Here is a 259130-nt window from a genome sequence, read left to right as displayed (position 1 = left end):
CGGACTAAAGTGGACTTAAGCAGTCGGTAGTTATGTTCAGCGAAATCAATGGACATACAACGACAATGATATCATAGAATATTGAATCTATTTGATTCACTCATAACTACAGCATTGAGCAGTCTTTGAGTACACAGGAAGCTCAGATTCAGGAAGACATTTTGAGTTTGATTTATTTTAAGTATCGTGTCCCGACTTCTAATACAGCAACAAGAGACTCGGTATGTACCTACTCAGACTACGTAGATGCGCACTACGCAGAACGTTACGCAAAGGGCTCAGATCTGGATGTTATTTCCAGAACAGAGGTTCCCAAACTTTTTAGGTACAGAGTGGTGCAGTGGGCAGTGGGCACCCTGCTTTCTGAGTCCAAGGTCGTGAGTTCGATTCCCACAACTGGAAAATGTTTATGGGATGAACATAAATGTTTTTCAGTGTCTAGGTGTTTATCTGCATGTTATAAGTATTTATGTATATTATTTTCATAAAAAAACTAATCATCAGCTATCTTAGTACCCATAACACAAGCTACGCTTACTTTGGAGATGGCGATGTGTGTATTGTTGTAGTATATTTATTTATTATTAGAGATACATATTACCTCGCTTTGTGTGGTCACGTATTTATCGGTACAGACCAGGGAAAATATTGAAATAAATTCCAAACGGAGGTCGTAAAAAAGTTTTATAATGATTGATTGTGATTTTATTTAGACCGGGCTCCTGTATCTCATTGTCTCATTTGTACACCACGTACTGCAGTACTCCACGTAGTAGTACTCCAGTAGCATAGGAAACCATTGCAAGTTTAACGAACTAATCTTATACTTATGTACAACGCGTTATTGAGGACCAAACTAATACTTCACAGGCTTTAGAGGAACATTATGTACTGTCTCTGAGACTTAACTGTGAATCCGAAAACCTTATAGTTTTAAGAAAAATAATGCCATAGTTTTTGCCAGATGCAGCCCAGTGGCGTGCACTTCATACATGCATAAAAGCAATGCTATATAACTCGTATAGGAGGAGGATTTTAACATTTTAAGCCGTCCTCCTGCTTTATGCCTAATGAAACAGCCCTAACGTCACATGCAAAATTAAAATCATTGACTCCTGTCACTTTGTTAGGTACGCGTCGCGGAGCGCGGGTACTATGCGTGTGTCAAAAGTAAAAAAAAAATCAAAATTCATTTATTTCAAGTAGGCCTAATATAAGCACTTTTGAAACGTCAAGTCTGTGTGTGTCTAGTGACTCTACCACCGGTTCAAAAGGCAGATTCTACCGAGAAGAAGCCGGCAAGAAACTCAGCAGTTGCTCTTTTCCAATATCAACAATTTACATTTTAAAATTCATTTTTCTATCTTGTGAGAGATAAAAGCGGAGCCGGATGCTTCCAAGCAATCTTTTTATTAGGAAATTCATCAATTGTATAATAACCTCGCTGTAATAAGTGTGTTTTAACACATTCTTTAAACTTATGCATTGGTAGGTCCAAAATTACCTTAGGAATCATATTATAAAAGCGTATACTCAATCCTACAAATGACTTCTGCACCTTTCGCAGACGATATGCAGATGTCACTAATTTATGACCATTTCTTGTAAGTCGACTGTTTATATCTACTAATATGTTATGACTAATATGTTGTCTTACAAATACTATAATGTTATAAATATATTGTAAGGCTACCGTAAGGATACCTATTTCTTTAAATTTTTCAAGGAGGGATTCACATGATTTGAGTTTATATATTGACCGTACAGCTCTTCTCTGCAATATGAATATAGTTTCAATATCAGCAGCTTTGCCCCATAATAACATCCCGTAAGACATCACACTATGAAAGTACGCAAAGTAAACAAGTCTTGCTGTTTCTACGTCAGTAATCTGTCTAATTTTCCTGACTGCGTAGGCAGCCGAGCTTAGTTTACCTGCAAGTGTATCTATATGGGTACCCCACTGAAGCTTACAATCTAGGGTCATGCCCAGAAAAACTGTGGAATTTTCAATTTTTAGTGATTCTCAATTTATTACTATATTTTTATTAACTTTCTTTAAGTAAAGTAAACCAGTGCGACACATGCGACATAGCATGGCTTACATCGTCAGAGTTATTTCTACCTCTATCAGTTTTAAAAATTAGAGATGTATCTGCAAACAGCATAATGTCACAGGTTTTACTGACATGGTGTGGTACATCATTTATATACACCAAAAATAGAAAGGGACCCAAAATTGAACCCTGTGGGACACCCATTGACGTAGCCGACCTCTGCGACTTAATGTCTTTTATGCAAGCCCTTTGGGTTCTGTCACTGAGGTAAGAGGCAACCAAATTTGGTGTAACGTTTTTGATACCGTAGTGGGCTAGTTTAGAAAGCAAGGTTTTATGATCAACACAAAACCTCTTTAGGCCTACACAATAACAGGTCATCGTCAAATTGCTTAGGGCTGTTCTATAATTGGGGTATATGCGTAAACCGCAGGGTCTATTGCCGTATGCCGAAAAGTTAACAAAAATATTAGGAATAGAAAAATGGCTTTGCATATTACGCTGCGGCCCAGGATTCCAGAATTAATTCTTAAAAAAATAAAAAATGGCCTATCTAAATCAAATAGCAATAGCCGGTAGCGTGGTGATTTCAATTTGGTAGCGAAGTTGTACGTTTCTGAAGTCGCAGTCAGCTGCTACGTCAATAAAATCTCAGATTAAAACATTTTCATTGAATAGATAAAAGTCTAACCGATGAAGAATAACAATACACAAGTTTTAAATTAAAATTATTAGCAGCGCTCTGGCCGACTGATTAAAAAGCTTCGGCTAAATATCACTTTGCACCGTAGGTTAACGATAATAATATTTATTAAATTAAGGTAAAAAAAAATTAAGTGTTTTAAAACATAAAATAAAGAATGAATACAATTAATAAATACAATTACTATTCCCGTCGCGATGCATGGCAAGCCAGTTCTTCTCGATAGGATTCTCCGGGTATGTAAATCTTCGGTAAGAATATACCCCAAGTACCTGAATCTATCTACCTTTTCTATAGGAATCCCATCCAAGAAAACCAACGAGATAATCTCTGAACCTTTTCCGGCACGAAACACCATCATCTGTCTTTTTGACATTATACTTCTAGTTATGATTCCTAGCATATTGTTCACAGATATATAGATTACGTTAAAGAGGTCCAGAGAGCTCAACCCTCCTTGACGCACGCAGCACTCTAATCTAAAATCATCAGAGAAAGCGTCACCCCATTTGGCCATTTCACAACATTTGTTTGGTTCTCGTACTCGTATCTCATAATTAAGTCAAAAGCTATGCTAAGGCGGAAGAAGCATGCATATACAGACTAGACGTGTCGTCGACGTGATTTCTATAGTAGTCTACGTGGATTTGAGACTGAAGAACGTAGATCGCAGAGTCCGGCACGAAAACCAAACCAGCGCTATATCGATCTTTATATTTACATCAGATGGTGTTATTCTTTCCATGTATTTAATCTATAATAGTACCTAGGGAAATCGGCCTGTAGGTTTTTTGTCTAGAAAGATCTCCAGTTTTATTTTTAGGAATCTGAACTCTTTGGTTTTCAGAAGGTATTTTAAAGTGAAAACTTCTTTTAGCGCAGTACTACATACGCGTTACACATATTTTAGATGACATAAAATCTCTGGACTCGCAAAACCGTTACGCGACTCAGTGAGATATTTAAATAACTTCGAATTTAAATTGTTTATTTCTTATTTTAATTGCCATGAACCTATAGTTTATATTTAATATTGTAATAATTTTAGTGATAATGATGATGATACAAGAGATTTCGAAATTCCTAGCAATTAAAATTAAAGCGATTATTTTAAAGTTTCTAATAATTAATAAAATACAAATCATAAATAAAAATTTTTAATTCATTACCCAAAAACGTATTAACTATATCTTTAATGATATTGCCATATCAAAAATGTATAATCCAGTATTATTAAGTGTCTGTGACTTTCATTAAATAAACTGACAACACAGACCCACTGCTTCACAAATTTGTCTTGACAACTATATGTCTAATGTCGGACGTAGCAATAAAAAAAATAAAAGTTTAGAAAAGTAATTCGCAAGTGATATTAGTGTGGATACTATATTTTGGTGACGATTTATTTATTTTAAGTTCGTGTTAAGTGTTTTTTACATCGAGTTTTAGTGTAGCTTATTATTTGTATACAAAAAATGATTATTGAAAACCCAGACGCTTTTAAATCTTGGTTGACGTCCATATTGGAACCTCTGTAAGTTTTCAGCCATATTTATTTTCTGAATCACATTTTCATGAGGTTTGCAAAAACAAAATTGCATAAGTTTACCCATGATTTAGGCAAATTATAATTTATGGATAAATTTATTTTAAATGATTAAACTTTCTAAGATGTTTGCGCTAAAATATGTCCAGGTGTCAAGTTTCAATTTCGTAATAGTTGTTTTTTTCATTTCGAAACTTTGTTTTGATGTATGAAACTTAAATAGTCTAACTTTACTGTAACAAAAACTAAGCATTTTGATGACTTTGGAGCTAGTACAGTCTTGTTTTACCCATCAACCTTATCTTGGCTTTTGGTTATTTTAATTACTTAAAGCATTTTGGGAAAGAAATGTTCCAGAATTAGGTATTGGTTATTTTTTTAATTAAAGCTTTCCATTTCATTAGTAATATTAGTCTCATTTGTTTATTTACGAATGACATGTTTCAAAGAAAAAAAAGTTAACTACTTTGTCCCTTATAACCTTTCATGTTAAAAGGAATAAATTATACCAATAGGTAATATTATTTCAATTTCTTAAAAAAGATGCTTATCTCAAAAATCGGTTTTGGTTTTGGTTATATTTTCAGATAAATTCATAGTAAAAGAGTTGATGCTTAAAATTCTAGTAAGATCACCTTTGGATAACACATTATGAGAAGTAAGAAAACTGTATGAGTACAGGAACAGTTATCTTCCCTCTAGCGAGTTGTGCAGCACTTAAGTGTTACTTAATTGTTATTTAAGTGTGCTCGCTACATTACTGAACATTGCCTCAGTTTGGTGTTGGCTTCATCTTAGACCAGGGAGTGTTTGAAACCCTTTAATCTTTAGTTTTGAGTTTACAAATGTAATGTTATCACTATCATTTCATTACAATGTTAAAAATCACATGAAGAGTGCATTCTTGTATGGGCCTATTTATTTAAAAAAATAGAAATATTTTTCCAACAAGATATTCCACGGGCCAATATGATAGCCAGCATTATGAAATTCTATATAAGTAATATCATTTATGTTACTCAACTTATCTTCACAACTAGAAGTGTTCTTAGCTTCACCCACATGTACCTATTCCCTCATAGGGTTGGGGTAGGAAGTAGATAATACTATTACATTTTAAATGCAAAAGTGCATTTAAAATGTATAACTATGTGGAGGTTAAAACAGAGCATGTCACAGCATTATTTGGGACGAAAAATAGTAATTGCCTATGGCAACCCCAAAAACAATCATGATGTAAAAATCATCAAATAAGTAAAAATCTATTGCTCTGTTGCTGTGTGATTGAAAGAGAAATCAGCAAACACTCTTTTGCATCATATTATTAAGGTTTACATTTAAAGAAATGTAAATTATTAGAAATACTTTTACATCAAGGTATACATAGTACATAAATTATTTTAAATGACCAACTGTGTGTGTAATTTATATTTAATCCAAGTGTGAGGTAACACTCAAGGAGGTTTATCCCAAAATAGATGTTTTGATTCTGTACAGTAATAACCAACCTGTGAGTCAATTGGCTATTTTTAAAATAATCAATGTTATTAAAAAGTCAGTTGAATCACTTTTTAATTAAAATACAACATTTAAATCCTTACATGCTCTGTCATATCAGAATATTGTGGCATTGTTTAATGTGATTAGCGGTGTTAGCACAGCAGATAGGACTTTAACTCCACTTGAGGGGTTTAAGTCCTATCTGCTAGCACACAAACTTTTTTAAGTTATGTGCATTTTAAGCAATTAAAATATCACTTGCTTCAACAATGAAGGAAAACATTGATAGTGAGGAAATTTCATTGATAGTGCTCCATAATGCTCTCAAAGGTGTATGAAGTCCACCAATCCATACTAGGCCAGTGTGATGGACTACTTCCTTAACTCCTTCTCATTGTGGATGGAGACCTGTGCCCTGTAGTTGGCAGATAATGGCTTGACACCATGATGCTGAATAAGAATAAGAATTTATGAACAACTTCATTTGACATGGAATTTGAAGTTTTCTATTGACATGAAGGCAAAGGTCTCAGGTACACAATGGTACACAATTTGCTCAAAATGAGTGTAAAGTATTTTATAAAATTATGATATTTTAGAAATATCATCATTAGTTTCAGTATATATTGTAGATGGATGTGTGTAGAGAACATAATGTTGCTGATAAGACTCTAAAGGACTGTTGAATACTCTTGAGTATATTGATTAGTAATGATGTTACAACTGAATTGTCCTAATGAGATATTGTTGCAAAGAAGTTTAAACAACTATTAACAACTAAACATTTGTTTATTGGATTATTATGTTAAATATATGTGATTCACATACTAAAATGTAAATTGATAATATTCATTAATCAGTATCTGCAGCCTAATAGATTGTGTATAAATACCCAGTATTTAAATTCCCCAAGAAATGCCACTCATTGTATCTTTCACACACCTTATCAAAGTTGCTAAATAAATATTCTGTTATCTATCATATTGTGTTAAAACATGTGATAAAAAAAAATATTTTATCATTTATTGCTTTAAAAGTTTAGCAATACAGGAGTATTCTATTTTGAGATAAATATTCTGTCTTAATAATCTTATACTTCCTGCCCTTCTCTCATATAATGTGGGGTTGGTATAACTTCCATTGTGAGGCAATGTTGTGGTTTTTATATATATTGACCAATGAAAGGAATATTTGTTTTGGTGGAACAATCGCCAATATGAATTGTTTGTTTGTTGCTCTTCATCATTGTGATGATGATGATGATGATCACAGTGATAAAGAGTAAGGGGTTTAGAAAATGACATTGTCATCAACACCTCAAACAACATGGTCTTTTGTAGCGAGTTTCAAAGTCCTCAGTCCTGGACCGCTTGTTACCATGTTGTCTATCCACCTTGGGGACGGAGCAACGCACCGTTTACCGATGCGAGTTCACCTTTCGGTCCAGTGTCAATCGATTTCCTGAGCTAAAGGACATTATAGTTTAAAAAAAGCACGACAAATCCGAAAGGGATGGAAGCATAACTTTCAGAAAAGTTCCGGAAGTGTCGTTTTACAAGCATTACCTTCCTTGTTATGCTTGTGAAAACCACAAACTAACTGACAAAATCTTAATTTAAACTAGAATAATCTGGTAGACAATATTAATTTAAACTAGAATAATCAAATCAACCCATTGAAGGCCAACTACAGGGCAGGGGACTCCTCCCTCAATGAGAAAGGGTCAAGGCTCCACCATGATGGCCCAGTGAGGATTGGTGGACTCTCAGGCATGGCAAATTTCCTAGCGATGTTTTCCTTCACTGTTGAAGCAAGTGATATTTTAATTTCTTAAAACGCACATAAATTAGACAAGTTAGAGGTGCGTGCTGGGATTCGAACTCGGCCCCCCGAAAGTGAAAACGAAGTCCTAACCACCGGGCTATGACCACTTCAAAAATATTAGATTATTTAACAATAATAGTGAAGTCTATTTCTTTTGCACGAGGACCCATCGGTTGTAAGTCACACATGTAGTAACATTTATTATTTATTTCAGTTGCGATGCAGACCCCGCCGCCCTCGCCAAGTATGTTTACGCGCTGGTGAAGAAAGACAAGCCTCTAGATGAGCTGCGGGACGGCATGCTGGACCAGCTTGATGTATTTCTGCAGCAGGGTAAGTTATCCTACCCAATCAAATAGTTACTTATTCACGCTAAGCGTACCCAGCCCGCTTCGCCGGGCTAGATTTCTCATAATATATTAAATCATTGATTTCTCTCCGTATTTATTCTCTTCTATTCCCTTCTCGAGCGGGTGAAGATCATTATCTACACCCATGTACACCCAAAAATAGAATAGTAAATAAAAGCTGTATTTGACAGTTTGACAGTTCAAAAACAGGAGTGCTCCGATCGTCACCAAACTTTACAGGATTACTCACCAGGTCAATCCGGAGATTCCCTGAAAGTTTCATTGAAATCGGTCCAGCCGTTTCGGAGCCTATACGGAACATACCCACACACTTTCTCTTTTACGAGTATATAAATTCAAATTCAAAATTTCTTTATTCATGTAGGCCTATTACAGGCACTTATGAAGCGTTCATACATATTTGTTTACATAATTGTAAGGGGATGGTGATAACTTCGTTCGCCAACTTAAATCTAAATATTAACTCGATGTATTTTGCACATACACCCATAATAGGCGCTTATTTTCCGAGATGGGATTAAGTAAACTCTTGCATGGATTTGTAACTTCTTGTGAACCTAACCGGTTATCCCGATTCCTAAAGAAGTACTCGAAGGAAAATTAGAAAAAAGTAAGCTGCGGGCAGACAGCTTCGAAATTTGCTTTGATTAATTTAAATTATGTGCGTCAAACGAAAATATAAATTTAATATGGTATATTAAAATATGTTATAGCTGTAACGCAAAACTGCAGCTATTTTTCTCTATTACAGCGCCAAGCGATGATATAAATTTTATTCAATTTTTTATTACTTTCACATTTTCCATTTCTTTTTTGGACCCAATTCTGAAGTCCACGCTGACGAAGTCGCGGGCAGAAGCGTTAGTGTTTACTTATATTATAACTGGCTCATACAGATAATAATTGGGGGTTCTTAGGTTGAACCAAGTATTTTTAGTATTGAGTCAAAAATGTTGATTGGTTGCTTAGTTATGGTGTGAAGGAAGAACAAACAATCAAACACTTTCGCATCCTTACTAGTATAAATGCGGGTAGAATCAAGTATATAATATTAGTGAGGATATTCTTTCTCTATAAGTCTATTCACACAGCGGCTATAGCCTAGTGGTTGGGACTTCGGCTACACTTTCAAGAGGCAGAGTTCGAAGCTCAGCAAGCACCTCTAACTTTTCTAAGTTATGTTCGTTTTAAGCAATTAAAATATCACTTGCTTCAATGGTAAAGGAAAAGATCGTGAGGTAACTTGCATGCCTGAAAGTTCTCCATAATATTCTCAAAGGCGTGTGGAGTTCACAAATTCGCACTGGGTTAGCGTGGTGGACTACAGCCTCAAACCTTATCATAGTGGAATGAGACCCGTTCTCTGTAGTGAGCCCGTAATAGGTTGATATGATGATAATGATTCTTTCTTGAATGAGATGATTCGATTCATTTGAAACTAAAGATTTGTACTTTATCTCAGACTGAAAAGATATTCCACATCAACGTGCCAAGAGGTAATTACTAATGATTGTTTTTTTTTTTTTCAGAGACTAGACCCTTTGTTGAGATGCTGTTCAAATCTCTGGAAACACAGGACTACTTGAAGCACTCTCCAGTAGAAAAGAAACAGCCTTCTCCACCCCCAGAGCCTACAGAGCCTGAAAAGGAGCCTGAGAATGAAAATCATGGTAAGATTCACTATGTATTTTTGACGGCCGACTGGCGCAGTGGGCAGCGACCCTGCTTTCTGAGTCCAAGGCCGTGGGTTCGATTCCCACAACTGGAAAATGTTTGTGTGATGAGCATAAGTGTTTTTCAGTGTCTGGGTGTTTATATGTATTTTCTAAGTATTTATGTATATATAATTCATGAAAATATTCATCAGTCATCTTAGTACCCATAACACAAGCTACGCTTACTTTGGGGCTAGGTGGCGATGTGTGTATTGTCGTAGTATATTTATTTATTTATTAATTATTTTTCTCATCACTATACAACAACTTGGTTGACATTCGGTGCAGCATGGACGTTCCTAGCTTACTTGTGCTGTGTGGTGACGGCAATCATAATACAGTTTTCACCCCTTCCTTTTTCGCTGCAGGGCTAACAGAGGCAGAAGTAAAAAAATCATATCCCCCGATTATATCCCCTATATATAATTAACGTGACCTGATTATATCCCCTATATATAATTCCATGGTCACCTGCTAAAGCACGTGACCATGGAATAAGAGACGTTAATTATTACACCTATATCATTTCCATTTGTACTACAATACTACAGTTAGTTTGTCTACCAACTGCAAAGATACAACAGTCCAAGTGTTGACACACTTGTGCAACTGAACAGAGATGCCATGCTCAAACATACCACAGACTAACATAGATAGAACTTTTTTTAAATTGAGTATACAATAATATTCCAATATTCAATTACGTAAATAAGTATACTTTCTTTTAGTCTCTGACTTTATTCTGACACGTGTGATCGACCCACAGGCTGCTTGTGTTAAAGGAAGTGCAGTAAGCTTCAAAGAGCGTTACTTTAATAGGGAGGAACAACGAGAGAACCTGCGAACGATCATGTTTGCCCTGCGCTCTCTCTCTACATCCGCATAGTGATGACCGGCTTTTGTTTTAAAGCCGAAGTATTTTGAAAATTAAGCTTAATTTGCTATACTCCGCGAAAAGCAGGAGAATCTGTATGGTGTAATTTATAAATTCTTCAATCCAACTCCACACCAAACAAATCTTCGGCAATGTACCCTCTACCTTCGGCAATGTAAGTTGTAAGTTGACTTAACAATCACTCATTGAAAGTCAGCATCTCCTGAGGATGCTCCGGTTTCGGAGCGAAACGTGCGTAGAGGGTACATTGCCAAAGATCTGTGTGGTGTGGAGTATAAGGATTGAAGAAATTATAAATTACACCATACAGATTCTCCTGCTTTTCGTGGAGTACAGCAAATTAAGCTTAATTTTCATAACATATCATGGATTTCCGCAAAGTAACGCCTGCTCTATCCAATACTTAAAGCCGAAGTCTGTATGAAGCGGGAAACTATCGATTAAAAACCTGTTATTTTAGTTCCAGCACCACCATTGCCCCCGGCGGAGAAACCTCCCATAAGGGCGCGTCTAGACGGCGGCAATATGGCGCACCGAGTGGTGGTGCCGCGTTCCAGGCCACACCCCCAGCACGAGCAGACCTTAGTTAAGGTATGTTACACAAATTATGCCCGTTTATCCTAACAGAGATCTAGGCAATGCCTAAATAATTAACGCCTAACCTATGGTGATGTAATTATTACTATTATGAATAATTTCCGTCTCTATAATGGCTGTTGAAAGCATTACACGCACGAGATAAAAAGTTATTTGCCGAATACCTTGTCTTCCGTCTAGCCCACGCAAAGGGATTATGATGATTAAATTGAATTGATCTAATAGTGGGATTAAAACTGAGTGTTTGCATTACAGCTTCTACCTACGGAACTTTTGGAAGAACCAATGGAACCGCCCAGGAGACGAGAACGAAGGACCGATTCGGTATGTACCATTCCATGAGCACTAAATTCATTATGTAAGTTGCAGGGAGTAGAGTAAGAAAAACTCTAAAATTAACTGTGTCCAGCACAATCACATTAGTTGAGACGAAAACTCAAATTTTTGCATGTCAATATTATCTATGCATAAAATTCAATGCTGCCTGCTTCTATCCAATAAATAAGAAAAATAACGAGATCTTTTTTCTTATTTATTGGATGCCCTGCAGTTTCTATATCTGTGAAATGACGATTCTTTTTAACCGCGTATGCTGCAGAGCTAAATCTGTTCGAAAAATTATTTTATATGTTGGCCCCATTGAAGTTTGGCGTATAACGTTGTTGAGAGAAAGATAGCCGTATCCACCTTCCAACTCCCATTGAACCGCGAAAATGCGCTAATGAAATGGTTTGTTTTAGCTTCGTGAAAAAGAAGAGCGTCGCAGACGTCGCTCCCGCTCGTGGGAGCGCCGCGCAAGACCGCGGCGGATGATAAGGGACGGAGAACATGAGAGGAGGTGCGCCAGGTAACATTATCTATTACTAACACCACTACTTATGTGCCCCTGGTATAAGTTTTCACGTTAAGGTGCTGAGCACTGCTAAATGAAGTTGAAAGAACTTAGAATATTATATAACCTGTTTGTTTTAGTTATTTAGAGCGAATGTAAGATATGTTTAATAATAATTATAATTGGATCAAAAAAATTAAACAGAATATCAATACAACAATGAAAAGAATAAGATATAACACAAAATACCAAAAAGAATCATATAAATTTATAAAAAAAAAGAAAATTGAATGCAATTTATCGCATACCCTACAAAGTGTGATCTGTTTATAGGCGATAGATTTCCAATAACCATCAGGTGTCCCATATGTTTTGTCAAACTATAACTGTAATAAAAAAACACAGCAACAACATCTGTTTTGTCAAACAATGACTATAAAAAAAAAACTCAGCAACAACCAAACTTGCAAGAAAAATGTCGTAAAAAACGTAAAAACGGTGTTACATTATACATTAACAGAATAAAGTAAAGTTTACGTTTGCTTATATGAAAACTTATACACGGGGTACTGTAGTACGCGCCACGGAAGTTTAAAAAGTCTAAGCCACTGCTAGAGAATAGCATATATATAGATAGTTCACATAACCTTGCAACAGTGCAGTGTAGATTAAAAAAAAAAATGTTTTCTTATTTATATATAAAAACTTTTTTAATGGCAAGTATGTGTAAAAGGAAGTGCAGTAAGTAACAATTAAAACTTTTTTTTCGTAAATTTAACACCACTTCACAGCAACATCGTCTATTCTCGATTAAAACTCGTTAAGATGTGTAATTAAAAGTCGTTTTCGGTGTTGCAAGTGAAATTGACTATTAGACTAACTGCGAATGGACTAAATTATTGAACATAAAAATAGCACAGACTCATTGGTGCTAAACGTTAAAAGAGCACCAACCAGGTGGGCGACGGAATAACCTTGTAATTCCGATTTGACAGGACTCAATCGAATTTTTGTATAGCCGTTGTAAACAAGTTAAGGCAACAATTGCTGACTTGACAGTAGGACTAAGTATAACCGGTTTTGTATAGCCGCAGGGTATCTCACGAAAGGCTTGCCACAGACGTAAATCTCCCTTAAATCTCAAGATTTACGCCAGTCGCAAGCCTTTCGTGAGATATGTGATCAAACTGCCGTTCTAAGTTTATACTGTTGTATTGTTGTAAGTTTGTACCAAATCTGTAGCTAATGATTTATATAGAACCTATTGCGTACGTTAAATTTCCGTGGCGCGAATCGCACGAGCAATACTAACTTATCATAAAGGTATAATATTGCAGGTGTAATTGTGTTCTGGTTTTAATTAATAATAATACCTTTACTGCTTTTGGCGCTTTCATTAATATTTATAAGCTTCGATCAAATAATACTTTATACAGTCCGTTCACAGCTATTTTACCTCTGAAATTAGTTATTATAACATTATTTTAATTAGTCAAGTATTTAAATTTATTTTATTTTATAAAGTGTTTTAGCTAAGTCTATTCTAGATAAATAACAATTAATAAATACATTAGGCCAATTTTACAGCTAGAGGTAAAATAACTGAACAGACTGTACAGTGCAGATACATACTAGAACTGACTAGCAACTAACGGTTAAAATAAGTGGTGGAAAACTAATTTTTTACACTTTTTAACTTTTAACCGCAAATCTAGTATATTTTTGATCGAAGTTTATGACATAAAAAAAATGTTAATTTATAAAATTTAGAAGTTTCTGAAAGAAACGCTGATCATTTCCAAATTTGACTGCCGTAAGTGCGATTAGTAGTAGAGTAACCCTACTTGTTACAGAAGGCCCCCCTCACGTTCGCCATCACCGCGGGGCCGCTATCGCAACCGAAGCCCGCCGCTGGTTGCTACGGACAGACATACAAGCCGCTCTAGGTAAACTAACACCTTCCTCTGAGCGTGTAAAAAAACTATTATTCGAATTGAATTGTCAGTCTTTCTTATAAAAGTTCTTCAATCACTGTCTATATATCAATACAATATATATATTGGATTTAACTTAACAATTATTAATTGTAAAGTCAGCATCTCCTCAGGATGCTAAGGTTTCGGAGCGAAACGTGCGTAGAGGGTACATTGCCGAAGATCTGTTTGGTGTGGAGCATAAAGGTTGAAGACGATAACGCGTCTCATAGAGTGCAGCCCTGTGTCCAAGAACCTGGGGCGTAGTTGTTTAGCCTCAACCCAACGTACATTTATACGTCGTTCGTGTTTGTTGTTAAAATTGTGTATTCTTGTAAAATAATAATCGGGTGTAGATTTAAAAAACTTTTTCTCTAAAAATAACAGTTTCGATCTCTTGACTTTCACAAGCGGGTATAGACCTATGCAATGCGTAATCTAGTTAGTATTTTTGATTCTTGACCTTTACCCACTAAAGACTGAAATTATTTTTACACAATAAGTAATGATTTTTAGTAAAGTACCCAGTAAGTATCTGCCACCATGACGTAAGCCACGCGAAATATGTCAGCCTTTTGTTCCATTAAATTATTGATTGAGAAATGCTTATTTAACAAACTAACCAAATTAATATACTACGACAATACACACATCGCTTTCTAGCCCCAAAGTAAGTGTAACTTGTGTTAGGGCTACTAAGATTACTGATGAATATTTTAATGAATAATATACATAAATACTTATAATATACAAATAAACCCCTAGACACTGAAAAACATACCCTCATCACACAAACATTTTTTTTCACACTGCCCACTGCGCCAATCGGCCGTCCGAAATTTATACTTTAATGTAAATTACATAAACTGTTTAATTCATGTTTCTATTTTTATCTGTAATCTTTATTCGCACTACTATTGCGCACACATTTACTTTATCCAGGGCTTCAAATAAACTAAGTCCGTAGTATGACTATAGTATGCTACTCCCTCCCTATTTTATCCGTAAAAGTTTATTTTCCAAAAACTGATTTTTACGATTATTTTTACCTTACAATAATGGTAATTTACAAAGTGTAAATGAAAACCGAAATAATACTTCGCTTTGGAGATACATTATGTACTGTCTCTGAGACTTGAAACGTAATAGTTTTTGAGTAAACCACTGCCATAGTTTTTACTGAAAGAAAAAAAGATAGAAGGAACGCGTCGCGTAGCATAGGTACTATGCGCGGGTCTATCTTTTATCTTTAGTATTTGGTAGTCATAAGTAACTTAGAATGTTTTGAATTAGTTTGTATGGAAATATAAATATGCTTGTATTGATTTAATATGGTGATTCCTTATGAAATATACTAATGCATCGTTCAATATTATTTTGTAATTCTGTAACACATTGTATATGTATGAACGCTTCATAAGAGCCTGCTGGAAAATGGAAAATGCTTGTGTGATGAACATGAATGTTTTTCAGTGTCTGGGTGTTTATCTGTATATTATAAGTATTTATGTGTATTATATTCATAAAAATATTAATCAGCTATCCTAGTACCCATAACACAAGCTACGCTTACTTTGGGGCTAGATGGCGGTGTGTGTGTTGTCGTAGTATATTTATTTATAAAAAAATAAAAAAAAGTTATATATAGATTCATTGTGTTTCAGATCGAGATCCCCCCCAGGACCAATCCGCGAACGGGAACTAGAGAGGGAAAGAGAAAGGGTGCGGCCGCCGCGCGAGATCGAAAGAGACAGAATGTCGCGCGACCGAGAGCACAGGGACAGAATCTCGCGGTCTAGGGATAGAGATCGGTTAGTAGTGTGTTGAATGTAATACACTTGAACTACTTATCGCAGTGGTCAGCGCTGTCGTCTGACAAGACCCGGGTTGGATTCCCGCCGGAGTCTATTTGGGTATTTGTAATTACCATATTTAAACCCAAACAGGTAAGCCCATTAGCTAGCATCTTAGAATGCATCATCGCTTACCAGGTAAGATAGCAGTCCAAAAGCTAGCTAACTTGCAATGCAATGTGACGAATGAATGTGCAACGCTTCGTTTTTCGATATCTGTTTATACAGAGTGTAACAAAAACATCAGAAAACTCTGCCTATATTTTTTTTCGAAAGTGCCTCGTGTTATATCTATCTTTGAATGTAGTAATGTGTAAATGAATCATATACCCATAGCATTAGATAAATACAATATTTTAGCGATTCTTTGTTACTGCCATGACAGTTTGTTGTTTGGTTGCAGGTCGCGTGATCGGTCGCGCGATCGCTCGATGTCCCCGCACGGAGAGACGCGCTTGGATCACACCGATCCCTTCAAGAGGAGGTGCAGAGATTTTGATGGTGAGTCTTTTGTATTTGTGACAGGTTTTATCTATATATACTATAGCCAAATTTATGTAAACAAACCGAAATCGCAATATCATGTGATAGGTTTGTAACATTTTCAATAATCAAAAAATTAAACTTGCCAAGTAAAACATTAAAATGTTAGTTTGACACAGTTTACTAAAATAATGCCGTAATACGTAAGAAAAATACTTAACATAAAAGTTTACAAATGTTAAATTACTACTATATGTCTTACAACCCTATATTATATTACGCGGATTAGAAAAATTTGGATTGTATTTGATCAATCATCTAATTACGATTAGTAATACAGTTTTACCACGCTCGAGTGGGCTTGGAGGCTCAGTGAAATTTTGTTGGCAAAGGAGAAGAGTTTGCCCAGAAATCGATTAAATCAACTTAAAACTATTTAAATTATTATATATTAGCTGAAATTAAAAAACAAAAAATAGAAAATCATAGATAATTTTAATTATAATTATAAATAAATAATCTGCGATTAATTCGACTTAAAACTATTTTAATTAAATTTAAATTAAAAATTATAGAATATTATAATTATAAATTAATAACACTTTCATATTAATATAAATAAATATTAAATTCTGATTTATTTATTTCAAATTCTTTAAAAATAATGTCAACATTTTTCAATAGGTTCTTAACTAAGAACAATGAATAATAAATTCATAAAATATGCGTGTCATTGTGTGCTAAGCAACGTTTAGTTAGCAAACATTCCATATCGAATTTGGATAATGTATAGTTAACTTAACTTAGTTGTTAGCATGATCTGCTAAACTATTTTTTTAAATGACAATTTGACCTACGTTCTTATAGCATACATGCGAAAGTGTTTGTTTGCCCTTACTTTAGAGGCTCTTAGGCAACCAGTAAATTTCATTTTAGGTGTAGAGTTAGTTGAAAAGATGGAGATCAACACAGGCTACTTTTTTTATCCCAGGAAAAGAAACGTTTCCCGCGGCATTTATAATAAACGCGGGCAATAGCTAGTAAGGATTGTAATTCTGAAACAAAACGTGAACATTATTAAAATATTACTGCTTTAAGTTATGATAGTTGAAGGGCAGTTCATTTGAGTAACTTGTAACTTTGGTCCGCAGTGAAAGGCTACTGCATGCGCGGCGACCTCTGCGAGTGGGATCACGGCGTCGACCCCGTCGTTCTAGAAGACGCCACCCTCACCAGAGTTCTGTCTATACCGCCGCCAGTGCCTGGTAAGTTATACTAACTCTGTAACTACGTAAGTACTGTAAAATTATAAACAGTTTTCATGTTTAGGTGATTATGAATGAATGAATACACTTTTATTGTACACCACATAAAAGTACCGAAATAATTATAAAAAACTAGTTTTCACGATGTGTACAATTAGGCGGCCTTATCGCGCTACAAAGCGATCTCTTCCAGGCAACCAATGGCGTAAAACACTGCTCAAGACGAGAGGTAGGTGGCGCATATAAATATATTTATAAGTACTACACATAATAAACTTCTACACAATATGAAATGATGATGATAAAAGGTCTTACTTAAGCCTACATATCTTTTACGACGATTATTTATTTGGACGAAAACTTCTAACGTCAGCCGTCGTTAGAGTATGTGTCTCTTTATATAAATGTCTCTTGGGCAGTGGCGTGTATTCACGGTATGCCGCCACCGCCGCTGAGCGGACAGATGATATAAAAATGGAAAAAATGAGTTCAGTACGAGTTATAAAATAAGAGTAGATCTAGCCTAATCTTAAGACCTTTTTCTAATTCTTACAATACCTACCCTTAAGTTTTTATAACACTCAATGGAGATTATTATAAAAACTCCTGCATGGTCGTTACGAGTAAGGGTTGATTTTATTCTATAAATATAATATTTTTTTTTATGACACTCTTTACATTAATAACGCTACGTTACGCAATACGCAAATCGATCGTACCTACCCCGATATCGGTATGCACCTCTACAATTCTTCCGCACATCATTGCACACCTACATACCTCTCCGTAAGGCCCAGTGCCTGATTAAGCAAGCGCGGGGCTCGTAGCAAATTCTTTAAGAGAGCCCTTGATCTTCTATGGATTCTTAAGAATGAAGTGGTAAAAACACAATTCAATACTCAAAACGTATCTTAAATACGTATTAACGTATCTTATATACAATACGTATTTGCTATCCATAGGTTACAATTTTATTGTTTTTTTTTTTCTTGTATTTGAAACTTAATCATTGTTGTTATTTATCTTTGTTTAGTTGACTCTTATTCTCTTTTTTTTATTAGCATTTACCATGTTCGACTTTAATTTTATTGGTACTATACATTTATTGTTGGAGGTGGGCGTTAATTGTTGCGACACAGTTTATACTACTGCAACAGTTATCGTGGCACCATATTTATTGTGTCAATTCTGTACCCTTACCAATATTCTGAATAAATGAATAAATGAAATTTGGTGGGTAATTAATAGTTTAGTAAATTACTATAGGCGATGTCTGTGTGCGTGTGTGTGTGCGTGTGCGTGTCTGTCTGTCAGTCACTCAGTCAGTCAGGCAGAGATGAGCGGTATTAAATATGCGGGGCCCCCTTTTGTACTGGGCCCGTAGCTATTGCTACTCTTGCTACACAGTTTATCGTGGTTAATCCGGCACTGGTAAGACCTGTAAATTTTTGCAGCACCAGAGGAGCCACCGATGCATTGCTGGCTTTTAAGGAATTTGTTTATCCGCATTTTGTATAAGTGCGAGCGTAATGCCTCAGTTTAAAATGCATCGACTATAAGTTCTTCGTATCTTTACAGAGTACAACCCGGCCGCACCTGATATATGGGGCGGTGGAGTAGTGGGCGGCTTTGCCCCACCCTCGATCCCTCACCTACCCCACATGCCTCACCACTTAGCGCCTCGAGAACTGGTCCCAATACCGAGGTATGCATCTATTATTATATTATTTTTTGGAAAAACATCTGTGGATACAGTAGATCAGAATATCGTTGTTACCACCGGTTCTCTGACATAAAGTTAAAAACCAGACACTGAAAAACATTTCCAGTAGTGGGAATCGAACCCGTAGCTTTGGACTCTGACTGCGCCGATCCGCTGTCAATACTAAAATTGTAGTAGAATTAAAAATATATACAACTCAGGGTTCGCCACGAGCCTCCGATGGGAGCTACAATGCCGCCCGCGCCGAGACATCCCGCACCGATGAAGAAGAATTTTGACTACAACCGACTGGGTGAGATTAAATACATTTCTCTCTAAATATTTCAGCTTAACCACAAAATTTATATGGGTAATTTATTTCCCAACCTTACAGACTTCTATTCATCAGCCTCACTAGAGGCAATCTCTAAAAATTTACATAAACAACGTGTAACAGAAGTACGAAATAATATTGAAGAAAAATTATAAGTATATTTCAAAAGGAACCTGGGTCAAAGGACCTGTAAAAATATTAAATCAAAAGACGCATATTTATTTTTCCATACAAACGAATTCAAAACATTCTAAGTGTTTACTTATGACAACCCTATTGAAGACAAAAGACCGACACGCGCATAGTGCCTACGCTACGCGACGCGTAACAACTATAGTGACAGAAGTCACATGATATCTTTCAGTCAAAACTATCTCGATGTTAAGATATGAATGTAATTGTTAATCAAATAAATGTTATTATTATTATTATTATTTATTATTACATCTCAGCATGGTAGTTATTTTTATAAATGAAACCATTTATGTAATTCTGTCGACTTCTCATTTCATAACTTAGCATGTTTAAAATTAAATTCTCTCTCAAGAAAGTTATTCAAATTATGATACCTCTAAATGCAGGTCCCTCGAGGCCAATTCTACGTCACAACCCAGTTAACTGTTCGTTGGAAGTTAAGAAGGTACCTCCAGGCCTCAATGACATCACACATCTGAACAACCACTTCTGCAAGTTCGGCAAGATTGTTAACATTCAGGTAAGAACTCACTATAATACACTGATGTGACTTAAGTAACTAACTAAGAAAACTTTACTGCAAAGGAGATAGGCGGACGTAGTTTGGGAGTTTCACATAGTACTTATAAGGTGCCTTCATGGAATTTATCTCATTTTGAAGAGTTTCCGAGAGCCGGATTTCAGAGATACAAGCAAATGAAGTTCGTGAATTAAGGTTATTTTTGACACATGCGATTATTGTACCTTGATTGATGGTACTGTTCAAAATATGTATTTTTCGTTTTGTTTTTGCGTACACAAGTGACGTACCTCTTTTGATTTTTTGTATAGTTTTAAAAAAGATGACGGAAATAATAGAACCACTAATTTATCTCATTAAAAGATTTTTTAACCGTCGAAGTTAAGGCGTCGAGGTTTTTCCTTAAAAATAAAACTTAATTTTTGGTACCAATTTGAATGAGGCACCAAACGAAACCGTGTTCCGGCATTCTCCTTTGCGATCACTTTTTAACTCAATAATTTCTTTTTAAATTGAATTTTGCACTATCCCGTACCAAACATGCTTCATCAACCAAAGGTTGTCTGGAGAAGATCGCTTCAAGCGATAAGGCCGCCTTTGCGCTTATCTATTTATTTACCTTTTGTTTTGTAAATTTGTGTTTTTTTTCTGTATGTGCAATTAAAGGCTTTCAAAGAAAGAAAATGTTTTGAATACTCAGCATGTTACCTAACTGAAGAATCAATTTAACAGAATTTCTATACACACATATGCGAAATTGACCCTTAAGTAATTGTCCTTTCCTTGTATACCTTTTAAAGCGCTTAGTTAACAATGCTAATTAGTATTTTAATAATAAAAGCGCCTTAATCGACGGATTAAAGTCGGCAATTATATTTAAGTAATGACAAACATCGTTATAATCATGTGGTTGTTAATTTTGTTCAGGTTTGCTACGAAGGCGACCAAGAAGGGGCTCTGATCACATTCTCGAACCCGACGGAGGCGAACGTGGCGTACAAGAGCACGGAAGCGGTATTGAATAATCGGTTTATCAAGGTCTTCTGGCACAATCCAGAGGTAAACAGCTTTTGCACTACTAACTTAACCCGGCGTCGCTTTAGTGTGGCTCAGGGTGATACGAATTCCCGTTTAGGAATAATGCGGAAGCGGTGATAGTCCAGTGGGTGGGACTTCCACTTCACTTCCGGGCGCCGAGTTCGAATCCCAGTACGCACCTCTTACTTTTCAAAGTTATGTGCGTTTTAAGCAATTAATATATCACTTGCTTCAACGTTGAAGGAAAAAATCGAGATTACCTTCAACATTCAATTTTTTTTTATTTTTTTTTATTTTTATTTGAATCATTATTTTTATTTGTTCTATATTAATTCTTTTGTTTTCACTATTTTTGTTTTTGACTTAATTTAATTATTTTTAACCGGACTTACTTCAATGTAAATACCAAATCAAATACCTGTAAGTGATAACTGTACTCGGACAATAAACTCTAAAGTAAAATGATTAATGATAATAATAGTGTATCCTTGGTATATCTAATGAAATAAATAAACAAAAATAAACATATTTAACCCTAAAAACGATTGCTCTTCGGTTTTCTTTTTGTCATAGCAAAATGTATGCGCTATTATTTCATCAAAGATAAATCGATCGTTGCAATAATTTTGGTGTTGCCCTTTTTAGAATAAGCAGGAAAACACAGCGCCCGGCGGCCAGCAAGCGCACAAGCCAATGGACAGGAACGCACACCTATCGCACAACAAAGTCCTGATCAACAGGGACAACATCAAAGCCACCGCCGAAAACAAACAGAACGCCGAGAAGGTGCGTACAAAACATTTTAAGAAAAGCACGAATCTGTTTATGTTTTTTTTCTTGATTTTATTTGACGGACGATTCGCGCAGTGGGCCCGTAGCCCTGCTTTCTGAGTGCGATGGTTTTATCTCCACTACTGAAAAATGTTTGTGTCATGAACATGAATGTTTTTCCGTGTGTGGGTGTTTATGTGTATATTATAAGTATTTATGTTTATTATACATAGATTATTCATCAGTTATATTAATATAGTTATTATTTGATTATAAGTTAAATTTTTTTCTTCTTAAATTCTTGGGGGTCAGTATCTTCCTAGTAGTAGTAGTACACATAACATAAGCTACGCTTACTTTGGGGCTAGAAGGCGATGTGTGTGTTATCGTAGTAATATAAATATACTAGCTATTGCCCGCGACTTCGACTGCGTTTGATTTTGTATTTTGATGTGGCATTCAATTTAGTTGTAGTTTTAAAAAAAATTAAAATATTCAGTATCGCTAAGCCTTAAAAGAGGGGTTTGCTGCTGTCCGCAAAAGAGTTATGTCCTCTATTTCAACCACATTGATCAGATCTACACAAAGTTTGGGCAAAATTAAACATATATGTATTACAAAAATAATTATTTAAATCGGTTATAATTTATGAATGCAAAAGTTTGTTGTATTATTTGTCCTTTTTATGCTGTAGTAACTAAGCAATTTAGATGACACAGACATTAAGTTAGATGATAGGATTGTGGGTAACTTTTTATCCCGGGAAGATTGTTATTTGTTATAAATCTGTGTTGTATTGCAGCTAGCCAAAGAAGCAGCAAACGGCCAGGAGCCGCCGGCCAAGGAGCCCGTGAAGAAAATGGACACCACCAACAAACAAGTGCAGGAGATGCATCGCCGCGCGCAGGCCTTGCTACAGACACAGTTGAGGCAGCAGAAACTGCTCATAGAGCGCCTCGAGACAGGTAATGTAACCTTAAGGCTAGAAACCGCTTTAGCTAGAGCTAAAAACCGTTTGAGCTAGAGTTAGATAGATATAGGACAGCGACAGGGTTTTTGACCAGGGTATTTATATTATATTTATAAAGAAGGAAGATTGCATAGAATGGAAAAATCCTTACCCTTTATGAGTTATGCATAAATTTAGGGTAGGCAGGGCTTTTGTGCATGTTTGAAGTGCACGTCACTGATGTAGGTAACATTCGAGCCAGACTTAGAGGAACTGTATAAGCTAGATGTAGGGACGGTTCGAGCTAAAGGTAGGAACCGTTGAGCATGAGGAAGGAACTGTTTGAGCTAGAGTAATGAATAACTCTCGTCTCGTTGGTCTAGGGGTTAATGTAATCTCAAAACAATATAATCAAAATCTCGATATTTCTACAAAGTTCGAACGAAATCAAACCGTTTGAAGAGAGCCAAGATCGAGTCCAAAGGAGTCGATTACAAAGATACAAATATACAAACATACTAACATAATATATAGTTGAAGCTAATACAAAGCGTGTAAAATATATTATTCATTTCATAGGCAACGGCACAGAGCAACAGAAAGCTGCTTTATTGGAGGCCATCAACGCTTCGCAGGAGGGCATCGAAAAGTTGAGGAAAGAGCTGGTCGCTTACAACGGCATGGCGAGGCAGATGCAGGTCAGTGATATCACCATCTTCATCTAATCTATAAGGCTGGAAACACACTTGCTATACCCAGCCAAGGTCACGAGAAAAATAATCAGTCGCAGTATTTTCTGTGACGAGAGACCAATTACATACAGCGCGGCTTGTTTGTGGTGTTTGCAGTATTGAGCTCACTGTTGACTATTTATTATTGAAGGCATTGAAAATCCTCAAATAAAAAAACCTATCTCCAGCAGTATATGTACGTTTGATATGATATTGATGTTACAACTCCTATACTATAATATTTTTTTCAATATAAGCCTTTTAATAAAACAGCTGAAAAGTCAGTCTTCATGAATAGTCACAAGTACAGCTGATGGCATAAGAAAAACTAATAAAACGTCTCTCGTGCCCTAAACGCTGAGTCACAAAACGACTTCCCCTGTGTTTTTGTAAAACCTTCGATCAATAATGTATTAGATACTGCACTTCATAGAAAATCTAACAGAGAAAGTTTACGGAATTTGTAATATACCTGTTAATCCTTCCTATAATATTATAAATAAGAAAGTGCGTTTGTTTGTTTGTCATTCCTTCACGTTGTAACTTAGCAACCAATATACTTTATTTTTGGTGTAGAGTTATTTTAAAGGACGGAGAGTTACATAGGCTGCTTGTCGCTTTTTATCCCGGGAAAACCAACGGTTCCCACGGGATTTGTTAAAATCCGTAACAAACGCGGACGAAGACGTCGGACAACCGCTAGTACGGATTATAACTGAAAATATATGTAAAGAACTCTTTTCTCGAGTTATTATATCGAACATTTTCTTAAAGGCACCAGTGTTTTTACATTATTATATATATATATATATATATATATATATTTATATATATTTATATCCTTAATATAAGATATTAGTCCCTTTTATTGTCGTGTTTCTCTTGAGAAAACTAAAGATATAGAATTTTTAAACACACTTTTTGACTAGGGATTAGTAGTGTACATTTCTTGTCTTGTACATTTTTGATCGAAGCATTAAATCCTCTATTATTATTCTTCATCAATAGTATACGTTCTTTATTAATGAATCATTAAAGCAAAATGTTAAAAATGACAGGACGACACCGTCGCAAGATCGATGTCCCGCCTCCACCTCAGCCAGGTACCGAGCGTTGCGTGCGCATGCGCATGCATGTGCATATGATTATATATAATATGCACACATTTGTAATGTGTACATGTTCTTGGTGCACGTAACTTTTATATCATATGTACACGTTTTGCACACTAAACATTATTGGTAATTAAACATCCGTTACTGGGGGCTAATTATTATAGAATTACATTGAAAAACATCACCATCGTATTTCGTTCCATTTATTTTTTGTTTGTAATATAGCAGTTTTCAAACACTTTGTCCACTTAAAATTTACGTTTTCCTATTTCAAGCAGAAAAACCTAGATCACTGTCCCTTGGATTTGTCTTCCAACCTCACTGATAAAATTCTTCGAAATCATTCAGGTTTAGTCTTTCCTATGTTTACACATAATTTGACAGGATAATGATTAATATTTATTTTAATGAATACTAGTTTCAAGAAATAGTTATAATTTTATTTCACATGTTGTAGAAACTATACAAACTTTACTACTGACAATTTACCGGCGAGGGCCCGTATTTCTGACGTCACAAGAACGTGGGTCCTTATCACGGTCACGGGGACGTTCGGACTAAACCATTAGTCTAGTAAAGTCCGAGAGGTCGAACACTCGGGTAAACGTTTCCCCTTCCAATGTAGTCGGGCCCTCGGGCACAACTCGTGGCTAGTTTTCGCTCTTGCCCCAATCTCCTGATATATCAACCTTTAATAAGGTTATCAGCTACGATGCTGCAGAAATAAAATACTAAACTCAAAGAGACTATTTATATAAAAGCATTTATTAAATGTTACATCTAACTGCCATGTAGGTTGTAATTCTGACGATTGGTGTCGATAGCAATCGCGCCTTATCAAATAAATATAACCCTTATAATAACTCAGAGAAGATTACTTTTAATATTAGTAGTTAAGTTGATTTAACTATGAGTTCTTATGCATTGAGCGAGTAAGTTGAATAATAATCTGAATAACTCCTGCTTCTGATATTGCTTTTATGCTAAAAAAGTAGCCTAGATAGATTATTCAAAATTCAAAAAATTTTAAAATTCATTTATTTCAAGTAGGCCTAATATAAACACTTTTGAAACGTCAAGTCTGTCTGTGTGTAGTGACTCTACCACCGGTTCGGAAGGCAGATTTTACCGAGAAGAAGCCGGCAAGAAACTCAGCAGTTGCTCTTTTCCAATATCAACAATTTACGTTTTACATTCAAAAATTATTTTTTCTATCTTGTGAGAGATGAAAGTGGAGCGGGATGCTTCCAAGCAATCTTGTGATTAAGAAATTCATAAATTTTATAATAACCTCGCTGTAATTAATGTGTTTTAACACATTCTTTAAACTTATGCATTGGTAGGTCCAAAATCACCTTAGGAGGAATCATATTATAAAAGCGTATACTCAATCCCACAAATTATTAAGATTAACTTCTTGAAAAGTCCTCTGTCAGCCTTGGAAAGCCGAGTCAGCCAGATCACCCATTCTAATATTAGCTTAATAAGAAACAGTCAGTCATAAATTGGGTCTAGACATGGCACATAATACATTGTTTTGGATGCATGCAAATTGCTATGCACATAATCTTTTTATCAACCTACCTGCATTGGAGAAGCGTAGTGGGTCTTTCTATAAGAGGCCTATGGTAGCAGGAGATTAACAATTATGAGTCCATTCTTTTAGATAATGTCTAATGATGGTGTGCGAGTTTGACTTTCACACGAAAGGTTCCGTACGCAGCATTATGGAACACTACATACATAGTGTTAACATTATTTAAATCGAGCAAAATAAAAACACAAAACACGTGTATTGGCCTTTAATTTTATTAGAATTTTTTTTATCTTTTTTATAACTGTAATAGAAGCACAGATAACAGTGTCTTATTACGTTTCATGAGAAACAGCCCTCTGGCAGGCAGACAGACGCATAGCGGAGCCTTAGAAATAAGGGCCCATTAACATATTACGGGTACGAAACCCTAAAAACGCTTTTAAATAATCCGACTTCTAGGTTGTAACAAAAAAAACATCTTGTCTATTCGCCACAAATAAATAAAGTTTTTCGAGACATTCCCGTACTTGAAAAGACAAATGCGATTCATTGAATGACAGACAGAGTCACTCACATTATTTATTGTTTTTCCCTTTCTAGTTACTTTTATTGGCATGAGTTTTATCTTTATTTTGCTTTGATGTAATTGTTTTTTTTTGTTTATGCTGTGTCGATTTTGTTTTCTTGCTGTAAAGTTCTTTTAAAATTCTTGTGACAATCACTTTCGCTTCCTTTTCAATACAATAGGCATGATGACAGTAATAATCGCTAAAATATTGCATTTATCTACTGATATTTGATATAATTCTATATAATCTAATTATTTGTTTAATGAAAAACGTATTATTATTTATACTCGAAGTAAGATTGGTATTTATTATGAATGAAAAAAAACTGCAAAATCTAGCGATTCGCCATGACGGGTGACGTGTTTTGTGATTTCAAACTATAAGTTGCTTAGTTTTTTGATATCAATACCAAAATCAATAATCTTTTGCTATGGAACAAGGACTAAAGCTTTAATTTGCCTATGACGTCGTTTCGTACGGCAATGACAGTCGGCGAGCGTATTTGCGGAAAATGAAATGAAAATACACTTTATTGTACACCTAACAGAATGAAATTATAAACAAAAAAACACTAAATATAACACACAGGTACAATGGGCGGTCTTATCGCTAAAAAGCGATCTCTCCCAGGCAACCCAAAAAAGGAAAGGGAAAAAAAACTTTAGGGTTAGGTTGTACACAAGAAGTTACCACAGGGGACAGAGTTCCATAGCCGAACAGCTTGTACTGAAAAGGATTTAGAATAGAAACAAGTACTATGGGAAGGAATTTTTAATTGGAAAATTATTTCTTAAAGAATAATTTGCAATTAATATCAACAAAACCTTTTATTTCTGATATTTCTTTGTATATAGGGCTAATATGTAAAAAAGATTATATTTTTCTGTTTCCTTCGTTCGAAAGTAATCAAGTAAGTTAAGAAAGCGATCCACGAAGTCCGAAAGTAATCAACTAAGTTGTAAAGAAATTTTCATATCAAATTATGATAGAGCTAACCTAGTTTACTCCTTGCAAAGTCATCTGCATGCCTCCCAATCAAAGAACCTGGACAACTAGTAACATAACAATTTAATTAAATAAACTGCGAGTGCCTTTCTAGAATCACTATAACATCAAAGTTTTGTCCAGTGAGAGGCTTTGGCGTGGCTAGTCACCCAGTCGACAATGACTTGCTGCTAAGCGACTGAGCGTTCCGTTACGAATTCGCGTAGGGGGTATGGGTTCAATATAACTGCTATACTCCCTAACAGGTTATCCCGCTACCGTCTTGTAGACTGTATCATCAGTTAACACCGGGTAAAAAAGAACTTAATAGTAATTAACATAATTATGCTCTAGTTTTAAAACGTCGAGCTTATAAGCGTAGATTTTTCGTAATAAAACCGGTAGCCAGAGCGTTTACGTCTGTAATACACTGATATTCACCCTTTTCATTATTTATCGTCTTTCAAGAAGGAGGATGTTATCAATTACATGCTTTTATTTGACGTATTTCACTCCTTTGTATTTTATAAGCTATCAAGACTTTCTATTTATCTATGAAAGTCAAGCGTAGCAGTTGCGTATATCGAAATACTATGCTTTGAATTAGATTATCGGAGAACGTAATTTGGACGTAATTTATAAACTTAACAATCATCATCATCATCATATCAACACATCACCGGCTCGCTACAGGGCACGGGTCTTTTCCCACAATGAGAAGGGGGCTTAACGAACAACTAGCACTACAACTAGCAACTAGCTAACTTTTATACACTTTTCTGAAACGAATGTGGAATGCACCCACGCCACGCAACATTAGCTTAAAAAGCGAGACTAAATAAATATACATTTCACGGGCAAGCGCGCCCATAGACCTCATCATTGCTTTCCATCAAACATGACAGACGTCAAGCGCGAATCATCCATATCTTATTTTTAAAAAAGGCGCATGCGCATCGCAACGATAGTTTTTTTTATTGTTCCTAACTATCGCTACATCTTCATTTTTATAGACTGTAATTTGAGTTGATAGCTTAATAAGAAATTAATTAAGTAACAAGTTAACTAAATTAAAATGTATATTCACTAGAGTAGTTTGAAATAGTGACATTATATAATACTCAATTATATTATATGCTTTGTGTAAATAAATATGACAGAATGGAATAACCAGATATATTCACAAGAGTAGTTTGAAATAGTAAAGTTATATATATAAGTAATTGGATGCTTTTTTTAAATAAATGCGACGGTATTTTAACTACTAAAAGTATAATACCTACAATATCTACCTATTCTTCAGTTTTTAATCACAATATTTGACCCATCATAAAAATTAATTAAAGACATCCATCTCTTTTATGAATTTTTTAAGTTGTTCTAAAAGTCTTTCATTTGTTTCTGTAAATGTACAAATGATTCTGGTAATAATGAAACTAACTTAAATCATTTAGAGTTTGTAACATAGTTGACTTGTAAGAAAATATTGCTATAAAATTGTTTTAAAATAATACTCATTTTAGGTGTTGGAACTGTTTATATAGTTTTAACTGTGAATATTCAACACATTAATATCATCAAATCCGATAACTAACTAAGTTAAGGCAAGTAAATCTACTTACATTTTTATTAATATAAGTTCAAAAAATTAAATATAAATTATTAAAAAAAACGATTGCACTGATCGTTACCGTGAGTGATTTGCTGTTATCCTTTGAGAACTTCTGATGTATTGTACCGACCAGTTAAACTTTCCCTTATTAGTCTACGACCTTTATATTCTAGAATGCGCTATAGTCCGCATTTTAGAATATAATTGGCGGCTCAAACCATACAAATCTAGCAAAAGAAAAACTAGCAAACTAGGTAGGTATTCGTGATAAAACAAAAAAAAATATCCTATTTTATTTAAGGACATACATAGTATTCTAAATATATATTTAATATTTTAATACAACAAACCCGTAACCTTGTTATAAATGGTGTCAGCAGCGTCTTGGAATAGCTGTTGGAAGTCTATTGTAGGTTTTGCAGTGCTTGAAACCCGGAAACCAAATTTTACAGATAAAATAAAACCGGTTCCGAGTCCTGCAAGTGTATTTTATACGACAAGCTAAAGTGTGGGTCATTAAAAAAAATACCAGTCAAATAGAACCGGTTTCGATCCATCTGGCTATATGTTATAAGCCATTCAGTGCGCTTAATCTAACTCGTAATACGGTCGCAACGGCTACGATTTTTTTTTATCTTTAACTTACGATGTGGAGTAGTTTTTTTCATTAGCAGTATTTAAGAAATGAAACTGTTAGTATTTTTACCTTTTCCGTGATCCACATATGTAGTTTATTTCCTTCTGTCTGTCAGGAGGCTTTTAGAAACAACACAAATAGTTAGTTAGTTAGTTATATATGAAAGTTATTCAGGAATAGACTAATCAGATGATTTTAAGATAACATCATATCATTTCATCTATTAATAATCTAATAGGGAATATATGTATGGTTACAATTGGTTTTTCCGTGGTTCGTATCGACGAGAAAGCACATCCAAAAGTTTTTACAAATACACACATTCCTACTCCTCTCAGCTTCTCACCATTCGATGCATTGGCTACTCTACATATGTTACCATTTTTTTTATCTATGAATTTGTCCACATAGATTTACTATTTCTCGTTCGAAGCAGTATAAAACTTGAATACTTCTTGAAAACTCCCTGAATTACTCGGTTACTAAATCGGTTGCGCCTTTTCGAAATTTAGTCCCGATCTCCTAACCAACTTGCAATACTTGAATACTTCTTGTAAACTGCCTCAATAACTAAGAAAGTCCTCTTTAAATTGGCTGAGCCTTTTCGAAATTTAGTCCTCATCTCCTGACCAACTTACATGCATACAATGACAAAAATAGAGTAATTCTCGTTTGAATACAACCCAAATAAGATGCACTTATTTAGAAAAACATACACTTGACGTTCAGGTATTTGTATAATTTAGATATAAAAATGGTCCATCATCATATGGAATGTTTATCTCATGTACATTGCTCATTTGTTTGTGTTTACATGTCTAACAAAACTCTGTATAGTGTGTACTAACCGCAGGCCTGAATGAGGATACAATGTGTAGATAATAACGTTTTTGTCGGTAGCTGAACGCGAAAAAGCCGAAAACGCCTCAGGAGGCGCAGAAGGAAATCCTGGACGCTGAATTGGATATTATAACGAAACAACAGGTCAGTTTGGTTTGCAATTTTATATGGTCTCGTTGACTCCATATACCATAGATACAAAATGAATCGAATGTACACGCGTTAGAAGTTATACTTCTTTGGCGTAGCAAGATAAAAATCTTTAAAAAAAATTATCTTACGCCTTATTCTACGTTTGTAGATAAAACTACACTAACAATAAAAAAAAAGGTATTTAATACATTGAAAGTTTTATTATAACGCATTATCTAGTTATCTCATTATCGGAACACCAAGTTTCACTGAACATTAAAATTTGAGTTTTTTTGTACAATTGAATCACTTAAATCACCGTAATGAGCCCGCAGACTTTGTCAATTGAAAGTGTACACTGTAAACCCTTGCAGCTAACTTTAGGGTGCCCGTTTTTTGTGACGGTGCGCACAACTATCTTCATCTTGTTAAAATCGTGTAACTATGTGCGCGCGTGTTTCGTTACTACGTATAATTTCACTCCCATGATTTTTCCCGAACGCCGCTAAAGAAGTATAACTTCAAAAATGCTGCAAGAATCAAAGCCAAAAATTTCCAAAAGGCAAATGTGAAACTTCTTAAATAAGCACTAATTAAAAATCATTGTCCTTCTTACACTGTCTTTTAGCTGCTTTGTATGCAAAATCATGTAGACCATTTTTGTTATAATTTAGTAACACGTGATTGGTCTGACAGCTGACGGTATGCGCATGAGCTATTTGTAATGTACAGCTCTCTTTCTCTTTCCATTATACCTATCTTATCTCTTATATATAACTTTAAAGCCTGACACTACTCGCTATCATTGTTTGGCACTCTCGTAATCGGTAGCAAACGAAAAAGCGTCAGAAGAAGTGTCCATTTCTTTTTTTTCAGGTGAATTATATATATCGATGTTTACCTTGTTTATTTGAACAGCAACCGCCACGTTGGTTCCATTCATGTTTTCATCAGTGCAATAGTTTTATACTGCAATTTATTTAGATTTTGCTACCGACAATTGTTACAAACTAGAAATAATGTAATCTACAACTTATTAAAATCATAAAATGAAATGTAAAATAAAATAAATCAAAAGCACAACATCGGCCGCTTTATGTAAATCTATTCTGCATTGAGTTTCTGACTGGTTTACAAAACATTAAAAATATGGAAGGACTTCGGCTTCACTTTCGGGGGACCGAGCTCCCTACCTCTAACTTTAATTAAGTTATGTGGGTTTTAAGCAATTAAATATCACTTGCTTCAGCGGTGAAGGAAAACATCGTGAGGACACTTGCATGCCTGAGAGTTCTCCATAATGTTCTTAAAGGCGTGTGAAGTCCACCAATCCGCACTGGGCTAGCGTTGTGGACTACGGCTTTAACCCTGCTCATTGTGGGAGGAGACCCGTGCCAAGTATACAGTGGGCCGGTTATGGGCTGATATGATGATGATGATGATGATACGTGACGAATGATTAACCTTTAAACCTTTAAAAGTCATAATAATTTTCTTTTGTAATTCCACTTCCACCCAACACCTGTCGGTCATCCAATAGGCTGAAAATTATAATACCAATAACTGTTGCTCACCCGCAGGAGGGCCAAGACGTGACAGAGCTGGCTAAGAAGATCGTGGAGATGAGGAAACAGATGTCGCTGCAGTTCCCAACGCACGTCGGCGTGAGGCGAATGCACTCCAGGTACCGCCCAAAATTTAAGAAACATTTAATATGTTGATCTTTTATCTTAAACTAAACTAATATTCCACGCCGGAAGTGGCTATTAATTGCTTGATTTCACCAATGGGAGATAGGGATCTGGCAATATCTATCTCGCCAAATCTCATTGAAAGGAAGGGTGATCAAGGAAATGCTCACTATATTTGGGACGTAAAAATTTCACGTAAAAAGTACCTTTATTATATAAACGTTACTTTTTACGTTAATTATGTCAAAATTCAAAATTCCTTTCAAAGAGTGTAATATAAGTACTTTTACAACGTCGATAAATGAATTAATCAATTAATTGATATGCTACGATAGTACACACATCGCCATCAAGCCCCATAGTAAGCGAAGCTTCTGGGGATCTGAGGGGCTTACAAGTACGTAATCTCAGCAGGGGAGTTCACTTTAAAAACCGCAACACGTGATAAATGGTCGCCTCATAACTTTATTTTAACATCTAAATTTAACTCTACACTGAATATATTTGTGTATATTAAGTGCTCTTGACAGATGACTTTAAGAATGAGAATATTTAATGTCACTCAGCGGGTAATTATGCTCAGTGTTAAAAAGACGCGAGAGGAGCGCGCCCCTTTTGCTCGCAAACGCTTGAGATAGGGCGGCCTTAGCTCTACTTACGCGCCGGTATTCTCAACGAGTATACAAACAAGATGACTCAATAAATAATCATTTCACTACACATACTCATTTCATGAGGTCGGTCCCGCACCGGAAATCATATCATAATCATAGCGTTACCCTGTGCGGAACGCCAATAATGACTAACCTGTACGGATCCGTGGACAAAGGGAAGTAGTTGGAGTTTGAAAATATCTCCACAAGACCTATGGCAGTGGATCGACCGACGTCTATCGGTTGAGATGACGATGCTGATGAATATATTTAATGTCGATAGAAGTTTTTTGTTTTCAAGCTATCGTTTAGTGAGAAGGAAATATAGGTAAGACATTTACTTGAACTATTTTTTAGTTTGCTTTTTGTAAGTTTATAAATAATAAGCCTTTACTTACGCGTGTTTTAATTGTACCCGATTAGTTATTTTTAAACCTCCACTTGATTATTGCACGCGTGACGCGAAGCAATCTGACAGCGATGTGCTTACAGCACGTATGAGCTACTGCGAGAGTGGTTGAAAGTAAATGGCGTTTGTATGGTACAATTTTCAAATGTGTCTTGTCTTTTAATTTTGTTTGTTAATAACGTTGTTGTTCTGTTACAAATATACGAGTGGATTTAAGATACAGCAGTAGTTGAGCTTGTGTGACATTGCTCGTTCGGGGAAGGACTACCACTGTTCAGGTCTGAACCGGGCTTGGTTGCCGGTGTAATTACAATCAGATTGCGCTTAACACGTACGCCTCAGCAATAATAATAAATATACTACAACAGTAAACTCATCGCCTTCTAGCCCCAAAGTAAGCGTAGCTTGTGTTGTGGGTATTAAGATGACTGATGAATATTTTAATGAATAATATATATAAATGGTTAAAATATACATTTAAACTCCCAGGCACTGAAATTACATTCATGTTCATCACACAAACATTTTTCGATTGTGTGAATCGAACCCACGGCCTTGGACTCCGAAAGCAGCTGCCCACTGTGCCAATCGGCCTTTAATGGACACGGAGACACTTGCGAGTCCTTGTACCATTCATGTCCTGCTAAGTGTTGTTCCGTTTATACAGGATGGAATTCCTCATAGCGTCCGGAGAGCCTTCTACGTCATATAAAAACTATAAAAAAATTCGGAGAACTTTATTTCTGTTTCGTATATTAAGTTTCAATAAAAGAATATATTTAGTGAAAATAAACCATTTGTCCTGCTATTTCAAGACAGTGACAAACAAAAAGTGCCTTATGCAGCTATTTTAAAATATGTTTAATCAAATATTACATGTTGAAATGAGAATGGTGACCTGTCAACAGCTATTTCGACATTTGATGCCAAATGGGGTAAAAGAGAGCTATGACAGCAGAAAAAAGATAACAAGCCCTATATAATATTCAAACAGTAATACATATAGACGTCTCCACACAAATACATGTGTGTGTTACATACAAACACGTTTCTACGCACACAAAAGCATGCGTAGGTAATTGTGATTGCAAGACATTGCAGTTAGTTATTTAGAACGCTGCAGACTATTTTCAACTTATTGCCGTAACGTTAGAGTAGCTTTTTGAAAAGAGTTGTGAAGGGGCGTGTAAATAGCTCCTCCCAGGGGGGTTTGTGTGCGGAAAACAAGTTTGAAGATGACGAACGCAATAGAAAGATTCCCAAGTATTTTTCTATACCAATTACACACGATAAGTAACGTTGACAGCCACTTACGACTTACCTTATTTGCTCGTTCTCGGAGGTCTTTCTTCAGGGCGAATCAGTCTCACAGCACTAACACCTTCAAAGATTGTCGCGGCGCGGGGTCCTTCTCCTTAATTAGAGAGGGCTGCAATATCTTCTTGCCTAGACGCATAGATCACGGGCGTAGTGATGACCCGTAATTAGCGAAAATGAGTCATATAAAGTAAGCCATAAGTTCTTATCAAAATTACAAAGCGTTTACGTGTTAATTGCATACAAACAAAATACGAGGAAAACTCGCTGTAACAGGTTGTTAAATTGATTCTTTGGTAAAGGTAAATACTTATTACTACTCTTGGTAATTTCTTATTCTAAGTGGAAAGTTATAATATAACCATATATTATAACTTTCCACTTATAAGATTACCGCTCTCATCCTGCTCCAGGAAGGTCGCCGAATTATCACTTTTACTATTAAGCTAATAAGAAACAGCGCAGGTATCGTCCATATATAAATGAAAATAAAAAAAAAAAGCTTGAGATCCTCTGCCTTTTAGGAATGGGGTTAAAAATGTTATTTTCTGTTACCCAGGGGCGGTCGTTTCAACTCCGCGATGCGGTACGTCCGTGGAGGAGTCACTCCGAAGGGATTCAGCGTCAACCAATCAGTTGATCACCGGCCGAAGGCGCTTCTGGTTTCCGGCTTCGAGCCTGAGGAACTTGAGTCGTTGCAGGCACACTTTGCGGTAAGTTGAAAAATACAGTTGGTGTACATATTGAATAGGGGTTTGAGGGTTTTTATTTATTTAGCCTTTAAAACAAAACCATAACATAAAGGCGGTTGCGCTATAACGGCTTGCTGTGATACCAACCCTGATATTACTTAGTCTAAGATATAGAATAGAGAACGAGCTGCAGTGTTAATTGTGCTACTACAAATAAATAAAATAAAAAACGTACATAACTAGAAAAGTTAGCGGTGCGTGCTGGCATTGGAACTCGGACGCCGCTTATACATTCCAATTTAAAATTTCTTTATTCATGTAGGCCTATAACATGCACCTATGAAGCGTTCATACATATACGGGGTAAAAAGGGGATGGTGATAACTTCGTTCGCCAACTTAAAACTAAAGCTACGAGGGTTCCATACGCGCCCTGGTCTAACAAGAGCCCACAACAAACTTAGCCGGGTAATTTTTATTTTGGTATCACTATCTCAAAGTAAATTAATATAAAGCTATGAAGTTAAAGCAGTTCACACCCAAGCTTTTTTATCGTTTAAGTAATCCTCAACATTATAATAGGATTTTTCTGTAAGCTTTCTGTTGTTTTATATAAACTTTGAACTTATTGAGAGACATCTCAAAGATTTCATTCGGTAATTTGTTATAAAATAATATACAATTGCCCTTAATTAATAAGCAATTTTATGTAGCCTAGTAAACTGCACAACGAGTTTAATTTCACTTGTAATATTATATACTAGTTATACTACTAGAAAACGGACAGTAGTTTGGAGTTATAGTCAGGTTTAGTTATCACACCATTGTACTGTTGGTTCGTGGCAGCAATTCGGCGAGATCACCGCCAAGGAGGTGAACCTGTCGGTGCCGGAGCTGGTGGTGCAGTACCGGGTGCGCGCGCACGCTGAGCAAGCACTACTGCGGGCGCGGAACTACAACGACCGGACCCTCTCCGTGAGTGACGCGCACACGTGCACGCTGCACTGCCTAACATACCCTTTTTTTTTTGGCGTGGTCGTAAAGTTTTATTGCTTCCTCCAAACCTTGGGCAGGACGGAGGTTATGTGTTGTGAGATACCCATAATATATATTTCATTTTTATTATTCCTCTGAGATTTATTCCTTAACTGCAACCTCAAAAATAGCTGACATGAGCAGGAGGCATTTTTCTCCGCAGGGAAGGCCAAAACTTAGTCTCCCACAGCTTTATCAACTCTCTGAGCATTGGCGCACGGGGGGATATAATGAACGCGTAGTAATAAAATACACTTTTCCAGTTCTCTGTCGCCGTTCTTTGGTAGATGGACAAGTTTAATGCAGTTTAAGGTGGTAACGCGGTAATCATTTTGAATTTGTCGATTTTGTCGGTAGGGTAGTTGGCTACTAGTCTGATCCGAAGCCCGGACCAGATTAGAGAATATTCATCATCATCATCATCATCATCATCATCATCATCATCATCATCATCATCATCATCATCATCATCATCATCATCATCATCATCATCATCATCATCATCATCATCATCATCATCATCATCAACATTAACGACGACCATTGTGACGCGTACCTATTAAAGTCACATGATCAGTATAAATATGGCAGTGGCTTACTCAAAAACTATAAGGTTTTCGGTTTCACAGATAAGTCTCAGAGACAGTACATTAAACACAGTCTCAGTTACAGTACTCTAAAGCCTGTGAAGTATTATTTCGCTTTTCATTTACACGTTGTATATTTAACGGACCTATACACCAGCAATTAACTTTAGCACCCCGTCAGCAAAGATAATCACTTGTTGGCGCGTGACAACAGTCCGTTAAAGCATTTAACGGGTCGCTAAAGTAACAAACATTGATTGGTGAAATCGGTCCTAAGTGTTAAACTATGTTGCAGATAACGTGGGTGACGAACAGCAAGGTGCTGAACAACGCGCCCGTTCACAACGGAACCACGAACAACTCGGTGCCCGAGAGCAAGGAGGTACAGGTAGGATAACCAAATTACAAAATATTAAAAGTAATTACTATACATAGATTTAACAGAGTACAGTGCAACCTTAATATAACGACTTTTTGATTTAACGAATTCTTAGTAGTACTTCCTTGGAGATGTTTTACGAACAACCTCTTGTAACCACAAGCTACGCTTACTTTGGGGCGATGTATGTGTTGTCGTAGTACACTATTTATTAATTATTTATTAAAAAAAAAATGTCACTATCGAAAAATAGGTAATGTGTTGTTTCCTTCCGATTTGTTATAACGAGGGTGCACTGTATATAGAACGTTATTGCATTGCATGATCTACTTGGCTGGCCTGAAAAAGGCACTCTGAGAGACTCAGCGTGAAATATAATGAGAATATTGTTTAGATAATAAGACAAGCAAGACGAAATGGACTATATAAATATCTGCCCAGATACTCGCCACTTTCTTCAGTCAGGATAACTTAGATCGCGCGTACTTTACACTGTTTTATAAAACTAGCTTTCGTCGAAACTGAATTTCTATCAAGTTAGATTTCTGCAAAACTACGATTTCCACAAAACTTGATAACTGCAAAACTAGATTTCTACAAAGCTTGATTTCTGCAAAACTCGATTTTTACAGAACTAGATTTTTACAAAATAAGATTTATTCAAAACTCGATCTTTACAAAACTAGATTTCTACCAAATTTCTACAGAACTAGATGTCCACATAGCTTGATTTCTGCAAAATTTGATTTAAACAGAATTAGATTTCTACCAAATTAAATTGTTGCAAAACTAGTTTTTCACAAAAGAAACTAGATTTCTGCAAAACTAGATTTTTAAAAAACTAGATTTTACTAAGAAATTAAATTTCTACAAACTCGGGCTAGACCAATAACGATGTAACTTGTGTCCCAGCCGCCGCAGGAGATAACGGAGGACGCACTTCTCCGGTTCGACGAAGAGGATGAAGACGAAGAAGACCGCTCCTGGAGACGTTGACCTTCGAGACGCGCTGGCGAAGCTGGCGGCGCTACTATTGCTACATTACTGCTGCTACTACCAAGACATACCTTAAGATTAAAATAAATTACGTCATAAGTACTACGTTTCCTGAATATTATAATAACGTTAATTTATTCGGTAGCAAAAGTAGCGATAGGTAGTAAATTGCGGTATTTAGCACTTATATATAAAAAAGTCTTAAGTCTACTACAGCTAGCGTCAGTTACTTTATATGAATATGTAATGCATACCAATTTCTAAATATTTAATTACTTAACAATTATTGCAGATACGATCGTTCTTTGGCATCTCTCTTGATATCGCAGTCAAAGTTCTCTTAACCTTTTTGGAATCAGAACACTTAATCGTTGAACCGAAATTTGTGATATAACTTTCTGTTAGCATTTCGATATTTAGTAGCGAAAGTTGATGTTTCGATCTACTATCAAAAGTCAAAAATCATTTCCAGAAGTTAGTATCAGAAATATCAGCACCGTTTAGTAAGTAATCTGAGCCTATATCGTTTAAGGCACTTTGACCGCGATAATCTGCGAAATGCAATTTCTAATTCGTATTTGAAATATTTTCAGTCTCGGTAAACATAATATAATACCACTTCATGCATTAATACATAAGTTAAGGTCGAAAAATTAAAAGTCATTAATTCGTTGAGGAGTTCAATATTAAATGCATCGTTTTTGATGTTTGCTGTATGAATGTGCGGCAAGTGGCAAAAATCAAATTTAACTCTGAAATTTTAAGATGTTTTTCAATATTTGGAGGTTCGTAGCAAAAGTAGCGATCGATAATTCTATTATGAATAAGTAATGCCCTCTCATTAGTATTTAAATATATATAATTATATCGCAGTTCATATAAATATAAACTGTGGCAAGTAAGTTTGCCACGATAGTATAAAAATGTACATTTTTAATTTGTTACTTTTGCTACTAAACGTACTAAAAAAGATTGCTTATCATACTACATACATTACCACGCCGGAACACGTAATAAGACGATATTCATTCAACTTCAAAACCTTTGAATTACGTGCTATTAACAGTGAATTATAAAATTTGACAAATAAATTAGAATGATGTTCTTCTAATTTATTTTACATTTTAATAATACAGTGTTAAAAGTCATTAAAAGGATTTGAAGTTAGTATAGTAGTAGTATTTTTATTCGGCGTACTTATCACGACAAACTTTAAATCCTTCTAATGGCATGCATGAAAGGATTTGAAGTTTGTCGTTATAAGTAGGCCGAATAAAAATACTGCTCGAAAAAAATAATATACAATTACGCGTACAATAGTCATATCGACCTATGGAAATAATGGAAAGAAACAATAATAATTTTGAGTAGAATTTCTGACTCGGCAATAAGTTGTATCGCTTACCAAGTATAAATGCAGGATTAGTTTTAATATACAAATAATGAATATCAATAGCATTAGAGGTCGCGGCTATATTTGTAATCAAATATACATAATTTACATTAAAATTTACATTCGTATACACATTTTGCTGTGTTTGTGTTGTCTAAATTAGTTTACATGTTTAGAAATGCGTCTAAAATTATTAATACCAAAGCAAACTAAACTCGTTTTCGCTAAACCTTGAAAAGTCCTTCGGATGCCTTATTTTATTTCGGTGATGCGTAAAGAAAAAAACGCTTTACTAACTCTTAGATGATGACTAAAGACTTTAGGCGCAATCTAAAGTTACGATACCGATTCTGCTCTGCGTAATACTTAGGGAACTCCTAAACTGACACAAAATATAAATGCGTTTTTTTTTATAACCTTAAATTCGTACGACATATGAAAAATATAAGTAAGCAAACACAAAATACCACACCTTATGGCGAGAAATGAGCTGCCTAGTCGATTGCTGAACGGTTGGCCTAGGAATCCTTTTTGGTTAGGTTTTGCTTAGGCCGAGTCCGTCGTTAGTAAAAACGTGTGCATGAAGCTAGTTAATTTATGAAAAACTAATTATCTAGTAAGTTAGGAAACAAAGTCATGTCATGAAAGTAAGAGAAAGGGACACCCTGTTCAAAATTTGCTCATTCGCAATCGACAAGTCGTTTTCGAGTATCAAAACGTCAGAGTAAAATGGATCTTATGTTAATTGTTTCAAGGCTCATAAATACAATATTTGCTAATTCTCTACCTATAACAATAATTGTTTATTCGGGCGTTATGGTAATAATGAATTAAACAAGAAGACTAAAAACTAGTGCTACCAAATTTTACAAAAGTTTGCTAGGATTGGTGAGTCCATTTTGCTCCCAAACATGGTCAAGATACCATTGGAGCTTGAACGCAGCGTTGTCATTAGCGACGTTGTTTTTTTTTTTTTTGCGTAATTCCATAAAGTTTGACATATGTAAATCGTCGCACATCGGCGCATCGGTATGGTTTTAATTTGAAGGTCCCGGGTTCTTTGGGAATTTGCTATTTCCGAATTTCCTTTGGTCCGGTCCGATGTGAGGCTTCGGCCGTGGTTATTTACCACCCCGCCGATAAAGACGTCACGCTACGTTATTAAGCGTTCTTGTATGATGTCGCGTAGAAACCGATGTGAACGAATTTCAGCCTTAAGACAAGAAGCATACATTCCATTTTACTATGTCGCTACAGAGTATCAGTCGAAAGAATCTTCGATAAGGAGCTTGCAAATTTCATACGGAGGGTGAGGGAAAAAAACCATGAGCTAAGAACGTCTCTAATAAATCTACCTAAGGTTCACTCTTTTATTTGTACTTAAAAAAAGACTTAAAGCTATACAGCAATATATCACTGACGCGTTGTTTTATTGCGTACGGATCATAGCTCGTTATCGTATTGTTATTAATAAAGCCAAACAAGAAAGTACGAGTAAAAAATTTTTTTAAGTCACTTTACACAAAAATTCAGCCCGATTGTGTATCACAGTTAACATTAAAATTTAATACACTAGCACATAACCTATATTTTGCATTCTGAAACCTGAGTGTCCAACTGAGTTAATTCCAACTCTGCCCGGATACAATTTCGTAGTGTATAACAATGTTTTGGGCGTTGTGTGGTGGCAACTTTCCGCTAGCTTTTCGATAGCTAAATTTGGTGACAACTGGGATACAGAATAGCCCTGCTGGTCGGATTTCGACACGGGAAGCTAGTCACCACTAACTATAAGGCATTGTTTGTGGCAAGTGTTAGTTCACTGGCGAATCGACGTTGATAATCTCATACCGCGTCAGTTTAGGAGCGTGACATGATTCGTTTTCTTAACGTTACAAACTAAAAAGCAACGTGGCTCCGTGCAATTTCTAATTTCTAGTTGCCTCAATAAAATTAAACTAGAAGTTTAATTTATATAATATATCATCACAATCCCTACGAAAAAAATATTTAATCACAATTAATTAAAAAAAATAGCTTTACATATATCACTGCAAATTTGCTTTAGAGGTTGGAGGTAACTTTGACATTTTTGGCTATTGAGAACGTCTTATCTTGGAGCGGTGATGGCGCAGGGGGTAGGAGCTCGACTTAACATTCGGGGGCAAAGTTCGAATTCCAGCTCGCACCTCTAACTTTTTATGTTATGTGCGTTTTAAGTAATTAAAATATCACTTGCTTCAATGGTGTAGGAAAACATCGTGAGGAAACTTGCATGCCTGAGAGTTCTACATAATGTTCTCAAAGGTGTGTGAAGTCCACCAATCCGCACTGGGTCAGCGTGGTGAACTAAACGGCCTTAACGCCTTCATTGTAGGAGGAGACCCGTGCTCTATAGTGGGTGGGTAAATCTAACTAACGTACAGCGGATAAATATGTAGTCACAAATATGGTCAAGAATAACATCTCTTATTTTCGCTGTATTACATACAATAATAACATATATTATTGTACTTTAGTAATAGAATATTGTTTTTTTAACCCTTTTTTCGTATTCTTGGTATCTCAACCATCAACATCATGATGTCCACTGATGGACGTCCACTTCTGATATAAGTATGTTGTAGGGAGTTCCAAATACCACGGTCTTGTATGATGCCACGTCGATGTTAAATTATGAAAATTACGCGAAATCCAGAAGTATCTGTATGGTGCTTATAATTTCTTCAATCCTTATACTCCACACAAAACAGATCTTCGGCAATGTACCCTCTACGCACGTTATGCTCCGAAACCGGAGCGTCGGAATATTAGGATTAAAGAAATTATAAATTACACCATACAGATTCTTCTGATTTTTGCGAAGTATAGCAAATTAAGCCTTATTTTCAAAACATATCATGGAACTCCGCAAAGTAACGCCTGCTTCTATCCAATATCGATGTCGATGTTAATAATCCTGATATGAATTAGAAAAAATTAAGGACTACTTGACTTGTACTCTAGACGTTAATGCAATCCTTTGTAAATTAGCATAAGAGCACTTACGCTGTATTTTATTAGTGCTTACACTGTATTCACTAAAGCGTATTTAACAACGCGGTATGAGACGATCAATGCATAATTGTGGCGAAGATATGAAAGACCAAATTTTTAAAATTGCTTTACCAATTTAAATTTAAGTAGCTGAGCTAGGAAAAAAATGAGAATATTATATATATTGAATGGCAATCGGTAGAAGCGATTCTTTTGACGCATTGCCAGCCTTACTTGATAAACAAAAACATTGATCACCGTCCACATTAACTATGTACATGAAGAAACTTAACAAAACGCTAATACACATAATACACATGAAATGGGGGAAATAATAAAATAGTTTGCACGTACATAACAGGCATGATGACTAGTTAGTAGCTCGTCGGGTTTCCTGACCGTACTCGTGACGACATAATAGTGTTGAGATCCGGTATAAGAAATTTATACCCTCTTCTGTTATTTATAAGTAAAAAGACATAATTGATGGGTAATAAACTCATTGACATATCGTGAATAGGTTGCCTAGTCAAATCTCATGCGCGCTAATATTAAATCTATTTTTTTTTTTTAATTAAAGTTACTAATTCTACTTCCCAAATTCCCTACGATTTCTTAATATTACTATTAAGAAATCATACAACGGTCGAGAGAACATATCCTGCAGGGTTGAAAAAGTATAGGTTACCCTGTTTCCCCTGCGCCCAGTGTGGAGTTGCCAGGTATAAGCAGGTAATACCTTAATGTTATCGATATACTCTGATCAGTTATTTGATCGTATGTTATTTAAGCTTATTTTTTTCTGTATCGTATTGGGTTGCCTTATTAAAATCTGCATCCAAACATGGTTGCCTAGATTTTAGGTGAATATCTTAAACGGTGAGAGTGACGAGAGATGCGTTGGGCTAAATACACAAAATGTATTGTCAAAATCCATATTATTTAAAACAGTTTACGCAAGCCATGTCTTTTTGCAATATTATAGCGAGATTTACTTCAAACCGACGCATTTTAGACTTATCTTTACAAAGCAGCTGTAAGGTATATATTCACATTAAATATATACTTGAATATATCTACTGTTGCGCATGCGCATGGTGGGCAAGGCAACTCGGTCACTCTTGCGGCACCCAGGGGAATTTTCCAAGGCCAAAGTACCCTATGTTACTCTCCGTCCTTTCAACTAACTCTACCAAAAATCAAGTCGATTAATTGCTTAGTTAAGGTGTGATGGAAAGACAAATAAACACATTTTCGCATTTATAATATTAAGTTAGGAGATATATTGAGATATGCATTGTTGTGATGTACACAACGATCCATTGTGTTACAAATAAATCGAAAAAAAGTAACGAAAAGTACAAATCGTAAGGAGATTAATAGTTCTTTTGTAACAAATATTTGGCGCCATTTAGGCGGAACTAAGTGGTATTCCCAATATTAGCGTTTTGTGTATGTTTTTTCAGTGACATTAAACGTTTCATTTTTTCTTTATGGGCCAAAGTGTGTTCCTACGTGCTTTGAGCCTAATGAATCTACGCTTATTGGAACAGGGAAAAAAATATCACATTACACTATGAGATTAGGCTGTGGACTGCGTTGTCATGGCAATAACCAAATGACCTGACTTCCTGAGTAGGCAGGATCGCGCCTGCGCTCATGAACTTTCTCGTTGCACATTACGTACGTTTTGTAATTATTGTGCTTTAAAAATACTCTTACTTGAATCGTTTTACTCGTTTAGTAGTTAAGTCATTGTCAGCTATGGCAGTACAATTGAATCGCTTAGGTTAGTTAAAGGATATATAAATTATACCTCAGGGAAGCAATACTAGATTTTATTAAACGTATTTTGTATTTGTGTGTCGTTTCAGTTAGGGTGAAGGGCCATTCACGAGTCCTATGGGTCACCTTTGATATAAAGATCGAATGGAAATCATAACGTCGTCCCCGGGAAATAAAATGATTACTGCAAAAACTTGACTTGCTAGCATGGCCACCACGGTATATTTATCTCTATCCGTTACTCGTATTTTTTCAATAAAGATTGACAAAATAATGGGTCTCCTGGCGCGCCCTACGGTACAAATAAAAACCCTTAAAATAACACGCCTGAGTTAAACCCGTGAGTGTTTTTTTAATAGTTTAATAATCATTATTTAACGGTTATTTGTGATTTTAATGAATACAGCAAAAGAGCATTATTGCAAATAAATGAAACGGCAGAATAATCATTATAATTGCTTGATTCTGCTAAGGTTATTACTTTAATATTATATTACTTCATATAAATAACTGTATAAAAATACGAAAAAAAAATATGCGGAAGGAACGCATCTCTCAAAAATTACATAAAACTAAAAAAAATATGAAACAGCAGTTTTCTTTTATGCGGGGACGGCTAGAGTTGATTTTACTATTTTTTAATCGCCAATGGTTGAGATGTACCGGGTAAGATTTCAAAGCGAGGGTTGATTCTAATTTCGGGTGTCGGGTTTTTCTGCACAAAAGATTGTCGGCTTTGCCCACCCCCGTGCCTCGTAAAGGCCGTTTAGATGTGTGTGTGCTCTGGGTAAGCTAAACGCAAAAGTCATAGAAATATTGAAAAGTTTGCTCTATAAGGCATTATGTAAAACTCACATTGCCATAACTTAAATTTAGTCTGTGTTGAGTTGATATACCATGTGGTTGTTATTAACGTACTCTCCGAGTCACGAAGACAAGTAACTTTTCATCTGCAAATTCATTCCTGGGAATTGGAACGAGAATGGCTCTTGTTTAGGCGTGGCTCGTACTTTTGAGTATGCGTGATTTTACGTATTAGCATTTTTTTCATTTCAGCAAGCTAGATGTAGACATTTTTGTTTTCTTATATTAATGTAAGAATATCAAGTTATAAGTAATATTTAAAATGTAGTAAAAGTCTAAGAGAAAATTTAAATGTTCTTTATTACAATTACATTTTACATACGTATTTACATAAATTATTGAGATTCCTGACATTGTAATTGAATGCAAGGTGTAGGTTTAAATACTTAGTGTTTACGTTTCAGGTTTGCTAAACTAATAAATGTCGTTTCGGTTCGGTCGTACTCTATCTATCTGAAGTAAGGCAATAAGGCCATAATGTATAAAGACACTTCTTAGCTTAGCTGACAAAAATATCAAAGTTAGGTAAAAGGTTCACTCAAAACGTTTCTATATTGTTACTATAATATAGAAACAGTATCACTGACATCTAACTGAAATAGTTAATAAACTTATTTCAAATGTCAAAGGATCTTTATTTATTTTCTGTTCCAATTATGATAAAGAGCTAAAATCATTCCTTCATAACTTTTTTTGAAGGTACTAATAGATCCTATAGTTATGATTAGAGCGAACTTTCCCAAGGACCCCTGCGAAATCAAATTTATCCATAGGAGAGAAGGATAAGACAAAACAATACAAAATGGAGAGTATAATGAACCGAAATTTATAATCTGCCAAAATAATAACTAAAAATAATAAGTTAGTTCCGTTCAAGAGAATAGGACAGTGTCCTTAGTGTCATATTATTTTGAAAAATTTAACGTAAAACTACGCTTACAATATCGTCTCATTTGCCTTGCTTTATTCAGATAAAGTATAATCTAATATTTTTATTTGACCTGTCTTTGGACAGATTCTCGGCGAGTATCTCCTTAAGGATTTTATCTGTGTGGCAGTCGTAAAAAATCACATTAATTTTGCACGCAACATCCCATAAGGCAAGCACGAATTTTTCGTCTCTATGGCCTACACGTCACTAATAAGTGAACTCATACTTGTGTATGTGAAATAGTTTAATTGTTTTTACTTATTTGTATATTAATACGAGAATAAAATGGATATATGCCCATAGGAAAGTTAAAATCTAGTAATTTTAAAGTGCTTTTTGAATTGAAAGATTTAATGACGAATCTATTAATAGAAAAAAAAATACTGCTATTTATTACTAACATAATGATATTATTTATAAATTGCAGTAATTTTTATCGTGATTCTATAAACAATGTTACAAATTTCTGTATATATGAAATGCCTATCGTATGTTTAGATTTAAATTTAATTCTGATTGTACAAAAAAAACTCATTTTCCAAACTATAAATAAGGCATAAATCCACTTTATTCTCAGAGACTTTAATTAGTTTTAAAGTTTTTTTCGTTATATTTTTTCGTGTGTGATTTTATCATAGATGTAGTTACTTATGAATAGTTTAAATAACTTTCTTTATATAGATTTGTAAAATAGATATTTTATGTAAACATTGGGTAATGTATTAACTGCTTAGTAGAAAATCGACTACTTGATTCATCACATAAATATGATTTTAAATTAACTACTTTAAAATAATTGGTATTAATTTAAATTTAAAAAGCGCTACAGAATTTGGACAATTTTGAACTTTAAAGCAAGGTCGATAGGGTTCCACTTTCTCTTGTGCGAAGCTTTACTTTTTACTCCAAAGCTCGCATGCTCTATATTGATTATATTTAAATAAGATATTAAACGGTGCGTTCGAGCTGACCACTATATTACGGGACGGAACTAAAATATTTTCATGCGTCGAAAATAAAGAATCTCTGATCTGTAATTGTTTCCGAAACTTTCATTCGCTAATCTACGACCCACCGCGTTGCATCGCCGGCCCGTGCTATAATTATTAAGTAACGCGCGGCGTTCTTTTAAAAAAAAATATTCACTGATAGTTTCAGAGATTAACGCGTTTCAAAATAGAGATATAGATTTGCTATCTTGGCACGAACCCGAATTGGAGCAGTGTGGGATAGTCTAAGCCCTATATATAAAGAGAAAGCTCTTTCGAATATTGTGAAGATGATGACGATCAGTAATTGTATTTCAGCGGAGAGTGCAAGATATGACGTCACGTGCATTTCAAGTACGTGTGACGTCATAGCTTGTGAGCCTCGTCTCGTAATGTACGATCAAGTTCACATAAATTTATTTTGCAAAGTGAAACATTTTGAGATTCTCTAGAGAATTCCTCGCAAAGTTACGAAGTATAAGTAAGATCTAAACGGGTAAACTTTTCTCATAAACACCTCCATACATAACACACTTTTTACATTCAAATGGCAGATCGTGAAAAACAGCGTAACTGTTCAGTCGGGTTATTTGTAAGGCCTTCTGCATGCAAAATTTAAATCTATCTGTAGACTTAGTGAGTTTTCATGTAAACTAACCACACATGACAACAAAATTTAACAACATTTTTGATAGATTGACTTTGCTCCAAAGTTATTTTGTTTCTTTGATAAACACCACTAGGGGCACTGAGCCACTGGTGTAAATTTTCAAGTTACCAAACGTTGCGAAGAAAGGTACCTAAATATGCCACATTTGTATGGAGCTGACAATCTGAGTCATTGGTCGTAAACATAAAATGACAAATACACGCATCGTTGAGACGTTTGATTACATAAAATAAAACACAGAGGACATTGCTAGTAATATGTGTAGCTTAATTGAATATGCACTCCAAGAAAATATATCCTTTAATTAATTATTATCAAACATAAGGTTTTCCCTCATATTTTATCTTTCGCAGTTTCCAGTACCCAATTGTATATAGTTTCGCTTGTTCTTTGTTTTCTAGTTAAGATTTATATATTCATAATTAGCTTATAATTAGCTTTATATGTTGCTGACTTAGTTTTAAAACTATTGTAAAACACTATGATGACAAAAAAAGAAAACACCAACTGCCTAGCCGTCAAAAAAATGCCACATGGCGGCCAAAAAATATTTTTCGACAAAGTCAGTGCATATTTTTCAAAAGGCGGTTGCTTGTTTTGATGATAGTTGTAACACAAGAAAAGAGTGGCTTGTGGTTTATTTTGTTTTTATTGTAAAAAAATGGCTGTTGAAAAAAAAATTGCGACCGCCAAAATAAATGGTTCAAGGTTTCGTTCAATGAAACGTCAATACAATGCGGCTTCGGCTGCCTTCTTTTTCAGCAAACAAATTCACATGTCTAATGAAGACCAGAACTTTGTCTTCGACGTCGAACTTGCCAGGCAGAAGAAAAAAGCAAGAAAAAAGAAAACTACGAGTTTTAAAGTCTGCGAGAAGGAATTAATTTTGTCTAGCTTTATTTATCTTTCCACCCAGCACCTTTTTCCCCAACTACTTACCATCGTTTTAATTATATTGGCATCTGATAATGTCAAATTGTTCGAACCAATAGCACTAAATTAGGCCTTTAGGCTGTGGTGGGAATAAAGCGTTTTGAGAGCTGTAATGTTTTAAAGAAAGTGGACTATATTGATAGGCGAAAATGAAAGATGTATAAAGATCAGGAAGAACATGTTAAGGACAACTAATCTGGAAGAGGAATTAACTCACGGTACCCGTTCTAGAATCCCCCTTGTCACTTATTTCACTTACACACAATAAAGTTCACCACCACAATACTCAATAAGGCGTTATGCGAAACGTAACTACTAATATTATAAATGTCAAAGTACGCTTCCACGCAAAAACTACTTAACCGATTCTCATGAAACTTTGTACCCATATTCTTGGAAGTGTTAGAAGTAATATAGAATACTTTTTATCCTGACATTAAGCTCGGTTTCTTTGGGAAAGGGGGTAAAAGTGTTTGATGATTTTACGCCATAATTCACGACAAATTATAACCTATTTAAATAATTATTTTTGTACTAAGAGGTTATAATATGTGTTTATTTTTGCCTAAACTGTTGTTGGAGATAGAGGACAGAACTCCTCAGCGGACAGCAACAAACCCCCCCATTTAAGGCTTAGCGATAATGAATACTTTAATTTTATTAGAGCTAAAACTAAATTTAATGCCACATCAAAAACAAAATAAACTGACGAATTCGCGGGCAACAGCTAGTTAAGTTATCTAATTTTTGTAACGTATACGGCCATGTTTTTTGTTCTCACGAATAGTACATGCACGCGCGACAGTAATCGGAGGTGGAGTTTTTTATTCACAAATTTGCGAACCCTAAAGGACCGGGTAGGAAGGAAATAAAGATAGGAGTTTTAATGAAAGGGAAAGTGTCAGTCATTTGTAATAGAAGCGATTTGCTTTCGGCACATGTTTTGATTGCCATATTAAAATTGCGTTTCCTGTTATTACCACCGTCGTTGAACATATATTGGCATCTGATAAAGTAAAATTGTTCTAATCAAAAGCACAAAATTAGGACTTTAGGCTGAAAAACACCATAGGACTTCACAGTACAGTTGGATGGTGGGTTTCAACTGCTGAGTGTCTATTAACTTATCTTTAAGCACAATGCGTCGAATGTTTGGACCATGATATGCGCTCTAGTAGGTTAAAAAGCAAAAATTTCGTACACCAAATGTTGAGGAGACTCATTAGCGCTGACTTCCTCATTAATATCGATGCTAAGAAGTAAAGCGTGGGCTTTGGTCATAAGCTTTTTGGGTCTCTGCATACCAAATATTTTTCTAATTAGCTTCATTCAAATGCTGAATCCGACATAAGACTAGTCGACTTTCAGTACAGTAGAAGAGAAAGCTCTTTATCAGCATGCATATTATCGTGACCACTATGAACTATTATATTTTCATAAAGGTTACGAGGTACATCGGAAATAGTTTGAAATTACAGTTTGTTGTCCCTTATTCATCAAATATTTTCCTTTGCTAACCTGCTGCTATTATTTACTTCCTTTGCTGACCGACGAACGTGCAAATTAGATTTGTGTTGCTTACTTTTGCGTCCCGATTTCCTTTTTTTGTTGACTTCGATTGGGAGACCCAGATCTCCAAGACGAGCTAGTACTCTTAAAAGCTACTGCTCCTAGAATTTTTTAACTCGCAGACTCTTGGAGGGCTCGCCAACTGCTCCGTCTGTGTCAAGTCGTCGATGATTTTCATTTCGTTCCTCCATACGAAATCACAGTAAGCAAACACACCACACCACACCAAATTTTACCCACGACAAAAACAATTAAATTTTTTATAACATTTTAAAACTACCTCTATTAGGGTATAGAAATCAATAGTATGCAGTACCTTATTTACGTAAGGTTTAAATTACAGATCTTAAAAGAATTACTAAAAGAGAATAAAATCGTACTAAACTAGATTTAGCTCTACTAGCACGTTACTTCAGCACAACTGTTCACGGCGGGAAACAACGCCAATGAAGAAAAATGGTGAACCGCGATTCAGAGGTACATAAATAGGTAAAAATTAGCTTAAAGACGGGATATCGCAAGTATACAATATAATCATGTAAAATAAAATGAAAAAACAAATATAGATATAGGAATACATCTACATATGAAATAAAAACAGTATTCGGTGTTTAGTTTAACAATATATTCTTTATTAATGAAAACTAAAAATGTGGATGCACAAAAGAAACTACTGGAGATTCTAATTAAAACATTTATTTCTGTATCAATATTTCCTGTAACTTATCACAATGAGTCTCGAGTAAATAAAAATTGGTAAGTATTTATAACATAAATTAAACTCTTTCATGGTACATTTGTACCTACACATCACTTTCGTTTTGGTGCGAGATCAATTTTACATTTACGCCCAGTGAGATGTTTTTTGATGTTAGATTACCTCTAGAATAATGTATGGCCGAAAGCCGGCTTTAGAGAAATATTAGCCGTTCGGGGTATAGTGTTTAGGTTGTATTTGGCTTGCAGTATCGTTATCTAGCTATAAAACGTAAACCGCAGAAACCGGCTGCACGAAAATTTCAACTTCTTCAAGTAGCTATTAATAGGCTCTGCCGGGTCTTATGAACCATCTAACTTCTTACAACAATGTCCATGTTGCGAAAGTAAGCTCTAGAAATAATTTAATCTCACTGTTCCAGGTTTCAAATACCATATTTGAGGGTCCTATAAATTAAATTGCTTCAAATTTAAATAAATAGACAATTGCTAATACATTATACTAAAATGTAAAACTTTTACAAAAACTTATTGAACATTAAATATGGCTATTATTATCACAAACGTGAGAAATATTTCTGTTTGTTTTGTAAAATGTAAAAAAGGTACAATATGGCATCGGTTAGCCATTAATTTTTGTTCTGAATTTGTTATTAGGTATCTTACACACCTACGTTTTTATTTATCTAATTAAAAATAAATAATAAAATTCAGTTATAAAACATTCTTAAGTGGAGTAAAATACTGGTAGAAATTCTTAATATAGCAACATTATTTTTAAAATCTACTAAACTACAAATCTAAATATTATTTATTAAGGCTGATACACTGTCAATATAAGGCATCGCTATGTCCGTATATGCGCGAATTAAGTCTACAAATACCTAGTCGATAAAAACCTAAAAAAGATTTTAACGAACGAATGAATGGTAACAATTAAATATATTTATTAATAAACAATGAACATTTAACTTTACTGTAGTAATAGTCGTTAAATCCCACCAATCCGCATTGGAGCAGCGTGGCGGTGGCAACTCTAAAGCTATCGCTTTTATGAGAGGCGAGACCTGTGCCTATTAAACTTATAACAAGTGACCATAAATAACATTTTTATTTTTCGTATCGGGGATAACTACCTTTGTGTTTTTAAAACGGCGTTACTTTGAATACAGGAAGATTTTTATATACAGACAAAAAACACCTTTTCATATCGTTACGATATTGTAATTATACTCCACGCTAACCGGATAACTTAGTTTAGAGATTTTTGCGTATTCACACATCCTCATCCAAATACGTTTAAAAACGGAATGACGAAGAAAATTGGACGTTATACTATTCGCTTTAAAATCGCAACTTCCGCCAGCTGAGTTAGGATGATTTTGAGTTTTTAAACAAGATCAATAAGTATTATTTTACACTAGCACAAACTCGAAAACATCCTTATAGTAAGAGCATCCGTCTCGCATGTAAAATTACAAAAACTTTTTCGGGTCGCCCGGAGTATAGCAAATTTATCTATATGTTAATTGCATATTATGGACGTCCGCAAAGAAACGTCTGCTGCCATACAACATTAAATTATGAATACAATTTAATAAACTAACCTGAATATAAGTAGGTTTACAATCACATGAAACAAAAGTAATTTTTCACTTAAATAACAAACATAGTAATGACAAATCCGTTTAACAATTTTCCTCCTTTCCACCTTCATTCGCGTTCGAAATTAGTAACGTTTAATCCAAGATTCAAATTAACGATAGATTGGCGCATTGGGTTGGATAGAGACCAGGAGATTATAGATCCAGTAAATTATAAAGCGATAAACACTGAAATGCTGTACAATCCTTACATACTTTGAAAACGCTTATTAAATTTGAGTGTCTCTTAAATTTTACTGTAGTATACAAACTTTAAAGAATGATCCTGCAATCTAGTAGTAAATTTAACGCAATATTGGCTGCATAGTAGTAAATCTCATAATTCTTAAAGTTGCAAACTATAAATTGAATAAGTGTAGAGTCCTCCATACGTTCATAGCTACGTCCATAGAATATAAAACATAAATAAAGTTCAGTAAATGTAACAAAGTAACAAATTACATTTCAAATAAGGAGTTATGCAGAAAATATACTAAATTTAACTATTATACGCACCATAAATGCACCATTAGTTTAAACAGCAGACAGAAATAAATTGAATATTCTTATAAGGTATAACGTTATTAAATTTGCATCGATTTGTTAATATAACGTTATCAAGAATTTAATATATATTATAAAAATCTCCGCCGAATAAAACGGAGATGCGAGAAATATCGGTACAAATTCTGTTGCAAATAAATCCGTAAACAGTTTTTTTAGAAGATTTTCTAATTAGAAATTTGTTAGCTAAATAATTGACGTGTATAATAAAGTGCTATACCAATACAGTATCGGCACCAATAATTGTCTTACAACCATGGTAAAGTATTATAAAGTTTATAACAATAAATGTTACATTTCATATATAAGTTCACCTGCTTAGCACCTGCATAGTAATGGGTTTTAAAATCTGTTATAAATTCTAAATTATAAATATAAAAATACCCTTGAAGTAAGTTTCTGTAAGGTCAATATTTTGGTTAAGAGCACCATGTCGAGCTATTTAAAGAAAAAGTAAGAATATCTCTATTAGTTATTTAAATAACTATATATAAATTCCTGTAAAATAATAACAATATAACATTTTCAAAACACTGTACAAATGTTGAGGTATAATAAGTCATAAGGCCATTAAGCAAGGTCTCTCAAATCTTAATATGAATTTCGGCACCTCATGATTTCCGTTGATAGATATTCTATATAGAATATAGATATATATAGATAGCTTTTTCGCGATGCTGATATAATAGATGTCGTTTTTTAATTAACAGTTTCTTTCAAATATTTTACCAAAATCAATATATACGAGTATGTAACCTATCGTTAGGCTGTCGACAGAAAGAGTTCCTAAGAGTTCAGTGACGATGTAACTTTGTTTATATGCGAACATAACTACAAACTATAGAAAACTTAAAAATAATGTTTTAATTTTGCACTTTTAATATACAATATATATTTTTTTTAATAATCATACTACGCTTTTACGTGTCCATTTCCCCCTTTCTCATTGCAAGTATATTGTACAAAGTGTAAAACGATAGGAACGCATTCTGTCAACGGCTGGACTTAGGGAAATTCTTAACGATTCTGTATTTTGTCTATAGAGGATATACAATATATATTGTCATAGAGAAAATCCCATTTATCCGCTATAGGAACGCCATACATAGCGCCAAACTTTGAAGGTAATATAAACGTCCTAAGAAAGAGTGCAATACTACCACTTTTATTAAAAGACTATTGCGAAGCTATATACTATTATAGACTTATTTGTGCATGCGTTGCATCCGCTATTCCATTATAGGCACGCTTTTTATATTATGAGCGAGATAGCGTAAGTCTCTTGTCATTGTATTTTAAATCTTAACCCATTACAACAAGGACTTTTTTTTCATCAAATAATCCGTTTACATGGTCTAGAGATTATTAATATATGCGCCTTCGAATATTGTAGTTGTAACTTATATGGGTAGTACTGCACTACTTACAGCTAATAACAGTAACTGTAAGTACTGCCAAATAGCGGAGACAATCTTAGTAACAAGACACTAGAAATGTTGTGCCGACCCTGTCGCCGCGAACGTGACACGGTGCACTCGAGTCGTTGTTTTGTACAAGAAAAACATTTGTAACTGTAAATCAACTAATGTGCCCCGAACTTTTGTGGTACTTGTGCTAAGGGGCAGTTTCTAGTGTCTTGTTATTGAGATTTCTATGGTCATAATATGTCACTAATATTATAAATGCGTTAAGTGAGTTGGTAAGTTTAAACTTCTTTCACGCAGCAATGGAATCACTTATTACTAACATAGAGAAATGTTAAAGAGAAATCTGATATTGGGTTAACAGTTGTGAACAAAAAATATAGGACAGAAAATGTATCGATTCGGTTAGTCGTCAAAAATTTAAATGCAAACGTTTGCACCATTAATTGCACTAAGTATCTTCAATTAAGTCATCAATTATCTAATTACATTAAGTACATAATGTATATTTTTTAAGTAAATAATTTTTTAAAGGCAAAATACATAAGGCATATATATATAGGCTAATTGACAATTATTTTACTATATCACCAAAGTGCCTTGAATTTAGTTTAAGAGTTTTTCTTCTCCAGCCATTTCTTATAGCTCTGAAAAAAATAAATTAAATGAGTATATTAGCAAATTAAAAAAAAGCAAGACAACGAAGATAATATGGCAAGAGATCCTAGGATTCAAGTAGATGTAATTTGGTAATTTATCATTTCCTCAGGTCTATTGGATAGAAACTGGCGTTACTTTGCGGAAATCCATAATATATGATGAAAAATAAGCTTAATTTTCTATACTCCGCGAACAGTAGGAGAATCTGTGTAGTGTAATTTATAATTACTTCAATCCGTATACTCCACACGAAAAAGATCAACATTTAAAATCATTTTTCTAAATTGCGGGATATGAGAGTGAAGCTGGCTGCTTCCAATCTACCTTGTCATTAGGAAATTCATGTAATGAGTGTTTTTACACATTATATTTATAACATAATTTGTAAAGAACGAAAATATATAGTCTTGCTGTTAAAGCATTGCAGAACTGTTTTGGACGCTTGGAGCTGGAACGATTTTTATAGAAAAAGTGGTATGGTTTTGGAAATTTGTATAGAAGTCTTGTGGACTTCGGGAAAACATTTACATGATGAAAAATCAGAAGATTGCGGCCCAGGCAAACGCTACTAGTAATAATAATGTGGATAACTCTATGGCAGGGTTGTATGAGAATGAAAAAAATAGTGGCAGGCAATGATTCTATGCGTATATGAAGTGCACGCTTCCAAAGTAACGGTACCTCTTCCGCCATCTGGTAAAGCAAGGCTGCAGTGCCCGAACCAGTTTGCTCCACCAGCGTCTTGAAAATGCCGCCCTCCGGCTCGCTCACCTCCGATCTAAATGAAGTTAACACTTTATTAATACCTGGCCAATAAATCGAATTGATTAAACATTTGAGAGAACTACTGTTCAGGACAATTCCTTAAGTTTATATTCACGGTAATATAAACTTGAGAATTAAAGTGTCCTAAACATCAGTACTCTCAAAATTAAACTCATTAGTTTTGCGAAAATATTCTTATATAATACTATAAATACGAAAGGGTGTTTGTTTGTAAGGACTTTACGCCTTAACTAAGCTACCAATTGACTTGATTTTTGGCATAGAATTAGTTTTAAGGGCGGAGAGTAAGCTACGCTTTTTGACCTTGGAATAATTGATGTTTCCCCAAGATGTTCCCAAATGTTGTTTACGTCCTAACAAAGCAACCAAGAACTTATTCACAGCGGATAATACCGCGGGTAAATGAATAATTCTTCATCAACATTTCAAACTGATGCGGTTTAAATGTATAGGTACATGGGCTAGCAATGTATTACTAGGATGGAGATATTTTTATCCCCATATCCTGTAAAGAAAAGACGCGCGTTACGATACAATTTACTTCTTAAATCTTCTCGTCCTACTCCTATGATATAAGACGAGATAAATAAATAAATAAATAAATAAATAAATATACTACGACAATACACACATCGCCATCTAGCCCCAATGTAAGCGTAGCTCGGGTCATGGGTACTAAGAAGAATGATGAATATTTTTAATTAATAATATACATAAATACTTTTATTATACTTATAGACACCAAGACACTGAAAAACAGTCATGTTCATCACACGAACGTTTTCCAGTTGTGGGAATCGAACCCACGGCCTTGGACTCAGAAAGCAGGGTCGCTGCCCACTGCGTCAGTCGGCCGAGATAGTGGGTAGACGAAAGTATCCAAAAGAAGTATAACTTCAATAAGGTCTCATTTTGATGATCACATTGATGTAAACGTTATCTCTCAGAAAACTTCTCTTTTATCTCTTGTGGAGAGGGACTTACCTGTTCGAGTAAGTCCTTATCCTGTCGCGTGAGATGACCAGTGTCTCCGGCGGCTCGCCGTGGCGATCCAGTGTACTCTCGTACGCGAAGTTCTCGGGGATAGCTAAGGGCGCCTGTCCAACATTGTGATTGTTATCATCAGCAATAAAATATATAATAGCTTTGACATGAGTCAGAAAGCCGTCTAGCCTGTTAGGAGCATAACATATATCTTATTGTACAAGTCATATAATGAAAATTAAGCTTAATTTGCTATACTCCGCGAACAGCAGGAGAATCTGTATGTCTGGTGGTACTGCCGAAAGCCGGGCTTGCGTTACAATAAATATCTCTTTTAAATTTTTTTAAACTATCCCGAAATGAAATTAACAAATAATTAAAACTTTATAGCAATGAGGATATAAATACAATGTTTTAACTTTTGCTCAATAATGTATATACTCTTTGTCTACGTTACTATGGCAGGTATGGCAGGTCCTCGGCAATGTACCCTCTACGCACATTTCTCCCAAAACCAAATCATCAGGAGATTTTGACTTTACAATGAATAATTGTTAAGAATTAACTAGAACTAACTTAGATTGATGATTACTTATTCTCTAAGTTAGCCCTTGACTGAAATCTCACCTGATGGTGAGTTATGATGCAGTCTAAAATAACGGGCTAACATGTTAGGGGTATATCAGTTACATAAAACCCACCTACAAGATGCAATCTATACTTATAATAAAACTGTAACTAGAAGGTTTTTGTACATTTAATATATTTTGAAAATTTTGACTGAGTCCAAAACAGATTTTTATTTAATTTTTGTCTGTCTGTCCGGGCATCACGTGAAAACTACTGAACGGATTTAAATAAAATTTGGTATAGTGGTAACTGACATACCGGGTCAACATATAGGATACTTTTTATCCCGACAAACAATAAGTTTCCTCCGGGAAAGGGGATGAAATATTTTATCAATTTTACTTCATAGCTCCGTTAAATTTCGACCAATTTTTATAATTCTTTTTTTATTTGAAAGTGTATGCTATCAAGCATGTTCTGTCTAATTTTAATGAAGATCTGATAAATATCGTCGGAGATAAAGGACATAGCGAGGCATATGGGACAACGATCGAATGCATATCATCCTACTAAATACTAAAATTATAAATGCGAAAGAAATATAAATATTAAGATTGATTTTATACCTGCAAATTCAGTTTTAAAATATTCAAATGGAACGTATCGCTCAGAAGTTGCGACGGGTATACAATAACACGTACGGCCGCGAATAACATAGTTCGGAAATAAAACAGGTCCACCTTGTAGGTAGCGCTGCAATTGGTTTCTAAGTTTTTTTCTAGGTGCAGAAGAAGTTGCGCGGGTCAACTAGTATTATATAATTACCTCTTTTTTTTTGCAAAATAGCGTGTACGTTACACTGCCGACCGGTAGGTGGCGCTGCAATTTGGTTCTAGGGTTTTTTTAAAACCTGTAGTAAGCGATTTGGTGCAGACGAAGTCGCGTTGGTCAGCTAGTAAATAACTAAATAAATACCTGACTCTTTGTAAGTATGGGTCGCCTGGGCTGCGCTTCTGTCTTTGCTTGTGTGAGCAGCTGTTGGCTTGTTTGTGTGAGCAGCTCAAACGGATGACCCGTCTCGACGATGCGACCCCTGCACGTAAAATAGAATCTATAATATCGTTATCATCAAACCATTACCGGTAGTGGCCTTCACATAGCGTTTGACCAGGGTAGGCATAAAGGTGGCGTATTATAGAAAAAATTTAGGGTAGGCAGTGCTTTCGTGCATGTATGAAGTGCAGCTGGTACAGGGACAGTGGACTATGGCGACTGTTTCACTGATCACATGCATTTTGTTTTACAGTGTAATGTCACTTTACAGAAATAACACGATTTATAATTATTTTTTATGAAATTAATACTGAATTTTTAAAAAACTAAAATCGTTAGTTTTAATGATAGGAACTACAAGATCATGACCTTTCTGATATTTTTGAAGTTATACTTCTTATGGCGCGTTAAAGAAAAATGATTTGAGTAAATTTTTAAGATGCGCGCGCACACCGTCACGAAAAACAGACACCCTGAAATTAGCCATAAGGTTTGACAGTGTACACTTTCAATTGTCAAAGTCTGCGGGCACATTCCGGTGATTTAATTAATTCAATTGTACTGTAGTGAAACATAGATTGTCCGATGATGAGTTCAAATTTAATTATGTACAAATATTTTTTTTGTGATTTTAAATAAACTTTATTCAACTAGATAATGCGTTATATTATAACTATAATAAAACTTTCAATGTATTAAATACCTTATTTATTGTCGATTTCTCTGCAAATTTTTATCTTGTTACGCCAAAGAAGTATAACTTCTAACGCGTGTACATAAGTACACACACGTTTCTTTTTATTAAACCCTGCATAATGAATTAAGATATAGTACTTACTTGTCCATAACTATGACTCGGTCGTAGTCCATGACTGTGTTGAGGCGATGTGCGATGGTCAGCACGGTGGACTCCGCGAACTTGGTACGAATCGTTGTTTGGATGTGCTTGTCCGTTCTGGAACAAAATTCAAAATTCAAAATGTGCATAAGTTATAATATGTTAGCGTGTGTGCCCACCTGTCTGATACCTACGTTACAGTGGCGTGCATAGGGTTTTCGGTCAGGGTATGCATAAAAAAATAGGTACTGAACATGCTATTTTGATGTTACTGTATAATTTTATTTGTGAGTAGGTACCTAACCTAACATTGTTTGTGATACCCGTGTAGATCTTCTCATCATCTCCTATTTCCAGTAGGTATAGTAAGCTCTGAGACGACCGACTAGCGAGTTTTTAAAATTGTCTGCCATTGCGGCAATTACATTAAATAATGTTTTTTTAGTGTAAACAATAAACAAACATAGGTAGGTATTATTATAAATAAATAATGAAACAAAACATTGATCACTGCTATTCGCCTGTTTCTGTAAGTCAGTCAGAGCTCTTTTTACGTGCCGCTCCTTGTAGGTGCATTCCTTCCTTTACGAATAATCTTAGTTAAGACGTTAGTTAAGAATTAGCTCTAAACTTACCTACATTTTCCAAGCACACTGAACCATCAGATCACACGCCGAATATAAGAACTTTCTTACACTAAGAATATTCCTCACAATCATTTACAAACAGTACACTGTCACAAAGGTTAATGTTAACAATAATAATTGTAACTATTTACAAACAACCGTACAGCAAACGAAAAAAACAGTAATTACCTAATTCTAATTCGGTGAATATAAGTTGTTATGACAGAAGGTAAAAGGTAAACAATAATGGCGCTGAGCGATCGCCAGCGATAATGAGAATATCATAGTCAAAATATGTCCGTAATATTTTCTTAGTACACAAATGCTATTAAAAGTTGTCATTTGAAGAATATTACTTCATCAGTTACCAATGGCACCTGGTATACGTTAATAATTTATTTAACATAATTCGGCAACTTTTAATTTGGTTATTTTAATATACTTTTTGAACAAATTAGGTACTTATAAATTTCTAAAGATCTTGAATGTAATAAAATTCATTGATAAATTTTTTAACTACAAAAAATAATTATTGCCGTTTAAATCAATAACAAACAAAGCAAATTACTTGTGCTTATAAAAAAACAAAGCATACATTTGGATTTCAAATTTCCGTAAGCAGTGCTTTTAAGAGTTGCACACAAGCGAAACCCCTATACTGGAATCCTGGAAAACTCGCACACATAGAAAGAGCCAAATATTGTGTAAGCACGCACGCGATTATATCACTACACACCAGAACTTCCTTGTGTGCTGGTGCACACAAGTAACGACAGATGCATTCAATCGCCGTGCTTCTATGGAGACCGCGGCGGCGCGGCGCATTAATTCGAGCGACGAATAAACGATTTGCCCGGCAATGGATACTTAATCGTGAAAACCCCAGCTAATTTTATGAGATTTAAATTATATTTAAAGCGTTACTTTTTATTTAGGGATACTGTTTACAACTCAAAATTAAAATATAGTCGAAATATTATGCAGTTTGTCTATTTTAGTTCTAAACCATGACACGGGACTTGTCCATTGATTTACATAGAAGTGCGGCCGGTTTTAACTAGATGGCGCTTTTATAGTTTTCTATAAATTGTTTAATGTTTTTCAATTTTTAAATTTTAAGTCGTCCTTATGGTCTGAGAGGCCCTGAGGTCAGGGTATGCACTGCTTATTTGCATCTATGAGATGCACGCCACTGCTACGTTACGCCATAAACATGTTGTGACTTCACGATTTCTATTTTCGGATGGACACTTGCCGATAACCACCTGAGGGGTTGCTACGGCGTCAGCGGGGGAGTGGGGCGAGTGCGAGAGCTCGCCATGAGAAGAGCCCCAGGGCTCGACGACATCGGGGGGAGAGTGGGAGACGTCGACCCGAGGGTGCCTCCTGCGAGATCTCGTGACTGATCCGATGCAATAGAGTAGCAGAACAAACAGGCAGCCCACTTTGGCAACAAAAGTTATATCCGCTGGCAGGATATAATAAACATGTCCACCTTCACAGGGATATAGAATAGGAGAAGTTTACCCCCGTTTATTATTAGCGTGTAGCTTTGGGAAAGATACGTTTATATGCCCATGCTAGCCGAGCAGATTTACTTAAACGTAAATCAATGTGTTTAAAATTCAACTCGTTCGTTCTGTCTGTCTGTCGGCTGGTGTACAGAGATGCTACTCACTCAGTGTCAACGTTGGCAGTGGCCTCGTCCAGCACCAGCACTGCCCTGCGCGCCAACGCCGCCCGCGCTAAGCACAACAGCTGCCGTTGGCCGCTGGACAGGTTTCCACCGCCGTCGCCCACTTTAGACGACAGACCTCCTGGCAACGAGCTCACCAGCTCTTGAAGTTCCACCTACGGAACAGGAGTGAAAATTAAAAAAAAATCTAAATTCATTTATTTCGAGTAGGCCTAGTTTATAAGCACTTTTGAATCGTCAAGTCAGTCTGTCTTTAGTGACCCTAGCACCGGTTCGGAAGGCAGATTCCACTGAGAAGAGCCGGCAAGAAACTCAGCAGATTGTTAAACTATAAAATTATGTTGGAAAAGAGCAAACTTTAGAATCTTTCTGTTTTGTGAGAGATGAGAGCGGAGTGGCCTGCTTCCGACCAGCCTCGTCTTTAAGGAATTCATTAATAGTGTCGTAACGATTGGTTAAATTATATAAAAGAATGACGAATTTCCTATTATAACCCTACAACATTTAACAGATCGGCCTCAAAATCCGACCAGAAAAACGGGTGCTATAGCGAAAATATACATGCCTCTATGTATGTCATGCTGCGCAACCTTGTCGTCAATAGGTGTCAATACATCTTAAAGTTATACGTACAGCGAAAACCGCATGCAAATCGGTCCATCCTACGTACACGCTGGGATGACAGAATGGTAAAGCTTACAAAAGAAAACATTCAGAGTACTTATAATGTAAATTATAAATAAAAAAGATAATTTGCTTGTTTTTTATGCAATTGTAGGGCACTGAATTTGTAGAACTATAAAACTGCTATTTGTATTTTGATTTGCATGTGTGTGCGATTAGTACAGCGCTAGACCACTCAACAGGGTCTTATGTGTGTATAACCTCCAAAATTGTTGTATAACCAGTAAGTAAATATAATATGCACCTCTTAGTAATCTTAGTTACTCTTAGTAACTTGACACCTGATTATTGACACATAAAAAAGGCTAAGGTACTATATACCTTATTATTGACACAGTAAAAAGGCTTAGGTACTCTACATACCTTATTGAGACAGTAAAAATGCTAAGGTTCTAAATACCTTATTATTGACACACTAAAAAGGCTAAGGAACTACATACTTTATCATTGAGAAAGTAAAAAGGCTAAGGTACTACATAACTTATTAATGACACAGTAAAAAGGCTAAGGTACTCTACATACCTTATTACTGAGACAGTAAAAAGGCAAAAGTCAAAATAGTTGTCGTCGTCGTCGATAACTCCGCCGTTTTGTTGGCAGATCCGCATATCTTGACTAATATAAGAAACGGCGCGAATATCTAGCAATAAATTATCGTTAGAAAAATAGCTAAGTACCTCATTGAGGGCCGCAAATAACTGCGCGTCGGTGTACTTCTGCTCGGGGTCGAGGTTGTCCCGCAATGTGGCCGCGAACAATGCGGGACGCTGCGGCAAAGCGCAAAGTCGGGACCGCCAGCGACGCAGTCCCGCTTGATCCGCGTTCACTCCGTCCACTGTCACTTTGCCGGAGATCTTGTTTAACCTTGTGAATCAAGCAGCCAGTATCAGTATAACCCGCGCCATTAAAGAATGTATACTCTTTACTATTGCGATAGTTTGGATTGGTGAGATCACAGAATTAAGAAAAACCAGAACCCTCAGTATTACATGCAGTGCATTCAGTGGCGTGCATAGAGGGTATGCACAGGGTATGCAGATGATATAAAATGATGAAAATTCCCAGTTCGAGCTATAAATACTTAAGGGTAGGCTTTTCATAACTCTTATAATGCCCTATCGTTAAGTTTTTTATAACTCTTACTGGAGATTTTCTTCATTTTATATCATCTGCATACCCTGTGCATACCCTCTATGCACGTTATTGAGTGCAATGTGCCCCAAAACAGTGAAAACGTCTCGCGCACGTTTCACTCCACACCCGCGTTATATTGCTAGCTCTCAAGCTGATAATTTTACCCATTTGATGGTAAACGGTCTGAGCATTAGAGGTAAAGTTATTACTGTCATTCTGCTAACAGCCTAGTCTATTCGAGAAACACTAGTGGAGTGGTTTTTGATGCCTCAATAGGAGCCCGCTAAACGGTTTCTCTATGTTCTTAATTCTGTGGATGGGATGATGGAATGTCTAATACATGGGCTTTGTTAAAGACTCCTTTTATCCCGAAAATATATGGTCTAAATGTTTTTTTACCACAGAGAGATCGACATGATTGTTGTGTAGTGGCAGTTCCTTTTTAACGTCCAAATTTAAATTAAAAAAAAAAACAAATCACAAAACAAATAATCAACAAGTACACTTTTACGACATTAATAAGCATATATATATGGTTGGGACATAAAGGTGTTTGTTTGTAACTTTACCGAACAGCTGGTTAAGATATAAAAATTTGTTCTGGAATACGTAGATTACAAGAAATGTTAAATTAAGATAAGGTAATAAAAGAATAATAATAATTTAAAAAACGTTTAAAGTGGATTGATCTTTTGGCGACCTTGCTACCGTGAGATCTGGGGGTCCCGGGTTCGTTTCCAGGCAGGGGCCATTTTTTTTTTTTTTTTTATTGTTATTACGTATACAAAACAGGTAATAACTAAAAGTAGATCTAAATACAAAGTAATAACAATTTGGAAATTTATAATTTCAGAATTTTCTCTGGTCTTGTCTGGTGGAAGGTTTTGGCTAGTTACCACCCTACCGACAAAGACGGCGCTAACGATTTAGTGTTCCGATGCGATGTCGCGTGTAAACCGATAGGGCCATCCTCCTTAACAGGTTAGCCCGCTACCATCTTAGACCGCATCATCACTTACCACGAGGTGAGATTGCAGTCAAGGGCTAACTTGTAGTGAAATTAAAAAAAAACAACTTATGTTTAAGGTACGTTCGTGGAGTTTGGACAAAGATTCTTAATACTTAATTTTTCGTACCTGAACAGGGCAGCAATAAGGGAACTCTTTCCAGCACCAGTTCTCCCCACCACGGCGACCTTCTCCCCGGGGCGTATGGTGAAGTTCACCCCCCTTATCGCGTACGCAGGCTCATCAAGTTTGATCCCGGATTCAGATACTTGCTCCTTTTTGGGTTGCTTTTCGTATTCCAGGGACACATCTTCAAACACGATTTCACCTGTACAAGTTTATTTATTATTTGAGTCAACATCATCATCATAGCAACACACTACAGGGCACGGAGTTTTCTACCCCCAATGAGAAGGGGTTGAAGACGTAGTCCACCACGCTGGCCCAGTGCGGATTGGTGGACACCACACACATTTCAGAACATTATGGAAAACTTCCAGACATGCAGATTTCCTCACGATGTGTCCTTCACCGGCGAAGCAAGTGATGCTATAATTACTTAAAAATAAATTCATTTTTGTAATTACTTTTATAATTTCATGTAATCATATTAGTAATTTCAAATATATAAACAGATTTCATTGTAAGTAACGCAAGCTATAAATCTTTAGGTAATTTCGAATGGCATTTTTCCAGTTACCCGAATCCAGATGTTTAGCAAAGATATAGATTGTAGTCTGGAATAGCACATCGGCATAAATAAATATACTACAACAATACACACATCGCCATCTAGCCCCAAAGTAAGCGTAGCTTGTGTTATGGGTACTAAGATGATGAATATTTTAAAAATTAATAACCATTAATACTTGTAATATATAGATAAACACCCAGAGACTAAAAAAATTGAATGTTCACATTACACAAGCATTGGTTGTCTGGAAGAAATCGCTAGCAAGCGATAACGCCGCCAAATTTTCTTTTGTTGTAATTTTCTTTTTTTATGTACTTATTGTTATCTTCTTATGTACTTATGTAATAACACCATACAGATCCTCCTGCTTTTCGCGGTGTATAGCAAATTAAGCTTAATTTTCATAATATATCATCGATTTCCGCAAAGTAACGCCTGCTCATGGCCAATAAAATAAAGGTATATTAAATAATTAATTCATTCATTCGGTTGCCTGGAAGAGATCGCTATGTAGCGATAAGGTCGCTTATTCTATCCATCGTGTGAACTAGTTTTTTTGTTTTTATAATTTTTCCTGTATTTTTTTGTGGTGTACAATAAAAGTGTATTCATTCATTCACTCATTCATTTTCCAGTTGTGACCTCGGACCAACGGCTATGGCCTCAGAAAGCAGGTTGGCTGCCAACGGCGCAAATCGGCCGTCCAACATACAAATAAAAATTTCCAAGCGAACGAAGTCATGCGGAACCACTTATGTTTTGTTTATTTTAAAGGTTAATAAATATATATCAGTACCTTGATTAGGCCAGCTTTCAAAGTCTAAGTTCGGATGTGCTGATTTCAGAGCTTTCACGTCAGGCTCGACTGGTTTCTCCGCAGGTAGATTTGTGTATTCCAAAATTCTCTCCACCTGTGAATACAAAGATACATTGCCTAATCTGGTGACGGAAGGGCTGGCGAAAACGGTTCATAATAATAGAATCTCGGATACAAATCCCATAGCTGAAAATAGAATAGGTTTAAAAGAAAAACAGTTTCGTTATTCCTGCCCATTGTTCAAATTCTCCTGAGTACATTCTATTTATGTTCATCATAAATAGTCCATGCGTCAAATGATAATTCCACAATGTTTTAAGAGCATGAGAAGTGAAAAGATACATTTCTTTAGTAAACTTGTCAACAACTTAAACTACAGACTGTAGTCTTATAAGTGATAAAACTACAGACTAGTGGTATGGGTAATATATTTGACATAGCCCTAACAGGTTAGCCCGCTTCCATCTTAGACTGCATCATGACTAGCATTGGAATCCGAAAATAAACTTTCGTCACTCAATCTTAGGGGTATTGGCTAATCTATATATATATACTAGCTGTTGCCCGCGACTTCGTCTGCGTTTGATTTTGTTTTTAAAGTATTCAGTATCGCTAAGCTTTAAATGAGTATAGTAGTATATATATAACATGTGACTGCCAATTAATTATAGACAAATAATTTGAAATAAAATAAAATTGCGACTATAATTAAAGATCTAAGCTATCCTATCTCTTAAGTTGGACCAGACTGCTCACGGTGTACCAATTTAATTTTAAATCGGTTAAGTAGTTTCGGAGTCCATCGAGGACAAACATCGTGACAGGAGATTTATATATATTAAGATATATAAAAGGCAAAGGTGACTGACTGACTGATCTATCAACGCACAGCTCTAAACACTTGACGGATCGGGCTGAAATTTTGCACACAGATAGTTATTACAACGTAAGGATAAGGATAAAATTAGGTAGACCAATTAAATTCCAACCAACAATTAAGAGGGTTAAATGGGGTATGAAAGTTTGTATAAACTCCTCACACATTCACCAATTTATTTTTCAAGTTACATCAATGAAATTTTGATTTAAGGCTTTCGATTAAAAATTAAGAAATACCTGTTTCGCAAATTTTAGAAATTCCAACTTCAATAGCATCAAATAGGGGATGAAAACACATTATAAAAGTCATCATCACATCAATGAAAGTTCCTGATTTTTTAACTAATTTACTTTCATATTTTTCCATTCGGAGCAAGACTTATTTCTAACTAAACCTTTGTAGTTAAAATTTACCAAATCAAAAATTTAACTTAATGTGAGCGAAGCCGCGGGCAGTACCAACATTAGACAGCATATTCACTGACCATCAGGATGAGATTGCATGCAAGATTTGGAGAGAAATCAGAAAAAATAATCTATTAACTAAAACTCAATATAAGAACCGAAAATATCCAAGATATAATTTATAAGACAATACACCAAATGTTAACGTTAATGTACCTTAATGGTAATAAGATCCTAACCAATATTATAAATGTGAAAGTGTGTTTGTTTATTTGTTAGTCGTTCCTTTACGTCCTAATTAGGTATAATAAATACCAAACTTAAATTAAATGTCAATAATGATATAAATTTAATTTGGTTTATTATAAATGGTACAGACTGACAATCTAGAATTACTTTTTCGAGAATTATTCTGTCCAACGTTACCTAAGAGTCTTAACAAAGCTGGTAATGTTTACTCACCGAAGTCATCTGGTTCTCCACTTCGGCGGTTTGCCGCATGCCGTATTGACACATGCCCACCAATCCAATGACCTGTGTAATTGCGAGGCCGACATTTCCACCCATCGAGTCTGCAAGACACAATTTTATATGTAAAACCAGCTGTTTCCCGCGGTTTCACCAGAATTAGCTGTTTCGTAACGTAATTTATATAAGTAGGCGTAAACTCGTCCCGTACACCCCGTAATATAATTTTTTCACTATCTCCTAAACTATGAAACGAAATAACACGCTATAAAGAGCAAAAACAAAATCAAAATCGATCCTTCCGTAATTCAATCGAAAGTCAATCGAAAATCAGAAAATCGTTCTGAAGCTGCGATGCCACAGACACATACGCGGGCACGCACGCACGACGCACGCACGACGCACGCACGCACACACGTTTCAGAATATAGTCAGAGACTATAAGAAAGTATACTTATTTCCGTAACTGAACAACTGAATATTATTGTTTATATAATTTTAAAAAACTGTCTGTCTTATGTTACTCTGTGGTATTTTTGAGTATAGCATCTTCATTTGGTTGTACTGTTTTATCTTTGCAGTCTGTAAACCCTAATGCAGTAGTTTACTACTTGATTTATTCTTATTAGTGTTATTTATAAACATTTAAAATCCAGCAACTGCTTTGATATCATTTAAATGAATAATATTTAATATAGAAATACGTATTACAATTTATAATCATTTAAGAAATACTTTGATTTAAATGACTTATAATGTTATAAACTGGTTAAGTAAGATTTAAGCAACATTTGTTATAAACAAAATTGATTTGAGCACGCGTTTTTTAGTCTTATTTCCTGAAAATTTTGATGTGAGAGTCTAGCTCTGTATCTCTCTTTACCTCTTTCCAAAGGGCCATTTTAACACACGCACGCTCACACAGCCACACGTCGCTTGTAAGACAAAAACACGATATATAGCCTGTGGTAAAGTTACCTTGCCCAATGAAGAGGAAGAAGCTGAAAGTGACGGTGGCGAGGTAAAGGCAGCACACCATGTCCATCCAGAAGCCGAACGCCCTGTTGGTGCTCAGCACGAGGCTCCACGCCGAGCTGTGCAGGTCCTGTAGTTTATCGAACTCGCGGGCCAGGGTGCGTTGTTGCTCCCGCGCCGAGCGGATGGTGCTTAGACCAGACACCGTCGCCGCGGCGTGGTTGAGGCTCTGGCTTCGAGCTGTTGGGGAATTATCATCATCATCCTTTCCACAAACGAAGTTCTACCGAATGTAGAACATACAGAAACCGTGTACACGACTAACATTGAAGCCAGTGGCGTGCAGAGAGGGTATTCACAGGGTATGCAGATTAAATAAAATGAAAAAAATCTCCAGTACGAGTTACAAAACTTAGTGGTAGGCTTTTTGTAACTCTGACAATGCCTATGCTTAAGTTTTTTGAACTCTGACTGGGCAATATGCATTTTATATCATCTGTCCGCTTAGTGCATACCCAGTATGCACGCCACTGATTGAGGCATCAAAAACTACTCCACTTTAGATTGGTTTCTCAACAAACCGTTAGGCACTTCATACCATTTAGCTGTCTACAGCAACATAACTAACACAACAAAAAAAAAATAATTACTGTAGACAGTAAAAATAATTACTGTAGACAGTAAAAATAATTACTGTAGACAGTAAAAATAATTACTGTAGACAGTAATTATTTTACCTTTCATGTTCTACGGCGTTCACCATATAATGTGGAAATGGGAAAAAAATGTCATCTAGCAACATTCCGCGGGTGTAAAGTGAGACGTGCGCGGGGAGTTTTAACTGTTTTTGCACACAATGAACTGCATAAAATAATGGCTGAATGAGGATTCTGTATGCTCTCAATTCAATGGCCTTGGGTTAGTGAAGATGAGCATAAGTCGCTGAAGAATCGCCGTTTTTCTGCAAATATAAATGTAACTTACCGATGGCCTCAATCCGTTTCAACTCCCGGCTGGTGCTCAGGAAGAGCAAACGCAGAAGATGCAACAAGAAAGCCACCACAGCAGTTGGCAAAAGGAGCCACCAGTTCACCAAGCATACGACCACCAGTATCGCTATCACTTCTAGAAAGAACTGGAAATACAATATGTAATTATTATTCTTTAATTATTTTGAAGCGGTGACAGCGCATTGGGCAGGAGCTCGACTTCCCTTTCGAGGGGCAGAGTTCGAATCCCAGGACGAATCTCTTACTGTTCTAAGTTATGTGCGTTTTAATTAATTTAAATATCACTAGCTTCGACGGTGAAGGAAAAAATCGTGAGGAAACCTGCATGCCAGAGAGTTCTACATAATGTTCTCAAAGGTGTGTGGAGTCCACCAATCCGCACTAGGTCAGCGTGGTCTACGGCCTTAACCCCTTCTCATTGTGGGAGGAGATCGGCATGCGGCAGGGTGATTACGTATCTCGCATCAGGCTAGCAAGAGGCGTAAATCTTGCAGTCACTTTTGTTTATTTCTTGTATGGAAAAGTGACGTTTTACAGCAGTGATTGCAAGATTTACGCCTGTCGCAAGCCTGTCGCGAGATTCGTAATCACCCTGCCGTGCTCTGTAGTCGGCCGGTATTGAAAAAAATGTTAAATTAAATAAATAAAAACAACACTATTAAAAATTTATAAAACAAAAAAAAACATCCACTTCTCCGCTCGCGGGGCTTTTGAATGCCCAAGTAACCAGCGGTCAGGACTCCAGAGTGAGTAACCTCGTCACAGTACGCGCCGTTTCAAGGACTTACTGCCTTGTGTAGTCGACCCTTGATCCACCACCAAGCGAAAGCTTCTTAAGATGTTGGTCGAAGCTTTTCGCTAGAAGATCATTGACCGATATGCAATATTAATATAAGTACATTATTATAATATCTACTGGCATTCAAATAACCCGTGTGCCGTCACGGGAATCGGCATAACGCTTTCTTATGCCGTCATGGCAACGCTCTCGATTTTTTTACTTTTTTTCTATTTATAAATAACCAGCTTTTTTTCTTGCGACTTCGCCCATGTTCGGTTTTTTTTTATCCTGTAGAAACTCTTTGCTTTCCCGGTATCCAAATTTATTTTATCTGCCCAGGATTCAAGGCATGTCTATGCAAAATTTCGTAAACGTACGTGAATCTTTTATTTTTCAATCGCGCACGAACTATATCCAGTATCACTCATTCATTTATTTAGCAGCAAATCCGAATGAGTCACAGAAATATTTGTCGTGCCTTTGACTTTAAAAAAGTAAAACACTGTTAATTTTTTATACTTACTCCGAGACAATCGACGAGCGCAACCGGCAATAGGGTGTCCACCTGCCCCATGTCTTTAGAGAAGCGGTTGAGGATACGTCCCGACGGGTTGTGGTGGAAGAACCACATCGGCGCGTTAGTTACTCCTCTGTTAAAGAATAATTAGTAATAATTAGCGATATTTGTTGAAGCGACGATAGCGAATTGGGTAGGAGCTCGACTTCACATTCGGGGGGCAGAGTTCGAATCCCAGCAAGCACCCCTAACTTTTCCGAGTTATGTGCGTTTTAAGTAATTAAAGTACCACTTACTTCAACGGTGAAGGAAAAAGTCGTGAGGAAACCTGCATGTCTGAGAGTTCTACATAATGTTCTCAAAGGTGTGTGGGGTCCAAAAATCTGCGTGCGTGGCCAGCGTGGTGGACTACGGCCTAAATAAACACCCAGACACTAAAAGCCATTCATGTTGTCTTCGTATGGGTTCAAACTCGGTCCCCCGAAAGTTGACTCAGAAAGTAGGGTCGTTGCGCACTGCGCCAATCGGCCGTTAAATGACATTGACGAGATATGTAGGTTTTAGGGAAGATTAAGATCAGATGACGGGTGGATGGATTGATTGTCTGTATGTGATACTGTGGTAATGACTCACCGGAACATGGTGTCGTGGAAGACGGTGGAGGCTTTGATGCAAGTGTTGTAAAATACGAGCAGCTTGTTCCACGTAAAGAACATGCATATGACAATGAGAGATGCGTATATGTACACGCACTGTTCGCGCGTCAGATGGAAATAGTTTTTGGACAATTCCTCGAAGTTCACTGGAATAAACATTATTAAATATATATATACAAGTTTGCTGATAGGATAAGAGTATCCCTATTAATATTATAAATGTGAATGTAAGTTTGTTTGTTACGCTTTCACGCGAAAACTACTAAACCGATCTTCATGAAACTTTTTATACATATTCTTGGAAGTGTTAGAAGTAATATAGGATACTTTTTATCCCGACATTAAGCGGTTCCTTTGGAAGATGGCACGAGTGTTTGACGATTTTACATCATAACTCCGACAAATTATTACCGATTTAAATAATTATTTTTGTACTATAGAGGTTTGTGTAGATCTGAATGTGGTTAGAGATAGAGGACAGAACTACTCAGCGGACAGCAGCAAACCCCTCATTAAAGGCATAGCGATACTGAATACTTGAATGCAAATTGAATGCGACATCAAAAAACAAAATCAAACGCAGACGAAGTCGCGGGCATCAGATAGTCTTTAAAAATTCCATTTTTGGTTTTGACAGCCACAGAACCATAACCCCTGACAACTGACAGGTCAAAAACTAACAGCGCCCTGTGCCTTAAATTTTTCAGTAATCTTCCAGAGACCTATAATTTTTTTTTATTTGAATGGGTCAAAGTCAAAACACTTGTTCATAATAGAATACTCACGAGGTGGAGTGGAATTTGTAGACGTAGATATATTTCGCACTTCTTTCTGATAAGCGCTGTTTGCTTCCTCTATATTAACCCTGAAAACATAAAACTGTGTGTTTAAAACGGATTGTTTACTGACTGATGTATAACAGCCGCCGATTAAACCACTGGACAGGTATACGTTAAGGAAGAATTTTTGAAAACTGTTCAATTGAGAGTGCAAATACAGTTTGCTTTTATTTAAAATAAGTAAAGCGCAATATTGTATACAAGAAAAATTTATATAATATTATTGTTTTATTATTGCTTTCTGTTTTATGTACTTTTTATGTGGTGTACAATTAAAGTGTATTTATTAATTCATTAATTCAATCATTCATTCATGACAACGATAATAAACATTCGTTATTAGGGCAAATAAACAGAGCAACTGATGAGATTCCTATCTGCTTCTTCTCGGAAGAATCTGTCTTCTCAGAATTCAGAATCTGTAACCGTTGGTAGATTTACTTCAAATAGACGGATTTCCCGTTTCAAAATAGCTTGTAAATTTTACATGAATAAATTTTTAATCAAAATATTTTTATCGTACAGCAACGCCTAGTCGAAAGTTACATCATCCATTCGGAACTGTAGCATTCATTTAACGGCCGAACTTTGTTAACTAATTACAATACCTTATTACAATACCTAATATATAGACACGCACGCAAAATCTAACACACAAGCACCCAGAAATACACATTTTGTTTTTCATTGTCCTTGAATAATATTATTTTATTTCTTAGTTTGGGTATAATGTAAGTGAAATTCGTACTTTTGATGAAATAAAAACGATTAATCTTATATAACAGAGCAAAAAAACCGATTGCGGCCGTGGTAGTCAATCTTCTAGAGAGATTTTTCTACGCGGGAGATATGATCGTGCATAAGTGTTCGCGTAAACACAGGTGTCTCTATTCCCTAACTCACACAGTCCAATGGGACGGCAGCTCAGACACGACCGACCAAAGTGCGGGCACAAGACCGACAGCCCAACGTGCTCGAACACTGGACAGCCCAATGTGACACGTGGTTGAATAACCACCAATTTCCAAACTCCGCGCTGGTATCTACTAAGTATTTCTTGAAACCGAATACTATTTTCATTGGACAGACGCGGCGATCGAACCTCGTGATTCGCAGTTGAACATGCTCTCCACTAGAGCAAGGAGGTTTTTTTTTTTCTAATAATACAATATACTAAATGAAAAACTATCGTCATATAACAAATCAACAGTTTATTGGGCATACAAGGAGCACGTGTATGTGTTTAGTCTCATGTGCCTGTAATATCAACCACGCGCTACAGACCGGAACACAGGATTATAACAATGCTGCCTTGCTGCAGAAATAAGCATTGCAGTAGTACTTCCCGGAGCTCTGTCACATGAATATATACGATTACTGGAGTTAGTTATAAAACGTAGCATAAAGTATGGTGACTCACCATTCCTTCAACCACACGTCTGTGGAGGAGTAGAATATCTGCGCCAGCATGAAGAGTGAACACAGCAGTATCATGGTGAACTTGCCACCGCCGCTCTTTATGTAGCTCAAGTACACGCCGAAGTCGACCGAACCCTCCTTTTGACTCTCACCTGAATTATTTAACGTTTCATTTCTATAGCCGTAATATTTGGCTCTTTAAGCTATTAAAGAGTCGTGAAGCCAAAGTGGCAACGGACAGGCAATATAGAACCGATGGACGTTGCGGTCTAAAGGTGCTGGAATGAACGACATTGCACCGGTAAACGCAAAGTTGGTGAGACGGACGACAAAACAGAGACGCAGGTAGTAAAGTCAAAGTCAAACATATCTTTATTAAAGTAAATCCATAGATGGCACTTATGATTCGTAAATTACTATAGTTATGTGTACACGGTAGTGATGATAGATGGCGATAACCATATAGATGGTGCTTCGAGAGTTGATAAAGTTTTGGGAAAAAAAAAAACATTTTTATCCTTTCCCCGGGGAGATTATTGGTCTCATGCCCATGCTAGCCGTGCTGGTCAAAGAAGAACCCAACACAAACTTAGGCGGTTCATCTTTTTTGATTACAAAAAAAGAACCGTGGAATTTAGGAACTCCCTATAAAATACCTATATCCAGCTGTAGTGGACGTCAATTGGTTGAAATGGCGCTGAATATTTGACGGACAAATCAGATGAACCGCGTGATAATAAATGGAATCCATCGGCTACAAACCGAGCAACTCTTCGCAAGGCATGCAAAAACACGTCTTGCTGGGTATCCATATCCTTGGCTCAATTTTCAGGCTTGGCAAAGCTATAACAATCGTCAAACCCGCTAACCCGCATAAGAGCATCGTGGTGGGGCTAACGGTGAATAGCGCAAATAACCTTGTTCTATTACCTTCATACGCTGGGTCTTTGTTGTTGTCTAGATCCATGTTAAACGACAATTGCGAGGCTTCGGACATTGAACGCTGCGAACGGAGTTTATGACTGTGCTCCTAAAGAAAAAATAACATTCATATAAGATATGTCACAATTATACTCTTTTGCAATCACTAAACACAATACTTTAACATTACAAATAAAATGCGGAACTAAATAACTGTATATAAGCGATGCATAATGCTACTAACATAGGCCATGATGTACAACCAACGCTACTGAGTCCTTGCAAAAAGTCACCGTGGGCGACCTCCGGTACGGTCAGCCCAACGTAACAAAAGCTATACATATACAAACATTATAAAAAACTATATAATATAACTCTCGCCATTAAATCTCCATCCCTTTCTCATTTGCACGCAAAATTTTTGGCTAGTTTTTCTCGCATGTCCGAAGGTTGGGTGGTAGAAAATGCTTTAGCATTTTTTTATGTTTATAGACGAGCGCTTGACTGCAATCACGTGCTTGCCTAGAAGGTGCCTATTCACTCTTGATTTGAAGGTACTTATATTGTAGGCACTGAGGAAAATGGAGGCTGGAAGGGCATTCCAGATCCTAGCTGTGCGGATCAGAAACGAAGATGCGAAGCGCTACGTACGCGTCCGCGGTATATCGACCACGTAGGGATGCATATAATTACGGTGCCATCAAATAGTTCTTGAGCACACTCTCCGAAACATATCCTATACTATAGAAAACCGAAAGGCCGATGTTCCAAACTCTACAGTTTGCATTAAGTCCGCTTTTGTAAACAGTGTTATTTTGGTTGTGCAATAAAAAATAAACGTGCGTATATTGTGCGAAAGAAATTTATGTTTTATAGTATTAAATGACGGATCACACATTTATGGTAAACGGTTTTTCGCAGGGACACGTCCTGCAAAGTGTCGCACTGAGTCCATAAATCCAGCAACCCCACCCTTCAGACAAGATCAAAGTAATGTTGCTTGGGCAGTGGAAATAAGCATGGGGTATTTATTTATTTATTATTTATGTACCATAAATTGTGATTGTGAACATAAGATACATGAAGTGTACAAAGGTATCACTGGCCCCGATGATCTCTGTCACAAAAAGCTCCACCAGTTAAAGCCACATAACACGAAACCTATTCTTTAATGGCGCGGATTATAACACAAGATGACAACATCAAAAACTCGTGCAACTAACACTTCTCTTGGCGTCCGCTTTGAATGTATCTGTAATGACGTTGACGTTACACACCTTGAAGCAACGAAAGACAACGTTATTATAGTATTAAACAAAGGGAAAATATTCATGATGGATATATAATGATTCTTCATAACATAACCTCGTGTGTAAAATAGGCATAGATACTCGTAGTTATACGAATACTGTCTAGTGCTAAGAGTAGTTAAATAGCTAAAAGAATGTAGTGTTAGCTAAAAGAAATAAATAGAGTGTCCTTTAATAGGATTAACTACTTATTAGCAAAGTCAAAAGGACAAAGTATAAAGAATATACAATAGTAGATATAAGTAAAGTAACCTACAGAAAGCTTGATCGCTATTTAGCGATAAGACCGCCTTTTGTATTCTGCTTAATATGTCTTTGTTTTTCTATTCTTTTTTTCTTTTTTATTATTTAACTTGTGGTGGCTTGTAAATACAAGAGTATAAATAAAATAAATAATTAAATAATGTTTGAAAATTTTTTTTGTACTTCATACGAAGTTCTCTATGGTTCAAGACACTCTTACATTTGTCATAGACAGACGATTTAATTTAATTAAACAAAGATTATCATTTTGTTTAAATCTATTTACAGTTCTCGTTCATTTTTGCGCCAGTAAACTGGGATATAGATCTATTCTATTGTCGCTAAAAAAACAATAAAAACACAATTGCGACCAAATTAACACACGAGGCTAGTTGTGACATTACCTATTGCGAGTGACCCTAGCGCATAATCATTTAAAATTATTATAAATAATTTATGAAATAAACAATAAAAATGTACCAGCTGAATGGTAAAATTGATTAACGAATAATTTGATCGATCGATGAACGAAGGTACATGGATGGGGGAAGTAAATAAATTTGGCATTAAAAGAGAATAATACATACAACGCTCTCCTGTTTCTCATAGGCGATTTTCTGCTTCTGCTTCTCTTCTTCACCCTTCGACCCCATTTCTATTAACTTCTCGAATTCTGCCACTCCATTCTTCAGTTCATGGTACGTTCCTTGCGCCACTATCTATATAAAGCAAAAAAAACATGAGAAAACTAAAGTAAGACGACTAACTATATACTCAAACTAAACGTACTTTTCGAATCCTCTTAATATCTTTTACTGTTATGGTTTTTTTAGATACATACAGCTAAAGAAAATATAAAATCAAATTAAAATTTTTTTGAATTGCATTTAAAGCAAGGGACAGGTACAAATGGAAAAATATGAAGGAAGCTTTTACCGCCGTTGGCGGGCAATAAGGGCAATATATTACTTAGTCAAGAAAATAAGAAATTAGGATCAAGAAAAATATATTTAGCCAGTAAGATAAGTAACTGTAAGGAATGTAAATAATCATTTATTATTATTATTTATTATATTCTACCTATAACTATGGCAAGCACTGATTTCTCGTATAAAGTTCGCGTCATTGAGACACGAGGGAAAGAGATAAAACATACCTTCCCCGCTCTCATAACGCACACATTGGAGGCGTGCGTTGCGTACTGCACGTGGTGAGTGACAAGGACGGTCGCCTTATCGCGCAGAAATCCTCGGATGCACTCCTCGTAGATCGCCTGTGCCACCTACAACAATACCATAACACAAACTGTAAAAATGGTAACTAAAAATTGTTTGTATTCCTTTGAGAACTGTAAGTTACTTTCAATAATAAAATAATACAATAGTGACCTTTCATCCTTGCAAGAGTGTTAAAACATTGAATTTATCAGTCTTTCAAGCGCACTAATATGCTTCGGCGAGTATAAGGACCAACATTGCGCACTATTATTAAATATACTTAATTACAATTAGAAGTAATAAAAATATTGCCAACATTTTAGGGAAAGACAAAAAAATTTAATATGCGATGTTTTGTTGTTGCTTTGAAATTATTTCCTTGGTTTGCTCGCTCGTTTCACTTTTCGAAAGCTTCGTCTCTCGAAAATCCCGCACGCAATAAGCTTTGCTATGTAGTCCACTTCGTTTGGTATTTACCTTGGCGTCAACGGCCGCTAGCGGATCGTCCAGCATATACACATCTGCGTGTTGGTACACGCAGCGAGCTAGTGAAATTCTGGCACGCTGGCCACCGGATAGAGACGTACCTGAATACACACAATATTAGCAAGTTTAGAAACTAAAATCCAACATTTTTAATACTTGCAAGATTAAAAATAACGCCCCGTAACTGTGCATGAATCCCACGTCCGGATGATGTCAGAAATCGGGACCATTTTTTTTACTTAGTTTGACAAAAGTTTGTGTATTTTTTATATTTTTTTATTTCCTGCCTAACTAATAAGCTCCCTAATTCCTTCTTTTTTTAATGTACTACACGTCAGCCCTGTAATTAATATAAACAATAAATAATATTTGACCTTGACCGGCGTGAAATTTCTAAATGGAAATTGTATGAGAAAATATGGTTGCTATACCTCTCTCTCCCACCACAGTTTTGTCTCCATGCGGCAGGATATCAAGGTCGCTTTTAAGCTGGCAGCATTTGATGACTTGTTTGTACCTCCGGAGATCCAACTCTTGGCCGAATAAGATGTTTTGTCGGACCTGGGGGAATATCAAAACTACAAGTTTACTTCCCAATAATATTATAATCCCACTAATATCATAAATGCGAAATTTGTATGGATGGATGGATGTTTGTTACTCTTTGATACGTACCGACGCTTCAAAAAGCCACGGGTCCTGCGCGGCGTAAGCTAGCACCCCACGTACTGAAAGATGCCCAGTTGTGGGCAAGATCTCGCGGAGCATCGCCTGCAACAACGTCGTCTTCCCAGACCCCACTGTGCCCACTATTGTCGTTAATGATTCCGGTTTTATCTGTGAACAAAAAAAAGTTGAAAAATTTTCCTATCTCATCGGAGAACTCCTAGGGTAAAATACTGAATGTCAAAATCTGTTGAAATATGAACTTTATATACTTTAACCTTCTTAAACCCGCTTGCGCCATTCTAGGTTTCTTTTATAGAAATAATGAAAACACAAAGAAGATTGTAAAGTGGAATACCATCGCCTATAACAGATCAACACTTCACAGGGCATGCAAGGAACAAGTCCTGCTACGTGCCGCCTTGTTTCGATCAACCTGAGGCGCAGTTTAGCCTAGGTTGTCTGTAGTGTCTGTAATTTCGGGACCGAATTAAGAAATATGTTAAAGGGTGCATAAGGATATTTCATAAGAAATCACCTTGTAAAAATATTAAATAAAAAGAAGCATATTTATTTTTACATCCAAACTATTTCAAAACATTCTAAGTGTTTACTTATGACAACCCTATTGAAAATCAAAGGCCGACACGCGCATAGTACCAACACTAAGCAATGCGTATCTAACAAAGTTACAAGAGTAAAGTGATTTTAATTTGCATGTGATGTTAGCGCTGTATATGATTTCTCTCAGCTAAAACTATGGCAGTGTTTTACTCTTTCACAGATAAGTGTCAAAGACAGTAAATAATGTACCTCTAAAGTACCTGTTAATTATTATTTCGGTTTTTATTTACACGTTGTATATTAAAAATATTCATCAGTCATCTTAGACTAATAACAGAAGCTACGCTTACTTTGTGGCTAGATGGAGATGTGTGTATTGTCGTAATTTATTTATTTATTTTATTTCATTATTGGTTAACTTGGTGTTTTGCTACACTTCAACGCTACGATATTAAAAGTGGCGAAGCGGGGTGAAAATTTATAATTCCTGTCTTCACTGTGTTCTGGTCCGATCTTTGTTACTAAACACCCTAACGGAGTAAAGAATAAAATAAAGTACTCACATTTAGATTAATGTCGCTCAATGCCACAACTTTTTCTTTGGAATCCTCTTCAGTACTGGGCCAGTGTGCTGTGTAGTCCTTAAAACTAACTAATACAGCCGGTTTCAGTTGCTCGAGGTTTGTTTCAGATTTTATGTACGCTTGTTGCCTGAAAGAAATAAACAGTTTTATGGTCCAAACTAAAACCAGACCAGTTATCACATGAACTATTTTTATTGTTCTACTATTTTTTTTTTTTTTACTAAAAGTTAGCCTTTAATTGCAATCTAACCTTGCGGTAAGTGAACATGCAGTCTAAGATGGTAGCGGGCTAACATGTTACTTATAAGGGAGTATGGCAGTTATGTTAAACTCATACCCTAAACGGTAATCGACGTCTATGCCACATCGTAACGGAACACTAAATCTTTGTCGGTAGGGTGGTAACTAGCCACGGCCGTAGCCTCCTACTTGACAAAAATAATCCAACTATCCTACTATCTTATCCTATCCTAGCAATATTATAAATCCGAGAGTTTGTATAAATGGATAGAAGTTTGTAAAATTCACGAAAAATGTACTGAAATAATTTAACTGAAATTTGAACTGTGGATAGAGTTTACCCTGGTTTAACACGTAGGATATATTTCGTTTCCGCGGGATTTATTAAAACAAAAAAAAAGACAGACGAAGCCGCGGGCAACAGTCCTCCTTAGCGACGACAAAGACGTGCCGCTTAGCGATTCAGCGTTCCAGTACGATGTCGCGTAGAAACCGATTAGGCTTATTTCTTTAATATAGCTGCCATGCCATATTATTATCTTTAGGCTGCATCATCACTTACCAACAAGTGAGATTGCAGTGAAGGGCTAACTTGTACTTTTAGTGCAATAAGTGAAAGTGATATATAAATAGTAATAACTTATTATGGCGTCCTAAACTAGAAACGAGGTTAGAACTCACCCATTGCCGATCTTCTCGAACACTCCATTCAATCCGCTGGTATTCTTAACTTCGTCTATATTAATCAAATCGACGCCATCTTGGTTATCAACTTCCGGTAAAAGCAGAAACTCTTGTATCCTTTGCACGCTCACGTAAGCTTCTAACGTAAAGGTTATCGCTAACGGCAAGAAGTCCACGAGGGAGTATTTCAGAATGTCGTAATATGAGAAGATCACGAACACTTTGGCGGCGGTCAGCTCGTTTTTGAACGCTATAAAGGAGATGATGCTGAGAAAAATGGCCACTTTAGTGTTCAGTTTCACGCACGATATCATCACGGCTCGCAGCCATGACATTTTCTTGATGACGTTCATTTCTTTTCTGGAAAAAATGTAAAACATTTATGTTATAACGACTAAAACACCGGGAAGCATCTTTGCATCGTTCGGTACCTAAGCCGTATAAAAGTAAAAGCATTACCTCCTCAAGCATTCATTCTGTATCAAGTAGTTAAAAAAAAAAAAAAAAAAAAGTAGTTGTAGGGGTTTCCCCCTACAACTACTTTTTTTTTTTTTTTTTTTTTTTTTTTTTCTCTTCTCGATTATATGTCTAATATAAAAAGTGAAAAATAGTATTATTCCAAGTCCTATCCCCACGTTCTCCAACACATGGTTGCGGGTATCCGCTATTGGCAACTGTGATTAGAATTGTTTTATTTATTTCTTGTTACGTTTTATTTTTTTATTTATTAGATTACCTTCTCGCCTGTCCAATGATGCCGGCGAACGCGTTTTCCCAAGCGTACATCTTGATAGCCTCTATACTTTGGATCACTTCATTCATCAGCCGTATTCTATTATCCGTCCGTACGGCTGTCTGCCTCCGGAACCTGCTCGAGACTTTGCCGAGGTAGCCTAAGGAAAAAATCCTTATATAACAAACAAACCGCAAAATCCCCCTTTACTATGTGCGTTAAAATATACGAGTACAATAAATTAGATGCAGGTCTAAAAAAATCAACCTACGCGTTTTTTAAAGAAAAATCTGGCGCATTGGCTGTGTACAAAATGTTTCTATACAATATCCGAGTATCTGGCTTCGTATTAAAAATGATATTATTTTGACATTATTATGATAATAACTTTTCAATGCTTGCTCAACCAGATTATGCAGACATGTGTGATGGTTGTTCTTGTTGTGCACTTTATTTCGCATGCTTGATAGTAGAATATGAAGGAATTTTATATTATAATAAGACCCTATGTGAGCTCATATAAAAGAAATTTCATTTCTTAATTACACAAACAATTCATATTCACAGAATGTTCCAAACTTTATGACTCCTTTAACATGTATTTATTGTACGACACCAACAACGAGAAACGTGTATGGAAAGAACTAGGTAGGTTTTTTCGGGAAAGATATGTTCTTGTCAATTACTGCTATTTAACTGTGAAAAAATAAACGATTGCAGGTAGTCATTGCTAGGGTATAGGTTTTAACACTTTCCAAAATGAGGTTTAAATAAGATTTAAATACATTTACAATATTAATCCTCGTAATATTAAGAAAAAACTGAAGTCCTTCTTTTTAAGTAACTTGTAATCATTTTTATACACAACATGGTAAACTGGCAATAATGTTCTGTAGTAACGTACCTAGATTTAATTATCTGTTAGCATATATTACAAACCTGCGTGGTTTTCTGATGAGATCTATAAGAATTTTTTTTTTTTTTTGGAAACTTTATGTAATAAATAAATAAATAAATAATAAATAAAATTTAATAAGTGAAGTTTTTGATTAGTCGCTTACGCTAATTCGGCGGTAAAGGCTCGTCGAGCTAAGTTACTTTGAAAAATAAACGATGGCAGTAAGTAAGCCATTTGCTAGGGTAAAGGTCTTAGTTGTGTACCCTTTCATTTTGTAAAAAAAGGTAGCCCGCGCCGACTGAAAATTAGCTCGTAATCTTGTTTGGTGCTGATTTTCAGTCGAGAAAAACGTAGGGTACAAAACTTATTAATTTATTTCTTAGCAAATTTGTGTTAGTATACAGGTCTTAAATATTATCGTTTGCTCCTAACCAAATTCCGCTTAACAGCATGCAAATACAAATGCATGCTTAGTTACGTGCCAATGCCATCTCACCTTGCAAGGGTATAAACATCAGCAGGAAGGCGACGCCGATGAGCGTGGCGACTCCGATCTGCCGGTACATGAGGTACACTATGATGATACTCTCAATGGGCGTGCGCACCAGGTCCACCATGAACAGACTGGCCATGTCGAACCGCTGCGCGTCCGTGGTCAGTAAGTTGACCACGTGGCCCGCGAGACCTTCAGACGCTTTGCCTCCCGCGTTTAAATCTAATCGGAGAAGCTGTAATGAGAGAAACCACTGTAGGATTGGATAGAAACAGACGTTACTTTGCGCAAGTCCATGTTTCACTTTTTTATTTATTTAATTAAAAATAAATGATGCCTTTTAAGATTGCTAACTTGTTAGAACTATGGCAGTTAGTAAAAACCGTATACATAATCGTACCGGGACGCTAACTGATTTGGCGGCACGTTTTTGCCAGCAGGTTAGTAGCCCTGGCTGAGAAACCTTCAACAAGACAAATAATGAACTCCCCGCTCAATGTATTTAGCGATTGTGCGTTGTGAAGTCAATATCTCTAGTCGTCGGGGTCAGTGCGAAAAGTTCTGAGTGTTGAGAAGGTTTATGTGGCAAATAAAAACATTAAAAGATTGAAATACTCAGCCGGTATTGACTATACTTATAATTTAGAATCTTAGAATTGTCATTGGGGCGTACCTTCCTGTATATGAGAGAGCAGCAAGCAACCCGTATTTTCATACTCATGTCCATCAAATATAATATCATGGGATGCACCATAGTTGCACTTATTGCCATTAACCTTAAATAGAAGAAAAACACCATACATATATTCGCCAGAATAAATCATATTGCCTTTGCACACTAGCACGTTGATTAAATTGATCACGATTACATATTTATTAAAATATATAATTATTTTTTAATAGTCTAGTAGCAAATTTAATGGTGGGAATACAGATAGAGGATTTATTCAAAATGAAATAAATTGTAGTTAAAATAATAGGTAGGTTCTTATTTTTTTGCGTTGTGGTACAATAACAGGTTGTCATAAGCATCAATGAAAGTTGATGCTTACGAACCTATTATATAACGTTACAACAGCGGAACCTCGGCTTTTTTAATTGCAATCGAAATCAGTAATTAAGTAGATACGGAGTAATTTTTAAATCGTGACAAATGTATTTCATTTTCTATATGGTCGGTAATAACGACACTTACCCTACAACGCCCGCCGCGTAAAGGTACGCTTGGTACTTCTCTATGCCGGTGTGGGACGGTGAAAAATAATGTATTAAACCCTCAAGGCACACTGGTATTGATAATCTGTAAGAGAACAATAAATATTAAGACTTAGAATAATCCGTGTTAAAAAAAAGCATAAAAGCATACGCGTTGGAATTTGAGCTCTATGTAATATACCATAAAGCAGACTTTCAATATCTTTGTACCAATAATATAAGTCGAATGGCCTACGCGTCACACACTTAAATGAAATCTTTATGTCACTTTGCATAAAGCTTACATTTCTACGCTGTAATTGTAATCCATAATGCAGCTCGTTTTTTTTTCAAAAGCAGTCTTTTTCTTTTGTTTCACGTTATAATGTCATTTAACAGAAATAACATGTCGCAAAAAATGTTAGTTTTAATAATAGGAACTACAAGTTCGAGAGCTTTCCGCTATTTTTTATTTAATGTTATAGTATATATTTTTTTATTTAGTGTATAGTTAATTTAGATAACATTGGGATGAAGCTTCAAATTCTGGATCTGCAATTTCATATAACAAATCAACTTACCTAACAGCACAATCAAAAATTGAAAACACTAAATTGAAAGTCAAAAACTTTGACCCGTATATGTCTATAATAGTTCTTAACAGCGACGGCTTCTTGGTTTTTGCTGAAACAAGAGAATATTTATAAATAAATTATTACTTATCTATGTAATTGAGTATTATGTAAGTTTATAATAGCATAAAATATATCATACTAGCTTTCGCCCGCGGCTTCGCTCACGTTAAGTTTTATTTTTGATTTGTTAAATTTACTACAAAGGGTTAAAAAAAGATCTTGCTGCTTATAGAAAAATATGAACGGAAATTACTTAGAAAATCAGAAACTTTCATATAAATTTTGATCCTCTATGAAATACGTATTTCTTTATTATAAATCTAAAACCTAAAATCAAAGTTTAATTGATGTAGCTTGAAAAATAAATTGATAAATGAAGAATTTTTTACAAACTTTCATCCCATATTTAACCCTGATGTAATTAAAAAAAATCCTTTCCTAGCGGACGCCTACGTTGATTACAACGTAGGCGTAGGCTGAAATTGTGCACACAGATAGTTATTAAACTATCTGTGTGCACAATTTCAGCCCAATCCGTCAAGTGGTTCGAGCTGTGTGTTGATAGATCAGTCAATCAGTCAGTCAGTCAGTGACCTTTGCCTTTTATATATTTTGATAATATACAAGTTATCAGCTGCTCAATAAATATTTTACGCAAAAAGGGTAGGTTAGGTATAATTTCGAAAATTTGTGCAGTTATGCTGATAATGCGTTTGGTGAAAATAATTGGTCATATACAATTACCAATCAAGTAATCGGTGAGTACTAAAGCAAAAATGATAACTTTTAGTTTTTTAATCGATGAAGTGCGTTTGAAATAAAAAAAAATATTTTCTAAGATTACGTTGACGAAACAGAGACAACTATTGCAATATCCTGTACAACCAATAGCTTGGACATGGTAATTATTAATGATATTATCACTCGCGTTTACAAACCGGCAGTTTCTTTTTGAAACTTCTTAGCGCGACAATGCGGACATACTACATTCATTGAACCAATGACCACATCGGGATGGATCTTGTAATCATATTTCTTATCGTAATTAAAGGCTGCTTTATTAAGATCGGTTTTAGTTCTTAACTGATTTTGTCTTAATCTTTGATCATCCAAACGTTGAGCTCGTTCGTCAGGTTTTTCGGCAGCTCTTGATGAAGACGCTCTTGATCATAGGTCTGTAACTCGAACAACACGTACACTATCTGTTTCATTAGCTCTCAAAAACGAAGCTTGAAGTCTTTTTGATTATAATCGTGTTGTTTGTTGTTGCGGTGTTTCTGTAGTTCTTCTGGTTGCCCGTTGCTTCGTATTTCTCGTTGATCTTCCGATATTTGATTTTTTTCCGTGGCATTGTAAATAATATTATTTGTGTAGCACCTGTTTTATCTATTTACATAAATAATTAATTAGTTAATTCTTTTCTATTTACAATTTCAATTAACTATTTATTATTATTAAAGTCTTGAGTATACTTACTAATTAAGAGTATTATTGACTTTCATTAAATTACACTTACAATTAAAATTACAAATCAATTTTTTTAGTACATGATCATCTTATTTTAAAATAATAATTATAAGTTATTTTTTATTTTATTGCTTTATTTTTATTTTCAATAACAAATGATATATTTGAAGTTAGCTGATTTGCTTTTTAAATAAATTATATTTTTTTGTTTACAAAAGAAGGTTAGTTATTTCTTTTACTTTCTCATTTAATATAAGTTGTAAAATAACTCATTGAATTTAATGAGAAAACATTTTATTGCATTCATTGCCGCATATAAAATTTTGAATCAGTTGATCGCTATAGAACTTAATGCATTGAAGCGCTATATGATGGTGATATTTAATAACATGGACATCATATTTACATTCTCCGTGGAAAAATACATAGTCATACCAATTTTTATGACAATCGGTTGAACGGGGCGGAAGTCGATACTTGACAGCGCCGCCTGGTGGGGAGTTACATCAATGGACATAGCATGTTCGTTTTCTCCGAGGAAAAATCCATGGTCATACCAATTTTTATGACAATCGGTTGAACGGGGCGGAAGTCGATACTTGACAGCGCCGCCTGGTGGGGAGTTACATCAATGGACATAGCATGTTCGTTTTCTCCGTGGAAAAATACATGGTCATACCAATTTTTATGACAATCGGTTGAACGGGGCGGAAGTCGATACTTGACAGCGCCGCCTGGTGGGGAGTTACATCAATGGGCATAGCATATAAACCTTCTCCGTGAAAAAATACATAAGCCTACTAATTTTCATAATGATCGGTCAAATAGTTTCTGAGTTTATCGATGACATATATACAAACATCCTCTTTTATATATATAGATAGATATATCTATTATAGTATATATAAATTTATATCGGTATTTGTGTAGTTAATATGTAAATGTAGTATGTATGTTCATGTATGTTTATATTATTTTTTTGACATGTATGTTTATATTATTTTTTCACCATCCATTTTCCACTTTTTTATCGGCTTCGTACGCTCAGGTTGCCTTTAAAAGATCAATTTTAGTGATAAGGCCGCCTTTGCACCCTAACCCACCGACTAAGTACTATTACTGTTTTCCTTGTATTTTTCCTATTGTGTTGTGTTGCAATAACGTTTTTCTATTCTATTCTATTCTATTCTATTCTAAATATATAAATAGACTAGGTCAATGCACACATCGCCATCTAGCCGAAGGCTATAGGAAGGTGTCAAATTCTTACATTGCCGGTTTGATTAAAACGACGGGGTGTTATAAGTTTGACCTATCACTAACAACTAGTAGGCGCCGGTGACGTGTTCGAATCGAGGAGGCATTCAGTGAGTAAGCTGACAGTAAGCTGGGACAATTTAGTTTGCCTGTCAGAATAGCTTGCAGCCGTAACATACTCGTATCACTCCGATTTCTTCTTTGTTCTAGAGAATCTATTCCGTAATGCGTACAAGCTTCCTCGTAATTATCGAAAGTTTTAAAATCTTTAAATGCTAAATACTTAAGAAACTTATTTAATAGTCGTATTATAAGGCATTTATAACAAAATTGCATAAGGACAATAAGTTCACTATTTCGATTATAGTAGTAGGTAAACACAAAGAATTGTTAATCACAAAGAAAATAAGAAGAATTTAAGACAATATTACATCATTAAAACATAATAAGTACAGGTAATAGGAAGTATAACCTTATCTATTACGAAGTCAATACAAAATGAGGAAATAAGTTAACTATTTGATAAGTATGACTTGCGATAATATAATCTTTTTATTTGCACGGATTTTTATGGCAATAACTACTGATACCGGCGAGTTTGTGGGCGAGAACACCCTGTGTTTTACGGCTTAACGTAACTCTTAACTTGGAGAGACGTAAGAACGTGTTTGTACAAGTTGGCCCTTGACTAAAATCTCTGGTGGTAAATGCATATGCAGTCTAAGGTGTTAGCGGGATAACCTGTTGGAAGTTTTTTTTTTTTTTTAATATATAGACAAGTGCAATCACACCTGATGGTAAGTGAGGACACAGCCTTGCGCGCTTGCCTAGAAGATGCTTAGTCACTCTTCATTCGAAGGTACCCAGATTATAGGTATCGGGGAAGACGGAAGATGGGAGGGCATTCCAGGCCTTTGCGGTGCGGATCAGAAAGGAAAAAGCAAAACGCTTCGTACGTGTTTATGTTATTTCAACAACGTAACGGTGCAGATTCTTTCGGTACCTCGCAATTCGATGGTAGAAAGGAGATGGTTTAACCAAATCGAATATAATATAGAAGATATACCTCTAATAAATAATATAGATACGAATATGTCTTGACTCAACTACAAATAGATAACCTTGACGTTTCAAAAGTGCTTATATTAGCCTGCTTGAAATAAATAAATTTTGAATTTTTCAATTTCGCAATAAATGCGATTTCTACTTAGCAGGGCGGGCAGTATACAGAACTAGATTATCTTTCGTACCTTTATTTATTTTATTTTATTGCATCAGACACCTTAGCCCGTATAAAAAAACACATACTTTGCGAACTTTTTACTTGATCGAATTAGAAAAATATTTATGTGTTGGATTGGATACTTCATTTATCGAGGAAGGCTATAGAAAATTACGCTACGACAAATATACGAGAAAATAGGAGCAGAGCGTAAATGAAAAAAGTTGCACAAACAGCAAAGTTTCCTTTTGAGACCTTTCAAAAGTTCTGAAAACTCCGCGGCAGTCTTGCAGTGACTATCTTTTAAGGTCGACTCACACGCGGACTAAGTATTACCTACGCCATTAAATAATAGATTTATGAAAAACGGCCGATGTCATTCTTTTTTTCGCACAATACATATTGTAAGCGTGAGATAGCGAGAAATCAACCCTTTTATAACTCTTTAATGGCGCGAGTTTTACGCACTTTACTTCATGAAGTTGGCATTTCAAGCAGAAACAAAAAAACTGGCGATCAGTAGAAATTTACCTTGTTTTCCTAGTTCTTTCTTCCACTGTTCACCCATAACGTCGCCCCGCGGTGCTGCTCGGTGACCCGGTGTACATCTGCAATCAATTATGGTTATTTTGAGTTCTGCAAATACTAACTGCCTCGTTGGAATAGTACGAAGCGGATTTCTTTCTCGATATGGTTGTAACTAGTCATCGCACAAACCCTCCCACCAGACTAGCCCAGAGAAAATTTTGATATTATATATTCCCAAATTGTCTGTGCCAGGAATCGAACCCGGCACCTGCACTTAAAACTAGAGCTCTATCTACTGCGCCACGGAGATCGTCAACATAAAGTTACATCGTCAAGAACCACTGCAAAGTGACAAGTAATATAAGTTAGTAAATAAAATAAATATAACTTTACCTGTACATTTCTGATATGTTTAGCTGTCCTTTCCTCCCTTTCACAAAAACTGGCCGAGTGTACCTGAAATTTTGAAAAAAAAACAATTAAAAAATATATTGCTATCCGGGTCGCGCTATTCCCATCACCTAGCTTATAGCCGTAAATTATGAGTAATACAAAAACCACTATCAAAAAGCTGTCGTTTAAATAAAAAGTGACTTAAATATTGAACCATTACTATTCACATCCTGTAAGCGATGTAACAAAAAATTTTATGTATATCCCATTTATTTTCATTCATATATTTCATTCGAATCCCATCACGCACTTCTTCTTCTTTTCCAAGTTATGTGCGTTTTAAGTAATTAAAATATAACTGGCTTCCACGGTGAAGGAAAACATTGTAAGGAAACCTGCATGCCTCAGAGTAAGTCTAAGTAATGTTCTACGTTGTTAATAGCTGCTGGTGGTGAAGTGCCGGGAGACCTCCTCAACCATTCGCTCCCCATGTTCAGGAAAAAAAATATTATAATAGATATGCTTTATTTCAAGCTTTTACTAAATCTACTAAAGGTACAGTTTATCTGCTTATTTAAATGTTTCAACTGACTGGTATGATAATTTAAACGTTTCAACTGACTGGTATGATAATTTAAACGTTTCAACTGACTGGTATGATAATTTAAACGTTTCAACTGACTGGTATGATAATTTAAACGTTTCAACTGACTGGTATGATAATTTAAACGTTTCAACTGACTGGTATGATAATTTAATCGTTTCAACTGACTGGTATGATAATTTAAACGTTTCAACTGACTGGTATGATAATTTAAACGTTTCAACTGACTGGTATGATAATTTAATCGTTTCAACTGACTGGTATGACAATTTAGACGTTTCAACTGACTGCAGTGGCGTGCATAGAGGGTATGCACAGTGTATGCAGATGATATAAAATGAAGAAAATCTTCTTTACAAGTTACAAAAAACTTAAGGATAGGCATTGTAAGAGTTATAAAAAGCCTACCATTAAGTATTTATTACTCGTACTGGAGATTTTCTTCATTTTATATCATCTGCATACCCTGTGCATACCCTCTATGCACGCCACTGACTGACTGGTATGATAATTTAAACATTTCATCTGACTGGTATGATAATTTAAACGTTTCAACTGACTGGTATAATAATTTTAACGTTTCAACTGACTGATATGATAATTTGAAAGTCGCATCATATTCAAGGACGACTTACCAAAAGCATATTTTCGAGATAAAATTAGCTCTCTCCCGAGGATTCTGCTTCCTTTCTATGTCGAAGTACCCCGGATCCATATTGCACTAAAAGTTCACTACGCTTTCACTTTTATTCACTTCACTTATTCACTTTTCCGACCTCAGTTCTTCCCCACATTACATTACCTGCAAAAAAATAAAAATATTAGAAGCACAAATAAATTATCATCACGAATATTTTAGTATCTTTTATTGTTGTTTCACAAATAGAGAATCTGTATTTACGGCTAAGAATTATTTTAAAGTTTTAAAGTGCCGCGATTAGATTATTTCACGTTAAATGGAGAACTAAGTTAGTTAAAGCCGTAAATTTATAAAGTGTAATTAAAGTTGGGCAGTTCTTAGTAAAAGTAGAGATTTTTGTGACAAGGCTCATCCGGAGAAGTACTATCACGATTTTTATTTCTGCAAGCAGCATTGTTCCAATGCTGTGTTCCGGTCTGAGGGGCATAGTTGCCGGTGTAATTACACGCACAAAAGGTTTACGATCCGCGCCTCAAATTGATGGACACATGGCGACTTTTTGCAGGACGTGCTCCTTGCATTCCCTCAGCCCTGTGAAGTGTTGCTCTGTTTATAGGCGACACTTTTTCACTCAAAATCAGGTACGTCAATTAGTATTATATAAAAAAAGGCTCTTCTAAATTGGAGGATTCACCACCGTCCCCCTCTACGAAAAAGAGGTGTGTTCAAAATAAATTTGGTACAAGCATACCCCCAGCTCCGCGCACACACTAAAATACAATGAATATATCATTGCGAAATCTTCAAATATATATTATTATCCAAATATACGAAATCATACGTAGGTAGGTACGTCACGCTAATACTGAACAAATACTCGTAGCATTACACAATCTGATATAATAATTTTATTGCACAATGTAATACTAGTATTATAAATGCGAAAGTATGGCTGTTAATGTTTTTTGTTACCTATGTCCACTGCAGCGATTTTGATGAAATTTGGCACATATGTTTCTCTATAGTATTTAATGACGGAGCGCAGATGTCGAACCTTAACCTGATGGTGGGTTCATAACTATCCCAATAATCAGAGCAACATTTTGCACGGCATGCAAGGAACCCATCCCACGAAGTGTCAGTGCCCTGTGCCCATCAAGTATCAACCTTAGGCGAAGGTTTTAAGCTTCATATGCCTGTAATTACCCCGGCAACCAAACCCAGAGCTCGTCCGAGGAAGTAAGTCCGCCATACTTATTTCTGCCGCCAAGCAGTATTTTTGCATTGCTGTGTTAGACAGGGTGATTACGTATCTCGCGACAGCAATGCGACAGGCGTAAATCTTGCAATCACTGCTGTCAAACGTCACTTCTGTTTATTTATTGTACGGAAAAGTTACGTTTGACAGCAATCACCTTGCCTAACACAGCAATGCAAAAATGCTGCTAGGCGGCAGAAATAAGGATGGCGTACTTACTTCCTCGCACGAGCTCTGTCACAAAAACCAAATGAACCAAGCGTATAGCGATAGACACTTATTATCCCGTTTCCGTGGAATTTTTAGAAAAACAATAAATATTTTTTATATTTTTTTATACTTATTTTATTAATTTATTTGTGTAATCTGGATGAGTATTAATGTGTAATTATTGATAAGTATTTATGTATTGATAATACACCTCACCAATCGGTTTCTCTTGGTTTTCCTAATCCTAAGGCCTGGAAGAGATCGCTACTAAGCGATTAGGCCGCCTTTTGTATCCCACTTTTAAGTTTCCTCTTGTTGTGTCCATAGTTTTTGACGTTATAGTTCTTTTGGCGCGTTAGGGAATATAAAGTGTATAAATAAAATAAATAAATAAATACGCAGATGATGTCGCGGTCTACAGCTGATGTTCTTATGAATGCTATCTATATAAGCAGGTAGCAAATGATAAGGAAAACTAAACAAAACCTGTTCTTGAGATCATATTTCGACTATTTACGATTTATGGGCAAGCCGACCTGTAGCATTACATAATTGCATCATCCTGTCAACTATAGACTTCCACTGCTGGACATCGGTACTTTGTAGGGAGTTCCAAATACCGCGGTCTTGTGTCGTTTCTACAAGCGGCTCTTTGCGACTCGTTTACTGTAATTTGTCCACCAACGGGTTTAGCGGTGCGATGTCGCTGAGTAAGCAACATATTGGGAGCCCAACATCCATCGTTTCTCCAAGCTGTGTGTCCCGCCCATTGGCACTAGGCTTCGCGAACCGTTGAGTACCTATGTATGCAATAATAACCCCACCAATCCGTTTCTCTTGATTTTCCTAATCCTAAGGTTGCCTGGGAGAGATCGCTACTAAGCGATAAGGCCGCCTTTTGTATCCTACTTTTTAAGTTTCCTCTTGTTGTGTCCATTGTTTTTTTTTCTTTTTGTTGTGTACAAATAACAGTAACTCTAATTATCCAACGGTATTTCTTAATTTGATCAAGCGATGGTACAGTGGGTAAGGCTTGAGCTTCCCTTTCGGAGGTACAGAGTTCGATCAAGCACGCAAACCTAACCTAACCTAACTTTTCGAAGCTATGTGCGTTTTAAACAATTAATATAATTTGCTTTTATGGTGGGGGAAACATCGTGAGGAAACCTGCATACCTGAGAGTTCTCCATAATGTTCTCAAGGGTGTGTAAGGGTTAATTAAGTCGACGAATCGAAGTGCCAACAGTATCACCACCGTTTACTGGGTGAAAGCTTTTTAAAAATTAAAAATGTTAAACAGTAGACTATTATTTACAACTGGAAAATATTGTTAACGTGTCCAGTTTAATTACTGATTATCAAACTTGGTATTTGATACTGAATAAATACCTACGCAGTTAAATTTTATAATAGGTCAGTAATTATAAAGGCTGAAACACATAGAACGCGTGACGGCAGCGTTTTGCGTTGCTATAAAGGCTGGTCTGCACTTATCGGAACTGCACTGTAGAGAATAAAACGTTATGTCCGTACGCAAGATCGCTAGACGGCACGACATTGTCGGTAGGGAGGTAACTAGCCACGACCAAAGCCTCCCACCAGACAAATTTATTAATATCAATCAATCCTAACTTATATTATAAAAATCGAAAGTGTTTCTGTTTGTCTTTGTGTTCTAACTAAGCAACCAATTCTATTGATTCTTGGCATACAGAAAAAACAAACTGATTCTACGGATCTGAAACGCTGTAATAAACGCAGACAAATCCGCGTTTATTACAGCGTTTTCAGATCCATCCATGCGTAGGAGCTAATACGACAATTCGAAAAACATCGTTGGTATAATAAATAAATATACTGCGACAATACACACATCGCCATCTAGCCCCCAAAGTAAGCGTAGCTTGAGTTATGGGTACTAAGATAAATGATGAATAATATACACATATATATACATTGCCGAAGATCTGTGCTTGCTTCTATCCAATATTCACTGAGACAGATTTGCTTTGGCTTAGCTTCACCTTACTAGATCAGTGTGGCGTCGCGTCGCTGCCGTGACGCGTTCTATGTGGCTCGGGCTTTAAAGTTTATCTTGTAAGTCATCGACCTACCCTCTCATACCTACTCGTGACTTATAATCTCACCACTTGCAGGATACAGCTGTTATAAATTAGCACACGCGCACACACGCACACGCATATATAGTGCTATTCGTTGTACATAATATTATGTGTATTTATATAATAAGCTAGGTAAACAAATAAATATCAAATTCAAATTCAGTATTTTGCAGAAGCATTTTACATAAGGTGTTTCAGAGTTTTAGTAGGTTTAGACATTGTATAATTGAAATGTTTGTATTAAGGTCAATATAACAGCTTCTTACATAATGCATAAAATGATAGTATATACACGGTACTTATTAAAAAGGTTTTCATAATGTTTGTCTGTCTGTTTGCTACGATTAATTTCCGTAACGGTTGGATTTTTTGTATATATATAAATAATGAAAGCGATATAGAAAGTCAAAGTATTTTTTTTAAATTTCAAATTTATATATTTCCTATTACCTTTTTTTTTTGCTGTTTAAATAATGTTTATTTTACTGTTAATTACAAAATAAACACTTTTTCTTCCTTTATTTCTAATATTATAAACGCGAAAGTATATTTTTTGTCTGAATGTCCTTCCTTTACACCCTTAACAATCAACTTGACTTTTGGCATAGAGTTAGTTGGAATATTGTGAGAGTAACAGAGGCTACTTTTATTCCTGGAAAACAAACGGTCCCGTTATTGGAAAAACCCGGTATAAACGCAGGCGAAGAATGCCGGTAACAGCTAGTAAGAAAATTCTGAGAGTGAATCACTTGATTTTTATAACGCGCCAAAAATACTTCTTTTTGCTTCAGAAACAAATCTCTTTGATAACAAAAGGCGAATTCAACCAACTAAGTTCGGAACATGTAACCTAAGACCTTTGCCATCCCACCCGCACTTTCTCCGCCACACAGTATATAAAACTAGAACACGTGCATTGATACGAGAATGTGTTTATATAAAATGACTAGTAGTTTCCTGAAACTACGTCCATTCAAACTTTCATTCTACTACCCACCCACCGCGTGGCATCGCCCGCCTGTTGCCCGTCTCCTAAAGGTTCTAGCGTGATGCTAAGTAGCGTATAGCCTACCTCAACAATAGAGCTATTAAATGCAGCAATATTTTTTGTTAATATATATATCACTTGCTTGAACGGTGAAGGAAGCAACGTGAGGAAACCTGCATGCCTGAGTGTTCAACATAATGTTCTCAAATGTGTATGAAGTTCACCAATCCGCACGGGGTGGGTGAGCGTGGCGGCCTTAACCCCTTTTCATTGTGGGAGTAAACCTGTGCCCTATAGTGGGACGGTCATAGGTTGATATGATGATTTTTATTGCAAATTTTTGTCATACGTCTTTTATACAATCGTTGAACCCATAATAAAACCCTCAGGGATAAAATTAAAAAAATATATATATAGATTACTAGCCGTTTCCAGCCCGCTTCGCTGGGCGAATTGAAAAAGGAAATAAATTACATTTTATGTTTCATTTTTATTTATTTTTTTTCATATTTTTATTCTCCTTTTTTTATTTTTGTATGAACATAAATAGGCCCCGCGGATAGAACTGTAAGCATCGATATTGTTTAGACTTACTCAAATTCCAAATTCCATCGATTTAGCCTGTATCTTTCATCCAGGTGATTTTTCTCACTAATATTTATTGTAACTTTCAATGTGCAATCATTATAACATTTCCGTGTTTTCTTCCAAAAATTAATAATAATTGACATGAAGAAAAAAATTTGAAATGAGCATTGAAAGTTTAAGTTAAAGTCATTGCAAGTCTCATATGTGAAGTTGAAATCTGTCTAGGTTCAAGTGCGACGAATTTTCTGTTAACTAAAATTTTCTCCGTGACATCAATTTTTTATAGAAAATTAATTGTGCATGTTTTTTATGAATTCTATTGGAATAAGTTACTAAATGTCTTTTCCACATCTCATGTGCTTGGAAAATGCATTCATTTTAATCTGTTACATTTCCGCGATCCCGCAATAAAAGAATTCGTCGGTTATGTAGTCTGCAAAAGTAAAATGAATGTAAAATTCTTTGTCCGTTGATTGGATAGCTACATGTAAAGTTAAGTTTTTGAAACCTCTCAATGATTTTTTCTCCGCTGCCAAAAAGACGATTGTTGTAAGGAAATACACGAATATCCCTACATACACGAAGCACCCCACCAAATTTGGAGTCTGTAGAAGTTACAGGTTAGAAATAAAAATTTTAGATTTTAACACCCACCCCCGCAATTCCTGTCGGAAGTAGACTTTATTGAAATCCATTTTGAGATGTTCATTATGTGAATAATAAAAGATTCCTACCATATTTAGAATTTTTAGAAGCTATATTTCGAAATTGAAATTTTTTATTGTTTATTGTTACCCACCCCCGCGAACCTTATTGGAGGTGATTCATTGTAAAATCCGCTCGAAGATAATTTTTATATTACATATAGAACACTCTCACTAAATTTGGAGTCTATAGGAGCTATCGCTTGGAAATAGAAAATTTTCATTGTTAACGCCCCCGCAATCTTCTTTGGGGTGGGATATCGTAAAATTTGTTCATAAATCATTTTTACATCACTTATAGAAAATTCCTACAAAATTTGGAGCTTGTAGATTCCTACCAAATTTGAAGTCTATAGGAGCTATAGTTTAAAAACGGGAATTGTTCATTGTTAACGCCCCCGCAATCCCCTTTGGGGAATGAATTTCTTAAAATCTATTCATAGCTGACCTCTACATAGCAAAAGTAATATTCCTACCAAGTTTCACGTTTCTAAGTCTTATGGTTCCCGAGATTTCGTGGTGAGTGACTATATAGATGGGAATTCTTCGATTATCATCGAAATTTTTAACTTTTTATCGGGCTATTTTAAAATTTTCTTACATACAAAACTTACTCCTGACAATTCTGAAGATAAAAAAAATGCCCAATTGGTCCAGCCGTTCTCCACTACCGTGCGTAGATTCTTAGCTGAATGTAAAAAACCATAATCCGTTTAATACACTCTGTTGAAATCCATGAAAACAAAAGAATCAAGAGAAAATGCTTATCTTTTGTTTTTATTAGCGGGATAAATGTTCATAAAAGTAAAACAGCAATAAAAAAAAAAAGGAATGTTGGAATTCAAAAAATAGATAGCCATAAACCATCTAGGAAAAATTTCGCATCGAATGGTGGTAGTTTCATGTCGATACGATCAGTGGTTTAGGCGTGATTGAGCCTCAAACGAAGACCATTTTCATTATATATATATATATATAGATAGATAATAGGCTTCCTAAAGAATCAGGCTTTATGGCTGATTTTTTGAAATACGACTGGAAGTTCCAAAGATTAGAGCGATCAAACAAACAAACTCATCTTCTTTATTAATAGATTCGAGATAGATGTTATACACGTGCAACAGATACATCATTGGTCACAATGTCACAGGCAGTATGTCGACCTCGCAACGTGACAAAGTAAATGAGACAAAAGTTGTTACACATGTGAAATGCCTAATCATCGCAATTTATTTTCAGACGTGATGGAAACGTTTACTTACTTACGTTGTTGACAATTTATCTATTCATTATTTTTTTTTTACTACACTACAAGTTATTGCAATCTCAGTTGGTGATAACTGATAAGTGATTATGCAGTCAGATGCAATTGCTTAAAATGTTTTTCATACCACTAACCGGAACGTTATATAGCTTTTTATGGGTATGAGAGTGGATTGCATATATATGTGTCTTTGTGTGTGTGTGTGTGCGCGCGGCGAATTTATAATAAATATAGGGAAATTTTTGGTACATTTCATTATTGCAATTCTCTTAGGTATCTATATTTTTTTTTTGGATTAGTTCTAGCCTATGGTATTTTGGGATAATTTAGCTTTCGATAGCTAGATAATTTGAAATTCGGTGTAAACAAACAAACAACAAAATTTTAGTATAGGTATTAGTATAAAATAGGAAAGTAAGGTACATCAGAAAGGAGGGTTAGGCCTTAAGAACCTCTTTTCACAGTTGAGTGAGTAGACTGAATAAAAGATACGACGAAGTCCTGACTGACACTAATGACTAAGTCATAAAATCACTGAATCCCATCAAAATTTAAAGTATATTCTTTGACGTCATGTCCAACCTTCACGCTGAGCGACTCTTCACAAATTCAAGCATAAAATCAACTTCATTCATGATATTCAATTATAATGTAAATTTGGAAAAAATAATCCCTATTTGGCAGTCTTTAGGATTTATATTAGCTTGCATTCCAAACTCTTTTTCTTTCAGCCTGGATTCGCATTACTGGTAAATATAAAGATGCATTTTTATTGGTGAAGTAAAACTCCTTTAGGCACGAGTAGGGAGTAACCCAGATTTTTTTCTGACGGAAGTAACGCTTACGTCTGTGTAGTTTCCGCTATTTGAAAATAATAATTTCGATTGGTCGTAAGTATATGTCATATACTCCACGCTTCTTGACTTGAACGCCAGCTAGTGGCAAATACCATAATCAATAAGGATTATTTCTTTCCAATATTTTCAAACGGATCAATTGTGAATAGCAAAGTGACTAAAAATTCAACAGTGTTAAAAAATATATTTTAAATTGCATAGTTTTTTAAAAATCTCTAATTATACTTCAGGGCGCGATTTTGATCCACTTTAAACGGACAGATTTCAAAAAGTATTTGGAAAACAAACGGTTCCCAGGGTAAAATACCGTAATTGACGCGCGCGAAAAAACGCGGGCGACAGATAGTAAAGAATATTTTACGAATTATTATCTCATGTGACTCAATGGCACACTCATCGCCACTTAACTCCGACCTTGTACCTTTTAGTTATCAAACAAAGATAACATTTATCTATTCGATATATTCACAAAGGGTTTTATAAAGCGTAGTTAGAACTGCCACGATGGTCTCGTGGTTAGCATGTTTAATATGGGTAAGGAGGAACTGAGTTCGACTCCCGAGTAGGACTAAAAAAAAATGTTATATTCCTCTACAAGTTAGCCCTAGACCGGTCAAACAGATAAAATATTATTCATTGACCTAACAATTATTCATTGTAAAGTAAACATCTACCGAGGATGCTCCGGTTGTCGAAACGAAACGTGCGTAGTGGGTACATTACCGAAGATGTGAAGAAAACATAAATTACACCATACAGATTCTCCTGCTTTTCGTGGAGTATAGCAAATTAAGCTTAATTTTCATAATAAATAATGGAATTCCGCAAAGTAGCGCCTGCTTCTATCCAATAGATAAAATATTTATAACTGATCATTAACCAAAATTTACCGGCAAATTTAAAGTGGTACAAAAAAGTTTTTTAGTACTCAAACAATAGTGTTAACTATATTAAAATAATACTGATTAAAGTGGTAGTTTTCGGTGGGACTTATAAAGAGGTGAAAGAAAGGGCCATGGATAGATTGTAGCTTGGCGTATGCATAAAGCAGGCAGGCAGATGGCATAAAATGGAAAAATCCTTAAAATATAAGAGTTACTTATATCAACAAATTAGGATAGGCAACGCTTTGCGCATGTATGAAGTGCACGCCACTGTGGATAGAGAAGTTTGGAGACTGCACCGAGAAGAACTTAGCTCTTAAGTTACAAAAGAAGAAACGGCACTGTGTTTTTGAACCATGTCAGATGTGCAACAGATGACTTAAAACTCAACGCGTCGTGGGTCACAGAAGTCATAAAGTTAACGTATCATATCAAGGTGAATAAGAATATATTTAATAGAAATAACTATACCGTGCAAATATTATGTATTTGCACAGTTTGTCTTTATTGCAATTGTGTTTGTTTGCGTATAAAGCGATTTACAGTTGCTAGTTTAATTATTTGCTCTTATACGTGTACCTATTTGTGTTGTTGATAAGAAATTGTGGTGAAACAAAGGTCCGCGAAAATGATAACACTTAATTTAGATGTTACAAATACGGTGTAAGTAATCTGCTGTACATTATAACTATCTGTTGACGGCGTACGTTTATACAAATTCTTTGGACACCGTTTGTTTTTGTGGGCCTGTTACTCTCCGACCTTTCAGCTAATTCTATGCCAAGAATCATGTCAATTCGTTGCTTAGTTAGGGCATGAAGGAAAGACAAACAAACAAATACACTTTCGGATTTATAATGTTACTAGCTTCTGCCCGCAACTTCGACTGCACGGACTTCAGGTCTAAGTTTCGCGCGTTAACAATTTTTAATCTTACTACGGGAAATATTTGAGAGATCGGTATAGAAAGTCCTTTTCAATAGTAAAGGTGATATGCATACCAAATTTCAAAGTTCTCTGCCCGTGGCTTAGCTCGTAAACAATTTTCAATTTTCCTACGGGAACTACTTAAGAAATCGGGATAAAAGATAGCCTATGTTCTTTTCCATGCACGCCAAATTTCATCCCAATCCGTTCAGCCGTTTTTGCTTGATTGTGTAACAAACATCCACACTTTCACATTTATAATATTAGTAGGATAAAGTTACCTATGTTACTCTCGGTCCTTTCAGCTACCTCTATGCCAAGAATCATGTTGATTGGTTGCCTAGTTAGGGCGTGAAGGAAAGACAAACAAACAAACACACTTTCGCATTTATAATATTAAAGTAAGGATGAGAGTTGACGAATTTAGTTATCGCCATCAACTCACTACTATGTCATATTTTACATGTAATTTACGCATCAAAAGTGCCATCTATGTGCCTATTTCAATAAAGAAATATTCTACTTTGACTTTGACTATGATAAGGTTGCTTCGATCTCTTGCAAGACAGAATAATGTTTGTAAAATTGTTGAACGTTTATTTTGAGCAACTGCTGAGTTTCCTGCCGGCTTCCTCTTGCTAGAATCTGCCTGTGAAGTCACTAAGTATATACAGACAGACTTCACGTTTCAAAAGTGCTTATATTCGGTAAAACACCTTTTCAAAACACTTCTAGGGCAAAGTATATGTAAAACGTGCTGCCAAGCTATTTAGAGTTCTGGTACGATGCCGCGATTAACCGATTAGGGGTAAAGGTTTCATACTACCGCGTTATCCCTAACAGGTTAGTCCACTACGGTAGAGTAGGTAAGGTACGGTAGAGCTATGTCTTTAACTCTTTTATATATCTTATCTCATCCAGAGTGCCTAGTGTGAGATTCTTCTACCTACGTTGATTTATACAATCGCATAAAACTAGAATTGGAATGGGGGGGGGGGGGGGAAATTTCGGATTCCACTTTCTAAGTTACGTGCGTTTTATGCAATAAAAATATCACTTGCTTCAACGGTGGAGGAAAACATCTCCAGTAAACCTGACTGAGAGTTCTCCATAATGTTCTCAAAGGTGTATGGAGTCCAACAATCCACACTGGGCCAGTGTGGTGGACAACGGCCTGCAACCCCTTCTCATTTTTGCCTGTAGTGGACCAGCACGGCTATGCTGGCTGAGCAGGAGACAATTATCATCCTGGGGAAAGGATAAAAAATAATATTCTCCTACAGCTTTATCAACTTCCAGAGCAATGGCGCACAAGTGGAAATAATATCCAAATAATATATGTGTAATAATAAACGGGGGTAAAGTTCTCCTATTCCATGTTCCCGTGCTTTAGCAGGTGGACACGTTAACATGTCCACATCGACATGTCCGATTATATCCAACATCTATTGGTCAGTCTGGGAAACCGTACCATCACTAGATGGAGCTATTTCAATCCCCTATAATTTGTAGCTAACTTTCACGCGATCGAATAAGTATACGTAGTTGGAAAACCACTCACACGGCACCCCGATCACATTCGAACACATATTGTTTGTAACACCGAACGTTCTAGAGGGGTCTTGTTACAAGGTTCAGCTGTATTTGTAACATCAGCATATACAACGATGAATGGAGGAAACTGGAATTGTTTTGATAACAACGTGTTTGGCCTCCCCTATATCATTTGAGCCAGCTTACGTTTATTTTCCATAGCAGGAAACAAGTCAATCGAAGTGTACTTCTTTAATACATACATACAATGAAAGCGACGCCGAGTGATTTTCGGTAGCGGAAAAACTTATGGTTTCGCATCACCGATGACCTGAACATGTCCGTGATACTGCCAGACTAGCGACACGTAGTATAGCAGCTTGTGTAATGTATCCGATGGATACAAAGCGAAATACTGATATGATACTTTAAACTTTAAACTATGTTTTTGTGTATTTATGTCTTCTTTGTATTAGTACAAACACATACTCTATAGTCGACTTTATCATATTCGTCTTTGACGTTATGGATTGCTTTGGGAGGCATTGGCCGTTGCTAGTTACCGCCTTACCAACAAAGACGTGCCGCTGAGCGATTTAGCGTTCCGGTACGATGACGCGTAGAAACCGATCTGGGATATGGGTTTAATATAACTGCCATACTGCTAACGTGGCAGTTTAGCCTGTTAGCACTTAGACTGCATCATCAAGTGAGGTTGCAGTCGTGGTCGATTGATTGTGGTCGTATGGGAGCACACGACACAACTTCCAGTGCAAACCTCAAACACGAATGATGTCGGGTGCTAACACTAAGAAATCTTGCATTTTATATTATATAAAACTAAAGTTCTGTGCGCAGACGCAAGTAAACACTTGATTATATTTTATTGCTTAAACACTTTACTACGAAAAAACTAAGCACAAAAAAACCTACGATTAAATGACAAAAACTGGTAAAGTACCGTCACGCGTCTCGAGTAGCCAAAGACTCACAGAGAGCGCACAATCAACTAGCGACAGCGAACGCGTCAGCGTATGCGACGTAGATCATAGAGTTCACACTTACTAGATTTCACAAACGCGCAAGAGATGTAATATCACGTCTGATCGACTTGTTTATTTTCGTGTGTTTGTGACATCATACGAGTGTATGTATGGGCAGGAGACAAAAAGCTTATCCCCCGATTATAACCTGACAAGGGATAAAATTAACATGCCCATCTGCCGAAGCACGGCAACAGGAAATAGAAGACGAGTTTATCTCTCTTCATTATTATTCATAATATTGATGATGATATCATCATCCACACATTACCGGCCCACTGCAGGGCACGGGTCTCCTCTCAGAATGAGAAGGGGTTTACCACCAGTGGCGTGCACTTTATACATGCACAAAAGCACTGCAAACCCTAAACTTGAAATATAGCCCATATAAGAGGATGTTAGGATTATTTCCATTTTATGCAAGTTTCCTGCTGTATGCATACACTGGTAAGAAACCCAGTGCACGCCAAAAACCAAGTGCGGATTGGTAGACATCGCACGCCGTTGTGAACGAAGAGAACTCTCAGGCATGCAGGTTTCTTCATGGTGTTTTTCTTTCGACTGTAAAAAACTGCGTAATGTGAGCGGTACGTGCCTGAGCTCGCCGCTCACCGCTTACACATAGGTATATAATTTGGATATTATTTCGACTCGTGCACCAATGCTTGGAGAGCTCTTCCCCCGAAAACTATAACTGATATAAAGCTTTATGAAACTACAATGTGGATTGGCGCAGTTGGTGTACCAACAGTTTTTCAAATTCAAATTCATTTATTTTAAGTAGGTAGACTTGTAAGTGCTTATACACTTTTGAAACGTCAAGTATGTATGTTTTTAGTGACTGATTTAGGCAGATTCTACCGAGAAGAGCCGGCAAGAAACTCAGTAGTTGCTCTTTTCCAACACTAACATTTACAATCATTTTTCTATCTTGCGGGAGATGGGAGCGAGGCTGGCTGCTTCCAATCTACCTTGTCATTGAGGAATTCATCAAATGTATAGTATTAGATGTGTGATGACCCCCTGTATTAGATGTGTATTTACACATTATTTAAATGTATGTATTGGTAGGTCAAGAATTACCGTACCTTTGCCTTTTTACAATCTTACTTGGTAGAAAGCGGAGTTTGCAAGGAGTGTTCTAGACAAATTTATACCGCGGGCAGTTGTCTCACTGTATTAAACAGGGTGAATTCTTCAAGAAGGCGTGCATGGCCATGTACGAATCTATAAGGAGTAGCGCAAAGCACACAAAGGAGTCTCGGGCCAGATTTCGATGAAAAGTAAAGACGCGCCATTGGATTTTTGAAAAAAATAATGATAATTTTGAATAAAAGAAAACACACACTGTACTTACTCGTATTATCAACATTTTTATAGCAATAAGGAACGAATTATGGGGAATGAGTATGACATACGGCAAACTTAAGGAAAGACCTCTTTTTAAAACTACTACGAAAAACCCTACGAACAAAAAAACCTACGATCAAATGACAAAAACTAGTAGTTCCGTCACGCGTCTTGAGTAGCCATAAACTTTAAATGAGCGCACATACCACTAGCGACAGCGAACGCAGCAGCCTATGCGACATAGAGTTAACACCGATTTAATATTACAAACGACGTAAATCGTTGAATGGTAGATACAATTCGTTATTGCGTTTTTTAATGTATGCAATTAAAATATAGCTTGCTTTAACTGTGAAGCAAAACATGGTGAAGAAACCCGCATGCCAAAGAGAGAGGAATTCTAATGTAAGAACATTGTAAATAATATTATAATATAATTAATTTTTAAGTCAAGTCAGTTAACCAATCCGCACTCGGCCAGCGGGGTGGACTACGCCCTAAACCCTTCCTGTGGGCCGGCAAATGGTTTGGTAATGTGGATGCTGAAGTATTGTCTGTGTGTCAGTATCTGTTATCACAGTTTTGAATGAGATATCGTAGGTAGAGCTTGGGTCCTCTAAACTGCTCCAATCGAGATAGGCAGGCTAATATATAAGGCTAAATTCAAAAGGGGTACCAGGACTCCAGCCATAAAGAGTAGCACTATTACTCAATTTAGAGAAATGATAATAATTATAGAACGTGTTAAAGAAAACCGAAATAATACTTCACGTGCTTAGAGGTCGGTCGGTACATTATATAATGTCTTCGAAACCGCAAACCTTAAAGTTTTTGAGTAAACCACTGCCATAGTTTTTACTGAAGGAAATCAGTTACAGCCCTAAGATCATATGCAAAATTAAAATTATGTGACTCCTGTCACTTTATTAGGTACTATGCGCGTGTCGGTCTTTTATCTTCAATAGGGTTGTCATAAGTAAACACTTGACAATGTTTGGAATTAGTTTGTATGGAAAAATAAATATGCTTCTCTTGATTTTATATTTTTACGGAGCGATTCCTTATGAAGCAATATACTTATGCATCCTTCTACATTATTTCGTTATTCGGGTACACGTTGTATATACCAAGGTAATTCCCTAGCTATAAAAAGATGACCTCGGGAAGACACACAAACTGAAATGTGGGTGTTGAACCTCATGGCGCTATCACGCTTTCTTAGCGGAGGTCCTCTAAACAAAAATTAGCAAGAGATGCGCATGCGCAAGCCTAAAATGTCCTCTTCTTAAATTAATCTGTCTGAAGTTCGTTCAAGTAATTGTTTGTCTTGCGTGCAATAAAGTGTTTAATTTACTTGTCCATTTTAAAAGGTACTTAGTAAATTAATCACGCAAATCGACCAAGAAGCCTTAGAGAAATCTGTGTACCTTAAATATTATAAAAAATAATATTCCGCTATCGCGAGTCACTGTGAGCACGCAATATTTAGTGCCTGTTCACAGTGACTAAATAATAGATAAAAAGTGATTATTTACAAGTAATGTATATTTGTCTATACCGGTTATATACCAGAAAGAGTAGAAGTGGTCCACTGTGTAAAGAAAACCCTTAAACAGTAGAAAAACAGACGATTATCCGGAAATAGATATTTAACTAGGTATATAAAGAAAATTAACAGAAAACCCGAAAGACAATATAGTATAATAAAGAAAATTGCTATTGGATAGAACTTTGCGGAAATCCATAATCTATCTATCTCTCTATCTATCTATATATATAAACGAGAAAGTGTGTGGGTATGTTCCGTAAAGGCTCCGAAACGGCTGGACCGATTTCAATGAAACTTTCAGGGAATCTTCGGATTGACCTGGCGAGTAATCCTGTAAAGTTTGGTGACGATCGGAGCACTCCTATTTTTGAACTGTCAAACTGTCAAATACAGCTTTTATTTACTATGATGATATTCTATTGTTGGGCTTACATGAGTGTAGATAATGATCTTCAGCCGCTCGAGAAGAGAATAGAGGAGAATGAATACGGAGAGAAATAAATGATTTAATATATTATGAGACTTAAATTAAAAATTTAATGATGTAAGTTTATTGTTTAAATAAAATAAAGCAAATTCTAGCCCGGCGAAGCGGGCTGGGTACGTAAGTATATTATGAAAATTTGCTATACTTCGCGAACAGCAGGAAGAATCTGTATGGTGTAATTTATAATTTCTTCAATCCGTATACTCCAAATGGAAGGGTAGGGGGTAGGGGTACGAAATTTTTCACTAACGATTATTCATTTGTAAAGTCAACATATCCTGAGGATGCTCGGTTTCGGAGCAAAACGTGCGTAGAGGGTACATTGCCGAAGATCTGTCTGGAGTACTAGAAAAGGGCATGTACTTTATATACCGATCACTCAAATTGTTCCCGTGGTAGGATTAAAAAAGTCCACGCAGACGAAGTCGCGTGCAGAAGCGTGCACGCTTTAGTCCTAGCAGGTTAGCCCGCTACCATCTTAGACAGCGTCATCATTTAACCACTTGGGTAAAATTGGAATTGACGAAATTGTACCCGGACAAACTAGACTTCAAGCTATAATTTAATTTTATTCCACTACAAGTTAGCCCTTGACTGCAATCTCACCTGGTGGTAAGTGATGATGCAGTCTAAGGTGGTAGCAGTCTAACCTGTTAGGGAGCATGGTAGTCATATCCCTAATCGGTTTTAACGCGACATCGCGTCATCGGAACACTAAATCGCTAGCCACTGCCAAAGCCAAAATATTGAACCAGACAAAATATTTATTTTAATATCGACTGTAACTTGTAAGTATCGTGAGCAGGTACGTTTTTCTTGCTTAGCTTAGGCACAATTTTACGTATAATGTACTAGCTGCTGCCCGCGACTTCGTCTGCGTTTGATTTTGTTTTTTGATGTGGCATTCAATTTAGTTGTAGTTCTAAAAAATTTAAAGTATTCAGTATCGCTAAGGCTTAAATGAGGGGTTTGCTGATGTCCGCTGAGGAGTACTGTCCTTTATCTCCAACCACATTCATCAGATCTACACAAAGTTTGGGCAAAATTAAACACATATTATAAACTCTATAGTACAAAAATAATTATTTTTAATCGGTTATAATCTGCGGAGTTACGGTGTAAAATCGTCCAAAACTTTCATCCCCTCTCCCAAAGGAACCGAGCTTAATATCGGTATAAAAAGTATTCTATATTACTTCTAACACTTCCAAGAATATGTGTACAAAGTTTCAGGAGGATCGGTTAAGTAATTTTTGCGTGAAAGCGTAACAAACAAACTTACATTGACATTTTTAATATTAGTAGGGATAGGGATACAGACAAGAACCCTCCACTCTTTAATTATAAATAATTGCTTGACGTCATGACCTCGCCGCGGCCATTTTCGGACATAGCAACCGATCGATACAAAGCGACAAGAACTAGTAAAAAGTTATTACTCAACTCGTTCATTCGTCCTTTGCTTATTATGTCCTATTGCTGGGTAAAGGACACCTATTTCAAAAAATTGGAGCATTAACCCACCACGATGCCCCACTGCGGATTCGCGGAATTTAGCGATTGTTATCACATAGGCTTCTTTTTCTTCCCCTTATCCCATACAGGGGACTTCATACATGCACAAAAGCACTGCATACCCAAATTATTTTATATAGCTCGTATTAAAGGGGAATTTTGCCATTTTATGCCATGCACCTACATGAAGTAGGTAGGCATACCCTGGTCAAAAACCCTCTGTGCACGCCGCTGATCCCATAGTACGTATATAGTTCGTCTTTTCACTTTATTTCAGAGTGTACATTAAAGAATTAAAACAAAGAAAGTATCCCATTAGAACGGTAAAGCAGTGGCGCGCAGTTCATACATGCACAAAAGCACTGCCTACCCTAAATTTTTTCAATAACTCTTACAAAAGGAGGATTCATCCATCCACACTAGACATATCTTCAGCAATGTACCCTCTACGCACATTGCGCTCCGAAACCGGTTCATCCTCAGGAGATGTTGACTTTACAATGAATTGTAATTGTTAAGAAGTATAAGAATTGAAGAATTTATAAATTACAACATACAGATTCTCCTGCCTTTCGCGGAGTATACCAAATTAAGCTTAATTTTCATAATAATTATATGTAAACCATTCAATACATTAAATATCAATTATTATTGCATTTGTTTAAGTTCTAATCAATTGAATAAAATAACTAGAACCTATCAAGTTTTTGTAATAAAAAGTTTAATTATTTACCCACTTTACGAAATTACTGCATCGATTACTGTAACACTAACATAAAATATCTAGCACATATCAACTTATAGCTATCTACTACCTATTAGTTGATACAACCCAGCCGGCCAGTTACACTGGGCGCCAAGCAAACGGATTTTCAAAACCAAATTTGGATTTGCCAGTCACCTTCGCTCACAAATCCAGTATTAGTTGACGGGCGGACGTTAAAAACGCTCACATTATCAATCGATATGTGCCAGATACTTTATTAAATTGATCAGCATTTTATTAAATAATTTGTTGAAGTTTTCAAGAAATAATTAAAATTGTATTTCTTTCAGCGCGTATGTTATGTGACTTGACGGCCGATTGGTGCAGTGGGCAGCGACCCTGCTTTCTGAGTCCAAGGCCGTGAGTTCGATTCCCACGACTGGACAATATTTGTGTGATGAACATGAATGTTTTCAGTATCTGGGTGTTTATCTATATATTATAAGTATTTATGTATATTATTCATCAGTTATCTTAGTACCCATAACACAAGCTACGCTTACTTTGGGACTAGATGACGATGTTTGTATTGTCGTAGTATATTTATTTATTTATTTATTATTGTGTCGGAACGTATTTTAATAAATCAATATGGGTGCATTAGCGATACACTTCAATCTTCTTTAGAGACTCCGACGGCGCAAAGGTACCTCTTTAAAGGCTATAACATAAACAGGAGACAAAAAATATATCCCCAAAATAATCCCCTTGTCAAGGGATATACTTGAGGGATAAATTAACGTGTCCACCTGACAAGCACGGCAACAGGAAATGGGAGAAGTTTACCCCCGTTTATTATTACACATTTGTTACTAAGATGTTATTTCCACCTGTGCGCCCATGGTTTGAGTTTGTAATGCTGTGGGAGAAACTACAATTTTGTCCTTTTCCTTTGGAGAAAATGTCTCTTGCCTAAGCTAGCCGTGCAGGAGGTAACTTTTCGTCGTCGGAATCTCTAAGGAAGACTGAAGTAATACAACGTGTAACGGAACTCCAAAATACTGTTGAAGGGTGCATAAGTATATTTCATGAGGAATCACCCTGTTAAAATATTAAATCAAAGAAGCATATTTATTTTTCCACACAAACTACTTCAAAACATTTTCAAGTGTTTACTTATGGCAACCCTATTGAAGATAAAAGACCGACACGTGCATAGTAACTACGCTACTTTTGCATGTGATGTTAGGGCTGTATCTGATTTCTTTCAGTAAATTGATGGCAATGGTTTACTGAAACACTATTAGCGTTTCGGTTTCACTGAAAAGTCTCAGAGACAGTTATCAATATACCTCTAAAGACTCTGAAGTATGAGTTCGGTTTTATTTACACGTTGTAGCTGTATATACATTAAATGAAACGAATTAAAATCAACGTGTAAATGAAATATTATCTAAGTCGTAATGGTGTAAATTTAAAAGAAGGCATGCGAGCGTATGAAAACAACCCAAATATGTTTCACATCATTTCCTTTAACGCACTTTTGACATTTTGAAGACAGCCAGCGTTTTATCACAGTTAGCCACACAAATGCGAAGTGATCGATAAAAAGGCGAGCGAAGTCAAATGGCCTGGCCCGATACCAGTTGACCTAGAAACTATATATTTCCAGGATATAGCTGCTAGACAATTCGGCGACTTTCATTATCTACCTTTGATCAGATTTATTATATGTAGGTATTACAAGTCACAGGATTTTACTTGGCACGTTTCATTTTTATTTTGTATACTAATAATTGTTAGATCACAGAACGAGGAACGTACAGATTTGCATGCATTGTGTGTAATCAAGTGAAAAAGCCCCGCGCACTTCTTACTTCACATACGCGGATTTTTGCTAGATCACGAACTTTTTATCGGCCGACTGGCGCAGTGGGCAGTGGCCCTGCTTTCTGAGTCCATGGCCGTAAGTTCGATTCCCACAACTGTAACATGTTTGTGTGATAAACATGAATGTTTTTCAGTGTCTGGGTGTTTATCTATATATTACTGGCGTACCCAGCCCGCTTCGCCGGGCTAGATTTTGCTTTATTTTATTTAAACAATAAACTTACATCATTAAATTTTTAATTTAAGTCTCATAATATATTAACTGAAATGAGACTACAGTCTTCAAAAGATGCGTCTGAATATCGGCGTATTAATAGACAGATCTCGAAGTTGCAGACGAAAGACTTGCGACACTTTAACACTGAGAAAATTAAAGTCGCCATTGAGCGCAACAAAGGCTCGAAAGTGTTCGCAAGAGATCTGTCTATCGGACAGAGCCTGTTGACTCGCCTGAAGACTGACAATGGTAGTCTCATATCTTCTAAACCAGAGATCCTGAGTGAGGTTGAGAAATTCTATGGACAGTTATACACCTCAACACAAAAGCCTGTTGAAAGTTTGGCTAAAGACCCTAGAGCCAAATTGACCCGACACTTCACTGAAGATATCCCGGACGTCAGCCTTTACGAGATTAGTATGGCTCTCAAACAACTTAAGAACAACAAGGCACCGGGTGATGACGGAATCACAGCAGAACTCCTGAAAGCGGGTGGAAAACCGATACTTAAAGTCCTTCAGCGGTTGTTCAATTCCGTCATTCATCAAGGCACAACGCCAGAGGCATGGCACAGGAGCGTGGTTGTTCTGTTCTTCAAAAAAGGTGATAATACCTTGCTGAAGAACTACAGACCTATCTCGCTGTTGAGCCATGTCTACAAGTTGTTCTCAAGAGTCATTACGAATCGTCTCGCGAATAGGTTCGACGACTTCCAGCCTCCTGAACAAGCCGGTTTCCGAAAGGGCTTCAGTACCATAGACCACATACATACGCTGCGGCAGGTTATACAGAAGACTCAAGAGTATAACCGGCCACTTTGCTTAGCGTTTGTGGACTATGAGAAAGCCTTTGATTCGGTGGAAACCTGGGCTGTGTTAAGGTCACTGCAGAGATGCCGAATTGACTACCGGTACATCGAAGTTTTGAAGTGTTTGTACAAAAACGCCACTATGTCAGTCCGTATACAGGACCAGACTACGAAACCGATCCAACTGCAGCGAGGAGTGCGACAGGGAGATGTTATCTCCCCGAAGCTGTTTACCGCTGCGTTGGAGGACGTTTTTAAGCTTCTGGATTGGAACGGGCTTGGCATCAACATTAACGGCGAGTACATCACTCAACTTCGGTTTGCCGACGATGTAGTCATAATGGCAGAGACTCTGGAAGACCTTAATGCGATGCTCAATGACCTCAGCAGAGTTTCTCAACAGGTGGGCCTTCGTATGAACATGAGCAAGACGAAAATTATGTCTAACGCTCATGTTGCGCTCCACCCAATAATTGTTGGGAACTCTGCACTCGAAATTGTAGACGAGTATATATACCTAGGACACACGATCCAGTTAGGTAGGTCCAATTTCGAGAAAGAGGTAAACCGCCGAATCCAACTCGGATGGGCAGCGTTCGGGAAACTTCGTGACATCTTCTCGTCCAAAATCCCCCAGTGCCTGAAGACTAAAGTCTTCGAACAGTGCGTGTTGCCAGTGATGACTTACGGATCAGAGACATGGTCGCTAACTATGGGCCTCATAAGAAGGCTCAGAGTCCCTCAGCGGGCGATGGAGAGAGCTATGTTAGGAGTATCTCTACGTGATCAAATCAGAAATGAGGAGATCCGTAGAAGAACTAGAGTTACCGACATAGCTCAGCGAGTTGCGAAGCTGAAGTGGCAATGGGCGGGGCACATAGCTCGGAGAACCGATGGACGTTGGGGTCTTAAGGTGCTGGAATGGCGACCCCGCACCGGTAAACGCAGCGTAGGTCGGCCCCAAACGAGGTGGACAGATGACATCAGGCGAGTAGCTGGGAGCCGTTGGAGGCAAGCGGCCCAGGACCGTGCATTGTGGAACTCCCTACAAAAGACCTATGTCCAGCAGTGGACGTCAATTGGTTGAGATGATGATGATGATGATGAATATATTAAAGCATTTATTTCTCTCCGTATTCATTCTCTTCTATTCTCTTCTCTTCTCTTCGTTTTCATCACACAAAAAGTCCTCAACTCGCCTAAAGAAGTTTTCACTCTCAATTATGTTATTACTTATCCGTTAGTAGTGGTCAAAATAATACCCTGAATGAAAGTGATGAGTAATGAATAAGCTATCACATTAAGTCAATCGCTTCAAGATAATCAATCGTTATTATTTATATCCAAGTTGTTAATCTCAATTGACTATTGTCATATTTCATAATCGTATCTTCGTCACTGCAGGATTTCTGATGACGATGTAGTCTAAGATGGTAGCGGGCTAACCAGTTATTTTTAACCCAAACTCCTAATTTTTTAATCGCTTAGCGGTAACTAGCCACGGCCGAAGCCTCCATAAACCAAACCAGAAAAGTTGGACATAATTATTTCCAAGTTTACTAGTTCCCAAATCCCCTGCCAGGAATCGAACATGGGACCTAAAACCTAAAACCATAGCGTTCACCGCGCCGGGGAGTTTGTAGTCAAACGTGTGAAATCTACCAATCAGCACTAAACTGTACTCTTAGTAGCTCGAACACGAAGATACTGTTCAGTGACCAAAGCTATGACAACCTTAAATAAGATGTCTCTGTACTGACTCAAGAATCGAAAGCAATAATTAAAATAAATTGGTTTCACTTAAGAGCTTCTATTGAAGCGGACTTTCGAGCGAAGAGTTATTAACGCGACATCTTTGGGTAACTTTTTTTTGGAGTCGGAGATTTTAAGAATATAAATCCACAACGGTGCTATAACGATTATATATTTTTACATTTACGTAATGAAAACCGGGGCTGACGACTTTACGCGCTCTTCTCAATCTCTAACCTAGACCCGACCTTGGAATTCTTTGCCTCCTGCCTTGGAAGATCTTGGAACCTCAGATATACTAGATCCACAGATATACTAGAACTCAGGATAACTCATCGTTATTATTATATTATTTGGTTTGATTTTTTTTTTAATAAATACAAGCAAGAAGATGACGATCTTCGGTTTAAAAGTTGTCATTGAAATACGCAGAGTCAACCATACGTCGCATTGGGTCGGGGTATATATTTATAACGTGAAGAATATATTTTAACTAACGTTGTACGCGATGAAGTCACGGGGAACCACTAGTACGTAATTTTTAGAGATGCAACTCATTGTATTATGTAAATTTTATGGGGAAAACCCATGTCCCAATACACACCGTACTAACATCCTGGTGTGATCCCAACAAATTAATTAGCGAGTTTAAACTTTGCTGTAAATTTTAGTTTTAACCGACTCCGCATTTCCTTCCTCGCAGTTCTTTAATTCGTCTATTTATTTATATGTTTGTTACGTGATTGCTTACAAATGTAAAGAGATATTGATGGTCCATTTTTCTTCAGTGCCTCATACCTCAAAGCTGGTTCCATTTCCAATTTCTAATATACCTACTCGTACATAAAAATTACTGCATACTTTGTGACACACTACCGCTCGCTAAAGTAGAAAGGTACCAACTTATTTTTAATTTTTACTCGGCCCTGATTAAAAAATTGAAAAAATAATTATGTTTTACTATTCAATTGCTATACCTACCTAGCATTTTTATTTCCGAAGTTGGTTCATTTCTTGTTATTTTTTTTTATATTATTAATTTTTTGTTTTGGATGGACCTGTAGCAGATAACCACCTTAAGGGTTGTGACAGTGTCTTAAGTTAGCAGCTACCTTGGGTATTGGTAATGAGGGCTAACGCTTGCAAGGATGGGAACGTCCCTAAGGACACTTTATGAGTTCTTGAAACTCTGCTTAGGGTGACGTTTGAACAGTTTGGATCTGTTGAACTAGGTGACCGTAGAGAAAACCTACTTCTAGACGCCGCAGCAGCCGGGGGTCTCGTCTTTGACGCTGATACCTACTTGTTATTCAGATTCGCTCGTTACCTTTTATTTTATTTTACCGCAAGCCGGACTTGGAGGGAGTCATTCAAGATATTAGCAGCAGATTAAAGCAGATGCTTAAATCTGCCTTCAGCCAGTCCATCAAATTTTTTTTTAATTGTTTACTTTTCATTAAAGTACCTATTCAACATTTTTCTTTATCTTTATGTGGTGTACAATAAAAGTGTATTCAATCATTAATTCCTTCATTTTTTACTATAGTAGCGCCATTCTACAGACTACACAAGAAAATAAATTTGTTGGATAAACTTATCTGTTTCGTGATGTTATTATTCAACGTTCATCCGTGCCGGTAACTGAATTGATGACCTACTTTGAGGTTTACATTTGAACTTTACCTATTTTACTCGCCTCAGAGAGCACGTTAAACTGACGGCATCGGCTCGGTCATTATCACTAACACCGGATGATAAATAAAATCGGTACATACTGTAGGAGATCATCTATGATTATATCTTGTAAGTAAATAAATATAAATAGAATTCATAAAATTGAAGGGTCTTTATGTTACTAAGCGCTAATTATCATGTCCACGTTTAAAAAAACATTGCAATGTTAAACACAGGGGCGTTACTGCGAAATGTACGCAATTTGTAAAGCTGATTACAGATAGGTATATCGTGTATTCTGACCATGAGACTGTTTTACTTTAACGTGTGGGAAAAACACTGAATGATTCAGCGCTTTTTTTCATCTCTTGGCAATTGTATAAAATGCTATATACAATTGATTTTCATGTATAGTTTGAAGCGTTTTTTTGATTTAGGCATAAACTTAGCCTTCATTGGCAATTGGATAAAATAGGTAAAAGGTTAAGAAGGTAATATAAGAAGCAAATTAAGGTTATTAAATTTAAAAAAACTAACCAAGTCAGACTAGAAACTCTGGGCAATACATTATTTTACCGCTTCAAATGTGAAAAATATAACAATTGTGTTGAGTTATGGCTAATAAACTTCCTTCATTATTAATGTACCTATTAAACATTGTATTTTACTTATATTATAGACAGAGATACATCCATTAATCTTAAGTGTGTATCCTTTTATTTTTATTAATAACTATGAAGGGAAATTAAATTATAAAGTTGAAGTTATTAAGTTAACAGAACTTGTAATAGCAATAGAGGTTTATTATTCTTTTTTTTAATTCGTAACTATAATAACTAAAGGATATTTAGTGTCTGGGTGTTTATATGTATTTTCTAAGTATTTATGTATATATAATTCATAAAAATATCCATCAGTCATCTTAGTACCCATAACACAAACTACGCTTACTTTGGGGCTAGGTGGCGATGTGTGTATTGTCGTAGTATATTTATTTATTATTATTTATTATTTATTTAACATAGAAAGCTAAAAATACAGTTTTTGCCAACAACTTGTTTTGTGAAAATTTCTCTATTTAAAATATAACAACATACTTGTACTTAAATAAACAAGTTCTAAACATCAGCACAATCGGTAAGAAGGGATGAATACAATAAAACATGTTTTTTTGATTCCTAAGTAAGGTGTCTACAACACTAATAATTAACACACTGCCTTCCGAACCGGTGGAAAATTCATTACAAATGGACAGAGTTATTATTATTTTTATTATTGATAATGGAAGCAGATGTATGTGTATCATTTCTTATGTTTATTGATAATGGAAGCAGCTTTCACTGATGTACGTGTATCATTTCTTTTGTTCTTGTCATGTGATGTTTACCAAAAGTATTCTTGAACTTATTCAGTGATACTCCACTTCTTGATGTTTCAAAAGTGCTAAAAGATACAGCCCACTTACGTATGAGATACATTAGAAGTCAAAATTAAGATATCTCATAAATTAATTTTGAATTTGAACACAATACTCGCAATATTAGTGTAGTAAATTCAGATAAAATTCAATTGAAAATGCTATCAAAATAAATCTTAACAGCCTTGGAACATATCAGTATTATGAAAATTTCATCTACTTTTTTTACATTTGTGAGCCTGTAAATAACTGGCTAGCTCATGCGTTTTTCAAAACATTGTGCAATTACATTATCTTCTGATAATCACTAGTAATTACAATGGTAAGTAGATACAAAATGTTATAAAAAGCACATTCAACTCCGATTTCAACACTTTCGTTTCAAAGTTACTATTCAAACCATCACAAAGATAAAAAAAAAAACTTGTTGAATACTTACCTAAATACCCATGTCTTTAGTGCCTTATTAAATGTTACTCTAAACACATTTTATGGCTATAACATACCACGTTTTTGGTTTTTGATTTTAAAACAAAGTTACAACCTCCTTTCAAACAAACTTAGAAATCGAAACCGGATGGTAAAAGTAAATAAATGCAGGAAAAATCAACTCACCATAATAAAAATCAGCTGTTTACACTGGCTGTTCAATATTCTTACGAAAATCACTATCAACAACAAGTTTTAAATTTAAAACTCGCGGAAAATTAATTTACGAATGTCGTTCATGCCACGAAAAGTCGAACATGACAGCAAATGTGTCTGTTTTCTCAAATGAAAGGTTATTTGTTACTGAATGAAAATTTGCAAAGCGCGAACCTGTTTACGATCAAATGTCATTGAAATTTGAGTTCGGGTTGCCAGTAAAGCCTTGAAACTACTGTTTTAGTAATTTTAATCAAAATGCGAATATGCGACTTCATATCTATTTCAAGCAAGTTTCATAGACTTACGACCATCGACCTCCACAGAACCTCGGTCAATATGACTCCTACCGGACCTCTACTACCAGCGGTCCCTCGCGACTTCCTCCGCGTATAGTATCTTAACCCTTAAAGTTAGACATAGGCGGACTTTTTTCTAGAACTTTTAATTGGGAACAACTTTTTCTTACGCAGTGCACGCAGCGGAAGCTCTCAAAAGGAAAAAACCCTCGGCTTTGAAGCATTCTTCATACCAGCGTGAGGATATGTAGAAAGCCTATAGCCTTCCTTAGTATTTTATTAATATTGATGTTTTTAGTTTTTTTTTTTTTTTTTTTTTTAATTTATTGTTCAAAATAAAAAGTTACAAATATTTTTACAACATAACTATCCATCCCCTTAGAAACTATGCGTTTATGGTGGGAATGGCAGGTTCGCAAGTGTATATCTTAAAAAAAAGAAAAAATTTATTCAACTACTTAATCTTAATGTAAAAATATTTAAACAATCTTAATCAAACAGTGGCATTTTTGAACTATTAGCTAAAAAATGTCTTTTACAATTTCTTAAAAATATATGTTTTTTTCCATTTACACATTGCAAAGCAGGTGGGAGATCTTCAAATATTTTGGGTAAATATGTATTTATAATTCCTTCTTCCGTACACATTGTGTTTTCGGTAGAATAAACTTTTTATAACTAGGCAGTTTCCGAAAATTATCCAAATTTGTTTCCCTGCGCGCTTGCTTCACAGGGTTGAACGTACAGAGCGGCGAAATAGCGTTAATGAGTTGGAAAAAGGGAAGTAAAGGTAAAAAGATGGATACAAAAATGAAGTGTAAACAGCTGTGTTCCAGTGATAATAATAGTGTGTAGTGCTTGCAACGTTTTAATATAATTTTTGAAAAAAGTCTTATTATAAAAAATATTAAAATTAAAAAGAAAATTCTTGTTTTCCATTAAGCCACATTTATTTCCATTGAGTGCTGATGTTGGTTGCCATGTGGTATATAAGTCCGTCCTATATGCACGTGGGATCGGGCAAAGTCCGCGGAGGCGGTGCGCCCGCGTGCTGCACGCTCACCCAGCAAGGCAAATATTTAAATAAAACAATTCGTGTCTTTAATATTTTTTATTTTAATTATACAGATAAATTTTAAATGCCTTAAATAAGTCACTTAATTTAAATTATTTGGTTTTAACATGATTTACTGCCTTTCATGTACCAGCCAGAAAAAAAATATCACTAGAAAAGTAGATATACCAGCAAACTTTGCATAGTCGTAGCGAAAAATAATGCATTAAAATATGTACAAATATTATATTGTCAACTTAATCAATCATTGAATATATATTAAATATTTTTAAATTTGATATTCAAATAGTTTATAAGAAAATGGTAATTTTTATGTCATTCACAGGGCAACACCCCAGGACAGCGCTATACGCCAAGTTCAATAACCTTAAAAAAAATGCAAATCTTTTAAATCTTGAATGAACTGTACATTCAACTCAATTTGAAAATATTTCAAAGTATAATGTTGAAGAAACTAAAAAAAAAAATTATTAAGAAAAACACGAAATAAAATGCTTTACCTAAGCTGCATATTTTTAATATTGGATGAATTATTATACAGATGAAATAATGAGGTGTCATTAGAGCTCTGAAAGTAGCGAAGTACAGAAGTGTAGTGCAAGCGCCATATTTAATAAAGAAAAAATAGATTTAAATATCAATTTTAGTTCCCAATTGAATTTTATCAATGACCTTAAAGAACGCACCCTTCACTTTGAAATAAATTGTTAAATGCAATTTTAAACCTCCAAACTAGAAGTTTCAAGGCAAATATCAAGAGAATTAAAAGACCTCCGTTGTATAAAGCATAAGTGACATATATACAAATGAATAGATATGGTCCTGCAAATAAAAAAAATTCACCCAGAAATAAATCACAGCCACATCTTTTAATGCTCATAAACTGCCACGTATGAACTATATATCTTTTTTTTTGTGAGATATTTTAGCCAACATAAAACATATTCTATGTTTCAATGGTTTTTTTTTGCACACAAATTTACTATTAAATAAAAATTTTATGAAAAACTATATTTAAATTTTATATGTTAAATTACCATTAGTTAAATAAGCATGGTTATATTTTAATTCAACAATCGTTATGTAAAAGTATTTTTTCAGAAAATATCTATCGATAGGATCGCTGGTTTAAGCGTACAGTGAGGTACAAGGATACCTCGTGAGCCCGCTTGGTCGCGTCAGCGCCTCTTCAAATGTTAAAGCACCAATTACAGCGTGCTATTGTCTATGACAAGTGCACTATTATTAAACGTGTCATTCTAGTCACAGCACCTAATTGTTTTAAAATTTACATACACGCCAGCGTTCAGTGAGAAAGAATTCGCGTAAATTACGCACTTTGAAGACCTACGTCAGGAGACAAAAATGGATTAAAGTTGGGGAATATGGTGCAAATAAAATGGCTAGATAATAAAGTGGAACCTTAATATAACGACTTCCTCGATTTAACAAATTCTTCGTTATCCACTTGAATTGTCCATGAGAGTCAATGTAAAATATACATTTGCGGATAACCTACTTATAACGAATTTTCAACAAGCAAAAAAAGTGTAAATACCTCTCATTAACTAAATTTGTCGACTCATATATTGTCACCTATCAAAAACAATGTTCAGGTTAATAAGACTATTCATTTTCTACCGAAGTTTAGATCTAATCAATCAATCTAACCTCAATATAAAGAAACCTTCATGTAAGGAATATTTACTTGTTCCTTTCCGATTTGTTATTTTGAGGTTGTATTGTATGTAATAAAGAATAATGTACAAAACTATGCCTGCGGCGCATAGTGCGCCTGCGCGAAATGTGCTAGGAAACTACCGTAGCAATGATTCCTATGGGCTGTCAATAAGTGCTTTGTTGGGTCTGAACTCAGCACCGAGCTCCTTCGCCTGGTGTATCGTGCTGCATATGCGAACAGGGGTGTGCGTCCGACTAAGACGGTGGCTTCGACGCACCGGCGTCACTGTATACTTTGGAGTGCCGTTTGATTGACGTCTGCAATAGAGAAAGCGTGTTATTTTTTTCCATAATTTATTTATTAGGTGCAGCAGGCAGCGGCCCTGCTTTCTAAAGTCAAGGCTGTGGTTCGATTCCCACAACTAGAAAATGTTTGTGTGATGAACATGATTTTATCTGTATTTTATAATTGTTTTATGTATATATCTATATATAAAAGAAAGTTGTGTTAGTTACACCAGTTATAACTCATGAATAGCTGGATCAATTTTTGTGATATTTCATTTTTTGGATTATTCTTAGTCCGGAATAGGATAAAAAGTATTAAAATATAATACTCATAAAAAAAATTGTTTGACGGTACGAAGGTCGCCGGGACAGCATTCATAAAAATATTCTTCAGTTATCTTAGTACACACAACACAAGCTACTCCTACTTTGGGGCTAGTTGGTGATGCGTGTATTGTCGTAATATATTTATTTATTTACATGTTCTTTTTAATTTTCTACAATGTTTAATTAATCATCATCATGATGCAGCCAATGGACGTCGACTGCTTGACATGGGTCTTTTGTAGGGAGTTCCAAATACCACGGTCTTGTGCCGCTTGGGTCTTGCGACTCGCTTGATGTCGTCCGTCCACCACGTCGCGGATGATGAATACGATGACTAAACTCCAGTACTAACTAATAATAACTAATAATTCGACACTCTCACTTGATCGGGCGAGTCTGCTTATTACATATCCGAGGCATTGAATGCATTTAACAATTATTTTGCAGGATATTTTGAAAGATATTTTGACACATCTGCAATAAAGTTAAGTTACTTTTGAAATATATCTCATTTAGTAGATTAAGATAAAATACACTGAATGTACGATATCCACCAATCCGCACTTGGCCAGTGTGGTTGATTACGACCTAAACCCTTCTCATGGTGGAAGGAGACCCGTGACCGGTAGTAATGGGATGATATGATGACGATGTTAACAATCATTTACTGAGAGGAAAATTGTAATAGTTTAAGCAATTTTTTTTTTAAATAACGCTATCGCCAAATATTAGGGCTACCGATTCCTTCAGTTAGTGCGGTATATAGACCTCTAGGGAAGACTAGAGAGTAAGGAATACCCCCAAGTAGTGGGATATTTATTATTAACATTAACTGGGAATGACGAGGTACTCGATTCGAAAAACAGGTGGGGCAGAAATTTGTTTGGAATTGTTTTTTTTCAGTTAAAAATTTCAGTACCTGCCCGAAGTTAGGAAGTTGGCGGTAACAACCCCTGTGCCTCAGAGAGAAAGTTAAGTTATTATCATTAAATTGTGACACTAGTAGTTAAAGCCAACCAACATTGGAGGGGTGTGGCTGTGGATTTATGAGTGAAGTTCCCGTGTTCGACCCCCGGCAGGATCAAATTGAGAATTCATAATTACTGAATTTTCTGAAAAAGAAGAATTCAGCCGTGACTTGTAAACGCTTACCGACAAATACGTTTCGCGATTGAGCGTTTAGGTACAATGTCGCGTGGAAACTAACTAGAGGTATGGGTTTAATATATATATATATATATATTATATATAATACAACAGCTATGCACCCAACAGGCTCGCCTATTAACATCTTAGACTGCATAATCATTAACCAGCAGGTGAGATTGCATTCTCACTCACACAGTGAGGGCTAACTTGAAGCGGATTAAAACAAAAGAAAACCAATCACAGTAAACTAAATAATAGATGTCCCAAGGTCCAATACCCTGTGATCGCCACAATCTATATAACCTAACTAATACTGTGTGAGTATGATATGTTTTAACCTAGATAGATGCATACACTAAGACCCTTAAATATTTAAGGGCTTTGATAAAGTGTTAACTCCACATACAACGGACGGTTCAGGCCAACCAAAACAGAGACAGGCCCAGGAAAATAAAGAGAAGGGTTAACTCACAACTTAGCCTGCTGTACAGCAAAGCGTATGATGGTGCTCTTGAACACGTTCTTGACGTCGACGAGTTTGGGATCCACCTCCACCCTGCTGCGCCCACTGCTGGGGCTTATTTTCAGTTGCATGAACTTATTAAGCAGACTGTCCAGGTTTGCTTCCACCACCGATTGCTGGAAACATAAATATACAATGTGTAAATGAAAACCAAAATAATACTACAGAGGCTTTAGAGGAACATTATTAACAGTCTCTAAGACTTATCTGTGAAACCGAAATGCTAATTGTTTTTGAGTAAACCATTGTCTTTACTGAAAGAAATCAGATACAGTGCTAACATCACGTGCAAAAGTAAAATCAAGTGACTCGTGTCACTTTATTAGGTACGCGTCGCGTAGCGTAGGTACTATGCGCGTGTTGGTGTTTTATCTTCAATAGGGTTGTCATAAGTAAACACTTAGAATGTATTCGTTTGTACGGAAAAATAAATATGCTCCTTTTAAATTAATTCATCATCACCATCTACCTAATATCTTTGTTTTCCCTTTTACGACTTTGGTTATCTGGAAGGAATCCCCATGTAGCGAACAGGCCACCAAATTGTACCCTGTTATGTTTTGAATGTTTATATCTCTGTTACTAAATTTTTCTATCATATCATATCATTTCATAATCATATCAACCCATTACTTTAATATAATCATATCTACCCATTAGCCTTTCGGGTCGTAACAGAGCACAGGTTTCCTGCCACAGTGAGAATGGATTAAGTAGTACGCCACGCTGGCCCAGTGTGGATTGGTGGACTCCACACACTACGCACATAATCACATAATTTAAAGAAAGTTACAGTTGCGTCAGTCCTACCCACTGGGCTATCACTGCTAATATATATTAGCACCTTATAACTGGATGTGGGAGGGGGGGGGGGGGGGGGGGGGGGGTGTCCTGCCTTTTACTTTGTGGGAAATCACAACTATTATCGCCCGAAAACCCAGTACATAACGCGGGCACTTTGCTATGTACTATGTAGTACATAGCAAAGTGTGTAGCTTACTTCGGTGCCCTTAGCGATGGCCTCCTCCAGACACTGCACGGTGGCGTGGAGGTCGCCGCGCCTCTCCTCGAGCGCCGCGCGACACTCCCAGTAGGGCGCCGAGTCGGGCGCGCCGGGGAACCGCTCGCGGACCGCGCGAAGCCACCGCGCGCATTGCTCCCAGTCAAAACCCTGGAAGCAGATTTTTTTAATTAATACATTATTATTTTAATACTACTTGTGCGTTTGATTTTGTTTTTTGATGTGGCATTCAATTTTGTTGTAGTTCTAAAAAAAATTACAGCATTCAGTATCGCATAATGAGGGTTAGGGCAAAATTAAACACATATTATGACCTCTATAGTACAAAAGCAAATATTTAAATCGGTTATAATTTGTCGGAGTTATGGTGTAAAATCGTCGAAAACTTTCATACCCTCTCCCAAAGGAACCGAACTTAATGTCGGGATGAAAAGGTATCCTATATTACTTCCAACACTTCCAAGAATATGTGTACAAAGTTTCATGAGGATCGGTTAAGTAGTTTTTGCGTGAAAGTATAACAAACAAACTTACATTGACATTTATAATATTAGTAGGGATTAATAATTGACGGGCCAAACGGATTTCTTTTTCTTGTAGGAGAATCTGTATGGTGTAGTTCATCATTTTTCGACACCCAAAAGATCTTTGACAATGTACCCTCTACACACGTTTCGCTCTAGCATCCTAAGGAGATGTTGACTTTACAATTAATAATTGTTAGGTCGCTTGATAACGAAAAATTATAAAGATTCTCCTACTTTTCGTGGATTATCACAATTTAAGCTTAATTTTCATAATATATCATGGAATTCCACAAAGTAATGCCTTCTTCTATCCAAAATTTCTTTTTCTTTTTATTTCACTACAAGTTAGCCCTTGACTGCAATCTCACCTAAGTGATTATACAGTCTAAGATGATAACGTCCTGTTAGGGGGTGTGGCTACCGCCCTACCATTAACTAACACTAACATACCATACCACGACAACGCGACAACGTAAACTACGTTACGTCACGACCAAACAAGTAAAAATACAGAAATTATTAATTCCTAAATTGGGGATCGACCTTCCCAAACCCCAGCGCTTCACTAGTCGTCGTTTTTTTAATAATAATTGCCGGACCAAGCAGATGTACAGCTATCATGGGTAAATCTATCTTCTCCAACAGCTTTATCAACTCTCCGAGCATTGGCGCACAAGTGGAAATAACATACAAATAATATATGTGTAATAATAAACGATTTTTTTAAATAATGAAATATAATAATTTATTATTAAACGGTCCCCAATTGTTGCGCCCTAACAGGGTTTCAAAACAATTGCTTTATATTATTATGAGATTACGATGAATAATGAATGTGTGATGTAATGTAATCCCTACTATCCCTACTAATATTATAAATGTGAATGTAAGTTTGTTTGTAACACTTTCACGCGAAAACTTCTGAACCGATCTTAATGAAACTTTTTATACATATTCTTGGAGGTATTAGAAATAATAAACCATACTTTTCTTTGAAAAAAAATAACGTAAGTAAAAAAATGTTTGTGAAAAAGGTGTAGACCATGTAGCAGTACGCTGCCTCCCAAAATTACGCGGGTGAAGCCACAGGGCACATCTAGTATGAAAATAAATTGAAATTGTAAAAATAACTTCAGCAACTATATAATTGGGAATATGATTTGGGGTTGCTCAAGATGCAAATGGAGGGTAGTGACCTTCAAAAATACGCATCATACTACACATTGCGTCTCACCTCGCGCAATAGCTCCGTCAAATCATTTAATGCACCCAGCAGCAATTCGTCGACATGGTGCACCGCCTCGCTCGAGGTCAACGTGGATATGTAGCTCTCATTAAAGTCACTAGTGTCAGTAGTGTTACTAGCTCTACGCCATTTGTCCGCGGAGAACTGGCTTTTATCCTCACCGTCCAGATTACCTTAAAACAATAAGCATTTGTTTTATTATTATTTGCTTTATATTTGCGTTGACCACAGCGAAGCAATATACTACAGCATATGCCTAAATTATTTTGTGAAAATAATTAATTTGTTATTTTATTAATTTGTTATAATTTTAATTTCATTGCACAACAATAGGCTAAAACCTACATTTATTTTAAAAAATATCTGAATTTGGATTTCTTTTGATAAGCCTTAGACCTTTTTATTGCAAAGTAAGGAATTACGTCTGTAGATAAAACTAGTTAAAAAATAATCTAACTTACCATTTTGATTGTTGTTTTCTAAAAATGACTCATTATCACTGTCATGTTCTAACGCTATATTTTCTTTATTGTCATCTGCATCATCAAACTGCAGTACATCCAATGGCTTAACACCGTTTGATAGATGGTGAAGTCCAAAACATTGCAAATGGTGATACGAATCTATGGATTTTCCCTTCTTTTTACACCAATTCTGCAATTTTGACCGCAGCTCTTCTGGCCTCGGAGTGTTAAAGTTATACGGTAGAGGTGTACGGAACTTGACTCTCTTCCTCTCGCTTTTAACAGCGGAAATAACTTTCTCTTCTTTCAAACTTTCGTCTTCATTTACGTTTTGCAAGTCCTCTTTGTTAATGTTGTCTCCGATCGACGCCCATTTATGGATGCAGTTGCTTATTTCACTTTTGTGAACTCTTTTAAAATGTATAGCGGATATTGAACGTCTCACTTCAGCTTTTTGTTCGAAAAAAGTCTGTCTTCTATTAGTTATCAATTGGGAATCTTTTATTACCTTTTTAAGGTAATTCGGATCAGTTTTTAGTTTTGTAACATTATCAATAGGTTGCTTGTGTACGATTTTCGGTTTGTAAAGTCTATCAAACACAGACTCTTTAGAATTTGTTGAATTCGTGTTAGAACTTTTCTCCCTTGGCTCAGGAAGCATAGTTTTTCTTCTGTTAAATGTTTTCGGTTTATTATCAAATTTGGGTAGTACAGCAATACTTTTGCGTGAATTAAAATTGTTTTTATTAATCACTTGGTATCCATTAAGAGGTTTAGCCCCGTTTAGTTTTTGCACTGGTATCGCGGTTTTTAAATTACTCTTTTTAACTTGAATGTCTGTTTCAGAGTAAATTTGTGTCAGGGGTTTATCATCTACGGTTTCAGCTTCCGTGTTTAGATCAGGGTCATTTGCTTGACCAGTTACTAAAACTTTCGGAATACTCTTTTCATTGGGTCCTTTTTCTTTAGCATTTTTTAAATCTTCACTTTCTTTATTTTCAACTTGATTATTTAATTTTTTATCATTTACAGTGTTCATCACATTAGTTTTAACTTTGTTAGGTATTTTGGTGTTCTGAATAGTAACTTTTCCGACCGAAACCTGTTTTGTGTTGTTATCATCTCTATTTTTAACATCACCACATACTTTGTTGCTAACGGTTTTCACAGAGATGACTACTTTACTTTTCTCAGGAAGTTTACTAGTTGTTAGATTAGCATTATTTGTTGAAATATTTTTACCTCCATCTTTATTTGGGTGGATTTTAAGCGCTGTAGTTGGTCTTTTAAAAATATTTTTAGTACTACTATTATTGTTTTTGATGATAGTTTGAGTGTCAGATTTGGATGTGGTAGGAGCTACTGCTGCAACCTCTGATCTTGGTTTGGCAGTGATAGATACAGAAGAAGAAGATTTCGGGAGTTGGAAATCATTGCTACTATATTTTTTCAGATTTAGTTCTCTTAGCTGCAAATAAGGAATTTTCCGATTATGCCTTAACTAATATATTGATATTATAAAGTTATAACGACCATTTTGTAACTTTTGAGTGGAAAGGCATTACTAAATTGAAGGTTCGCTGCAACTAGAGGAAAGTCTCAAGTCTTCGCCGGCGAAGACGAGGTCTCCGATTTCTTAAATGATCCTGGTTGTGGGTCACATACAGATTATTCCCCAGTCCAAATAACTCAGATTACCGGTCCCCCAATCTCGTCAATGCGTGGGGCTGAAAGCATTGGCAATGCTTCACACCTACCCCAGTGATGATGTTAAGAAAAACACTTACTGCCTTCACACACCTACTCAATTTAATAATGCAACAAAAGCAACAAATGGTCAACTTTTGAGGGCCGAATGACCCAGTGGGCCTCAACCCTGATCTATGAAAAAAAATAGCCATGTACAATACATAAGCATAGCGAATCAATTTATTTGAATGTAATGCAAGTAATAAAGAAAAAATTTCCAAACCTTTTCTATCCTTGCTTTCTCTCTCGCAATTCGTTCCTCTCTCAGCTTGTTAAGGTGGTCAACCATGGAAGCCATTTATATAATCAAATATCTACAAGCAAATGTTTAAAGTTACTATAGGCACAACCCAGGTGGCGAACATACATAATATGTATTGGTAGTGAACAATATTATAAAAAGTTATGTAAGTTGTATGTCTGGATCCAGTGTTTAAAATTTGGTCTTCACATCTGGTGACCCAAGAGCTGGCGCTTATTTAGCACAACAGCTAATCCTAGCAATTCAAAGGGCCAATAGCCTGCATTTTGGGCACATAAGTGACAGTTAGATATTTTTTGTAAATATTATTACTTTTTAACTACTAATACATTTTTTTTGAGTAATAATTATTTTTTCGCACCTTATTATTTAAATGTTAATTTAAACAACCTTACTGAAAAAGTTTAAATTCTAACTTCTGCTGGATGGGAATTGGACTATAGTCCAACAGATAGAATAAATCCATCCCTCTTAACGTTGAGCTACTAACTAATGCCTAGCAAATAGATGGAATCCAACAAGATTTGGATGCACAATTCAAAACATAACCTGCTTCATCTTATTATTCAAGGGATGATAAAGTCTAAGGCAAATATTTCTTTATTCAAATCGGCATATTTATGGCACTTCTAATGAGTACATTATATAAAAAATGTGTACATTGCAGTGAGATGTTGGCGATAACTGCATTTGAAAAGGGGCAAGCGAAGGCCTGGTCAAAGGCAAGTATCCTGAATAATCTGTGCCAGTAATTTAGTATGAGTACAAAGTCACTGTTTGGAATAGTCAATAAAGTTACTAACCTTGAAAGTTACCAACCTTTCGTAAGAGAAAAAAAATAATGTATGTATCTTGCGGTAATTATATTGCATTTATCAAAATGTCTGTTATTAATATGATTTAATTTACCTCTCGGGGATAGGTATAAGGAAAAGGCAAGGATTAACAGATGCTTATTAAATTAAGAAGCCTATTGCTGAGGGCTTGGAACTCATCAGTGCTATCCTTCATATTTGAATCTAGATTAACAAGTTTTTTTTAGTAAACATTTGCACTGGTTTGTGTTATTGTTGTAGCAGAAAGTAGAGCCATTGTTACTGAATTCTGACTTTAGATATATCTAATGATTTCATTATTTAAGGTCTTATACGAAAAAGTCAACCAGTTGGTTGTTGTCACTGAAAGAAATTATGTGACCCTCCTGTCACTGAATTAATAAGAGAACAGACTGGAAGAATATCACAAGAACAAAAAGCTTTTAAAACAGGTAATTACAAAAGCGAAAGGTTTTACTTGTTTTTTATGAAATATATAGTTTACAGAATACAATAAATGGTACTCCTATGGAAGTTAAATCAACAGCGGTTCAAATTATCCGCCGTTTACAGTGTAGTAAATTAATTTTACTTACGATAAAGAATATTCACTGAAAATACGGAACACATTTAGTTTTAACAAACAACAAACCGAAGACGCTTCACAATTTTTATTTTATACGCCAGTTTAAGTTCGAATTTGAAATCCGTTTTGATTATAATGACAGTTGCACTCTAGCATTTCAAAAAAACGCTTTCAAAACAAGTTTTGAGATCGCGAACAGATCGCGTTCAAAAATAAAAGTTAGATACAAAATATATAATTTCAATACCAATTGGCTGGAACAGTAAAATTATTTTGTTCATTTTATTTTGATCATCGTAGTATTGACCAATTAAATTCTAATGTTAAAACATTTGTTATCGATTATAAGCTTTTAGGAAACGGTAGAAAATTGTGCTAATATATAAGCAACACTAAGAGCAGTTCACCAACATAACGATCGGAATCATTACGTCATTATGTCATGTTGGCTGCATTGTGAGTGCTAATGCCCGCTGGGTCACGACTCACGAGTGTGCTGTGAATCTAGTGAAATAAATTACTAAATATTAGTGTCATTCTGTAGTGACATTGAAACAACCAGGTGAGTGCCGTTTTCTATTACTTATTTGTTATAAATTTATTTGTCGGACGGCGTTACATGTCTCGTTCTAAGTGTTTTGGGTAAAAAAAGTAGCTTCGGCCGAGCCGGCCTCGAGGATTCGCAATATTTTTGCAAACAGGTTTGCTATGGGTTTTGTTTTTTTAACTTTTTATGCACCGTGCTATTTGGTCATATTATCCTATTTGAAACTTATTAACGATGTCCATAACTCGTAGTCTAAATCACTAGAAAATTCTACCCTTAATAGAAGGTATGCATGAGTTGTTTGAAACAGTAAATTATTAAAATAATTATTTTTTAAATGATGTAGGTAAGTGAAAATTGAAATAAATGTTTGAGGGTGGGTTTAATTTTTCTATATAAACGTCATTAATAAATTAAATTCGTGTTAACCACAGGCAGCGGCCAGTGCGCGTATTCCGATTTCGTAAATAAATTAGTTTCGCTTTTGGAAATAATTTTGTACCTCGTCCATAAAACATACTCGAATTACAGCTTTAAATCAAGTAAATTGGGTCTTACTATCTGAATTGCAAAATAAAAAGTCATTGCGCGACGTTGCCCTGAAATAACTGCCCTCACACTTCCCACATATTATATGATAAGTATTACTACCATCATCAGAATAAATTTTGTACCAGTATAAATAGCTTAGATAACTCTCAGCTGGGCTAGCACTGGCAGGAGACAAAAATTATATCCCCTGACAAGGGATTTATTTAATGTGGCCACATGCTAAAGGACGGGAACATGGAATTGGAGAAGTTTACCCCCGTTTATTATTACACATATATTATTTAGATATTATTTCCACTTGTGCCGCTAGTGCTCTGAGAGATGATATGGGGGAAGATAATTTATTATAATTTCCCCAGGGAAATAATTGTCTCCTGCCCATACTAGCCATGCTGGAGTGACTTCTCCAGCTCTCCATTCTCCTCTTTATCATTCACATTTTTAACCTTTTACATTAACATTTTAATCATAAGACTAGATTTTGCATAAAACAAGAGATAAACTGAAACTCTTATTCTCTTATCATAGGGAGGGTTCCCGTCAATGTCAGTTCCCATAATCGGACCAGCACAATGGTACATAATCTTATATAATACATTTTAGCTCTATCTCCCCTCCTTTTGGAATTTATTGAACAATCTTTATTACATTTTATCAATCTTTATTTCTATACTTTTTAAGATTTGTTCCAATTCTTCTTTGCCTTAAAACCTTTTTCACATTAAGAGTACTGTAAATATGAAAAAAAAATATTTAAACTGGTCTGGGTGGCTGTTTCAAGTTATGCAAATACATCAATCATCATTTAATTTCTACACTTCACTTCAGTTAATTTGACCTGAAAGGACATATACACAAACTTTGCAATTTAAATAACAGTTGGTAATAATATAACCGCAGAACCTGTTTATTTCAATTGTAATGTGAAACAGTTTCCAAGTTATCACTCAGAGGAAACATAAATCTTGCTATTTATAGCACCTTTACATACAATATCCTTAATGTTTGTACCTACGGTATGTATGAGGTATATAAACAGCAATATAATTTTCTCTTCATGCACACTCATTTCCAAATAAATAGTAGAAGTAATCAACCAACTTTTTTTTTATGTTTTGGCATTAGCATCTTGTTGTGTTGATCTGTCCTTCTTCTTCTCACTGTGCCATTTCCCGACTTCACTGTTGTTGCTCGCTACTCCAGAAGCCTAGCAGCCCACCCAGGTTGAGATTTGAAATTACACAAATTACATTTGATATAAAAGTTATACAGACTTTTTTGTAGGCATTATCAAGCTATACAAGTTTTCTGTAGAAATCGATCATATTTATAATATCTCTTATTGTTAAGGCAGCGTTCGTTTTGTTTCCATATATACCTTTTGAGTCAACAGGACCTGATTTTTTTCTATTTCTTTTAAGTGCTCTCATTTTACTGGTAAGTAATCTCACCAGCTGGTAAGTGAAGATGCAGTCTTAGGCGGAAACGGGCTGACCTTTAACTGCCATACCCCTGCCACCCCAACGTATGGCAGTCTTATTAAACTCGTACCGCTAATTGGTTTTTACGCGACAGTGTACCGGAGCGCGTATTTGACGGTAAGGTGGTAACTAGCCTCCCGGAGAAGATTAAACCTTAATTTGGTTACTTTCCAGTTATAAGATGCTGACTTCAAATCATACCTAATTCTGTGTTAGTTCTAAGCAGATTACCTACAAAGTGTAGGTTTTGGCTGTAATTTTCAACCCCCTCTTAATATTGGATTTATGTCAGTTTGTCTTCAAGGCACCTGCCCCAATTTTTAGCATGTTTTCAGACAGGTTGGTAAAACCGGTTGTTTAAATACGAAACACATGTTTTGACTTTTGTCAGCGGCGCGGGCGGTTGCATTACTCGTAAACTTTGTATAGATATGAGAAGTGACCACGAGTTTAAAGCAGACGGAAAGGTTTCACAATATATGTTACAAAGCAGTTAATTGAATCTATACTCCCAAATCATATTTTTGCAATTATTTACTGATATGATTATTTAAACAGGTATTTGGTTATATTAACGTGTATTTGGTTTATATTATAGTAACGTGTTGATGTTGGTTTATATCATACTCTTTATTAAATCATAAAATAAAATTTTCCATCTATTTTTCGGCTGCACTGATTTTGACGAGTTACATAGATCAGTAGAGGAAAATAGGTTACTTTTAAAGGTTATGAAAATATAATATAGGTAAAAGATATGGGAAAGTTTTTTCTATGGCTTTTTACGTTTCCGACACTGTGAGTTGACCGAGTTGCGAGCATCCGTAAGTACGGAAATTAAGAAAAAAAAAAAACTTTCACTCTTCCGTAAATGTAACTTATAATATAAGTAATAATCTTGTTCCGTGCCAATTAAGTTTAATGTACGCGAGCACATTCACTTATCATAATTAAGATATTTATACCTAACTAAAAATAACAGATACTTCGTTAGGTTACGCGACCACTTAAAGGTTTGTTTTTTTTATATTGTTTTTTTAAAACTGTACTGTAAAGTGTTTTTTTTATATATTAATTTAACAATGATGAAAATAAAAGGCTAAAAATATTGTTAAATCAATGATAGACTATAGGGATTATAGTCTATCATTGATTTATATTATAAATGTCAATGTAAGTTTGTTTGTTACGCTTTCACGCAAAAACTACTTAACCGATCCTCATGAAACTTTGTACACATATTTTTGGAAGTGTTAGAAGTAATATAGGATACTTTTTATCCAGACATTAAGCTCGGTTCCTTTAAGAGAGGGGATGAGTGTTTGACGATTTTACACCATAACTCCGACAAATTATAACCGATTTAAATAATTACTTTTGTTCTACAGAGGGACATAGGCAACATTTTGTAGAATGTGATCCTTTCATGTCCTGCGAAGTGTTGCTCTGTTTATAGGCCATGGTTTCCCACCTACCACGAGGTGAGGCTGTCTACATAAATTTATACCATAAAAAAAATGTTTGAGACAACTACGATATACCCCTAACCACCTGGTGAGATTTAAGTCAAGGGCTAGCTTGTAGTGAGTAAAAAAGAGTGTGTGTACTTAGACACACGCGTCAGAAGTTAAACTTCTTTGGCGTATGGAGAAAAAAAATAACTCAAATTCAGTACTGATTAACGATATATATTAAAGTTAATCAAAAAGAATTTATTTAAATAAATAAAGGTTTTATTAACGTAATAATATTTATTTATTCACACTGTTTGTACTGTTACGAAACACGTGTTCTAATTATAAAAATACTAGAATATACAACCGGAACATAGTTATCAATTTTCATGCAACCTAGAGCTAACTTCACGATGTAGAATTCAGGCGTCGGTGTGGGCGCGCATCGTAAAAATTCACTCTCGTCATTTTTCTCCATCAAAAGAAGTACTTCAAAAAAAGCTGCAATATCAAACCTATTACGTGCGCTAATTACGTATTTATATCAAAACCCTACATCAAACGATCGCCGACTAGTGAAATCCGACCGGCCGGGTCGCTCCGGTCCAAGGGACGGGCCTTGGACCCTTTTAACATGTCGACCCTTTAATATCCGTTGAATTTTTAAAACAAAGCCTTCAGCAGTTGAGTGCCTACTTCAAAGAGCAGTCCAGACCTCGTCCTAACATTTTCGTTATTTTGAGCAGTTTTATTAAAACCATACTTCAAAGACCCACTACAGAGTCAAAAATTGTTAACATAAGTTTTATTTTAAGCGGCGATAGCGCAGTGGGTAGGAGCTCGACTTCACTTCCAGGGGGCCGAGTTCGAAACCCAGCACGAACCTCTAAGGGTATAAGAACGTAGTCCACCACGCTGGCCCAGTGCGGATTGGTGGACTTCACATACCTTTGAGAACATTATATACATTAGCCGTAACTCTCAGGCATGCAGGTTTCCTCGTGATGTTTTTATTCACCGCCGAAGCATGTGATATTTCTAATTACTTAAAACGCACATAACTTAGCAAAGTTAAAGGTGCGTGCTGCGCATTCGAACTCGGCACCGACTATCGGCTATCACCGCTTCATGTTTGTAATATTAGAATAGATATACTTAATAACTATTCCGAATTATGCCACGTTCATTAACACAGCCCTACAGACGCCTTTTCACATGATTTTTCTAAAATCCATCCCCGAAAGGGATGAAAATTTGTACAGGGGTTCTGCTATCATAACTATTTACGTTTGTAACTTGTAAAACTGTTTTCCAACTACTTGAAACTTATCCTACATCTTAAACTGCCAATAAATTACATTCATGTGGTCGGCCTTGCAGCTTATAAACTCATTATAAAGGATATAGTCTGAGAGTGTTGAACGATTTGTTCAATGCGGTTGTATCGCTTTCTTTGGTAACAAATCACAAGTAAAATAAATAAATAAATAAATATACTAGGACAGCACGCACATCGCCATCTAGCCCCAAAGTAAGCGTAGCTTGTGTTATGGGTACTAAAATGACTGATTAATATACATAAAATACTTATAATATACAGCTAAATACCCAGACACTGAAAGACATTCATGTTCATCTCTCAAACTTTTTCCAGTTGTGGGAATCGAAGCCACGGACGGCCTCGGACTCAGAAAGCAGGGTCGCGGCCCACTGTGCCAATCGGCCGTCACAAAGACGTAAAAGACTGTTAATGACTTTAAAAGCCCGTTAAAAGACCTATTTTTAAGCGATCAGCTTTTAAATCCCCTTAAAACACTTATGCCAAGCGTTGAAAGGTAACTCTTGTGGATATAATGTTAGTGAGAAGAAACTTAACTTTTAACTGCCTCAATACTAAAGTGATTTTTTTCAGTAGGTAGGCTGATGTTTAACGTGTAAAAACTATGACTTTGTACATTTCGATTGCAAGATGATTTCTCATAATCTTTTAATTCGAATGACTAAAAACTGCCTAAATAGGTCGAAGAAATCGGTCTTAAATCGGTCAAACTACTATGCATGAATTAACTTATTTACAGCTCTTAGACTAACCATACATTTTAAAGAATTATTATATAAATACCTTAGTGCACAAAAACCTACTTTTATACGACATTGCCTAATATGGCGGTACTTGATACTGCAAGTTGTGTGTGTACTTGTCTGTAATTTCGGTTATATACGCGTCGATAAGCTAAGGCAAACCAATCAAGGTCACTTGTCTCCATTGCTCCTCGAGAGAGAACCAGGCGTGCTGCAAATGAAGCGCAGGAGACATTTTTCTCCCCGGGGACAGGACACAGTGCTATGTTCTCGAACAGCCTTATCGACTCTCCGAGCATTAGCGCACGGGTGGAAATAATATCCAAATAATATATGCATAAAAATAACAGGAGTAAACTTCTTTCGGACACATAAATTTTAACCCATAGAATTAATAACATACAGAATCCTCATTCAGCCATTTTTGTATGCAGTGCATCATGTCCAAAACAAATGAAAACGCCCCGCGCACTGCTCTGCATTCCGAACCGGTGGTAGAGTCACTACATACAGACCTACTTTTCGTTTCAAAAGTGCTTATAAAGTAGGCCTACTTGAAAAAAATTAATTTTAAATTTGAACATTAGAGGTAAAATAATTAGCCATCAACTGCTAAATTGTATGAAGTGACTTACCGTTTGTTCGAGAATCGCAACTAAAGTGGAGTAGTTTTTGATGCTTCAATATAAGTCGTGTACACGGTTTCTGTATGTTCTTAATTCCGTGTTTTAACAGGGGATATAACTTTTGTCTCCTGTCCTGCCTATGCTAACGGTGATGGGGTATTAAGGCACTCGAAAACCAGTGCATCGTCAGAAGATGGAGTATCCTAAAAACACGGTCTTTGACGACCTCCCTAGCATAAACACTACGCGGTCATCATAAATCAGAAGCAGGAGGTATAGGGATATTTTAATTAACAGTTTTCGAAACCACCTCTTTTCGAAAAATATCTCAAAACAGAAGGTATTCTTAATTGCTTGAATCACCTACTAAAAGTCACAGCTCAAATATTAATTGTTGTGTATTCAATTTAATAAAACATCTCTCAAATAACAATTTATCTTATATTAATTGAAATAACTAAACCAAACGTTTCTCGCGCTATTAAAATGTTAACTAATAGTTATGAAACTAAAATTGTGTTTAAGTCAAATATTATTTCTATAAACTATTCGATAAAATAACTACGAATTATTATTGAATTCTTAAAATTGCAAATCAATTTTATTAAGAAGCTGATATGCTGGGCAATAGCGCCAGCATTTTGGGTGCCATGCCCATAAGTGAACAGTTAGACGGCTTATATTTATTGTAAATATTAATTTTGGATTGTAATTATTATTTCCCTAGAAAAATATATTTTTCGTTGGTTCGTTAATAAATAAACAACAAGAAGCTGATACTGGCGGAATAGTTAGCGCTGTGACCTTATGACTAAAGGTCCCAAGTCCTGGCAGGGATGGATAGGGATTTTAGAATTTAAAGTATTGTGAGTAAAGTTTATTTTCACTGTTTAGTAGACGGTATTAAAAGAATACGAAGGTAAATTTCGCCACAATGTATAAGGTTGTTTATGTTGCTAATAGGTGGGAAATATGACGTCCCGAAACCAGAAGGCCAAGATTCGGTCCAGATGATTATTTTTTTCCCCTTTTTGATGCTCAGAATTTTTTTTCCGGTAAATATACCAATTACTTATGTGATGTAAGTTTTAGAGCACGCGCAAACAATATCCGAGCGTTATTGGCACTCGGACCAGAAAATTTAAACACACTGCAGTACTGTTGCAGTATAATGATTTAGACGTGAACGTGTGCTAACCTTGCTAGCGGCTGACATAGTTGGCAAGTTTCTAAAAAGTTTGCTTTTCTCGGGTTTCCTGTTAACAATATGATTTACTATTTATAATTTAATTCTAATCCTACTGATATTACAAATGCAAAAGTGTGGATGTTTGTTACCCAATCACGCAAAAACGTATTTGGACGAAATTTGGCATGCATGTAGCCTTTGACATCGTATAGAAAATAAGCTACCTTTTATTCCGATTCCTTAAGTGGGTCCCGAGGGAAAATGAAAATTGTTTACGAGCTAAGCCGCGGGCAGAAAGGTCTGAAATTTGGTACGCATGTCACTTATGCAGTGGCGTGCACAGAGTTTTTGACCAGGGTATGCATAAAGAAGGCAGATGCCATAAAATGGAACAATCCTTCGCATTAATGAGTTATACAAAAAATTTAGGGTATGCAGAGCTTTTGTGCATGTATCAAGTGCACGCCACTGCACTTATGCTATGGAAAAGGACATGTACTTTCTAAAGCGATCTCTCAATAGTTCCCGTGGTAAGATTAATAATTGTTTACGAGCGCAGATGTAAAGCCAATTCTGAGGTCCACGCAGTGGCGAGCATAGAGGGTATGCACAGGGTATGCAGATGGTACAAAATGAAGAAAAATCTCCTTCAAAAATAACTAAAAAATTCATAGTATATTCAATGTACAGAATTTCACCAGTTACAGTTTTATAATAAGTATCTATAGATACAATTGTTATTTTTGGAAACTCCACCTTTATTAAAAGTCGGTTGGAACCCGGGCAAATGAGCGATCACACTCGTAAGCATTCAACAATACAATAACAATGCAAGTATTCTAGAAACCTTGAGAATTTTTAAAACGTCGCGAGTCCGCTCTGTAAACTTTCCTTTAGCGATAAGTGTTTTTAGAAACGACGACTTTTTACTTCCGCCCCAAAAATTTCGTCCAATTCATCAATAGCCTGTAACAGTCCACTGATGAACTAAAACCCATAATCACAACGCTGGGAAGACGGGTTAGTGATAATAATAATAATAAAAATCCTTTATGGCCATACACTATTGTTAATACAAGATTTTTAACTAAATGTTTATCAATTAATATTAACAGTCCAGCCGTTTCGGAGCCTATACGGAACATACCCACACACTTTATCTTTTATATATATAGATAGATAGATTAGTGTTGGATATAGCGGTCTCCTTCTGGGAAACAGTTATGTTGAAAAGGGAGGCTGCAGAGCGGGATCTAGAGAGAGAGCTTATCCCGCCCGGAGAAGAAAGCGCCAAGGTCACGATAGCAACAAGCTAGATCCGCGCACTTAATTGTCCCAGGCGAAGGGAATTTGGGGTTTAGAAGCGGTCTCGGAGGATTTGACCTTCCACTCTTCAATATCCTATGTGGCCCCGGGAAGACGTCATTTTCGATGTGGCACAGGCTGCCGTGGCCCGCAGCCAGACAAATAAATTTTAAAAAGCGTTTTTTTCCCCGGTCTTGCCCAATGGGCGTACAAGGGAGGCATAGATGCGTTCTTAGAAGATCCCGGAGTATCCCTTCATGTGCTGAGGCCGGCCAATGAGGGGGTTTTAGTAGGAAGAAATCCCACATAACCCAATTTTATACAATTCGGGTATATCGTATTCAGGCGATTTCCCCCCCGTCAACAAAAAAAAAGGATAAGAACATGGAGGGTTTTCACTGTTCAAATATCAGGAAGGAAGGTAGTAGTGAGTAACGTTTTATATTTTTTTGGGTCAGTCAAAATATTTTAAAACCACTCCCCATAGACGTTTATTTATATGGAAAAATGTTTTTTAACGCCCTTAAATAACGTCGCGTGCTTCATTGTTTGAAATGTTGGTGCATTGGGTCACGCGATAATTTTATTATTAATATAATTCCAAGGTCGAATGGTATACGCGATGATGTGAGGTGGTCGGATGGGATCCTATTGATACCGTGGGATAATAGGCGGGTCGTTGGTGTGGCAAAATGTACCTGTACGGTATTCAAATAGTTTCTATTGTCTATCAGATGTATTCAGTTACTGCGCGAGTTTTTATTTGCTTTTGCCTTTAATAATGCACATAGATGTTTTTTTTTTATCGCGCCTTGCTTTGCTTTTCACTCTTTAAATGTACTTTTTAGATTCAGGTTTGCACAAAATCGAACAGGAAATTCGTCTGCTGTTTGGTGTTATAGTGACCTAGTATGTGGTTTTAAATTTTATATACTAGCGGTTGCCTGCGATTCGATCCATGTTCGTTTTGTGATAAATCTAATTTTCAAAATATAAGTTCCCTGAAGGATTGTTCAAAAAGAAATATTGATTTTGAACCGATTTAGATTTTTTTCAAGGTGACTAAGACGGTAGTATTCTTAGCTATGTTCGATGGAAATGGGTTCAAAATGGCCGCCGCCACAAAATGGAAATATTTTTGCACAACCCCCTCGATATGGGTATGGGTAAATTATGATAAATTTCAAATCCAAAATGCCGAATTTTTTTCACAAGATTTTTTTTTTCCACAATATCGTCGTCGATACCTATCAATTTCCTTGTTTTCACCTGCATACTATTATGAAATTTAAGCTTAACTTGCTATACTCTGCGAAAGGCAGGAGAATCTGTATGGTGTAATTTTTTAATTTTTTTAGTCTTTATACGCCACACCAAGCAGACCTTCAGCAATGGTACCGGAGCATCCTCAGGAGATGTTGACTTTACAATGTATAAATGTAAAGCTACCGGACTAACTGTTGACCATTGCATACGATATGTCGTAACTTAAGGCACTCGTTATAGTCGACTGTGAAATTCTCAACTTATCTCACCGACACCGTTTCAACAATTATATGTTTACCTACTGATAAATTTTATGTTCACTTAATTTGTAGTCTAAGCATGAAGTTATATTAAGAATACTTAGAAGTTATATCGTCGAAACAAACAGACTCACTAAAAACTGACAGAATTGACGTTTTCAAAAGTGCCTATAGAGTAGGTAGGTACTACTTAGGCCTGCTTGAAAGAATTGTATTTTTTTTCTTTTGAAGTGAAACTTCTTTAATATATCTGCTGTTGCCCGCGACTTCGTCTGCGTTTGATTTTGTTTTTTGATGTGGCATTAAATTTAGTTGTAGTTCTAAAAAAAATTTAAAGTATTCAGTATCGCTAAGCCTTAATGAAGGGTTTGCTGCTGTCCGCTGAGGAGTTCTGTCCTCTAGCTCCAACCACAGTTTGGGCAAAATTAAACACATATTATAACCTCCATACAAAAATAATTATTTAATTCGGTTATAATTTGTCGGAGTTATGGTGTAAAATCGTCAAACACTCATCCCCTCTCTTAAAGGAACCGAGCTTAATGTCGGGATAAAAAGTATCCTATATTACTTCTAACACTTCCAAGAATATGTGTACAAAGTTTCATGAGGATCGGTTAAGTAGTTATTGCGTGAAAGCGTTACAAACAAACTTACATTGACATTTATAATTGTGTAGGGATTATATTTAAGTCACAATAGTAGCTTTTGTATTCTAAATTTTAATAAGATCGCCGGTACAAACAAAAGTTGATTACACTCCAATCGCGGTATTTTTTTGCTTTTTAGTTCCTGGGCGTATGTTGAAGTCGGTTTTTTGACGTGACAACGTCTTATAAATTGGTTTGCCGGGTGACACTTCAAGAAACTGCGTTACGCTCCGCTCACGTTATGCGCTTTCAATGAGAGCGAGTGAGAGGCACGCGCCCGCCTAAGAGCGAGAGAGACAGATATAAAAAGTGAAAGGCACGCGTCCCTTTGTAGTAAACGCTGTTTCATTGTACGCAAATGTATTGCAAGTTATTGTATGTATATTTGTATATAAATACGTATGTATGTGTAAAGGTAAAAATAAAATTTTGTTAATATGAAATTCAGTGCGAGATTCTTTGTATAAATTAATGTTTTAAATATAATTCTTTGTATAAATAAATGTTTTAAATTGTTACTATTATTTCATCCTTCTTCCTACTATACGAATGAATATTCACATTAAAATTATTTTACCACTCAAAGTCGTTGTCACGTAAAACTTTCGCCCGTATACCGACTTTACAGGCAACCAATTTTTTTAATTTAAAAATAATTTATTGAATCCAAGCAGTTTCCGCAATACCTAAAAATGTATTAAAATTCACGCCAAGCGTTTTGGCTTATACAAAAATAGTTAAAGCAAATAGTAAGACAAAAGGAAACACCTACTAAAAATTCAGAGACGTGACTCATAATACTACACGCATGGATATTAGCGATTACTTGCGTAAATCCTTAGTCACTGTTTGGCGAATCGGATGTCCTTTATATATTTTATCGATGACAGCTTCGCGCGATACTGCGATCTCACTTGATAGTAAGTGATGACCATCGTCGTACACGGTCTGCTGTTGTCCCATTGCTGGGTATAGGTCTCCTATGAGTGATATTTAATCAATACCTTACAATTTTTTTGTTACTTTTTATAATGTTACATCTTTAACATACAAACGAATGCCTATGACAACCCTATTGAAATTCTCTTTTATTTATTTGACCTCAAGACTCATGTTACACCAGGTGGTAAGTGATGAGGCACTGTAAGATCGCGGAACGCTAAATCGCTTGGCGGCACGCCTTTGTCGGTCGGTTGGATACTAGCCACGACTGAAGCCTTCCACACAGAAACCGTTAAGCAAGTAAAATTTAATTGCTTAAAACGCACATAGCTTCATAAGTGAGTCCCGACAAAAAAAAAGGGTCGAAATTCTAACCACGGGGTCACCGATCCAATAAATCTAAGGTCCAAATCCTAAGGTTGCCTGGCAGTCATCGCTTCTAAGCGATAAGACCGCCTTTTGTATTCTACTCCAGTCTTGGTGTTTCTCTCTATTCGTCCTTTATTTTCCTAACTGTGTATTGGTGTACAAATAAAGAGTTTAAATCAATAAATAAATATGAATGGATAGGTTAATACGATTTTTTGTAAGTAAAGAGATCTGCAGTCGTAGAATGGTTACAGAACACCTACAATTGGAGTCGATGGAGTTAATGTGCATAACAAATTAGTAATATCGAAGTTAACTACGCTCTGACTCGTGAGTCATAGTTGAGAGTCATGATAAGGCGATTTTAAACGGCCGTTTACTTTGTTTATTTTTAATCCTTTTTTTGTATGCCTACTTGAAAGGTAACTTTTACTATTGAATTACTTTGTACCCATATAAGCGATGATAAGGTAGCCTAGGTGAGGACTCCGGCGCTCAACTTATTGTGTGCGTTTAAGTTTTTTTTTTTTTCTTTTAATACACCCTTTACTGCAATCCCACCTGCTGATAAGTGATGATACAGTCTAAGATAATACGGGCTAAGGATAAGGATATTCAAAGATTTTTCAAAATTCATTTATTTCAAGTAGGCCCAGTTTATAAGCACTTTTGAAACGTCAATTCAGTCTGTTCAACCTATACCCCGATTTCTATGCGACATCGTACCGGAAGGCAAAATCGCTTTGCGGCACTTTTTTGTCGGTAGGGTTGTAACTAGCCGCGGCCGAAGCCTCCCACCAGACTTAAAAAAATATCAAAAATTTCAATTACTTTTTTAATATAATTATTTATGTGTATTATTCATTAAAATATTCATCAGTCGTCTTAGTACCCACAACACAAGCTACGATTACTTTGGGGCTAGATGGCGATGTGTGTATTGTCGTAATATAATTATTTATTGCAGCACAAGTGGAAATGATATTCAAATAATATAGTTTAATGATTAACGGGGGTAAACTTCTCCCATTCCCTGTTGCCGTGCTTTGGCAGATGGACGCGTTAATTTATTTTCCTTTCCAGGGGATATGATTTTTGTCTCCTTCCAATACTAGCAGTGTACTGTTTTTATAATAAGAACTAGCGTACCCAGCCCGCTTCACCGGGATAGATTTAGCTTTATTTTATTTAAACAATAAACTTACATGATTTAATTCTTATTTAAGTCTCATAATATATTAAATCATTTATTTCTCTCCGTATTCATTCTCTTCTATTCTCTTCTCGAGCGGATGAAGATCATTATCTACACCCATGTACACCCAACAAGAATATCATCATAGTAAATAAATAATAATGTATTTGACAGTTCAAAAATAGGAGTGCTCCGATCGTCACCAAACTTTACAGGATTACTCGCCAGGTCAATCCGGAGATTCCTTGAAAGTTTCATTGATATCGGTCCAGCCGTTTCGGAGCCTATACGGAACATACCCACACACTTTCTCTTATATATATATATATATCAGATAAATAGATAGATTACAGGACCGAGTATGTGGCCCACCTATAAACAACAAAACTTCACAGGGCATGTGAGGAGCACGTCCTGCAGTATGGCGCCCTGTGTCCGTCAATTTGAGGTACATGATGACAAATGAATCATTTCACAGAGCACCGAAGACTCTGCGGAAGCTGGATTTGTCAAATTTAGTTTTTAATTTCGTCTTGCTAACGGTATTGAATCTCCCAAGCACATTGTTTTAGCGAGGAAATATGACAAAAGGCGCCAAGGAGTTAGCCCTTTCAATCCGTATAAGTGTATGCGATGGGCCTATTAATCCTCAGTTTAGGGCTTCCAGCCAAATGAGCCGAACTTAGTGTTAATCGATACGGTACCGAACTAAAAATAGTATAATTAAAACTTAAACTCAACTTTTATTCAAATTCAAGTAGAAGCACTTTTGGAACGGCAAGTCGGTTTGTGATGATTATACTGAGAAGAAGCCGGCTAGAAACTCAACAGTTGCTTCCTTTCAGTCTAACATAAAGACTTTTTAATTGTGAAGTATGTCTGTTTGTGATGACTCTACCAGCAGTTCAGAAGGTAGACTATACTGAGAAGAAGTCGGCGAGAAACTCAGCAGTTGCTTTTTTCCAGTCTAAAGATGTATAAGAACCTATTGAGACCCACTTCAGGACACGGGCCTCCTCTCGGAATTAGGGTTTGGAGGGAGGGAGACCATTGTCCACCACGCTGGCCAAGTGCGGATTGGTACACTTCACACACCTTTGAGAACGTTATGGCGAACTTCCAGAATCTACAAATACTATAAGCAGTGCTAGATTGAGACACATCGATAGAATTGGACATAGACTAGTTGATATGCCTTCTGGCACGCGTGCCTTCTGGTCTCTGTCCAAAGCTATACAGGGCAACTTCTGCCGATCTTACTTTCCACCTTTACGCAAACCGGATTATACCCTTGTCCACGCTGCTCAAGAGAAAGCCGAAATTTTGTGCCACTATTCGCCTCAAACGTCTCTTAATAATGGAGGGAGAACACAACCTTCGATCCTGCGATGTCTAAGTTTTTTGCGTGACATTCGTTTTACTCTTGAGTTATGTGCAGGATTCCTCGCGATGTTTCTCTGCACCGTTTCAATAATAATAAGTAATATTTTAAATTTCTTAAACGCTCGCATAGCCGGGTATCGAGCTCGGTTTCCTCGAAAGGGAGGCCGATGCTCGAACCACTAGGCTATTACCGCTTAAACTTAGGTACAGGTAAATCTAATATTATATTCGGTATCATATAATAAAAACATATATAGACCCCAATTCCCCATGAAGGATTTGTGCACTTTTCTCAGAAGTTATGCGGATCATGACATGTTAAATGTGGGGTTATAAACATCTTTAATGGACCCTCATTTGTTGTAGCTTGCAGTTTTGATAACAATAAACTATAAAAAATAAGCTAATAAAAATACTTGGCTAGCCAGATTTTGTTTTTCAGTGCAGCAATTAGATTTTTTTCCCCTTTTGCATCATTTTATGTATATTTACATTCTCTTTTCATGTTTTTTCTTTTTACATTTTCTTTTCGTCTTATAGTGTCCATCTTCATGTAGCGTCGTCTTGAATAGTTATTAGCATATTGTAGCTACCTATAAGTTAACGTGTTTCTAATACCTTAGGCCATCAAAATATGTCAATGTATTACATGTGATTCTGTTGGCGGGGCTTTGAATAAAAAAATAAATACGGTAAACCCAAAAAATCCATCTAATTGACGAAAATTGCTAATTTCAAGAAACTGTCTGAATTGCCTACTTGATCTAAGTCGTTAGCGTGTTTGAGTATATATAAAGAGGTGCAGGTTCAATTCCCAGGCTGTTGTGTATTCCTAGCTGGGGGCACATTAATACACTGAGGAGGATGTTCAGAAAAACCTATCTTCCGCTTTTCTTTTCCTTCAAATCGGAATCTAGCGAGCCTAGTAAATCTTTCGTCTTTTTCTCAAAGAACAATACCTGCAGTTGCCCTTGAAATCCATATATCCATACTCATGCACGTCACGCTCGGATGATAGGTAGGGTTGCCATTAGTTAATTAATTTAAAAGGAAACCAACGTTGTGTAAAATGATTTACATATAAGTTAAAATTAAACCACTTTTGGAAGTCGATTGAATAAATAACCTTTGCGTGTAAAATAAATCATCGGAGAAGATTATCAAACCAATCGTTTCAAAAGTCTTTGTAAAGATAGTCTGTGTAAAGTAATAATTAACTTGAAACCGCTTTATTGTATTTTCACAAGTTATTGTCATTGTTAAAAATAATGAAACTAATTGGCGTTCTTGAGATTATGGAGCTTGCCACTATAGCTTATAGCAATATAATTTTTGACGCTCTTCTTTCACAATTTTCACGTTAATTCTATGTTGATACACCTGTAATTTAGACATAATACTGCTTTGAGCAATCCACAAAAAAACGTCCGGATGCGGATGCCAATAAAAAGTAGATATGTCCGGTTAAATCCGGATGCGTGGCAACCCTGGCGAAGAGTCGGATCATTGAAGCACAGGTAGTACAAGGCCGTAATAAATACAAAGTTATATTATTAGCTAGGAGATAACGGAACCCGTGACTTCGTCTGTGCAGAATTTCTTTATTAAGTTACACTTTACTGTTTTAGAAAAAAAACATGGGATTGAAATTATATGATGTAACGAATTGAAGGTAGTTGCGAAACCGAATGTCTTCCTATTACTTTTTTAAGTTATGTGCGTTGTAAGTAATTCAAATAACACTTGCTTCTACGATAAAGAAAAACATCGTGAGGAAACCAGCATGTCTTAGAGTTCTCCATAATGTTCTCAAATGCGTGTGAATTATACCAATCCCCACTGGGCCAGCGAGATGGACTACTGTCTAAACCAAACTTATTGTGAGAGGAGACTCGTGGGTTTATACGATGATAGATCCCCAAAAATAGTATAAAAATTACAATACAACAGTTCGGTCATTTAGGCGCCTGAACCGACCGCAAACTAACATACGTCATCAAACATAATTTAACATCATCCTCCCATTGTTCGTGTATATGGATGCGAGCGCCATTGTGACAAACCGACAGACATGTTGAATTTAATATTAATAACAACATATTAATAACATGCCTATGTGCTATTCTTTGGTTACAAGGTTCTGGTTTGCATTGATTAAGCCTTTTTGTTTTTCCCACTTCTGATACGAGGAATAATTTTTAAGCCTCTAAAACCGTGATAGAAGTGTTGATAGCCCAGTGGGTTGGACTTCGAATTTACTTTCGTGGGGCCGAGTTCGAATCCCAGTACGCACCTCTAACTTTTCTAAGTTATGTGCGTTTTTAGTAATTAAAATATCACTTGCTTCAACAGTGAATAAAAAAATCGTGATTAAACCTGCAATGTGGCCTGTGAAGTCCGCCAATCCGCACTGGACCAGCGTGGTGGTCTACGGCCTTAACCCCTTCTTATTGTGAGAGAAGATTCGTGCCCTGTACTGGGCCGGTCATAGGTTGATATGATGATGATAATGATGACTAAACACCCCCCTTATGCTCCCGTAGCGATTTAAAATTCATTTATTCACTTACTTTTCAAATCTGTAAGTGTTCCAATATGAAACTTCCTAGTAAAATTGTTAGTAAGAGAGTTTGTGTGGATGGATGTTTGTGAGGAATTGTTTCACACAAAAAGTGAACCTATTTGACTGAGATTTGGAATGGATATAGATTATTCCCTGGATAAACACATCAAGCGTTTATCCCGGAAAAATGTTCAGCTTTGGGGCTTCCATCATCATCATCATCATCATCAACTTATCTCCCGGAAACTGTGTTTCCTGCCACGTATAACTTGAGTATATTCAAGGCTGGCAAGAGTGAATAGACGTTTTCTAGGCAAGCGTGCTTCAATCTGGATCTATTCAATGCATGATTGTCAAGCGTTCGCCTATCGTTAACCAAAAAAAAAAACCGAAAATTTTCACATTTTATGGCTGTAGACCGCCACGCGGGCCCAGTGTGGATTGGTGGGTTCCACACGCCACAAAAATGAAGCCGAAGTCCTAACCACTTGGCTCAACTCACTTAGAAAAACAAAAACAACAGCTAGTCGACTTACTATGAGGCGGGTGATCCCTAAATATAATTATGTAACCAAAAAGTATTCTGACACCTCGAGAAGTCGAAACATTTCTCTCCGCTTAGCTACAGTTCACTTTTACTGGAACAATGTACTGCATTCTCAGTTTCTCATGTAATCAGTGAAAGTACTTCAGTTTCACCGCATTACTGATCTTTATTGATCTCATTACATGCCAGTTTTAATATAGGTTTTATATACGCAATAATTACTTGATTTTGCGACCAGTTGCGTACGACTACCATATATTTTTGTAATTACTCTCTAGAGGTTTCCTTTCTTCAGACTGTTCAAGTAGTAGAGCATCTTATAACAGCTCTTCCGGGAAAGGAATAAGGCTATGCTTATTACTGCCACTAAGGAGGCACTATTTGTCACTATAAACATGTTAATACATCTTAATATATATAAATCTCCTGTCACGATGTTTGTCCGCGATGGACTCCTAAACTACTTAACCGATTTTAAATTAAATTGGCACAACGTGAGCAGTCTGGTCCAACTTAAGAGATAGGATAGCTTAGATCTTTAATTATAGTTGCAATTTTATTCTATTGCAAATTATTTGTCTATAATTAATTGACAGTCACATGACAGTCATACTACTATACTCATTTAAGGCTTAGCGATACTGAATACTTTAAAAACAAAATCAAACGCAGACGAAGTCGCGGGCCACAGCTAGTGTATTATATGTATATGTGTGTGTATTTATGCATATTTATTAATATATATAATATTATTATATATTATATTATTACTAGATGACCCGTGCAACTTCGTTGCACCAATAACCGATTACCGGAAAACACAAATAAAATGACATTTTCTTAAAAATGAATCCTAGCTAGATCGATTTATCGCCCCCGAAACCACCTGTATATATATACTAAATCGTTGGAGCCGCCAACGATTTTCATGAAATTTTCCGTGATTCCAATTATATATATATATATATATGTACACAAGAATTGCTCGTTTAAAGATATAAGATATATATAATTGCGATTTCCCGTCTTTCATTGCCTTATTCCAATAGTTAAGGTAGCCTGGAAGAGATCACTGTTAGTGATAAGACCGCCTTTTGCATATAATTTATGTTAATGTACGTGTAAATTACTGCCACTAAGGAGGCACTATTTGTCACTATAAACATGTTAATATTATATGTATATGTGTGTGTATTTATGCATATTTTTTAATGTATATTATATTTATATATATTATTTTATTACATTTATTATTTTATTTAATTATTTATGTGTATAAAATATATATATCTTTTTTATATATATAATCCCGATTTCCCGTCTCTCATTGCCTTATTCCAATAGTTAAGGTAGCCTGGAAGAGATCACTGTTAGTGATAAGGCCGCCTTTTGCATTTAATTTATGTTAATGTAAGTGTTCCTGTGTGTGTTTCCTTTATTATGCAATAAAGTTGTTTAAATAAATACAATAAAATAAATAAGCAGCATGGTTTTGTTCCCGTCTGGATGGCGAAGTTGTCAGTCAGCGTGACAGGCGCATGAGTCTTAACACCAATATGTAAGGTTGATGGACACAGGGTGGCGCAGGACGTGTTCCTCGCATGCCCTGCGATGTATTGCTCTGTTAATAGGCTATGATTTTCTAGTTGCCAAAATTCAAAATTCATTTATTTCAAGTAGGCCTAATATAAGCACTTTTGAAACGTCAAGTCTGTCTGTGTGTAGTGACTCTAACACCGGTTCGGAAGGCAGATGCTACCGAGAAAAAGCCGGCAAGAAACTCAGCAGTTGCTCTTTTCCAACATCAAAAATTTACATTTTACATTTTAACATTAATTTTTCTATCTTGTGAGAAATGAAAGCGGAGCCGGGTGCTTCCAAGCAACCTTGTCATTAAGAAACTCATCAATTGTATAATAAAAATGCTGCTGCAACAAATGCTGCTTGATAACTTTGCTGTAAACAGTAAAAAATCTAGAAGACGTAATCTTATTTACGGTACCCATTTAACTGAAAATCTATGGCCGGTTTTGGTGCACGGTTTTTATATTATAGATATACCACATCAGAACAGGTTATTTTATGTTTTCAAGTTACTAGGAAAGCAGGAGGTGTTGGGGCAGTAAGTTAATAAATATAAAAAACAGTAGGCGTTTAATTTGTAATTTTTAATTGTATTAAAGTATTTAAATATCGTAAGTTGAATAACTATAAGTCACCGCAGTAATAACGTCACAGCCACCACATGTTAAACAGTGGCGCTTGAATGTGTCACTTTCAGGGGTCTTTCCACATTTATCCGTGTCTGCGTGATCTCACACGCCACGGTTTTGGGCTGCTTTTATGTCGTCCCCGTTTCGTGTCGTCTGCCCTCATTGTGGAGGTTGTTTTTTCTTGCCCTTGCATGGATAAATACGTGACACGATCATATAATTACCATTATTATAATCCTTAATGCTTCACTCTTTGTAATTCTGGTCGGCAGGCTTTAGTAATGTTATAACCACATGCTATTAAATCAATTAAAATATAAATTGCTTTAACGGCTAAGGAAAATAGCGCGAGGATACCTGCATGCCTGAGAGTTCTCTCTAAAGTTCTCAAAGTACTACCCACTAGTAGTAGTGATATACTAGTGGGCCGGTAATTGATAGATAATGAGAAGGATCAGGATGATGATGATCACATACTAGCAATGAAAAAGGGACAGATGATAGTTTATTAACCTCTCAAAGGCATATGAGTGGTAATCGCCAATGCTCCAGAGATCACTAGAAATTAATTGTTGTATTCTTAATCATTCTTCAATCAATAATTTATCGAAAAATTTGGAAAATCGACACGACTCATAATGCTCATTTAATAATCAAATATTGAAAAGAAAAAAAAAAAAAAAAAAAAAAATTAAAATAGCTGTACTAGGAAAGTGATTCATAGGCGCCCCTGGTGGAATAAAATGTACATAATATCTATAGATATAGATATATCACCTTCCATGTTAATTCTTGTTTAAACAGTCTTGCAGTTTTCGTTTTTTATTAATTGCAATTAAACTACACTGAATTAATTAATCATTCGCATTCAGTGACCTACAATCGTCGATTAGATTTTTTTTTTTTTAAATTTAACTCAATGGATTTTTTTACAAGTTGTGTTTTCGGGTTTCACACATGACGGACAGGAATTTTTTTTGACCTATTTTGGTGTTTTTTTCCAATTCAATAGAATTAGGGCAGTAACTCAATTTTTTAAAAGTATGGAATTAATCTCCATTAAATTATCTCGACAATAGTATGCCAAATATCTTGATTCCGTGAACTAACAAGGCTATAATAATAAAAATAGCCGCCGAAATGCGGCGAAAAAAAATTTTCGTTCGTAAAGCACTCTCTGATGCTTCGCATCATGAGTCGTGCAATAAGGTTTTTTTTAATGACAATTCCCTTAAAAGAAAACAAACCAAATAATAGAACTCGGGGTTTTAGTATTAACAGTTCTGTAACAGCGTAATTATCGTTTAAACCTAGGTGTAATACATATATTTTGTATTTCATACTAATTGTAGCGGATAAATGCAGACAGACCCGCAAAGTATTCCTTTTATCTGCATGACGTCAACGCGCAAGCATGCAGTCGTCGAAATTACCCGTCTATCTTAACTCTTTGGTAGTTTAGAAAGTGAACAATATACTAGGATTTGTTCGATTTTGTGTGCGGGTAGGTAACTGATACATCTATACTTCTATACCTTATAGTATTACTAGCTGTTGCCCGCGACTTCGCCTGCGTTTCATTTTGTTTTTAAAGTATTCAGTATCGCCAAGCCTTAAATGATTATAGTAGTATATATATATATATATATATAACATGTGACTGACAATTAATTATAGACAAATAATTTGCAATAAAATAAAATTGCGACTATAATTAAAGATCTAAGCTATCCTATCTCTTAAGTTAGACCAGACTGCTCACGGTGTGCCCATTTAATTCAAAATCGGTTAAGTAGTTTAGGAGTCCATCGCGGACAAACATCGTGACAGGAGATTTATATATATTAAGATAAAGCTGAAGAGTTTGTTTGTTTGAACGCGCTGATTTGGAAAGCGCTCCGGAATTACTGGTTATATGTAATTGGAAAAGTCTTTTTGTGTCCATGTATGACATGAATGTATCCAGTGTCTTGGTGTTTATATTATTATTATAACACAAGCTAACCTTGGGGCTAGATAGCGATGTTTTTACTGTCGCAGTATATTTATTTATTATTATTATTTATTTTTATTTTTACTTTTTTTTTTTTTTTTTGCAGAAAGAAATAAAATAAATCAAAATGATAACGGCGGTCAACGAATTTTTAGATGACCTCCGGTAAGTCAAAATAAACTTTTTTTTATTTTTATAACATTTCGTCGACAGCGCTTGAACCCCATCACCACAGTGACTGGAGGGGTTGAAAGGGTAGTTACGACGGTTTATTTGTTCTGTTATATGTAATTTTTGTGGCGAGTTGATTTTCACGCTATTTTTTATTCATGCCTTTGATCAATCACACACGAAGTCGCGGGGTAACTCTCGGTTTATTTATAGTCACCGATTTTCGGCTACGGTAGCTGTGTCCGTAAGACCACGCCGCTGCAAGTCTAGATCGATCCTTGCCTTTAGCAAAAGATCTCCAAGAAGCAGTTCAACTCCCAAGGGTAAAGGCGATGGCACAATGCACCCGCGGCCCTTGAACTCCGTGCGATATGTACTCTGCGCTAGGGCTGACAAAACTGTGTTATCTAGACTTTTTTTTTTTTTTAAATACATTAAAAGCCCTTGACTGCAATATCTCCTGGTGGAAAGTAATGATGCAGTGGAAAATGATAGTGAAATAACCTGATAGGGAGTATGGCAGTTATATTAAACGCGAACCTCTAATCGGTTTCTACGCGACATTGAACCGGAACGCTAAGTCGCTTAGCGGCACGTCTTTGTCGGTAGGGTGGTTGCTGGGTCTCCACCCAGACCAGAGAAAATTCAGAAATTATTAATTTCTAAATTAGTGCGGGGTGCAGGGCAGCGAACCCGGGAACTCCAATTTAAAACCACAGCGCTCACCGCTGCGTCGAGGGGGTGGCCAAAACACTGACGACCTCCCGGAGGACTGTTAATAATATATTAAGTGATAATATAGTGTAAAAATAAGATTTCTTTTAAAAAAGAAGACGTAGTCGTTTGCTACCGTAGTGATGTAGATACGGTAAGTTTGCAGCACGACTAATTTTGCAAGTTTAAAACCATTAACATTGCTTAGGCCACCGACTACGCCTATTTTAAATATACGTCAGTAATCTTTGTTTCTGTATTCCGAGTAGAACTTAGGAAACTGGCAACCCTATGATATTATATAAATTACATTTCACTGTAACTTAGGTTAACCTAGATACCAACGACTTGGACAGTTCAAGAAAGCCATATATTTATAAATAGCTTTACTTGATTTTGCCCGCGACACCTTCGTTTTTTATAAAAACTAGTCAAAGGTAATGGTGATACACATTTTTAGTAGTAGTAAACATTTTGCATTCAGTAGTAGTAGAGCTTTTGTGACGTAGCGATGCTGTGTTCCGGTCTGAAGGGCGTGGTTATTTATGTTATCTATACTTATAATAAAACTGTAACTAGAAGATTTCTGTACATTTAATATATTTTGAAAATTTTGACCGGGGGATGCTTTATAATCGACACTGAGTCCAAAACGGATTTTTATTTAATTTTTGTCTGCCTGTCTGTCTGTCTGTCCGGGCATCACGTGAAAACTACTGAACGGATTTAAATAAAAATTTGTATAGTCGTAGCTAATATACCGGGTCAACATATAAGATACTTTTTATCCCGATAAACAATAAGTTTTCGCCGAGAAATAGGATGAAATTTTTTATCAATTTTACTTCATAGCTCCGTTAAATTTCGACCAATTTTTATAATTCTTCTTTTATTTTAAAGTGTATACTATCAAGCATATTCTGTCTAATTTTAATGAAGATCTGATAAATATTGTTGGAGATAAAGGACATAACTCTTCACAGATAACAGCAAGTCGCTAGGCATATGGGACAACGATCGAATGCTTGCGTATCATACTACTAAATACTAATATTATAAATGCGAAAGAAATAAAGTAATATAAATATTAAGTTTGATTATATACCTGCAAATTCAGTTTTGAAATATTCAAATTGAACCTATCGCTTAGAAGTTGCGACGGGTATACAATAACACGTCCGTACGTGTTATTGTATACGGCCGTCCGCGAATAACATAGTTCGGAAATAAAACAGGTCCACCTGGTAGGTAGCGCTGCAATTAGTTTCTAGGTTTTTTTCTAGGTGCAGACGAAGTTGCGGGCTCATTCCGGTGATTTAATTGATTCAATTGTACATAAATCTCAAATTGTATGCAACTTGGTTGTCCTATAATGAGTCTATTTACTCTATATTAGTAGTTTAATTATGTTTATTATTGCGATTTCTTCCATTATGTAGTTTTTTTTTTTTTTGTGATATTTAAATAAACTTTATTTTACTTGATAATACGTTATAATAAAACTTACAATGTATTAAATAGTATTTTTCTATTGTTAGTGTAGTTTTTTCTACAAACGTAGAATAAGGCGAAAGATAAAATTAGGAAACGTAAGAAGAATTACGAAAGGTAAGAAGTGTAACTTTTAACGCGTGTACATAAGTACACACAAGTTTTTTAAGCTGGGTATTAAAATCATAGCAATGTATTTCTAAACAACCCTCAAGAATAAAGGATAAAGTTTGTATAGAAAAAATGTATATGCGGATCAATGGCAAAGCGCTTGTAACAAACAAACAAAAAAAATTAAAGAATGCATCTACTACATCGGACATAATATCGGACATTCACAGTAACAGATATACTGAAACCAAAACAAATTAAGTTTCGATCTTGAACTCTATGAAATAGACGATAAGAACGATATTTACTTACACGCACTTTCCCAGGACATAATTATGTTAACAACATTCTCAATTCACACGATCCATCCATCATGTCACGTTTGTGATGACGATAATTAGTATCTATTGACACTGAATATTCCATGCTTGCGTACTCTGTGGTGTTAGAAATAACCTTGTCAGTATGGTGTTTACCATTGCCTCAAGTCTTTCATAACGCTGTATTGGATTTTTTTAAATATTTTTTGTGCGTTGTTTGTTGCTCTTTGTCCTTCTGTGAAATTCAGTGTTGCAATCAATTAGTAGCTTTCTTTTCTACTTTTGGTAGCTTTTTTATATGGCCCGTTTGGAAGAGTTGATTGTAGTGAAACGGACTGCTTTACGATACCTTTTCGCGAGGGAATCCAGGCTTTTAGCTCTCGGCAAAAAGCCCGTGAACAAGAAAATCGCCAATTTCGTTAGAGACCATCAGAATGAAGAGAACGTTTGGGCTACTTTTATGGATACTCTGAACGAAGATTTAACAAGAAATATAAAGGTGTATAGTTTGAAAATCGATAGTGAGGATTGCAGTGATACAAGGAATACGCCAAGAAGGTGCAGACTGGATTCTAATTCTAGGAATTTTCTGGAGCATTACAAAATTATATCTTGGTGAGGAGGATTTTCTGTTGGTAATAGCGTAATGTGAGTTATGACTATAAAGGGCATAGCGGATTTTAGTGTTCTTTAATAGTGCCGGGGTTGCCAAGGATGATATTTGTTATTCAAGGAAATGATAGAATTCCGGTATACACTTAGTTCCACCTACGACAGGTGTTATCGCGGGTGAAAAACCTATTAAGATGATGTCAAGTTTTGCTATGCAAGATCTTTTTTTTTTTTTTTTAACTTATAATGCTTAAATATTTAAAATTACGCTGCTTTTTTATGTACACTGATCTTACATCACACACGCTACAATTCATGCTATAATTAATATTTTTTTTGCATCTTAGAACCCAAATTGTCCAAATTAATATTGTTTTTTTAATCTTTAAAGGGTTGCCATATAATTCCATCATACATGATTTTTAGGTTATTTTAACTGTTTACATAAGCAGCAGAAACCCATTCATTTTTCCCCGTTTTTGCTACGTTTTTGGATTGATGCTCCGCTCGATTGACCTATCGTCGTACCGCTATTTTATATCCTTATTACCTATTTAATTTACTTATCAGGAGGTGTACGGAGATGAAGTTACAGGCAACCGCTAGAACGATATACCTATTATATATTAAAGCTGATTAGTTGTATGTTTGTATGCGCTTATCTATGGAAATACCAGTCACATTTGTATTTGATTGAGTGTTAAGATATCCTTTTTATTGAAGACGGTTATAGGCTTTCGTATTTATATATCCCGGGTATGATCTCATGGCAGATTTAGATGTCATTGTTATTTTTCTGGTTCCACCTCTAGACATAGAACTGCTCTCTCATACGCGAGAGGACTGATGTTATAAGCAGGAGTTAGAAATTTTATCCCCCTGATATAATTCCCCTGACAAGGGATAAAATTAACGCGTCTGCCAAAGACGAGAAGGAGGAGTTTGCCCCCGTCTATGATTTGGAAATTGTTTACTAATTGTCCTCACGTTCGTCAATATCTGGAGGGATATAATAATAAATAATCATTTATTTGCCAGGTAGTTTTGTTTGTACAAAACGGATATTACAATATTTCTTAAATATACCATAACACAACTAAATTAATGGTGTGCAGCAAATCGCATATTAAATGGAAACGTATTATAATTAAAAGAATTGGTAAATCACAAATTAAATAACAATGATTGTGTCAGAGAAATATGAATTAAAACAATTATAAATCGTAATAACATTTAATGAGCTTACTCTTAAACATTTTTTAAGTCAGATTTTCAAATTCTGTAGGCAACTTGTCACAAACTTTGACAGACATTGCCATACGCACTTTTCATAAATTTACTTGTACAACGTTTTGACAAAACTAGCTTATTGGGATATCGAACTAATTTTTTTATGTTATTCACCATTTCGCTAGAAGTATGGATGACGCTATACAGTTGATAAGGTTTTGGGAGAAGACACAATTTTGTCCTTTCCCTTTTTATAAATGTCACCTGCCCTTACCTTACCTTGCTGTAGGCTGCGTAAATTATTTACATTTAGAAATAATTCGGTTGTACTCATCCGTGATTGTGTCGGGTATACACCGACTTAGCTACGTGTTCGTATAGCCGAAACATTTGTTTAATATTTGGTGAGTGCTGTGAATATAATTAGGAGGTCCCAGTTTCGATTACCAGCAGGCCCAGTTAGGTTATTTATAATTTCTGAGTTTTCTCTGGTCCGGTCGGGACTGGTGGGCTTTAGCTATGCCTACTAACCGACAAAGACGTGCCGTTAAGCGATTTAGTGTTACGGTGCGATGTCGCGTGGAAACCGATTGGAAATATGACTACCATACTCCCCCTAACAGGTTAGCCCGCTAGCATCTTAGACTGCATCATTTTAAGTGGAATAAAAAAAAAAGTTGAGAGGAGTTACAAAAAAAGTAGCCTAAAATAAGTTAAGTGATAAATGGATGTTGCGCCACGGCGTAATCTTATCAATATCGGCTCGTGATGCGGGTTCAGTGTTGATTGTGAGCTCGGCGTGTGTAGTGTTATACCTCTCGATACAAAAGGGTAAGTGTGTTGCGTATTGTTTTGGCGACCTCCCCGGCGCAGTGGTTTTTAAGTGGGAGGTCCCGGGTTCAGTCCCCGGAGGGGGCAATTTGGAAATTTATTAGCGTCGTTATAACTTCAACCGATTGACGTCCAATGGTAGACAAATTCCACGGTCCTGGGCCGCTTGTATCCAGCGGCACCCAGTGACTCGTTTGATGTCGTCTGTCCACCTCGATGGAAATTGATAAGTTCTGGATTCTCTCTGGTCTGTATTAAGCCCCAGTACAAGATTTGCTAGCTTGCAATCGCTGGAGTAAAATTGATCTTATTTGGAATGTATTAAAGCTTTTTTTTTTTTTATTTCACTACATGATAGCCCGTGTATCTCACCTGGTGGTAAGTGATGATGCAGTCTAAGATGGTAGCGGGCCCAATACCCATACCCCCTAATCGGTTTCCACACGACATCGCACTGGAACACTAAATCGCATAGCGGCACGTCTTTGTCGGTAGGATGGTAACTAGCCACGGCCGAAGCCTCCCACCAGAGCAGACCAGAGAAAATTCAGAAATAAGAAACGAATACGGGACCTCCTACTTAAATGCACAGCGCTTCCCACTGCGTTCTGCGCTCTCTGGCGCAATGGTGGTCGTCAAAAAAATTATATATTTGCGACTTTAAAACAATAGTCATAACATCCATTTTACTTTGACGGTACAGAGCTTGATATACGAAAACGACTCCGATTTTTAGCGACCTAATATTCTATTCAGGCTACTGGTCTGGTTGGAGGTTTCGACCGTGGCTACCTAACAAAGAGTAGCCGTATAGCAATAGCCGCGTAGAATCTGATTAGGAGTATTTGTTAAATGACGGCCGATTGGCGCAGTTGGCTGCGACCCAGCTTTCTGAGTCCAAGGCTTTGGTTTCGATTCCCACAACTGGAAAATGATTGATTTATGAACATGAATGTTTTTCAGTGTCTGGGTATTTATCTTTATATTCTTTACGTATATTATTTATAAAAATATTAATTCTGTCGTGTTAGTACTCATAACACAAGCTACGCTTACTTTAGGGCTAGATGGCGATGTGTGTATTGTCGTAGTATATTTATATACATAATTAAAAAAAAAAACTATAAAGTTTACAGTTCAACCCATCCAGAGATGGTCTGCGTCATCAACTGGCCCTAATTAACGTTTGTATCGCTGAAAAAAGTCACCGTAGTCAATGTTCGTCTTCCCGTACGAAGACGGTCCCGTTTTCGGTGCGAGGTTCCCACTCCCAACGCCTTGGTACCCCGCCAACTAGTCTGTAATCTGTATAATCACTTACTTACCATCTGGTCCAATTTCGCGTTTGTATCGGTACTAAATCGCTGCAAAAGTCACCAGGCAAGAGTGAAAAGTAGAATTTTCTAGGCAATCGCGCTCCAACTTTGACCTCACGCTTGGTTTCTTTTATAAAATAACATCATTCATTGAGAATGGTTTTTCAAATTTCTAATTCATACCACATCTATGTCATTCGTCAGTTTAGAATTAAACGAGCCTATTAATATAATCTCAGTAGGAATATGTTACTTATCTAAAATATTCGATGGACTGTTATCTTACGATTACGTTTTACAACACATTAGACGTGTTATTTATTGTCTAACGCCTAATGTTTTGTCATTTCTACTCATAAGTATAAATTACTTCGCTTGACCAGTAAAGAAGTCTACTTTTGTCACATATTATTAAATCTCTTTAGAAAACTTTTTGGTGAACTCCGGGTCTGAAGCACTGCGGTTTAAAATGGGGGGGTCCTGAATTTTCTCTGATCTGGTGTGATTCAGCGTTCCGGTATGATGTCGCGTAGAAACAGATTAGGTGTTTAAAACTGCCATACTTCTAACAGTTCAGCCCGTTACCATCTTAGACTGCAGGTGAGATTGCAGTCAAAAGCTAACTTGTGGAATAAAAGAAAGAGGACGTCCGACCACGGAATGCCCTGGCTACAAGAATAGATTTTCTGATCTTCTAAAGTCATCAAGTCATCAATTCTGTTTGTAGTGACTCTACCAACGGTTCGGAAGGTAGATTCCACTGAGAAGAGCCGGTAAGAAACTCAGCAGATTGCTCTTTTCTGATTTAGAATTTCTGTCTTGTGAGAGAGTGGAGTGGTTAGCTTCCAAGCAGCCTTGTCGTTAAGGAACTCATCAATCGTGTAGTAACCACGATTGATTAAATGTGTTTTATTATAATGTTTAAACTTAGGTAAAGGTAGATCTCTACGCTATCATGTTTGTTATAAAGCATATACCTATCCCCACAAAGGTACTTCGTTCTGTACTTTTCTTGAACGATATGCAAATATCACTAATTTACGTCCATTTCTAGTTAGACGATTGTTTATATCGACTCTTTGTTTATAATTACTAATGTTTTGTGTAATAAAGATTATATTATTATAAATATATTGTGATGCTACTGTTAGTATACATATTTCTTTGGCACTTTTTTCGCGTAGCGATTCGCATGGTCCAACTTTATATATCGAACGCACAGCTCTTTTCTGTAGTATCAATATAGTTTTCATATCTCCTATATTTTGCTTATAAATGCCATGTTTTCAAATGAAAAGCCCAATTATTATGTTGGCTAACACTTTATGTACCGTGGGTCGAGCCCACATGCCGGATCGTAACTTAAATTCGTTTGGTTTTTACTTTTCTGTCTTTGTCAGGGCTGGTATTCGAGATTTATATCCCCCATACCAGCTCTGTCATTGAAAGTTAGCTCTGTCCAATCCCGTGTATGTGATCACAACCGTCGACTTCTCTGACGCATTGGACCTGGTGGGAGGTCCGTTTTAAATAACTTATTTTGCTACGAAATATGTAAATAAACTTACAAGTTTAACTAACATGTGATAGGTAATAATCGTATTAATAAGTAGTTATTAACAAAACCAGACAAACCCGCTCAATGTCTTCATTAACTTTTTTCCGGCCCACTACAGGGTACGGGTCTCCTCTTAGAATGAAAATTGTTTAGATTACGCACGAATTGGAGAATGCAGAGGCTTCGTCTTCGAGCAGGTTTCGTCATGATATTATCTTTACCATTACAGCTAGTAATATTTAATGGAAAAAATAAAATAACTCTGTGCCGTGTGGTGACGGCAGATCGGAATACAGTTGTCTCTACCCCTGCTCTTGCCGCAGCTGTAGTAAGAGGCGTATACATAAGCGAAAATAACGGAGATCGTCTTCTACTAGGATCAACACCCAGTCTGCCGAACGTGTTGGCAAACCCGTTGGGAGAGGCCTTTTTACTCCAGCAGTGGACTGTTATAGGCTATTGATGAGAACTCTGAAAATTTGAGGTGCGTGCTGGGAATCGAATATGAAGCAGAAACCCTAACTACTATACTGTTTACTCTTTTTTTCGCCTAGAGTACCCCCTCATTAATAGTGATTAGGCGAAGAAATATTTTTGTGATAACGTCTTGAGTGTACTAGGTAATTTAAGATAAAGCTGTTGACTGCGCAGCCACAAAACTAATGGACATTGCCCGTGAATATTTTAACAATGAGCTGTACAAACAGTGGCGAGTTTACTTAACTAGAATAACGGACTGGACCGTTTTGCATCACATACCGATGGCCAGTGGCGTGAACTCCATACATGTATACACGCGCAGCCTATCCTGCAAAGTTTGCTTGTGACTCCGTGTTACGGAAGGGTGTAGCCTAACTACTACAGAAAATCCTTTAAACAACTTGACTGTTTTCATCTAAAATAATATATATTTTTTTTGTTTTTATTAATGAATTAGTTATGAGAATGGATTACAGTAAAATATATAATATACATTAATAGGTTTTATTTATCATCTTGAAAAATAAATAGTGATTACGTCAACTATGAACAATAACCATTCGAGAATTCCAATCGATTGCTTAAGGAAAAACGTGCAATTAAATGAAAGTTTTTATTCAAATAAATTAATACCTACCTACCTAGTCTACCTTTGTCGACTACCGGCAGATCGTAGGTTCGATTCCTAGATCGGATAATAAACTAATCTCTCAAAATATGATCGGATAAATCATCATTCTTTGTCGGCCCATGTCCGCCAGTTACGAATGCACGTTTGTTAAGTTGTTGGTTTAAATCAGACCTGAAATCATTCTTTGAGTTCACGATATTTAGTATTTCCACTATCACGTCACAAATGATTCTATTCTTTTCCAGCGGCGGCAGAATGGTAGACTCCCCGATCACGACGGTGGAACAGGGTCAACTTCAGGGGAAACTCGTTCACTCACCCAGCGGGAAAGCCTTCTACAGCTTCCAGGGCATTCCGTACGCGAAACCACCTATCGGCTCATTGAGGTTTAGAGTAAGTTCATTTTTCATGATTTCTTAACATCGCCATCGTCTCCATCGATGGACATTCACGTCTGTACATAAATGGCTTTATAGATAAACGTAGCATAACGGTGGAACATTTATGCTATACACTCTGAATGATGCCGAAGATTTTTTCTTTTTTTTTTATAATAATAATTGACTACCAAGAGGACGGCCCACCTCATGATAAGTTGAAAAACTAACGCCTATAACTAAGCAACATTTTGAAAAGAACACGTCCTGCAACGTGCCGTCCTGTGCCCATCGACCTAAGGCATAGGTGTTAACAGTGGCGTGCATAGAGGGTATGCAGATTATATAAAACTAGCTGTTGCCCGAAACTTCGTCTGCGTTTGATTTTATTTTTTTATGCGGCATTCATAAAAAAATAAATATTAAATGAGGGGTTTGTTGCTGTCCGCTGAGGAGTTCTGTCCTCTATTCTCCAACCACATTCATCAGATCTTCACAAAGTTTGGGCAAAAATAAACACATAGTATAACCTCTATAGTACAAAAGTAATTATTTAAATCGGTTATAATTTGTCGGAGTTATGGTGTAAAATCGTCAAACACTTTCATCCCCTCTCCCAAAGGAACCGAGCTTAATGTCGGGATAAAAAGTAACCTATATTACTTCTAACACTTTCAAGAATATGTGTTCAAAGTTTCACAAGGATCGGTTAAGTAGTTTTTGATTTAAAGCGTAACAAACAAACTTACATTGACACTTATAATCATTAAAATCAGGGATAATAAAATCTCCAGTACGATATATAAAATACTTAAGAATAGGCATTGTAAGAGTAAAAAGCCTACCTTTAAATTTTTATAACTCGTACTGGATTAATATAACTCATTTTATATCATCTGCATACCCTGTGCATACCCTCTATGCACACCACTGGGTGTTAAGCCTGCAATTGCACCCGGCAACCACGTCCTTCAGACCGGAACACAACATTGCAACAATTCTGCTAAGACGCAGAAAAAACATGGTGGTAGTGAATCCAAACACTGCATAACTATTCCGACGCTAGGCATAGCATTGAATAAGCATATAGGCGAAGCATTAAAACTGATCTGCACCGTTACGTTGTTGAAATACCATTAACACGTACAAAGCGTTTTGCTTCTTCTTTTCTGATCCGCACCGCAAAGGCCTGGAATGCCCTCCCATCGTCCGTCTTCCCCGATACCTATAATCTGGGTACCTTCAAATCAAGAGTGAATAGGCATCTTCTAGGCAAGTGCGCTTTATCACTTACCATCAGGTGTGAATGCAGTCAAGCACTTGTCCATATATATTAAAATATATATATATTAATAAAGACCATCATGTCATTTGTGGCTATTTTCTCACACGCTACGGCTTTGAGCTAAGGCCCTAAGGGTCATTTAATATCGTCTAGTCTAGTTTAATGTCCACCCAGTCCAAAGTCTGCTCTCATGAGCCATCTCCTGGGAATGCTTTGGTCTTAAGTAGGAGTGAAACGTGCTTAAGAAAGATATGGGTCGTATGGTGAATAACATTATTAGTTGCAACGTGCAGATTTGTCTGGCTATCCACGATTTACAGCAAATTGAGATTGGTGTTAATTGTAGAATAAGTAAATCAAAATAAATCTCTTTCCAAAACATTCCAATTCCGGATCAAACATACAATTTGAAGCCAAAGCACACCAAAAACTATCATAAGCAACAGATAGTTCGTAAAAACCCTGGCATAAGTCATAAGCCTTTAATGGTGTTTCTATGTATTTTTAGTATGAAAATTGCACAATAAAGATATTATATAAGAGCAACCGTAGCTGAGATGCTCTTATCTGTTATCGCAAGATGTTATCACTCGGTTCAGATTAACTGCTATCTCTCTTTTCACACACTCATGTGTTAAGAGTTGTTTTTTTTAACTGCTCCATCATATTATTTATCTATCTTTGATGAATAATTTTAAGATAAACTTTAGGTATCTATGTAGAATTCCGTTGCATTAAGATCATGACTTTCGTTTTCGTGAACCTTGTACAGTAATTCTGTTTAAATTTCATGTTCCTCATGTTTTATTACCTACCACTTTAACTTAAGTTAACATAAACTTAAACTTAACCCATCTTTTTTTAATTCCAGGCTCCCCAACCCCCAGAGCCATGGGAAGGCTTACGCGATGCGACCACAGAAGGTAACAGTTCAGCACAAATTGATTTCTTTTCCAAGAACCAATACGTCGGCGACGAAAACTGTCTGTTCCTCAATGTTTACACCCCAAGTCTCGACGGGGAATTCCTTCCAGTCATGGTCTACGTCCACGGAGGGGGTTTCCGCTTTGGTTCAGGAAGTTCCTATTTTTACGGTGGAGATTATTTAGTCGAGAAAGACGTAGTCATAGTCACTATTAACTACAGATGTGGAGCGTTAGGTTTCCTAAGTCTCAATACCCCTGAAGTCCCAGGAAATGCCGGTATGAAGGACGTGGTCCAAGCTCTTCGATGGGTCAAACAGAATATCAAAAGTTTCGGCGGTAACTCAGGAAATTTGACCATTTTTGGGGAGAGCGCCGGCGGTGTTGCTGTCTCATTTTTAACAGCTAGTCCTATGTCTAAAGATTTGATTAGTAAAGCGATTATGCAATCAGGAACAGGATTAAATAGTTGGGGAATGCAACATAATCCAGTGGAGAACGCAAAGGTTTTAGCTAGCGAATTGGGATGCGAATCTACGGACTTAAACGAAATACTGGAGTATTTGTCTACCACTCCAGTAAAAGACATCGTTGAGGCGACAGAAAAAATGAAGCCTTTGGAAGCTTTTTACGAATCCGGCAAAAGTTTCTTTACACCGGTAGTTGAGAAGGAATTCGCCGGTGTCGAAGCTTTCTTACCCGAAGCCTTGATAAGCGTGTTGACATCCGGTCGAGTGGCTGACATACCTGTTATGATCGGCTCGAACACCCTCGAATTTACTTTTGATAAAAGCGATGATTTGCAAACATGCATTCCGTATGAGTTACACATTGAGAGAGGCACACCAGAATCTTTGGCAATAGCCGATGAAATTAAAAACTTGTACTTTAAAAGTGATCCTACCGTTGATAAATATAAGTTATTGTCTGATTTTCTAATAAACATTGGGACACACAGATACGTACAGTACTTACTGAATGTGACGAATAAACCAATATACTACTACAAATTTGGCTATGTGGGAGAGTTAAATCTTTCTAAGGACATCATGAAGAGTGTGTCCTTGAATTACGCGGGGCACTTGGATGAACTGGGATATCTGTTCAAAGCCGAACCTATAAAGGATGTTGAGCCGACTCCTCAGGATGTTAAGACTAGGGAGAGGATGCTGAGACTGTGGACAAACTTCGCTAAGACTGGGTGAGTTTTTTTATTCATATTAAAACTTGAAAGTTCGGGAAGGGTAGTTGGAATAAAAAATGAATTTGTCGAAGTAAAGAAATCCTGCAACATTACAAGTAAACTGCTGTATCAGATTTGGGGGGACGGCCCAATTTTTGATGCCATTTTATCTAAAGAGTACTTAACACATACCTAGACTGGGCTGGTCAAACCTAACCTTACCGGAAATTTACTCCGGTACGATAGCCTAGTCTAAATACACATTTTTAATTCTTTGTCTGGCTTTTTGTTTACCTTGGAATGGCTATACCAAATTTGGAGGGACTTCTACAGGTAAGTTTCTAAGGAGTAGACTAGGCTACTACTATTTACCCACTAAACCCATCCCATCGTTAAGGGGACGAAGCACTTGTTTCTAATTGTTTTCCTTTGACCCATCCGCTTTATTACTCATCAATCAAAAATGACGAAGTGACTTCCTGTTTTCGTTACGAGTTGATTTATTTTTAATTAACCGCTTTTGCGTGCGTTTGTACACTTAAACAAACTGATAAGAGAGGAAAATGAAATAAATATTTAATCTGGGTTTGCCTGTAGATTCATTATTAATTGTCATGTCAATTACCTTATTAGCTCGATCGAATAATGTATGTCTGGACAGTGTCAGCTAAAAGTAACGCGTATGTCAAATTAGCATAATATAAATTGACATTAGGTAGAGATAAAACAAAATTCTTCTCATTGTGAGAGGAGATTCCGTGATCTGTAGTAAGCCTGTAATGGGTTGATGTGATGATGAAAGATAAAATCTCTGGTTTATAATCATTAAAACAGTTAGAAATAGTTACCCCATGGTGCTCAAAGGCAGAGATTTAAACAATGCTATAGTTTAGTTATCTTTTATTTACAGAAACCCAACGCCCGACGAGAACCACTACCTAACCGTAACCTGGTTGCCGGCAACCAAAGATAAACTAAATTATTTGAACATTAGCAATGAACTGTCCATGGACGACAGCCCTGACAAGGAAAAAATGGAATTCTGGGATAACTTATACAGCAAATACTTCAAAATATGGGATCATCAGATAACTAATGATGATGTTTCACCAAAAAGTGAACCAGTTCCGTCGATAGTCGAACCAATTTCGCAGATAAATGAACCAGTCATCGTAGCTACGTCACCGGTTATTGTTGAAGAGACAATCATCACAACTGTCACAACAGTTGTCAACGAAAAGGGTGAAGAGAACACCAGCACTCAAGTTATAGTTGATGTACAAGACAGTGCTGGGCAGCACTATCAAGAATCGTTCAACGATTTGAAAGGAAACCTCGAACAAAACTTCGATCTTGTTCAGGATAACTTAGCTCAAATACCCGATAACCTAGTGCAGGTTAACGATAACTTGTCACAGATTAATGATCATTCAGCGCAGGTTCAGGAAAACATAAAGAATGAAACAGTATTTGTGGTCGACAACCCAGTAAAACCCGATGTTATCATCACAGGGCATACCGTCATCGAAGACCATCCGGGTAAGTTAGTGAATATCGTCAAGTTGCAGGAGAAGTTCTCGAATAACCAAAATGGCGGTGAGGAACATAAATTTAACGGTAATTTCGACAAGAAACCGCGGCCCTCTAACGAAATTAAGATGGCGCAGAATACCAACATAAACCCTAAGGATGTAATAAGGGCAAATGATCCTCCTGAGGATGACTTACCCAAGAATATCGGTGTTAATAAATTTGTGAACTTCTTCGAGTCCTTGGGCGGGAAAAAGTAATTTTATTATACAGATTTATGCGTATGATCACACTAGCTCACAACGTAGCGAAAGTTGCAAGTTCTTTGCTCAACATCAAACATTTCTTAATCTGTAAGGTAATCTTCCGAGAGTCAAGACAACGCTACGAGACGCGACGGTCGCTGCAATATTTATCTATGTTAATGTAACCGTCTCTCAATTGCTCATTGTAAACTACTGCAGCTTATAAAACTTCTGGGTAGAATTTCTGGGGAAGTAAAACGTACATACTGCATTAAAATCGGTCCATTCATCTAAAAGCTACGGACAGACAAATTTGTGTTGAAGAAACAAAACTACTAGCGAAAGTTTCATCCAGTCTAAAGAATTGCGATTAACGCTTTTACTGCATCCACTCATCATAATGTCAATCGTGATTATCACGTGCCAATTATCGCAATAATTGTTGCTATTTGCAAAATCGATGGTACTCTCGTTCAAATTGCATATTTTAGCAAATAGTGAAATAGTGTCAGCAAATAAGATGGATAGCATTGCAATCACATTGTCGCTGCTATTCGAGACGATAATTGAACCTAAGGTTTGCTACTGGACTAAAATTAAAAACAAAAAAAAACGTTAGTGTGACCTTTCGCTATATTTGTAACTTGTCATGCATTTTTATTTATATAATTTAAAAATATCTGTTAAATATTTTTTCTAGAGTTGTCACGTTTGTAAGCTGATTTCACATCTATCTATTACTCGCATAAAGCTCTGTGCATAACGAGAATGTCTTCAGCATATTTAAGTACTTAAATAGTGCGATCTTACTTTGCCAGCTTGAAGTTAGCTCTCGGAGATGTTCGTGCATGTACCAAGTATAATGGCAGGCACCATTGAATTTTTAAAAACTAAAGGTATCTCTGTAACGACTCGTGACTTATTTCAGTCTTACCAAGTTTAACCACGCGCTTACTGTATCTAAAGAACTACAGGGGCTGTTTTGACAGATATGAGATCAGCTTAAATACTTGCATTTTTAATAAATACGATAATAGAAATAACATAAAAACGTGAAGCAATTTGGCTTTTAAAAAAGCATTACATTGTTTTTCATTCATATTTTATTTTCTCTTGATCTTTATTGAGACATGAAATATTAAATATGATTTATGATTTCTTTAACACGTTGGCTGCTGAAAACACAACGTTTGTGTTTGAAAACTACGTAACGCGTGTGCGGCTCGAACACGCTAGGCGTGTTAAAATAAATGTACCTACAAGGATGCGGCCGAACACGCTGGGCGTGTTTTTCCGGCGTTCTGCGAGTGCGGCAAACACAAACGCTGTGTTGTTTAAATATACTGTTAGAGCGGCCTTTACGCAACAAGTGTGTTATACGTTACCGCAAGTACGTTTTATTAAATATTAGTTAAACGTTAACGCAATTACGTTTTATTATATATTAGACAGTATACCTACTTAAAATTCGTTGTTTTGTGAGTTATCTAATCATTATACATGAGTGTTTTTCTTAATAATTCCCATGCCATCGAGAGAATCGACCATCACACGTATAACTAACAAGTTCATATAAAAAACATGTTTTCGACCAAATATTTGCAACAATAGTATAATACCATCGATCACTAAATAATACCCACCTAGATAATTGCATTGTTTTAAAATATTTTATAGGGACGCGAAATAGATATTGATATCGATATAGGATCGTCGTCCTATATTTTAGCATACTCTACAATGTTTTTCTGCAATAAAGGTATCCGCAACATAAGTTTGACGTCTATTTGTATATTTTTTAATATTTGTACGCCTGAGTTCGCCTGCACTATTTTCATTGGTATCGGTATCGCCAATAATTTATTTTATAAATATCGGTTTGCATTCCATTATACCGACAGAATTACAAAACGATGCATCCGCATCCTTATTTTTTCTTATCGTCTTAAATAAACGTTATCGGTGCGGCCAGCGGTACCAATAAACTACTCAGGAATGAGTTACTATTGTTTCGAATTTAAAAGTAAATTTAACAATGGTTCTGTATATTTACTGGAAGGATTATTATATTTAAAATGCATATTATTTTAAAATTTGCTTCTTTGTCGGCAATCTGCATTCGTATGTAAGTAGGTATTTAATACTGTTTTTTTACTTATTTATTTATCATGATTCGTAAATGACATTCACAAGTTACACACAGGTTGACGTTGCCGCGATTTTGAATATAGTAAAATAGTGTACCTACCAGATGTAAAGCCACTATATTTAAAGCTCTTTAGAAAATGATTATTTTTGAAAAAAAGAAAATCTGTGTTGACTACATTAAAGTTTTATTCTATTTTATCCAACAAAAAAAAACAAATTGCTATTCAAATGCGACAAGTGTTGGGTTTTCATGTTGTTCAATAAATAAATGAGAAAATACGAGTGATGTAATAACACACCTGTTGCGTAAAGGCCGCATAGCTGTCGCGATAAGTTTAAACACGCCAGGCGTGTGGGGCCGCATGCTCGTAGCGCCTGTTTCGAATACGCTTCACCAGTGCTGAAAACACGCCTAGCGTGTAATCCTGCCGCACTCGTGTACCGTATTTGTTAATGTTAGGCAGCAGTCAACGTGTTAAGTTTATAGTTAAAGACAATCTAAAGAAAGTACTAAGTTTAAACGACTTTAGATATTGATTGTTTACTGAAAAGAAATGAATACATACCATGTGTTTAAAAAAAAACACGTTTTACATTCGTCAAATATTTGTAGACTGATATAGTTTGATTAACATTAAAATAGATTATTTGCAGAACATTCCTTATAATATTTCCTGAATTTGTAACGATTGCATTTACATGTCTCGATATTGACTGACACAACGAAGGTTTTGATAGTTTATTTTGATAGAAAATTTCAATGTTGCCAACAATCAAATGATACATTCCTCGCAAATTTGGTAGAAACTTATTATTTTGAGATATTGATTTTATTTGTGTGATGACAAGTGCCTTTATAATGTTTAATTGTATTTTTTGCTTAATTTTATTATTAAACTGTAACATTTTTTTATAGTAAGGAATATATATAAAGTAGTCACTATTGATAAGAACTATACAAACTACAAAATATTTGAATACGGGAATTTAAAAAAAACACGTAAGTAAATTGTGAATATTTCAACATTTTGAATTCTAATGAATAATAATGATGTTTGCATAAATTTAATTCTTAAAAGAATAAGTTACGTATCTATGTTGATTATTATCGTTTATTCCAAATTAATATCGACGACGCCTGTTGCATTAGCGTACATGTTGTGGCGCCTCTACTAAGTCATAATATAATATATTTATATTTTTATTATTTAAACGAAATTCCGTTGTTATTCCGTGGGATCAGTATATTATTTAAGTTTTTTCTATAGAAAAATTAAGGTTATATGTATTAATTAAATAATTGATAGTTTTTAAGCTAAATTAAATTTGGCATTATATTATTATTAACTGGTACTTAATTTGATATATTTGTTGTATAAGTGCGTTTCAGAAGTTGAGAATGGACGTAGGCATTTAAACAGTTATAAAAAGAACCAGTTAATAACGTTATAATATTACATTCTTATTGTTATAACTTTACCAGTTAAATAATATCCATTTAATCGAGTTATCAAGACATGCCATTGCAATTTTATATTATTTATCCTTCATATTCCCTTTTGATTGCGTTTATATACAAAAAAAAAAAAATTTTCAAAAAATATAATTTTATTTAGAAAGATGTAAATTGTCAAATTAATGTAGATATTCAGTGCCAATAATGATTCTAGTTATAATTTCCATTTCATGATTGCGTATGATAGAGATGCGTATTTTTATAAATAATAATGAATAAATCAAATGAAATATTATTAGTTCGTTTTATTTGGTCATCAAGGTTACAGGTAGATAGATACCTTCGTATTTTCGAATAGAAAGATAAAACAAGAGGTAGAAATATATCCTTTTTTACATGATTATTTTGTATATTACATATGCATTCGCAGGTTGACTTAAATATACAAGTAATTGTAATTATAAAAATATACCACCAAAATATTTGTATACGTCCACGCCAATGACAGCAGCACGATTAAGGACTACGTCAACGATAAAAATGCTTGGGTGTAAATTATTGCTCTAACCAGGTTGCTTTTTTAAGCTGATAGTGTGGACTAACTATGTTTGTGACTAGATAAAGGTGACTAATTCTATAATTCGATATTGTTTATGATCAAAAGTTTAAATACCAAATTCGTTTACCCCGCTGCTGATCGGGTTCTGGTGTGCTGGTTTAGATAACCAACACTAGATATATATATATATACAAATATGTTGGTGGTATACTAAGTACTTTAAAAATACTTGAACTATATTTTGCACTACTACTTTATGTATTATGCTATTATAGTATCTCTAAAATACATCAAATATAAATATGAAAGCATAAACATATTTGGAATATTATAAAAAATTTGTTAAAGCAATAATATGATAATAGTTAGTATGTACCTAACTCACTCTATATAGCTTTAGGTGGATCGACGATAACGAACGCCGAAGGACGTTAGTCGCAAACGTCACAAGAGCGTTACTAGCAATTCCTACAAAACACATATTTGTACAATAGTGGAATCCTTTGGTTGAGATGATTAACTAAAGTTAAAGGTATGTGTAATAATGTATCTTAAATTAAAAATTAAGTATCTATGTGTGATAAGTACTTTAGTCAATATGCTTCAGGAGAAATTATGTGATTTACTAAAACCATATTAAATATCTAAAAATATAAAACTTAACCTTTGGCGACATCAGTGTCCATCATCATCATCATCATCATCATCAGCCATTGTGCGTCCACTGCTGAACATAGGCCTCTTTCAAGCAGCGCCAACTTTTCCTATTTTCGGCTTTCCTCATCCAGTCGATGCCTGCCACTTTTCGGAGGTCGTCGCTCCATCTAGTAGGGGGGCGTCCGACACTCCGTTTACCGACACGCGGTCTCCACTCGAGAACCTTTCGACTCCAACGTCCATCGGTCCTCCGACAAACGTGACCAGCCCACTGCCACTTTAGTACGCTAACACGAAAGGCTATGTCAGTTACTTTAGTTCTTTGGCGAATCACTTCGTTACGGATCTTATCCCTCAAAGAAATACCAAGCATAGCTCTTTCCATAGCACGCTGAGCGACTTGAAGTTTGTGAATTAGCCTCGCTGTCAGTGTCCACGTTTCGGCACCGTAAGTCATGACCGGCAGGACGCACTGATCGAAAACTTTTGTCTTCAGGCATTGCGGTATGGGTGACGAGAAGACTCGGCGGAGTTTGCCGAACGCTCCCCAGCCCAGCTGTATTCTTCTATCGATCTCCTTCTCGAAACTGTTTCTATCCAACTGAACGATTTGTCCAAGATATGTATATTCTTTAACAGTTTCGAGAATAGACCCATCGACAGTGACTTGCCCCGGAACGATCAGATTATTAAGCATAATCTTGGTCTTGTCCAAGTTCATCCGGAGGCCGACATTTTGCGAGGCAGCATGAAGGCCATCGATCATTTGTTGAAGCTCCTGCAGCGAACCCGCGATGATAACGATATCATCTGCAAATCGAAGATGTGAAATAAGCTCACCATTTATATTTATGCCATGTCCTTTCCAATCTAGCGTTTTGAAGACATCTTCCAAAGCATTTGAAAATAGCTTTGGAGACAGGATATCTCCTTGTCATCAGTGTCCACTTCTGCCAATTGCGTTTAAATAAAAAACTAAGTTGACTCAACAAGTCCAATAGCAACTACTTACTACTTTTAGGCCTGTCATTTTAGTTTAGAGATTTGTGTTCTACAGAATATGTACTATTGTTTAATTCTTAACTCTTATTATACCATACTCTATGGTTTCACTTCACACATTCATTATCTACCGACTACCAATGTAACTTACTATAGACAGTATTTAATAAATATATGGGACAACTATAACCAATTAATTTTCTACCATAAACCCTTTTATTATTGCCTATCGCAACACTATATGCAATAATGTGCATTTTAGAAACATGGTTTTAACAACTCTGGCCACGTTTGCAAGCTGTTAGTGAAAAGTTTGCGTGAGTCAAAACCCTCTCACGCGGAAATTAACAGTCCGATATAATGTCGCGTCCAGCCATATATAGCCACTCGAGACGCGTACCGATGACACAGGTGTGGAACTTAAGAAAACGCTACAAGCTTTTAAAAACGGTGTAAGATTAAAGTTTAGCTCTTTCCCGAATCAAATCAAACCAGAAATCAATTCTTTCAAAATTAGGATAAGGTTCCACTTTCATTCCAGTGTGGTCTATGTTAAGACATATTTTTTTTTCTTTTGTATAGGGTAACCATCGCAAATGTTCATTTATCCAAGATGGTTTCCTGGAACAAAAAAAACCACTGTAAACAAGATACATTATTATTTAGACAACAATTTATTCTAGGAAATTAAAAAAGATGATTTTTTATGTAACCCTATCTGTCTGTGTTAAAAAATTAAACTTTTTTTTTTTGCTTTTTCGGAAGGACACTTGCCGATAACCACCTAAGGGGTTGCTACGGCGTCACCGGGGGAGTGGGGCGAGCGCGAAAGCTCGCCATGAGAAGAGCCCCAGGGCTCGACGACATCGGGGGGAGTAAAAAATTAAACTGAATCTATTTTATACAAGGGGTGCTCCTACTACGAATAAGATTCAATTTTAGACAAACTGCTCACATTTAAGTAGCAGGAAATGCAAGGGAAGCTTGAAATTCTTCTATTATGTTACCAAGCGACCCATGGCCTGCATATTATTAAACACCAAATGTAAAAAAACTTACCCATTTTTTGCAAAATTGCACCATGCTTCTATTAAAATATTTACAGTCATGAAATCTTTTTCTGTAGCTACTTTTGCTTTATTATCTCTGTAGAATAAGTACTGTATTAAGTCACCATGTGCTGCTCCATTAAGATTCATTTCTTGGACAGTCCTAGTATTCATATTACCATTGAACCCAAACCTACACAAATATACATTATCACATAATGTTGACATCAGTTCAACAAATAATAATATGTCCCTTGCGAAAAAGTGATCACTGAATAGATTCAAATATTCCATTTTAGTGTTGTGATCAACGTTTCTACCTTTAAAATAATAGTCGCGAATAATTTTCGCAATTTTCAGAGCTTTAGGAGTATTGTGTTTGACTGATAAAAACCGTGGGATGAAATATTGAAAGTCCTGTTCGTAATATATATTGCCCTCGCCGTCTTTACGTAAAAAGGGAGCTCCTTCGTAAGAATGTATGGTGGCTAGAATTGGTAGTTTTTGGAATCGATTTTCGCGTATGGCAACACTTGGATGTTCATGAAAAAATGGTTCTACTTTTTCAAATTTTTTTTCTACAACTGGTAATAAAAACGCATTTACAACTGACGGCGGTCGATTCATCTCTGCTGATGTATAGGCGTAAACTAAATCTTCAATAGACGTATTAAGAAACAGATCATAGAGTTTTCTTTTGTCTCTCTCTTCATGTCCTAAGTAACTTGCAATTCTACTAGCTCTGTCTATTGGGTCTTCATCTACTATGTACAAGTCGGAAATAGAATTTCCTGACTGACAAATTATTTTGTCACACAATCCCACTGCCATTTTGGTTGACAAATAAGATGCAGCTATAGCAGCTCCCGCACTTTCTCCAAATGCTGTTATATTACAATCATCGCCATTAAATTGTTTAATGTTATTTTTAACCCATTTTAATGCCATCACAGTGTCCTTTAAACCAGTATTTCCTGGTACTTCAGGAGTGTCAAGGCATAAAAATCCTAGAATATTTAATCTATAATTAATTGTCACAACAATAACATTGTGTTTAAGAAAGTAATCTGGGCGGTAGTAATCACCATAGCCTACAACCAATCTTCCACCGTGAATGAAAAATATAACTGGTAGATTTTCAATTTTTTCCGCTGGCAAACTTGGAGTGTAAACATTGAGGTATAGACAATCTTCAGAGCCCTCTACAATGCCTTTTCCGAAAGGGTTAAGCTGTGCACATTTGTTACCAGGTTTGCTTGCATCATGAACACCTGTCCAGCTTTCTGGTTCTAGGGGAGCCTGAAATATTATAGCTAACTTTAACCATGATAATGTCAAAGAAAGAAACTAGTTGCATACAATGTAACAACTAAAACCAAACAAGAAAGCTAAAGACAGACTTATTTACCAAAATTAAGCAATATGTCCTTAAAATAAATCTACTGAGTGCAACATGAAGTGAATAATGAGTCTTTTTTTCTTTTCTAGTTCGTTTGTTTCACAGAAATAGGAAATATGCAATTTTCTGTACAATTTTTGTTAGTTTGGCCATTACAAAATGTTTTAATGTTGTTGTTCAAACAAGTTGCCAATGAATTTTACTTGAAACATAACTCAAAGCAGGTTTTACAAAACTTACCTGTATGACTAAGAGATAATTTTTATTAAGGTAAACATAGTAAGATACATATTATATCAAACAGTATATTTCTAAAGAGACATAGAGAGAACTCACAATCTATACTTGAATTGAATAATGATCATCATGTAATTATTTAGCTTTCTTTATAAGAATAGTGTTAGAGACTATTTTTTAATGTCTAATGTCTATACCATAAATCTAAGTTGTCCAATAGGAGGTTTTGCATATGGTATGCCCTCAAAGCTATAATATTTTGTTCCATCATATGCAAAACACAGTTTACCCCCAAGTGTGCCCTGTGTTACTTTTACTTGTAGAGACATCTGAAAAAGGCATTCAAATTATAACACACTAATTATTATGCATAACATACTATGGATGTTGGCACACAGGATGTTGTGGCTCATTACAATGATGAATCAAAAATATTTATTTATTAAGAGCACTAACAACATAAATATTACACATTTTTAAATATAACACACAACAATAACATGCATATCTATGCATTGTCAATTACAAGTGCAAAGTATTATGTAAAAATTGTTAGAATTTTTAAAAATAATTCACAAATTACAAGATGATAGGTATAATATTAAAGTTAAAGAGATGTCTTTTAAAAAGTTCAAAGTTTATATTAAACATAAGCTTATAGAAAAGTCCTATTATAGTATAAAGGACTATGTAATCGATAAAAAAGCTTGGGTGTAAATTATTGCTTTAACCATGTGGCTCTTCTAATAATTTCAAATGACATTGTGAGATGGTGATAACAAAAAAAAAACACCCGGCTAAGTTTGTTGTAGGCTTCTTCTTAAACCAGGACGCGTTTGGAACCCTCGTAGCTTTAGTTTTAAGTTAACGAATGTGGTTATCACCATCATCTCACTACCGTGTAATTCTTATGTACACATCAAAAGTGCCACCTATAGGCCTACTTGAATAAAGATATTTTTGACTTTGTTAAATCATTCAGAACCATACTTCTGAAGAAAGCTCAAACCTAATAAATAGTTAGGTATTTAATGAAGTATTGAGAGTTTTAAGTTGAAAATGAATAGCTAACAGATTGACTGTTACTACAACTTAAAATATTTGAAGGTGGAAGTTTGTATACAATATATTTATATATTAGATATTATATATATATATATATATTAAAGGTGTAAAACAACTGACTCTTTTTGGTAAATGCATTAACAAGATTTTAAAACATGCCCAATTTAGTAACAACGCAAGTTAAAATTTAGTAGTTCACAAAAGAGGTAAAATAGATTATTGTTAATAAACCAAATAACTATAATATAAAATAGAGTATCAGGGAAGCAAATTGGAAAAAAAAATAATCTTTTCTGAAAAGATATGATTTTCTACACAAGTCAGTTACTTAGAGAGATAAAATCAGTTTTACCAATTGATAAATATCAATAAATAGGAAGATATGTGATAAATAATGGAGTCGTTGGTGATAATTAATGATACATACCATATAACGAGACAAAATTTATTATTTACTTAAATATTTTAGTGAGCACTTGTTACATGTTAAAGATGTGATGAACATCAATATTATAATTTATTTATTTCTACATGGAATCAAAACATTTAAACTCTTTTTGAAAGAGTTGCTTTCAACTTCAAATGAAAATAACGTGAAGTGTGAACACTCGACGAAAACCTGTGACGTAAACAAGACCATTCAATTAAATTCTTGTTTATGGCTTTTAAACAAGAGCAAGACCATAGACCAGTAAATAAACAAAGCAATGAATTTGACATTGATAATTGATACAGGTAATATACTAATAAATAAGACCGACCTCAGATTCATACGGAGCACGCAAAGGTAATAAACAACTGCCTCGTTAGTCTAGTGTTCAAGTTAGCAGGTTCAAGTACGAATTATGAGTTCAGGTTTAAATGCCGGGTCCCGGGAATAATTAATTAAGATAATTTTCAGCACTAGCCTGGAGCAAGGAAATTAGCGGATTCAACTCTCATGCCTTGAAGAGATCGCGTCAGTCACAATAATTACTATCACACATATGTCGTTACTCGTTTTAGCCCACTAACCCGCACTAGAACATGGTGGGTCAAATCTACCCTATCCTACTAAGAAGAGAGAAAGTAAAATAATCTGCTATTTCGCGTTTTTTACTACATAATAATTGAATATGTTACTATTTATTCATTGGTCTGTGCTACTGACTAAACTACTAAACAGATGTAAGTTAATCTTAACAGGTGTCAGGTTTGTCTATGACTCATTCACTCGGTTAATCCCGCTCGCTTCTTGTTTTACGTTCCTTTTTTACTACATTCTTCGCAATTAAATAACATATAAATTAAAACCAAACATAACAATACTTCTCAAACATGTTAGTATGTATTGAGTTATATAAGAAAGTTAAAAATTAAGTTTTTCGGTTTATGTATTTTACAAGCTTGCGATATTTAAGAAGTTTTATTTCGTTTTTAATTAACATTAAGGTGCGTGTACCTGAACGTATACAGACATGGCGCCAGGCGCCAGCACCGTTGCGACACAATAGCGTGACAAGTCATGTCATTTTCTCTCATGATATATGAAAAAATCCAATGGCAGATTCTTTTTTCGGGTTCGATACTTCGTTATCGGTGAGTTTAAATAAGATTCAAGACGATATAGGATGAAGTTATGTGTAAAAATAGTTAAAATTCAGCTGTGAAATGAGGGTGCCAGCATGCCATACCATTGCTCATTGCGACAATTTAACTTATTTCTTCGATTAAAACGTGATTGTTTCGCAATGTATTGTAATTCTCTGCATGAAAATGAACTTAATACTACTCTTAATAAGTATATTCTTCATAAAAATTGACAGAAACTTAAAAAAGAAGTCTCATCGTACAATATACAAATAAAGTACACATAATACAAGTTGTTTGTAACTAGTCGCGTTTCTAAATTTGTTTGCTTGTTTAATGCTTTACAAACGTAAATTACTCATAGCAGTTGTTTTGATGAAGATTTTGCGCGGCTAACTTACATTTATGGATGTGAAAAATTGATTTCCTATAAAAATTATGTTTTATTTTTCTGGAAAATTACCAAATACTTTATTATTATGACGAATGAATTCTTATTTACTTACTAAGTAACTTGAAATTCACAGCTGTGTTGAATATGTGGCACATCTAGTGGATATATTGCTTTAGAAATATTATTTTAATATATATAAGTTCACATGACAGTATAAAAATAATAAGGCTCTAAGTGATGGTAGTTAAAGTACAGTATTGTACATAGTGATCTTTAGTCACACTTTTTATCAGTTGTGTCTGTCATTTATCCCACACCCAGATACTGAAAAACATTTTTGTATTCATTACACCAGACCTGAGCCTCGTACTTAGAAAGCAGGGTCAAATATATAATCAAGTTCATTTCTTAAATAAAATTACCAGTCTTTCCATTACTTTTTTGTGTTAAAATATATCTTTATAAATAAAGTTAAAAGAGATCTTTTATTGTTTGTATATTTTCATTTTCTATATTCTATTACATTAACTCATTACTAAAGTAATGAAAAGATTGTTGAAAATATTGAGTTCTATTATTACTATTGTTGTATTAGTTAAAAACTATGTATATCACTATAAAATTTAAGTATTTATCTTGATTTTCACAGGATCCATTAATCAGATCCCAACATAGTGACAATGGCACCATTTTATGAATATTCTCTTTCAAACAATAGAACAATTGCTACTCATTGATTAAGAATTCTGTTGTTCTGGTGTTATTAAACAGGACAAATCTAAATTTTACTTATTTGTTTATTCCAGGGCTATGGGCTCCACAATATAATGTTTTGATATATACATTAGTCAAATTCAATATGGAATGTTTACCAACAAAACATTGCCTAGCCACCAATGACATGCAGATGTTATGAACCTATTGAAAAATGTTGACATTATTTATAAGAATATGTTATGGAAATTTTGATAGAATTACACCTTTTGATTATTAAAAGTGTGACAACCCTATACATTAGGATTTTTGGATTGTTTACATAAATTCCACATCAAGTTTGGCTGTAGTATACACTAGCTGACCCGTGCAACTTTGTCTGCACCAAATTGGTTAATACCAGAAAACATTAATAAAATGACATTTTCTAAAAATGAATCCTAGCTAGATTAGTGATTAATCCCTCCTGAAACCCCCTGTATACTAAATTTCATGAAAATCGTTGGAGCAGATATTCGATATTCCAATTAAATATATACAAGAATTGCTCGTTTAAAGATATATGTTAAGAAACCCTGCTGTCTTACAATGCTACAATAATTGTTCAATTATTTCAGAACTTAAATGACGATGAAGGCGGAGGAGAGCCATCAGAGGATGAGTACGATGCTCTCAACGATGAGACCTTTGGACAAGACTGTAAGTTATGTTTAAAAGCTGACATAAACCCTTACTAAGTTCTATGTCAAAATTGGCTTACCCATTTCAAAGATTAGCTAGGACTAGGAACACATTTGTAAGAATGAGTTGTGGTTGGGTCAAAAACTCTATATAAGTAGATAAGAGGCCGTTAAGAAATGAACAGACCAACGCTTATTCCTGTTCTTCTGGCAATTAAAGCAAATGACTATAAAAAGTCTGCCCTAGATTCCTGAGATGGACTAAATGGTGGAAAAAATTAGCTGATATTATATCACCTATATGAATAAGTTCTGCAAAAATTTTCCCTATGCAAAGTCAAAGTCAATATCTTTATTCAAGGAAGCCCTTAGGTATTTTGATGCGTACATTACATGAGAATTACATGGTAGCGATGGTATGATGGCGATAACCATATTCGTAAATTTAAAACTAAAGCTATGAGGGTTCCAAAAGCGTCCTGGTCTAAGAAGAAGCCCACAACAAACTTAGCTGGGTGTTTTTTTTGTTATCACCATCTCACATTGTCATTTGACTGACCTGCCCGTTGGCATTGTTATAAAGAAGTTGTCTGATTGTAGTATTAGATTAGACTTTTCCTTGTGTTTTGCAGTTTTGAACTCTTAGTTGGGTAATTTTCCTGTTTATTTTGTACTTACATATCCTACTTAATAACTGCTTATTAAACTAACTTCAGCCCATATGAATTTAATATATTTATATACTATAAAAAAAAATACTGTTTATATGGTAAACAGTGCAGGAATGCATTAATGGTGTCAATTAACTTTGTTTTAGCGGATGAGTTTGATTGGGAGGTGGAACATGAACATCTTGCAGAACAGCTCGAAAGTAGCCGTAGATATGCAGCCCTTGAGGATGCTGATTCTCGCCTTGGTAACATTTACTTTAAATTCTATGTTTTACTTTTCTTATTATTTAAACTAATAATTTCTAAAACTGGAGTGTAAAAAAACGCTCATGTTCTTTGAAGATTATATTATTATTGGAAGTTGATAATCAAATACAGTTAGTCTGTGTAGTGGAGTGAGTTTAAAGTGTAGATTATATATATTAGACTTGTCATATTTTTTTAAAATGCAAAATTTATTACTTAGGAAAAGATTTTCTCACTGTAGGTTACTCAAAAACATGGAAGTAAATTCAGGAAAATAAAACTTTGGATTCAAATTGCTATCATTTTGAATTGGAATTAATTGCATAGTCATCCATGAATTATTAAATGAGTCTTAAAAAAAATATGTTTACAAACAATTTAGTAACTATTGTTAGATTTTTCTATTTTATATTCCCAATATTAATATATAATAAATAAAAATAAATATACTACGACAATACACACATCGCCATCTAGTCCCAAGGTAAGCGTTGCTTGTGTTATGGGTAAGATAACTAATGAATAATATGAATGTATACTTATAATATATAGAAACTCCCAGACACTGAAAAACAATCATGTTCATCACACAAACATTGTCCAGTTGTGGGAATCGAACCCACAACCTTGGACTCAGTGCCCGCTGCCACTGAGCCAGTCGGCTGTCCGTGTTGCATCTTGTTTTAATTGAAGTTTTTTTAGTTTCATGGCCATTGGCAGTTACAATTGGAATTTAATTTCTTATGATTAGGTAGCAAGTGCTCAATAGCTTTTTTTTTACAGAGGCATCGCTGTCCCAGCTAGTCTTTGATGAAACAGATGCACCCCTTTCACGCAGCCTTGGCTCCAGTGTATGGAGACATGATCCACCTTTGTCAACTCCAACTGTACCAACGGTAAGTTTAAATTAGTAGTCAATTAACAGTAGTACTTGAGACAGAGCTAGTCTGCGGAAGCTATGCTATGTACACATTTTGTATATAATAACGCATCAAAAGTGCCATCTATGTGCCTATTTGAATAAAGATATATTTGACTTTGACTTGAAGCACTACCATGCTTATGCCATGCTTATGCCATGCTCATGTCTGGCGCCAAGCTACAATTTATATTTGAATAAAAGAAATACTATTTCAAGGTTCTATCAGCCATCAAATTGTGGAATGTGCATCCATACGGCAGTCAAAGTCTCTGGCAATATACAAAAAAGCTGTTTAGTGTTATTATACATCCAACTGAAGGCAATGTTTAATAGTATTTATTTACTCTTATTTATTATATGGTAAATAATATATTATTAGGTTTATTTTAAAAATATTTGTTTATATGTTATTTGATGCATTTGCGTATATTAGTTTATATATTAGTAGTTAGTTATTTGTATGTATGTATTTTATATTTACCTGCGGTTGGTTCACATTTTATTTTCCTAATTCTGGCAGAGATCGCTACTAAGCGATAAGGCCGCCTTTTGTATTCAGCTTCTATTTTTATGTTTCTTCTACTTCATGTAGTGTACAAATAGAGTAGTAATAATAATAAATCAGAAAAAACAAAATTAAAGGGAGTTTTAATCTTATTTACTGCCTACTGGTACATGCTCGATTGATGCAAATGATGTTGCAGTTTAAATGAAGTGTCACTTGTGTTCCATTCCATGTGATTCCTACTGCTACGATTTGCTACGATTAAGATTAATCTTGTATTGTTTACAGCCAGGACCGACGCTCAAGAATGTCTGTACGGTTGAAGAGTTGGAAAGACAGCTGCGGCAAAACCACATCCCGCAAAACTTTACACAGAACTACTTCCAGGTAATCTTGGTTTTATGCCTCGATCTTAAAAACAACTTTAATTTTGTTACTTATGAGCAATCCTTTGTAGCCTAGATTCCCGGTCATTCTTCAACGACCGCCCGGACTTCAAGGACCGGTACCTCCCCCATTTGCGCCGGTACCGACACAGCAACAGACAAACATGGCACCCATTAGCCAACCGCATAGTAAAATAATTGGCCCAAACACGCAGATGGGACAAACAAACCCCATGATGAACCACATGACGCCTAACATCAACCAAATCGGGCCAAATATGAGCCATTTAAATCAAAACGTTAATCAGATGGGTCAAAACGTTAATCAAATGGGTCAAAATATGAACCAAATGGGACCAACTATAAACCAAATGAGTCAAAACATGGGCCAAATGGGTCAAGGTGTCAACCAGTTGGGCCAGAATATGGGGAATCAGATGGGACAAAATATGAACCCAATGGGACAGAACTTAAACCAAATGGGACAGAACCAAATGGGCCACAATCAGTTCATGCAAAATTCAAACCAAATGCCATTTCAGAACAATATGGGACAGGGAATGATGAATCAGATGCAGACTATGCATCAGATAGGTCAGAACAGTGTTATGCAAAACCAGATGAATCAAAGTATGAACCAAATGGGACATAACATGAACCAGATGGCTCCGAATGTGAACCAGATGACCTCAAACAAAATGTCTTCCAATATGAACCAGATTGGACAAAATGTCAACCAAATCAGGCCTAATATGAACCAAGTTGGTAAAAATATGGGACAAAATCAGTTGATCCCAAATGGTAATCAGTTTGGTATGAACCAGTTTTCTCATAATATGATGGCTCAACCAAGGATGATGCCCCCTCCGGGAATGGGTATGCCAAGGCAGAGTTTTAGTCCAAATATGAATCAGTTTAACCAGAATTTTCGTGTAAGTATTTTAAGTTTTTCACGTTTTGTTTTTTATGTGTGACTAGCTTTTACCCGCGGCTGCGCTCACGTGGTAATTTGTAAAACCTTGCAAGGAGGAATGGGACACCGATCATGAATACAGAACAGTGCACTATTTCAGGGCGCTTGTGTCTCCCTTATTCTGCGTCCTTTCAACTATTTCTATGCCAAAAATAAAGTCGCTTGGACGTGAATGACGGATGCTTTTTCATGTTTTTTTAATGTTTCTGTAATCCACCACCCTTATGGGAATAAGATGTTTTTCCAGGGCCAAAAGTACCTCATGTTTCTCTCAGTTCTCTCCACTACTCAATTGTTTGTTTGTAAGGCAATAACAATGGATTGTTGTTTTTTTTTGCATAAAGAGGAGAGTGACATCTTCCTGTGGGAAGATAAGCTTACGTTTTGTCCTTCCATCACGCAGCAACAGAGCAACAGGTTAACGTGATTTTTGGCAATGAGAGATTTTATGAGCTACATGGGCTACTTTTTATCCCGGAAGAATAGCAATATTGCAAGCGAGCAAGTAAGCAAGGAAGCAAGAATGCCCGAGCGTGAGCGTAGCTTATATTCCCATAGGGATAAAAAGGGGTAAAAAGTAGCCCATGGCACTTTCCTACCCATAAACTATCTCTATGCAAAAAATCACATAAATCCGTAGCCCCTGTTGCTGCGTTATTGATGTACAAACAAACATACTTTTGTAAAATCAGTATGGAATTTACGTTAGTAAAATCAGTAGGCGAATTATTGTAAAACTTTGTAAAATATTTACTTTTTTCCTCTCAATATGTCAAGCAAACTAGCAGTTATTAAAAAAAATACTTTTAGGGGCCATCAATACCACCAAAAAATGAGCAACCGATGTTACAACCTAACATGATGAACCACCCGATTAAACAAATCAACCAGATGAACCAAACCAATCAAGTGAACCAAAATATGAATCAACACATCAAACCGATTCTAAACCAATCGCCACCAAATAAGGCACAAAATTTGAATCAAACTCTACAGAACATGAATCATCAAAATGTTCAGAACTTTAGCAAACAGGCCCAAAATTTAAACCATTCAGGTCAAAGTTTGAACCAGCAGGGCCAGAATTTGAACCATATGGGTCAAAATTTGAACCAGCAGGGCCAGAATTCGAACCTACCGAAAATAAAGAGCCGAGTTTATAACAACCAGAATTTAACATCACAGAATTTGGTTCAGTTAATACAGAATACACATCCAATGTTGCAGTTTAACAATAGTTTTCACAATGCGAGCCACCACCCTATATTGAATAATCGGTTAAATAATCAGATGGTGAATAACCACCCAATGTTCAATAGACAAAATGGTGCCTTTGGAAATTCAAATAGGTGAGTTACGGAAGGTTTTTTGTTACTATTTTTTACTTTTGCAGGTGTTCCTAATTCAATATTGCGAAGGAACACAGTTCACTATACAATGTTCAATCGTAGTTTTTGGTAATACGTTGTTAGAGTATGCTATAGAATAGGTGGAAATTTGGCACGCCCTGCCGTTAAAGATTATTCGTTAGGCGCCATTTAAGAAACAAGTGAAGGATCACTATTTGTTGCCAGCATTGATAGTAACTATTTTATTTTCTGTCTTTTTGAGGGCTTTAATTTTTTTCTCTTTTCATTTTCTATTATGTATTTATAGTAGAGTATTTGTATGCTTATATGTATATATTATATTGTTGTATTTCTAATTTTTAGTTGTTTAACATGTACTATGTCAAACAACCAAATCCCAGCATGCACCTCTAACTTTCTAAGTTATGTGCGTTTTAAGCAATTAAAATATCACTTGCTTCAACAGTGAAGGATAGCATTGTGAGGAAAACTGCATAACATAACTGAGAGTTCTCCATAATGTTCTCAAAGGTGTGTGAAGTCCACCAATCTGCAATAGGCCAGCGTGGTGGACTACAGCCTTAATCCCTTCCCATTATGGGAGGAGACCCATGCCCGGTAGTGGGCCGTTGATCCACCCAGGATATGATGATGATGATGATGATAATCATACAAAAACTATATATGTTTTACCAACTCCCAAGCATCTAAAGCATTTTATTCTATATTGCCTGGAAGAGATCGCTATATAGCGATAAGGCCGCAAAATTGTAACTCTTACCTAACAATACAATAAAAGTGCATTCATTCATTCATTCAATAGGTGACATTAAAATTTCATTAGCAAATAATCACCACTTTTATACCATACTAATTATAGGTGGTGTGTTCCCTCAGTACTTTCGTCCGTCTGTCTTTCGGTTTTTAGGTTTATTCGTTAACTGATAGCTTTATTATAAATATTTATTTTTAAATATCATCATCATCAATACATTACCGGCCAGTGCGGAGAAGAAGAAGAAATACTTAGTTGAACAAACATCAAAATATACATAAAAAATAAAATAAACAAAATAATAAGAATTGTAGGCATGCCTAGGCGGCCTTATTGCTGCAAGCAATCTCTTACAGGCAAGCTCTGGAAGAAGGAAAAGCAGCAAGAGAGCGGGATAGTGCAATTATATACACATACTAGCGGACCCCAGCGCCATCTGTCGGGCTGATTTGTGAATCTAAACCATGCAGGGTGCCACCCAAACGCATACCAAAAAATGCATTCAAATTGGTCCAGCCGTTTAGGATGAGTTCAGTGATATACACACACACAAGAAATATATATATAAAGATTTATTCGAAAATAAATATTAAATATTAGTAGCCTATATTTAAGAATACTGCATTAAAATATGTTTTTACTTATAAGCCATGTGTGTTAAAATATGTTTTTACTTATGTGCCAGAAGTGACATTGGGAGGTTAACAGACTTTCGTTTTCAGACTATCAAACAGCGATGACAGTGCAAGTGAGTCAGATGACCCCTACGGAGGGTTAATGACCCAGCGGGAAAAACAATGGCTTATAAACATACAGATGTTGCAGCTCAATACAGGAACACCCTATATACATGACTTCTATTACACGGTAATTTTTTAAAGTGCAATTTGTAAAACAAGCTTTTGATCACATCACTTTTATGACCATGACACTGTTATGGCCCTATGCAGATGTTAACCCAATATAAGGTTGTTGAATGCATGTTTATATACCAAATGAAGCACCCCCTATCATGACCGTTGAACTCATTATACGGTTGTTGACCCCTTCTCATGGCCGTTGAAGACTGCCAACATGTTGTTGACCTATCTGCAGTTTTGCTGTGTGCATGGCAAAGTAAACTAACATTTTTTTTAAATTCGTTAAAATACTGTGTGTGCTCAATGCCCAACCTGACTTGTTAAATTAGAAAACAAAATAGAGAGCTGGGCTCATTGCTTTATATATTGTGTAACATTATAATTAGATATTATGTAGTGGTAAATTAACTGAAATATACATTACATATACTCTTATCTACATAAGTAAATATGTATATAAGAGTCCGGCAGAGTAGGGGCGGAGGATTATGCTCCGTCCAGGTAGACAGGATGGCCGGGGTTGTTGGTTTTTTAATTTTTTTATTATTATTTAAAAAATAGACATGCTGTCGCGGACTTTTTTTGAGCTTTTAAAGGGGAACAAATTTGTCATATATAATTTTATCGAAACTTTATACATTTACGCAGCGCACGCAGCGGATGCTCCTATTGGTCTTAGCGCGATGATATATAGCCTATAGCCTTTCTCGATAAATGGGATATTCAAAATAGATTTTTTCAAATCGGTCCGATTATTAGTTCCTGAGATCATCACGTTCAAGTAAAAAAACAAACAAACAGACTCTTCAGCTTTATATATTATTATATTATTAAGATTATCTTCATCACTAGCTTCAGCCCATTACAGGGTATGGGGTTCCGAATGAGAAGTTTTTAGTGTGAATTGGTGAACTTTAATCACCTTTTAGAATTTTAGTGTCCTCTCAGGCATGCAGGTATCCCCACGATGTTTTTCTTCAAATGTAAATTCATAGTGCTGTTCGAAATTCGAATCTTAGAGGTATGTGACAAGCATCGGTCATGTCAACCCCACTAGGTTATCACTTCTTTTTATTATGTCCTATGATTTAAAAAATAATGATTAACATCTCATTGCAGGTGTTTTTAGAGCGGCAGGCGAACAAGGAAAAAGCGGGTGTCAAGGAAGCCCACAAGGCGAATCAGCAGAATCATCCCTTCTATTCTGGAGGTAACAGATATGAAACTTTACAAGAAAACTTTAATTATTTCTTTTTTCCAACCATACTACCATACAATCTTGTGTTCAATTCCTTCAAATAATGGGCTGACTATTTTTCGGATGCAAAACTTTTATTAATAGCGTTCTATTGAAGAAGTTGTATTAAACGTAAGCTTATAGAAAAGTCCTATTATAGTATAAAGGACTACGTAATGGATAAAAAAGCTTGGGTGTAAATTATTGCTCTAACCAGGTTGCTCTTCTAATAATTTAAAATGACATTGTGAGATGGTGATAACAAAAAAAAAACACCCGGCTAAGTTTGTTGTAGGCTTCTTCTTAGACCAGGACGCGTTTGGAACCCTCGTAGCTTTAGTTTTAAGTTTACGAATGTGGTTATCGCCATCATCTCACTACCGTGTAATTATTATGTACGCATCAAAAGTGCCACCTATGGTCCTACTTGAATAAAGATATTTTTGATTTTGACTTTGACTTTGATCAGTCTTTATAGTCCCAGCATTGATGTTAATGATCACTGTAATAAATTTTTCTATTTTATGTTCTATATCTTTTTGGGGGTTCTTTTATTTTTTTCATTTTTCTTTTCTATTATGTATTTATCGTAGAGTATGTTCCACACCGAACAAGTCCTCGGCAATGTACCCTCTACGCAGGTTTCGCTCCGAAACCGGAGCATCCTCAGGATCCTCAGGATCCTCAATTGTACAACTTAAGTTTAATGTGTCGATTTATGTTGTTGTTCTGGTGTGCAATAAAGTACACTTTCTTTCTTGACGGCCGACTGACTGAGTCCAATGCCGTGGGTTCGATTCCCACAACTGAAAAATGTTCGTGTGATGAACATGATTGTTTTTCAGTGTCTGGGGGTTTATCTGTATATTACAAGTATTTATGTGTATTATTTTCATAAAAATGTTCAACAGCTATCTTAGTACGCATAACACTTGCTTTGGGGCTAGATGGCGATGTGTGTATATATATATTTCTACCAGAAACAATTTGAATTTTCGAATAATATAAATCTTTTGATTTATTATGTACGACTAATAATGTCAATGTAATTTTCTCACATCCAGCAGTGAAACAAGAGTCAGAGACCCACAGGCACAACCGCGAGAGACACAATTCACACCGACACAACTCGACGAGTGAAGACCCGCCTAGGACATACGTTCCTACGCAGTTCGAAAACTCACTTGGGAAGTTGCAGGTACGATTTTTAATAAGAATTTTACTTTATTAAAAGATTTTTAATGTCACAGAATTAAGAACATACAGAACCCTCATTCAGCCATTATTGCATGCAGTGTATTGCGTTCAAAAACAGTGAAAACGCCACGCGCACGGCTCACTTCACACCCACGAAATGTTGCTAGCTTGAGGTGGGAGGCTTTGGCTGTGGCTAGTTACCACCCGACCGACAAAGATAAGATGTGCCGCTAAGCGATTTAGTGTTCTGGAGCGATGTCGCGTAGAAATCGATTAGGGGTATTACTACCATACTCCTAAACAGGTTAGCCCGCTACCATCTTATACTGCATCGTAACTTACCACCAGGTGAGATTGCAGTCTAGGGCTAATTTGTAGAGGAATAAAAAAAAAACAAGCATGGTTGTAGTTCCCCGGACGAGCTCTGTCACAATAAGCTCTACTACTACTAAAACTTGGGTTATATTGATGGTATTTATTACATGTTAGTGCGGCAGCGTGACCGCGCCTCGGAAGATAATCGACGTGGAGTTGGTGGCGGAACCGGCTGCAGACCGAGCTTCTCGCGCCCCCAGCGTCTGCAGCACTACTACTCCCGCCGAGGTAAACGAACCCGCAGTATTCATCACTAGCGGTACCTCGCGACTTCGCCCGTGTTTAAGTCAACCTTTAAAGATAGACATGTTTTTTTCATTATAGAAGAATATGGAGATTCACAGAAGAATAACAAATAAAACGAACATAGTAAAATAGAGTTTCAGGCTCATTTAAATTTAGCTTCTCAAAACGAATATAACGGTAATTATTTTGAAACAATAAAAGTAATGAGTAAAGACTAGGATAAAAAACATGCATATTTTAAGAACGCATTATGTGACAGCGGATTCTGATATGTTCTCGCCCAGTGCGAATAAGTGGGCTTCATACGCCCTTAAGAACATTATGGAGAAGGCATGCAGGTGTAAGGAACCCTTATTGCGTAATAATACTACAACCTCAATACAATTATATATTATGTAATTGTATTGAGGGAGGTAAAGAATTTTAAGTCTACTGGTTAAGGTTGTGCTGTGTATGTCAGTACTTTTCATTGGCAAACCCCAAAATATCTTTATTAAAATAGGCCCATAATATTTTTTATGTTTGCAACAAAGTTAGCCGTGTGTTCTTTTTGTTATCATTTAATTTTTTTTTAACAACATCCTGGTTAAAGCAATAATTCACATCCAAGCGTTTTTATTGCTTACATAATCCTTTTTACTATAAAAGGACTACTATAAGCTAAGCTATTATAAACATTGAACTTCTTAAAAGTCATATCCAAGATGTCAACCGGTAGTTTATTTCTTTATATATAGAAAAAAAATACCCGGCTTAACCTTAACCTCGTAGCTTTAGTTTTAATTTTAAGAATATGGTTATCGCCATCATCTTACTACCGTGTAATTCTCATGTACGCATCATAAGTGCCACCTATACTTGCTTGATATATATAAAAAAGGACTAAATAAAAAGGATTTTCTTTCCAGATACCGCGTGAAATGAAACGGACGAAGCAAATGTTGCTGGACATTGAGGCGTTGTACCTCATTCTACTGAGGCTGGAAGAACTAAATGATCCACTGGCGATATCCAACGCGCTTATATTGAAGGTAAATAATGTCACTGCCATCATCATCATCTGTAGATAGTTCCCGGTCCCGGGCCCGTTGTTTTCAGCTGCACTCGCACCAACACTGCGTTTACCGGCGCGGGTCGACATACCAGCACCTTGGGACCCCAACGTCCTTAAGGCGGTGCTCCGAATGTCACTGCAATTCTTAAGATTCTGAGTACTTAATGTTAATTATGTCCCCACAAAAGCTCTGCAAGCGAAGGAGTGTTTTTTTTTAATTTAATAGTGTTTTTATTTTTCTTTTATGATTTCACTGTTGAAAATTAAAAAAAAAAGTATTTAAATAAATGATAGAAATATAAATAAAATAATAATAATATTTATTACTGTTTAACCTTTTTTCTAGTAAACTTTGACTGTTTGCTCTTAAATGTAAACGGAAATGGTTGTCACAGCGTATTTATTTTTATAATACCTTTGAAAAGTTATCCCTCAATTAATATATTAAATAATTCATAGGGTACTATGTTTAAAGGGAAGATATAACTCTTTCGTGCTACTCTCGTCTCTACGCTCTATATTCAATACTCCGGGAAAATAAAGATACCCGGTCTGGTTACGCCACATTTGGCATATATAGAGTATAATAGAAATTATATTTAGAATATACTCTCTATCTGTTCTCTATATTCATACTCTCTATATGCCAAATGTGGCGTATCTTCATTTAATGACGATGTGAATGAATAGACCAACTTAAATATTAAAAATATATAATCGACTTAACAATCTTTTGTTATAGGAAAGAGAAGAAAAACAGAGGTTGCTGGAGGCAGCGCAGAAAGAGGCCGAGAATGAGCCAGAGGAAGACTCCAACTCGTTCCTCAAAACCATTGAGTCTGTGCAGAGGAGGCCCAAGCAGGACAGCCCTAAGAGCGAGTGTATAGATAAAAGACAAGTTTGTACTCATACAGTATATTTTTGTTAAAAAAAACCCAAGTTAGAATCGCGCATGTTCCTAGGGTCTCGTACTTGCCACTGAATCCAACTTAAGTTTAAGTTATTATGTAAGACATGTTATGAAAATTAAGCTTAATTTGCTATAGTCCGCGAAAAGCAATAGAATCTGTATGGTGTCATTTATAATTTCTTCAATCCTTTATACTCCACACCAAACAGATTTTCGGCAATGTGCCCTCTAAGCACGTTTCGCTCCGATACCGGAGCATCCTCAGGAGATGTTGACTTTACAATGGTCTTTTATTCATTTTAAAGACAATTTATTATGTACATGTGCCGTGTGTAGACGGTAGATCAGAACGCAGTTGTCGAGTGTGTCGTACGAGGCGACTTTGACGTGTTATTTAAACACTAAATGAAAATCTGCAGAATTAGGAGATACAAACATTTTCTTGCTCCCACTCACTAGATCTTATTGTCTGTAATAATTTCGTCGCCATGTCTACATTTAATGTAATATTTTATTCTTTGACGGCCGATTGGCGCAGTGGGCAGCGACCCTGCTTTCTGAGTCCAAGGCCGCGGGTTCGATTCCCACAACTGCACAATATTTGTGTGATGACCATGAATGTTTTTCAGTGTCTGGGTGTTTATCTATATATTATAAGTGTTTATGTATATTATTCATTAGTTATCTTACCCATAACACAAGCTACGCTTACTTTGGGACTAGATGGCGATGTCGTAGTATATTTATTTATTTATTCTTTCAGGTAGTTAATCTAGCGGTGAGTCAGAAACCTGTCCCTGTGAAGAATCTTTTAGACGAAGACAAGGATGAGATACTTAACAAGATGTTTGCAGGACTGCTGTTCGGAGATAGAGTCCCGCAGATGATGACTGTTAGGAAAGGCAGGGTGCGTACCTTTATAAACTTGATATATATTATGTTATCTTTTATTATGTTAAAAACGTAAGTGTAGGTAAAACACTAATAGAATTATAAAAAAGCAATGTGTGAATCTTTTGTTTCAAATGTTTCTCACCGTAATATGGACCTTTGAAAAAGTAGATCGAAACAGCCACGTTTCCTACTAGATGACGCTACAGTCGCTAAAGATTGATGTGAAAGGCAAATACTAATTTCGGCATCGACGGTAGGAGATAGCTTAATTGGATAAAGCGCTCAGGCCGCGATTGTCAGAGTCGCAGGTTCAAATCTTTATATGCAATTTAAATTTATAATTTTTTTTATTATGTTGTTACCTGATTGATTGATACCCTAGAATGGAAAAGGATTTCTCAGTATCTATAAAGAATTAGTTGTCAGCCCTTAGGAAATGATAAATGCAAATTTTTGTGTGCATGGAGACATGGGGGTCAATATACAACGTGTTACGGAATTACGAAATACTCTTGAAGGGTGCATAAGTATATTTCATAAGGAATCACCCTGTAAAAATATTAGATCAAAATAATTATATTTATTTTTACAATCTAATTCAAAACATTCTAAGTTACTTATGCCAACCCTATTGCAGATAAAAGACCAAAACGTTCATAGTAGCTACGCTACGCGGCCCGTACCTAATAATGTGTGATGGGAGTGATTTTCGGTTGAAGTATTATTTCGGTTTTCATTTACACGTTGTATAGAACTCCGGTGGGAGACTTCGGCTTGTTACCGAAAAAGACGTGCCGCTGTGCGATTTAGCGTTCCGGTACGATGTCGCATAGGAACCGACTAGGGGAATCAGTTTAATATAATTGCCATAACCCTAATTGGTTAGCCCGCCACTATCTTGGACTCAATCATCACTTACCGTCTAGATTGCAGTCAAGGGGTAACTTGTACATAGTAGTATAAAAAAGAACTTGTGTATGCTTATGTACACGCGTTAGAAGATATACTTATTTGGCGTAAAAAGATAAAAATCTTTTCAAAAATTTTATTTTTCGCCTTATTCTACATTTGCCGAAAAAACCAAGGTATTTAATACATTGAAAGTTTTATTATAGTTATAATATAACGCATTATCTAGTTGAATAAAGTTTATTTAAATATCACAAATAAAATATTTCTACATAATTAAAGAAATGGACATAATAGACATAATTAAATTTGGAATACTCATAGACTCAATATCGGGCAACCATGTTTCACTACAGTACAATTGAATTAATTAAATCACCGGAATAAGCCCGCAGACTTTTACAATTGAAAGTGTTCACTATCAAACTTTATGGCTAACTTGGGTGTCGGTTTTTTGTGACGGTGTGCGCGCGCATCGTAAAAATTTACTCTCATAATTTTCCCTACCGCGCCAAAAGAAGTATAACTTCTAAAAAGATTGATTTGCATATTTTTTTTGCGATGGCCTTTGCATATTTGTTTTTGCGATGTATTTTTTATAAGTCTGTTAAAAATCGTCAGGTGCTTCTGTCTCGCTTCCTGCAGCGGGTGCCCGCGACGCATGCGCGCTTGCGTGCGCTGTGGTCGCGCATCCTGCGAGCACTGCCCTCCGCCTCGCGCAGGGACGACGGCGGTCTCGCAGCGCTATCACCGCATTATCGCAAGTGAGTATTAAAACCACATTCTAATCACTGTTCACGCGATAGCAGGTTAATAATTTAGATATTATGTATGTTATACGGGGTTGAATAAAAAATACTAGAAAGCTCTCGGCCTTGTGGTTGCTATTATTAAAACTAACAAGATTTGTTCTACGACTTTTCAAAATTCCGTATTATACAAAAAAAGAAGAAAAGCAAGAAGAAGCGGTGCTAGCCCAGTGGGTAGGACTTCACTTTCGGGGGGCTTAGTTCGAATCCCAACCTCTAACTTTTCTAAGTTATGTGCGTTTTAAGCAATTAAAATATCACTTCAACTGTGTAGGAAAACATCGTGGAGAAACCGGCATGCCTAAGAGTTCTCAGTAATGTTATCAAAGGCGTGTGGAGTCCTCCAATCAGCACGGGGCCAACGTGGTGGACTACGGCCGTAATCCCTTCTCAATGTGGGAGGAGACCCGTATCCTGTACTGTATGGTTAAGGCCGTAGTCCACGCTGGCCCAGTGCGGATTGGTGGACTTCACACACTTTTGAGAACATTATGGAGGACTCTCAGGTATGCAGGTTTCCTCACGATGTTTTTCTTCACCGTAGAAACAAGTGATATTTTAATTGCTTAAAACGCATTCTTAAATTCATTAATTGTTATCCTTGCTCATATCCCACGTAAATGCATCCCACTTATACATAAAGTACAAAAACTACATCTTGTCCATTAGATTGGATTTAGGAATGCCCTTTGTACGGGAGTTATGATCGGGGACCGAGGTCCGAACATTCATTTTTGAAAGTTGTATATATAGGCATTCTTCGTGAACACTTCGCTAGCGCGATGCAGGATTTTTGTAGCGCCATCTAGTACTGTAATGTGGAGAACGCTACACCCTTTATTTGTTTTTTTTGTGGATTCCTCATGTTCTTCTTTGACGACCCCCCTAGCGTAGCGGTAAGCACTATGGTATCACTTAAAGAGAGCTTTTTTATATCGCCGTGCTTATTTCTGCCGCTAAGCAGCATTTATGCAATGTGTTCCGGTCATAAGGGGGTGGTTGCCGGTGTAATTACAGGTACATGAGGCTTCAAATACGCCTCAATTGATGGACACAGGGTGGCATGTTGCAGGATGTGCTCATTGCAAGCCCTGTGAAGTGTTGCTCTGTTTATAGGTAGCATCAGGTGGACCATTTGCTTGGTCCGTCAAATATAACAATAAAAGAAAAGACAATAATTCACACGAAAGCTTTTTTTATTATTAACCATTTCTTACAAACTTTGAACTTTTTTTTTTAAGAGGCATCTCCAAGATATCAACGGGTAGTCAGTTTATTATAAAATTGTATACAATTTCCTTTAAATGAATTACTTATTTTTTTTGGAGTGGTTGTACTTGTACTTGCAGTGGAATAAATAAATTAAAGAGTGTGTGTGCTTAAGTACACGCGTTAGAAGTTATAAACTTCTTTGGCGTATGGAAAAAAATTAACTAAAATGTAGTAGTGATTAAAGATAAATATTAAAATTAATCAAAAAGATTTTATTTAAATAAAAAAGGTTTTATTAACGTTATAATATTTATTTATTCATACTGTTTGTACTGTTACGAAACACGTGTTCTAAATATAAAAATAATAGAATAAGAAGTATAACTTCTAAAAATAACAGACAGAAGACAGTTAAATAGTAACTTTTACTTTTGCAGATACATGCACAACACGACGGGCTGGTCTGCTGTGATCGAGTCCTGCAGCCACCTGTCAGAGGCCTTGGACCCTGCCCGTACGCCCCACGCGCTCACGTCAGCGGTGAGTTACTGTTTAATGCTTCTTTAGTTAGTAAACGTTAGTCCTAACTATGTTTATTCCTTCCGTGAATTTTGTAAAGTAATATTTAATTGAATTTAATATACTTACAGTAGCTTCACAATATATTTAGAACTATATAGTATTTATAAAGTCTATATTTTATTACCTTTACCTCTACCTTATAATGAAAACAATTATCGACACTTTTTTGGGTAAAGTTAATTTTAAATTGTTAAGAAAATACTCAAGTAAAGCAAATCTCTTTTTATTTTCCTGTTATATTAATATTATCATACTTTTTTTTGTTTTAATTTTTTTAAAACATATTTTACACTAAAAAGTAATGGAAAGATTATTTTACATTATAAGATATATTTGAAAAAATTGCTCTTGATTGAGGAAAAGTGGATATAAACAACCCACTTACTCTAACGTCCGATTTTTGACAATAACAATGTTACTAAGTAATAAATCTATAGATTAAGAATAGATGGAATATAGAATATGTACATAAATGGACACCAATTAATGACATCTGCATATTATTTTCTGCGAAAGGTAGAGACTGCAGCGGCTATAAGACTGATAAAAATAATAAGTATTAGTGTGTAATTGTTCGTAAGTATGTATATAATAATAATACACCCCACCAATCGGTTTCCCTTGGTTTGCCTAATCCTAATGTTGCCTGGAAGAGATCGCTACTAAGCGATAAGGCCGCCCTTTGTATCCTACTTTTTAAGTTTATTTTTGTTGTGTCCATTGTTCTTTTTTACTATTGGTGGTGTACAAATAAAGTGTATAAATAAATAAAAATATAAAATGGATATTTATATTTATTTGTGTTTTACTGTACACTATGTTATTAGGTAGGAAGTATATTAGCTATCCATCCTATAAGATGATTAGCTGTTGCCTTCGTCCGCGTATTTTCTTTTTTGTAAATCCTGCGGGATCCGTATATTTTCCGGAATAAAAGTAGCCTTTTATACAGGATAAAATCTATTGCCGTACTAAATTCCATCAAAATTGGTTTAGTAGTTTTTGTGTGAATGAGTAACAAACATCCTCCCATCCATTCATCCACACAAAACTTTCGCACTTATCAAATTAGTGGGATTAGAAACTATATTATGGAAAATACAAAACAAACACACTATAGTCGTAAAAAATTAATAGGCCCGTTTTGACATTTGTGCAAGACCATAGAATGTAACTTGGAACAAAACTGAAAGAAACGATAAAATAAAAATCAATTACATACAGTGTTTTAAAAAAATACGTAAATTTTTTTGGGACGTTAATTAATATGAAAGAATATATCGCGAGTATTCTTTTTGCGCTTACTTTATAGTAGCATGCAATTTATAATTGTTGCGAAACGTTTCGAAAACATTTACGTTCTCATTCTTTTTTTTTTATTCTAATTGTAACCATTTTTTTTTACTGAATATCGAAATTAAATATAGTGTAGTAATCTTTACTGCAAAGAATGAGCTTGGTTCTCAAAGCCGCAAATAAAATTTTGAATTGACGACACTGGGTTCTAAATAATGAGTCTGAGTTGATGTATCTGACCAAGCGGCACATGACTGAAGCGTCCCCGCGCGCACTGCGCAGTTTTTCGTAAAGTTGACTGTGCGCGCATTTAAGTTGATATATATTGTTTACTATTACGTTAAATTTGGCTCTTCTACTTTGGACACTGATTAAAACATAGTGATTTGACTAGATTTTTGTGTTTGTTGTTATATAGTATGCATTCTGTTTTAACATGTTGAAAAGTGGACGTATAATCAACAGCCAGTCACGCGATTTTGTTGTGAAGTTAAAGGAATACTTTGAACGAACTAACACTTTACAATACATAATCATATCAATCAAGTGCTGATACAAACTTGAATTGATTTATCGTGAGTATCGAGTACCGAGTCTTATGGTTCCATAACTAGTTACGTCGCGATGACAAATGCCAAAACGGGCCTATTACTTTTTTACGACTATAGTGGGTAAACAATAAAAGTCAAAATGTATTGTTGCAGTTAACGCTGAGCTGTGTCTGTGCACTCATGGAGAGGGCTATTCTACTCGTCAACACGCCTGATGCTACGGCCAACGAGAGGCAGTGGTACAAATTCCTCAAGACCCTGGCCCGCGCGCTCAAAAACACTTCCCTCACCGTCGCCAGGCCTACACACCCTCTGCCCGAACCAAAAGTTATGCACCACATAAAACAACTCGAGTCCAGGACCACGATAGAAATCCTACAGCGTGGTAAGGCGGCCGACTTTGACTTGACAAAGAATGACGTATCCGAACAGTTGGTCAAACATTTGTGTTGATATCTGCTGAAATTGGACGAATGTTTGTCTTGTCGAGCCAAACGTTTATATATGTTATTAAATGTTCGCAAAATGAATTTGGTGTAATATATGGTTGAACTTGACCAAACGTTGTAAGGGAATAGTCGTGTTGGAGTATTTTGGTAATAGAATGCGATGGAAAGTATTTATGTGAGTTATAATTATTATTGAATATAGGAATGTTTTTACTTTCTTAGGAAATTTAAAAGGGCAGCTCTAAAAGGTTATTTTTTGTAAATAAGGAAGTTGGTAATTTGCCGGGTTAACAAGTTCATCGATTATATTGATCTGGGAAATAAATTGACTAATGCAGTAAAGAAGAAACGGTTTTAGAAGTTGATGTATTATATCTTAACATGAGATATAATTTATAAGAACAACAAAATATGATAATTTACAATAATTTATTAATAAATTATTTTTGCAATAAACTTGTATCAAAAGCTCTAGTTTATTTTCTAATTAAGTAAGATATTTGTTAATAGGAAAATACTAATTGTAATAGATTTGTACCTTTAATCGAATTTATAATCGCTATGATCCCAGCAAATACTATCAAATGAGTTGTCTCAACAAGTTATAAACAGCTTTTGAGTTAGCTCTTTGTGCATTATGGGATACAACTTAACTAAACCATTATGTCAAATAGAAAAAAGAATATACATGTAATAGGGGTGCAATCCCAGAAACCAAAATTATCCATCGCGACCAATTCTAAAAAAAGGATACCGTCGTAAAAATAGGTTTAAAAATAAATGAAACGATCTAATACAGGCCGTAAGTTAAAATTTCACCGATTACGTTTGATTAAATAGGTATTATATATATTTGTAAAAAAAAATTAGGCCGAAATTTTAATTCTTACGGCCGATTTGTAAAAATGTAGATAAAATCGACAGGGCTTATGGGCTTATCTATTTGAAACCTTATAGCCTTAACTTTCAAAGTTCAAAATTGAATGACGAGAATTTTTAATTTGATCACGCCGAATTATGGAAGCACTTCAAAATATCACAAAGTTCCTGAATACTGAAATGCATGTTATTTGTTTTGTGTATTTTAAACTTATATGCCCTTAACAATTAATTTGCGTTCCAGTATACGGCCGCAAGAGTGTTTATTATTTTTTTAACTATTACTTAATTACTAAGTAGTCTAAATTTATTATTTACTATACTTTTTTTTTTTATTACTTAAACTTTGTTTACTAAACTAAACAAATAAAATCATTTAATTAAAAAAAAACAAAAAAAAAAGACACTGCAATGTATTTCTGTAATATTTTATTTTTTACTAAAATATAAATTATAAATTGTAAATTTATATTTATATAAAAGTGAATAATTTCGACAAAACTAATACATGGGCGTAGTGTTTCTTTTTTATACTTTACTGTATATTAAATGTATATTATTATTTCACGTAAGAAGTTTCTTTTGGTGCAAATGTTATTTCCTTGCTTATATTTACATTTTAAGATATTGTGATTTTTACATCAGTTTTTTTCGTCCTACAAAGGATTATAGTAACTCATCAATGTAAAATATTGTATTAAATTAGGGTCCGTTTTAAATCGATAGTGCGCGTTCTCTTAATATATAAAAGCGCTCGTTCTAAAAGCCTCTGCATTATCAATTTTTACTTTAACTTGCAATTTTCTTATCTTAATTTTGGCATTTATTAAAATAAAAATTACTCTCAATATCCCAAAAAATAATATTAAGTACTTACGCCTAACTTAACATAACCAAGCAAGATGAATTCATTCATTCAAGGGTGGAATAGTCCTTACAGAGGACTGATCACCCGTCTGGCATTGGCAGGCGTCCCCTCTATAAATAAGATGAATTCATTATGTACACGGGTTCAAAACTTTATCTTTTGAAAGTACGAACTTAGCAAACGTGTTTTTTTGTTAACTTGTTTTCCAAAACGAAAATTAAACCAGACCTTTAGGGACTCATAAATAAAAATGGCAAAATCATGGAACATATTGCAATGTTTTGTCACACTTTAACCAACAGCACCTTTTAAAATCTAGAGCGTGAAAAAACTGCATAACTATTCCGACGTAATAATGCTACGTTTATTAATAAAGCCCTTGGAGACTATTATTAGGATAACAAAGGCTGAGGCTGCATAGAGCGTTCCTTAACTTTACTAAGGCAAAAATAGTGTTAAAACGAGACAGATTTTTGCAGCACACAACTTTGTCTAGGTTTAACTTTTCCCCAAACTTTTTTGGAATTCCTGGAGCTTTTATCCAGGTTTTATACGGGCTTCCTAATGTAAAGTGGGTAATACTTGCAGATCATTGATATTTATTATTGTCCCCATAGCAAGCAACGTTACAAGTGTGTAGAAAGAGACTTCTTATGTGAAAACGACCAGTGAGATGTTATTGCTTGAAGAGTACTGTACACATTGTATTATAAAAAGGTATGAATCCTGGGGTATATCATGATATGATGAGGGATGTAATTTATCAAATATCGGGTTAACGAAATAAATAAGTCCATTTTTTGACACCTGATCCCTGTATATGTAGATTTTAGGTAAAGTAAAGTGACTTTTAAGTTAATCTGTCTTTTTGTACATCCTTTATTTTGCTTGGAAACTTGACACTGGGGATGTATGTTAACATAAACCAGTTAGTAAGTTGTGACATAGTAAACGTGTAGGGAATACGCTTTATTTCAACTTAGGAGGTTAGTGTAAGCTTACAAGGAAATAACGTGTCATTAGAATTAACGTAAATCTGTAATATTGTGTGGACGGGGTTCTTTGAATTGACAAATTAACGTAACTTAGTTGCCATTTTTGTTGTTTGAAAGCGAACACAATGGCCTCTGATGTAGCCCTCTAGGGATAATATCATCTCACTGAAAACTATTTTGTATTTTACATATATGTGTATTGCGGGGTTGAAGTTAAGCAATTTCATCACTTAAATGTCTATATTTCAGTAAAGAGTAATTAATAAGGAAAGTTAACGAAAATTGCTTAGTTTCATCTCTAAATCTGCCATTGCGTCATTCTGATATTAGTTTAGCATAGAATGGCAATACTAAAGCTTTTATTATTTTAAGATGGCAATAATGTAATTTAGTGTTGCCAGGTTACGAATTTCGACATTGGATTTTTTTTTTCTTTGATGGAATATCGATTATCCTTTAAAAGTACGTCTACGTTATAATAATTATCTTCCTTTGTCGACGATTCTATCGTATTTGTCACGTATTTATTCTGACAGTTAAACCTGACAACACTAACAAAAATACAGATAAAGAAAACTATATTTTAATCACTCATCTATGTAAATATTAAGAAATATAAACACTTATGTAGATTTAGTAGCTTTTAATTTAAATAAAAAGAAAAAATATGCCTTTTCTAATTATTGTAATTATTTAACTGGGGTTACTAGATTTAAAAGGATTTTTTAAAAAAAAAATCCACTGAATTTTGAAATATGGAGCAATATGTTTATAATCCATAAAAATTCGTGGACACAGAAGGATTGATTTTTTTCCTATATTTATTTTTTATTTATCAAAGACTGATCGATTGGTACCAAAACATTGTGTGTGTTTTGTTCTTTTGATTGCATTCAATTTTCAACCTTATTTGAATTGCGCTAGAGTCGTTCCTATCCGACATTTTTTTTTATTACTTTCCTACCTACTCTTTTATTTTGGTCTCCATTCTTGTATAATACTTAAAAACGTGATTAAGGAAATTTAAAATTAGATAAGGAAGTCTATTACAATAGCAATAGGGTTGGAATTTATATGCAATGAATAGAGAACGGCATGCGCTTTTATTGCGTTGTACGGCCGGGAACACACTGAAATATTGTCTTTTTTTCAAACACGCATGGTTTGATCACGTGACGCTTTCGACTTTGATGCATTTTTGACATGTTGACACGGACATGAGTTTCGACACTGATGTGGTTTAGCCAAGGATACAGTTTCGATATAGACTCAGTTTCAACACTGATGCGGTTAAAGCAAGTATGCAGTTTTGATACAGACACGGATGCGGTTGTGAACCGGGCGCGGTTTTGTAAACGTTTCTTGTGATGAAATGATCTATTAAGTAGACCTAAAACCGTACACATTAACCGTAGAATTTACAATCTACTGAGCCATGCTCTAACATTCTAATCGTATTAGGTTCTTTATCAAACTCGTGACGTTAAAAAATGCTGTACGAAGGGATGTCAAAATTTATACGTCACAAGAAATTTCAATAAACGACAACCGTGCGTTTTGAAATGGGCCTATTCGAGTGTCTTAAGTGCGTTACCCGATGCCGCAATAATTCATTACTAAATAATAATTACTTATATCGTGATAGTGTGAAAAAAGTCAGTCCTGAATGCAAATTCACATTTCGACATTTGTTTCACGTTATGTGACTTTGGAATAATATTTAAAAAAAAAATGGAAAAAAATATATCACACATTGTCTCATTTAGGTGTTACTCATACAAATTATTTAAAAATAAACTTTTTTTATCTAATCTAACGTTTCATTGTTTTTTCCCCAATGCTCTCGAACCTAGGTCACGCAAGAAAAGAAACAACTACCAAAGAAATAAATAGCTAGAACCAATGTCTTATAGAGTCTCGTAGTGTCTTAAAGATGTCTCTCAATACCTTCAAAGGTTAAATAAACACGTACGCGATCACTCGGTAAGATTGATACGTGATGTGAGTTTTAAATCACTTGCTTAAAAGTGAAGGAAAATCATCGTGAGGAAACCTGCAAACCTAAGAGTTCTCCATAATGTTCTCAATGGCGTGGGCAGTACACCAATACGCACTGGGCCAGCGTGCCATAGGCCACGTCCTAAATCCTTCTTGCTGTGGCATTGTAATGGTTTGATATGATGAGTAAATTAAAAGTACGAAGTTGTCTATGGTTTACTATTCGTTGAGCTAAAACAGACTTACACTAAATCTCTCCATTAAACCTCCAAAGTGCGTTCTAGCCATTTACTGAATCTAGTTAACATTGCATTGCTTATTCACAAGCGCAATCGACAATCTTTAAAGAAATTGTTTCTACGCATGCTTAACAAACGCGAAGTCACGGTATACACCTATGATTATTAGAATAAAAACAATTTAGATAAGAATAATATTATATTTTTCAAAACTATACAGTTTGTTTACTGAGTGAAATTAATTTACTATGTTCATTATCAAAATAAATTAACTAACTTATACTAATTAAAAATATAAATGAATAGAAAAGATTTTCAATAATAATATTTATAATTGTTATAACATTATCAATTGCAGCAAAATGTGAAATATTACAAACAATAGAAAAGCAATATATATTAAAGAATTAAGCAGAAAGAAAGACATGACCATTATTTAGTCGTTTCCCAGCGATGGCGGTCTGCCCGCTCGCGCTCGAGCACACGATAACGGATAGTACGGTCTGTATTCATATACTCGCCAGTGTCTGACACAGTTTGGACAACATCATCATGACCTGTCCCTGGGTAAACATAGAAGGCGGTACCTAATTCTTTGCATTGTGTGAAAATGACGAAGGCATAAATATCATTTTTTTCAATACACACGAGATAAGGACTTCGGCCTTATTATCGGAGGGACCGAGTCCCCGGCATGCACCTCGTACATTTTCTGATCTTTTAAAGCAATTAAATGTCATCTATTATAAAGGTGAAGGAAAACATCGTGATTAAAGCTGCATGCCTGAAAGATCTCCATAATGTTAGAGGCGTCTGAAATCTGCATTTTGTTTGGTTAGCATGGTGGAGTACGGCTCTAAAAGATGACCTGTGCCCTGTAGAGGGTCGGGCATGTGCTGATAATGATGAGAAAACACATGAGGCGGGCCCTGGGATCACTCGCCTAATTAAGATAAGATGATTGTCCGTTTATATTATATCCGCCACGAGATAATTATGTGTACTTATTATCAGTTCTTATCTCAATCTCTTATCTTTAGAGATAAGAGATTGAGAAGTAGACATTTTCTCTTTATATACTATAAGTAGTATATAATGAGAACTTATACTATTAGTAGTATATAATGAGAAAAAGAGAAAAATTGTAGATGTAATTATATCTTGGCGCGAATGTAGCCCCACTGGTCATAATAGACATTATTGTTTTTAAATATTAGGTATCTTTATAAAATGTCTAAAATATTTGTCTGTATAAAATACTGTATTGTCTATTTACACGAAAAATTTATATTAATATTGCGTCCTGTTCAGTCAGATCAATAAATTGGATACCGGAATCGCGGGCGTTCTTGCTATGTATCTGATTAGCCAGAAATACCATAAATCCCGTGATATTTGTTTAGAAGCCGCTATCACAATCACACAAACAATGATTCACAGTTAAATATGCACCCGAATATCAGATTACTTTATTTCATGAGTTATTGTACTTATGTAAATATGTACGTACGTCAATTTTGCCGTCACGTAAATAATTTCGAGTGTTTGATCATGCCAATTCCCTTGCCCTACATCACAAATATTATCTCAGAACATTTGAACTGTCTTCACGATTCGCTTTAAATTTTTAGTAATATTATATAGCTAATATTTTAACCGACTTCTATAATAATTTTAACCGACTTCCTCAGTAAGTTATCTTTAAGACGTGATTATGTTTACCAAATTATTCAAATTTGGTGATTACAATTTGGTTCCATTTTTTATGAGGATCTTGCGAAGACTGATGATATAGCCGGATTCTTCGTAAACAACAGCGTTAGATTGGAATGCCTTCATAAATGGCGATGGAATTTGTTATGCTCGGAGTGCCCCTAGGTGATAAAATCCGAAATGAAGAAAAGGGCAGGATACATATGGCAGGATGCATAGAACAAGTGAGATTTTTTTAAGGTCATATCGTCCGCGGCTGTTTTGTGAAAAAACAATTATACGTGTGTTTTTTTCATTATTGTCTGTATGTCTTTATCTTAGCCGCCATACATTTTGTAAGAGGGTTCTTACAGCAAGATTCTCGCAGAAAACTGCCCATCCTTGGTACGCCCATGGACGTTGTTGATCTGATAAGTGACGTTGCTTTTAAACATAATTACTACTAGTAGACGACAAACGAAAGTCGGTTTTTTCGTCTTAAATCCTAGGTATTACTATCTCATAATAGTAGATAATATTTATATCTTTAAGTACGATAAGATTATTTATCACAGGTGATTACTAAGGTACACAGTTCACACAAAATCACACTTGATATATTTTTTTTTGTTCTATAAAATCTATATATATATATTTTGTATAAGTCGAGTGAGATAAGGTTAAACCAGGGGTTCTCAACCTGGGCGCCATGAGGCGCCGAAGAAATTACATAGGTGCACCGCGACGCGCTCCTTCTGTACTTAAAAAAAATCCTGTTCAATTTATTCACACACGGCAGAAGTGTAACTTCTGAAGAGTAGCCAACGAGAGATTGAGGCGGATGTAGAGTATCAGAACTATTAGGATAAATGTAAGGTTTATTATTTAGTTTCCATGGTAACTACAATAGGTAAAAATATATATAATGTTTTCCATCTCACTCTGTCCTATACATTTATGTGTTCGTTTCTTTATCTAGATATTATTCGGTTTCCTTGGTAACATAAATAGGAAACAAAGTGTGTAATGTGTTCTATCTCATTCTCACGCCGGCTGAATCCTATACACTTATGTGATTGTGTCTCAATGGACTTATTTTTTCGTTACATCGAGTTTGAAATCACACTGATTCTAAAGAAGTTTCACTGCAAAAAATCAAAAATAATAATTTTGATGTGAAACATCTAAAGGAGAGTGTAATCTGATTGTTACCGTGGCGACGCATCGCAACGCTATATGATGGAATATATATAAATAAAATATAATAAATAATAATTAATATTAATATATATGTACTTTACGTAGTTGAATAGTCGCGATTTAAAAAAAAATATTAAATTTAAATATTTTTTAAATTTTATGTAGTTTTTTTATTAAAATTTAATAAACAGTCAATATTTTATGAAACAAATGTGTAATGCTTTATCTTATCAGTGCGCTATATCTGACTTCTGTCTTAATCTGTTCTTTTATGCATATAACTTATTTAAAACAATTTTAATGTGTAACATCTGACAGGCGTCCCGTGACGGCTCACACATTTTTTTTTATAGTTTTTGTGCAGCGGTGTTACGGCTTGTCGCACTTTGAAAAAAATGTGAAAATTGAAAATAACCAAGCTCAGCCATCCCATTGTAGGATAGTTTTATTTTTCCTAATTCATTTCACGAAAAAAAAAAGTTATTGCACGGACCGGATGCCTCGCCGAATTTCTTAACTTATAAATGCGCCGCAAGCTCAATAAGGTTGGGAACCCCTGGGTTCAACAATTATTAGTAGATTGAACATGATATATACAATGTTCAGAATTCTAGCATTAATACCAAGTCAAAGGATTTGTCTAAATTTTTAATTAGGTATAGGTAAGCACAGAAGTAAGAACATACAGAATCCGTGTACGCGACTAATATTGAAGCATTAAAAACCACGCGTGTGTTTCTCGAACAGGTGGTTAGTCACTTCATACCATTTAGCAGTTGGCAGTAATTATTTTTCCCTAAACGTTTAACATTAAAAAGGAAAAATGCGAAAAAGTTTGTGAGCTAGCAATACATATGTGGATACTCCACGTATGTGAGGCGAGACGTGCATACAATGATGATGATGATGATGATGGCTGAACGAGGGTTCTGGAAATTCTTAATTCTGTGCTAGAACGGAATAGCCTGAAATTTAGAAAATTTATATATATATATATATATATATATACATATTCGTATTCGCTAAAGGGATTCGCAGATAGTCTAAAACAGTAGCCTTAGTACAAGATTTGCTCGCTCGAGGGTTTGTTTTCGTATATCAAACTATATCGTCCAAGTAAAATGGACCTAATGACACTCGTTTTAGAGTCGCAAATTCTGCACTTTTGGTTTAACAGACGTTCTCTCAAAAGTTGGAGTTAAAGAGATGCACGCAAATTTGAGCTTTAATAAAATGCAATATGATCCGTTTTACTCCGATGTTCAAGTATTTCCATACTCGAAAACGACTACTCGATTGCGAGCTAGCGAATATTGTACTAAGGCTACAGTTTAGACCAATCAGCGCCTCCCTCCCCCCCGATGTCGTCAAGCCCTGGGGCTCCCATGGCGAGCTTTTTCGCTCGCCCCACTCCCCCGGTGACGCCGTAGCAACCCCTCAGGTGGTTATCGGCAAGTGTCCATCCGAAAATCGAATCAGTGCCAAGTAAATACACAATGACAGAGAAGCAAGTATCCCGAGGCGACGATCAAGTGGCCGATCATGACAGGGAACCCGATCTTGAAGAACTGCATGAAGGTGAACCGGTAGCCATGCTGTTCTGCGACTCCGGCGCACACCACGTTGGCGCTTGCACCGATCAGCGTCCCGTTACCTGGAATAGAAGTGAGAATTGACTTGAAGGTGGCTTAAAAGAAGTTAGGCATTTTTATTTTTTACGACAATACACACACCGCCATCTAGCCCCAAATTAAGCGACAGCTTGTGTTATGGGTACTATGACTGATGAATAATATACATAAATACTTATAATATACATGTGAATACCCAGACACTGGAAAACATGTTCATCACACAAACATTTCTCAGAAAGCAGGATTAGGCCCACTGCGCCAATCGGCCGTCAAATATTAATTTATAATATTAAGTTAATGTAATAACCTCATACCTCCAGATCTGTTCAGGCTGTAGACGATATAGCAGTATCATTATAATTACATTCATCAATTAAATTATTTTATAGCATAAAACATTGTATGTTTAGTCGAAATCTATGACATGCTTCAATCTTAATTTACACCAATTCATTTAATAATATTTTTCATTACTCATGCGGGATAATTAAGTAGTATCTTTGTACTCGCTGTTGCGGTTAAAAAAGGGCTGTTTGCCCATTTTAAAAAGACGCGTGAGTTTTTTTGTAAATGAAACCGTTATTTGAGTGCGACAAGTTTACTTGCGCGTGCGCAATTTATAATTAGCACACGCAAACTATCCTTGTCGCACGCAAAATGACTGTAAAAACTGCTAAAATTAAAATAAATAACAAAAAAAAACACAATCTAACTTTCAATATAAAAGAAGTGAGGTTGACATTGCAAAGTTTATAGTTTTATTAATATTAATTAATTTGCATTTATTGTTTGAAGTATATTTGTTTCTTTTTAAACTTTTCATCCGTTTGTTGGGACTTGGGAATTTGTGCCCACATATATCTCCACATTTGTAATAAAATATAGTATCTGCAACCCGTGCGATGTTGCCGAACTTATCGCACTTGTTGCACAATATACTATAATAACATCAGTCAATAAGCTTCGGATTAATCGGTGTGCTGCATAGAAATGGATAGATGGATGGATGGTTGGTTAGATGGATGGTGAGAGGGAGACCTTTAGATTACCTCCTAAACAAGCACCGAATGACAATGCCCATATAAGCGGAGTGATGGGCAGGTTGAGGGTTGGGTTGGAGCCCAGTGCGATCACAACTCGCACCATCATTGTGGTGAGCGGTATGTTGTCCACAAAAGCTGAGGTCACGCCTGATACCTGAAATGTTTACATTGATTATATTCTCTAATGTAGTTAAGCTTTTTGTGACAGAGGTTGAGGCATATCCGGCTTAAAACCTACGCCTCATGTTGATGGACACAGGGCGCAACTTTACAGGCCGTTTGTTACCTCGTATGTTATGCGTAGTATTGCTCTGGTTATAGGTTTTGTTGTGGTTTTCCACTTTCCATTTTCCACGTTTGGAAAAGAGCAACTGCTGAGTTTCTTGCCGGCTTCTTCTCGGTAGAATCTGCCTTCCGAACCGGTGGTAGAGTCACTACACACGGACAGACTTGACGTTTCAAAAGTGCTTGTATTAGGCCTTCTTGAAATAAATGAATTTTGAATTTTGAATTTTGAATTTTTCTATAAGGTGTAAATAAATAAATATATACAACGACAATACACACATCGCCATCTAGCCCAAAGTAAGCGTAGCTTGTGTTATGGGTACTAAGATGGCTGATGAATATTTTTATGAATAAAATACTCTAAAATACTTATAATATACAGATAAACACCAAGAGACTGAAATTCAAAAAAATCAAATTCAAGATTCATTTATTTCAAGTAGGCGTAATATAAGCACTTTTGATACGTCAAGTCTGTCTTTTTGTAGTGACGCTACCACCGTTTTGGGCGGCAGATTCTACCGAAGAGGAGCCGGAAAGAAACTCAGCAGTTCCTCTTTTCCAACAACAACTACCTATTTAGATTGAAGAATATTCATGCTCATCACATTTTCCAATTGTGGGAATAGAACCCAAGGCCTTGCACTCAGAAAGCAGGGTCGCTGTCCACCGCGCCAACCGGCTGTTAAAATTACTACTCGAATTACTACTACTAAAAATCGGATCGGACTACTCTCTTAGACAGTATTATTTTACTCTACGTTCAGGGCCGCGAAAATGGCAGGTATCTTTGCTTTGTCTAGTGTCAACCTAGTTCGGTAATTGGAGCAGCTTGTAGGGTGAGGTCTCCTAAAAGAAAGTTGATCTGTTACCAGAAGTGGCATAAAAATAATGAATGTGATTAATGATGAAAAGTTTCAGTAAGGTACTAACCAGAAGAAGAGAAGGAGAAGTGTTAGACCTTCTGGTTAGATTACTTACCGCAAGATTACTTACCCACAAAAGCAAAAGAATTGCTACAGCGAGTCGACCTCTCTCATCCACTTTGAGTATAATAGACTCAGTGAGACCTCCGATGAATGCTATCAGGCCAAGTTTTGAAAGTGCCTGTATAAGGAAATTCAATAGTTTAACTTTTGTATCAACATTTTTTGAAGGCAGATCAGAATACAGTCACGTCCCCTCCTCTTTCAACGGTTGTCGAGGCGACCAAGCAATATGAAGGAAGAACGGACAGTAGCGTCCTCTGTGCTACTACTACCATCTACTGTGATCACCAACCCGTCTGCACAGCGTGGTGATTATCGGCTAACCCTCCCGTTGAGAGAGTTCTTTAGTCCAGCAGTGGACTAAAGGCCTCTCTCAACGGGAGGCATCTCTCTCTCAACTCTCTCAACAGTTAAGCAAAAGCAATAATTTTTCCGATGTATACTTTTTATGGTTTGCAATGATTATATGGTTAAGTATACCAATGCTCTGACAAGTGATTTACTTTTTCCCGATGTCAAGATTTTTATTTTAGCTCACAATGAAATGTTTTAAAATGTCATTAATTGCAACGATAGTAAGAACCCAAAAAATAATTACTAGTGGAGCTTTCTGTAACAGGGTTCGTCCGGGAAAGTACTGCAGACACGCACACTTCTGCCGCCAAGCAAATTTCTGCGGCCACGCAACTTTCTGCCTACAAGCAAATTTCTGCCGCCACGCAACTTTCTGCCTACAAGCAAATTTCTGCCGCCACGCAAATTTCTGCCTACAAGCAAATTTCTGCCGCAACGCAAATTTCTGCCTACAAGCAAATTTCTGCCGCAACGCAAATTTCTGCTGCCAAGCAAATTTCTGCTGAGACGCATATTTCTGCCTACAAGCAAATTTCTGCCGCAACGCAAATTTCTGCTGCCAAGCAAATTTCTGCTGCCAAGCAAATTTCTGCCGCCATGCAGCATGGCTGTCAAGAGGGCATGGTGTACATAAAGCTTTACACCTAAGCTACGCCTTAGGTTGATGGATTTAGGACGTTTTCCTTGCATGCCCTGCGAAGTGTGGCTCTGTTCACACGCCATGGTTTTCGACTCACTATCAGCACGGCTAGCATGGGTAGGAGACAATTATATCCCCGGGGAAATTCCTCCTATTCCATGTTCCAGTGATTTAGCAGGTGGGCACGTTAGTTATATCCCTCGTCAGGGGACATAATCGGGGGATATAATTTTTATCTCCCGCCCATGCTAGCCCTGCAAGTAGCTTATCTGCTTGTTCCGTACTTCGATAAAGTTAAGGTAACGCTCGATTTACCTCCATCAATACGAAGAGGGCAGCAAAGAAGAGCAAAGTGGACCACTCGACCCTATGTAGTATTGGTTCGAGGTCCTCACGATCGGCCAACGTCAGCAGTAGAATCGCTCCCAACAGCGCCGTCCAGCCGAGAGATACACGATCTGTTGATAACGGATTTAATCAACAGAATGAATGACTGAATGAATGAATGAATGAATGAATGAATGAATGAATGAATGAATGAATGAATGAATGAATATTGCACACCACAAAAAGTACATAGAACAAAAAGAAAAGTATAACAAAACAACGTATACAATTTGGCGGCCGCTACATAGCGATTTCTTTTACAGAACAGTTACAGAAAAAAGTTAGGTGGTGCATACATACATATACCCATAAAATACATATTTCATTACTTACGAGTAAATATATACATATAATATATAAAAAAACAATATTTGTAACTAAAGACAAATAAATAAATAAATAACTACAATAATGAAAGAGAAGAATAATTGAAGCCAAAATTGAGACGAGAGACTTAAAGAGTTTTCTTAGTGAACTACCTATTGATAACAGGATGTGGGTAGTGGAACTGATAGCGCATTGGGCAGGAGCTCAACTTCCCTTTCGGGGGGCCCGAGTTTGTATCCCAGCACGCACCTCTAACTTTTCTTAAGTTATGTGCGTTTAAAGTAATTAAAATATCACTTGCTTCAACGTTAAAGGAAAACATCGTGAGTAAACCTGCATGCCTGAGACTCCTTCATAATGTTTTCAAAGGTGTGTAGAGTCCACCAATCCGCACTGGGCCAGCGTGGTGGACTACGGCCTTAGCCTCTTCTCATTGTGGGAGGGAGACCCGTACCCTGTAGTGGGCGGGTAATGGGTTTATATGACGAATTCAGTAATATGTGTTTCTCACACATATTTTTTAGAGGTTTCTAATGCCATGTCGAAAATAACACATTTTTTTGCGATAACATTGCAGACGCGGACTCTACGAGATACCAATATAAAACTTATAAGGGCTACAAAAAAATCTGCGATGGTATAACGGATAAAAAAGTCGGAAATTCTTTGGAGTATCTGCTAATACTATTACAGATCAAAACACATTCACAAGTTAAGAAACAATAACTTACTCAATTCAGGAATCGAATGTAAGAAGAAAACTGCAACAACAAAACTTATTGCAACTGTCGATTTCAGCAGTAACATTTTATCGCGGATTTTGTACTGAAAAAAGAAAACACAAAAAATAAAATCGTGAGCAATAATATTATGAAAATTTTCAGTGATTGGTTTTATGACTATGAATAGTGTGTGTATGCCCTAAATACAACAAACAATATTATCTATTCGACTGACGTAATATTATCTCTTCTAAAAAATTCTTGACAAAAAAGAACCGACTTTGTTATACAACTAAAAAGCGAGAAATAAATATTTTGCTAAACATTTTGAAGTCGGTGCCAAGTAAAATGTAGAAAGTTATTTTATATATATACTATACTTCGTATTCCTTTTTATAAAGTAACAGGAAATAACACCGGCCGACATCTCCAAATTTAATTATTAATAAGATTAACCAAACTTAGACTTCGATGTTTAAAATTCTAGTTTTTATTGACGTGACAACGTCTTATAAATTGGTTTGCCGGGTGACACTTCAAGAAACTGCGTTACGCTCCGCTCACGTTATGCGCTCACAATGAGAGCGAGTGAGAGGCACGCGTCCCTTCCACTCGGGCATGGTTAGCCCGCCTAAGAGCGAGAGAGACAGACATAAAAAGTGAAAGGCACGCGTCCCTTTGTAGTAAACGCTGTTTCATTGTACGCAAATGTATTGCAAGTTATTGTATGTATATTTGTATATAAATACGTATGTATGTGTAAAGGTAAAAATAAAATTTTGTTAATATGAAATTCAGTGCGAGATTCTTTGTATAAATTAATGTTTTAAATATAATTCTTTGTATAAATAAATGTTTTAAATTGTTACTATTATTTCATCCTTCTTCCTACTATACGAATGAATATTCACATTAAAATTATTTTACCACTCAAAGTCGTTGTCACGTAAAACTTTCGCCCGTATACCGACTTTACAGGCAACCAATTTTTTAATTTCATTATAATTTTATTTGATTATTTTTGAATTCTTTTTTATTTTTTTACATATAATGTTACCTTAATAATTAGTATGTAAAATATTTTTTAGACATATATTTTATACTTGTGTTTATTTTTGAATTATTATTATTTGTAAACCTGTAATAAGCTGAACATTCATGTAGCTCACAATGTACAAACTTGGACAAGAAAAAATGTATTAGCTCTCAATAAATAAATAGATACGTTGTGATTAACTTTTCAGCTATTTGTACCTGTATTCAACATTATGAATATATGATGATCTTATGTTACTTTTTATGTTATTTATGCCCGTGCCTCGCTTGACTTCCAACAACGTTTTCTTACGTTATTCTGAGATGTGGAAACAAGTTGCTTACTTTTTCCTTCAACTGCCTTAAAGTAGTCTGGAAGGTCTCCTTCGGGCAGACTCTTTTACTGCTCTCCTTGACCATGGTTGCCAATTGTGCTGTCAGTTTATTCATCTTCCTCTCGAGTCTTTCTCTCACTACCTGTTGGTCTCTACTCAGATGAGGTAGAGACTCTATCGCTCGTCGCCATATTGAAATTTGGTGGCGGAGATCTGAGAAATAAAATTATTATGATATGAAATTATTCCAGGTATAAATGAGACTTTGCTTATCTAAAATGTTAATTAATTATAAAATACAATTAATTATCATCATCATTCGCAGCCTATTAAAGTCTGTTTGGTGGACACAGGTCTCTTCTGTAAGAGATGGCTTTAGAGCAGAGAACCTCCACGCTGTCAATGTGGGTTTGTGGACTTAAACAACTATCGTCACAAGTTAGTGACAGACATCTTAGCGTGCTCTTCGAGGCTCGGGACTTGATACCACCAATTTCCTAACTTCGGGCTGGTGTTGAACATTCTTTAACTAAAATCTTATTAAATTTAAATATCTTTTGGACGTATTTTCATTGGTAGATAACTTGGATGGTCCAGAGAATGTTTGAATTCGAAATCCAAATTCAAAATTCTTTATTTCAAGAAGGTGTAGTTTAAAAGCACTTTTGAAACGTCATGTCAGTCAGTCTGTTTGTAATGTCTCTACCACCGGTTCGGAAGGCAGAGTCTTCCGAGAAGAGCCCGCAAAGTAAAATGGATCTTATTCGTGTTATTTATAGCGCAGATTTGCCTAAAATCTTTTAGTTCGGGCTTTTGGCAATACGTATGTATAACAAAAATCAGAAGTACAGGATTTGCTACTATAAAACGACGATATTAGGTTCATTTTACTTTGGCAATAGGTATAGAGTTTTATACTCGAAAACGTCTATAAATGAAAATGGTTCTACGAGATGCGAGTCTTATGTCATGCTTTTTAAACGTCTACCGCATTCAAAGGTAGAGCCGACAGCAAGCCGGTCGCGGCAGTTTGATTCGCACCGCGACACGCGAACGAGGTCATTTATAAAGATTTTGGATGGGATCCAAAAGTAGAACGCTAATAAAAGCACAATTCATTAAGACGATGGCGTAGCTGCGAAAAATTGAATGAATAGGTATTTGAAAAAACTATTGCCAGCGAGCAGAGCATGTCGAACGAACAAAATCATGCCAAAACGCCTGCGATCTTCCTTTTCTGATTATCCATTATTAATCATACAGGAGCCAAAATATACAAAATTATCCAACAAAGGGTGGCAAATCCGCTCAGTCCGTCAATTACTACTGTAAGAGTTGAGATAAACAAACTAACAGACACGCTATTGCTTAATATTAGTGCGTATAGGTATTTTTGTTGAACTCCCTAGTGCAGTGGTGAAATACGTTTAGCAGCAGACTTTTTTTACAGAGCTCTTCCGGAGAAGTACTCTCGCAATACTTATTTCTGCCGTTAAACAGCGAATTGTCGAAATGCTGTTCCGGTCTGAAGGTCGTGGTTGCCGGTGTATTACAGGCACATTGGGCTTAACACCTACACCTCGATTAATGGACAGGGCGGCATCACTGCGTGCAGTGGCGTTCACTTCATACATTCACAAAAGCACTGCCAACCCAAAAATTTATACATAACTCTTGTAAGAGCAGGATTTTTGCCGTTTAATGCAATTTTTCTGCTGTTTGCATACCCTGTGAAGTATTACTCTGTTTATAGTCAAAGGTTTTCTGGCCCACTTAATGGTTTTCACTTACCATTAAGTGGGCCAGCTAAAAAACCGCCAAAAGCGATTTACAGTTCCGGTACGATGCCGTGTAGAAACCGATTACGGCTTCGTTCTTTGAACGAAAAATATGATGAAATCTTATTCCCCTGTTTTCACTTCCAAAACTGAGCAGATTCAAGTATTCGTCATGAAAGTTTTAAGAAAGATTACGTCTAGGTTTATCTTCCTTTCTTTCATGTTGGTTTTTTTTTTAATTTATCTTTGAGTCCTCTAAACATGGAGTTAAAAAGGTGTATTATCTGTAATTTTAGAGGCTCATACTTTCTGAATTGTTCAGCCTTTCAAGGAATAAAAAATGAAAGCGACATGTCTACTCAGGTCTATACTGTTTACGAATAAAATGACTGTTCTAGTCAAATATGTCTAGAGGAATCATATATAATTCCGCTTAGTTACCTTGTATCTCTCTAGGCACGTTAAGTCTCAGCTTGCTGGTGTCTCTGTAAATGTATCGGAGCTGGAAGTACGTCTGTATACACACGGCGACGATGCCCAAACTCATGTGCATTGTGAAGTTTGTGAAGTTGATGCCCTGAAAGGAGTTAAACAATGCCCTTCAAGGTTTGGAAACAGTGGTTTCAGTGCTAGAAATAAAAAACAGTGATAAAATTACTACAATGCTATACTATGGACGTAGATAAAATTACTACAGTATACCTCAGCCTTTATCAGATACTATACAAGCTTTGAATAATAGGTATTATTGGCAATTGTATTTGTTTTGTTGATAAAGGTTTCTACCTATGGGTGTGTCTGTCTGTGGAATCGTATTTTCCAAACGGATGAGCCGATTTTGATTTGCGTTTTTTGTTTGACAGGTGAATTAGTCGGAAGCGTTATTAGCTATGTTTGATGAAAATCGGCCCATGATGGGCGCCGCCACAAAATGGCGGAATACATATTTTTCAACTCCCTCTATATGGATATAAAATAAAAGGGATTGACTAGTAGAAATTTATACACTATGACAAATTGTAAAACCAAGGTGGCCGCCACTACAAAATGGAGAATTAAATATTTTTGCACAATCTTAATATATATAAATCTCCTGTCACGATGTTTGTCCGCGATGGACTCCTAAACTACTTAACCGATTTCAAATTAAATTGGTACACCGTGAGCAGTCTGGTCCAACTTAAGAGATAGGATAGCTTACCTTTAATTATAGTCGCATTTTTTTTTTATTGCACATTATTTGTCTATAATTAGTTGAGTCACATGTTATATATATATATATATATACTACTATACTCATTGAAGGCTTAGCGATACAGAATACTTTAAAAACAAAATCAATTGCAGACGAAGTCGCGGGCAACAGCTAGTATGGTTATAAATTTAACGTGTCGGGGGTTTTAAATTTTTTCAATTTAGTTACTACTTCAGGACTGGACTACTTAGTGGACTACGGCTGTAACCCCTTCTCATTGTGGGAATAGAACCTTGCCCGGTAATCGGTTGATATGCCGATAATGATATAAAAGATTTTGCAACAAAATATAGCACTCGCTAAAGACACCATTTTAGTATCGCCTTCATACGTTACTTCGGTCCCCTACGGTCCTACTTTCTTTAACCATTGGTGGGCCAACTACCAGTGGAGAAACTGACTTACAGCTAGCACAACAGCTTTATTAGAAGCGATGATGACGTTAGGTGGGTCTCCAACTGGCGTGGCGGTACCACCTATGTTGCTGAACAGCACCATCGACATCAGTATCGGCACCGGATCCATATCCATCACCTCACATAGTCTGAAAAGAGATTTTTAGTTGTAGTTGAAAAAAGCGGTGATACCCTAGTGATCAGGAATCTGCCTTCTCTTTCGGGGGCTGAGTTCGAACCCCGATACCTCTAGCTTTTTTCAGTTCTGTGGGTTTTAAGCAATTTTATATAACTTGTTTTAACAAGGCAGTTGTCCTCTTCATAAAGGCGCTGTCATAGCTCAAATTCATAAAATATTAAATAAGTATTACAACATTCCAAATTTTGAGGAAATATTTTTAAAAAAGAGTTACCCCAGATTAAGGGGCTATGGCCTCACACTTGAATATCACTATCAGCAATAGAGTAATACAAATGTGGAATGCCTTGCCTGAAGATGTAGTGACTGCAGAATCACTGAATCAGTTTAAGAATAGACTGGATAAACATCAAAAAGACAAAGAGCGCAAGAAATGATATAGACGCATCAGTGAAAGCTGCTTAGTCTATTATATAATAATAATAATAATCTTACAGTTAATACGTCTTGCTTAACAGGTATCAACGCGCTTGGCGCGGTAGAGAGCACTCGATTGAAACATCGTACGCGACCCATTACTGACCCACTACCACTTTCAAGGCACAAGTGTCTACCACGATGGCCAAATGTGAACTGGACTCTTTATAACTCTAAGAGCATGCAGATTTCCTCACGACATTTAACTTTATCGTTAAAGCAAGTGATTTTAAGACTTCGCACGACTTTGGAAAACTCTCAAGTTTCCTAAAGATGTTTATTTTTAACGCTAAAGCAAGTTTCTTATCATATACTTAGCTGTCCCTGATTGTTACCTGATTGTTACTGGCGTCATTAATAGCACGGTGGTGACGTTGTCCAAAAACGTGGAGAGGATCGCCGTGATTGCGCAGAGCAGCGTGATCAACGGCCAAAGCTTGCCCTTTGTGACCTTTGAAAGGATCGGAGACGACACGTTTAAGCAGTTAGCAATTATAGATAAAGTTTAATTTGCTCAAAATTCTTCAAAATTAAATTCGACAAAAACAAAAGATTAAAATAACCTTTAACGCATCGCTATACGATTTGCGACATATCGGTGCGATTTTTGTCTCCAAAAACAAAAATCAAAGAATAACATAAATAATTTAGTGCAAAAGAGATCCTATAGCAAGTGCGAGCGTAGCGATGCGGTGACCATTGCCATCCCAAATCGAGAAGATAGATATTTATAAAGCGGTTGAACCCTTAAGGCTGCCTAAATGCGGCTTGTGTTGTGAGCTTTAACGTGTAAATTGAAAGTAGATAAAAATAACCGAAACTGACGGCTTAACTTGCTATCCGAGAAACGAAGCTGGACAGTGCTGGATAAATTCCGTCCGTACTTAGTAGTAAATACTGACCTCGAAAGTAAAAACAGCTAAAAAGTCAAACATCCCAGTTTCCGCCATTATTGCAACTAGGATCATCATGCTGAACAGCAGCAGCAGGGTTTCCATGTCCAGCCAAGAGACCAGCTCGGACAAGGAAGGTCTCTCTCCGATCAGAGAGAGAACTGCCAGCGATGTTGTAGATATTAGCACCGCTGCCATGGTACGGTTGATGATCTGGGGAAAGAAAACATTTAATTAATCGTAGTCTTTTTCAAGTATGAAAACATAATATAATAATAATAATGTAGTAATAAAGCACTATTTAGAAATTGTAAAAACATAAATATTTTTTGTAAGGGATAGGAGCTGAGCTGAGGCTAGGAGGAGGAAGTTATCTTTCAAACTTCCGAAGACGGGTATCCATCCACTTGCTGACTTGGTTCACCGCCAAAAAAACGAACTGCTATCGCCTAATATGTAGTGCTGCGGTCAAGCCGAACATTATTAATGCAGTTTGTTAAAGGGAATTCAGAGTATTTTAATGAAGGCAAAATCGGAGTAGGTCCTCGGGACGGGCATTTACTATTTGCAATGTTTACGTGATTGAAGGTTTTAGAGTGGGTGACTAAAGCTACAGTAGCAAGAACGCATATTATTCGCCCCATATGTTTAAATGAGTTGAAATACTATCAGTACATAGTATCATAAGTTTGTAGATTTGGCACTTCCAGTACCATTGAAAAAAATTTACGTTTGGTATCTGATTTATTGAGGTAGGTGTAGCCTATGTAGCAGTCCCCTAATTTACGCGAGGGAAACCGCAGGCCACATCTAGTTATATTTTATAACAGTTTCGCACTTTCAGTAAGTCCTTTGAACGAAGGAATTCTCAATTCGTTTTCGTTCATCTCTCTCACGCTTGTCTTTGCCACGTTGCTCCCATCATTCCGACAAAATCATCGTTCTACCTAATTCGTTGCCGGCCTCTAGATCGCTTCCCTTCTCCCGGATACCATTCTGTATCTCTTTTTGCCTACCTGTCTTGCCTTGTTGCCTGCACACATTTCTACCCATTTCCATTTTAGTTTTTTTGACTTTTATATAAATATCTATTATGTTGGTTTCTTTACCAACCAACATGGCAACGGAAACATAAAAAACAAATGAACGACCAAGTAAATTATTTACAAGCGGCGATAGCCTAATGGTTCTCCTGCCTGCCTCCCTCTCGGGGGACTGAGTTAAATCCCTGGCATGCAGCTCTATCTTTCGAGGTATATGGCCAGTATCACTAAGGAAAGTGTTGATAGCCTAGTGTTTAGGACGGAGCGGTGTTTGAACACACGATGGTCAAACCTCTGGTTTTTTTTTTGTTTGAAAACCTTATTGCGCACACACACATTTCATATAACGTTACATGTATACACAGAAGTATACATACACAGAAGAAACTTAGATTAGAAAAGTGCGCAAAGGCTGTCATATCGCTAATGCGATCTCTTTCAGGCAACCTTTGACGTATATATATATTTATATATACGTATGTACGAATATATATATTTATTGGTAAATATACATTTTAATAATAATAATAAACTACATACACATTAATCCTGATAATACACACAGAAGAAACATAATATATATACTACTAAGTACCAAACACTTACTTTATTATGTAGATATATACATATTTATACAGTATACTACGTACTATCATGTTATTTGTTACATAGATAAGAAAAGGATTTACAAACGTTTCTTGAATATGTTAAGGGCTTTATCGTGACGTACGTCAGTACACAGGGTAGGAGTATAATATGTGCGTTTTATCCAATAAAATATTACTTTCTTTAACGTTGAAGGTAAACATCGTGAGAAAACATACCTGCATGCCAGACAGTTCTAACTATTGTTTTACGAAACATAAAAAAAAAAAATCAAAAAAAAATCGTTGTAGTTGTAGTAAACGTTTCTTTTTTTTTCAAGCATTATTTTCCGCGCGCTTAATTCGTCCCTACCCATGCCATTAAAGATTAAAGAAAGCGGCTTGGAAAATATAGGTAAGTAGGTAAAAATATTCTACGTCATAAGTCTTCATTGCACATGTTGACTAATGACTTATGACTTAAAATTAATTGATATAATTAAGTCTGTCATTAAAGTAGTGTTAAAGATTACATCAACGTTTTACAAAACGGACAATCAATTTACAATCTTAATTAAAACGTAACAAGATAGAAAATACTATGGTTTTAAATCTACTTCGACTTAATAGTTAGTTTTATTATAAAATACGAGTATATGGTTATTTGTACAGATATTTATCATCGCAACACGTGTATCGTTGGCAGGGTAGTGAGGTAAACTTTGGAAAACGAGGATTTCTTATGTCTGTCGATATCCGTTGTAAGATATTTATATAGTAGGTCTTTCGTTTTTTTTGTAAACACGATGAATAACGTATTTATTTTGATACTGATTAATATCAAACTTATAAAAACACCATACGCAAATATTGCATTATTTTAGAACAAATTTTATTGCTATAAAAAAGGTTATAGTGAGTAAACCTTATAAGATATATATGTACAACGTGTAACCGAATTACGATATTTGAATAACGATGTTGAAGGGTGCATAAGAACATTTCATAAATATTTCATAAATACCTTAAAAAATTTTAAATGTAAAGAAGCATATTTATTTTTCCATACAAACTGTTTTTTTTTTTACGCAATCGAGCAAGTGGGTCACCTGATGTTAAGTGATCGCCGCCGCCCATAAACATCTGCAGGACCAGAGGAGCCACCGATGCGTTGCCGGCTTTTAAGGAATTTGTTTATCCGCCCCTTGAATAACCCTAGATTGTATTTTTGAGGAAACACATCAGATGGGAGATTGTTCCATAATTTGCAAGTGCGCGGTAGAAATGATCTGGTATTTCGAACAGTAGAAGAATTTAGGCATTCAGAATTCAAAACATTCTAAGTGTTTACTTATGACAACCCTATTGTCATAAGTAAACACTTATATATAGATATATTAAAGACTGACACGTGCATAGTACCTACGCTACGCGACCAGTATCTAATACAGTGGCAGGAGTCACTTGATTTTAATTTAGCATGCGATATGAGGGTAGTGTTTGATTTATTTCAGTATAAACTATGCAAAAATGGTTTACTCAAAGACAATTAGAGTTTCGGTTTCACAGATAAGTCTCAGAGACAGTAAATAATGTACTTCTAAAGCATGTAAAGTACACACGTTCATAAGTAATTATGTCTTTCCGACATTTTTCATTGATTATCCGCTTTTATTGATCGTAGCGTGACGTTACATAGCCTTTTAATTGGACTATCCAGCACAAAAAGATTATTCAAATTCCAATCAGTAACTAGTTCCTGAGACCAAACAAACTCTGTAGTTTTGTAATATAGTATTGATTCAAATTCTTTATGTAGGCACTTTAGTCAGTGGCGGTACTTCCATACAAGCCGAAAACCCGGGGTTGCGTTACTATAAATAATATAACATTAATATTATTTATCTACGGAGTCGTAAACTTATATATTTTCTCTGTATGTATTTGTATATATTTATATATATATATATATATGTATATAATATATATATATTTATTAGTGTATGTATATTACTATATTATTTGTATTTGTATTAGCTATTTATGTATTTTTGTTAAATATAGTAGATGCAGTTTAAGTTATGACATATTTTTAAAATTGCACTATCCTGTTTCCATAATCATTTTCTTCTTTCATTAAGAGTTGATTGGAGGAGATCGCTTAAAGCGATAAGACCGCCTTTGCGCATTTTTATTCTTCTTATATTTATGTTTTCATTTTATATTATCTTTATCGCTTAATTGTGTGCAATAAAGAATTTATCTATCTATCTATCTATCTATAAATATCTCTCTTAAATTTGGTTCGAATATTCCGAAATGAAATTCACAAAATAATAAACACTTTTACTCTTTGTCTACGATACTGCAAGCACGACGTTACTCTGTCTCTGTGCACTCTGTGGTAGCAACCAGCCGAACGCGATAAGCGCCGCGCCGAATCTGTAGAACTCTGTTTGATGCTCCCATTAAAATAAATTGTTCGTTGGTATTGCATATTCTTTTTGTAAAGAAAAGAATGGTTGGAACTCGCCTGGTTATGACATAAATTACCAGGTGCTATAAAATCAAAGAGACCAGAACTCACCGAAACACTTGGAGTTCTGTGATTTATTTTTTAATTTTCTTTAAAAAAGAAATCAGAAACTTCTTTATCCAACCAATTATCAATCAAAATGTCCAGTCATAATTCGCGTGTTGACCTTAATCGTAGTGTTTTTCAAAGATTTATTGATATTGTTTGTCATTTCTTGAGCACAATAAGAATGGTGACTTAGATTAGCTCAAATTCAAGACCTAGGAACGCCACTGACTTTAGTATTGAAGCATTAGTACATATGTCTCCCCTATTATGAGGTGATGGTCATACCTAAATTAACTAACTCAAACTTAAAGCTAGAAGGGTTCCAAACGCGCGCTGATCTAGTACCCACAACAAAGTTATCCGGATGTATATTTTGACGTCATACGATAGCCGCGCATCTTTAGTCAAATGCCATAAACAATCGGATCAAAAGGTTTTCTGATAAAGATAATGTGTTTGATAAAACCAGCGGTAACGGATTGCATAGGGATGGTTTAAGGTAGATTAAATATGGCTTACATTGTAACTGCACACCCTAAAGAATAAGAAGGGGAAAGAGTCCGAACATATGTGTCGCAAGACTCAATTCGGAATGTCTCTTATTTAACTTTTAGCCGCTAAGTTTATAGGTTCTTATTTATTTTACTTCTACAGCTGATAAACGAGAGAGCTCACCTAATGTTAAGGCCACCTCACCGCCATTAAAAACATGTAAAGCACCAGATGAGCTTTCAGACAACAATTAAATTTTGTTTTAATATGTACGTGTCTGTTTTTTTTTAGACTTTATTTGTATACCACTACGAAGTTAGGACAATGAAGGTAGAATAGAAACACAAAGATCGGAGTAGAATACGAAAGGCGGTCAGCGTTTTTTAATAACGTGCACTAACTAAGCAATAACTATTAAATGCTTTAAATGCTAGGCTTATTTTGAATCATTTTGAAGGATTTATTCAGTTACCCAGGCTTAAAAGCATTATTTACCCGTCCTCAGGTCGTAAGTTATATATTCTGTGACGAGTTTCGGGAAGCAAGAGGTAAGATGCATAGATATCTACCGAAAGATGTTCAATGAATACCAAGGAAACGGCCCCTGTAGGGTTAGCCCGGGCAGGAGACAAAAACTATATCCCCCGGTAATATCCTGTCCTGTCAAGGAATATAACTAACGTGTCGATCTGCTTAAGCACTGGAACAGGAAATAAGAAAAGCTTATCCCCGTTTATTATATCACATTATTTGGATATTATTTCCACTTGTGCGCCAGTGTTTAGAGAGTTAATAAGCTGTGGGAGAAGATACATTTTTATCCTTTCCCCGGAGAGAAAATAGTCTCCTGTCCATGCTAGCCGTGCTGGGGGTCTTTTCGGGATAAAAGTAGGTACACTATCTCCGTCTCCAGCTATTTCTGTGCCAATATCAAGATAGATTCAAACAATGGGCTAAAATATCATTTGCTTCTACGGTGATGGAAACATCGTGAAGAATTCATGCTATTGTGTGGCATAAATTTTGTATATAACTCGAAGCAAATAACTATCGTAGGTAAATACGAATACATAAAAACTGCACTTACCTCAAAAATAATCAGCACATACAGTCCAAAGAGTAATATACAGGCGTATATAACACCACTACTGGCATCTAACGGATCGATCGTGTACTTTAACGCAAATGGCGCTGTCTGGTTGGCTGTCGTGCGCATACGTAATGCGTATACGCCGCTTTGATTGGTCAGATTTGAATGTAGAGCTAAGACGGCAGACCGAGACTCCCCCTCGCTGAAGTCGAGGTCTTCTTCTTGTAATAGTATCGACCAGGGTTCAGATGTCTGAAATATCAAATAGTTATAGTCAAATTTGCAGATTTTTGTTGAGTTTCAAAGCTTTTGTTTGTCTATACTTTTAGGCCGCCCTAATAGTGAAAAAAATTATGATTAAAATTAAAAATTGAAAAGCTACGAACCCTATTAAATCTCCAATTATAGCTTGGTCTGAAAGAAACTCATAACTCTTTTTCATTTGTCACCATCTCGTATTACCATTACAATCATTTTGAGATTATAACACGACCGCCCCAAAAAGAAGTGTTAGGTATATTATCATGGTTCGTATATTTATTCGTGTTCGACCACAACATCTTACTGGCAAAATATATTTGGTTGCTTGAGATATCCTTAGAATCATCCCAACAGATAACAAAGCGGCTGTATAGTACAATTTTGAGGAAGGAAAATTCAACCACGAATTCTAGATTCGTTATTTATTAAGTGTCACAGAATATCGTGATACAAACCTCTTTAGCAGTAGCATCAGGTTCTATTATAGGACCCTGATTATCCACTGGCCATCTCTCAAGCCACACATCCATCCGCCTTGCCTCGTCTCGTCTCGTATTATTCAGCCGGCCTTCCGCCTGCTCGGTGAGAAACGGTCCCGACAGCTTAACTAACATCGACAGCTGAACATCTGATATGTTGAGAACGTAACCTGGAAAAGATAAATTATTTTGACAATAAGCTAACCTGTAGAGTGTAGTGTAAAACAAATAATATAAAACACGAGTATTTTATTTTACATTACAACACGTGTTTTATGATTAGTGTCCCGATTGCGTAAAGGTTGTACCTCACTGCAATAAAGTATATGGGTACACGAAGTATTCTTGATACACCCGGGTAATATAGATTTATTTAAATACCATAATATCATTTACATATTATTTTCTTGAATAAATAGATTGTATCTCATTTAATTTTTTATAATTATAAACATAATTCTGAATAATTAGATAAAATTTAATGTTTAATATAATTGAACCTACTCATGGCTTTATTCGCTTTATTACGGGGATCGAACTGAAGTCTTAATTGTTGGGATAGCCTGAGCCTAAAAATAGATTTTATTAATGTATGTATTATATGAATACACTGAATGAATACACTTTTATTTTACACCAAAGAAAAAAAGTAGTTACAGAGATATAAATACATATCAAGAGAGTACAATTTGGAGTTTTACTTGAACTCGTTGATCTCAGAAACTATTGGACCAATTTGAAAAAAATTCTTAGTGTTTGATAGCCCATTTATCGAGGAAGGCTATAAGCTATATGATCACGCTAAGACAAATAGGAGCATAGCACCAACTGAGAAAGTTTCAAAATCGGGGTTTTTTTTCTTTGAGAGCGTAAACGGTTAAAGTTTCGATAAAATCATGTAAGACAAAGTCGCTCCTCTTGAAAAGTTCTAAAGAAAAGCCGACGAAAGCGACAGCATATGTCTATCTTTGAAGGTTGATTCATTAGCGGACTAAATCGCGAGGGTCCGCATAATTCAATACTCGTACGTGTTGTAAACAAAACGCATACGTTATTGGCAGAGAGTGCAGTTTCAACACAGCAGTCACAGGTCGTTCACCGAAGACCTTGTAATACCTAGCTTGTTTAGTCTAACGGTCTAGTCTGGTCTTATACCTGCGTGAGGTGAGCAAGATTTGTGAACGTTAATCGAGACAAGAACATGACTGCAGTTTCTTATATATAGTGGTGACAATTCTCTGTACGATAAGGGAAGTTCTGTGGATTTAATCTGTTTATCAAAATGTTATATTTAGTCGCCTCCATAGGTTCATTGTCAATATTAAATCTACGTTGTATATACATGGAAAATACACAAATGTGTATAAATATAAAAATACAATTTATGGTCAAAGGTGTACATGAACGTGAACATGTATTCAAAATGAAATAAAATAGCGCGTAAAGTGGCGTTAACAGGTACTTACTCTTAGTTTCTCCAGGACTGACAGATGAGCCCCGTACGATGTCCTCCCGCTCATTATACATCATGAAAATTAGCGTAAAGAAGATCCAGCAACCAAGGAGTATGGTCATTTTCACGTAATGCCTTGCGGCTGCCATCTAGTGTAAAAAAGCAACTATATAAATTAACAATTTAAGAAACTCCTGAAAGATTTTTTTAAACAAATCTAAGAACAATCCCGACTAATAATTAATTTTAAATAAAAAATAAAATTAAAATTGCATCATTCGTTCGGGAGCTGTGATGCCATACACAAACACTAACATAAACAGACACACAGACACATTAACACACATTCACACACACAAACACACACCACACATAAATAATCACACTCACACACACATTCTCACACATAAACGATCACGCATAGACACACTCTGTCACACATACACACACACACACACACACACACACACACAAACAATCACACTCACACGCACACACACTCTCGCACACTACACGCACGCACGCACACGCACACGCAATCGAGCACACCGACACACACATTATTAGCTAGCTAGTAGCTATTAAATAATATTCAAAGAGTCTCACCTTCGTTTGCCTTTTCGGCGGATCATTTTCTGAACTGCAATAAGAATACAACTTTAGTGTTAATTACAAATTTGATAAAAGATAATTCAATATTAAGAGCCATCATTGCTATTGCTTAGTTTTGAGCGGTGATAGCCTAGTGGTTAGAGCTTCGGCTTTCGGAGTGACCAAGTTCGATCTCAGGCACGCACCTCTTTTCGGAGTTTTGATCGTTTTTAATTTAAAAATATCACTTTGCTCTAACGGTAAAGGAAAAAATCGTGAGGAAACCTGCTAAAAGGTGTGTGACGTCTACCAACCTGCATTTGGCCAGCGTGGTGGACTACGGCCTAAACTTGGGTAGGACTTCGACTTCACTTAAGGGGGGCGAGTTCGAATCCATCGTGAGGAAACCTGCATGCCTGAGCATTTTTCCATAATATTCTTAAAGGTGTGTGGAGTCCACCAATCCGCACTGGGTTAGCTTGGTGGACAACGGCCTTAACCTTAACATAGGTGATGATGGATTAAATGCATTATATTAATAAATTTACCCAAACATTAATTTATACATGAATGCTATAGTGTTGATATAACAATAATAACATAACAAATAATTAATTAATGCTTTAGAACTAAATTTTATTAAACATGATCATTGTAGTTTTTTTTTTACATCAATATAAGTGTTATTATCTTATATTTTTAAACGAGCAATTCTTGTATATATATAATTGGAATCTCGGAATCGGCTCCAACGATTTTCATGAAATTTAGTATACAGGGGGTTTCGGGGGCGATAAATCGATCTAGCTAGGATTCAGAAAATGACATTTTGTTTGTGTTTTCCGGTAATAACCGATTTGGTGCAGACGAAGTTGCACGGGTCGGCTAGTTATATTTATAAAACAAAAAAATGTATGACGTCTATAAGTGCTGTAACTATAGCCTAAACTGAATAAAGATTTGATTGATTGATTGATTGAACCCCTTCTTATTATTAGAGGTCCCGTGTCCTATAGTGGGCTGGTTATGGGTTCTTGGGCCGGTTCTTTAATTGTATATTTTATCCTATTACCCCAGAAATCATCAGGTATATAACTTATAAGTAATGTTCTCGGGGTATTTAAAAATATAAACTTTCTAACTTAAGCACGATTTCACAGCTAAACCGATCTGGCTTCGACTTGGCTTGTAACCAAATAAACCTAGCATGCGCACCGAGATTATGTCTATCGATTATCCCATCTCTTTCTGTAGAACTAAGACGTGATACGGATAGTGTTAATATTCTCGTGGCGCATGCTAGCCCTACTAGAGACATATCTTAACATTTTCTTATCCTAGACCAAAACCTTTACCGCGGAAAGATTAAAAAAACTGGTAACAGCTGTAATTATAAGAAAACAACACACCCTCGATCCTTTGCCGGATTATGAATTTCAACGCCATCCAGTTTCCCATCGATGTTGGGTATCTCTTCCACCCTATTATTGTTCAGGTGGGGCGCCGACTTCACCAGAGGCAGCCGCTTCGATTCCGGCGTAGCACCGTTCTTGACTTTCAATGGTATGTTTTCTTGGTTACTTGCTGGAAATAAAAAAGAAAATTTCCGTTATGCACGAGAAAATAAATAAAAATAAAGTTACTTTATTTTCGAAAAGATTGCTTGTGGTCCCCACACTAGGTAGCCTGTATCGCGGAGACCATGAATCACTTCTTATTTTGTTTAACAATGGACTAATGGAGTTCCTTGTATGATCTAAATGTTTATATATCTATAAGATTTATATTTATTTATTTTTTTTGTTTATTTTTTATTTCTTTTCTTTGTATTTTATGTTTTCACGTAAAATCATAATATGAATTCCTATGTATCTAATGTCTATGTACTGTAAGCCAGAATTAAAAGGCTTTTTTATTTTTAGGTGACTGACTGACTGACTGATCTATCAACGCACAGCTGTAACCACTTGACTGATCGGGCTGAAATTTTGCACACAGACAGTCATAACAACGTAGGCATCCGCTAAGAAAGTTTGTATAAAATCCTTCATCCTTCATGAAATTTGATTTTTTGATTTTAGATCTAAAAATAAAGAAATACCTGTTTTACTAACGATAACCTAAAGAAACACATACAACAACGACATAAAACGACATATGAAATTAAGTTGTACAATTGCAATCTATCGTTAAAAAGCGATCTTTGCCAAGCAACCAAATTGCAGAGGACAAAATCAGTGACAGGTGATACTAACATAGTAGACAGTAGTGGTACTAAATTCTATTTAATTCTAGCTTCTGCCCGCGACTTCGTCTGCGTGGGTTTCGACTCGTTAACAATTTTTAACCTTTCCATGGGAACTATTTGAGAGATCTGTATAGAAAGTCTTTTGCATTAAATAAGTGACATGCATACCAAATTTCAAACCTGTCTGCCCGCTCGTAAACAATTTTCAATTTTCCCTAGGGAACTACTTAAGGAAACGGTTTAAAAGGTAGCCTATGTTCTTTTCCATCTCAAATTCTACATGAATGTCAAATTTCATCCAAATCCGTGCAGTCGTTTTTGCGTGATTGAGTAACAATTATACACACTTTGACGTTTATAATATTTCATATTATATCATAATTATATTTATATATATATATAATAGGATTCCAATTAGAAGTCAGTTTCCCAGAATGGTCTTTACCTATTTGTTATTACCTTAATGGGTTACATGTTAAATAATGCCCACGCAATAAGTTTTAAATGGAATATTTGAACAGTGATTATGCATGATATGATAAAAAAATAGCAGGTGTAGCGGGTACGGGCGTTGTGGCACGGGACGATCGCTTTTCGGGCCAATTGTTCCACATATAACATTGTATAAACATTAATAAACTAATTGTGCCCTGCGGTTTCACGCGAGAACAACGAGACACAGAATATTTACTGCTAAATAGTCCACAACCTGCCGTTATACCTAAATAAGTTTAATGTTGATGTCGTAGTATGAACTCAAATCCTGCCAAGTTTTATTTTAAATCATTCAGTAGCTTCGGAGTTCGGGGTGATGCACGACCAAGATGTGGACGTACAGATAAAAAAGAAAAAAAAAAGTTTTGGCTTCAGTATCGATTATAGAGTGCACCGCAATCATTTTTTAACAAATCTTCAATCTACAGAATGTTTATGTTAATTATTACTTTATATAATATTACTAGCTGTTACCCGCGACTTCGTCTGCGTTTGATTTTGTTTTTATCGTATTCAGTATCGCTAAGCCTTAAATGAGTACATGTGACTGTCAATTAATTATAGACAAATAATTTGCAATAAAATAAAATTGCGACTATAATGAAATATCTAAGCTATCCTATCTCTTAAGTTGGACCAAACTGCTCACTGTGTGCCAATTTAATTTAAAATCGATTAAGTAGTTTAGGAGTCCATCGCGGACAAACATCGTGACAGGAGATTTATATTTATTAAGATGTTACAGATTTACTATAAGTAGGTACAGACAAGTATAGATAAAAACAGAGACGACCTTTCTGGCTCAGTGGAGAGCGCTTGATCTTTTAGTGGGAGATCCCCGGTTCGACGCCTGAGGCAATTTGGAAATTTAAAATTTCTGAATTTTTGGCTTTGTCCGTAGCTAGTAATCAACCTATCGACAATGACTGGCCACCAAGAGATTTCGCGTAACTTGTGTTACGGGTACTAAGATAGCTGTTGAATATTTTATGAATAGAATACAGATAAATACTTATAATATACAGATAAACACCCAGACACTGAAAAACAATTATGTTCATCACACAAACATTTTCCTGATGTGGGAATCGAACCCTCGGCCTAGGACTCTGAAAGCAGGGTCGCTGCCCACTGGGCCAGTCGGCCGTCAAAAAATTATAATTATGAAAGCCCATCAATCCCCATTGGAGCAGTGTGGAAGGCATTATCTCTAAATCGATTACTCCTATGCTCCTATTACTCCTATAGTATCATGGTGATATTGATGATATAACCTCGTGACACCAATTATGGGAAGTGGAAATAACCATAAAGGCTGTTTGGTTAAAGTTACAAGTGCCATTGTTGTTGGTCATCGGAATATGATAATTAATCTGTGTAGCCAGTGTTTGGTTACTTCAAGGTTTTTAGGATTCCGTAGTACACTGTACAACTTGGACTATATTAAAAAAAAATCTAAAAACAACTGGGCCGATTTTTATATGAACAGCTATACCCCCTAAGCTATAATCTATAGCAACTAACAGTCAGAAGATGGCGCGGTGCTGATATTTATTATTTTAATTTTACCTTTAAAATACTACTAGCCGCTACTGAGCCGATTTTCATAAAGTATAGCTGTTTCCTGCCCCAAGCGGAGTGGCCACATTTCTGAAGCAATCCATTTTTATTAATGTTTTTACTAAGTAAACAGTTTAACGAAAATTACTGGACCGATTTTAATATTTATTTTCGTAAGATGAGAGCTAACTTTCTATATATAAATTTATCTTAGTCTCCAAGTCACAAAGGGGCTCTGCATTTATTTCTCTAGGTTACCTATTTACTTAAAACGATTTGATCGATGTTGTATCAAAAGAAAGCCGCCACGTTGCTCTTTATCAGCTGATGTTTCTACTAAATTACAATTTTTTAAACCACTGGGCCGATTTGGTAATAGGAGGAGCCGCCGATTTGCTTTTTGGAAGCTGATGTTGTTACTAAATTACCTAGTAATTCCTAAAAAAATATGGACTGATTTTGATTCGACTGAACTTAGTCGCTGTTTAGAAGCTTATGATTTAAATTTTATTTTTAAATTTAAAACAACTGGACCGATTTTGTCTGAAAACACCACGTCGTTTTACTAAAATACTGCTTTTCTAAAAATTGCTGGAAATTTTTTGTTGCGTCGGAAGGACAAAGACGTGCATTTGGATCGATCGAAATCGACCCAGTAGTTAAAAGTAAAAACATACTAAAAACGAGTGGGTCGACTTCGATCGACTGTCACCGAGAGAATGGCCGCTTTCCGGTTTGTATGTTTACAAACACGCACTTACTTTGTATTTTGTTCGTTTTTGACTTGCTTCCAAGCAGATGTGTAGGAGACGCTATTTTTAAACCGGTGCGAGCCGGTTCGGCGAGGCGACCAGAACGATTATAATAATCATTACACCGATTTAGCACGGCACTTTACCGGTAGCATTAAATGCTAGCATTCGAAACGCACATTATGGCACCCTGCAGACGTCAATAATATTGACACTAATCGTTATATTGTCATTAATATTGTATGTAATGCGTATGTAAATAGGTATCGTAGTGTGATGGATAAAAATATTGTAAAGTAGCTGTTGCCCGCGTCCTTACACGGTTTTTTACAAATCCAGTGGAAACCTCTTGTTTTCTTGGGATAAAAAGTAGCGAAGGTCACTTTTCGTCATTTTAAATAACGCTATTCCAAAAATCAAGTCGATTGGTTGTTTAGTAAGGCTGTGAAGCAAGGACAAACAAACACACTTTCGCATTTTTACTATTAGTTAGGATATTTATATTGACAATAATATTGAATATGTGCGGGGAGCCCATGGCGCTAAACCAAGCTGATTTATCTTCATCTTTAACCTTAGCCTTAATCTTAAGACTAGTTTATAATTGAGTATTAATATTAAGTATTGATATAATATGATTTTGTTTCCACACTTAGGCGAGTCATAATCATAATTTTAAAAAATATAAAAAATCTGCATAAGTCATATTTGTAGACGCTCACGAATTCTACCAACAACTTTTTCGCCATTGCTCTCGGCAATAACTTTACTCTTTTTTCTAATTCATACCCGTGTAAAGTCGGGGCGGGTTACTAATTTGAAAAATTTAAAATTTAATTTATGTCCATAAAAATATAACAAAATTAAAAAAAAATGGACAATATAAATATTAGAAGCAAAAATAAACTCGTTGTGCAGTTTACTAGGCTACATAAAATTGCTAATTCATTCAAGGGCAATTGTAAATTATTTTATAACAAATTACCGAATGAAATCTTTGAGATGTCTCTCAATAAGTTCAAAGTTTACATAAAACGTAAGCTTACATAAAAATCCTATTATAACGTGTGAATTTCTCTAACTTCATAGCTTAATATAAATTTACTGTGAGATGGTGATAACAAAAAAAAACTACCCGGCTAAGTTTGTTGAAGGCTCTTCCTAGACCAGGGCACGTTTGGAACCTTCGTAGCTTTAGGTTTAAGTTGGCGAACGAAGTTATCACCATCCCCTTACAATTATGTAAACATATTATATGTATGAACGCTTCATAAGTGCCTGTGATAGGCCTACATGAATAAAGAACTTTGAATTTGAATTTAATAATATACATTAAAAGCTAGAAAAAACACGTCATAACTCCAAAAAGAGAAAACGCAGTAGTTTTGTTAATGTAAATACACTTGGTAGGTAGTTGATAACAATGATTTGTTGATTTACTAAATATCAACTTCACCTAATTTGACATCTAACACCATAACTCAAGGTCCGATTACGCGTCGCGGAATAATTTTTACTGTAAACATTTGTTCATGAACATACTAATTTTGTTTGTAATTTTACTTTAACTTTGAGCGTATGTTATTTGTAAGTAAATACAAATAAGGTGGTTATAGTTAACCACAGATGAATCTAAATATCGGATGTCGACTATCTGTATCGATTTACTCGCTCGCAATAGAGGAGTCGTTTTCGAGTATGGAATAATCGAACGTCCGAGAAAAATTGATCTTATAACATTGCATTTAAGCTGAAATTTTCTTAAAAAAAATTAACACAGCGTTTGTTAAACAACAATCAGAAGTACCGGATTATCGACTCCAAAACGAGCGACATTAGATCCATTTTACTTTGAAGATACAGAGTTTGATATGCGAAAACGACTACTCGATTGCGAGCGAACAAATCTTGGACTAAGGCTCCTCGCAAATCAGTGACCAGTTCCAATAATATATAACATCCAAAATTCAAAATTCATTTATTGCAAGTAGGCCTACTTTATTAACACTTTTGTAACGTCAAGTCAGTCTGTTTGTAATGACTCTACCACCGGTTGCGAAGGAGGCTTACTGAGAAGAAGCCGAAAAAATAAATTCAGCAGATAACTCTTTTCCAACATTATTTTACAGTTTAACAATCTTTAGAATTCTTCTATCTTGTACGTAAGCGGCCCGCTTACAAGCACACCTCCGTCGTCGTCATCATCATATCAAACTATTACCGGCCCAGTGCAGGTTTCCCATATAGAAAAGGGTTTAGGCCGTAGTCCACCACGCTATCACTTAAATAGATATTTCGATGTTATGCCACGTTCATTTGAAGGGCCCTAACACAAAACGACCTCACTGAACATTGGATTCTATTAAAAACCGTCCAATTGTTATTCATTTAATAATTCACTTATCTATAGGTAACTATTTTTATATTTTTTTCAAGTCCTAGACCACGAGGAAAATCTGTTATACTGTTAATAGAACAAAGACCTTGGCTGACACACTTTTTTTTTGTTATTGTTGTTTAAAATTGCGTGTTTATTTCTGTTTTTAGGTATTTAAGGTCACGTGAGCCTATTTTAATTTTTAGTTGTCTTCGCGTCCTGCAGTCCAGGGACACGTTTCAAGGTGGTGTGACCTAGCTACTACAGCATAAATCATACATCATAACATCGATTGACAAAGATCAAAGTGGGTAACGAGTGTACGACTTTTTTCAAGTTAAAATTTTGACACTATCTTTTCTGCGTGCCTTGGTATACCTACGTTACTTAGTAATGAATTACCCAAAAGTTCCAAATTTGTTGGACACCGGGATGTAACCTTACGAGTTTCAAAAATACCAACTTAATATTGCTTTAAATTTTATGCAATTATAATGGAATTTTGTTTAATATAAGTTAGTTTTTAGTAGTAGTTTGAATTTTATGCAATGATAAAGGAATTTTGTTTTTAATATAAGTTAGTTTCGTATTATGTGGTTCAACGATTTGTATATACTGTATAATTGGTTGCATTTGTGCTTAAAGATCTATTTTCGTGCCAAGAACAAGATGAGCACACGGTTGGTCAACTAGGAGTTCCATAATATACCTTGTGATACCTACACCTAAATATTATGCTTTTCACACTATACGCTCAGCAATGCCTCATTACATAACGTCAACACAGCCTATATAGGCTTAGCGGGTAAGTAATGTTGTACTGGAGTCCCTGGGAGCTTTTATGATTTGAATAAGGAAGCGAACATATTTTAAATGCTCGGCATATCTGAATATATCTGTTCATTTTTATATTGCTTTATCTGTCACTCACCAGAGCCTGAAGCGCGAACCATAGAGTAAAAAATAATCCTTCGAAACTTTATTTTATTGCCTCGCGAGGTGCGAAAAGAAGAGTATTAAACTCAGGGTTAAAGCTTTCTTCGTTTTGGGCGCCCCTCACACCCACGTTTGCTTGGGATATATCCAGATGCCCGTAACTTAAGACATACGTACTCCATTGTTGAAAAATCTACTACCTATTACGCTTTACGAGGTTTTGATAATGGTTTTATGCATTACAACTTGTTTTTTAACAGCACTTTTTAGGTCTAAAAAGCCTTAAGTTTCCATTCTCTTACACAAACGTGCGGGCTCTAGGTACATGTTCATTAAGGGTCTCTTTTTCATTATTAAATTTTCTCCCATTAATTTCTGCCCATCTCTTTTTTAAGAAATTACCTAAGAATTTTAACAGATTGTATAATTTGATTTTTCGCCAATCTTTGTCTAACATGCATAGCAACAAATTTTAAAGATAAATGATAAAGAACAAATTTTGCTTCGCATCGTGTCTCGTGACTAAGGGCAGATTGGTTAGTTACCAATCTGCCGGGCGTATACCGAACAAAACACGCATTATTAAACCTCCATTATTTTTTAAGCTTCTCAATTATTTTCAAATTCGTGTCCGGCTTTTTTAATAGTTGCAGGTGGTCATTACACAGTAACACATTAATTACGTGAGCACGATCCACCCACGAAAGGACACTGGGAATAATTGTGTACCTACTTTATTCTTGACATTATTATTATCATTTTAAACAAATAATTCAAGTAGATAGAAACAGTATAGTTATACTAATATTATTTAGGTAATATTTGCAAGGGGCTAACGATCATCGCTTAAAGCGGTATTGTTTTAAAATAACAGTTTAATTTGACCGACCTTGACCTCCTAAAAATAAGGTTTATTAATACTGAAGCAAAACGTAAAAGAATATAAAATGAATACTGGTTCAATCGATGGTAGTTAAGGGGCGGGCAGGTATATGATCTGATTCCTAAAAATAAGTACACAATATCTAATCGATAGTACTAGGAGAGCATAAGTTCATAGAAACAAAGACACCAATTTACTTCTCAAAATATCCTAAGTATCCGAAACAGATTTCCTTCCGGAAACTAAACCCGTTCAAGTTATTGAGCAGTCAACCCCCGAAATTAGTTTTTTTTTAACTTTTCATTAATTTCTTCTTTTCCCTAATATTTCTGATACGGTAAAATCCAAGTGTGTTTTGTAATTGTTACTTTACGTCCAATGCTTGATTATTGGAATTGAGTTATTTGCAAGGACAGAGAATAACGTAATCAACGCGGACCAAGTACACGGGACCGTTATAAAATAAAAAATCTTTCTTTCGTTTTTTTAGAGTAATTATTGTTGGACTGAGCAGATGACCCACCTGATGATAAGTGGGAAACCAACGCCTATAAACAGAGCATTTACACTTCACGGGGCATGCAAGGAGCAAGCCCTGCAAATGACGCTCCGTGTCCATCAATTTCTGGGGTAGGTGCGAAGCCTTTTGGCCTGTAATTACACCGGCAACCACGCCCTTCAGACCGGAACACAGCATTGCAACAATGCTGCTTAGCGGCAGAAAAAAGCCTGGTGGTAGCACTTTCCCGAATGATCTCTGCAAAAAGCTCCTACTACTACTAAATAAAAAAAAAAACGAAAAGGGTTCTGGAAATCTTGACGGCAAACTACTAACGAATAAAAAGTACTAGGTAGCAGGCCATAAATTAATGGAAACCAACTCACCAATTTCCTTCTCATATCGTTTCTGGAACTGCTGCAAATCTGGGTCATACTTGATCTTCTTGGGCAACTTCAGCCATACTTGAACAGCTTCAGCTGTCAACTCCCCAGCTGACACCAGGGAGTACTGGCTCCTGCTTAGTTCAGGGGTTTCCGGCTGCCTGGACACACCACTCCATTCTTTAACACGTTTAACCCATCTAGGCATTTTCTCAATACAGTTCTTAACACTATCAGCTTATTTAAGTCATTTGGATGCGAAAACTTTATTGATATTTGATATTTTGATAACTTTTTATTTAATCTATGGTTTTCACCAACAGTTAATTTTTATTAGCAAATATCTATATCTAACTTTTAACAGTTTTTATACATTAAAGCACGTAAGTATTTCTTAAGCGTTGAATTTCATTTTTCACTTTTGTAAAACCACTTTTTAAGTATGTATTTCAAAAGTATTTCACAACAGTTATTTATTCAATTATGAGTATCTTGAAACTATCTGTCAGAAGACTTATTGTTAGAATTATGCTTTCTGTCAGCCTATTATTATACTCCTTGGCATTCGTTTGGCATTAGTTATTACGATTTTTTTTGTGAGCAAATAAATTGTTGACGCGGGTAAATATATTTCTATGTTTGCACTTAAAGACTTTTGAATGTTAAAGATAGTTTTCTCTATCTATTCGTGGAGGCGTCTACAGTTAAACTGAGCACAGCGATCGGTTTACATTTTTAAAGGCCTAAATAAATAAACAATAAACGATTCCGAGATATTCGTGACCATATACCTATTCCTTACAATAGAATTTCCAGGTAAACCATTAAGTACAAAGGACATCCTTATCGGCCCTTAGGGACGCAGCTTTGGTATCTAAACCGATTAGGTATTTATCTGATTAGGTAGACGAAGCCTAAACCCCGTATCTACATTCTCGAGAGGAAACAAGACAACGCGAGAGTGCGTACCTAATACCTAAAGCGAGTGGAAGTAGTCGTGGAAAATTAATCTTATATTTCTACTAGGTACATCAAGAAAATTTATCAGTTGCATTTGCAATTTACCTCGCTGTAATAAATGTACTTTATTACATTTATATACTTAGGATTTATTTACTTTTTATACCAGGATTTTCCTGTATAAAACTAATTGCCTATGTAACTAATTCTATAACAAAAATTAATATCTTAACGACAAGACTGCTTGGAAGCTACCCACTCTAAATAACTCCAATAAATTCTAAAGTGTTTAAACTAAGGAGTAATGTTTACAAAGAGCAATCTGCTGAGTTTTTTGCCGGCTTCTTAGAATCTGCCTTCCGAATCCTAGATAGAGTCACTACAAACAGACTGACATGACGTTTCAAAAGTGATTATAAACTAGGCCTACTTGAAATAAACTAGAAGGGTAAAGGCCCACCACGCTGGCCCAATGCGGATTGATGGACTGCACACGCCTTTGAGAACATTATGAAGAACTCTCAGGCATGCTGGTTTCTTCACGATGTTTTCCTTCACCGTTGAAGCAAGTGATATTTTAATTGCTGTAAACGCACATAACTCAGAAAAGTTAGAGGTTTGTACTGGGATTCGAACTCGCCACCCCGAAAAATAAACCGAAGCTCTCTTACCACTAGGCTATCACCGCCTTCCTCGCATGTAGGTAACCTAAAAAATGCACAATCTAAACAACTACATACTAACGACCTACCTGGCGCAACGGTGAGCGCTGTGAATTTAAGCAGGAAGTCCCGAGTTCGATTCCCGGCAGGTGCAATTTCTCAATTTTCTCTGTTTTGGTCTGGTGGGGGGAGGCTTTGGCCGTGGCTAGTTACCAGTTTACCACCTTCCCGACAAAGACGTGCCGCTAAGCGATTTAGTGTTCCGGTGATGTCACGTAGAAACTGATTAGGGGTATCACTACCATACTCCGTAACAGGTTCGCGCGCTACCATATTAGACTGTATCATCACGTACCACCAGTGGCGTGTACTTCATACATGCGCGAAAGCATTGGCTACCCAATTCTTTTGATATAACTCGTATAGTAGGAGGATTTGTAAATTTTATGCCTTTTTTCTGCTTTATGCATACCCTGGTCAAAAGCTACATGCACGCCACTGCTTACCGACAATTGAGATTGCATTCGAGGGCAAACTCGTAGTGGAATGTAAAAAACATACTCATTGAGAGCTTCTATAATCATGTTTACAGTAGATTGTGATTGTTTGTTTGGATTTAAAATAGACTTTATTTCCCTAACAAGTCGTAAAGGTATGTTTGTGACAATCATCGCATATTTTAAACATTGATGTGGGTTTACGATGTCATATAGTGAGTTGAAAGAAAACACTGGAGTTTGGACGTATTCATATCTCTTATTTTTAGCCGATTTAAAAAGGGCAGGTTATCAATTCGGATGTTTTTTCTAATGTATGTTCGGGCATAATTCCGTGATATGAAATAAACGTGTAAATGAAAACCGAAATATTATTTCACAAGCTTTGGAGGTACATCATTTACTTTATCTCAGACTTATCAGTGAAATAGAAACGCTAATAGTTTTGAGTAAACCACCGTCATAGTTACTGATGGAGATAAAATACAGCCCTAACATTACATGTAAAATCAAAATAAAGTTTCTTTATTAGGTACGTGTCGCGTAGCGTAGGTACTATGCGCGTGTCGGTATTTTATCTTCAATAGGGTTGTTATAAATAAACACTTGGTGTTTTGAATTAGTTTGTATGGAAAAATAAATATGCTTTGATTTAATATTTTTACAGGTGATTCCTTATGAAATATACTTATGCACCCGTCAACAGTTTTTCGTGATTCGGTTACACGTTGTATAGAGGGGTAATTCCAAAATCTTCATCAACCACGATTTTTTTTTTTTCCGATCGTATCGAAATAATCAAGTTTCATATTTTTCCGTGCTTGAAAACCAGTTGTAACGCATAGTATTTAAGCGCGATTTATTTTATTTTGTACTAGCGTACTCAGCCCGCTTCGCCGGGCTAGATTTTACTTTATTTTATTTAAACAATAAACTTAGGTACATCATTAAATTTTCAATTGAGTCTCATAATATATTAAATCATTTATTTCTCTCCATATTCATTCTCTTCTCGGTGAAGATCATTATCTACACCCAACAATAGAATATCATCATAGTAAATAAAAGCTGTATTTGACAGTTTGACAGTTCTAATATAGGAGTGCTCCGATCGTCACCAAACTAACCCAGCACGGCTAGCTTATTTAGGTGACAAAAAATGTATCCTCCAACTATATCCCTTGACATGGGATAAAATTAACATGTCCACCTGTCAAAGCACGGCAACGGAGGGAATAGGAGAAGTTTACTCCCGTTTTTCATAAAATCAACTCATTACCGGCCTACTACACGGGTCTCCTTTGAGACCTTTTGAGAACATTATGGAGATTACAGCTATCAGTTTTGCAGGTTTCGTCACGATTTTTTCCTTTACCGTTGACACTACTGATATTTTAGTTGCTTTGAACGCACATAACTTAGAAAAGTAAGAGGAGCGTCCTGGGATTCGAACTCGGCCCCCCGAAAGTGAAGTCGGGGTCCCGCCCACTGGGCTATCACCGCTCCCGTTTATTATTACACGTATATTATTTGAATATTATTTCCACTCATACGTCAATGCTCGGGCAGTTGGGGCAGTTAAAGCTGAGGTAGAAGAAAAATTCTTTCCCCGGGGCGAAAAATGTCTCTGACGGTCCCTACGGGATTTGTAAAAATGCGTAATAAACGCGGACAAAGAACGCGGGCGTATCAGTAAGTACATTTATAATTTCCAAACCAAAGATTATGCCTAGCTAAGATTTTCGTAAAAAAGTACGCTTTGTAAATTTATCTCTACACTCGTTGTATAAAATCATTTCAGAACGTCTGCTATTAAAATTATATTAAGTTTGGAAGTTACGGATTTATTCAAACACCTTACGTTCACGTAATAACAACGTAGAATGGATCATTATTTACGTATTATGATAGCTTAACTCGTCAGACTATTATCACGGCTGTTTACCGTGTACCTTAGTTGAATAAGTTAATTCTTGGTTGTTCCTAGATAATATTGTGTAGCTTCTCAGTCTGAGAGCTATGAAGCGAGCTTTACCTGGGACTTACGATCGTGACACCATCGGTATTGTTAGTAGTATCTTTATTATATTAGGACTGTAAGTTTTTATCATACTGACTAGAGGTCAAGGTATGTGAGTGTAGAGCCGAGGGGAATAAAATTCAAAATTTCTTTATTTATGTAGGCCTATCACAGGCACTTATGAAGCGTTCATACATACATCTTTACATAATGGTAAAGGGATGGTGATAACTTCGTTCGCAAACTTAAACCTAAAGCTACAACGGTTCCAACGCGCCCTGGTCTAAGAAGAGCCCACAAAATCTTGGCCGGGTAATTAAAATGGCAACCTGAGAATGTGGTATGTTGATTGTTGTTTTTTTGGATGGATAGTATAGTTGATAAACACCATAGGGCAGGATGTCCCAACCTGGGCGCCGCGAGACGTTTCTTCTGTCATAATTTTTAATACCCAATTTAGAATTTTTTGACCCCTAGTCGCTACGATTAAACTTACAGTCAATATAATGATAACGACAACGACGGCGGCGATGGCGACGACGAGGACGACGACGATGACGACGATGACGACGACGACGACGACGATAACGACGACGAAGAAGACTACGAATACGACGACGACGAAGAAGACTAGGAATACGACGACGACGACGACTACGACGCCGATGTTGACCAAGATGAATACGATGACAACGTCTGCAATACGTATACAATATTATACGAGTAAGTTATGAGTTCGTATCATATGGCCATTGTATGCAATTCCTTATTTATTACTATAATAATGTCGCGCACAGTGAATTGCACATCGGGCATGTTTTATTCAAATTTAAAGTGTGTCGTTTGAAATGTAAGAGATCGCTGTATAGCGATTAGGTATATATATATTATACTAGCTGCCCGCGACTTCGTCTGCGCTTGATTTTGTTTTTTGATGTGGCATTAAATTTAATTATATAATAACTATCTTGTATAAGCAAACATATACGCGACCACAATTACCTATGCGACGCAAACTCACATACGCACAATCATACACTCAATCATCGAAACAACAATTTAAGGAGAGCACTGTCGCCTGTAATACAGGTTTTTACCTAAATCAGGGACAGTAGATTTTAAATGGCACCATTACATACATTTATTACATACGCACCAATATAATTTGTGAGGCACGCATTTGTTTGTATTAATATTATAATAACTACTTTACATTTTAAAAACTGTATGTACCCTACATTCTTGTGAATAAATAAATAAATAAAATAAAAAAAAAATAAATAATTGTAGTTCTAAAAAAAATTAAAGTATTCAGTATCGCTTAGCCTTAAATTAGGGGGTTGCCGCTGTCCGCTGAGGAGTTCTGCCCTCTATGCCCAAACACAGTTTAGGCAAAATTAAACACATATTATAACCTCTATAGTGCAAAAATATTTGTTGAAGTCGGTTATAATTTGTCAGAGTTATGGTGTAAAATCGTCAAAAACTTTCATCCCCTCTCCCAAATTAACCGAGTTTAATGTCGGGATAAAGAGTATCCTATATTACTTCTAGCACTTCCAAGTATATGTGTACAAAGTTTCATGAGGATCGGTTAAGAAGTTTTTGCATGAAAGCGTAACAAACAAACTTACATTGACATTTATAACATTAGTAGGGATATTGTACATTTTACCTTAACGCATAAATTGTATATGTATTTTCCTGTATTATCGTTGTAGCATACAATAAAAGTGTATTCATTAATACGTGTGGTGACGGCGGATCCGACTACAGTTGTCTCTATCGTCTTCCCGAGGGCGTCGTACGAGGAGGCTATGGGAATATAAAGGATAACGGACAGCTTCCTCTGAGCTACTATTACTACGAACTACTGCGATGACTAACATGTCTGCTCAACTTGGTGATTTTATTTTTATCTTTTATTTATTTGGGACAGAAAACAATTAGATATTACAACAATAGCTCTTATATTTAACAAAAAGAAAAAAATGGTGTTAATATTGGGCTAATGTTAATATATAATATGTATAAAAAAAAAAAAAAAATTCACAACACTGTCCACATAATATTGTAAGGGCGCAGTAGGGCGATACGATGTAGATACAGGTAACACTTACTATTACAGATACTATTAATTGTAGGTAGGTACCTAAAGTACCTAATCAAAAATTATAATTAAGCTGTCATAGAATTAAGCTAATGCAAAAAAAAAATATCTCTAGTGCTACTAAAAAGGAAACAAAACAAAAAAAAAAAACAAAGGAATAGAAAAACGAATTGATTGATTCATATAAAAGAAAGGAAAGAAAGAGAACACACATTTAACTTAGAAGACTAAATGACTAATCAGAGAAAATAATATTAATTAATATTGATTAAGTTCTCGGAAATAATACGAATATTTCAATTAGCTTTAAGTGCTTTTTTAATAGTTCTTTTGTAGCTACCTTCAGACAGAATGAAGATCTTGATGATTACAGGCAAATCCTCCCGTTAGAAGAGGCCTTTATTCCAGCAGAGGACTGTTATAGACCATTAATGAATGATCATGAAAAAAAAGAAATACAGTAAATATATATATTACTAGCGTACCTAGCCCGCTTCGCCGGACTAGATTTTGCTTTATTTTATTTTAACAATAAACTTACATCATTAAATTTTTAATTTAATTCTCATAATATATTAAATCATTTAGTACTCTCCGTATTCATTCTCTTCTATTCTCTTCTCGAGCGGGTGAAGATCATTATCTACACCCATGTACACCCAATAATAGAATATCATCATAGTAAATAAAAGCTGTATTTGACAATTCAAAAATAGGAGTGCTCCGATTGCCACCAAACTTTACAGGATTACTCGCCAGGTCAATCCGGAGGTTCCCTGAAAGTTTCATTGAAATCGGTCCAGCCGTTTTGGACCCACCCACACACTTTCTCTTGTATATATATATATATGATATATATATGATATATATCATATATATATATGACCATATATATATCTGACCTGGCGAGTAATCCTGTAAAGTTTGGTGATAACTTCATTATTACATTTATTGTTTTACTTAAATGTTTATGTATTTTTTTAGTGTTTAAATCTGTGTAATTTTATGTATAGAATTGCGATTTCCCGTCTCTCATTGCCTTATTCCATTAGTTGAGGTATCCTGGAAGAGATCACTTTGAGTAATAAGGCCGCCTTTTTGCACATAATTTATGTTAAAGTAAGTGTGTTTTCCTTTATTATGCAATAAAGTTATTTAAATAAATAAAATGAATCCTAGCTAGATCGATTTATCGCCCCCGAAACCCCCTGTATACTAAATTTCATGAAAATCGTTGGAGCCGATTCCGAGATTCCAACTATATATATATATATATATAAGAAATGCTCGTTTAAAGATATAAGATATATATGAAATACAGTCGTTGCAACATATTCCTAAACGCTATGCCGGAGGTTTTATAATTTAATATATATTTTCGTACTACAGAATTAAGAACATTCAGAAACCGTGTACACTTTAGAATGGTTTCTCGAATAAACGGTTATTCACTTCATACAATTAAGCAATGACTAAGCGTTCACCATAAAATGTTAAAATGGGAAAAAGTTTGTGAGCTAGCAACATTCCGCGGGTGTAATGTGAGACTTGCGCGAGGCCTTTTGAAATGTTTTTGGACACAATGGACTGCATACAATAATGGCTGACTGAGGATTCTGTATGTTCTTAAATCAATGGTGGGTACCTATTCAAACTGTAAAGTTACCATATTATTTATCTTTGCAACCGATTTCTATATAACAATATAACAAACACAGAACAGTTGAAATACACAAAGCGAGCTTTTTTAATTTATAGCCTAGAGCTCGACTACAATCACACTTGATGGTTAGTGTAGGAATTCGTCTCTATGCGTCGTATGCAATTCCGTGTTTGTTATTTTAATATTGTCGCCCATACTGATTTGCGCATTGCGCATGTTTTATTCAAATGTAAAGTATAGGACACACATGCGTTGCGACATATTACGCGCAATTAGTGTTTTATGTGTATTGCGCTGTGCGCACTATGAAATTCCCATATTCAGCTGTGAAAAACTAAAATTCAAAGTCCTCTGAAACCCTAATTTCAAAGACAAATAGCCTTTAATCGACCCGTGACAATTCACCAAAGTTCTACCAAACCTATATCTAGCGAGCATAAAGTATTTATATTTCAGCAAATTTTGGCGAATGCCTCTTTTTTATAACTAGGTAAAAAGTGCGCGTAGGAGTTTTGGAGGGAAGGTCAAGTAGATAAATTTAGAATCGTCTTTTGGATACGCTTAGGTTTTGGGTAAACGTGAACCACCCTTAAGAAAATGTATTAAAAAATATATAACGTAAACATTTTTACATATATATATTTAATTTTCGTTCGTAATTTTATATCCATCAGTTAGGACTACTCTTAAGTATAACTAACGTTCTACATGAGTAGCGTTTAAGGAAAATACATAACGTAATACAGATTATACATTATTTATTGTCAGTCTCAAAGAACATGGTGGCATTACAGTCCAAACTGTTTGCTTTTTTTATCTATGATAGGCACACTCTTACGTGACAGACTACGAGTTGATACAAGATTGTTATATTGGTAATGGGACCACTAACACCCGGGCTAAACTTGCAACCGAATCGGGTTCTATGACCTATTTTCAAAATCACCCGCAAGACCTTCGTTGCTTAGCAAAATCAGACTTCTGAAATCTTGGAACTCAGAGTTGTCAAAGTCCAGGCAATCCAGCCCAATATCCCCGGAAAACCTTAGTTAGTTTATTCATAAAAAATCGGTTCGCTGGGTCACGTCAACTATCAGTCGTCTACGGATTGGACATTTGGCAAAAATGAGAGTTCGAGATCATTCTCTGTGTGAGTGTGGCTTGAACGAAGGATCAGTCTCACATATCCTTTTTTCCTGCCCGAAATTGCCCTTTAATCTGTATGATATACTTCCTTCTAAAATTCCTCGTCTTTTAAATGTCGAGTGTGTTTTAATGTCAGTGTATAGTGTTATATGTTTATTTATTTATTTAAATTTATTATTAAAACTAACTAATTTATTATTAAAATTAAAACTATGATTTTTATATTTTGGTTTTAAATTTTTAATTTATTTCATTTTCAAATGATTGTTAAATTGCGTACTTAGTTCATTTCATTATCAACATTAGTACTTTTGCAGGACGAAGTTATGAAATAAACATTTTTTTTTCTTTACAGACTATTCCGTGCCTTTTCCAAGCTACTTGACACGGGCAAAGTGTATTGTGCTGTTTTGGCACTACGAAAAGCCATAAATTAAAAGAAGAAGAAGAAGATTGTCATAGCGTATCCTTTGTTTATATCCTCTTTGATCAGGAGTTCTAAGCTAAGCAAAGCATAGGTTGCTCTAAGCAAAGGACCACGGTTCGCAAAAAAACGGTTTTGCCTAGCGCGAACGGTTGTGGTGCGGGAGTCTTATGGTGAGCGTAAATTTTAGCAGTATTTATATTTTTCATCTTTATCATAATTGTCAGCCATTTACACCTCACTATAGTATATAAAATGCACACCACGAGATAGTTATCTCTGCCCGTTACTCTTATTTTTTCTATAGAGATTGGGTAGACGTAAATATCTCGTGGCGCGTTTCCTAGCCCTACATTGCAAAGTTCTCAGCATGGGAAGGGTTTAATTCTTTGAGAGCATCATGGAGAACTCTGTCATGCAGATTTCCTCACGTGATCTTTCAAAACGCAGAACTTTGAAATATAATGGGGTCAAACTCAAGCCCCGTAAAAGATAATCACTGACTTTTTATCACATAACATTTATTTCAAGTGGGCCTAATATAAGTACTTTTGAAACGACAAGTTAGTCTGTTTGTAGTGACTCTACCACCGGTTCGGAAGGCAGATTGTACAGAGAAGAAGCCGGCAAGAAACTTACCCGTTGCGCAGCATTTAATTCCGATTCTGCGAGTTAAGCCGCTTTTGTGCTGATGGCACTCAGTAGGCATGCGTCAACGTGGAATGTAATCTATTTAATAACCACTCCGATAACGATAATACCTTTCGAGAAGTCGTTCTTGAGATAATTATTATAGAACGTTTCGAATGCCTAAGCACTACCGGTGAAGTCGATTTGAACATTTATCTTCTTATTAAGACAAAATATTATGCAATAAACTATTGAATTGGTTTAGTGGTTATGGTTTTCCCGGGTCTAAAAAAGATGACTACACAGAAATATGGTCGCGAAATTATAGTATACGCTATAATAATAATAATAATAATAAATAAATAATAAATATACTACGACATTACACGCCCTCCCGAGCTCTGTGTTTCCTAACTCTTACAACCTGGGTATATCTTAGGCTACATCCGCACTTTCCATCATCACACAAACATTTTCCTGTCATGGGAATGGAACCCACAGCCTCAGACTCAGAAAGCACTGCGCCACTCGGCCGTCAGAGCCATTCGCAGAGCATGCAAGGAACTTTTTTTTATCTGTATCTATGACTTAAAAGTACTTTTGAATTTATCTATAACAAACGAACATAAAAATAATCATCTATTTCCTCTTTATAACATCAACTAACTTTGGCTTACTGGATTTTGATGATGGGTACCAACTAAATAATGTGTCTAAGTCTGAATATAATATACAGGATAGTTTTATAACGAAACACTAATAATATTATGAAACCGAATTTTTCCGTTTGTCTTTCTTCACGCAGAATTTTCGCGTTAGTAGGGAATCAGGGTTACAGTAAACGTTATAATTGTAAGCAAGCAAAGCCGCCTAGTTGTACAAATAAAATAATATGGTTGTCAAGTATTGACTTTTTATCTTGTCAGTACGTAGGTGCAATATAATTTAATGCTCTACATAAATTAATAATATAATCGGCTAGTGATTAAATTAATTAATGATTGTACTAGAATTATTATTATTGTACCTACTAGCTGTTGTATTTTTTTTTAAATCAAGCGGGAACTTATATACTTAACTAGATTTCCCTTAGGATGAAAGCCATAGCAAAACTGTAAATATTTTGACGTGACAACGTCTTATAAATTGGTTTGCCGGGTGACACTTCAAGAAACTGCATTACGCTCCGCTCACGTTATGCGCTCACAATGAGAGCGAGTGAGAGGCACGTGCCCGCCTAAGAGCGAGAGAGACAGACATAAAAAGTGAAGGGCACGCGTCTCTTTGTAGTAAACGCTGTTTCATTGTACGCAAATGTATTGCAAGTTATTGTATGTATATTTGTATATAAAACGTATGTATATGTGTAAAGGTAAAAATAAAATTTTGTTAATATGAAATTCAGTGCGAGATTCTTTGTATAAATTAATGTTTTAAATATAATTCTTTGTATAAATAAATGTTTTAAATTGTTACTATTATTTCATCCTTCTTCCTACTATACGAATGAATATTCACATTAAAATTATTTTACCACTCAAAGTCGTTGTCACGTAAAACTTTCGCCCGTATACCGACTTTACAGGCAACCAATTTTTTTGTTGGCACACCTAAAAGCCAAAAAAAAACAAAAAAGAAGAAGAAGAATATTTTTTGTTCAATCAACTTGTATAATTTTGCATTTTTAGTTCTTTTTATCGATGTTTGAGAACTCAAAGCGGTCTAAATGTAGATATAGAATGTAAAATTTGTATACTAGTAGGCTGTGTGTATTTATACGTGCGTGTGTGTGCTTATGTGTTTGTTGTATGCGTGGGTATGTGTAGTGGGAGTGTGTATATGTTTGAGTGAGTATGGCTGCTTGCACGGTCTACGTTTCTACGGGGATAATAACTAATGCTAAAATAAAAAAATTAAAAAAGACCGTAAGCCGTAGTGTAAATAATTCTATTTGTCGAGCTCTTTTATTTGATACCCATATTGACCATTTAGTGTCAACGGCCATCTTGGCTTTGAAATTTACCATAGTGTGCAGTATTCTATTAGTGAAGCCCTTTAATTTTATACGCCATTATATGTAATCCGCCATTTTGTGAAGGCGGACATCTTGGACCGATTTTAATCGAACACTAGTAGGCTCGATTCAAATCAGTCGGAGGTGAAAATCGGTACAAGCTCAACTCAAACTCAAACACAGCTCACCTTTTAAACAAAAAAACAATACGAAAATTGGTTCATCTAGTTTGAAAGCTATGATGCCAGATACAGACACACACACACACACACACCACGCCAAACTTATAAGTTATAACCCCGTACAGCGAAACGACGCCCCGCGCCGTTGGGACTACGTCAGCAATAAAATAACAATATGCCGATAACGTATCCTTCCATTGTTGCAGTCTGCCTCACGTCTGATAAGGGAATTAAGTATTTATTTCCCCGTGCAGGCTTCATAAGTTGATAAACAAATACCAGGCCCATCGAAATTCGTATGTAGGTAAAGTTCAATTAATAATTAAAACAACACGTAGGTCAAACAAAGTCTTTGAACAGTGCGTGCACCCATTGATAACTTATGACTCCGATACCGGATAAGAAAACTCTATGCTTTTTGCTCAATAAGTTGTACTTAAGTTACATGAATGTTTAGCGTGCGTAATTTAAAGCGCGAATTACATATGAATTAAATGTAAAATTAATGTATAATTGGTGATAGCCTAATGGGTAAGATTTCGGCTTTCCTTTCGTGATTTCCTGGAATAAATTCCTTTTATAAAATGATTTCCCGTAGGATGAAAGAGTTTGAGAACTCAACGCGGGCTAAATGTAGATATAGAATGTAAATATAGTAAATATAGCGGCTTTCCTTTCGTGGAGACAGAGCCCGGGCACGCACTATTGATTTTTCGGGTTAAATATAGCTTGTTCAGTGCCGTGCACTTCATACATGCACAAAAGCACTGCCTATCCTAGAATTCATATATAACTCGTATCGGAGAAGAATTGCCGTTTTATGCAATTTACCTGCTGTATACCCTGGTAAGAAGCACAGTGCACGCCACTGAGCGTGTTGTAAACGATGAAGGAAAACATCGTGAGGATCGCACTTGGCCAGCGTGGCTACGGCCTAAACCTGCCCTATAGTTGGTCGGTAAGGGGTCGATGATGATAAATGTAAAATTAAAAACACAACCTTTAATTTGGCCTCTTAAACGTTTAATATCACATAACAATCAGTCCTACTGTAATGTAGGCTAGGTCCTAAAAAATTAGGCTTTCGCTATAAGTACTTTTGAAACGTCAAGTCTGTGTGTTTGTAGTGACTCTACCACCGGTTCAGATCCTACCAAAGCCGGCAAGAACTTAAGCCGATGCTGTTTTTCAACATCGACAATTCACATTTAAAATTTTAACATTAATTTGTCAATCTTGCGAGAGATAAAAGCGGGGCCGGATGCGGAAGCAACATTGTCATTAAAAAATTCATCAACTGTATAACCTCGCTAAAATAAATGTGTTTTAACATATTCTTTAAAATTGTCCTTCGGTAGGTCCAATTATTACTTGTCTAAGGGTTAAACTGCTTTTCGAGGTTTTACAAAGTGATGGAACCATTGTTTGCGTTTTAAGACAGGTAAGAAGAAATGAACTAAAGTTTGTATGTACCTAACACAGATAAAATATTTAATAACAGTCATTAATTACCTAATTATCCACTCAAGTGTTAAGAATATTTAATTACTTAAGTGTAGTAATTAACTAATTAGCTTTATCGTTGATTGCTGATTAACATTTAAATTTTAAAAGCAAAATACGTATTCAGTCTTATGAAGTTTTTTACAAGCGTTTAGATCCTATTCATTATTCATTTAAAAAGCAAATACTTAGATATCAATTAATATAAAAAATTGCATTATATATATATAAAAGTAAACAGTTCTCTGAGTTATAAATATATCCGACTGAATAGGCTGTATGGTCATCGGTCTTCGCCAGTCCTACGAGAGAAAAATTGAAAAACAACTTCGTACATTGAAGTTTTAACTATTATTGGCTGTACGGTTATATACCTTTTCCATTTCCCAATGGAAAAGAATAAAGAAAAAATAAAACTTTCACGGATACTTGTATGGAGGGTAGAGGTAAGGAGAGTCATCTGTGTATATGAAAAAGTGTCGTCAAAATGTATTAAATTAGGATGGCGCCACATTTGCATCAGGGTAACTCTTAAAAGAAGCGCCAAATATAAATATTGTTAGAGTAGGCTTGAAAAATAAACAAGGAAGTATGGAGATACAAGGAAGTAAGGTTATATTTACCACAATATTTTGTACAACGTAAGTTGTTGAAATTCTCAATAATTAACTACTTTAGTCGATAATGACATTAAATTTTTTAACTCGGCATACTTCAATTCATCTACGATTGCTACATTCATACCATACCCTGTGCATCCACCAGCGCCATTGTGGAGGATTTTTGAACTGTTATTTAGCGCATACACTGGACACTTTTTCAACTTTTCTTCCATATAAGATGACTCTCCTTACCTCTACCCTCCATAGATACTTGTGAGGTTATTTGAGTAAAATATTCTCGGTTAGGACCTCGTTAGTACGTCGTCTTGGGTGTTTTACGATTGTCATGTACGAAAAATCTTTCTCCTGATAGAATTAATAAAGCAGCTTCAGAATATGGAAGGCAGATTATTTTATTATACCGAATGTAATTTAAAATAGGTATGTATATGTTTTTGTCTATCACCAAACAGCAAAATTATAAAAATAAGATCGGGTTAGCACATATGATAAAGCTCAGAGGTACAATAGGCTGCCTTATCGCCGACCCAGCAGACAAGAAAAACTGTTTGGTTATAGTTACCTACTCATTGTATTTCACGAACTAGTAAATCAATTTTATAAAATAACCAATGGAACTTGTTCGAATAATGAGCTAGTTGAACAATTGGTCAGTTCTCTAAATATAAATAATTGACTGAAATCTAAATTCTTTATATAAATAAGGTACATTCATTTTGTAAAGTGAGTTAATACTTAGGTTCACACCTAATTAAATTTATGATACCTTTAACTTAACAATTGACGTAAATTGATTAAATTTTACAAATGATAAATGATATGATTAATTAAATCTTAAAATACTTAATGTTTCTTATTTAATTTATTGGATAGTTTTCAAGTAATAATTAAAACTATATTTGATTCACAGCGAATGTTCGTGACATAGTGTCAGTGGGTGTTTTGATATGAATATACACCCAGCATTAGTGATACACTTTTGTACAGTACAGTTTTGTATTTAGACTCAGACGGCGCAAAGATGTCTGGTGACATGTTATAAGCCGTGTTTTTTTGGAAAAACCTTCTACAGGGGCGAGCAGGTTAAATCGGAATCCTGTGGACTTTAGGGCCTTGTACAGAGGTAAATATAAAATACAATAAAGCTCTCGGCCTTGTAGTGCCTATCCAATGCCAATACAGGTATCGATCATTCAGAGTGAAACTGGCTTTAAATCGTTTAAAAACAAATTCAATATGGCGTCTGTATGGCGCCATTTTCAAACAAGAAAATTCGGTTAGCCTTCCTCCAGTAGTGTTTATTAATTACGTATTACCTTTATTATTCTTAAATCTATTGAAATGTAGGTATATTATAGGGATATACAAAATTAGAATTGTAAATGCGAAAATAGAACAACATAATTATTACCATTGATTGTTTTGCGCAAGCGCATCTAAAATCTGAATGGTTGGTTGGTTTTCATAAATGTGATGGCATTCAATAGAAAAATTCGAGTTATGTCCAAGAATTAGGATAGGCAGTGCTTGTATGAATGTATGAAGTGCACGCCGGTGCCTGCCAGCGCCACTTTAACCACAATATTAAGCATAGTACTTAAGTACCTGTAAAGGAAAATCAACCTGTCACCACGTCTAGGCTGTGAAAGCGTTAATCTCGAAAGTACTAAATACTATGCAAATATTTTTTATTGCACATAGGGCTTTTTATAGGTTCTTTTGATACTGAGTATAGTCATAACAAAAGTCATTGTTTATTGTGACTTTATCCAGACATCCAGTTTATCATTTTGAAATAAGCACAGATTCTACTGTGAAGAAGCCGGCAAGAAGGTCCACAGTTGCATTTCTTTTGCGAGTGTTTCATTAGCTTTAGATTTTCACCAATTAATATTGTATGTGAGAAAGAGAAGTTTTTAATAAGTGCTTAAGTAAGTACTATATCTGCCTGATCTACTTGCTAACACATATCTAAATTACTTTGGTAGGTACTATTATGAATTTTTGCTAGCGGTTCCCCGCGATTTTATCCGTGTGGGATTAACCTGGCATAAAAAAAAACAAATAATTGGAACACTTCGAATCTTTCAAACAGCTAGTTTATTTCACTCGATTATTGCTAAAAAATTCGGTTATAGATATTTTTGCTAATCTAAATATTGTATAATAAATTCATGTTTAAATTATAAGAAGTCTAAATAGGCTGTATAGACACTGGTCTTTGCTTGTTTGGAAAGGGACAAATCAAAAACAACTGTGCTCTATTCTGTTTCTCTACTCTGTTGCTTTTTAGTTTTCAAACTAATCAAATGAAATTTTTTCCCTGGGGGACTGGGGGAATAGGGTTTATACGATACTTTTCAGTCCGAGAAATAGACTGCGGTATCTATGAAAAAATGACGGAGCCAACCCGGACGAAATCGAGATATAAAACTAGTAGGTGCCGAGGATGGCCACCGAAGAGGTTTCAGTTTTAGGGTAAAATCCCATATAACCCGATCTTGCAGTGGTCGGGTAACCTTGAAGAAGATTTCCCCCCCGTAAACAAAAAAAAAGTTGTATACATTTATAAGCCTGTTCCATGAAAAAGCAATAATATACCTACTTTATGATAAAATCGGATAAGTAATTAAACTGCAATAAATTATGAAACAACAAGGAGTATTTTTTTAAATATAGATAAAAAACCTTTTAAAAATATATCAAAACTTGTCGCGCACTATTGAAACTTTATGACAATACACCTTTTTTAGCACTGGTCACTTCACCAAATTTTGAGGACAAATTCCCGCGCGAAATGTCGTCTTTTAAATATTTTAAAATTAGAACGCGCGTCCTCTATGGTCGGTGGCGTCAGACTGCCAGGCCCGTCGTAAACATAAATAAGCACAGCGCATTTTTATCAGTTTTACGTTATCATAGAAATAATGCTATAGGTAGGTAGGTATACATTATGATTCAATATGATAATTTGCTCTGCACAGTAGTTGGTGACTTAATCTTTTGTAATTTATGCAGGCTTTGTACCGTTTACACATTTTTGTTCATTTATTATGCTTGAGTTATAACTAGCTATCGATTTCGACTGATAAGTTTCCCATATAAACTTTCTACCGCTACAACCTACCCCGCAGCGTCGTCGCATCGCTCTCCTGTGTGATTGCTTCGTTTACTCAGCTCGTAAGGGTTAAAGTGCTATGTTAAATAATCTATAACCTTTGTGTATTCTTGCTAACTTACTAACTTTCCTCAGAGTTACTGACTTACTAATTTACCTCAGATGATGGTTTAACACCAACGCCTCATGGTTTTCAACCAGCAGTCGTTGGACACAAGGCGGCACGTTGCAAGGGGTGTTTCGTGCATGCCCTGCGAAGTGTTCTGTTTATAGGCCATGGTTTTTGTCTTCAGGTGAGCCACACCACGTGTGTCACCTCCTTGGTGGTTCAATAAGTACTAAGTATTAAAAAAAAACTTACGAATTTACATTATAACATCCTTTAAATGATCTTCGCAATTCTGCTTCCCTCAGACTTCTTCTAGTCCAATATTTCTTGATGGATTTATCTCTTAAACTTTTGTATAGACGTCCAACAAATATAATCCTTTCCCCATGTTCCATATTCTGAACGTATTTCATATTAAAACAGGTTTTTTTTAGAAAAGGGTCTGAATTTGTTGTGATGATATATCGTCGGTAAAGGTAGATAAAAGATTACTTTAATTCTCTATAGTTAAGTATAGACACACATAACGCATTAACTGTAACACATATGTTTCAGCGTATCTGAAATCATTTAACGCTTTTTTTACTAAAAAAAAGTAATCTTTGTTTACTCTATAAAGAACCTTTTAACTATTTGTTGGTTTCTGGGGTTCGTGTACACTTTCAAATATATTTTTTTTTTATAAATATTTATTAGCACCTCAGATAAGCACCACCTAAGACCAACTGGCAAGGGGACGCGATAAAAATGTTGAATATTACATTTGTATACTCTCGCAAGGTGTAGCGTTGCATAAATTATAACGATTTTATAAGATAAACGTCATGGAATATTATTAAACAATTATTGTTCATTGTACTCAGTTGCATAAACTTTTATTGTTTAAATAAGATGTGTTCAAAATGTACTTACGTGTCTTATTTAATGCAAGGGTTGTCGCATAACGCAGACTATTTATTTCAAATCATTTTACGTAGGTATTGGCGACCCCGTAGTTTTTCTTATTAGCTAGATTTACGGTTTTAGTATGATGCTGTATATAAACAACTATTATAAAAGCTTTTTGCAACAATACCTATTCATGATTTTATGATTTAAATATAGAAATACAATGTATCGAATTTTGGAATTTCGGTAAAAGCTATACGATTATATTTTTTATATATTTATATTGCGATTATTAATAAATTGTCAGTAGTTAAGTTTATCAAGAACTGACATTGGGAAGCGCCATTTTAATTAGATTTGACAGTTATCTACAGCCTTCAATTTTGTTCAATTTAATTTATGTAGTAGCCTTATTATGTTGTTTAATTACATAATATGGCTTATGTAATGGAACAACATAATACATAATACATAATAATACTTTGAATAATATTACATTACTTTGAAATTGGAGATTATTTTGATGTGTTCTTCAGTGAAAATCATGTTTAAAATGTGTTTCGAGGAATCACCCCTATAATTGCACTTTGATTTAAGACTTTTTAACAGTGAACATATGATATAGTTACACTAAAAGCTTCTCTACCAATAATTTAAAAAAAAAACACTACTTATAGCAATTTCCTTGCTTAAGGCACATTTGCCATGTGGGCATTTTTGCGTCGTTTTGGTCTCTGGGAGCCTTAGTAATAAAAGTATTATAGTTAAATGCATTGTTTTGTCACTTATTTGACACCAGTATTTTTGGAATACTCATATTTCCTTGTATTTGATTTCTGTACATTTAATATATTTTGAAAACTTTGATCGGGGGATGCTTTATAATCGATACTGAGTCCAAAACAGATTTTTATTTAATTTTTGTCTGTCTGTCTGTCCGGGCATCACGTGAAAACTACTGAACGGATTTAACTACAATTTGGTATAGTGGTAGCTGATATTTCGGGTATATAAGCTACTTTTTATCCCAGTAAACAGAAAGTTGCCTTCGGGAAGTGGAATGAAAGTTTTTATGAATTTTACTTCATAGCTCCGTTAAATTTGAACCGACTTTAATATCTTTTCTTTATTTGAAAGTGTAATACTAACAAGCATGTATCGTCTAATTTTAATGAAGATCTGATAAATAAATATTGTCGAAGATAAAGGAACGCAACTCTTCACAGATACTAGCAAGTCGCAAGGCATATGGTACAACGATCGAATACATGTGTACCATCTTGCTGATATTATAAATGCGAAAGTTTCTGAGGATGGATGTATGGATGGATGGATCTAAGTATAGATGGATGGTTTTAGTGTATATTTTTCTATGGTTTTCTGTAAATTGGCTGAAATATAACGATGTTTTCTAAAGATGTAATTCCGACTTAGAGTTTAGAGTTTACGTACGCCGCGAAAATGATTGATCATACATACATATGTTTAAAGTAACCGTGATTATCTATGAAAGAATCCGCGAGGCTATATTTCTAACTGTTATGGTTAAGTCACAATAACTACAATTTTTATAATTTTTCTTTCAAAACACTGGTATAATTGTAAGATGTTGACATTCCTATCATGATATTAATTCTTATCGAAATAAATAGTTTTATAAATATTAATTTTGATAAATTATTTAAATTGAACCTATCGCTTAGAAGTTGCGACGGGTATAGAAACGCAAAAAGCAAGAAAAATGCAGCGGGCCGCCCGGCCGCGAATAACATTGTTTGGAAATAAAGCAGTTAGCGCTGCAATTCGTTTCTAGGTTTTTTTAAGATATTAAAACCTCTAATAACCGATTCGGTGCAGACGACGTTGCGCGGGTCAGCTAGTTCATTAATATATATCAATTATGCTCTATAAACC

The 259130-nt window shown here is 35.7% G+C and overlaps 7 protein-coding genes across 10 annotated transcripts; 3 read left to right on the top strand and 4 right to left on the bottom strand.

Moving 5' to 3' along the window:
* Window positions 1-4054: 4054 nt before the first annotated feature.
* LOC120628054 (RNA-binding protein 26) lies at window positions 4055-41101 on the top strand. 2 transcript variants are annotated; one of them, XM_039896248.1, is made up of 24 exons: window positions 4055-4294; window positions 7845-7963; window positions 9531-9671; window positions 11072-11202; window positions 11464-11532; window positions 11949-12046; window positions 13894-13986; window positions 15678-15824; window positions 16270-16367; window positions 17501-17614; window positions 19193-19319; window positions 19538-19629; window positions 20232-20365; window positions 21293-21424; window positions 22049-22189; window positions 22977-23139; window positions 23703-23821; window positions 24913-24957; window positions 31209-31292; window positions 32861-32964; window positions 35910-36063; window positions 36888-37016; window positions 37959-38051; window positions 38955-41101. In XM_039896248.1, exons 1-24 carry the CDS (start codon window positions 4236-4238, stop codon window positions 39036-39038), a joined length of 2670 nt encoding a protein of 889 aa, XP_039752182.1. In that variant the 5' UTR covers window positions 4055-4235; the 3' UTR covers window positions 39039-41101. The 2 variants fall into 2 exon arrangements, with proteins under 2 accessions (XP_039752182.1, XP_039752183.1); XM_039896249.1 differs by lacking the exon at window positions 24913-24957.
* A 14254-nt stretch (window positions 41102-55355) lies between these two features.
* LOC120627873 (probable multidrug resistance-associated protein lethal(2)03659) lies at window positions 55356-118551 on the bottom strand. Its single transcript, XM_039895989.1, has 33 exons — window positions 118393-118551; window positions 92029-92195; window positions 90790-90852; window positions 90400-90476; window positions 85869-85971; window positions 85289-85393; window positions 84767-84869; window positions 84097-84328; window positions 82706-82862; window positions 81967-82329; window positions 81025-81172; window positions 79907-80068; window positions 79663-79792; window positions 79223-79332; window positions 78685-78810; window positions 78116-78247; window positions 75985-76084; window positions 75056-75206; window positions 73582-73661; window positions 72774-72942; window positions 72147-72273; window positions 70817-70967; window positions 69836-70072; window positions 68852-68961; window positions 67085-67199; window positions 65724-65922; window positions 64131-64317; window positions 62752-62924; window positions 60448-60564; window positions 59532-59649; window positions 57987-58099; window positions 56898-56994; window positions 55356-56203 (listed from the first exon to the last, which is right to left on the bottom strand). The coding sequence occupies exons 2-33, from the start codon at window positions 92106-92108 to the stop codon at window positions 56168-56170; spliced, it is 4371 nt and encodes a 1456-aa protein (XP_039751923.1). The 5' UTR covers window positions 92109-92195; window positions 118393-118551; the 3' UTR covers window positions 55356-56167.
* Window positions 118552-119835: 1284 nt separating this feature from the next.
* Window positions 119836-130573, bottom strand: LOC120628108 (uncharacterized protein MAL13P1.304-like). The gene is made up of 7 exons (XM_039896332.1): window positions 130444-130573; window positions 128994-129084; window positions 127019-128489; window positions 126546-126730; window positions 124764-124934; window positions 123713-123879; window positions 119836-121794 (listed from the first exon to the last, which is right to left on the bottom strand). The coding sequence occupies exons 2-7, from the start codon at window positions 129066-129068 to the stop codon at window positions 121632-121634; spliced, it is 2232 nt and encodes a 743-aa protein (XP_039752266.1). The 5' UTR covers window positions 129069-129084; window positions 130444-130573; the 3' UTR covers window positions 119836-121631.
* Window positions 130574-130887: 314 nt separating this feature from the next.
* On the top strand, window positions 130888-169115 carry LOC120628340 (esterase E4-like). Of its 2 annotated transcripts, XM_039896663.1 has the most exons (5): window positions 130888-130995; window positions 153157-153215; window positions 162761-162908; window positions 165049-166301; window positions 167194-169115. In XM_039896663.1, the coding sequence occupies exons 2-5, from the start codon at window positions 153178-153180 to the stop codon at window positions 168071-168073; spliced, it is 2319 nt and encodes a 772-aa protein (XP_039752597.1). In that variant the 5' UTR covers window positions 130888-130995; window positions 153157-153177; the 3' UTR covers window positions 168074-169115. The 2 variants fall into 2 exon arrangements, with proteins under 2 accessions (XP_039752597.1, XP_039752598.1); XM_039896664.1 differs by lacking the exons at window positions 130888-130995; window positions 153157-153215 and adding an exon at window positions 158495-158530.
* Window positions 169116-174020: 4905 nt separating this feature from the next.
* Window positions 174021-178243, bottom strand: LOC120628342 (esterase FE4-like). Of its 2 annotated transcripts, XM_039896666.1 has the most exons (5): window positions 178058-178243; window positions 176763-176894; window positions 176015-176228; window positions 174940-175936; window positions 174021-174501 (listed from the first exon to the last, which is right to left on the bottom strand). In XM_039896666.1, the coding sequence occupies exons 1-5, from the start codon at window positions 178058-178060 to the stop codon at window positions 174339-174341; spliced, it is 1509 nt and encodes a 502-aa protein (XP_039752600.1). In that variant the 5' UTR covers window positions 178061-178243; the 3' UTR covers window positions 174021-174338. The 2 variants fall into 2 exon arrangements, with proteins under 2 accessions (XP_039752600.1, XP_039752599.1); XM_039896665.1 differs by having other exon boundaries at window positions 174940-176228.
* An 858-nt stretch (window positions 178244-179101) lies between these two features.
* Window positions 179102-200575, top strand: LOC120628007. Its single transcript, XM_039896181.1, has 17 exons — window positions 179102-179208; window positions 180925-181006; window positions 181805-181903; window positions 182688-182800; window positions 183620-183718; window positions 183789-184649; window positions 185501-186039; window positions 187537-187681; window positions 188794-188884; window positions 189976-190109; window positions 190598-190711; window positions 191638-191760; window positions 192526-192681; window positions 193457-193600; window positions 195118-195260; window positions 196955-197057; window positions 199100-200575. The coding sequence occupies exons 1-17, from the start codon at window positions 179170-179172 to the stop codon at window positions 199397-199399; spliced, it is 3285 nt and encodes a 1094-aa protein (XP_039752115.1). The 5' UTR covers window positions 179102-179169; the 3' UTR covers window positions 199400-200575.
* Window positions 200576-208264: 7689 nt separating this feature from the next.
* LOC120628220 (P protein-like) lies at window positions 208265-238976 on the bottom strand. Its single transcript, XM_039896479.1, has 16 exons — window positions 238671-238976; window positions 229944-230118; window positions 228550-228583; window positions 227957-228092; window positions 226467-226660; window positions 225748-226002; window positions 219967-220170; window positions 219400-219515; window positions 218459-218597; window positions 217240-217375; window positions 215031-215233; window positions 213660-213753; window positions 212530-212672; window positions 211228-211338; window positions 209950-210097; window positions 208265-208920 (listed from the first exon to the last, which is right to left on the bottom strand). The coding sequence occupies exons 1-16, from the start codon at window positions 238873-238875 to the stop codon at window positions 208742-208744; spliced, it is 2472 nt and encodes an 823-aa protein (XP_039752413.1). The 5' UTR covers window positions 238876-238976; the 3' UTR covers window positions 208265-208741.
* Window positions 238977-259130: the final 20154 nt, after the last annotated feature.

The sequence above is a fragment of the Pararge aegeria genome, chromosome 12 (assembly GCF_905163445.1).
Source record: "Pararge aegeria chromosome 12, ilParAegt1.1, whole genome shotgun sequence".
Classification (NCBI taxonomy): domain Eukaryota; kingdom Metazoa; phylum Arthropoda; class Insecta; order Lepidoptera; family Nymphalidae; genus Pararge; species Pararge aegeria.
This window is presented reverse-complemented; position numbering and strand designations above follow the sequence as displayed.

Excerpts from the sequence above, each read along its gene's own strand:
- LOC120628007 (XM_039896181.1), top strand. The coding sequence starts at position 179,170 with ATGGCAGATTCTTTTTTCGGGTTCGATACTTCGTTATCG. Across the intron at positions 181,007-181,804 it reads TGAGACCTTTGGACAAGACT|CGGATGAGTTTGATTGGGAG; the intron begins GTAAGTTATGTT and ends ACTTTGTTTTAG. Across the intron at positions 190,110-190,597 it reads ACTCACTTGGGAAGTTGCAG|TGCGGCAGCGTGACCGCGCC; the intron begins GTACGATTTTTA and ends ATTACATGTTAG.
- LOC120628220 (XM_039896479.1), bottom strand. The coding sequence starts at position 238,875 with ATGCCTAGATGGGTTAAACGTGTTAAAGAATGGAGTGGTGTGTCCAGG. Across the intron at positions 212,673-213,659 it reads ACATTCGATTCCTGAATTGA|ATCGTGTATCTCTCGGCTGG; the intron begins GTAAGTTATTGT and ends CGTTATCAACAG. Across the intron at positions 210,098-211,227 it reads CAATTCTTTTGCTTTTGTGG|GTATCAGGCGTGACCTCAGC; the intron begins GTAAGTAATCTT and ends TAAACATTTCAG.
- LOC120627873 (XM_039895989.1), bottom strand. The coding sequence starts at position 92,108 with ATGGATCCGGGGTACTTCGACATAGAAAGGAAGCAGAATCCTCGGGAG. Across the intron at positions 78,811-79,222 it reads TAGCGGCCGTTGACGCCAAG|GTGGCACAGGCGATCTACGA; the intron begins GTAAATACCAAA and ends GTATTGTTGTAG. Across the intron at positions 62,925-64,130 it reads TATTTGCGGCCCTCAATGAG|GTGGAACTTCAAGAGCTGGT; the intron begins GTACTTAGCTAT and ends CCTGTTCCGTAG.
- LOC120628342 (XM_039896665.1), bottom strand. Across the intron at positions 176,229-176,762 it reads TTGGACAACTTAGATTTATG|GCTCCCCTAGAACCAGAAAG; the intron begins GTATAGACATTA and ends ATAATATTTCAG. Across the intron at positions 174,502-174,939 it reads TGCAATTTTGCAAAAAATGG|GAAACCATCTTGGATAAATG; the intron begins GTAAGTTTTTTT and ends TTTTTGTTCCAG.
- LOC120628054 (XM_039896248.1), top strand. The coding sequence starts at position 4,236 with ATGATTATTGAAAACCCAGACGCTTTTAAATCTTGGTTGACGTCCATA. Across the intron at positions 11,203-11,463 it reads ACGAGCAGACCTTAGTTAAG|CTTCTACCTACGGAACTTTT; the intron begins GTATGTTACACA and ends TTTGCATTACAG. Across the intron at positions 37,017-37,958 it reads ACAACGACCGGACCCTCTCC|ATAACGTGGGTGACGAACAG; the intron begins GTGAGTGACGCG and ends ACTATGTTGCAG.
- LOC120628108 (XM_039896332.1), bottom strand. The coding sequence starts at position 129,068 with ATGGCTTCCATGGTTGACCACCTTAACAAGCTGAGAGAGGAACGAATT. Across the intron at positions 126,731-127,018 it reads AGAAAACAACAATCAAAATG|GTAATCTGGACGGTGAGGAT; the intron begins GTAAGTTAGATT and ends TATTGTTTTAAG. Across the intron at positions 121,795-123,712 it reads GCTGTACAGCAGGCTAAGTT|ACGTCAATCAAACGGCACTC; the intron begins GTGAGTTAACCC and ends TCTCTATTGCAG.
- LOC120628340 (XM_039896663.1), top strand. The coding sequence starts at position 153,178 with ATGATAACGGCGGTCAACGAATTTTTAGATGACCTCCG. Across the intron at positions 153,216-162,760 it reads GAATTTTTAGATGACCTCCG|CGGCGGCAGAATGGTAGACT; the intron begins GTAAGTCAAAAT and ends ATTCTTTTCCAG. Across the intron at positions 162,909-165,048 it reads TCGGCTCATTGAGGTTTAGA|GCTCCCCAACCCCCAGAGCC; the intron begins GTAAGTTCATTT and ends TTTTAATTCCAG.